Below are 288,358 nucleotides of genomic sequence, written 5' to 3' on the forward strand. Positions count from 1 at the left end.
TGTTCCAGAGACAGTCACACAAGAACAAATCCGGCCTTACCTCCTGGAACTCTTCAACCTGGTGTGCGGGGAGCTGGAAGAGAAAGAACTTGAAATGGACAGGGCTCATCGAGCATTAGGACCTAAGTCTGATGACCCAAAACGGAGAAGAGATGTAATAATAAAAATGCACAAATACACCTCCAAAGAGAAAATTATTTCAGCATGCCGAGACATGGGAGAAATAACCTTCCAAAATGAAACTTTGCAAGTTTACAACGATCTGTCAAAGGCAACAAGAGACCGCAGACGGGAGCTGAAACCATTGACCAACTTGCTCCGTGAAAAAGGAGTACAGTATAGATGGGGCTTTCCATTTAAACTCACGGTAAACAGAAACGGAAAGTTCCTATCTATGAAGTACCCTGCAGACATGGCCCCCTTTGCAAGAGCCCTGAGCCTAACTCCTCCATAAACATGGCTGACAGTCAATCTGCCCGCTGAGGATGCAGCAGGAGACCCTCCCCGGACATCTGTGAGGATCGCGGCCCAGCACTCCAGGGACAAACAGTAACCGCCGCCGCCGCACCCAAGCAAATCTCCCTGCACGGACCTGAGGGAGAGGGAGGATCCAGACTCACCTTTGAGAGCACCCCGTCGGACCGGAGCCATGCCTGGGAAGGAGCTGCCGACCTCACGAGCAAGCTGTTGCAGAATACCGCCTTCCACGCTGAACCGCGAGTCGCCTATTCCCGCGATGATTCAAGAAAAGATCCGCCAGCTGCCTGGAAACCCTGACGTCCACCCGACCCGACCTGATGTAACGGGAGCACTGATTTCCTACCTCCGGAGCGCGTGGGGAGCCTGGTCTCCGGCCTTGCTTCCCTCCGCCCCGACCTCCAGCCTTTTTGATCCGGCCGCGAGGGTGTTCTCCCTCCCCCTCCTCCTGCCAGTCTCCCCGATGCCACGGGGCAGATCTTCTGGTTCGCGCAGGGGGGGGATGCGACCCATCAACTAGTAAGCCGCAGATCCCGACTCTGCAAAAACTTGCCAACTAGAGAGACGGAGGATAGCAGTGGCCCCAGGGAGCCGGCCCACCCTGTTTGATCTAACGGACGCAAAATCATAAGTGGATGTTGATGCCTGGGAGGCCGTGAGTAACATAACAAAAGGCGAGAACTGTATGCAATGTCTGAAATGCCTCTATGCCCTCCCCCATACTTCCCCCCCCTTCCCCCCTTTCCCTCCCATCCCCCCCTCCCCCATCCCCCCCCCTCCCTACCCCTCCCCCCCTCCCCCCCATCCCCCCTCTCCCTCCCCCTCTCCCCCCCCACCCTTATGTAAGCCTACCGATTGCAAAACTGTTTACAATACAAGTATGATATAGAAAAGCATGATAACTGCATCATACAAAAGGCGAGAACTGTATGCAATGTCTGAAATGCCTCTATGCCCTCCCCCATACTTCCCCCCCCTTCCCCCCTTTCCCTCCCATCCCCCCCTCCCCCCCCCTCCCCTCCCTCCCCCCCCCCTCCTCTCCCCCCCCTCCTCTCCCCCCCCCACCCTTACTTAAACCTACCGATTACAAAACTGTTTACAACACAAGTATGACATAGAAATGCATGATAAATGTATTATATAAAAGGTCGAGAACTGTATGCAATGTCTGAAATGCCCCTATACCCTTCCTCACACTTCCCCCCCCCCCCTTTTCCCCCTCTCCCCCCCATCCCCCCCCTCACACACACCCCCATATTCCCCCCCTCCCCCCTCCTCTCCCCCCCCAGTCCTCCCCCCCTCCCCCCCATATTCCCCCCCTTCTTCCCTATCCTATCCCCTCCCCCCTCCCCCCTCCCCCCCCCATATTCCCCCCCCTCCCCCCTCCCCCCCATATTCCCCCCCTTCTTCCCTATCCTATCCCCTCCCCCTCCCCCCCTTCTTCCCCTCCCCCCCCCCTCTCCCCTCCCCCCCTCCCCCCCTCTCCCCATCCCCCCCCCCTCTCTCCCCCTCCCCCTCCCCTCCCCCTTCCCCCCCTCCGCTTTTTACCACTCAGAGGAAGCGAATATATAGAGGGAAAATTGAAACTGCTTTGTTCGGATATTAAAGTGGGGACAATATACTCTCAGAGCAGAGGTACACAACAGATGTCGTACAAAAACGCAAAATGTTTAAATTGCTTGAAATACTCCTATGCCTCCTCTACCTCCCTCCACCCGTGGACTAGGGGATCTATATATATTAACAGGGTTAAGTAAATTCTATAGATGGTCTGGACCCCTCTGACGTCCAGCGGTTGACAAACCCGGAACCACCCCCGAAGGGCTCTCCTAGCCCAAATGCCGGCCGTTCTTAAGACTGGCGAAAATTTGTTAAGGCCTTTCCTAGGCCTTGTTACAATCTACCTCTATCTGCTGACCCTGTCCCAGCAGATCCCCACCCTACCCCCACCTACCCCTCCCCACGCCCACCCTCCTAAGCACAAAATATCCACCCTAACCAAAAAAAACACGCAACTTTTGCACCCACAGAAATATAAACCATACTCAGATTTACTGGATCAGGGCCTCTCAAGTGGGAAAGATGAGGCCTTATGGTTCTATTCAGAAAAGAACCCAAATGGCTAACCAAACCACAATTAAATTTACCTCACTCAATGTAAAAGGCCTCCAGAATATCCGAAAAAGGAGATTAGCGCTCCAAGATATGAAAAGATCAGGGGGAGACATTGTATTCCTACAGGAGACCCACTTCACATCACACGACCCCCCAAATTTATTCAAAAAAGTGTTCCCAATGTGTTTTTTCGCATCGTTTACTAGTAAGAAAAGGGGCGTAGCTGTCCTGATCAGACAGGGCACCCCATTCAATCATATCAAAACAACTGCGGACCCAGAGGGTAGATTTCTAGTGGTATATGGCTCCTTAGCGGGCTCAGCGATTGCTCTGATCAATGTATATGCCCCAAACGAGAATCAAACAGAATTCTTAAAGAAAGTTCTCGAGGACATAGACCCGGGATATCTGTCATCGATGATAGTGGGAGGAGACCTAAACATGGTCCTCAACCCTACCGAGGACAGATCAACCACAATGGGTCCCCCCCGTACAACCCCCTCCCAGATCATAGGGAAAAGGTTCAGGGGAATCTTGATCGAGTTCTCACTGGTGGACATCTGGAGAACCCAACATCAGGGCCAGAGAGACTATATTTTTTACTCAGCACCTCACCAGACCTACTCTCGAATAGACCATTTTCTGGCCACAAAAAATGTGGTGGTGGCAACAACTGACTCCGACATAGGACCAATCACTTGGTCTGATCATGCCCCGATTACCTTAACCTTGACAACCCCCTTTGAAAAAACAATAAATTACTCATGGAGGCTAAATGACTCATTACTCAACCATCCTGAGATAGAAAGAGAGATCAGAGCTGCTATTAGAGACTACTTTTTTTTTAACTCAGGATCCGTCTCCTCACCAGCAATCCTGTGGGAAGCCCATAAGGCAACCATTAAAGGGAAATTCATCTCTATCGCATCCCACAGGAAAAAAAACCACCAAAAATTAATAAAGGAGCTCACGGACAATATCAAAACGATAGAACAAACTCATAAAGCTAACCCCTCAAAAAATATATATAAAACATTGACAACAGCCAGAGCAAAACTTAGACAAATCCAGCTGGAGGATGTTGAGAAGGCCCTCAAATGGACTAACCAACAATATTATGATAAAGGTAACAAGGCAGACAGACTCCTAGTGACTAAATTAAGAGGGGTGCATAAACGGTCCCAAATCACGGCGATCAAGAGCAGGTCTGGTGAGATACAACATAGCGATAGCAAAATAGCAGCTGAATTTACAAAATTTTACACCGATCTTTATAACTTAAGATCCAAAAATGGCCGTCCTGAACCAATTGCATCCGAATTAATAGCGCAGTACTTAGATAAATGTCAGCTCCCCACGCTAACGGAGGAGGAAAACACAGTCCTCAACGCTGAGATCTCAAAAGAGGAACTGGAAGAGGCGGTCAAATCACTAAAAATTACTAAGTCTCCTGGCCCCGATGGTTTCACTAATGTCTACTATAAGAGATTCTTGCCAGTATTATCCACGCATCTTCTAAAAATATTCAACGTAGCAGGCAGACAGGCCTCGGAAAATACTCGGAAGATAATAGGTATTATTGAACATGTCCATCTCACAGACACCAAAGCACTACTCCTTAGCTTAGACGCAGAGAAGGCGTTCGATAGAATAGACTGGCTATTCATGGACCATGTTATGCGCAATTTCGGTTTTAAAGACGCATACCTAGAAGGAGTCCGTAGATTGTATCAAAACCCATCTGCAACAGTAAAACTACCAGGGGGCAGTAACCAGAGATTTGAGATCACTAATGGAACTCGACAGGGATGCCCCCTATCTCCTCTCCTCTTTGCATTAACCATAGAACCCCTGGCAGCGGCAATAAGAGCCAATAGAGACATCAAAGGAATAGAAATTGGACACAGGCAGCACAAAATATCACTATTCGCAGATGATGTCATCCTAACCCTTACACAACCTCAAATATCCCTACCTAACCTCCAAAAAGAACTCCGGGACTTTGGAGAGATATCAGGCTATAAAATCAATAACGATAAATCGGAGGCACTAAATTTAAGCCTGCCAGAACCAGAGGTGAAACTCCTCAAATTAAACTTTAACTATCATTGGAGCTCCTCGAGTATCAAATATCTGGGAGTAAAGATAGCGAGGAACTACCAATCCCTATATCAACAAAATTACCCGACCCTGTTCCGAAAAATCAAACAAGACCTAGAGAAATGGGGAGGATATCAAATATCATGGATCGTGAGGAGGATCTCGGTTAAAATGAACGTACTCCCCAGATTACTTTATTATTTCCAGACGCTCCCGGTCCACATCCCTGGCTCAGAATTAAAGAATATTCAAAAACTAATCTTCCACTTTATTTGGCAGGGTAAGAAACCGAGAATCACCAGGACAGTTCTACTGGCATCAAGGGGAAGAGGAGAACTTGGTGTCCCAGACATCACAAAATACTACCAAGCCGCACAATTGCGACAGGCAGTAGTCTGGAACGCCAACCCAAATCAATACTGTTGGTTAGATATAGAATCATACTACGCCGGGACGCCTTCGCTGCCGGCTTGTCTTTGGACCCTGAGCAGGGAAGACATGCAGAACAGTAAATGTAAGTTAGGACCAATGAGACACACATGGGAGACCTGGACGAAATGTAAATTTAAATTTAAGCTCACTACACCCCAATCTCAACTCATTCCAATTTATAAAAATCCGAAATTCCCTCCTGGCTGTGAGCCCAGACAATTGGACCAATTCAAAGCTAAAAATATTAGAGCGGTCGCTGACCTCCTGAGCTTTGAGGAGTTCCTGAGTTATCAAAACCTACAAACCAAATTGGGGAAACTGCCTCAGGAACTTCCATATGTACCACAATCAAAGAAAATATATATAAAATACTGTTTCGCTGGTATCTTACCCCAGTTAGAATAAATCAAATCTACCCCCAGGCGTCCGATCTATGCTGGAGAGGTTGCGGCCAAAAGGGGGACATGGCACATATTTGGTGGACATGTCCGGAAATTCAAAAATACTGGGGAACTATTCAAAAATTAATAGAAGAGGTCACAGACCTCAAAATCCCTATTGACCCGTTGACCTACCTGTTGGCCAGGCCCTTAGAAGAATTGGACCGACCAACAAGTAAATTAATCTCCTTTATTCTAACAGCGGCTAGATGTGCGGTGGCGGCCGCCTGGAAGAAAGTGTCTCCCCCCTCAAAACAAACAGTAAAAAAATAGGGTGCAAGAGGTGATGAATATGGAGAAACTATCTGCCTTTTTGAAAAGATCCACTGACTCCTTTAACAAAACATGGGATCCATGGCTAACCCATATGGCACCCCTACGCCACTAAACCATATATGAAAAGTAAAAAGAAAAACAGCCCAGAGGCTCTAACGAAAATAGACTGAGGACACGGGAAGCAATGGGTACCCCTCCCTCCCCCCCCCCCCTCACCCACCCCCCTCTCCCTTTCCCCACTCTTGTTTTCTGTTTCCATACTTGCGCTCCCCACATAGCCCCTGGAGGGTCAGGGGAGCGATGAGCTTTCCTCTTTCTTTCCGGTTTCTTTAACCAAAAAATGAGAAAATCTGTAATAGGCTGTATTAACGTTTATGACCTGTATAATGTGTAATATTTAAATGCCTAATAAAAAAAATTTGGGAAAAAATAAATAAATAAATACACCCACCCTGCCCCCTAACACATACAGTAATGGGCAAAATTACTATTATCCACATATGGATAATAACGCATTAGCCCATTTAAAATACAATAAGCAGCAGAAATAAAATAAATACATCTTGCACTCACCCCTGCCAGGCTGCCATGATGAAGGCTGTCCTCATCCTCACCCCGTCCCTGCCCTCCAGTGCTGCAAAAAATTCAGAAGAATAAAAAGAGCCAATATAATGTCCCCTAACCCCTTAATTACCTTAGCGGTTATTAATCGCTAGAGTAATTAAGGGGTTAACCCACCCTCACCCACTACCCACCCAGGAGGCCTAACAACCCTCCCCCACTACCCACCCAGGAGGCCTAACCACCCTCACACACTACCCACCTGGGAGGCCTAACCACCCACCTTGGGGACAATACCCCCTTCACCCACCCCAACTTCCAACAATAAAAACACTACACAGAACAGCCCCACTACCGACGTCCTAGGCCCACAATAAATATTACCATATTTAATAAACAATACATAACCCACCCACCCTGTGCCCCCCCATAAAAACATAATTTATTATTTTACATACAGGCTTAATACCCCAGGCCTACGGTAGTCCCTGGTGGTCCTGACGGGTGTCCGCAGGCCCCACAGTGCACCCTGGGGAGTGCCCACGGGTGTCTTGGGGTCTCCAGGAGGTCCCTGCTAGGCACCGTGGACCTCAAGGTGGTCCCCATGGGTCACGTGGGCCCCAATAGAGTCCATGAGTGGGCCCGTGGGTGTCTGGGGGTACCAGGGTCATCCCCACAGGTGTCTGGGGGCCCTTGGGTGGTACCCACAGGTGTCTGGGGACCTCAGGTGGTCCCTGTGGGTCCACAGGGCCCACACAGCTGTGGGGTCCCCGGTTCTTCCCCACAGGTGTCCCCCGTGGGTCTGCAGGTGGTACCCGTGGGTGTCTGAGGGTCCTCGGGTGGTAAATGTGGGCATCCGGGGGTCCTCAGGTGATCTCCATAGGTCACAGGAGGAGAACACGGAGCGCAAGAACTCCTCTCAATGGTGGAAATGTAGTTCACAGGAATCTGGTCACAGTAGACAGCATATGGCAAAAGAAAAGAGAAAAATATATAGTGTAATACAGTTTAATAAACAAACACATCTAGAGCAGTGCGCTCCAGTCCACTCACATGCTCCACGATAAAAAACAGCAGTGTAACCACTCAGGGTTCAGGAACGGTGCCACCAGCACAGCTTCACTTGACTCTCCTGGTTAGAGTCTCTCACTTCCGCATTTCGGGCAGCGTCTGACGTCACAGATCTGTGTCTAGCTGTCCTCCAATGGTAGGGGAGGTAACCGGCTTAGTAGTCAACGTCAGTGGCAACACGAGAGCCTTTCAGCACGGAGACGGCTGTATAGCAAAGAGTGGTAGTAGTTCCGTACTGCTCACAAGTCACGGCGCAGATTATAATATCCCTACGCGTTTCATCCGAGTATATGTACTTCTTCAGGGGTGTTATTTGCTATACAGCCATGTCCCTGCTGAAAGGCTCTCGCGTTGCCACTGACAACTTTAGTTGTTTTATATTTTAATGCACTACTACACACAGTGTAGTGTATTTATATAGTGCATTTATATAGTACTAGCTGTACCCGGCGTAACATACGCCGATCTAGGAGATCTGAAAGGTTATTAATTAAACATGATTCTTTGTTTTCACCCCTCCCTGTAATGCCTTGCTGTCTTTGGTCCCCTCTTCCCCACCTTACTCTCTCCTCCATTATACCCTGTTCCTCTTTCTACTCTCTGCTCCCCTCTCTTTGCTCTCCCTGCCTTACTGTGTCTGCTCCTCTCTGTGCACATTACACTCCCTCCTCTCCTACTTATCTCATCCTCTCCTTGCTGTTTCTCTGCTTCCTCCTCCTATTGACCTTCCTGTCCCTCCTCCACTCTCTTTGCACACCCTCCTGCCAGATGTTCCCACTGCTCTCCATTCCCTCCTCCTCATCATCATCCCCCCATCTCCCACTCTCCTTGTTGTGTCTCTCTTCTCCTTGCTGTCTCTGTCTGCTCTCCCCTCCGTGCAGTCTCTATTTCCCTCCCTCCTCAATCAAGCCCTGCTCCTCTTAGCACTCTCTCCTCCCCTCTTTGCACTCCCTGCCTTACTGTGCCTGCTCCTCTCTGTGGGCACCACACTCCCTCCTCTTCTACTCATCTGTCTCCTCCTCCCTGTCTCTCTGTGTCCTCCTCCTATTCACCTTGCTGTCTTTCCTCCCCCATGTGCAAACTGCTCTCCACTGTCTCCCCTTCTTGATGTCTCTCCTCCCCCCTCCATCATGCCCTGCTCCTCTTTTCACTCTCTCCCCTCTCTTTGCTCTCCCTGCCTTACTCTGTCTGCTCCTTTCTGTGCACACTACACTCCCTCCTCTCTTACTCATCTGTTTCCTCCTCTCTTTGCTGTCTCTATTGCCATTAAAATCCCCTCCAAGTATGAGTGAGAGGCTGCTCAGTCGATCACACAGGAGCATATATCTATCTGTATCTATATCTTTATTTATATAGTGCCAACAGTGTACTCAGCGCTTTACAAAGACAGTACAGTACACAGAATTTTAATAATACAATAAGTGCAGCAAAGTCAGACAATAGGAAAGGAAATCCCTGCCCGAAGTGCAAAGTCCAGTTCTTGTATTCTTTACCTCCAATTTGTACTCTACAGACACTTCATATGTGACACTTAAGATGTCACACAGCCAATGTGCATTACACAGACTGTGCAGTCTCATTGGAAGTCCCTGGCTGGGTGACAGGCCAATCTGCCTATCAGAGATCATATACCTATATATCAGTAATTCTATATCGTTCTCATGAATCGATAACATAGGATATATTAATTAATGGTATACTATTGCTTCTCCCAAAAGTCATACTCATAAAAAAATTTAAGAGATTTTTTTTTTTAGACTCGTTACTTGTAATTGCCCCAGATGCGTGCATAAATACAATGAATCAAAAGATAAATGTACTTTTCTTTAAAATGGTGGTGGTGGTTGGGGAGTAATGCAGCAATTAAAGCTACCTAGTCATTGAAAGCTAAAGAATTACATTTAAATTAATACTCTTATCTACCTTTAACCCCCAAATAGCGCATGAATACTATGATTAATCCTCTGCACGTCCTCTGTAAAAACACATTATTCTTGAATTTAGTTAGATTGTGATTAACGGTTCCATTTGGGCCTCACCTTAATTAGAAATATATCCCTTCTTTCTATTGCATATTAGTGTATTACAACACAAATTCCTTCTATTAAAAAAAAATGTCTTGCTTTGCAAATTGACATTGTTTCGCCTGTGTTAGAGGCCATGGTGATGTGTGATTTGTCTACCATGAGAACACTATCCAAATACTACACTGAGGGGACCACAAATCAGAATTGACAAACATTGGTATCTTATAATGTGTTTTGAACTAAATCATTACATTAAGATAGTTTGGATTATTGCAGATCATTTTGGATTGCTAATTTCTGCAGCCAGAATGCTAATAATGAGTATAATTTTATAAGCATTACATTTAATTAATGATGACCAAAAAGAAAGTCAAATGTGGTATAGCATTTATCAAATTTATCAAATTTATAACACAGTCCCCATCCCACCAAAACATATCAAACATCTTTTACGTGTGTGTCTAAATCAGTTAATGTTATTAATTGCATCTCTCTTAATCCCCTTAGTTGCTGCCCTGTCTACTCCAAAAATATTTATGCAGACTTCAACATTTGTTCAATATGAATGTTGTGGGATCTGGACAGCTGTTACCTAGTTATATTATCTTTAACTGTGCATGCAATGTCTTGTTTATAATGTATAACCCTGTGAACTTAATGTAACTATGTATTTGTAACCATGTATTTTTCATCATAACTCTGTGCTCAGGACATACGAGAGGTAACTTTCAATGTATTATTTCCTGGTAAAACATTTTATAAATGCAGTAAATGAAATAAATAGATACTGCATCAGCATCATACTGGTTCTGTGTTGTATATTAGATAAAATCTCTCTCTAGTAGAAAGGTAGACGTAATCGATGGCATCATCTTTTTTCTTCTCTATTGTTAGTTTAATCTATCAAGAAGCCAGTGGTAATAGAAAGCCTGTTTCCCTTTTATCTGAACATAAGCAGAAACTGAAATGTCAAACCCCCTTACACCTTTCCCGCCTTTCAGGATAGCAAAATTCAACCGTGTATTATTCCTTATGCAGTAAAGAAAAGTCCTTCTCCTCTGTTGTGTCATACGCTAAACATTGGGATACAGATAGTCACACACAAAAAAAAAAACAGGAAGGGGGAGAGTATTGCAGTGACCTCCTAGCTACTGTATCCGGAGCAGGGGAACCGCCGGCCACTGCTGCTGGGGAGCTGCAGAACTGGCCCACTGGGGGGAAGACTGATTGCCCAATAGATCAGAGGGAAGATGTGTGGGGTAAACGTGGCTGCCAACAGCTTTCCCAGGACCCAGGACTAGAGTCTAAAACTGGGCCACCCTGTCAGTGAACCTGCAAGTCTCCCACTCTCTCTATATATGTCTCTTATACTCCCCCTCTCTCCCTCACTCACCCCCACTCTTCCTGGATCCCTCTCTCCCCCAACCTTTCACTCTCCCCCAATCTCTCACTCACTCTGCCTTCTCACTCACTCACTCCCCTCTCACTCACTCCCTCCCTTTCTCTCACCCTCTTCCCTCTCTCAGTCATCATTCCTTCCATCCCCTCTCATCCCCTCCCTCTTTCACTTACACCCTCTCTCACTCAGCCCCCTTCCACCATCCCCAATAATTTTACCGGAGTTAGGCCTCCACTGAGAAAGAACCCCGTAGCAAGATGAGGAAGGAAGACACAATTTGCAGTTCTGGATGGGGCACCGGGGACAGGGTTTGAAACAGAGGGCCCCGCAGCTAAGGAAAGGTCGAGTCCTTCTGCACATGGAGATCCCGGCAACCTGAAGTTGAGTCCAACCATTGCATGGCAAACTTTCAGCGTCGGCCGGCCAGGCCCTCTGGACAGACCCAGGACACTTGTCCCAGCTATCCCCCATCCATGGTCCTGGATGTAAATAAGAGAAGAGGGGGCTGAATATGGAGAAATTGAGAAAGGGGGATAGTTCTATGTGAGAGGGGAAATAAATGTGGAGTGTGTGTTGAATTAATGGGTGAATATGCTGTGTGAGAGTGAATGTGGAGTGTGTAAGAAGGGGGTGGATGATTGTGGTGAGTGTGGGAGTATGCATGTGAGCAAGGAGGGTCTGAGCAGGGGCACTCCAAGATTTTGTAATCCTTCAGTGGTACCCCATCTCAAAAAAAGTCGAGAACCACTGCGCCCTTTTTCATATCAATAAAATGTGTTTCAGGAATATAGTGGTAAATAATAGAAAATATCCGTTAGATTGTTTATCGTAGTGTGTGGTACTGACTGTGATATAGTATATATCTATTTAAATTATGAGTCCCATATTAAGTCCAAATATTCTGAGGCCCAGATTCATTGATGCTTCACTACATCAGGAAATATAACGTGGCATTACTTAAAATAGGTGAAAAATAGATGTTCCAGGGAAGAAGAATGTATTCAATCATTAAACACAACGTTTCAACCAGCTTTATCTTCACTTGAGAAAGACCACACAGTTGGTTGAAACATTGTGTTTAATGATTGAATAAATTCTTCTTTTTTGACAAATCCGTAGTGCCCTGGAACATCTATTTTTCATATAGTTCTTGGAGTTTTTTCAGACAGGTACCCCCTGGACCAGGAGCACCGGTAACTGCAAGTATATTTGATTCTTTAATGGTGTGCAGCATTATATCCTTTATGCAGTATTACTTAAAACCGGAACAGATGTTATTTTACCTGAGTTAAAGCCTTATTCACTATAATAATGACACACAGACAGAGCTCAGTGCACATCCGGTGAAACTTATACACGGTACAGTGCCTACATATATATGTATAGATATCTTTTGAATAAAATGGTCTTTTAGTTTAACATTTTGGCCAAAGTGTTGTAAGCCCTTGAACCACTACACGGCAGACCACATCTCAAGGGTACCTAACACTAATATAAATTCTTAATAACCTGTGCATTACCAGGAAGAATGATTTATAATAAATCTGTCAAAATTAGTTGCATAGTTTTAAGTCTGATTGAAGCTCTTATTAACCTGTACATTACCAGGAAAAGCACTCTGTATTAGATTTGTCACAATCAAACTGCAAGCAAGCAAGTTCCCCTGAGAGTGGGAGATGGACAATGGAGTGAGCTTTTAACCATTTAAATGTGGGAGGGGGTGAGCTTCAAACTAGGTAGGAGGAGCCACCCTCCAAACAGCTAAGACCAGCTGAACAAGAATTGTAAAACATACAGGACACATACAAGCTCATATTGAACCCCCAAAATAACCACAACATATATATAAGCAAATATATATATTGCCATGCTCAGTAGCACTCCTCTGTATACACAAGAGGGTATATAATGAGAGATCCTCCAATGGGGAGCCAGGGCGGGACCAGGAAACCGAATCCTATAGACTGCTGGTGCACACAGGTGTGCCCTATGATGCAGCCAAATCAGGAACGGAGGAGGGACCAAGCACGCGAACCCGCGCGCGTCACAGAGATCAGGGGGCAGAGACTGGAGCGCACGTCACTCCCACGCTGGTTCTGTCCATCACAAGGGCGTGGGCGGAGACTGGGGCGTGAGTCAGATGGGAGCTTAAGGGTGAGCTTAAACTCAGGGAGGCGCCTCCATCACACTCACTACATCTTGTTGACCCTAATGGCCACTAAAGATACTGCGACTGTTGTGACAGGAATAAATCCTGGTTAACATCATGTTATTAAGCTTTAGTAAATATAGTGTTATGATTAACAGCCATTCCCCGCTCACCTCCGTGGTGGCGCCCGGGTACCGCCCAGGTACCACCGGAGCTGCGGGCGGACCCAGCATAAATATAGGGAGTGCTCCGGTAAGGCTGCGGGCTGTCAGTGGCAGGGCTGTGTGGCGATCATGTCGCTGGAGCTCCATGGCGCGCCCGGCAAGCAGGGGCCGCAACGTGTTTGCCCAGTGCATGCACTGTAGCAGCCTCAAGCATGCACAGTACCCAGTCAGTACGGCGTCCATTACACAGGCTCCGCAAGGGACTACATGTCCCAGGAGCCCCAGGGAGATGCTAAACCACATGGCTCAATACAGCCAATAAAGCTGACGGAGCCACACATGGCAGAGGAGGTAGTTTTGCGCAAATGAGGAGAGCACGCCAGTCAGAAGTAGGACAGCAAGGGGTGCGGTAAGGTCCAAGGAGAAGTGCTCCACTGGACGAGGGAAGATATCCCCTAAGGTCCCAGCTTGACCCTGACCACCAAAATCTTGTGTGCTGTAGGGAAGGCCCCCGGATAGGGACACTCCCCTTAGCACACTAGTGTCAGTATTCACACATCCATGACGGATGCCACACGGTGTGTGCGGCCTGTGGTCTAGGACAAGACCACAGGAAACTATAGAGATTTAAGGGACACACTCCAGGAGGAGCTCCATTCAGAGGCGGACGCATGAGGACAAGGGAAAGAGAGAATCCAGCTGAATGCGGCATGGGACCACGTTGCGGTTCGGCGGATCCATCAGCAAAATCGACGTGGTCTGGCCTAAGACCACGAAGGTAGCGCTACTCCACACACACTATTTGGGTCCAAGTTCTATAGTCTCAGACAGAAGGAAGGGGAAGACCTGTCTGCATTTATACAACAGATACAGTTGGTTCTTTGGAAACTATGATATAATCCCAGCGCACACAGTGGATAAATATTGCCGCAAGCAGTTTCTCAGAGGAGCTAGACCTACTAATTATATAGTCATTATGATCTGGCGTTCCCTGCTTCAAAGACGTCCCTTCGCCGTTTGAGGAGCTATTAGGCCTGGTGAAGAGGAATGAAGCCTATACTCGCCTACATACTCCTAAGAAACCCAAAGAGGAGACCAAAGGGGCGTCGGCCCAGAAGTCGAAGAAGACAGAGAGTGCCAAGGATAACCCTCCTTCCAGGGCACCTGCTGCCGCATCCAGGATGCCACGAAGGGTGACCCCTACCTCTAGTGTCGGTGCGGGCCGAAGTATGCGCTGTTACACCTGTGATCAAGACGGTCACTTTTCAAAGGATTGCCCAAAGTCAAGGACTCTCCCTCTGGGAGCTATGACATTCACAGTGCAGACAACTGGACAGCCTTCCACGTCCTCGGAAAGCATCCCAGCGCCCAACTCCGAAGAGGTAACCGAGTGGGACCAGTGTCTATAATACGAGTCCTGGTGGAAGGAATATATGCCTCCGCATTACTGGACACAGGGTTGCAGGTGACCATCATCAATCGCCCATTCTATGACGCACACCTGAAACATCTGCCTATGCAGTCGGCGGAGAAGATGAAGCTATGGGGTCTTAGCAGTGAAGACTACCCCATTGATGATGTGGTGCCAGTACGGTTGGACATACCGCAACTGAACTCCACAAGACCCACCCAATGGAAGTGGAGGCTCTAATATGTTCCGAGCCCGGAGAACATCCATGCTCCCCCATCCTCCCTACGAATCCACCCAGTCATCAAAGAGGAGTGCTACAGGATCTCCGCCAAAGACAGATTTGGCCAATTCTTCAATTCTTCAATCTAGAGAAGGGGTTGACTGAGATTCCACCAGGGGGAGTGAAGCACTTGACTGCAGTGTCCAACTATCCAGGACATGGCGACGCCGACTGGTATCAGATCTTTAAATCTGCCGAGGAATTAGTCATATCCCAGGCTATCTAGTACAGCTTCTGAATAGGTAGCATATACATTCAATTGTTTATAAGGTGTGAATGTGGGCAATATTCTAAAACAGCTAACGATCTGTATACTTTACTCCTATTGCTTCCCGTTTTTGTTTTATAATCATAATTCTCTTTGCTGTGATATATAGCTACCCCTGAAGAGGACACCAAAAGAGGATTCCGCATGGTACCAGAGATGAAGGAGTTAAAGACTGCCCTCCCTAATCACTTCAAAGTGGCGATACAGAACATTTCGCCTCACCGCATACGGTTTGATGTTGGTCAAGCACTGGGTCAGATATACCCGATTACGCCCATGGAATCCCTGGCCCATGTGAACGTCGCTACCATGAAAGAAGAGAGGGCCGGGCTACAGTTCGACTTTGGGGAATCGAACCTGCCTGCGTACTGGAAGAAGCAGCTATGTGCCAAATTGGAGGAGTGTCGGGAAGTATTCTACACCAGCGTGATGGATGTGGGCTGCAGTAAGAACGCCCAGCACACGATCTGGATGACTGACCCCATGCCATTACGGGAGCATTCCAGATGCATCGCTCCCAGAGATGTAAAGGATGTGAGGGACGTTCTGAAGGAGATGGAGATGGCAGGAATCGTAAAGGAGACCTGTAGCCCCTATGCCTCCCCGATCATGGTAGTATGAAACAAGAATGTGTTCTTCTGTACAGGACCCTGAACCGGCATACGGTACCAGATCAGTACACTTTGCCAAGGATAGAAGAAATCTTCAGCACCCTGTCAGGAAGCCAGTGGTTCAGCGTACTGGACTTGAGGTCTGGGAACTACCAGGTACCAGGATGAGCTCCGAAGACCAGGAGAAGACTGCGTTTGTGTGCCCCTGGGGTTCTATCAGTTCACCAGGATGCCCCCAGGCATTTGCGGTGCCCCTGCGACCTTCCAAAGGCTAATGGAGAAGACCATTGGCAATATGAACCCCCGGGAATGTCTAGTAATCGTGTTCGGTAACACCTTGGAAGATCACAAAGAATGCCTTCTGAAGGTGTTGGATAGACTGGGCAAAGAAGGTCTGAAACTGTCACTGGACAAATGTCGATTCTGCCGCACGTTGTTCACCTATGAGGGCCACATAGTGTCCACAGAAGGAGTGGCTACAGACAATGTAATGAAGCTGCGGTCATTCCTAGTGTTTTGCAGCTACTATCGCCGATTCAGAAAGCTCTCACAGTAGCTGTGGGAGAAGTGTTTCATCCACTACGGATTGCCGAATCTGGTGCACTCCGACTGGGGGAGAGACTTCGAGAGTAAGTTGATCAAGGAGCTTCTCAATTTGCTCAACATCAAGAAGTCCTGGACCACCCCATACCATCCAGAGGGAGATGCTCTGCCGGAGAGGTTCAACCGAAACATACTTGATATGCTCAGCACCCTAAAAGGCTCCCAGAAGGCTGAGTGGAGCAAACATGTGGAGTCACTAATGCACGCATACAACTGCACCAGGCACGAATCCAAGGGGGTTCACACCACACTTCATGATGTTTGGGCAAGAGTCACAACTGCCTGTGGTCATCCGTATGCGGGTATCTACCAATGGGGTACCCAATATGAAGCATTACAAGTATGTGAAATGGCTCAGGACAGCTTGCACTGCACATATCAGTTGGCGGAAAAAGCCACAGCCCAGCTGACCGCATGCAATAAGCGGAGGTATGACCAGAAGGTCCGCTACGGGGAACTTCGGCCTGGAGACACAATTCTCCTGAGGAATCTAGGAGTCCCCAGCAAACACAAGCTAGCGGACCGCTGAGTCCCAGAAGCCAGGCATCCCTGTCTACCGCATATGAGACTCGGATGGCAGGGTAAAGGTCTAGCCCTGACATCACTTGCTGCCCATTCCTCAAGTGGGGGAAAGTGACCTCGAACCAGAGACAATAGTAACAGCCAGTGAGTCACAGGGGTCTGAAGAGCATCCAGATTCAGTATTCGAACAAAATCAGGATCCTATGGAAGGAACCTCCACTAATTCAAATGGAGACTGGTGGGAAACTCCCAAAGGAGTAACGGTAATGGGCCCGTGCTTCATGTATCTTGCCCTGCAGCTTCAATAAGCCGTCCACTGGACTAAAGATTCTCGAGCTTCATTTCTCTAAGAGACATTACAGAGACTAAGTTACCCCTTAGAACTGAGCCAAGGCCCCAAGCAAATTACAGACTCTCCTAAGAGGAAGATGCTGAAGACGAGACTTGCAGGAGTCAGCGAGTGAGACGAGCTCCCACTAGAGTAGCATACCCCACTATAAGTCTCAGCATCTGGCTCGGAGCAAGCTAGCTGCGTTCATAACCATGTTTACTAAACTGTTCAACCTTGTTTAGAGGTATACCCCGTTAAGTTGTATATAATATTATGCATTTTTATTATATAAACTTTGTGTTATGTTGTACCAAGCAGGAACGTTGGAGTCTCCACCAGGGGGAAGATGTAATTCTGCTCCCCTCTGTGGCGCGTGGGGGGAGGCTACAGGGAGGTGCCCGGGTGCCGCCGGAGCTTTGGGCATATCCGGCATAGGTTCAGGGAGCGCTCCGGTAAGGTTGTGGGCTGTCAGTGGCAGGGCTGTGTGGTGATCAGGTCACCAGAGCTCCACAGCACACCCGGCAAGTGGGGGCGGCCATCTTGTTTGCCTCGCACATGCACTGTAGCAGCCTCGCACATGCGCAGTACCCAGTCACTGCGGTGGCCATTACACAGGCTCTGCAAGGGACTACATATCCCAGGAGCCTCAGGGAGATGCTGGACCATATGGGTCAATACAGCCAATAAGGCTGACAGAGCCATGCATGGCAGTAGAGGTAGTTTGGCGAGAATGAGGAGAGCATGCCAGGACAGCAAGGGGTGAGGTAAGGTCCAGGGAGAAATGCTCCGCTGGATTAGGCAGATATCCCCTCAGGTCCCAGCTAGACCCCGACCACCAATAGCTTGTGGTGCAGATAGGAACTCTCCCCTGAGCACATTATTGTCATTATTCGTACATCCATTGTGGACACAAAGCGGTGTGTGCGGCCTGCAGTCTGGGACCAGACCACAGGCAACTATAGACATTTAAAGGGACAGACTCCAGTGAGAGCTCCCTCCAGAGGCGGACGCATGAGGACAAGGGAAAGAGAGGACCCAGCAGACCGCGGCGTGGGACCACGTTGTGGTTTGGCGGATCCATCAGCCAAGTCGGTCTGGTCTCGCCTAAGACCACGAAGGTATCAAAGCGCACCAACGGCCATACTCTGTGGGTGGGGTTGCTTCTCCAAAAATACTGGACTCAATGGTGAAAGGTGCATCAGTTCACTATGTCCAGGGAGGAAAATACTGGACACGTTCATGTCCAGTATTACAGTACCTCTCATTTTTTACTGGACAAAGTATCCAAATACAGGACAGTCCAGTTCAATACCGGATACCTGGCAACCCTATCTGTGAGTAGCGCTACTCCACACACACTATTTGGGTGGGCTTGATCTTGTGGACACCAGGAGTGGTTAGGTGCCCAGGGCACCTCAGTACTTTGGGAGTTCTACCGGGGTGGCATATGGTGTGGGTATAGCCTTGTGGGGCCTTGCCTGGTATTGCATTGTACTGTTATATGTCTTATTGTGTGTGTGTTCAGTAAAAACACCTGTTATATACCCTGTGTGTGTAATTACTGAATGTATTGGTTCCTGTGAGGGGCTATCCTGCTGCGCTAGGATCCCTCTCAGGTGGAGGCGCTGTAAACAGAGGACTGAGACCACCCCAGGCTCCCAACAGTAGTTCCCTTACACACTGGGAAACGGGGCTACACTAGGTTAACGTACTGTAATTGTAAAGAGGCTAACAGAACTTAGTGAATCTGGGCCTCAGAGTGATGTGCCTCTTACACTACATCCCTAAGGCTAAGGCCCCGGTAACTCAGCTGCAACGCGCGCCCGCGAGATTGGCGGCGCGTGCAGCCGATTACCTGGTCTGCAGGGAGCTGCAGGAAGAGAGACCGGGGGGGGGGCGTGGCGGGTGAGTGACGGGGGCGCGGCCATGACGTCACCCGGCAGGGGGCGTGCCGTATCACTCGACGCGAGTCCTGCTCTCAATTCTATTGAAAGCAGGAGCAGCTCTCGCCCCAGCGCTGCGGCCCCCCCTCGCAGCGGGCCCGGCACCATTGAGGGGAGGGCTCTCGTCCGTGCAGCGTCCGCCACAGCGGACGCTGTAGCAGGCAGCGGGGTCAAGGCCTTACTAATTGGCTGTACTGGCTGGCTTTGTTTATACATTTAGAAGACAATACAAATAATGCATTATAAAACAGTTTGTGTTATAGAAAATAGCCTGGAATCTTTTTTTATGTAATAATTTTTAATATAACCAATGTTTCTAATCTATGTAGGTAGCTCATATTCTAAGCTATTGTCAGTTTAAAAAGGGTAATAAAAAAATTAAGCTGAGAAAAGAGGACTAGAAAACCACATTGCATGTAATTGCACTTTCATGATCTAACTATTGCATATCCATTTTGAAGGCTACTCATACTGAATCATTTACTTAAATAAATTCACAAAAAAATAAATAAAAGCTTGGTATATTATTGTGTACTTTCCTGCAACTGATCTAATTTTGAAGTAGGATTGCAAAATAGTTTTTCTTTTTTCCCACTGGTACAAAAATATTTGTAATAATTTTTGCCAGAAGTTATTTTGTCACAACACAGCTAATTTAGAGACAAACAATATTTTATGTCAGAACATATTTACCTTTAGCTTTATATGATTTCACTAATAAGCGTGAGCTCCAGTTCAGAACAGCAATTGGAATATACGCTATGCTCCTTCAGTGATCAGGCATTTCTCCTTGCAGACCATGTAAAAGGGTAATGATAATATAAACAAGTTTAATGATTATACCACAAGTCACATTTTCTCCTTTTTAGTTAATTAAAAGTTATCTCACAAGAGTATCTCACATACAAAATCTGAGAAACAAAAGAGTACCTGTGCTTAATTCTTACTGTAGAAACTGCTACAGTACAGAAAATATGAAGAAGAGATTTGTGAGACATTATACAGGCATACCCCACATTAACGTACGCAATGGGACCGGAGCATGTATGTAAAGCGAAAATGTACTTAAAGTGAAGCACTACCTTTTTCCCACTTATCGGTGCATGTACTGTACTGCAATCGTCATATACGTGCATAACTGATGTAAATAAAGCGTTTGTAACAGGCTCTATAGTCTCCCCGCTTGCGCACACCTTCGGTACAGGTAGGGAGCCGGTATTGCTGTTCAGGATGTGCTTACTAGCGCATGCGCGAGCTGCCGTTTGCCTATTGAGCGAGATGTACTTACTCGCGAGTGTACTTAAAGTGAGTGTACTTAAACCGGGGTATGCCTGTATGTAGCACCTCTGTGGGAGTCTACTCAATTTAAGGGAGGTAAGAGTTCACTCCCTGCAGTACCCCTCTCTGCTACAATGTTGCTGTGTAGTCAGGCAAGGGCCTGTTTATTCCTACATTCTAAAAAGTGCTGGAATAGTCACATGTCCAAGTGACTCAGCAGCTATCCTATTCTGCCCAGCGTTAGGGAATGGGAGAAGGCTATAAATAAGAGGAAGAAGAGAAGTCCTCTGGCGTGCGGACCGAGGGCGAAAAAAAGGAGGAGAAAAAGAAAAAGGTAGTGAATGGAGCAAAGGAGCACAGCAACCAGAAGAAATCTTGAATGAAAAAATATCAAGGGCAACTCCAAAATAAAACTGAAAGGTATTTATTGTATGAGCTTACAGGAGGGTGAAAAAGGATAAACGCACCAACGCGTTTCGTCCCATGGGACGTTCTCAAGATGTTGAGAAAGTCCCACGGGATGAAACACATTGGTGCGTTTGTCTTTTTTCACCCTCCTGTGAGCTCATACAATAAATACCCTTCAGTTTTATTTTGGAGTTGCCCGTGATATTTTTTCATTCAGGATTTCTTCTGGTTGCTGTGCTCCTTTGCTCCATCCACTACTATTTGCTTCTACTCATCAGGACTGCACGCAGTGGAACACTATCTACTACTGGACTACAGAATACCCCCAAGGGAGATAATGGGCAATAGCTCTTATATTGGTACCTTTGACCCTTATAGCGGGGATGCTTATGTATAAAGAGGGGTTTGTGCATTTCTGATCATATGTGACGTAGTCAAGCAGACTGACCGCTAGGTCTGTATTTGCCCCCCATATACACTCTTATGGACTTTTATACCCTATGGATGACTTACAGTGTTCCTATTTTTGACCTTTCAAAGACTGTGATGATATATTAATAGTGCATACACTGATATTGAGCACCATTTTCTACACAATTCTAGAAAAAGAAAAAGCAATGATGTAAAATTGCTTAGAGCTTTAACTCCACAAAAGAATATATGAGATACACTCACGTGATTCTAAATAAAGATATTTTCTGAGTTAGAGATATCAGTGTGTGTTGGTCATCTCTCTCATTTCGCTGTAGTGAGTTCTTGATCTCATAATGAGCCTTTCAAAAAATAACAATTGCCATAGCAATTTAGTTTTATTTAAAAAAATATATAGTATAGCACTCACAAACGCCTATCTTGGGCTTTCTGCAGATTGAATATAATGCTTTCCAGCAGTTTTTTGTGTCTTACGTATCCTCCCTCTTGATCATCTCTGATGTCCAGATCCTCGTTTCTTGGGATGCCCCCACTCTAAGGATTTCTCACCGTAGTGGCTCTCTGTGTGGGCAGCGACCAGTGAATGAGGTGATGCGATAATCAGGGTCCTTCCTATAAATAAGAGGAACCTACAGTAGTACAGTTGTCATGGTGACGCGTCCCAGAAGAGCCAGCTGAGAGCAGGTAAGAGAGAGTTACAGTGGCGTTGCGCCTCCCCCGACATTTAATTTAAATGTTATGGGGAAGAGCAGAGGGTCTCTGTAAATGCTGCACCTCCCCCAGAAAATCTCGAGCCCCCCTGGCGGGCACGCCCCTTAGTTTGCGCACCCCTGCTGTATTGTATTTTAAAATGTAACATTCAAATGCTCAACCCCCCAAAAAATGTCAGTGTTCACAAACATGTCATTCAACTCTTATGAAGTTCTTTACCACTTTAATTGTAACTTGTTAACCAGTTCACTGCTAGAGGGAGCAAGCAATGTATTCCTTTCACTTCATACCAGCATCTGAGAATCTAAGGCTGCGTCTCCACTGGCGCTGAGTGTGCTGGCGGCACTTGCCGCTTTGACTTATTGTAGCCTTTATGTGGAAGTCCCTGCATATGCGGCGCGCGCGCTCTCCTAAGCTTGGTGCATGAGGAGACAAAAAAAAGTGACTTTGAAGCGCGCTCAACATGCAACCAATGCCCCCACGCGCGCACTTGAAAAATATACAGGAAACCCGGCGCTCATGCTTAGAGAGTTGGTGACGTCACCGCTCTCAAGCATGAGCGCGGTCAGCGCCAGTGGGGACACAGCCTAAAGAGTCACCACCTTGAAGCACGTTACCCTATGTAATCCTGATCAACAAAACATAAAAGTCACTACAGTAGTATTAAATCCTATCACTTAGTGTGTTCCTATACTTTATACAACAGACCACTTTTACTACATTATTGTCTAAGAAGAGGAGACTGAAATAACTTTTAAAGGTTCACAACAGAAAACTTACTAACCGGTCCAATAGAATAGCGACATAAAATTATAATTCATTGTAACAAGTGCAATTTACATGTGCATTAATTAGTTGCTTGCGTACCATGAAATTCCTTTGAAAGCCCATACTGAATCAACATTAACGTCTCATTACTTCATCATGACTAATGGCATTGTAATGAACAACAAATTAATTAGAATAATGTCCTCTATATTAAATTGGTATCTTTCCCTTCAATGGAACAAATTAAACACCACGTTCCACGAAGATAAGTCTAATTAGTTCTGTTCTGCATATGTGTGGTTTAGAGTACATCACTGACTATCTTTCATTTCAAATAGAACATGAGGATCTTCATTTTACCGATTTGTCTATCACATGTTTTATTTCCTGTTGCATCCTATAAAGTAGCGTGACAAGATTTATCATGTTAATTGTCTGAATATTGTGAAAAATAGAGAAACTGAGATTTTGTTTGAAGCATATACAGTACTCTGTCTTTAAAGCAGCAATCTCGCAAAAAAACAAATATGATTTCATAACATAACCTGATAGTTAGGGTGACCAGATTTTCAAATGTTAAAACCAGGATAAATTTAGAAATGATTCATAAAACAAATGCATCACCACCTCCCCCCTCCCCCTGCCCCCTCTATTCTCGCTCCAGTCAGGGGGAGAGAGAATGGGGGAGGGGAGAGAGAGAATGTAGGATAAATAACACACACACTTAATCATTAACAGCACACAGCAGCCATGAGGAGGTGCAGCGTGAGCTGTGCAGTGCCACCTAATGGCCGGAGGAGTTGATACTCCTTTACTCCTCTCTGCAACCAGCCCAAAGAATTCAATTCTACCGGCCCTCCTCTGCCAGCATCCTCCTGGAACCTCCGCAAAACTGGGACATTGGAAAATTGCCAGGACACTGGGACAGTTCCTTAAAAACTGGGATGCATGCATCATGAAACATGATGGTTCATGTTTTTCCGATCTATTTCTAACTTTCCTTTTTGTGGTGCTGTATTTTCACCTGTTTATTTCCCTAGCATCGGTTGTTACCATGCATGGTAGCAGCCATTTTACATTACCGGGAAGGTGCATCTCCAGCAACTGATATCCCCAGAACTCAATTACAGACTTTTTGAAAAGCTGTTATTGCTAAAACAGCACTAAATTACTTTATAATGGTACTAAGAAACGAGTCATTTATTCTTTATGGTGAGTAGAGAATTTGCTGCTTAAAACTCCTATTGCCATGATTTTACAAATATTTGGCTTGTAGACGGACGTTCACAGAGGTACACAATTGGAGACTTTTGTAAGGTGAAATTATAACAAGGCTTTATTGTGCCTTTTCCTTTTCATCAGGAAACCATCCAAACACAGGGGGGGGGACAAAGCTTCTATTCACTTGGGAGTATTTGTAGTGAAATACTATGCAATTAATTCACAACTCCCTTAGTTAAGCATTTCTCCCAGCCCCAAACACATAGTATGAAATAAGCAGATATAAGAAGTCTCTTAAGAATGAAAGTCTTATCTGTTCCTTGGAGGGAAAATCTCCTATGATTCTTGGTTCAGCTACCTTCCTTCAGGGTGTGTCAGCATTCAGGTTTAGAAGTTTTCCCTGTGTCTTGTAAGCAGCTCTGCTGTTTCTTCTGGCAGGGCTCAAGACTGTTGTGAGAGTCAAAGACAATCTCTGCTCTCTCTCCCAAGTTCAGCTCAGGTATGAGCTAAGGAGACTCACTTCCTGTCTCAACAGACAGGCTTTTGTAAGCAATCTAAATCAGGCAGGTGGTGTTTATTAATTGACTACCAGCAGTTAACCACCACACTGCTAGATTAAAGGCACATTACTTGAACAGGGATTACTCCCCTGTTACATACCTCCCCTGTTTGTGGGAAGCTCGGGCTTGCCACGGCCAAAGCCCATCCTTCCACTCTCATTCTAGATATCTCTGTGACTTGAATGAGAGTGGATGGAGGAAGAGAACCTCAGTCCTGCTGGGATTGGAGCCCTTTCTCCAGTTTATTCGTGTCTCCTCCTGAAGGTGCTTGAGATCAGCACCCCTCAGTCGCTCGAGGAGGACTTTTTCCAAGTATAGTCTTTTTGCTACGTGCGCGGTCATGAGATTTCCCTCACGTCGGGTGCTCATCTTATTGTAGGCATACTGTATAGCAGCAGTTGCAGAGCGTTTAAAAACAGCCCTTTGAGTTTTCTGCTCTTGAAGCTGTCTCTCTGCCCTTTTCCCACTCAATGGGGTTGCTAGTTCAGCCTCTTTGAGATTAAGTTGCAATTCCACACCCACTTCCAGAGAATGTCCCATCTTTTCAGCTTCATCAGCTAAGGATTCTTCTGGTTTTGATTCAGCACGTGTACCTTCTTTTGTTGCCTGTTGGGTGACTGAAGGTTTTGCTAGTGCTTGTTTAGGTGGTTCAAATTTTGCAACCTTGTCTTTCAGACGAGCGGTATTCCCAGCTCTCACTGTACCCTTGTCTTCATGGGTTTTTGTGGCCGTGGGATACTGACGCTTAGTCAGGTTCAATACTTGTCCTTGTAGGACTGTAATCTCATCCGCGAGAGATCCCTGTTTTTTGAGTGCGTCTTGCAAGTCTCTTCTCAGGGAATTTATCTGCACGCTTTGCTTTCTCTGAGCTGGCTTCCACATTTTTATTGCATTGTGAAGCACTATGAATTTCTTTGCTCGGGCCACAGTTACTTGTTTTAGTTTCTGGACCTTCTTGTGCTCCCTTTTGTGCCGGGTCACCTGGGTTCTAAGCTTGGCCTTTAGCGATGCTTTGGTGACGCTCAGGGTAGCCTTCAGTTTCTCAAGCTGCTTTGCGGGGACATACTGGGTCATCAGACGTTCCTGCAGCACTTACATTTCTTTAACAGCCTGCAGATTGTCTTCCTGCAGAGTTCGCTGCTTCTCCTCGGCCTTCTCGAGGTGCGTACGCAGACCTTGCAGTTGGTTCTGCAGCTGGTGCTCTGCTTCAAACTTCTCACCTTCCAAAAGTCTATTTATTTCCTTAAGCTCATGTAGCTTTTCATTCTTTTCCTTGACTTCGTCTGTCAACTGAAAATTTTCTTCTTTGAGTTTTAATTTTTTTTTTTGTAATCTTAAATGTTCTCCTTTTTCAGTCTCTGTACTATTCAGGGCCTCTTTGCTGTTCTCCTTCCATTTATGCACATCTGCTTTGAGAATGACAGTTTCCTGGCGTGAGACATCCTTCTCTAGGTTGAGGGTCTGAAGCTCCTTCTGGGAGACTTGGAGATTTGTATTAAGATTGACAATAGTTTCTTTGGAAATGTCCAGCTCCTCAGTGAGACTGTGTAGTTCCTTTCTGGAAACTTCCAGGTCTGTGCGGCAGCTGTTGGTCTCATGACGTGAGGCATCCAGTGGCTTGCGGAGTGTCTGAACCTCTTTCTGAGATACGTCCGCCTCTATCCGGACACTGTTGACCTCCTGTTGTGAGACATTCAGCTCTATGTGAAGAGTGTGAACCTCTTGCTGGAAGACTGTCATCTGCTTCAGTGCCTCCATATACTTCCGCTTTAGCGTAGCCACCATTTTATCAGATTGGCTCTGCTTTTCATCCATGGCAGAAATAGTAGCCTTTGCAGTATCTAGCTCAGTCTTGAGATCGTCCAATTCTGTCCTAGCTAAAGAGTAAATTGTGAGCACATCTTTTTGTAGCCTCACGTTATTTTTCTGTAGCTCTGTGTAACCATCTTCCTTTTCTTTCAATTGTTCACGGAGCATATCACAGTCATGCCTGGCATTTTTCAGGGCATCTTCAGGGCTGGTCAAGGGATCGTAACTCATTGGTTCCGGCTCCGCTTCCCTGGGATGGTTGGTTGAGGTTTCCTCACTGTTGGCACCGGACAGACACTTCTTTGGGGTACACGACTTCTGCCTTGGGCCCTCTGGATATTCGGTTAACCGCGGGACGAATTCTCCATTTTCTCTAGGCTGCAGGGCAACTTGGCCCCCCTTTTCCTCCACAGGATCTGCGGACGTGTCTGTTCCTTCCACGGTAAGTGAAGAAACGCTTTTCTTTTTCCGCCTTTTTAATTTGGATGACACCGTCCCTTCAGGGATACTGGGGTTTCCATCTTCATTTGAAATTTTAGCAGCATCATTGGATCCACCCGGCTTTTCTTGCAACTGTAATAGCTGCCGGAAATATTCGGTGATCCACTGCTCCCGCTCTTTCTCCTGCGGATCATATTCGTCTATATACTGTATGTGAATATATGTGAAACGCGTGGGAGAGTATTTTGTGCTGTTTGTTTTTTGTTTTTATGTAGTTTAATAAAGAAGCATTTTTAACCTCTTTGCTGGTGAGTTCTTACCTTTTTTCACGGAGCAGATGGACCACCGATCCTTACCCTTTCCTCCTGCTATAAGGTAGCCCAGCTAAGCCAACTGGTTATTTGGCTCTGTAATACAATACTCAGACCTTGGTTATCCCTAGAGTCCTCTTTGATCGACCCGATGGAGATCAATAAATTGAAAGTAATTGAAAGAAACATGGCCGTCCTCACATGGTACGGTAGCCAATCAGAGCGTGGGAACTCCATCCCTACTCTGATTGGCTCTAGTATACCATGTGATAGAGGCTTGGGGGAGAACGGATGTGACGTCATTGAAAGTCTGTCACATGGTACTAGAGCCGATCAGAGTAGGGATAGACTTCCCACGCTCTGATTGGCTACCGTACCATGTGAGGACGGCCATGTTTCTTTTCATGACGTCATCTTAAAGGCAATTGAAGCAAAGCCATTGTGATTGGCTGTGCTTTCATTGCCTTTAAGTGACGTCATCATTTATATTTTTTATCGGCCAAAACACATGGTTTTCACGGCCCAATCAGGGCCGTGGGAACCATGACGAAAATGTGACGTCATAGGCCTTTAAAAGCCTATGTCATCTCATTTTGAAGCCAGCCGCCGAGGAGGAAGGACCTCCTACACAAAAAAGAAGACCAGGGCGTGGCCGAAGACGGGAAGAAGACCCCGGAAGAAGATAGAAGAAAGACGAATGCAGGTGAAGATGGATTACAATTAAAAGACCCGTGGAATGATTTGGATTTTTAGTTTAATGTTTATTTTTTTATGGTTTTTTATTTTATGGGTTCCTGTGCCTGGTGGATTGGTTTGTGAGTAAGCTGTTCAACGGGAGTCGGTGGGGTCAAGTAATGGTAAGTGAACTAAAGAAATTTATTTTATTTAACGTGTTAATTTATTTAAAAGCTTTTTAACATGTGTATTTTTTTATTTGTGGTATATCATTTCTTGCCACTGTATGTATGTATGTATGTATGTCTAGAGAGATATATACATACAGGGTAAGAAATGATGTTGTTTTAAAAGCTTGATTTGATGTGTTTTAAATTAATTTGTCTATGCTGCTATGCTTAAATGTGTGTATAATGTATTTTAAAATTAGATAGATGTAATTGTTGATATTGTATGGTGTACTTGAGGTCAGAGTTTGGCTTGGTTTTCAATTTTCTATTCTTGTTGGTACTTATATTTTTTCACAGGCTAAATTGTTATGTTAAAGGCTTGAATTTGTTAATTGTTTAATTGTTAGGGATGGAATTAAATTGTTTAGGGATGTCATTAATGAATGGTAATTGATTTATGTTTACTGGATTGGTTAAAATTGTATACTTGTTGGGAGGTATTTGTATTTTGCTTGCAATGTTATTGTTAACATTCATTTGCAGAATGTATATGGTGCATAGATTGTATGCATCATATATACAATGTAAATGCTATGCGTTCATTGGCATTTGAGGTATTTGTTTGGCAGTTGATGATTGTGATTGTAAGTTCAGTTAGGATTATTAAAGGAAATTAATTTTATTGTAGTGTGTCTGTAAGGAGAAGTGTTATTTGGAGTGCAGCATGTTTTTGATAACCCTTCTACATTTATTTGTATATTGGTTCATCATGTGTGTGTGTATATATATATATATATACTGCTCACCTGTGGGACATCACTTCTCACAACCAGATCATTCCATAAATGATTTAAAAATCAAAATCCTCAATGGAATGTTTAAAAGCACCCAAGAACGGAAAACATTTGAGCTCAGAATGATAAGACTCTTTGACACCAAAACCAAAGGACTTAATGTGGACATGGGTTTTCTCACACCCTACCAAAATTGTCTGTAATTATCCTGCTTGCCTCAACTCTTATCCACACTTTCTCTCCCTCCCCCCCCCCCCCCCAGCATCCCTTCCCCTCCCCACCTTTCTTTGACACTGTCACCTGGCTTCAAACACTTAACACCCTACCTTATCTACAGTAAATATCTGGGGGGTTTTTCTCTCTCTCTATACACTGTTTTAGCCATTGATTCCTGTGTAAATCAGTATTGCTGACCTGAAGAAGAGAGGAGAACTCTCGAAAGCTTGTCCTATGACATAAATTGTTAGTCCAATAAAAAAGGTATCACCTAATACTGAAGAACTCGTTTATTCTGCACTGCGCAACTGGACTAACACGGCTATTTTCTGCTTTATATATATATATATATATATATATATATATATATATATATATATATATATATATATGTATATATATATGTATATATATATATATATATATATATGTATATATATATATATGTATGTATATATATATATATATATATATATAATCAAAAAATAAATAGATGATACCGTTCTGTGGCTAACGAAATGCTTTTATTAAAATAAAAGCATTTCGTTAGCCACAGAACGGTATCATCTATTTATTTTTTGATTATTGAAGCTCGGCTAACACGGTACTGATACCTATATATATATATATATATATATATATATATATATATATATATATATATATATATATATATATATATATATATAAGTTAGTTCTTCAGTATTAGGTGATACCTTTTTTATTGGACTAACAATTTACTGTATGTCATAGGACAAGCTTTCGAGAGTTCTCCTCTCTTCTTCAGGTCAGCAATACTGATTTACACAGGAATCAATGCTAAAACAGTGTAGAGAGAAAAAAAAAAAACAGATATTTACTGTAGATAAGGTCGGGTGTTAAGTGTTATTCTGCACTAAGTATGTATGTGTTTAGACATTAAATTGGGGGTGGCACATAATTGGTACTGCAGGCCTGCGGGTAACACCCGAGAGCCCCTGCCGGCCTATAGTATCATTGACGTGCATATATGTGTATGTTAGTGGTTGTTGGGGTTATATATATATATATATATATATATATATATATATATATATTTATTTATTTACAAATTTATGCAACTGTTCAGGACACTTAGCAGTGGCCTAAACAGAGATCGAAATTTTATGAGTCATTACTGACACTTGTGAACTCTCGTCCCATGAGCGCTAAAGGCCATGTCTGTACATACTGTGCTATATGTATGCACACACAGCTGTTTCTCACACATACTAATACTCCTTGTTTTTCCATCCCTATACACCAATAGGGACCACTTAGTATCCACACACACTTTTAGTTGTGCTACAAACTCTCACATTTCCACACCCACCCACACCATTTATATCCACTCCCACTCCCACTCCACACACACCTTGCGCATCGCCTGTGGTGGTGAGGGTCTCTTTAAGGCCCAGCTTCTGCAGGAAAGCGTCCCCTTCCTTCGGATCCCTCATAGAGATTGGCCTCCCATTCCGGATCACCAGTAACCCGAATGGGAAGGTGCAGCGGTACCGGATGGCTTTATCCCTCAGTATCTTGGTTATGGGGATTAAGTTTCGCCTTCTCAGCAAAGTAGATGGGGACAAATCCTGAAAGATTAGCAGTCGAGCCCCCTCAAAGTCGATTGCTGGACTGGCTCTGGTTTTGTGGAGCACAGCCTCCCTGGTTCCGTAATAATGCAGCTGCACTATTATGTCCCGTGGCTGTTCAGACTGCAGGGGCCTGGAATGCAGCACCCTGTGGCAGCGGTCCATCTCCAGCCTTTCTCTGGGTATCTCTGGTAGCAGGGACTCCATCCAACGCAGTACATATTCCTCACAGTCCCCCACTGACTCTGGGACCCCCCTGATGCGAACATTATTCCGCCGATCTCTGTTTTCAGCGTCTTCCTGGCGCTCCCTCAGATCGTTAATTTGTTGTTGGAGATCTGCGGATTTCTTCTCATTTTTCTTTGTGGCCCTGGTAGTGAGGTCTAGTTGTTTTTCAATATGGCCGGTCCGCTCCCCCAGAGAACCAACCTCTTTTTTTAACTCTTTTATTTCCGCCTGTAATAACGTTTTCAAGTCCATGTAGAGGCGGTTAAAATCACGGACCCTAACCGGCATCAGCTCGGGGTTGTCGCTCTCCTCCTCCTCTCCTTCGTGCTCTGTGTCTGAGCCTTGATTCGAAATTGGCGCCATTGTGGGATCCGGTTTGTTTCTCCTGGAGCTGCCAAAGTACTCCGGTAGCCCCTTTTTCTTCGGGGTTTTCATGGTTTTTTTTGACATCCCCCTTGTTGCTGTGCTTGTGAGGGGGTTTCAAAGCTTTTTCGTCCGATTTTAAAGGTTTTTTTAGCAAATTGTCTAACAGCGGGGCACAGAGCTCTTAGGCTAGACAACCATGCTCTCTGCTGCCGCGCATGTGCCTCCGTGTCCTATGTTTTAACATGGACTCAAACAGTGGGAATATTTCCCACCAGCCAATCAGAGCAGGGCTCATCTGGCTGATGATGTCAGGAAAAGGGGCATGGCTATCTGCGGGGAAGGCTCCACACAATCTTAAACTAGATAAACCTTTAGATCCCTGACACTTTCTCTTGAACAGACCATCACAAGCTTTATCTAGATCTGAGAATAAATTGTCTCCCACATCTCTACTGCAATGAGATTTGAGCTAGAAGCTGTTTGGAAACAAATTGTAATTCCCTACATTTCCAAAAACAAGATATGGTTCACATGCCCCATGGAAAAGTTGACAAGTCTCCTGAATGACTCATGCCCAAAGTTCCAAAAGGTCTGGCAGAGGAGGAGGAGAGTGGGACAAGTTACTTTATTCCATTAAAAATACATATTGGTCTGCAGGCTGTGTAATACTAGTTGAAGTTAACAAATAAAGAACATACACAAAACAAGAAATGCTATAGAGAATTATACATTTATTAGCATCTCCAAGAGCAATAAAGTGCTTAATCTCTCTCCAAAGACATTATATACAAAACACCTTAAGGCTGGAAAAGTATTTGCTAGCGGAGAAAATAGCAAAGGAATAAATCAATCCTGACCAGGTAAATTTGGGAATAGGACTGTTTATTTTAAGGAAATATGGTACTGAACGGTTGGTTGTCTGGGATATTTATTCATTTGTGTTTTTCCTTAACTTATATATTTATTATAATGAGTATAAAGTTATTAATATATTGTATTTCGTTATCGCTTAAACAATCTAGTGTTCAAAGATAGTATATTATCGCTCCCCAACAGTATCATTTTTACCACCTCTTTCCAATTAATAAAATGAATTCACCATCCTAAAGAACGTTGTGGGTTATTGACTCCTGCTTGTCTCCGGGTGGTGCGTTGGCATCACTCCTTGCACCAGCAGTAAGTAAGGAGACACCTGTTACATCCGTCAATATTCTGGACCCTATAAGGGACTAGGTAGAAGTGGAGAAATTTGGCACTTTCATAATTGTTCCTCAGAATAGGTGATTGAATTATTGTATTTTCCACCCTACTGTGTACTTGTCTTCAAGTATAGCTTACCTAGTGCTGAGGCTTCTCTGTCTTGTTTATCATATAAATGTTTATATTTAAGTTTCTAATAGATTGTAAATCAGAAAGGCCCACATTACTAAACAGTTAAGCCTTAGTATATGTTCAGACACCGTTAATGGCATCTTCAGGCCTAGTTACTTAACTTAAATGTGCTAAGATTCATAGGTTTAACATTGAAACTGTTGTCTTACTTTTTATGTAGGATACTATTGTAAGGCACTTTGATAAAAAAAATTATTCCTTATAATTCTTTAAAGATTATTTTAGGGTTTTTAAAAGGTTGTAATTTTCTCACATTTTCAGTTGCATACAGTTATTAATGAGAACTGCTCTTCTACTTAATATACCAGTAAGGTGGATGCATTTGACAAAATAATATTGCTAAAATGAAGATACTGTTGATATATTACTGAAATTGACTGGGGTGGTTTCTGGAGAAGGGTTGAAAGTGATGTTCAGTTTCCATTTTGTGATCTGTTGTTTTCAGTATCCATTTTGTGTGAGGAATGTGTATGTGGTGTGTAAATTAGAGATTTCACTCCTAAATTGATTTACGAATGTGCCTAAAGTAACGCCCACATTCCTAGTGAGAGTTGGTACCAGGTACTTATTCATACAAGTTTTGAGGCCAGTTTTAACCAGGTTTAATGAGCTGTAAAATGATTGGTTTAAGAATTAAGGAGTGGTTAGTACAGTATAATCTGCCTAGTAACAGTTTTAGACAAAGGAACCAAAAACATATAAAAGTTGCTGCCTGGACACTCCCTAGCAGAGAGTCTATTTGACTTTGGTGTATGATCATACTATGTATTAAATAAATTTCTCATTATCCAACGAACTCTTGTTTGTGAGTTTGCAAACAACGACACATTGCACACAACACAGTAAACCGTGCGTGTATCCTGGTTGGTGTTGGTGACCTAGTTGCAGGAATCCTGTATTTACATGTCCAGAAGTACATACTGTACTAGAAAACCACACACAATTAAGTAAAGTCTAAAGTCTAAAATGAGATTATGCTTTCATTGGAGACATTTATATAGTTACATAGTTACATAGTAGGCGAGGTTGAAAAAATAAATACGTCCGTCAAGTTAAACCTATGCTAAACTTAGACGACCGATACTTTATCCTATACAGTATTTGTACTCACAGTATTTTGATCCAGAGCAAGGCAAACAAAAAAACAAAGTGAAATATCATCTAATGATACTGTATCTCACAAGGGGAAAATTAATATGGCAATCAGATTACTCTCTGTGTCAACATCCTTCCCATGTGTATTTTGTTGGTATATCCCTGTATACCTTTCCTTTATAAAAAGATGCACAACCTTTGTGAAAATATTTATTGTATCTGCCATCACAGTCTCCATGGGTAATGAATTCCACATTTTAACAGCCCTTATTGTAAAGAACATTTTCCTTTGTTGCTGGTGATATCTCCTTTCCTCCAAATGTAAGGGATGACCCCATATCTTTTGTATTGCCCATGGGATGAATAGTTCTTTTGAAAGCTCCTTAAATTGTCCCCGAATATATTTGTATATAGTTATCATATCCCCTCTTAGAAGCCTCTTTTCTAATGTAATCAAATCTAATTTAGCTAGCCCCTCCTCATAAATCCATCCCCTTTATTAATTTGATGGCTCTTCTCTGCACTTTTTCTAGTTCCATAATGTCTTTTTATAGAGTGATGCCCAAAACTGTACTCCATATTCAAGTTATGGTCTTACTAATGCTTCACAGAGGGGCATAATTATGTATACTTCCCTTCCATATACTCCCCATTTGCTGCATGACATTGGGCAATATTGCTAAACCTGGTATCTACAAGTGCTCCTAAATCCTACTTATCAAGGATTCTTCTAATGTATCACTATTTTCATTTAAAAATTGCCTGTTTGATCTTGTTTCCTAAATACATAACCTTACATGTATCTGTATTAAACCTCATCTGCCATTCACCTGCCCAAGTTTCCAGTCTATCCAAGTCCTTCTGGAGGGAAATTACATTCTGCTCTGATTTTATTATCTTACACAATTTAGTGTCATCAGCAATGATGGAGATTTTGCTCTCTATGCCAACCTCAAGGTTATTAATAAATAAGTTAAAAAGCAGGGTCCCTAAAAAATCATAAGGAAGGGGAGAAAGAGACCTGGGGCGAAAAATAAAACAAATTCCCCCTGAGCGGCTAAAAGTTTGGACCTCTCTCCCCTGAATCCTATATGGCAGACAAAAAAGATTTCACAGAGCTCTGGACAAAAGGAGCACACTGAAAGTCGGAAAGACTATGGAGATGAACTGACAGCTAAAGGATGAACAACACCAAAGTTCTGGAGGAACGGCCTAGAACAAGAAGATTATACTGCCACAGATACAGACGCCTGAAGACTTTAATATTTCTCCACCCGGGAGAAGATGTAGTTTGAAAAAGTCCGTAACCCGGACGAAACGCGTCAGAGGTTGACTATGGCTGTTGTTCACTTGTTGAATCAATAAAGTTTTTTTATTTTTCTACATGCGTTTTGGCTGTTTGGAGGAGCTGTGACCGCGGCGTCACTTGTTTTTTTATCTGCCTCGCTGGTCGTAAGTTCTTGGATCGAAAGTTCACAGTATCCCCACATTTTTCCCGGTGGCAAAGAGGACCAGATCAACACAATACTCGTGGTTTAAGTGTTGTATTGACTTTATTTTTGGAGTCCTTTTCCACCTATATTTACCCCTTTACCTAGAGGGATTAAAGAACCCCATCCGACTGAGGATACTATGTCCCCTCACTGGGTTCCCCTGGTCCATTTATCTCTTTGGAGAGATCCGGCATGGATCCCACATTTCTCTTTTTTTTCCCGCCCTCTCCACCCCATGTTCTGACAAGTTTCATACAGGGTGTTATATGGGTTTGTTAAGCATAAATGTTAAGATAAGATGCTTAAGTTATTGACGTTAAATTTAAAGGGACTTAATAACCCCAAAAAACGTAGACTGGCCTTACAGGACTTCAAAAAACAAAATGTAAATGTTGTTTTTCAGCAGGAGACACATTTCAGGAGCAGACCAGACTCACTGATCGGGTCTTCACAACTGCCTTCTATGCATCAGCTCTAGTTAAAAAGAGAGGGGTTGCCATCCTAATCCCTAAATCAGTTCCATTCTTCCTGGATGAAAGAGCAGCAGATAGGGAAGGATGTTATTTGTTCTAGAAAGGTAACGTCGGCACTACACAGGTAACATTAGCAAGGATATACTGTATGCACCAAATGATAGACAATCCCAGTTTTTCCAAAAAATATTCCCCCTACTAGCAGAGTTTGCAGAAGGAAAGATCATTCTAGCAGGTGATTTCAATGAAATCTGTGACCCAGCACTAGATAGATCCAAAACACAGAGAAAACCACAAAGAACATAGGACTTCCAAACGCCCACAGAATTAGCCAAATTCGTTCAAGACCTGTCAATATATGACCTCTGGAGGTTAAAACATCCAAAGGAAAAAGATTACATGTTTTATTCAGCTCCACATAATGTATACTCCAGAATTACCTACAGTATACATTTGTAAAATCTTCCCTGATACCTGCGGTAGTCTCTTCTTCAATCCGTCCAATTACTTGGTCTGATCATGTTTCTTTATCATGCTCACTAACAGATTTTACCCTCACAACAGTAAGGCCCCTCTGGAAGCTAAACGACTTGTTATTAAATAATCGCTCAGTTACAGATGATTTGGGTGGGAGTTTTTTGTTCTCAACGAGGCACCAGATATTTCCACACCAACTCTCTGGGAAACACAGATCTATCACGAAATGAATCGCATTTGCAGTTGTACAGTATGCTTCTGTGAAGCAATGTGATTGGTTTAAAGGGGCGACTTAATTTGCGCAGGCAAACTCTGGTCGTGTGCCCCTGACGAAGCACGCGAGTGCGAAACGTGCAGAGGTCACATGAGTTTGTCTGGCGCGCACTTTCATTGGTTGGTGTTGCTGAACCAGGAAGTTTGAGTTGGCGTTCCATCAGCTGTCAGAGATCGCGGTCCCGACATTAACATCAGCGAATCTCGTCAGCAGCCCTACTCCCACTACCTGGTCAGTTCACCCATGTACTTTTGCACATGTTATTGCTTTTTATTTCACTTTATTATCATTTAATTTAACTTTATTTTAGTTATTGTCAATTGCATTGTAGTTTATATTGTTTCGTTATTACTGAGTACATCTGTTATTTCTTAAACATTATTTCATGTATAAGTATTGTTTTTAAACTGTGTTGTCCACAGTTTCAGTGAACTCTTATTTTAAAATTACAAACCATAGTTTACATTATAATGACCCCCAGTGCGCTGTTTGCATTCTTTTCTTGGAAAATATTTACACTATTGACAGTACGGCCCCTCACCTGTGACTCCTCCGGGAAATTGACCTTCTAGAAACCTATCCCTCCTAGATATATATTGTGATGATGTCCCTATCACCAGGCAGAAGTGGACAGGCTATGATCCTGACTAGTCATCAAGCACCATGCGATGGGGAAAGGGCATTACAATCTCTCTGTGGGGGGCACACAGTTAACTGGGTGTTTTTATTTGCCTTTTCTCTTGATCAATATGCTGTAAATACAAAGATAGGATAAGTATTTGTTGTCTAAATTTAGCATAGGTTGAACTTGATGTACGTATGTCTTTTTTCAACCTCCTCTACTATGTAATTATGTAACTCCTTAAGGCAATAGTAATCCCAAATATATAAATCTAGAAATGTGACAATGTGATAATCAGTATATTTACTAAATTAAATAAAAATCCAGAATGAACATAAAAAATTGGAAAAATGGCATGGTGCTGTTGAATATAAAATGTCAAAAAATAAAAAGGAGAAACTGTGCAGTATTTATTACAAAAATTAAGATAGCAAATGTTTTAAAATGCACCCATAAACACATTGGTTAAAACAGCTCTGAGTGTGCCAAAACAAATCTCCAGGGTCCTCTGTACACTCCAAATACAGCCTCTGTGGATATGCAGTTTTTCATTACCTTGCCTTTCTGTAGCCTGCATCCCACACCTGCATCATTGTGATATTGCAGTGTCTCTCTCGCTGTGGCTTCCAGTGTCTGTGTTCCAGCTTCTACGTGTCATTCGTTCCAACTGTAAATTACCTCAGAGTCGACAATGTGTATCACAGGTACAGAGAGTCCCAGTAAATTGCACATTCGCCTTTCATAGCAACATTACTTCCTCAGGGGTACTTGTTTGGCAAAATCTATGATTTTATAATAAATGGAGGGAAAAACATGTTACATCAAGTTGATAGATGTACAGTACCATGTGTTCCTATGATATCGCCTGCGATAGCACTAGCCACTATAAAAGACAAGTGCCCTCTGAGAAGGCCAGAAGTAGTCAAGGGAGACACATCAGGTGGTGAAAATTAAAAAAAGAAGATGTCTTTTAGGAAGAAAATAAGAAAATATACAAACAATACTTATAGATGAAGACTCTTCAATCAACAGAGGATCCAGGGCTTCGTGTCAAGTTGTGGATCCCTATCACACGCCATGCATTAAAAATAGGCTATCTAGCCTGGATTGATTTTTATGGTTTTTAATATTTGTTTTTTTTTGTTGGCCGTCGTGACTGCTTGGATTGGTTAGAGGGGGCTACAGCCCTGTAGATGAGGACAGCCTTCATTCAGGATGGGATAACATGCCAGCTTTTATTTCAGCGTGCCATTGATTGCCAATGTGGCCTTGCCATTCATGGCCAATATGTAAGTTCCTATTGGGGGTCCTAGGAAGCCAAAGTGACAATCAATCAATCAATGGGTTTATGCTAGAAATGTAATATTTATAATATTTTATTAGTGTATTAATAAAGTAGAATGTTTTTTTTTATTATTATTATTGTTTTAACTATATGATTTTTTTTTCAGCTACAGTGGCCAAAAACCCTATTAGCCACATTTGGCTAATAAGGCTATTGACCATTACTCAACAGGGTGAGGTTAAATTTGTTGGGGGGGCTGAGTGTTGAGGGTAGTTGACCCAGGGAGAGTGGTTAATCCCTCAGAGCAGGTTGGGGTTTCGGGATTAACCCATTGTTTGCTTTAGCATTTATTAAAACAATGCCAAGCCAATGGGGGTAAGTAGTGTAGTTTTAGCAACAGGTATTAAAGGGGTTAATTTAATTTCGACCATACGGTTATGTAATAATTTATATTTATATTACGAATTAAGCAGAAAGAGCCATGTTAGCCCAGTTGCAATAGTGCAGAGTATTAGGTGGTACCTTTTTTTTTTTTTTTTACATCTGTGTTAAACTCATGGAACCTTTGCAAATCAGTATTGCAGACCTGTGGAAGAGAGAGAACTCTTGTCTTATAGTATCTATTGTTAGTTCAAATAAAAAAGGTATTAGTAGCTGGAGGAGCTGAGCACCAAAGAAAGAACTACAGAGAATAAGAACCCAAGCCTGTCCTGGTCTCCACTCTACTGCAGACAGCTCAGTATCTCCTGCTCCAAACAGGTAGTGCACCACACACACGTAGCGTAGGCTGTGCAATCTCCCAGAAGTAATAAATCAGTTCTGTACTATGAGAAAAAATGTGTAGCATTTTAAATAAATTTATATTTTTAAAGACATTTTTAATATATTCTAATGTAACAAAGCATTTTTGTTTCTATAGCAACCTTTATAAAGTCACATCCCTTTCCTCTTCTGAGATAGGCTCTGGCCCTGGAGCTCTGCCCTCTCTCTAGCAGTGACCAATTGTATCTGGTGCCGGCCTGGTCACATGATCTTCCACACAGAACTTTGAATCTTGCGTAATCTTCTGCAGCCCTAACACTGATATAAAGAACCCCTGAGCCGAATCTTCAGCGATCGATTACAGGAGAACGGATCGATCAGCAATTTAGCTAATCTCTTGTCAGTGTGCAGATTGTATTGATGCACATATTGAATGGGGGGGATGGGGGGACAATTAAAAACGGCAGCTTGAACTGCAGCTTTAAAATATCACACCCTGTAAAACATTACCGCAATATTGATGACTTATGTCGAGCATGTACATGATGCGTAGACATTTGGGATATGTAAACAAGAGATAAGCCTTAAATGAGATGAGTCTTGGGGATAAACAACATTACTTGTAGGCAGTGCTAGAAAATAAGTGTACTGTATATGTTAGATAAATAGGAGACACAAGCTTACCTTTCAATGTTTCACATATACTGTAGCACATTAAACGTGCAATAAAACAATGACATACAATTCAAAAGGAAATTTGATTTGTCAAACAAACAAAAATAAAGTAAATTGAATGATAAATATAGTACAATTGGTGTATACGTTTTGAAGCCTCTTTGTCTCACAAGCTTTCATTTCCACTACAACGTGGATTTTTTTTTTTTTTTGTTCATTCATAATGGATTTTTTTTAATCCAATCATGGTTAACATAGGCATTGATCTTTTTTTTCAGAATAACAAACTCTATTTCTCCAAAACAACACTGTGATGCTCACAGTGCTGGATATCTTCAGGATTAATTATCATTGCCAAGAAAACAAAAGATTAAGATTTATTTTCCTTTGGAAAACAAAACAACCTCCTGAGAAATAACAGATGCAGACTGGTTCAACTCAATGCTAACTCCATGGATGTAGGCTAGATGTGTCCTTTAACTTGAAAATATTGAACCAAGTTAAGATTTTAAGATGCAACAAAATAATAGGACTTGCAGACAAGATACCAAACAATGTATGCAAATTATTGTCTTCATGTATTACAATAATAAATATATTTTGGGAACAATAAAATGTTTAATTTATTTGTCAAACTGTACTGATGTTCATATGGGATTTTGTAAGCTACACAACATTTTCCTTTTATGATAAACTAATTGACTGGTTTCAATACATTTTCATTCATGGTCTTAAATGTACCAATTGGAAAGCTTCACAATTAGACTTTTGAGTCTTAACTTGCAAAACTAATAAAGTCATCTGATATATGGAAACAGCAGTAAAAAACAATACAGGAGGTGTTAATGCTTTTACTTTATTGCAACTTAAGTTTGTGTCGTAAGCAGCATATTTATGTAGCGGCATACAGTAGGTTTGCAGCGTGACAGACTTTGGCTTCCATAAAAGCATTGCTAAATAAATAAACAAGCCATTTAATTTTGATTTTGCACATACATATTTATACTTTTCATCTGAAAGCTGGATGACAAAGGGCCCATCACTATCCTTTTTCCCTTCACTGGTGATGCTTATGAACCATTGGCTTGTTTTTTGTGTAGTGTTTCAATGGTTAAAATAGAGATGAAAATATAGATTTCCTTAAGACAAATTCTTGTACTGTATGATAACTATTGACTATATCATTTACAGTGAAATTGATTTTTGTGTGTGTGAAACGCATACATTTTTCACATTTTTCCTCCAAAACTACAGATGTTAATGTAGGCCTAAATTCTGTCTTGGAAACCAGACCAGATTTTCAAGATTTCTAAAATTCACCCATAAATAACCATTTCACTTAGCCCTAATTAGACTTAAAATGACTTGCCTAGCATGGGGTGCCATGAAAACCTGGTGATTGTTCTAAAGAAATGAACTTGTGGAGCATTAGAAGAAGTTTCCCCATCCAGCTATATCACCATGCCCTTACTTTGACACTTTAATGTCTTTCTGTATGTAGCCCTGTTTCCCCCCCTGCTACTACTGATGTCTTGGTGCGTGGATACCTGTGAGGGTCCAGGAGAGCTGAGAGCCTGCGATGGGGTGGGGACCAGGACAGGCTTACGGTGATCCTTAAGTTCTTTCCATGGTGATACAGCGCCTCCAGACACGGCAGGCTACAGGAAGGCTGCAGACAGTCCCTACCATGACAGTTCTTTCTCTCCAATACCTCTGGTTAATAGACCGCAATTCAGCCAGGGGTATATAAATTAGGTCTTTATTTGTAGCAACCACTGCAGATGGTAAACAACGTTGCATGTAGTAGAGTGGGGGTCTCAGATCCCTGGAAGGTGCTGGCTAGCAATTAATGGTTGAGGCCTTGTGACATGCACAGATCTTGCTCTCCCAGCCCCAGGAGGGCGGAGGAGAACTTGATACACGCTCCTCTCCCCAAGAGTGGTGGAGGAGGACTCACACCTCCTCTCCCTAGGAGGGATGGAGGGGAACTGACTCCTATAATTTGGAACATGCTCCCTAATGCAAAAGGGGACGGCACAGGGTCTGCACAGGGATTGGCTACAACACAGAACCTATGACACTACCACTCTTGCCACACAGGGAGGCTGCGTGAGGGGGGTAAACCCCACGGATAGCCTGTCACTGCCTGTAGCTGCTGGGACTTACGTGACAGGAGGGGCAGAAAGATTGCTGGACCAGCCATGGCTATATGTATATAACACAACACAGTGCTGTCCCACAATTTTACATAACTGCAAACATTCCTTGCAACAATAATGGACAATAACATAAAAGTATATCCCACCAATTAGAGACCTCTAATTGGACGCTATGTGCTTTGACTCTCTCTGCCACCTCCAATGTGCCTCTTTGATCTCTCACTCTATTACTCAAATGCTAACCTTGAATTTTAATGTTGGTAGATTTTGCTAAATTGTCTGGTATCGGAGTTATTCCGATTAAGCTCCCATGAGATTTGCTGCTACGTTTTCATTTTTATTTTTGGTATTCTATGGGGTTTACTGAAATGTGATAGTCATTAGCAATCATTAATACTTAATATGTTTTATCCAAATGGGCACATGTCCAGGCTTCTCTCCCGGACCAATAGGAAACAGGATTGATCATCGGGAGATTACATTGTGGCTTTCTATTGGCAGCTCGGTCGGGCATACTAGTAGTTTATTTTTCTCGCTTTCGCAAACAAATGACATAATATTCAAACTAATGTCTCAGGAACTGGGGAGATTTTTCCTTAGCTTTATAAAAAACATATATGCGGTGTGCTTAAACCCTGTACTTTAGTATCTGATACATTTGATCTGTACTTTAGTATCTGATTATTTAGATGCGGAGATGCCTAATATACATATTTGGTAATCAATACTACTAAATTATATCATTACAACAGCAAACAAATGAGTGCTTATTGCCTACATAAAAGACATACAATTCACTAATTAGGAATATGAACCAAGGATTTAAGGTTTTTGTGCAGCATTTTTATTCTTTTTTTCTCGGTTGGTACGAGTGCTTAGCATTTGCCACACATTGTTAATCTAAAGAGTTAATGCCAAGTTGAACTTGAAAGAGTATTTCATGTCAGCGAAAGAGGAAAATTCTGGACTATTGTAGATACAGGATTTGATGCATAGCACTAAAATTATTTTCACTTTGGCTGACATGTTGAAGTATATACCAGTTAAGTTTTAATCTTTCAATGCTCAGCCACATTCATGAGACATGCAACTCACTGACAAAATTAATTCTGAGACATTTACATTTTATGTTTCTCCCCCTCCCCCTTTTCCTCCATTAATATTTTAACTCGAGTCTTAGGTTCCATAAGTTGTAATCTGTTTGCATAATACAAATATTCATATTGAAATGTATTTATTTGAATTGTTCATTGCTATAATGTCTGAAGCTTGTGGTCAAGGTTTTTCTAAAGATTAAAGCAAATATTAATGGTCTCACTCCTGCTCGGGGTGGCATCCATTGCACCAAGTTTCTTTGATGGTAAGCAGCTAATTCATGTGCAGCGGTCCTTGCTATCCGACATTTTGCTTTACGACTAACGGAATATCCGCCGCATCACAATGCATTTCGCGGAAAGGATTATCCGCCGCTCATTAACATGGGATTTGCTTTATGACACTTTCACTATCCGACGCTAGTTTCCGGGAACGGATTTTGTCGGATAACCGAGGACCGCCTGTATTTAACTTTTGTAAAGCAGCCCTCTCATTTTTGGGCACTCCCACACAAAATCCCTGGCTTGGTTTGCACGTTGATATATTGTCATATTAACTATGTCCAGGACATACTTGAAAACGAGAGGTAACTCTCAATGTATTACTTCCTGGTAAAACATTTTATAAATAAATAAATAATTCGGGCCACCTCTATTACCCTTTAAACCAAATGAACATGTAGCAGTGCCTGTCGGTGATTGTGAGCATGGAAGAGGTCTCAAGTTATATTTACTGTGTTTTTATTCCATAAAATAAGTTTTTTATGATTGTGATCAAATGTAATATTGTTATGCACAGTGTAATCCCTCCGTTTTACCTCAGACTGACATCCTCTGCTAAGGTGGGGGCGCGAGTCGTCCTCCTCCCTTATAACTTACCCAGCAGATGGCCATAAATCAGACAAATGGAAACATATCACAGTGATATAGATACAGTGGCGTAGCTAGAAATGCCTGGGCAAAAAAAATCAGGGCCCCATTAATATTAATTCTGATTGTGATTTTTTTCTCTCTCCTCCATCCTGTCCCTGATACTCTCTCTCATCAACCCTCACCCTCCTCATCATCTCTTCCCCTCCTCCTCATTCTCATCTCTCCCCCTCCTCCTCCTCCTCTCCCCTTACTCCTCTCCCACTCCTCCTTATCATCTCTCCCTCCTCATCATATTTCTCGGCTTTCCATTCCCTCAGCGTGTATCTCTCTTCAACCCACATGTCTCTCTCCTCCACTTCCCAGCATGACTCTCGCTCCCCGCAGCATCACACTCTTCTCCCACAGCATGTCTCTCTCCTCTCCCCCCCAGCATGTCTCTCTCCTTTCCCCCAGCACATCTTTCTCTCCTTCCCACACAGAATCTTTATCTCCTCCCCCACATCATTGTATTGTATTGTATGTCTTTATTTATATAGCGCCATTAATGTACATAGCGCTTCACAGTAGTAATACATGTGGTAATCAAATAAATAACAGATAATATAAATAACAGATCATGGGAATAAGTGCTTTAGACATAAAAGTAACATTAAGGAAGAGGAGACCCTGCCCCGAGGAGCTTACAGTCTAATTGGTAGGTAGGGAGAACGTACAGAGACAGTAGGAGGGAGTTCTGGTAAGTGTGTCTGCAGGGGGCCAAGCTTTATGTATCATGTGTTCAGAATATCCACAGTGCTATTCATATGCTTCTTTAAGCAAGTGTGTCTTAAGGTGGGTCTTAAAGGTGGATAGAGAGGGTGCTAGTCGGGTACTGAGGGGAAGGGCATTCCAGAGGTGTGGGGCAGTCAGTGAAAAAGGTTTAAGGCGGGAGAGGGCTTTAGATACAAAGGGGGTAGAAAGAAGACATCCATGAGAAGAACGCAAGAGTCTGGATGGTGCATAACGAGAAATTAGGGCTGAGATGTAAGGAGGGGCAGAAGAGTGTAAAGCTTTAAAAGTGAGGAGAAGAATGGAGTGTGAGATGCGGGATTTGATCGGAAGCCAGGAGAGGGATTTCATGAGGGGAGATGCTGAGACAGATCTAGGAAAGAGTAGAGTGATTCTGGCAGCAGCATTTAGGATAGATTGTAGGGGAGACAGGTGAGAGGCAGGAAGGCTGGACAGCAGGAGGTTACAGTAATCAAGACGGGAGAGAATGAGGGACTGAGTCAGCGTTTTAGCAGTCGAACAACAGAGGAAAGGGCGTATCTTAGTTATATTGCGGAGGAAAAAGCGACAAGTTTTAGAAATGTTTTGAATGTGAGGGGCGAATGTGAGAGAGGAGTCGAGTGTGAGCCCTAGGCAGCGTGCTTGGGCTACTGGGTAAATGATCGTAGTTCCAACAGTAATGTGGAAGGAGGTAGTAGGGCCAGGTTTGGGAGGAAGTATGAGGAGCTCTGTTTTAGCCATGTTGAGTTTAAGGCGGCGGAGGGCCATCCAGGATGATATAGCAGAGAGACATTCAGAAACTTTGGTTTCTTCAGCAGGTGTAAGGTCGGGTGTTGAAAAGTATATTTGTGTGTCGTCAGCATAGAGGTGATATTTAAACCCAAAAGATGTTATTAGGTCACCTAGAGAGAGTGTGAACAGAGAAAAGAGAAGAGGTCCCAGGACAGAGCCCTGGGGTACCCCCACAGAGAGATCAATAGAGGAGGAGGAGGTGCTAGCAGAAGAGACACTGAAAGTACGATGGGAGAGGTAGGATGAGATCCAGGATAGAGCTTTGTTCCGAATACCAAGACTATGGAGAATATGAAGGAGAAGAGGGTGGTCCATGGTGTCAAATGCTGCAGAGAGGTCGAGTAATATGAGCAGAGTGTAATGACCTCTGTCTTTGGCAGCATGGAGGTCGTCAGTTATTTTAGTGAGGGCTGTTTCCGTGGAGTGAGCAGTGCAGAAGTCAGATTGTAGAGGGTCTAGGAGAGAATAGGTGTTGAGAAAATGGAGCAAGCGAGAGAATACAAGAAGTTCAAGGAGTTTAGAGGCAAAAAGGCAGGAGGGAGACAGGACGATAGTTAGAAAGACAGGTAGGGTCAAGCTTGCTGTTTTTGAGTAATTGTATGACTGTCGCATGTTTGAAGGAGGATGGAAAGGTTCCAGAGCAGAGGGAGGAGTTAAAAATGTGTGTGAGCGTAGGGATTATAGTAGGAGCAAGAGGTTTTAGGAGATGGGAGGGAATGGGGTCAAGAGGGCAAGTGGTAGAGGGAGAAGAGGCGATCAACAGCGACACATCCTCCTCTGAGACAGTGGAAAAAGAGTCAAGGAAGGCAGGAGGAGAGTTAGGAAGAGGTGTAGGATGGGAAGAAGAAACAGAGGGGATGTTCTGACGTATGGATTCCACCTTTTCCTTAAAATAGTCAGCAAAGTCCTGAGCGGAGATGGAGGAAGGAGAGGCAGCTGAGGGTTGTTTGAGTAGAGTATCAAAGACAGAGAACAGTCGGCATGGGTTAGACTTGTGCATGTTGATTAGATTAGAAAAGTAGGCTTGTTCAGCATGCGAGAGGGCAGAGTTGAAACAGGATAGCATAAATTTGTAGTGAAGGAAGTCTGCGAGAGTGTGAGACTTCCTCCAGAGGCGTTCAGAGGAACGAGTGGAGGAACGCAGCATGCGCATGTGGGAATTTAGCCAGGGTCTAGGGTTAGAAGGGCGAGGGCGGCACAGAGAAAGCGGGGCATGTAGATCAAGAGACGAGGACAAGACAGAGTTGTAGTTCCTGACCAGGTTGTCAGGGTCTGTAGCAGAGCTGAGAGAGGAGAGGGAGGAGCGTAAAGTGGACTTAAAGTCAGGTAAGTGAATAGAGCGCAGGTTTTTGCAGAACCAGGGGGTAGATGGAGGTGGGGAAGGGGAGAAGCGAAATAGAGAGAATGAGATGAGATGATGGTCAGAGAGAGGAAAATGGGAAATGGAGAAATCGGAGAGAGAGAAGTTTTTAGTGAAAACCAGGTCTAAGTAGTGGCCATCCTTGTGGGTGCTGGCTGCAGTCCACTGTTGAAGGCCAAAAGAAGAGGTTAGAGAAAGAAAGTGGGAAGCCCAAGTGAGAGAGGGGTCATCAATGTGGCAATTGAAGTCCCCAAGGAGAAGAACAGGGGAGTCTGAGGAGAGAAAGAAAGAGAGCCAGGATTCAAAGTGAGAGAAAGGCAGAAGGGGGATGAGTAGAAGTAGTAGAGTAGAGGTAGGTGGGTTTCTCTCTCCTCTCCCCCCCCCCCCCCCAGCATGTCTCTCTCTCCTATCCCTCCAGCATGTCTCTGTCTCCCACCCTCCGAGCATCTCTCAACCTGCCAAGCATTACTTTCTCTCTCCCACCCACCAACTCTCTCTTCTTACACTGCTCATATCATTCTCTGTTCTCCCCTCATATATTTATCTTATTTCCCCCTCATGTCTTTTTTCCTCCCTCTTTTCTCACACATGCCATTCTCTTTATTTAATCCCCCATATATTTTCCAGCCATCCTCTCTCTAACAACCGGAAGTTTCTTTTCCCAGCATCTTTTTCTCTTCTCTCTCTTCTCCCCCTCATGTCTGCTTCTCTCTTTGTTGTTCTCTCTCTCTGTTACTATCTCTCTCTTTGTTGCTCTCTCTCTCTCATTGTTGCGCTCTCTCTTTATTGCTCTCTCTCTCACTCTCTTCCATATTATGTATTTCTCTCTTGTACGTCATTTCCTCTGTCTCTGCTTTTATTTCTTCTTCCCTTTCATGTCTGTTTTTTACCCCTGTGATTTAACCCTTCCCCTCCCACTCACCTTTCCAAGACTGTCTCTCAGGCTGCTCTATGGCTGCCCCGCCCACCTATGGAGGCTCTGCAGAGGAAGGAATTTCCCCTCTGTCCTTCCTAGTGCATCTCAGAGCCGCGCCCCCTGACCCAGGCCCCGCCCACCTGCAGAGGAAGGGATTTCCCTTACTTCCTACTGCATCTCCTGTAATTTGCCACCGGCAGGGGGGGGGGGGGAAAGACAGGCTAATCAAGAGCACAGGTCCCCGGGCTTTGCCTAGCCTATAGCTACGCCCCTGTGTAGATAACACAAGGCTATTTATAATGTAATTATTGCTAAGCACCAATATGACAATATGATCCTCAAGTGTGAGGATTGTCAGTACATACACAACGCACTTAGATATAACCACTTCACACAAGACGCTGTGCAGGCGTGTACCCATGTCTCTTCCTGTGATCACCCGACCCTGTAGGGCTTGTTTAAACAGCAAGTAGAGTTTTTAGGGCACAAGTCCCAATGATCAAGGCTCAGTAACAGGTAGACTAGTAAAAATAAAAAAATGGTATTCACTAGTGTTGGGGGATGATCAATCAATGAAAACTGCGTGAGACTCATGCAAGGTCTGTGTATATGAAGTAGGTCTGTAAGCAAGTCTCTATGACAAGCTGACTGTCCTCTATACTGTATATACCATAATGGGCAAATCAGCTAAATCAATGAAACAGACAGTATCCACAAGTAAACATGATTAAATGAAAAAAGCAGGCAGAGTACTCACAAATGCAGCAATGTAATCCCCATTGAGTGTGTGCATCACGCCAGAAGCAAGAAGAAAGGCGGTCCGTGGGGTCCAGAAGCGGAGCACAGCTGTGGTGAAGAAAAACGGGGGCTACAAGCCAGCAGGAACATTAAAAACCTTTATTGTGTGATGGTAGGGGGTCAGAACAAACTCTGACGCGTTTCGGGAGACGCACTGTTAGCCTGGGATACCACCGGCTGATGGTATTAACTAATCCCATACATCGCGGAGTTTTTCGCGCCAATTTTTACTCAGTGACGTCACGGTTGGGGGCGGGACAATGGGTACATATGAGACACCGTAGGCAGACACGAACGTACTCTTTGACAAAGGGATTCGTCCCGAAACGCGTCAGAGTTTGTTCTGACCCCCCACCATCACACAATAAAGGTTTTTAATGTTCCTGCTGGCTTATAGCCCCCGTTTTTCTTCACCACAGCTGTGCTCCGCTTCTGGACCCCACCGACCGCCTTTCTTCTTGTTTAAACAGCACACCATTGGAGCTCTTTGATAGTGTATGAACATAACAGGCCTGCACTTCGCAAATACTTTGGTACCCTTTTACTTGTCGCTACGTGTTCCTCCCACTATCAAGCAGATGGCTGCTCTGCTTGGGCTCCACTCTTGAAGCCGATCTGAAATCTGGGCCCCAAGCTTCCGTTGAGTTGTACTGCTCACGGCCTGGCTTCTGCGCTACAGGTTGCCTGATGTCCCTCAGGATCGCCCCCACGTGCTCTGCCAGGGACTCATTGGCCCAGGCCCTGTCTATCACAAGTCACATCATGAGCACAAACTAGAGTGGCGGCAGTGTGTGTGTCAGCTGCATACACTTACAAGGGGGTTACAACAGCGTAATCATGGGGATTCTAAATATGAACTAGTGCTCCTAAATATATTTTCACTTGCCTGGACTGAAAGCTGCTATTTTATCCTCCAGTTCCCATGGTAGCTGTACCAGCACCGGGCATGATAAAAAATTGTTGCAAAGTCAGGTCTCTCTCTCGCAGCCAACAGGAAGCTTATATGTCATCGGAAGATTACGTTGTGGCTTTCTATTGGTGACCTAGGTAGCCATGTTTGTCTCTGAGTTACAAATGTAGTATCTGTACAGACATACCCCGGTTTAAGGACACTCACTTTAAGTACACTCGCGAGTAAGGACATATTTTCAATAGACCCAAACCCCTGTGTCCGTACACTAGCTTTGCGAGTACGGACACTTATTCTGCCCTACAGACCGCTGTAGTAGTGACGCGCTGATTTCCCTCGCCCAATAGGCAAACGGCAGCTCGCGCATGCGCCTGTCAGCACGTCATGAACAGCAATACCGGCTCCCTACCTGTAACGAAGCATCGAAATGTGGGAAAAAGGTAGTGCTTCACTTAAAGTACATTTTCGCTTTACATACATGCCCAGGACCCATTGCGTACATTAATGCGGGGTATACCTGTATTGCATTCACATTTTTTAAAAAAAAGCTAATTTTTCATTCACTGCACCACAACACATGTATTATAATAAATGCCACTTCGGTCTTTACTGTAAACCCAGCCCTCTATTACCTCTGCAAGCACAAAACACAATAAATTATACATTTCATACATATATGCGCCAAACGTCCCCAACATCTTATTTCTCGGCAGAGGGAGGGAAGATGAGAAGCGTCACGCAACTATGTCCCTTTCCTCAAATGTAATACATACAATACACATGTACTTAAAAGGAAGCATTCGGAAAGTCCATATTGTTGATTTGTTGAGAATTTTTTTCAGTCTTTATGTAGGCCACTATACATAGTTTTATTGAGCATAGAAGATCTATACAGGATGATGAGAGGTTCTCCCACTTTCTTTAATTAATACTGTATGGCTGTCAAACAAGTTAAATTATTGTCATTGACAAACTGCCACACTGGTATACTGTATGCACTGGTACAAGGGAAATACAGAATTTAACACATTTTAGAAGCAGTCTCTTTTTTATTGTTAAACCTCACACATACAATACAGAACCCTCGGCAAGAGACATTAAACGACATCTATTTTCTTTATCTATATAAAATATATTCTATAGTGGGCATTCAATAAAAGTGCTAGAAACATAAGAACCACATTGTTTATTACACAAATGTCGCCATCTTTGATACATTATTTTACAGTATATACAGTATTAAGAAAGAAAAACAACTAAAATGTACCATCCAAAAGTATTCACTTTCTTGAATTATGAAAAATAAACAGGATTACCTTAATCTAAAGTGATATCAGAATATTTTTTTGTTTAAAATATTTCGGAGAAAGCTTTGTAGTTGGTCATATTCAGAAGGCTGCAAAGAGTCATATTGTGCCAAGTATGGGCAACTTTTTAACATTTTCAAAATGAGACCAAGTATCCTTTGGCATGTCAATTCCAGTTTTCCTCCACCACTTTATTTTTCTGTTTACTTCTTCTGAATTTAATCCCTTTACAACATGTTTACCATAGAGACGCTAATATAATTTGTTATTGTAGGATAATGTTTATGCATGGGGGGAAAAAAAGGATTTGAAAGGTTCTGCAAGGCGTTTTGGATACATAATTGTTTGTGCCAATTATGATGACAATGATAAAACCACGGTTTCTTGTAATATGTTACATTTTTCCCTAATTGGTGTGTTGAAATGTGGCTTCTATGCCCAACAGACTCCATGTTGCATCACTCAACCAGGTTTACTTGTGAACGTTTTAACCTTGGGGTTATCATTGCTGCATTGGCAGCCCCCAGGAGACAGTTAACTGCAAACAGCCTTTCTGGAGCAAAATTGGTGCAGGAAATGTCATTTTAAATAATACAGTGTCTCGTTTAATTTTTTCATGGCACGCAGTCATACAGTACAGTAGGCTTAATGCTATGTGCTAAAATAATGTTTCTGTGTACCAAAACAAATGAAAAATAGAAAGTGCATCAAAATTGTACACCAAATTTAAGTAAGCGCAACCCCTAAAAAGCCAGTTAATAGTGTAAGCGCAGAATTGTTGTGTATCAACCAAAAATTATGTTTCATTATATAAGCTTTAAAAAAAAAATATTTTCACAGCACTACAGTATTACACTAATAATTGATATTTACTAACACAAGTAATAAATTTTAAAAAATGCACAGGATTAATTTTTAACTTCAATTGTATCAATCCTAACACAATGTGTCAAACTTTATTTCAGACAACTAATTATGCGCCATACAAACGACACACATTTTAAAAAGGTTTGTACTACTTTTCAGCACTAACGTTTTCACGCGCACGGGCACGCACACACACACACACACACACACACACACACATCAAGATATATCCTTAGTATAAAGCCCGGTGAGCAGAATGGGACATTTGGCCACGGCCATTTCACCGCGATCAAATGACCGCCAGCATCCGGCTGCAGACAGACCCTCCACCACTGCCGCTGAAACCCCTGCCGCTACTGGCCGCTTCTAAGCTAAGTTTTACTAGGGTAGGAGGTTAGTGTAAAATACTTACCTTAGTGGCGAAGGGGGTGGGGTTGGGGGTGGGAGTCGCAGCGAGTCTCTACACTCCCTATATTCCTTTTGGTTGGGAAAACAGATACGGATAGAGAATTCATCTGCTGCTTTGAGGTTGAAGATGACATTAATGACCGTGCACACTACAGCAGTATAATCTAGTTTGGAGTCTGGACTTATGCCCCAGCAAGTGACTTGGTATGTAATGAAATGGACGAGGGAATGGACTACAGATGTTGCAGGCAGTTTATTACCCCCGTTAATGCAAGTCTGCGCACAAAGTAACATGCATAATCTCCTTATCCATGCTTTCAATAGCACTACTGTTAAATAACGTGTCAACGTTCATGTAACGCATTGCGTTAAGGGGTACAAATAAAGTCTGTTACATCTGTATATCTTCAGGAATGTATATTTGTGTGACTGCAGAGTGGTGAAATATACCCGTGTTCTGGCTCTGTTACATTTTAGGCTAATGTTGGTATCGGTATCTTGAGCTGTATGCGCACTGCATCTCTATGCAGACTACCTGATTGAATCTACTCGTATTCTTTTATTTCACTTCCTGTAGTTGTTGTGTATACCTATACTATATTATTTTATCACAAAAAAAAACTGAAATATATCTGATGAATTGTTTTTTGGGTAATCTGGTTTACAACGTTGGTTTTTAACCTGTTCACTTTGTTATTTCATGTGATTTATTCATATACCCTTGATGAAGTCTACATACACTACCGACACGCTTTATTACTCTGCGGCCAGATCCGCAAGCCGGGAGATTTCCCGGCTTGCTAGTGGCCGCCCCTCGGCGTGTCGCGCGTCATAGACGCGCGGTCACGCGTCTTCGGGAGCGTGCGCCCCCTGCACGCGCGTCCAGGGGCTCCCCGAGGGAGCCCTGGTGTCCCGCGATCGCGGGACAGCGGCAGGGGGTTCCGGGGGACCCGGCAGCGGTAGGGAGAGCGCCCCGATCGGAGGGCGCTCTTCCGCTGCTTCGGCGCGCGCCCGTCACTCTCGGGCGCGCGCCAGGCTACTGCTGCGGCCAAGAACGGGCAAATGCTCGAATAAACTTGGCCGCAGCAGTAGGATGAAACGCGTAGGGTTCCTGGAGTATATTTACCTGTATACTGTGTACGTATTCCATATGATCTACCCTCTCTACACATGCTGTTTAGCTGGGAGTTAGAGATAGAGCAAGGGGCGCGGTGTTGGCTGAACACCTGAGGTGCATTGGAGCACTGTCTATATGGTGCATGGGCGTGCTGCTCACTGAAGATGAGCCAACGGAAGTCTACCACCAAATGAGGTGTTAATATCTCCAAACGTCGAGTCTGGAGAGACACAGCGTCCGGTGGAGCATCTGAGGAGAGTTGGAGCCCTCACTATCTGGTGTGTGGGTGGCCGTTCTACTGTGGAGATAAAGCAGTGGTCCGTGACCCAGTGGTGTGTTAACAACATAATCCCCGGGACCAGTAAGGTACGGTGAATAGTGGAACATCCTGAGATTTGAGTGCTGACTGTCCGGTGTGCAAGTGAGCTGTTCCTTGTTGGCTGTCTACCAGAAATTCACAGCCCAGTAAGACACAAGGGACTTGATGCCATCAGGCCCTCTGACGTGAAGGTCCCACTATATCTGACAATCCATAACTCACTGAATCCCGAAGTGACGGGCAATACTACATCTGATGAAAAGCTGCTGATACTTGCCACATTGTTCGCTTTGGGACACTAAGCGACAGGTATTTATCAGTGTGGTATATCACAAGTCACAGAGAAGAAAACGGAGACACTAATGCTAAATAAACCACAGCCTACCTTTATTCTGTTGGGATATTCAGTGATAGCTTGTCACTGTGTCTCCCAGGGACATTGTTGCAGGGTTTAGGGAAGTACCAGGTGACTACGGTCTACCTGGGGAATGGGCCTGTAGAAGGGGTTCCTATACCCCGAAATGTGACGTTGCCTCCCTTGCCCTGGACTTTTAAGTCCCCGTGTTTTCCCTTTTCTTTCCCTCCCCTCTCTCCCTTTTCCCCTTCCCTGTCCTTGTCCCTGCCCTAGCACATAGTGCTTTCTTTTTTGGTCTTTGTTTGACCATTTTTTGCATCATTCGTGTACCATTAAATATTTACTTTTGGCTGAATCCATTTACTATCTGTTCTTTCCGTTTGAGTGCTGGGAACATTTGTGGTTTATTATTTGGGAGGAATCAGGGTCCTCCTTGTTTCCGTCTTGCACCTATTATTTCACTTTAAACAGAGTTTTGTGTGCTGTCTAATACTGTTTGTTATGACACACTAATGCTGTTCTACACTATTGAATTTCTTGCCATATTTTATTGACTCTAAACAGAATACATTTTTTTCTAGTTCCAGTGACTTTCTATATTGATAAGTGCCATTACGGCAGGACATTTATGATCTACTACCAACATTTTAGTCTCTCCAATATTAGGGTTTTTTTATTAGACATTTTTGTCTTATTGCGCCAAATGCATTGCCTATCATATGATATCTAGGTTTGTATGTTAAAACCAGCTTTGTGGCTGCATATATAAGATATTTTTGACCATATGGTATCTGCGCACTTGATATATTTCACTATATATACACATACATATGCACAAAGATGAAGTCAGTCAATCACTGATGAAACGCGTAGGGTGCATCATCACGTTGGGGGTTGAGCTACAGAGGATTCCCTGAGACTAAATCAGCTGGCTTACAAAGAGGTCGTTCCTGTCTCTGACTGAAGTGCCTTACTATTGGGTTGTAGCTGCGGTCTTTTATGCTGAATCTACCTCTACCGCTGCATGTATACTGGCTGAGTGGTCTTGGTCGAGCTAGGAAAATCTACCCGTTGAACACTGCAGACGTGTTCTTGTGAGACACGTGGGTTCCGACGCCGGCCGGTCAGGTACTGCTTCCAAATGCTTTAACAAATCGGTTCTAATAACTCCTAGACATGAGGCTTCCAGCTGGTAGCGTGGATTACTGATCAGCATTCATCTGGGCACATTGTCAGGAGTGTGTGTTATTTACCATCTACACTGGAACTGTTTGTTCATTGCATCTGATATTGGTGTTACTTACCCATTCCTTCTAAGGAGGACTATTTAAGGCACTTCTCAGTTACGGGACTTATTATAGACTATTCTGATCCTCAGGGTTCATCATCTACCTCTGCAGCAATCTCAACCTCATTTTATATATTTTATAGCAATTTTGATTAGTGTAATTTAGCTATATTCATAGTCATGTATTATTTTGTATTTTATTCATTAAATTGCTATATATTTGTTTATGGGATTGTGCACTCACATTTTTTATATACACATATATATATATATATGAAAAAATCATCTCAGTTGGCACACTGTAAACATAAGTAAGATGCTGATGCTAGCCCCATATGCACATGTAAAAAGTAGATTTTACCAGATTTGGAGTCTGGAAAAAACGAGACAGCACACAGTCCAGTAGTTCCAATGAAGTTGTATTCAAAGTAACATGGCACCACCTCCAACGTTTCGGTCCACTCAACGTGACCTTCCTCACGTCCCTGAGGAAGGTCACGTTGAGTGGACCGAAACGTTGGAGGTGGTGCCATGTTACTTTGAATACAACTTCATTGGAACTACTGGACTGTGTGCTGTCTCGTTTTTTCCGGACTCCAAATCTGGTAAAATCTACTTTTTATATATATATATATATATATATATATATATACACACACGCACACACAAAGATTGAGCCATTGATTGAGCCACCTGTGCTGAAACAGGGATATCTATAAAAGAGTTTGGAGACCCCTGCTATATAGCAAAGACCACATGGACAATTTGTCATGTATGTACAGTAACAAGCGTTGTAATGCATGTAATGCTACTTTTGATTTTATAAATCTTACCACTTCTAGGGTGGCTGAATTGGTCCCCTGTGTTTAAGCTATCACACAGAACAGCTATAAGATCGAAAACATCCTTCTTTCGGCATCCTTAGGAAGTGTGGAGTAGTATAATGTTCCGTCCTATCCGCTTTAATCAGTATGTCTTTAAGGTTTTCCCCTCTTTTGTATGCAAATCTAGGTGGATTTTTACATGTCAACCCCAAAGTGTCATCTTTTTGTACAATTTTCCAATGACTTTGGATACACTTTATGTACTTACTAGCTGTGGTAAATATGGTGACAATAGTGATTCTTTCCGTATCCTTAGTATTAGTTGTTACAGTGGGTTGTCTATTTAGCGCTTTACTAATGACAGATATTTTTATGTCCTCTATCAAGGAAACAAATTTCAATATCTTCATGGGTTTTTTCCCCAATTGTGTCGGTCTATCGACAATACGTTCTGCCCTGATTTTTTGTGAAAAAGGTAACATTTCCTTTAGCGCTTCTGGGTGGAAACTTCTGCCGAAGAGTGTGGCATTTCAATGTGTTGGTTTACTGTATAAAATCAGTGTGTAATGTACCATCACTATACTGTATGTTGACAAAACATCTAGAAATGAGATTTCTTTGTGCCTCCAGTTTTTAGTAAAACAAACTGGAGTGTGTAATTCATCCAAGTAATTCAAAAACTCAATTAGTTCATTAGATGTTCCTTCCCATAAAAAGACGATAACATCTACGTACCGACAATAGCAATTCATTATTTTTAATAGGCAAACAAACAGATATAAACCCTCTAAAAAGCGCTGACCTATGCTAATATCTAAGTGATAGTGCAATAATAAATCAAATGGTGATAATCAAATGTGATAATCAATATGTGATGAAATAAGCAGCCTAGGGGACAATAAACAACAGACTATTCCAAATCTGATACAGTAAATACACACACAAAGTAAAAAGTCCCCAGCGCTAATAAGTCCAAGATACCGTGATCTAGAAGGCAGTCTCTGAACTAAGGCTCCTTTTGGACGGATTATGGGCTTTGTAGAAAATGTTCCAGATGGGAAGGTGTCCATGTTGTGGAGTTCCACTGCTTCTGAAATAACAGATAACAAGGCACACCTGATTGCGTAGCGTATTTCTACAATCAATCCCTATCTTGAGCTACGAAGAATCCTACTCACATAGTGAACGCCTGCACATTCAGTGGAGAGAATCTGTGATCACTTCCCTTCTCCTCAGCTCTTCTCACTGACCCCACGTGGAATGGCTTGCTGGAGTGCTCCTCAATCAGCGATGGCGTTGGTAGTAATACCGATGCGGCACCCCCACGGATATGGAAAGGGATTGACACAGATATGGTGCAATACGAAACAACTTTTAATAAAACGTAAAAACATATAAAAAACCCACACTCACAATGTCAGGGGGTATGCTGGGACACTCACGAATGCCGTCCGCAACTTGGAAGCTCCTCGCTGTGCGACGAAAAGGATCACTGCACGCAAACCCGCTGTCGGCAGAGCGTGTGACGTCAGTGATGCAGGGAACTCTCCTCGCGTCTGGAACTACGGATGCCGGATCGGCTCACAGAACTAAGCTCCTCCTCCCTACGCATTTCGTGACTCGTGGTCACTTCAAATCTGCCAAGGTTGGCATATGACAGAGCCACATTGCTTCCCATAGCTGTCATCTGTTTATTGGATATACTGTATTATTTACAGGTCTTCCCTGGGACCAGGAGCACTGGTAACTATCTTCTCTTTTTTTAATACTTTGTTGGTATGGAACATTTATCCTCAATTTTGATTGACTTTCCTTTAAGGAACCCCAGAATTCGATTGTGAAATTCTGGGGAACACACACTTTAAGGGAGCTGACAGCATGCTCTTACCCGAACCTTCCTCTCCCACCTGTCAGCCAGAAATTGACATGACTTGCAGTGCCGGTTGGAGAAGGGAGAGGAAGGATAGCAGTGACCGGGTGGCAGCTGCAGCTGAGCTTGGGAGCCACCGGGTCACTGCTACGTGGGGTGCCGCCATGCCGCTGGGCCTGGAACCGCTTGGAGAGTTGTTCCAGGTCTCTTTCCCCCTCCCCCCCCCCCCTCCTGGCAGCTGCGGAACCCCGGTTGAAAAATCACGGACCTGCTGTGTACATTTAATGATATTTTCACTGAATATCAATGGTAAATGCTTAATTTCTTTATAAACTTTTTTTTGTTTTTCCAAGTCTGTTTAAATTAAATAAATTATTTATGGCTAGTCTTGTTTAGTAAAGAAAAAAAACCTCTCTCGTCTTGATTTCCCTCCGAGAAAACGCTTAGTGTAAAATTGCTTTTGTGTATTTGAAAATTTTAGCTTCAGATGCAAATTATCTTTGGGGCTTTTGCAGATTAAGAACTAAAGACTGCACAATAAAATAGCACCGGATAGTTGTGAGAATCAATAATCATCCCAAGTGTGGCTGTTCTAAGGGAAATCAGAACAAACAGACTGCTTTTATTTGAGCTCTATACTTTTGACATTGTCTTTTATGAGTGTAGAGCCCTGCATTTGTTTTCTATTATTTTGTTGTGTTTATAGCTGCCAGCATTATTTTTACTTTGTTTTATATAAGGATGTATTTTATAGCAAATGAAAGCTGGTTTTTGCAATTGCACTACACCTTTGCTCAGTCTGTACTGGTACTGAAAACTTGCCACAAATCATTCAACCTTAAATAAAATTGGAAAACAAAAAAAAGTTCTAATAGATCTATATTTATTAAAGATCATAATTTAAAAAATGTCAAGAATTTGTCTAAAAATTGTAAACAAAAAACAATTACAAATGTTCACCCATAACTATTCTGGAGAAGCAGACACACTTCCGACTAAACAATCCCCGCAGTTCACATTATTTCAAACGTTTGCATATTAACCTTGACAATTATATTTTACTGCCCTATGTTATCACTGGTAACCAGATGGACTCTCTTCCTACCAGAACCATCCTGCTGAAAGTAAAGTGGTAATAAACACCTGATAATGACTCATAATAGACTTTATCATCCACATACTAAACCAGTGAATTAAATGTTATGATAATTATTAACCAGTCAGAGGGACATAAACAGATGCTATTCATGTGTCTCAAATTCCCGATTGCAATTAACACCTGTTATGGTTGTTTGTTACAATGTACTTGTGAACTGTATGCATGTGTTAGAGAAATGGCAAGAGGAAAAAAAAAAACGTGAACAGGCAAATCATTTTTTTCAGTGGTAACTACTTTGGTTTTAAAGTTCCACCCAATTTTTTTTTATTTACCTGAACTGGAGCTCATCCATGGACACAGGTGACTGGGGATCCTCCAGTTTCCAAATTATTTATATGTTTATTTTGCCCGTTTTGACACAAAAATTGACAAATATGGCCAACGGACAACAAAACATGGCTGCGGAGTCAGCAACAGAAAGCCGCAATGTCCTCTACCGAAGAAGTAAGTTGCAGCTCTTGGCCACTGGGCAGATCCCTGAGCCAGCCGCCATTGTGTTTCGGGCTGGCACATTTTACCCGGTGCTGTAACGGGACGACTAAGGGGTCGCAGGAAAACAGGCGCTCCGGGGGAAAGGTAAAAAAAAAGATTAAATAAATGAGCAACGTTGGAATACTTCTTAAAGATGAAGATATGAAGAAGAGAACGTGAATTTGTTATGCAATGGTACAAAAATTCTGCCAGATGCAACATAAATATTGTATTTTATCCAAAAAATCTAATTGCATACACAAAATAATTTACAGTAAACGCATCAGAGAATCTTAATATCAGCTCTTTTTTATTTTTCAAGACCATGCTTCTGTAATGTTTCTCTTTCTTTGATTTGTAAATCAAAGCAAGATCGTGACAGGTAATAACTAAAATGCCTAGATAAATGGTTAAGGCAAAAGTGTCAGCTTTATAAATGACAGCATACATACTTGCCTACCCCCATCTATGGTTGTAATATAAGTTGTAGAAAACTGTTTAAATAATGTTTATGCCTGAATTAAAATCAGCCATGCAGCGTTGAGGCTCTGGTTCCCTTAGCCTATGAATCTGGGCTGTGACATCCTAGGGCCCTGTAATCTAGTGGTATTTTGATGAACTAGAACCCCTTGTTCACAAAAACACTCCAGAATGTGTCACATTGGCTGCCTGCATCAGAAATACTGTAATTACTTAAATAACATACTGTATACCTACTGGCTGCCCAGCACTAATATTCTGAAATGAACATTGCTAGTACATAAATTAAACGACACCTGTACATTTCAATTAATATATATATACACACACACATACACACTTTCAAATGCATATTTTAATATAAACAAAAACGTCCGACATAAAAACTTTACAGACAAAACTACGCATATATGTTACACATTTATAACAACTGGGCTTTCTACATCTAATTTACATTTAAGCTTCCGATTTCAGATAAGAATGTTGGGAATTGACTCAAAACGTTATCTTTTTAATTATATATATTGCAAAACATATGAAAAACTGGTTTTCAAAGGGTATTAATTCATTGGAAATAAATGTTATGTTACATTTTCAATATTATATTACAATCATGTAGAAGAATCTCTTAAATTGTAGACATAGTAATAATTGTTTATCCTAAAGAATAAAGCTTTCATTCACTTGGGTGAGTGTTTTGTTCGGTCTCATCCTCTTGACAATCATCTTTAAGGGTAATACCATACATCTGTAGTACTTCAGAGTACAGAAGAAAGTCTTGGAGGCACGAAGGAATTGGCAATTGGCAAATTAAGTCTTTGGATCGCAAATGCTCACTTTTCAAGAGAGACCGTATCTCAAGACGACAAAGGTGCATCAATGTTGGGATGGATGCTATGAGAAAAAAAAAAGAAAGGTAAAAAGAAGATTAAAGAGAACATTTTATGTGATACACACCCACAAAACATTTTTAACCTTTTTTTTTTTTTATTATGACAAATAACATGAATTTATTATAAATGAATTGCTCCCGCAAGCACGGAGCTGTGCAAGTGAATTGCAGTGCGGTTCAAGTGCAGTTGGATTAAGTGCGGAGTTATAACCAGAAGGAAAGTGGTGTGCTGTGTGTGTATTACTAGCATTGGAGTGTGAGCTTTTTGAGTGGACAGTGGGGATAATTTATTTTGATTGTGTGGATTTTACCATTTCTAGCAAAAAAAAAAAAAAATTAACTGCATGTTTTGATACATTTTAGTGGGTGGGTGTTAGTTAATTGCTTACCTAGCACACCTAATTGGTGTGTATGTCTTTAAAACAGAGGCATGAAACAATCCTAAGTCCCCATTACAGCTCAACCCGTTATAGTGCGATCCGCTACAACGCAGTCTAAACGTGGCTCACGATTTAAAAACACCTCCTTTCACCGTGCGAGGACGTACCGGCATCTGCATTTCTCTCCTCTCTGCGGCTCGCGGCTCTCTCCTCTCCCTGCCGTAGACTTCTCGAGCGCAGAGGAGGGTCACATGCTCGAGAAGTCTACAGCAGAGAGAGGAGAGCGCCGAGAGCCACAGAGAGGAGAGAAATGCAGATGCCGGTAAGTCCTTGTGCGGCGAAATTTACGCGATCCCAGTTATAACGTGGTCTCATTCTGTGGACCTCAAGGACCGCGTTATAATGGGGTTCAGCTGTACTTTCTTTTTCCAATATTTCCAATGTCAGTAAATTAACTTCATCCAAAGATAGACCTTCTTGATACAATTCCACTAATTCTGTAACTAGCAATATATCATGCACAACAAGAAGAGGTGTTAACCTATTGCCTTCACAAGACTACATCATATACAGTAAAAGACAACGTGCAAACAAATGTAGATATTTTACCAATGTAAATCTATTACCGCTGAATGTAAAGTCGGACAAAGTTGAACCTTTTCGCAAAAGGGACAGATGTGTTTCAGAGAGGGAAGTCAGGAAGACTAACAATGGTAAACTCTGTCTCTTCCTTGGCTACCAATTTTGTCCCACCCCTTTTTCTCATTCTTTGATTGACACATCCCCACTTCTTCTTGTCCCTTAGATCTTAGGAGATACAAAGTCTGCAGATGAGAGAGAGCTGCAGAGAGGAGAGAGCGCTGCAGAGAGGAGAGAGCGCTGCAGAGAGGAGAGAGCGCTGCAGAGAGGAGAGAGCGCTGCAGAGAGGAGAGAGCGCTGCAGAGAGAGAGCGCTGCAGAGAGGAGAGAGCTGCAGATGCCGGGTAAGTCCTCGCGCGGCGGCCATTAAGATAATAATAATAATAATAATAAAAATGTGCAGATGTTTTTAAAATCAGGAGACACGCTCAGACGGTGTTATAAACGGATCCGCATTGTAGCGGATTGCGCTATAACGGGTTTGAGCTGTACTTGGTCTTGGTAATTATATTAAGCCTGCTTCACTTATGATCCATTATCTACTTTCTGGCATTGTTTAAATATGATTCGGTCTAATATTTATTTTTAAGTCCATTAAATTACGTTTGGGTATGATATAAATTTGTAATTTATTGGTATTTTTTTTGTTAAAGATACCTGTAGCTCATTAACCTTTGGGTATACTTTTCTTTATTTGTTATTTTTGGTGTTTTTTTGTTGTTGTTTTGTTTAATAGCATGTCTATCCAACAGTATGGAACCAAGTAATAATAAAGAGGGGTATGCAGACTAGGTTTTTTTTAATTTTGTATTAAAGAACTTGATGTAGACCTGCCCAGGTTCTTTAGAAGCTTACATCTTCAAGGGTTCTTCAGTAAACAGACACCAGTCTCAAGAATCCCCAAATGTGGCTATTGAAGAGGATACATCCTTTCACTTACTGACTAAAATAAGAGTGAATGTAACCCTGCATCTCAAAATCATTTAATTGAATCCTACATTTCACTTTTAACAAAGATATAGAGTTATTGAGGAAAGAGTCTCTCGCCAATTTCACTAAAAAAAGAAAGGGATACTTTGAAAGAAATGTAAACAAATTCAGGTCTTGTCATTAAACCAGCTGGTGGTGCTATAGTCATTATGAATCTATCAGACTATCAGACTGTAGAGAAGAGATCTTACATCAACTTCAAGATACTTCTAATTACATCCCTTTGCCACACAGAATCCAACATCGGACATCTTGAACAAAATCTTACAGGTAATTAGAGACTCTAGATGGCAAGGGTCATCTATACCAAATAAAGATTTTATCCTTAAAAAAGACACCATCATTCCTGTCCTTTACACACTCCCAAAAATCCACAAAAGGTTTGACCAAACCACTCAGTCAGCCCATTCTAGCAGGATCCGAGTCTATTTTCCAGCCCCTTGCCGTTTTTCTGTATAGACTCGTTGACCTCTTGGATACTAACTCCCGTTCTTATGTCCAGGACAACTCTTTTTTTTTTTATTACAGAAAATTGATGCTCTCCCTGAGATTAGGGAGGACATATTGGTTTACTTTGGCTGTGAATAGCCTTTATACCTCTATCCCACATAATGATGGGATAAGGCTGGTAAACTATCCCTAGAAACTGAAGGTGTATTCAGTCAAAGGGAAAGCATGTTTATTATTTATTTGCTAGGGATTATTCTTGGAGATAATTTTTTACTCTTTGATGATACATTCTCTGTCCAAATGATGTATTTTCTTCCCCCAGTCCCCACTACTTAGGGGCAACCCAATTTGCTCTGTCCTGATCCCTCTTTTTTTTTATTTTTTTTATATAACTTGTATTTTTATTGTTTTTCCAAACTGAAAGCAACAGGGAAAAAATAAAAAAAGAGAGGGGGGAGGGGTGGGGAGCGGGTACAGAAAATAAGAAGGTGTGGGGGGAAGGGGTAGTAGGGTGTCATCTATCATGCGCTCCTCGCAGGAAGCGTACATTCAAATACACTTGAAACATCCTATTGGATTTTTCCAAATGTATGTCTCCCACGGATCCCATGTTGTCAGGAAGGTGTGGTGCCGGTCATGGATCAGGCTTGTGAGTCTCTCCATTGTCATTATATAGTTTATCTTATGTAATATCTCTGTGATAAAGGGGGGGTTGTTCTGCTTCCAGTGTTTTGCTATTAGTGTTTTGGCTGCTGATAGGATCTGTGTTATCAAGTAATCTATTTCTCTCTCTAGGCCCTCGTTGGGTTTTAGTAGGAGCACTGTATCTATGTTCCAGGCCTGTTACCCCTTCTATTAGCCGCCTGATTCTCCCCCAAAAAAGGATTATCTTAGGGCAAGACCACCATATGTGTTCACATGTGCCTATTTGGCCGCAGTTACGCCAACACATAGGGGAGGTCTGATCCCTCTTTTTAACCGGGTAGAAAACCGAGACAGATATCATGGGGAGAAAAGAGATACAGACATGAGTGGGGAAGAGAGGGGGAAGAGAGAGAGAGAAGAGAGAGAGAAGAGAGAGAGAGAAGAGAGAGAGAGAGAAGAGAGAGAAGAGAGAGAGAGGAGAGATTAAGTGTGAGAGAGAGATTAAGTGAGAGAGATAGAGACAATGAGGAGGAGAATAGAGAGAGAGACATGACGGGGAAAGGAGAAGGACAAGAGAAAAATATGCTGGGAAAAGAAACCTCAGGTTGTTAGAGGATGACATGAAGGGGAAAATATATTGGGGGATTAAATAAAGAGAATGGCATGTGTGAGAAAAGAGAAGAGGGAGGAAAAAAGACATGAGGGGGAAATAAGATAAATACATGAGGGGAGAACAGAAAAAGAATGAGATCAACAGTGTAAGAAGAGAAAGATGGTGGGGAGGGGGAGAAAGTAATACTGTGGGGGGAGAGAGACATGCTCAGGGGAAGAGGCATGCTGGGGGAGAGGAGAGAGAAAGGCATAATGGGCAAAGGAGAGAGACATGCTGGGGGTAGAGGAGAGAGATGTCGAGGAAAGGGAGAAAGACATGCTGGGGGGAAGGAGAGAGACACGCTGGGGAGTAGAGGAGAGATGCATGCTAGAGGGCGAGGAGAGATACATGCTGGGGGGCAAGGAGAGACATGCTGTGGGGCGAGGAGAGACATGCTGTGGGGCGAGGAGAGAAAGATGTGGGGGAGAAGGGGGAGATATGAGGAGGAGGGGGAAATATCATGAGGAGGGGGAAAGATGATGAGAGAGGAGATCAGGGAGAGGATGGGGGAGGGAGAAAAAAAATTGTAATCAGAATGAATATTATTGGGGCCCTGAAATTTTTTGCCCGGGGGCCAGTGCATGTATAGCTACACCACTGCCCTATAGTCAATTCCTCCAGGCAAGGAGTATAATTAATACACAGGATACGGTTCTTCTTAGACTAGACAATATTCAAAGTAAGTTTAAGAGTAGAGGTTATCCTGCCACACTCCACCAAACTCAACGTTTAAAAGTGGAGGACCCATCAAGACCCTCATTATTCCTGAGAAATGAACGGGGCCGTAGTCCACTAGATTATTCGGTCCCTTTCATTTCTACATATGGCACACTGAGTAGGCGGATTAAAAGCATTGTCCATAAACATTGGCATCTCCTAGTTTACGATAACAATCTGACTGAATCACTAACGGCAAAACTACTCTGTTCAGACAAGAGGGGTAAGAATCTCAGGGATCGTCTGATCAGAGCTGATCTAGGAACTAAGACTTACTCACAGTCTTTTTTGGGGTACACTGAAGGTAGGTACCTTTTGGTGCTATAGCTGCTCTCAGTGTGGTAGTGTGCTGAAAGATAACTTATTTTTCCATCCCATGACCAGAAAAAAAATGTTTACCTAAACATTTTTATATTGTACCGGCCTCTCATGGAATGCAGTGTACCTTATCAAATGCCCTTGTGGACTGGGTTATGTGGGTGAGACCTCTGAGCGTAAAGGATAGGAATCGACAGCACAAAGCAGACATACGTAAGTGTGACGTGGAGATCCCAGTAGCACACCACTTCACACTAGCTTGACACAACGCGAGCCAATTACATTACCAGATGATAGATGGGGTAGAAAAAAAAACAGTCAAGTTGGTAATATGGTTAAGAGACTTTTGCAGAAGGAATCCAAAAGGATCAAGATCCTAGGCACCATGACCCCAAATGGGATCAATAAGGAGCTTGATCTCAACTACTGTTTTTAGCAAGGGTAATCTAATCATTTGATGGATCTCCACTGTTGAGGACTGCAGCATTGAGCTCTCCTTTGATATCCTGTTATCAGTGAGATAGCTTTAGTCATATTGTTACACCACTAGAGATTCAATATGGATACTGTTTTAATTCACCCTTTGCCTAATGTTTTCCCCAGATTTCTACTGTCACCGTATACAACATTGTGCCGTTGCTCTCTCTAATGATGGGGGTGCCCTGGCTTGTTCCACCCACTTCGAATAGTATCTGATCTGTCCTTTTTGCGCAGTGGCATCATCCCACCTCTTCCTGGCCTTCCATCTCCTTAATTCTCGATTCTGCTCTAGTTTTGAATGCACATTGATTCGGTTACATTATAAAAAGATATCTTTACTCCCAGTATCTTTTCCGTATACACATTTTGGTATTTATTGAATTTTGTGAAGTAGCGTTCACCATTCTATATAGATACCGCATTAGTCCATACAGTTAGGTCCGGAAATAATTGGACACTAATAGAAGTTTTGTTATTTCGGCTGTGTACCAAAATAAATTCAAGTTACAGTTAAATAATTAATATGGGCTTAAAGTGCAGTCTATCAGTTTTAATTTGAGGGTACTCACATCCAAATTGGAGGAAGGGTTTAGGAATTACATCTCTTTAATATGTAGCCCCCTCTTTTTCAAGGGACCAAAAGTAATTGGACAATTCACTCAAAAGCTGTTTCATGGACAGGTGTGGGCTATTCCTTTGTTATTTCATCATCAATTAAGCAGGTAAAAGGTCTGGAGTTGATTTCAGGTGTGGCATTCACATTTGGAAGCTGTTGCTGTGAACCCACAACATGCAGTCAAACGAGCTCTCAATGCAAGTGAAACAGGGCATCCTTTGGCTGCAAAAAAAAGAAAATCCATCAGAGAGATAGCAGGAACATTAGGAGTGGCCAAATCAACAGTTTGGTACATTCTGAGAAAAAAAGAATGCACATGTGAGCTCTGCAACACAAAAAGGCCTGGACATCCACGGAAGACAACAGTGGTGGATGATCGTAGGATCCTTTCCATGGTAAAGAAAAACCCCTTCCCAACATCCAGCCAAGTGAAGAACACTCTCCAGGAGGTAGGCATATCATTATCCAAGTCTACCATAAGACTTCACGAGAGCAAATACAGAGGGTTCACCACAAGGTGCAAACCATTCATAAGCCTCAAGAATAGAAAGGCCAGATTTGACTTTGCCAAACAATATCTAAAAAAGTCAGCCCAGTTCTGGAACAGCATTCTTTGGACAGATGAAACTAAGATCAACCTGTACCAGAATGATGGGAAGAAAAAAGTATGGAGAAGGCTTGGAACGGCTCATGATCCGAAGCCTACCACATCATCTGTAAAACATGGTGGAGGCAGTGTGATGGCATGGGCATGCATGGCTTAAAATGGCACTGGGTCACTAGTGTTTATTGATGATCTGACAGAAGACAGAAGCAGCCGGATGAATTCTGAAGTGTATAGCGATATATTGTCTGCTCAGATTCAGCCAAATTCAGCAAAGTTGATTGGACGGCGTTTCCCTTTACAGATGGACAATGACCCAAAACATACTGCGAAAGCAACCCAGGAGTTTTTTAAGGCAAAGAAATTGAATATTCTGCAATGGCCGAGTCAATCACCTGATCTCAACCCGATCGAGCATGCATTTCACTTGCTGAAGACAAAACTTAAGGCAGAAAGGCCCCCGAACAAACAACAACTGAATACAACTGCAGTAAAGGCCTGGCAAAGCATCATAAAGGAGGAAACCCAGTGTTTGGTGATGACCATGCGTTCCAGACTTCAAGCAGTCATTGCCTGCAAAGGATTCTGGACAAAGTATTAAAAATGAACATTTTATTTATGATTGTGTTAATTTGTCCAATTACATTTGAGCCCCTGAAATAAGGGGACTGTGTATGAAAATGGTTGCAATTCCTAAACGTTTCATACGATATTTTTGTTCAACCCCTTGAATTAAAGCTGAAAGTCTGCACTTCTATTGCATTTCGGTTGTTTCATTTCAAATGGATTGTGGTGGCGTACAGAGCCAAAATTATGAAAATTGTGTCAGTGTCCAATTATTTCCGGACCTAACTGTATATCCTCTGAGTCTCCTATATTCGTCTATAGGAAAAAGTAATGTTATATGTTAGCATTGTACCTACATCGTTGCACATTTAATATTGTTATAGCCTATACTTCTACAGTTTTGATTACTCAATTTTTTTTACTAAGAATGAGGTTAGCGATTAATGACCATATACAGTATCATTATTCCACGACTAACTACAGTAATCGGGCCAAACAGGATCAGCGCACACAACCTTAGCATCTGTTCAGTTAAATGTTTGTGCTGAGGCCCAGAATAGCAGACGTTGGGGGTTCTGATTGTATTGGGCATGAAACCAGTAGCCCCTTCATCACAAGGAGCCTTAGACTTGTCAGTATCGGACTTATAGAAAGATTTTAGGAGGCGGTTGTGATTAATTTAAGTATACTTCACTTGCACCTCAGGTGTGCTCCTTTTTAAGCACTGGTATCTCTCCCTATTTTATTTGGAGCACGGTTTGAGGGGATGTGACGGATAGGTGTAGCCAGTCTGCATAATAAAGGTTAAGCCCGACTGGTAACCCCTAAAAACCGTGGTTCCCTGGCAGCTAAGTAGCACCATAAGCCAGGGGTCATGTACTGTAACATGTAAAAGTTTAAGTGTCCTCTGCTTTTCCACTTTTAATGTTCCCCTTGTCCCAGATTCCTGAAACTTCGGGAGTGTAAGTCGTAGGTTGGATATTTGGGTAGAAATTCAGTTCTTTTGTTTGCAGGAGTTCGGGGGCCAAAGTTATCAGTAGTCCCCTAATTCTCCCCGGCGTGCAGGCATGATTTGCCGGTACGCGGGTTGAATTACACCGGGGCTTCCCAGTGTTTCCCAGACTCCTGGTTTTCGAGCCCAGAAATCCCCGACACATTTCCTTCACAGGTATGGGTCTCCCCAAGTCATATGTATTAAAATATGTTTTATCATGTTTGGTGCATTTACTATAAATGTCTATGCGGTCAGTCCGGGCATCCACATAGGTGCCGGGATGTCTGAATAGACATCGGAGTTCAAAGGGGGGAGGATGTCCAAAGGTGACAAAACCGTTTGATGGGCGAGGAAGGGCAAATTGCCAGGTCTGTAGAACAAAGGGCACCCTGTGGAGACACCTTGAGTCTGCCAGCCCTGGCGGAGCCTGCCCAGCGGTTGGCAATGAGTTAGCCGGGGAAGATACAGCTCGGAGGCACATTTCCCATTGGCTCATTTGTATTTCCTGCCCACCCGGCTTGGCTCATCTCCTCCTCTGACGTCAGCCAAAGGACGAGCCCCTGTTCCTATTGGCTAGTGGGACGGAATTCCCACACTCTGATTGGTCGCTCCTCCTACTTCCATGCTGTGGATAGCTTAGGAAAGTGTATGTAAGGCGATTCGCCAATCAGACAACCAGTCGATCTTGTGGCTGGAGTCGATGAAGCATGCAGGCTTTTCAAAGTTGCTCTGTTACGAATAGCAGAGCAAGCAGCTTCGTTTCTGAAGCCAAGAAAACCTGCCCTGCATAGACTAAGTCAGACGCGAGGTCCAAGTTCTCATTGTAGAACGTAGTGGTCAGACAGGGTTTCTAGCTGAAAAGAGGACCAGGAAACGGGAGGGATTTCCCGGTCAGGGTAAGCCTTCCGAAGCAGGCGCCCTGCACCTATTTGAGCCAAGTTTTTCACCCCAGACACCCAGTAAGTGTGTATTTCGTCTGTATTTTGTATATTCATTGTGTGTACGTGGGTTTACCCGAATAAACGTCATTTTATTCTACTACCTTGTTTTGCCTAGTGAATGATACCGGTTAAAAGGTGTTAAAAGTCCTGGTCTCACGTGGCAGCGGATATAAACAATTTTTTTTAGTTTGTCCTTTTGGTCGTTCCGCCTGGATTTGCACAGCCAGAATGAAACCGCATTTTTAAAAAAACCTTTCCCGCATGGTTTAGGCATGCGAGAAGGGCTTACAGAATAGAAAAAACCTGCAAATCTGATTTAAATAGGTTCATTCCACACAGATATGCAGCACTTGCAGCTACTAGAATATAACCCCTTATATTACAGCAGGGCCCCAGTCATGCGGTGGGTTCCGTTCCAAGGACCCTCCCCGCAAGGCGAAAATCGCCAGAAAGCAGTTCCGGCTATTTTTGTTATGTGTGCATGCGCAGACTGGCAATGCGCCGTTCTACACATGCGCAACTTCTGCAAAGCGCGACCCCGGACCATCCCGTTCTGCGCATGTGCGACCCCGGACCGGCCCGTTCTGCACATGCGCAACATCGGACCGGCCCGTTCTGCGTATGCTCGACATCGGACTGGCCCGTTCAGAGCATGCGCAACAATGGCGGCCCCCTTCTCGGTACCGCCATATCGGCGGATCGCCGAAAAGCGGGGCGCTGAGAAGCGAGGCCTTGCTGTACTAAGGTAACATTATCTATTGTTACAGTTTGCAGCTCAAACTGCTGGGAAAATTGGCAACAAAGTGCAATGGTGGGCTAAAACCTGCAATAGAAATCAAAGGATGCTTTGAAGAAGAAATACAAGCAATATCCTACATGTGGTTTTTATTTTTTAATAAATCAGTTCTGTAGTATTAAATATTACTACCTTTTTATTTTAAAATTCAACTCTTAATGCCATTTTTAATGAATTTAAATATACTGAGCATCCTTTGATTTCTAGCCGTTTAGCACACTTCCCCAGCAGTGCAAGATATTTGTGACACTTTCCTGTTTGTGATAATTTGTTGCCAATGTTCCCCAGCAGTTTGAGCTGTAAACTGTAACAATACATAATGTTACCTTAGCAATATTAGAATACATTGTAGCTGCTGAGTTACACTGACAAAGATTGATTTGAAACTGAAAGGTGGCTATATAGTGAACCAGGATTTTGCTGAAATCGATCACAGGAGAACGGAACGATCAACTGCTTAGGTAATTCGTTTTAAATAAAAAGTAATCAAAGTCTGTGTCTGTATATATATATATATATATTTATATATATATATATATATATAAATATATATATATATATATATACACTTAAACTCAAAAAATGGCATTAAGAGTTTAATATTAAAAATGCAGTAAGTATTATCTAATACTACAGAACAAAAATTCTTTAAAAATAAAAAAACATGAGATTTCGCATGTTTTGTTGCTTTAATGTAAGTTACTGCATGCACTTTCCTTATCATCTAAAAGTTAGCCTACATTCTTAAATTAATTTGCTAGAAAACACCTGCATCATTGCTTATTTGTTGTATATACAGTAGCTACAAAGGCTTTACATTGAAGCAAGTTCTGTTGTTGCAGACAAACATAAGAAATGCACAGCACAGTTTATATAATTTGATTCCTGTTCTGTAGCTTTCAGAAAATGCCCTGAAGAGCTGTTTCCCACTCTAATCATTGTAAACTAAAGCATACAGAATTTATCTGACAGAGTTGTTTGCTTACCAAAATGTTTCTGTGGAATCCAGGTGGAGCTTTCTGTGTGGGTGGACAGGATCTGCTTCACATCTGGAGAAAGCCTCTTCCAATTAGTGAACTCCAGAGTGAAATTAAGAGTGTCATCATTTACAGAACAAATCCTGCACAACAAAAGTATAACAAGCTTTAACAAAACACGCTTCTGATAAAATTAAAAAAAAGATAATCTTGTAAAGCTCTGTTTTCTAATCCCAATTTGATGTGTAGCAAAATTCCATCCCTCTCTCACACCCCCAAATATAACAATAGGACTCATTTCTGAATTGTATACAATTGAGTTTATTTAGAGTTGTGAAAGTGTACTTGGGTGGAGGTTTATCAAACAATTGTGGATGGATATTTTTTTTTTTTTTTTTTTTTGTAAATGCCCTTGGTGATGCTTTGGAGTAAAGATAGGGATGAAACAAAAGACAAAACACAAGTTTAGCACAGAAAAATAGAAATATGGAACTTTAAAATACATTACATGATAAAATAAATACAAAGTTCTGAGCATTTATAGACAACAGAACTTTATTTGCATCCATTTGTAGACAACACCACGTAACGGAGATGTAACCTTTTACCAAGCGCCGTTGTCGGCGTGAAAGGCGTTAGTGTCTCTCGTCGCTGTGTGTATGTGCCATTAAAGTTTTTCATGCAACCCGTACCGGCAGTCCAGAACGGTTTCTCTTGGCTGCGCTCTGCCGTTACCTGCCTGTCTTCTGTGACCTAGTTCGGTAGGAGCACGCCAGTGACTCTGTGTGTACCGGGAACGGATTGAGTAATCTTTATTTTCATCATGATTCACTTCCTCACGACTGTGGTTTAATTGGAAGATTTTCATGAAGATATGTTCTGCGGATCTGGTTTTTATTGTGATTTAAAGCGAGAAGGGTTTACCTAGGCACGGGATAGGAGGGTATCACTGCTCCCACCTCCCAGCCTACGGTTGGTGAACTCAGTGACTACATATTTACGGAGTATAGAAAACATCATTACCATGGTTTCAACCTCATTTCCTCTTCACAGTTACTCACAACACTGGAAATGTTCCCTTTGTAAACGGACACCTGGTTGGTCTTATCAGTTTTTTTATATTACAATACAGTCACCATTAATGAAAAGCAATGCCTAATTTAACATGCAGACCATATATCTAGATGCATTGTTGTGGAGGTTACTCCAATACTTTTGTATTGTCTACCTGAACCTCCCTACTATCTTAGTCACTTATTTGCACTGTTTTGCGTTGTGATCTCTCGTACATATTGTGCTAAAATTCAGTAATAAACCAAAAGTTTAAGAGGATGTAGGGTTCCAAAATTATAAAAACTGAACCTAAGTTGAAGTTATAGTACTGCAGGATGACCATATTGACAGCAACAATGTATAGATTGTGCTATTTGCGATTGTGTTTGCCTTTGTGTATAATAATAACAATAATGTGCAAAGACGGCTTGATAGAAACAAAGGTAAATAAAGAGGCCCTGCGCCGTAGTGGCATTCACCCAAGATTTCCTAAGGAGCCAAGTTCATTAATAGCCAGAACTTAATTTCCACAGGTTCTGTACAACACGATTGGTGTAAAGCAGACGTGGTGCTATACTTAAAAAGGAAGCTAGATTACAACAAGGGAATTACAGACCTAGAAGACTGAAATCAATAGTTGGGAAGCGGCTTGAAGGTTTATTAAGGGAGAATATTCAGGAACACTAACTGGATAGCATTAGTAATAGCATGACTATATGAAGGCTAGATCATGCCAAACTAACCTTATTCGCTTATTTGAGGCAGAAAGTAGAAATTTAGACCAGGGCATTGCAGTTTATGTGGTATACTTACTGTAGATTTTGCAAAGGCTCTGGATACAGTAACACAAAAGAGGTTAGTATATAAAGTATAGGAAATATTTGCACTTGGAATTGAAAACTGGTTGAAGAATATACAGAGTTGTCATGAAGGGACCCTTTTCAAGTTGGGCTAAAGTTGTTAGTGGAGCACCTAAAGGATCGGTACTGGGACCCTTGTTTTTCAACTTGTCCATTTATTACCTTGAGGTTTGTATAGAGAACAAAGTCCCCATTTTTGCTTGCAACACAAGCAGGATGTAATTTCTCTCCAGAAGGACTTAGATCAACTGGAAACTTGGGCAGGTAAATGGCAGACAAGCTTTAATATAGATAAATGTAAGGTTATGCAAGAATAAGCAAGCTAGATACAAATTAAATGGACAAAATTAGGTCAATCCTGGCTAGAGAAGGATTTAGGAGTGCTTGTAGACAACAGGCTTCGCAATTGTGCTTAATGTCAGGCACTAGCTGAAAAGTCTGAATGGATGTTATCCTACATAAAATGGGTTATGGATGAAAGAGAAGATAGAGATACGTATATAGGGGCCGACAGAGACACGGCAACGCCCACCCCAGAAGAAGTCGCTTTAGGCGACGAAACGGACGTCACGTCGGGTTTTAGATTGCTATGGTGCATATTAAAGTCTTAAATATGAAGCTGTTCTAATGCCTCCAATACCTCTACCTGAGGAATATATATATGTACAATCGCGTCGGCACTTACCTTCACGAATGTACATCCCAGGCGGCAACATCCACGTGACTGCATAGAGTCGCGAGTTCAAACTAATGTTACCCCACCCGGCTAAACATAAACACGAGTACAAACCCAGTATGTCACAAGAGCCTTAGTGACACATGGTGCTGAGTGAGGAGTTACGTTTGTCGAGTTTTACTTTCACTACTGCATATCGCCTGCGACTATACCCGCATACGATGTGAAGAGCGCAAATGGTTAAATCTATCACCATCACTATTGATTTTTACATAACCCTGCCCGCAAGCATTAAAGCGGCTCCAGCGCTACAACGTATATATTGTCACCACTATACACAAACATCAAACACCCGCTGGTATTCCAGTGTGCCTTAGTGTGTGATTACTAGCAGCCGATAGAGCCCCTAAACACACTGTCTCTCAGGGACTCTATATGCAGAGTAACATTAGTTCATTAGATAATGCTATCACAACGGACCTAGAATATACATCACATAAGAGTTAACGGAGTAAACTCATTATCCCGGACACACGGAGTCATTAGACTAAATCCACAGTGACCCTATATATCATCTTAGATGGAAATAGACATCAGAGGCAAATTATTGGGAGGATGACTCTACCCATTTATGGCCACCATTTGTGTATACATACATCAATATTGGCTATTGCAATATACCACAGTATTAAGCTACTAGGTTCGCGTTTTATACCTTCGACACTCAGCATTACGCCCATTAAGGCTCACTACCGTATTAACATCTGTGTAGATACTACTACATATAACTGCACACCATGATTATTTATATCACCACATCAGCCATGACTTTCCCCTGATACTATCCCAACATACCTACCTATATAAACAATATGTATAGGTGCTGACCAGATAATTCCATACCAAGCACCACATCTCAGAAATATCTCCTCTTATTAATTCAGGGTTAAATCACAGGTATATTAATACCTTACCCAATGATTCTCTCAAGAGGAGTTTTTCTTGGGGAGAGCAAGGCTGAATGAGTTGCAGCTATTTCTCTTTCACCATTTGACCCACTTAGGCTGAGGAAGGTTTCCAGCAATAGAGAGGCACCAGAAGCTTCATGATTTTAAAGTTATTTATGTAGCGATTTAGTTGTGTTTTCAATAAATTTTATATGTTTGTAAGTCTGCGCACTTTAGGACCATGATTTAATACTACTCAGGTCTGTGGTGCGCCCTAGTGGGGATCTTTTTGTGTGTTCTTCACACCCACACCCCGTTCGTGAAAGAGAAGATAGCACAATGTTGTCACTCTATATATCATTAATAAATGACAGGGTTCGCCGTTGCGGCTGTCCCCCTTCAGCACAAACACATGCCTTGCCTCTACAAAGATGGGCGACTATGAAATAATTTTGCCATAAGCCAAGATGGCCAAAGTGGCTTCATTCCACCATCAACAAGGATGGAGGATGTAATCTGCTGCACCTGATCCTGACCTTTAAATAACAACCATTTACTCCTAGCCAGTGCCCGATCCCTTGTGCTCCTAGATCCCGTCTGGTTTCCTGCTTCGCTTTGCATTCGCTGAACCTCTGTCGGTACTTGGACTATTTACTGCTTTCATGCCGACTCTGGAACTGTGACCCGACTACACTATTGCACCCTACCCAGATCTTGGACCCATGACCCTTGACTATGCTGGTGCACCTTGCCCCGGACCTTGGCCTGTGATCCGGATATTCTCCTCGATCAGGACTCAGCCTCTAGGCTTGTGGTCAGTTCCCATATCCTGCCTCAGCTCAGCGGGTTGGCCTCATGATTAGAGACGAGCATTGTCTCACGATTGAGTGAGACACATGAAACCTTGCGAGGAACCGTAGTTTACCTGTATAGCTACACATGATTTTGGTGCCAAGACAAACAGCAAGGAAGGAAGGTTCCTTACCCTGACAGGTTGTCTGGAGAGACCAGCGAGTGCACAAAGCTGGTAGAGACAGCAAGGAGAGCTGGGAACCGGAAAGGACATCAACCCAGTACCGGGCGAGTGTGAGGAGTGTGACAGACAAGACCAGGGAGCAGTAGAAAAGGAGAATTTTCCGGACAGGTCAGCTGGATAAACCGGCAATAGATTTGTTGTGCAAGGCTGAGGAAAAACAACATCAAGAAGGCACTATACCCCTGATGACGTCTTGTATTAAGACGAAACACGTAGGGTGGAGGCTGTGATACTATCTTATAGTCTTCCTATAATCTCCTGATTGTCAGCATAAGTAGTGTTGGTATTATCTATACACACTGTATATTCTTGTTGGACATTATTCCCTCATCGTCCCCCGTCAACGGACCTAACATCTCCCTGGCGTCACTCCCACAATCTCGCGGGACTTGGAGGACTGTGAAGAAGAGGTTGGAGGCAGCTGAGAACGTGTCCGGAATTCAGCGCGGAGTCTCGGTGGTCCACGTGGAGCCAAGACAAGCCGCCATACAGCAGAGCAGTTAGGAGAGGATCCTGTGTATCCTACATGTTTGAACAATCTTACAAACAAAACGTTGTAAGTAGCGCCTATCTTTTGCGCATAAGCTCAATACAAGCTTACTACATCATAATTGCCTCTCTCATTTTTTCAGATACATCGTCTATTGGTTACTTTTCCTGTCCCAAGATTTTTTGTCCCTGATACCCTGGTTTGGTTAAGCATTGCTTTACAGTGTGTGTGTGTGTGTGTGTGTGTGTGTGTGTGTGTGTGTGTGTGTGTGTGTGTGTGTGTGTGTGTGTGTGTGTGTGTGTGTGTGTGTATATATATCAGTTTACTGGACACAATACAGTACATCACTCCCATACTATGGAGTTAGTCCAAACTGTCTTACTGACATCATCACAAGGCACACATTCATTCACATTGAACTGTGACCACCTATTCCCCTACAATCAGGGAAGAGGGTACAAACCATTTTTGAGACAAAGTGGAGATCAGCATTTTTCTTTTTCTTCATTTTGATTGTTTTAAATTTGGGCAATGCTGCGTAACATATGATGGATATTTAATTTCAGGAAGGATTTTCTTTCCTTTTTTTGGGAACAAATTTCCAACATGCCATTACATTGCATCTATTTATTAGTCTTTATATAATTATTTCCATTTGATATTGTAAAAGTTTGGTATTTGTCGTCATTATTTGTATAATTGTTTAATTTTTATTAAATGTTTATGATTTAATTTTATTGTCTTTAGGAATCTCGGTACCATTTGTTTCTAACATACCCAAGGTTTCATCAATTGTTAAATTTGATGCGCAAGGGTGCACCTTTCCATCAATAATAGATTAGTCCAACCAGAGATGAACATGTTATCTGTTAACCAACCTAGTGTCTCTTAAGTGGAGCGTGCAAATAATGCTCAGCAAGAGAAGCACTTGTAAAATACTCAATGAGAAATGTAAGGTTTCAATAGGTTAATGCAATAGTGAGCATTTTTAACCAGCGCTAATATTAGTAAACATTTTGCTACTCTAATACTTTGACCATTCCATTTTACAAGGAAGTTGTACAATCATAAAAATGACAACTAATCAAACAGCTATACAGATGGCATTTACTTTTGATTTTTCTCATTATTTTTAAGCGTGACAAAACATATACAGAAAAAAAGTAAGTCAGTTTGAAGGTAGAAAGATTTACTTGGTAAAATAATTGCCTGTCACAATGCAGTCTGCAAATTGGATATTCTGAAAAGGCCGAAGACAGGCACAATAAATAGAATTCTTGCAAGTCAGACAAAGTTGGAAGGGGAGGGGGAAAAAAGAAAAGTGTTTCCAATAGAGTAAGACATGTTTAATAATTAGGCTTACTGTAGCTTTTTTATGCAACTGCCACTGTACGGTTTTCAGATGCCAACATCTGACCCGTAGCTGGTTTATGTGAAAGTTAAATACTATATACACAATTTGTAACAGTTTTCTCCTATATATTAATTTAGAACGGGCTTATTTGAAAGTGAGCGAGATCACTTTAAATGCAACACACACACACGTCAGTTTCACATTTAAAAAGCAAAATCGCTGTGGCTCCATTGAAAGTGACAGCAGCGGCATCCCCCTGCATTGCTGCAGCTGATCCATTACTGCAGAATGGGACCACCCTCAGCGAGGATTCCCCTCTGCCAGAGGGAAGTCGAAGCTTGGATCCCACGGCTTCCCCCAGCAGAAAGATTAATTTCACATTCATATGTGAACACAGGCAGAATACACTGGTCGAAAACTTTCCTCTTGAGGCACAGCAGTGGAAGGTTCCATTGAAAGATGGTCTTGTTCCTTCCAAATGCCTTCTATCCCATCTTCTTCCTATTCATTTTATTCAAAAGGATCCAATGCATTGTTATTTGCTTGCCAAGGTAGACAGTCTTTGACTTTTTTCTATGCCATTTTTTTTTATCTTTGCAGACTTGACATTTGTTGAACATCACTTTGGTCTTGTGGAGATTCATATGGAGGCACACATTCTTATTTGCGTCGGCACGTTTTCTAGTTTGTTGCTGCAGGCTTTCTGGATTTGTGGCAAAGATAATGTCATGTGCAAATCGTAGGTGACTCCTATTCACTGTTCATGTTGACTCCTTTTTCATCCCCAATCTAATATCTTGAACAAAAGTGTTGCTGTGAAAAGCTTTGGTGACATGTTGTCTCCGTGCCACACTCTCTTGCTGATCCTCATCTTGCTTATATCTTGATGTAATATAAGGGTTGATGTGGAATTCTCAAAACTGTTCTTTATAATATCAATGTATGCTTCTTCAACTTTTTGTCTTCCTAATGTATCTAGGATTGCTGAGGTGCAGACAGAATCATATGTATGTATATACACAAACAAAAAAGAAAGTGCATGCTCCATGGTAAAAATGTAGATTTAATATTATGCTTGATAGAGTTGAAAAATAAAATTAAATTATCCTTTTATTTTTGGCATTGGCTTATTCCAGGACCCAATTTTTTGAGCCCATTAGGCTATAGAATACATTCTTCTTGTTTACACTGAATGGAGTTAAATACTCACTTGCAATTCATGCATACTGTATAAGCGCTACACACGTATATCACTTTTTTTTTTAATGTTGTATATACCACGCATGGCATATAGTGAATTGAAAATATAGATCATTAGCAATTCGATATTTCACATCGAGACTTAAAAATATTGATATAATTTTAATTTATTATACATGTGTCATTTTGAGTTTGGTTAACTAGTGTATGTATGTGTATGTGTATGTGTATGTATATATATATATATATCACAACAAAAGAAGAAATATATTAGCGCCAACCTATCACTATATAAAATCTCTATAGAGTAAAAATATAAATAAAAGTGAAATGGAAAATGTTATTACAAATAAAAGTAAAAAACCTATGCTAAGCACAGTGGATGTAGTAAAAAATTAAAAAAAATGAACCAATAAAATACATAATAAAATATCAAAAAAGAAAATGTCCAGAAAAATATATGTAAAAGATATACAAATCCCAAAATGTTCCAATTGCTATCCAAAAGAGTCTCTGCAGCCCGAATGAAGGGAACACCACTTCCTTAGGATATCTACAAAAACACAGAAAAAACAGGCGCACTCATAGCGTAAAATTGTATAACAATACATTTATGGAGTAAGGGATAAAAATGCACACTCACAAACAAAGCTGAAAAAAATGCATTTTTGAGTACAACTCAGCCCGTTCAGATGCAGGAACCCAAGGAGGAGGACTTCGGTGTGATGTCCACGGTGTGTCTTGCCACAATAGCCCCTCTAGGTCCTGGCAGGGACCGAAAGCCACGAGGGACGCCGCCTTCCCCTCTCTCTGGTGCTACACAGAGCATACACTGAATGGAGTCTCGCGTGAACTTGATGATGTCAGCGAGGTTTCAGCCGGGGAGAGTTCACAGTGTAAACAGGAACTTGAATGTCTGAATGGCTGGTAGCAAAATGCTAGCAAAGCAGCAGGAGTGCAATAATGTAGATGAGTGCAAATAAAATATATAACCTGGACAGTAGGCTCCACAGCAATCTCATATATATATATAAACATACATACATACACACACACACACCTGAACCCCATTATAACGCAGTGCTTGGGATCCACATAATGATACCGCGTTATAACCGGGATCGCGGGGGGAAAATGGCCGCCGCAATCAGGGTTTCCGCGTCCGCCAGAGGGGAGAGCTGGGATCACTCTCCCAGCGTTCCCAGACCCAGTGGCACAGCGGCAACCCCAAGCAGGATTTACCCACCTGGCATCTGGCAGTTCTGTCTCTCTGTTTCAGCTGTCAGTTTCTGGCTGACAGATAAGCGCGAGAGCCAGCTCCGTTAAAGGGACAGTGTGTGTGTGTGTTGTGCGTGTCTTGCCACTTACGGATCCGACACCATGGAGGGAGGGAAAACCAGCTTCTACCGAAAATTACCTGCTGCCTCCATATGCCAATCCTAATGCTCTTTAGCCTACTAGAAGGGATAGAGGTTGCCCCGGCGTGGCTATTCATGTGTGATAGGGACCAGCGGAATGAAACCGCATTGTGTAAAATCAGTTTGGCAGACTGTACTTCTATTTTCCCCAGGGAGATGTAAGCACTATACAGTGTAGCACGCTCATTTACAGGAATGGGCGGTTAGAAGTCTCTTTCAGTGGCAAATTAAGGTTTCCATTACCTTTCAGCTGCCAGACGGGTTAATCCTCTCAGTTATCAGCGCTCTCCCAGCAAAACAACTAATTGACCATATTATATGGCGCAAGGGGTCGAATTTTATTTGGGCACTATATATTTTTTAATAACAAAACAAAACTGGCATCCAGTTTTCTAATATCCGTAGAAGCCCCACAAAAGCTATTTATGGCTTTGACAATATGGGAACAAAGATTCGACCACGAAGGAACGATTATATTATATGAACTGTGTTTAAATCCAGTCCTCACCTCTTCCCGGCGTATTTATTGCTAAGTGGAAATATTTGCTTAGGGGCTTTGTCCAGTTGCACGTCTGTGGTTCTCTGGTCCAGGGATGTCACCTATTTAACCCAGAATACTTGACTCAAACTGCTGTAACCAGATCTCTTGTGCTGCTGAGGGCTTTGACTGTGCCAAGTGGAGAACTTTCAATGGAGGTTTGAATTTACTGATCTCGTGCATGAAATATTTTTTTTAACAATGGAAAACGTCTCCTGAGCTCCCTCATGGGGACTGGTTACTCCAGAAGCTGGTATTTAAAAAGAAAAGACACTGAAGAGGTGGTGAAAAAAAAGACAAGATAATTCTTAATAGTGTATACTTTAATGTACATTTTTGTCCATTATCAAATAAAGAATTGGATAGAATAGAGAGAAAAAAAAAAACAACCAACCACAGCCGACCTAATTCATTCGGCGCCGCTTCCAGGACAGTCTCGTGTGTGTCAGAGGAGCTGGGTCGCGTCCTCAGCCATGGGAATTAGGAATGGTACATGTTCTAATTCGGGAGTCACGCTCACACCGCGGTATAGCGGATCACGCTATCACGGGATTGAGCTGTGTGCGTGTATATATATATATATATATATATATATATGTGTGTGTGTGTATATATATATATGTGTGTATATATATAATATATTCAGTTCCAGGGGCTCGCCGTATAGTGAAAATCACCGGAAAGCGGATCCGGCGATTTTCAGGTCTATGCATGCGCAAACCGGCATTTTCGCCGTTCTGCACATGCGCAACCTACGGTATGCACGCGCAAACTATGGTCTACGCATGCGCGTTCTGCGCATGTGTGTTTTACGAGCCAACATGGAGGACCCCTTCTCGGTGCCGCCGTATCGCAGAAAAGCGGGGCCCTGCTGTATGTATGTAATTATATATATATATATACACACATACATACATACACACACGCAATGATCATCGTTGGACAGGGATGGCACTCGCTGGATTCCAAAATACCAAGATGACGACCAAAAGTAAGCTGGGAGGATGAAATACATTTTTTTTTATTGGCGCAATGTGAAGGAGTGGCATCTGCAGTACATGGAAGATCATTGGGGAGGCCTTCATCCATTAGTGGATTGACATGGGCTGATTATGATCTAACGATTTATATAATATTGTATTATAATTACCGTGTCTCTACCAAAATGTAATATAAACATGTAATGTCGAGATGTGAAATATTTTAATTAAACTCTTAAGTCTTAAACTATTACTGCAGTAGTCAGTACGATCTGAAAACCCAGGCTACAGAACTATTCAAAAGCACATTTTCCCTTTTCTTAGAAATAAAATGATTGCCTAGCTGTTGAGCCATAAAGGACCCACATATAGTATACAAATCTACAAAACCAGCACAGATGAATGACGCTTTAAAGTAGTATAAGATCAGTACAGTATGTAGACCTCCCTAATTTACAGATGAGTGCGGCAAATGTGTAGGGTCATATTTACTAAGTGGTACTATTCTTCAAGTTACCTTAAGTCTGTAGTCATACATATCCTCCAATAGTGCAATTAATTTATTTGGTTTATCTTTCTGTTATATATCATTTTGTTCCTCCATTTTAATCGCACTGTGAAAAATGGTGTTTTATATATAAAAGACAATATATGAAATGGCAAAGGAATTAAGAGCATAAGGGATCTGCAGTGACAAAGCTACATAAACATGCAACAGGGAAATTGTACATGAACATATGAATATTGAACTCGAAACAAAAGTTGAAAAACTCATAAAGCCACAAGTTAGAGTTCAATAAAACGGAATGATTTGTAACCATTTGATAATGGCCAACTACATTACTATTAATAGTAAGAGCTAAAGATGTAGTAAGATTTACTGCCTCCATTGCCGCAGACTGACAGGCCGAAATCTGCAGCACCCGAAAGTGGTACATTTTGCAGCCCGAGAGAATCAAAGCAGTGTTAATCGTCCCAGACCAGAGTCTGTAATAGATGAGCAGAGTCGTCCCAGAGAGAAGCAGTCTCTCTCTCTGTCTCTCTGAGCAGCTCATACAGCAATCAAATATTTCTCTTTTTTTATACTGTATTGAAGCAGGGGGTCCTTCGGAAGTAAACCCAATTAATTGGTTCCGGAGCTGCTACCGGCACTCCCTATAAAGGTTTATAATCTCCAGATAGGTAAGTGGTGTTTTGGTGCATCACCATAAATAGCTCATTGTAATTATGATAATTCCATATTCCATAATGGATCCAGGTTCAAGGACATAGAGTATAATCCATAACATCCCAGGGTGAGAAACTAGAGGCCTGGTGGTCCCCACGCGGGTACCCCAAAATAGGTCTCCTGATGATAGTGTACTACACCCTGGGGAAATAACTCAATCAGTCCAGCACTGGAGGGAAATAGTATAATGGGCCAAGGCCCTTTACCTTCCTTAGTGGTGTCCTTGATGGGTGGATCCGTTCCAGCGTGCAGTCCTCTCAGGGTAAACACAAGCAGCGAGGATGTAGAGGAGCACAGCAGCGTTTCTTAGCAGCATACCAGCTAGTGGATCGCCAAAATGAAGGTAACTCCAAACAGGGATAGGTATTAAAAAGTGATTTAATGGTCAGTGCAAAAAAAACACAACAATGGTAGGAACGCACCTACGCGTTTCATCCGTAAAGGACTTTCTCAAGGTGTAAAGAGAAGTTCACAGATGCATCCTTATATCCATAAACACTTTCGCGCCAAAATCGCGGCATTTATGACATCATCTCCATGCGACCGGTAATCTCGTCGCTACTATGACGCGCGGTACACTCCTTACTCGCGCCCATAATGGAGAGAATACATAAAGCGCCGTGATTGGCTGCAAAAAACATAATATTGAATACGAAAACTTTAATCAAAAAAAATTGTCAAACACGCATATTGTACATAGAAAACTCATATAGACAAGACCAATGGATATAAGATTAAGCTTGTCCCCTTAGAAAAGGAAAAAAGGGGGGGGAGGAAGGCAGACAAAATCAATCAATAACCAAAGAAAAAATAATATTAAAAATATACTTAATATGGAAGCCTTTGTAGGAGTAACCAAATCAATGCCTACAATTGTACATACAGTACTAAATAAGTAATGGTAGAGGCTAACAATCCTAATCCCTGGCAACATAAAAAGTATATGAATAAATGTGTAAAAAAATACTAAGGGAACAGGGAACTCTCATTCCCAATCTCAATATATTGTTATAGCTGGAATCATACACTGAAGATAGTATATATAAACTTGATATAACCTATACTTTAGCGTATTACTAATAGTATGCAATTATCTATTTGTACTGAATCCAGCAATCAATATAAAAGGTGCACAAAAATACTCATGATGAGTTATAACATAAGTGATTAAAAAAAAAAAATTTCAAACACAAAAGAGAAAATAATAAAAATTAGAAATACTATTGAAAAGAACCATAAGAAAGAACATGTAGTGAAAACTAATCGAAAAGAATAATTAAGGAGAAAGGAAGTGGGGGAAGGGAGAAATACTGGATATTGATACCTATGGTATATGGTAATAATATATATATATATATATCTAATATAGTTCATGTGTGTTACACATGTTAATATTTAATACTTGGATATGACCAGTATTATTAAAAGAGAATGTATTCTCCATAATTATCAAAAAGTTTAAAAAAACAATTAGACCCTTGATGATGCATAATTGTGCTTTGACATAAACATATATAATAAAGACATCATACCATAAATGTATAATCATTAGAAAAGGACAAAAACGCAAACACCTTGAGAAAGTCCTTTACGGACGAAACGCGTAGGTGCGTTCCTACCATTGTTGTGTTTTTTTTGCACTGACCATTAAATCACTTTTTAATACCTATCCCTGTTTGGAGTTACCTTCATTTTGGCGATCCACTAGCTGGTATGCTGCTAAGAAACGCTGCTGTGCTCCTCTACATCCTCGCTGCTTATAATCTCCAGAAGCAGGGGGTCCCCGGCGCTGAAATGAATGCTCCTTTAATAGCTGCTGAGGGAGACACAGAGAGAGACGACTTCTCTCTGTGACTCTTCTGCGCAGCTCTTACAGACGGGGATTAACGCTGCGGTGGCCACACTCAGAAGTAACGACTCCCGCTGAGTTAATCCTCACGCACAACCTCGCACGCCCACGGAGGCAGTAAATCCTGCTTCATCTGTAGTTCTGCTAAAAGTTTGTAATGTGTTACGCATTTAAAAGGTTAATCGGAGTCCACATTTACATACATTACAGCCACCATCAACAGTGGGAGGAGAAAGATAAAATCTCTTACCACACATTGTCCAACAGATTTAGGGGATTGAATCCTGCCAGCAGTAAGTAGGGAAGCCATTCTCTGTGGTCATGCTGTGATTTAGATGAATGTAGTTTAAATGCAGCTAGTTCATCCCCAGATGGCAAAGGGCAGCGTTGGTTTAGAAAGTAGCGAAACAAAACTAAATTGCCAACCTCCAAACAATTCTGCAAATATACACTAGATAGCCTGAATCCATATTTGAGAAGCAACTGTGCCATTCCAAAGTTTCTGGAATAAAACAAAAAGGAAAATGTTTGACTTTTTAAAGGATCTATGTGTTTATAACATACTGTAGGATTTTTATTTGATATATTCATAACTGCATTTATATTATACTTTATTAACTGAAACAAATAATTAAGATTTACTCTTTCAAATAAATGAAATGACCTTTATTTTTTTAATGAAATCTGCTACGTATATCCCATAAACAATCACTTCATAGGACAGTATGATTGTTATTCCTTTCACATTCCATGATGCCCTAAAAGACAAAATGCAACTAAATAGCTGACCACTAGAACCCATTAGAATACATGTATTTTAGTCAGTTAGCCTGGCAGCAATCGAACCCAATTGCTGAAATAAAAATAAATGCAGCAAAAGATACGTGCTCTGACTTTTATGTACAGTACTGTATGTATGTATCTATATTTATATAGCACCATTAATGTACATAGCAATTCACAGCAGTAATACACGTGACAATCAAATAAATAACAAATAATATAAATAACACATAATGGGAAGAAGTGCTTCTGCCACAAAAGTAACATTTAGGAAAATTAGTTCTTGCCCCGAAGAGCTTACAATCTAATTGGTAAGTAAAAAGAACATACAGACACAGTAGGAAGGTGTTGTGGTAAGTGTGTCAGCAAGGGACTTGCTTTTTATATGTTAAGAAGATTGTGAGGAAAATATAGTGCGTATCACATTAAGACAACTTTTATGAGAAATTAGAAATGGACATCAAATTGCAATCTGCCCATTTTGCTGTAGAAAATCTTTTAATTCCCCAAAAACTATTTTGTGTACTTCCCCAGCCAGCACCATTCAATAAAGATCAAAAGCCGCAAACGTAGAAAAATAAAGTGGCACCCTAGCCATCAGCGGGAGGGTCTTCTGACAGGGGCGCTTGCTTCCCACTCTCTGGCCCGCCCCCACACCTCCCTCCCTAACCAGGGGAGGGGCTACATAAGACCTATTTAAGGCCCTGCTGGCGGGGAGCGCAGCCTGTTCACTGCCCGCCAGCTATTTACCTGCTTTCCCCTACTCTCTCTGCGGTGCACGGTAAGTGCAATGCTCACTTAATTATTGTACTGATGACATCCACCGGTGTTTCCCCACCCCCGGTTCCCGTGGTTGCCCGCCCGAGGCGGGAGCTGTGTGCGGGGGGTGGGGGAGCGGGATGCGCTCAGCAGCGCGGGGTGAGACAGCTGGTCGGTTGGTGGCCTTCCCTCCCTCAATCAAGTGATGCCGATTCCCCACTCGGGGAAGCATGGATGCTCCCAGCAGCCGCTCGGGTCGTGGGGAGTGGATGGGAGCTTGCAACAGCGTGTGAACGCCGCTTCCCGGGCCGCAGCTATCCCTCCGGCTTCTAGGCTTAATGGAGGCAGGGCGGGCGATTAGGCCATTCCGCGGCCCCTCGGGCCAGTGGGGCTGAGGTAGTGTGCAGTGCCCCTGGTGCGGGGGATCTGGGGGCGGGCACGGTGGTGCACACACTGTTTTTTCCAGCAGGGGGGGTTCCCTCTCCCGCCGCGCTGCGTTACCTTCATCCCACACTAGCAATGGCGCTACCGGTAGCAGAACAAATTAGTCTTCTCCAAGCCGAGGCATTGAACCACGAAGAGGGCTGGTTGGACTGGCAGCTAAACACATTGTTCACGAACAGACTATGCCAAGGTTGCGGACAAGGCAGGTACATTCCTGCAGCGTCGCACGCTAAAAAACCGCTAGGGCCGCCCCCCGCCATGGAGCAGTCGATGAGGCACGGCCGTGAAGGGTGCGGCAGCAGGCGCATGCAGGGCGGCAGCCTCTGGCCACAAGGCTGGGTGTCTCATAACGCAGAACAGCCGCCCGTAACTGTCGCGGGCGGTGTGGTGGCAAGGTACATATCCCCAGAAGAAGTGTGCGCATGCGCACGAAACGCGTAGGGTAAAGTTCAGAGCTTAATCTGACGGAGTGACAAGAGCAACGCGACAGACGTGGATCGGAAACGAGAAGAGTCTTCCACCTCAAGGTCCGCCCCCCCAGTGATGGAGTATACGCCCCAGGGAAGCGGGGTAACGCAGTAGTACTTCTAAGAACGCTCCAGTGTGACCGGAGGAGGATTGTGTACCTCTCTGCGGCCGTTATCCATTGCCTGCATACTTTTACTATCCTGTGAGTAGGGTTCCGGTTTTAACCCATCGGACCGGCGGTCTCTCAGTCATCCGCACATTAACAATTTTATGTTGTTTTACTTATATATTAAAATAGCTTTTTATACTTTCAGCCTTGTTTGTCTTAATGTGGTGTAGTGTTTTGTTTTGTATTGTTTTGTATGTCATTTTAGTCTTTGTTATATGTTCTTAATCAGTGTCAGCCAAAATCATTTGTTGGCAGTATTGCACTATATTTCTCTCTGTGTTTTCTTCACATATCACGGAACGCACGGCGGAAACCGCATCTGACCATCTGGTAGCAAAGGATCAGAAGGGTTTTTGTATTTGGACACTTTTCTACACTTATTGGACTTCCAGAATCTCATTATTTGGACATGTAAGGCGCCGGTTTTCTTTTTGTTTTTAAGGTTGCCGCCTGCCACAGTGGCAAGTGCAGGAGGTTCAAGGAGACCAGAACAGCTGCCCGCAGCAGTTGAAGGGCGGCGGCAGTGCAATTCGGCCGTCTGTAGTGGTTGCAGGCGGTGGGGGAACAAAACGGCCACCAGCGACAGTCGCGGGTGGTGGAAGAATAAGACGGCCGCCTGACGCGGTTGCAGGCAGTGTGATGAATAGCCAGCGGCACAAAGGGCCCAGGCTAGGATCGTAGTGCTCCGGGAGGATCCCGGCTTGGTTCGACAACACGGAGCAGGCGATAGTCGAAGACGATGGTTTGGCCCAGTTCGTCACCTAGGTTGCGTCCCCAAGGATAGGTAAGAAACCTACACTGGTAAAAAGGGGTCGGTTGCGCGACAGGATATTTGCGTTTGGGAAGCTGATGGACTTCCAGAAGGCTTGCACAGCTTCCAATGCCCAGCGTGAAAGGGAAGCAGCAGGGGGAGGAGTCCCAGGCGGCGCAGCATATTTGCAGCCAGCAGCTCCAGAGTTGGAGCAGCCCCTGTATCCAGCGTCACACAGCGCAGCAGACAAAGCAAGGTTCACTGCGGCAATAATGGGTATGCTAAATGCTTTCGAGCCTCAGGCGTCGGCCTCCTTCGCGATCACCGTAGGAACGGCGGTCGATACAGGAAACCCTGGCGCAATGTTAGGGGTAGCGGCAGCATGGGGGTGCTTAGCATGGCCACAAGGAACCCCCTAGGGTGTGGCGGGCAGATTATCCAGGAGGTAGCTAGTTTTGCCAGGGCAGCAGCACCAGAACACATTGCGGCCCTGGCAGACCCCAGCCCTCCCCCCCCCCCTGGAAAACCCCAACCCCACCCCGGCAACCACCATCCCAACCCCGGCTACTCTCAGCCCAGTCACTTTATCCACAGAGGGGGCCAGACGGTAGGGCTGGGCAGGGGGGGCAGTCTCGGACGCGAATTTATGTCTTGCCAGCACGTTGGACAAACATTTAACAAAAGAGAAGGAAAAGATTTGGGATGGGGACTACGTAGAGCTCCTATCCATGCTCCCAGATTACAGAGAAGCACTGACACGATCATCAAAAAAAGGGGACGTAAGGAAAGAGGATGTTGAGAAAAGTCTCTTCCCGCGCACATTTTCCAATTGGTCCCGCGCGCTTAAAATCCTAGTGGGGGTGATTGGGGAGAATGCCCCCCACTTATGTTCAGCTCTGTTTAAATACATGGATATGATTGGGCATGCCCATCAGAGGCACCGTGGTACGGGCTGGTGGACATACAATGTAAAATTCAGGGGGAAAATGGTGTTGAATAAAGGTAATATGTCATGGGACTTGAAGGATAGGAATCTATGGATCGATTGGGTTGTTGCAGACAAGCCGGCATCCTTTCAGGGGGGTCTAGCGGGGGACGCCAGGCGGGCGGCTTGGGCAAGCAGAGAGAGAGAGAGAGTCAGGCTGGAGTTTGCTGGGCTTTCAACGATTCCCGTTGCACATACAGTAACCGCCGCTTCAAGCACCGTTGTGCTACCTGCGGGGGGGACGCATCCCCAAGCAAAATGCGCAGATCATGCCAGTGGGGAGGTTTTTTTCCAGATGCCTACTGGCAACTACAGCGGGGCTCAGTCGTCCTAATCACTTTATCCGGGTCACTGTCGAGATTTGCAAGGACTTGGTGGTTTGGCTGGACTTTCTGGGGAAGTACAAAGGTCGGACCTTGTGGTGAGGGCGTCCATCTAAGATCACCGAGCTACAGCTGTTCACGGACGCTGCTGGGTCAGTGAGTTTTGGGGCTTATTTCAGCGGCGCATGGAGCATTGGCGGGTACATTGGCACGAGTCTCAGCTCATGAAGAACTTGACGTTCCGGGAACTTTCCCCGTTGCTGGTCGCAGTGCGACTTTGGGGGCATTTGTTTGCAAACAGGGAGGTAATATTCTGGGAAATCAGACAGACGGATTTCAATGCTAGTTCAGGAGGTATACTCAGGCAGACGGGGTCGGTCCACATGTCAGATATCGGGTTAGACCTTTTTAACAACAGTTTGCAGGAGGGATTGGAAAGGGTACTGGCGGGTTTGGCGGAACGGGCTTAGTTTAAGGGAGGGGTTAAATAGACCAGTCGGTGGCGGCTCTTGGGGGGTAGGTGCTTGTTCTTGCCAGACTAGGAGCTGGGCTGTTTGAGCCCGGGGGGGAGTAAGAGTGGGCAGGGTCATTTAGCCATGACTTCGAGACCCTGCTCGTAAAGGGGACACGAGGTCAGCGGTTGAAGGGCCGGCAGGCCATCTCCTCCCCCTCCTATCAAATGAGCACTCTGGCAGAGAGTGGCATTTACCCCATTAGGTATTTGTTATAAATAAATAGCCGCAGCCTTTTATACCTTCAGCTCCGGTTCCTGCCGTTATTTGTACCTTCTACGTGGGTTCGGGGCGGGGGGGAGAGGGGAGCCACCTGGCAGCCTCCCTGGTCAGAAGGCTATCCTACTTATCTAATGTTTATTAAGTCATTTGCTGTAGACAAAACAAAACAAGCTAATGATGTACAGGGATTTCAGGCGACATGCTCCAATTGATACACTGTAAAACGCCATACAATAAACCTTAAGCATCGCTTCACTGCAAACCTCATACATAATTTATAAGGGACCTGGCAGAGAACACTCTGGCTATTATCCAGGCGTACGTTTTCACATGTGCAACAAAGGATTTGGATGAGTTCCTGCCTCAAGCAATTTAAAATCATCCACAGTCTGACCGCAGAAACATTAACTTTAATAGGTGTGCTATAATGCAAATGCTGTCATTAGGGGAAAGGAATCTACTTGTTTGGCTGCCTGAAATATGCAGTTTTAGGTAGGGTTGATTTATTCAAGCTAACAAAAAAAAATCCTGCTTTTATTCCCCATTTCTTGAAATCCACGATCATCTTGATCATTTTCAAAATACATTGTACTGTATAAGTGAAGCAGATCTGGCAAGTGCACCAAATGCATTTTTTTTTAATCACCATAATTCAAATTAACAGAACTTAAACCTATCTTTCTGTAAAAGATAAATGTTAAATTATGGTCATATATTTATATCAAAAACAATGTGCATGAAAAAGCAGGAGAACGGAAGCATCTCCACTGGATTCTATTACTTGCAAAACATGCTTGTTTTCTTGATTCCTGCCCTGTCAATAGCTGCAGAAAAAAAGGCCAAGTCACTGTCAAGCTATTAAATAAAATCTGAAAACCTTCAAGGAAAAAAAAAAATGTGTCTGGAAACATAGGTAAGAAATTCACACAACAAAAAGACTGTCCAGTAACGTATTTAAAAAGCATCTATTTAGAATCCGCTTCATTCAATTATAGCATCATGTCAGGCTCCCTAAAGACCGAGAGAGTTGATAATGGCTATTTCAAAGCCTAGGAACGTGAATACTATTATGTTTTACAAGTCTCCTCAACAATCAAGCGTCCCAGAGGAGTATTTAGTTAGATAATGTATCACATTTGAGACCTATTATGAACTATATATTTTTAAGGAATTGAAAGTATTTAAGGTGTATACTTGGTTGTTTCCACTTTAAAGTGCCCATTGACTTAAGCCCTGGGAAACCTCGACGCTGGAGGATGTAGAAACACTTTGGTTTTTTTTCGAACAAACATTCTTTTTTTTTTAAATTAAAACAGATTAGTACTATGGGGAAAAAATAGAAATACATGACATAGGTTTATCATTTGTTAAACACTCAATCTAACATTTTTTGAGATTTTTTTGTTGGTGGGGGGGCACGTCAAGTGGTTATTTTTTTTAATTGTTTTTTTTCTTGGGGGGGGGTTTGTTGTGGGGGTTGTGGGGGGGGGGGGGAGGGAAGGGCACCGGTTTATTATATTACCAACTGCTATTAGTGACAGGGAGTCAATGAAGGGCCTAGGTAACCTGTCACTCAAGGTGCTAATGACCATTTCATGTATTTCATTTGTATTTTGATCATGTTTTTTATATTAGGCTTTATTAGTGTTGGATCAATGACTTACAGCCCTATTAACCAGTTTTTGGTTGGAAGGCATTCACGTGGATCAGGGGTTGTTAGAGTGGGTGAAGTGGGGGTGGGTAATGTGTTTAGCTGCACTGACCAAAGGTGGTTAGGCCCCCTGGGAGGACCGAGGAGGGGCTATTTTACCCTTTGCTATGTGTGTTAGTAAGGCATTGCCAAGTAACACCTTAGTACTCTCCAAGGTATGGAAATGCGGTGGTAGGGTGTGTGTATTCTAGTGTTAAAAATATATGGAGTCCTTAGTAAAGTGGTGGCCAACTAGAGTCCTCAAGGGCCACCAACAGGTCAGGCTTTAAGGATATCCCTGCTTTAGCACAGGTGGCTCAATCATTAGAGGCCACTCCTGCCTTAGTAGTGGGTGGGTGTATGGGGTGTATAAGAGGCAGTGTTTAAAAAACAAAAAACAAAATGGACATTGAAGACTGGAGCACCTAGAAGAAATCATAAGATTTTTTTAGAAGGGATAGTACAGAACCATAGGAGGAGATTATACGTTTGTCGTAAAAAAAAAAAATAAGTTTCTAAGCAATATTTCTACCAGTGGCAAAAGGTTAAATATGACCACTTTTGGTGGGAGTAACTGGTTTTTCAGTGCCTAGTGAAGAGGATGGATGGGATGGAAAGTATCAGAGGTGGAAATTTCATTTAAAAAAATAAAATAAAGTCTATAGTAGCAGAAGGGTCAATTTGAGAATAAAGGCATAAAGTCTGAAAAAACAAAAAAAAAACAGCAGATTGGGTGAGGAGTTATTTCATCAATAAATAACACTGGAGGATGGTTTGGTTATTTTTTTAGGCCGCAGGTGCCTTTGGGCTGTCTATAGGAATATTCAAGTCTCTTAGAAGGACAGGGGTAAACTGAGAAGAGGAGCCAGAAAGTGAAATTGTCACAAAAAGGTGGTGTCCTCAGAAGAGTGACATATAACCGCTATAAAAAGTGAGGGGAGAGAAAACAAGATCTAGTGCAGGATCGGTGTGCCGGGATGTTAGGGGAGTTCAAGCTTAATAATTAAAGTGTGATAGCATTTCTCTTTCTTTTTGGGGCTAATCAAGTGAAGATTGTAGTAAGTGAAGTTCTCAGACAAACAGGTTGCTATAGTGATCATTTGGTTGCTGGAGATTGTTTTGTTGTTGCAGATTTGTGGACTGAGGAACAAAAATTAAACATGCTTTTTTTCCTTTTTTGTGCAAGGTTATTCATTTCAAACCTTCACAATTAGTCACTAGATATGGGGTCGGCAACATGCGGCACCCGAGCCGCACGCGGCTTTTTCGGCACCTACAGTACATGCGGCTCTCCTCCGTCCACAGGTTGCCGCTCCCAAACAGCTGCCTCATGCTCAGTGTCCTGCCGGTGGCTGCAGAGGGGTCCGGCTGGCGTTTATCGGACCTTTCGTTGCCGTTGGGCATACATACATACATACATACAGCGTAGGGTTGGGCCTCTTGTCACCGCCAGGCATCTCCCCAGCTGCTGGCATGCCTTCTGCACTGTCCCAACCCGGGTCTCTCAGAGGCCGGCGCGCGCCCTGCAAGTTCTGACGTGCACCAACATCACAGAGAGGCCTGACATGGGACAGTGCAGGAGGCAGACCAGCAGCTGGGGAGATGCCTGGCGGTAACAAGAGGCCCAACCCTACGCTGTATGTATGTATGTATGTATGTATGTATGTATATATATATATATATATATTATTTTTTTTAGGGGTAGTGTTTGTGTATTTCAGGGGGTAGTGTGTCTGTGTATTTGGGGGGGGTGGTGGTGTGTGTATTTGGGGGTAGAGTATGTGTATTTGGGGGGTAGTGTGTGTGTATTTTGTGGTGTAGTGTAGGTATATTTGGGGGGGTAGAGTATGTGTATTTGGGGGTAGTGTGTATGTGTATTTGGGGGAGTGTGTGTGTGTATTTGGGGGGTAGTGTGTGTGTATTTGGGGGGTAGTGTGTGTGTATTTGGGGGGTATTGTGTGTGTGTGTGTGTGTGTGTGTGTGTGTGTGTGTGTGTGTGTGTGTGTGTGTGTGTGTGTGTGTGTGTGTGTGTGTGTGTGTGTGTGTGTGTATTTGGGGGGTTGTGTGTGTATTTGGGGGGTAATGTGTGTGTGTTTTGGAGGGTTGTGTGTGTGTGTAGTTGGGGGTAGTGTGTGCGTATTTGGGGGTGTAGTGTATGTGTATTTGGGGGGGTAGTGTATATGTATTTGGGGGTGTAGTGTATGTGTATTTGGGGGGGTAGTGTATGTATGTATTGTGTATTTGTAAATGACAAACTGTTTTGCACAGAAAAACAATGAAATAATGTATTTTGTTCCCCCACATATTTTTCCTTTCCTTAATTCTGATTAAAATAAGTTTGTCCTATGTTATTGCTTATACAGGATATACCCATTAGTGTGTTTACAGTATATATATATATATATACAGTGTTCGACAAACCTATACATTTGCTCGCCCCGGGCGAGTGGATTTAACCCCCGGGCGAGTAAATATTGGCCCAAGCAGCACACGTTTGGTACTAGGTGGCGAGTAGATTTTTTTGTGTGGCGAGTAGATTTTTTGGTGATTTGTCAACCACTGTGTATATATATATATATATATATATATATATATATATATATATATATATATATGTGTGTTAGGGTGGAATATTCACACGAGTAGCGGCTCTCCGAATATTTTGGACAAATAATTTTTTTTTAGAAAACCGTCCTTGAAAGGTTACCGACTCCTCCACTAGACTGAAATATACATATATTTTGGATGCAAACAACATCTATGGGAAATTCAAGCAGAAAAACTCAAAATTGTAATGAGCATGCATACCTTCTTTGAAAAACCATACACATTGGGGTTCTACACCGAAACAGCAGGCATATCTGAGCTTCAGGGCTATAGCCTTTCATCAGCAATATTTCCAAGCACTCCTTCTGTCCTCCGTAAACTGCCGAGTATACAGGGCTCACCTTATCTTTCCCTGTGTCACATATTTGATCTGTGACTGGTAACAGCAAGCCCAAAATCCTACAAAAAAAACAAATATGTATGTACTAGGTATACCCATCCAAGGTAGCCCCAAGACATCTATAGTTCATTGCTACCATAAATGTATTTTTTTCACCAAATGAAAAAAAAACCCACTAATGAACAATGAATTAGTTATGTTAAATGGATTGTTTAGTGAGCTAATTTTGGCACACGTAGGTTAGTTCATCTGTACTGTAAAAATATTTACTGTGATATTTCTTCTTGCCAAAAACAAAATAAAGATTTTGCCATAATTAAATACCTATTAGTGTATTATAGCACATGTGCATGCTCGAATATCCCGAATTAATCAAATCTAATCAAATATATTTAGCCAGAATGTAGTCATATTATCATTTTTGCAAAACATCACATTTTTAATTACTTTATGTGATTACTAAACTCCTTAATGAAACCCCAAATATTAAACAACTTACTTGCGTCGGCCCATTTGAGCAGCTGCATGAATTGGCAACTGCCAGCTTTCATCATTGCAGTAAAGGTTTGGATCAGCTCCCTTGGAAAGTAACAGCTCTGCACACTTATCATGGCCTTCCTGAGCAGCAATAAATAATGGAGTGGCTTTGTCCTTGGCCTGGCAATTGACATTAGCACCTGAGACATAATAAAACTCTTAATAGAAAAGAATGTGCAAATCTTGCAAAAATTAGGTTGAAGTTAATGAGGCATCCGCTGTCACCATATGGCTATATAAATGTTATTTTCACTTGAAGCCTATTTACTTTAGTTCACTTGCGAAACAGTAATGGTCATACCATGTATACTAGCAAAAAACACATTTAAAATCCTTTCAATGTTGCAACATCAGGAAGTGAAAATGTTAGCTTTCTTTTCTTGTTTTTATGCTAATCCTTTTATTTTATGTACGGCTTAAAATGTCCTACATAATTAAACGGTTATAAAAAAAATTGTATTTTATTCAGGATTGTATTTGCAATTTACAAAAGTGCAACTTACACTTGGAATTCAACTACGACAGGATTTACTGCATAGCTTTGCTGAAAATCTAATTCAGAGAAAAGTCTCCTGTGTGCATTCATATGCCACATACAGACACACTGTTCATTACACAGTGTGAGACATGGTATCATCAGCACAAAGTATCCGTGTATTAAGTCAACACTTTTTAATCTACTTATATAAATGATAACTGATCTAACCAGACTGAACTAATGTATTGCAGGTCCCTAGAAGTGTAGCATATGTGGAATACAGAAGAAAGTATGATTCGGCATTTCTGCAATACTGGAATACTGAAATACAGGCAGTCCTCAGTTATCCGACACAATGCGTTACTCAAAATGGCGTTGGATAGCGAAACGTCTTAAAGCGAAACACATTTTCCCATAGGAACACTGTTTAAATGAAAGGTTCCGTTCCTGAAGGCATTTTTAACACTAAAATACACCAAATATTTTATGCAGGCAATAAGATACGCAGCACACACAAATTATATAGTGTATATACTGTATTATATATATATATATATATATATATATATATATATATATATATATAAAACATAAAATATATATATAATATATTATATAGTATAATATAATATTATATTTTATAATATATATATTATATACATTATAAACAACTTTGCAAAGCGTTGTAAGAGCGTTAGATAAGCCGTTTTGGCGTTGTAAAAATGAACATAGGTATGCATTGCATAGTGTTGGATAAGCCATTCGTTGTAAAGCGAAGCGTTGTAAAACGAGGAATGCCTGTACTGGAATGCTTGTATCAGTTACAAACCAATGGCTAAATTAGTTATGTTGCTCGAATAAGAAACAGCAATGTTAGAACACAAACGCAATTTGGAAACCTGCGCTAACTTCACATTTATCAAAAGAAAAAAAAAAGAAGTGAATAATCAGAAATGTGAATAAAACAAACTAGTCATAGCACATATAATTAGTGGAATAAATCCATGGGGTTTCAATACCATAAAAATAAACAACCCAAAAATGGAAGATCGATAGATAGATAAATAGATAGATAGATAGATAGATAGATAGATAGATAGATAGTGTGCCGAAATATTCACCCCTGCACGTTTCCCATTTTGTTGGCACCTGAGAGTACTTCATGACGTTTTCAAATTAGACTTTATATGTACAATCAACAAAACCCACTCCAAAGTGAAAGTTAGAAAACGTACATAGAATATTAAGATGATTTACAGAGGTTAACAGATTAACTTTAGTTGCATAAGTATTCAACCCCTTTGCTACTGCAGAAGAAAGAAGCAGTTACACAAAGACTCATCTTAAATCAGGTATAGAGTTTGCAAAAAAGCATACAGATGCTACTGCAGACATGTGGAAAAAGGTTTTATGGTCAGACAAGACAACAACAAAAATTGAACTTTTTGGTCTAATTTTCAAGTGTTCCATCTGGTGCAAGCCCAACACTGTACACCACCCAGTCAACGTCATCCCAACTATAAAGCATGCTGGGGGCAACACTGTTATGGGGATGTTTCTCTTCTGCAAGGACAGGGAAACTTGTCAGGGTAGAGGCGAATATGGATGGTGGAAAGTGCAGACTAATCCTTAAGGAAAACCTGATTAAGTCAGCGAAGACTCTGAAACTGGGGAGGAAAGGAGAAAATATAACCAATTTACCGTAATTTTATTTTCCTGGAACCATGGCAGTGGGCACCGTAGGGGTAAATCTATCCCCAGCTAAGTAAGACAGGAAATTGAATTCTTGCAGGTAGGCCATAAAAGGCCTCTCGCACAACCTGTAGATAGTCTTTGGATTCTTCCATAGCTGAAAAATACAACCAATATATATTTGGCATACATAGGGAGGGTAACTATGTGCCCACTGCCATGGTTCCAGGAAAAGAAAAATTTACAATAAGTTGGTTACATTTTCTCCTGTCCTGTTCACCGTGGTAGTATACCCAAGCAGTATATTTAGGGAGGGAAAAAACCCAATGTCAATATCAGTTTTACCACTTTATGTTATTACAGTATTCCATTTTATTTTGTTACAGACTGTAGTACTTTTCAACCAAAGCTTGCTTCAATTAAAGCCTGAATGTCCAATCTGTAATACTTCATACATGTGTTAAATGAAGGCCATACTGCCGCTTTGCAGATTTGTGTCGGTGATGCTTGTGCCTTGAATGCCCACAAAGTGGCCATTGGTCTTGTTGAATGTGCCTTTAAGTTCAACGGTGGATTTTGTCCTTTGTTTTCATATGCTTTTCTGATACATGATACAATCCAGTTGGATATTGTTGCTTTGGATGCTGCTTGTCCCCTCCTTGGTCTTTCTGGAAGGATAAACAGTCTATCTGACTTTCTTATGTCTTGTACCCTATTAATATAGGTTTCAAGCATCTCATTACATCCAGATTATGCAATCTTTCTTCCTTCTTATTACCCGGTTTTGGGCAAAATGAGGGAATTACAATTTCTTGATTGAGATGAAATTGAGAAACCATCTTCAGTAAGAAATGGTACACTGGTCGCATCAATGCTCTATCTTGGTGGATGACCAGGAACGGTTCTTTACAAGACATGGCTTGTAACTCTCCCACTCTCCTTGCTGATGTAATAGCTATACAACACACAGAACCCAAAGAAGCTCATTTTGGGAACCCCTGAGCCCCCACAAAAATATATATGTATATAAGTGTCAAAAAGGAGAGCTACTGAGCGTGCCGGATGCATAAAACAAAGAACAAAAAATCCCAATGCCACTTCCAATATGACAAAAATACACAGTAAAATACTTATATATTCTCTTGAAAAAGGGTAGTTTCAAGAGAATATATAAGTATTTTACTGTGTATTTTTTGTCATATTGGAAGTTGTATTGGGCTTTTTTGTTCTTTGTTTTATGCATCCGCCACGCTCAGTAGCACTCCTTTTTGACACATACAGTATACATATATATTTTTGTGGGGGCTCAGGGGTTCCCCCTTCTCCCTCCTAATAGAGCTAAATGAGAATTTTAATCCTAGTATAGGTGTATTAGTATTTTATCTGGTAGTGTTAGGACCTGTGAGCAGGGTCTACCTTGATGTGGCTCACAGGCTTATGACGCTTTGGCCAAAGGGTTAAACTAAATGGCCCCTTTTCAAGAGAATATATAAGTATTTTACTGTGTATTTTTGTCATATTGGAAGTGGCATTGGGCTTTTTTGTTCTTTGTTTGATGTAATAGCTATAAGGAATTCAATCTTCCATGATTACAACTTCAAGGGTATTTGATCTATAGGTTCAAAAGGCTGCATTGTGAGGACATCCAGTAATAGTGATAGGTCCCATTCTGGAACTCTATTCTTGATTTGCAGTCTTAACCTCTTGAACACTTGTAAAAAAACGAATAACGAGTTTTTCAGTTGCTAGATTCTTCTCTAACAGTGCTGACAATGCAGAAACTTGCACCTTCAATGAACTGAGGCCGAGTCCTCTATCAAACCCTTCCTGTAGAAACTCTACTAGTGTCACAGTATTTGGTGAGAAAAACTTCTGTTTTTGCTTAACACACCAGTCTCTAAAGCATAACCAAATTCAGTACTATACAGACAAGATAGATTTCTTTCTTGCTTCCAAGAGGGTTTTTATTGTTCCATCTGAACATCTCTTTTCTCTTAAGACCTTCCACTAAATTTCCAAGCTGCCACGGCCAATTGTTTGGGCTCAGGGTCATATACTCGCCCTTGTTGTATCAGTCCCCGGACATTTGGTAGATGACACATGTTTATGAGATGGGCAAACCATGGTCTCCTTGGCCAATATGGTACCACCAGTATCACCTCCGCTTGATCGTTCCCGATCTTCCTCAATATCTTTGAAATGAGAGGAATTGGAGGGAAAAGATATGCCAGTTTGAACTGCCACTTGAAACTGAGGGCATCTGTGTGTCTTGCACTGGGATGAAATTGCCTTGCGCAATCATTTTCCACCTTTTTGTTTTGGCGAGTAGCCATCAGGTCTATTTCTGGTTGCCCCCAACGTTTTACTGATTCATGGAGTACTTGGTTGTCTAATGACCATTCTCCCGGGTGAATTGTGTTGCGACTGAGAAAATCTTCGGTTATATTTTCTAGCGCTGGTATATGTATGGCTGTTATATCTGTAGCGTAGCCTTCCGCCCATGATAGAATTTATGATGTTAGTTTCATCAGTCTTTTGCTCCTTGTTCCTCCTTGCTTGGCTAGATATTTTACCCCAGCTCTGTTGTCGGATTCTATTGGTATATTTCCATCCTTTAAATGGCTTTAGAATGCTTCCAATGCTTTCTGCACTGCCTTGAGTTCCAGCAGGTTTGATGGTAACTGCCGCTCTAATGTTGTCCAGGTACCTTGTACCGATAGGTCTCCCATTTGGGCTCCTCAACCTGCGTTGCTTGCATCTGTGGTGATCATTACCCATTGTACCTTGTGTAACGTATGTCCTTTTAATAGGTTTTGGGCATTTTCCCACCATCTTAGTCCTTTCTTTGTGTGTGGGTATATATATATATATATTTCTTTTTTTACATCCTTGGGATCTCCGTTCCACTGCTGTAAGAAATTTTGTTGTAATGGTCTCATGTGTAGACCTGCCAATTTTACAACATTTAGCGTTGATGTAAATTTTCCCAGGCGTCTCATACAATCTGCTGCTAAAGAGCTGTTCGCTGTTCTGAGCTTTCTTGTCTGGAGTCTGATGTCTTGGATCCTTGAGTATGGTAAATCGCACCTCTCCTTCTGCCGTGTGAAATTCTACTCCCAAGAATTTTAAAGACTGTGTTGGTACTAGTTGGCTTTTGTCAACGTTTACGATCAGGCCATTATGATGTTTTAGAAAAGACACCACCATGTTTCTGTCTTGCAGCAGTTTTTCTTGTTTTTGTGATTTTATTCGTCCAGAAATGGGTAAATTTCTACGCACATTTTTCTTAATTCTGCTATCAATGGAGCCAACACCTTTGTAAACTTTCTGGGCGATGTTGCTAGTCCAAATGGCAGCGCCGTATATTGGTAGTGTTCCTGATTTATTGCAAATCTGAGGACTTTTTTATGCCTCTTTGCTATAGGAATGTGTAAATAGGCATCTTTTAGATCTATTGATATCATCCAATCGTTTGGGTTTACTTCTTGGATGGTGATGTTTAGTGAAATCAATTTGAACTTTCTTACCTGTAAGTAGGTATTTATGGTTCTTAGATTCAATACTGCTCTGAAACCTCCTGATGCTTTTTTTTTACCAAAAAGATTTTGGAATAGATCCCGGTTCTCCTCTGTTCTTGAGGAACCTTTGTAATTACGTTGGCATGTAATAACTCTTTCAGTATAAAACTCATTTGTTTTATTTTCTGTTTTGTCTGTGTATATCTTGTCTTTAAGAATATATCCCTTCTTGGAATGTTCTTGAACTCCAGGTGGTACCCGAAAGAAAGGGTTTGCAGTACCATCTGTCTTTTATTGATTGAGTCCATGCTTCTTTGAATTGGCTCAGTCTTCCCCCAACTGTAAGTCGCTGGATTCTTTGACCTTCCCTCTGGGAATTTAAGTTCTCCCTCTGGAGCAACGAAAAAGCTTATTTTGTCCGCCTCTCCATGCCGTCTGTCTTGAGAACAGCTTTCCAGGATAATATGTTCTTGCTTCCTTATACTGTGTTCTTTCCATCTGATGGTATGTAGGGACATATCTTCTGTTTCTATTTTCTTGTGGTAAAAATGTGCTTTTACCTCCTGATACCTCGGTTATAATCGCATCTAATTTATTCCCAAATAGAAATTCTCCTTCAAAAGGTAAATTACACCGGCTGTTTTTGGGGCTGTGTCCGCCATCCACAGTCTGAGGCACAGCGCTCTTCTTGCCGTTACTGCATATGTCATTGATCTATCTGCGAGTCTTCCAGTGATGCTTTAGCTACGTAGTCAGCTGCCCATATGATGTCTGACAATGCCATTAAAATAGAAGTTCTCTTGACTCCTTTTTCCAATGCTTCTTCTATATTAGCAATCCATATCTGCATTGCTCTTGATACCGGTGTGGTTGCCATCGCCGGTTTGCATGGTGTACCTGCTGTTACATATGCTTTCTTCAAAGTACTATCCATTATCCTATCCATTACGTCTTTGAGTGATGCTGCATCTTTGACTGGTATTGTTGTTTTTCTTGAAACTCTGGAAATTGCTGCATCAATTTTTGGATTGACTGCCCAGCATTTTACCTCCTCTTGTACAAAAGGATACATCCTGTTAAATTTTCTGGGAATATTCAGTTTTCTATCCGGCTGTGACAATTCCATTTGTACCATATCTTTGATTACATGATGAATTGGAAAACATCTGGTTTATCTGATTTATTATCGTCTTCTGTATCCTCTAATTCCAATGTTCATCTCATTGCCTTTTTAAGAGGATCCACCATTTCTAAACTAAATTCGGATTCTTCTGCCTACATTTCTTGCTCCGACGAATCATACTCCCCTTCCGTCGCTTGGTGATATAACATCTCTGATTCGTCTGATGAGGAGTCTCTCACTATATCCAGGCTGGTCTGAGATCTTGTTCTCTTTTGTGTTGGTTTCACTGCTTGTTGAACCGCAGACTCCACACCAGGCTTTACTGTATCTTTCATCCATGATAGGAAAGTATTCATTTGTTCATTTGACTCTCCTGCTGCTGCTGCTTTAAAGCAGTCTGCACAAAGCTTCTTGGCTTCTAACGCCGGGTTTTCACATGCTGCACACCACTTAGTTTTATTTAGCAGCTCTCTTCTTTTGATGCTCTATCGAGGACTCTATCGCCCCCTTAGAAGTTCCTTCTTCTGGTTGTATAACCATAGCACTACGGTGAAGAAATATTTATTTCAGTTTCATATCATCAACTCTTTTTCCTTTTTCTACTAAACTAAGGATTCACCTCGTTTTTGTAAGCGACCCTTTACTTCCCCCAGCTTCCATGCTGGCTTCTAGATTTCTTTCAGCTTCTTGCAGCTGATTTCTCCTGTCTGCCGAGCGTTCCATGCTGCAGCTGCTTATCCAGGACACCCACACAGCTCTGTGTGCAGTCGCTCTTACGTCAGCGTCAATCCGACCAATCGGAGTGCTTGGCTCTCACGTGCACAACTGTGGGATCGTAGCACGCGCACGTTCGAACGTTCGCATGCTATGCCCTCCCATGTGACGCCTTGCGTTCTAAGATGCCTCTGCTGTAAATTATATGAGCCTTCGATCTTCTCTACAGGAAGCACAAAAGGGATGATGAAGAAATCGCCCCAAGGTCCCTGTTTATTGCACTCTGTCGGTACGTATTACAAATGATATAGGTGACCAGAAGTAAACGCTCCCTACATAGTAGAACAGCGATGTACTAATAAAAGCCTAATGGCCAAAAATAATAAAGTTTTATTAGTTGAATAACGACGAAAAATTGGTAATTATATACAGTGTTTTAAGATATATCCCATAAAAAAAGTAGGTGGGTAATCACTTGTTATTCTGTTTAGTTATTCCACAACAGGACATAATTAACCAATGACCGGCTGAATCCTATAATGGTGTAATGCACCTTAGATCCTAATGGTACCTGAATAGAGCACCTATGGGTGCCTATATACAGTATAGTGCTAAACCATTCACTTAGTCCTATGTGCTGGACAATTTATGTGCACATGTGACAATCCACACCATGTAGGACTCTAATGATACAACACAATGCATATACAGCTCAAACACACGACAACACAAGTGTTTACAATGATTCAAATATGTATCCAGATATAATCAAGCTCAATCTTGCTGTTATGTAAACAGATAGCTGCAATGAACACACTCAATACAGTGCGGAAGTAATTGATACCCTAACAGTATATATAGCTCACTCATATCTTGGATGCTTAGTATTATAGCATCTACCTTATACTGGGATCAACTATATACATCTGGCTATGTAGCAATCACACATATCCATACATCTCACGTGGTTAGCATCACCATGATTGCTATGCCTAGCATGCGTATTTTAAACCAGGGTATTAAATCATAGCTATACTCATCCGCCCGTTGTGTATGCTTGTGAGGGAATCGCCATACAGCCCATGTGTCAGGACAAGCCGATCAGTCGCTCTGACGTCAGCGTCAATCTGCGCTTGTGTAACGGACGTGCTCGCCACAAACCGGGACCGGACCGCGGGGCTGAGGTGGGGATGTGAATACACCGACCTTAGACCACGAAGCCGGTGCAGGATTGCGCAGTCCGTAGTCAATCGTAGCAGGGTCAGGGTTGGAGAAGCCAGGGTAATCCATAGACACGCCAGGGTCAGGGTTGGAGACGGTAGGGTAGACGATGTCCAGGCTGGAGTTCGGCAACAGGAAATCAGGTGCACACCGCTTCAGCGTAGCAGCTAAAGCGCGGGAATGGTCTCTGCACGAGGAGCGGGAGCGGCCCATGATAAGGTCTCTGCAAGGGGAGAATACAGGTCTCAGGAACAAGGCAAGGCTGGCACAGGGGATCCAGCGCTTCAGCACAGGAACGAGACCTCTGCCTGGGGTTAATGCAGCAGGTCTCAGGAACAAGGCTAAGGCAGGTGTGTTTGTGGCAAACAAGGTTACATCCAAGTGAATCTTGGGTTATGCTCAGCAATGAGAGAAAGGGAGAGCCCAGTATAAGAAGGGCAGATAGCCAATCCCAAGACAGGGGTGTGCGGGAATTCCTCCAATGCCAGAGCAGAGAGACAGAGCTGCAGTGATTGCAAGCACAGGTGATAGTGCTTGCAAATCCAAGGGAAGGTCTGTCTGAGAGCTCACCAACTCTGCAAGAGTGAGCTCCAGCCAAAACCAGGAACGAATTCCTTACACCTTGGCTCTCACGTACACGTGCACGCCTGTGGGATCGTAGCGCGCGCACGTTCGAACACCTACACCGGCGCGAAAACAGATCCCCCCAGTGACATCATGGCCACGATAGAGGCCCACGCATGCGCACCACAAGACTCACTAAAATGTGTGTCTGGCGCCAGCGTGCGGCGCAACGCCGTATCGGCAATGCCTCATGTCGGGTCCGGAACTGCCACCTAACTATTGGCATGGCAACTGGACGCGAGGAGCAGGGCTAAGAAAATTACAAAACTCTGCACTCGTAGCCGGCGCCAGCACAAAGTGATAGTGATACAATAAGGCAGTATCCCCAGGGTGCAAGAGACAAAAAACCTAAGCCCAGCATAGTAAATGCCACAATATGTTCCCATAAATTAGGGGTGCAATACCCATAAGAGCAAAAATTACTCAACCATTATCCTTAAATGGGCAGACAGTGAAAAAATAACTGGACGTAGTACATGAAATAGAACCCCCCAAAAAATGACAAACTGCAATGACTGACATTAAACAACCACAGCAGAAGTAAACCTAAGACTGAGCTTATACTAAATCATCTCCAATAAAAAAATCTATCAAGATGTTTAACCATATGACAGATTTGCCAGAGTTGACGGACGTACAAAGGCGCAGGTCCATCAGCACCGCATCTTGATCGACGCCTGTCAAGGAAACATTTAAGGTTTAATTGTTCGTTGAGACCACCTCCAATACTAGTCCGTAAATTAAATATCCAGTATGCCTCCCTCCTGAGAAGAGTAGTGTCCCAATCTAGAGCTCCCCTAATATAAAGTGTAGCAGCAGCATAATATACTCAGTAGGCACAGAGTCTACATAATATGATGTAAGTGCTGCCTTAACCACTTCAAGACCTTCGTCATGGGGTATGACAGTATATAGATTAGCTACATCCATGGTGACCATTATAATGTTATATCATTGGATTTCGGTATAGCTCTCAGTTTGTTTAAAAAATCTGCTGTCTCTCTAAGATAAGAGGGTGCACCATGAACCACTGGCTGTAGGATTTTATCCACATAAATAGCCAATGGCTGCTGGTATCTCCTGCAAGTTTAAATGTCCCGGTCACGTTGGCCGTGACATGGGAGAATTAAACTCGCAGGAGATACTGGCACCCCATACCAGGGCAGGTAACTTGGGAAGCAGGGGTTCCCCGGGGCTGAAATGAATGCGGTTCAGCTCTGGAGACCCCCTGCTTCAATACAATGTAATTAAAATAAAATAAACGTTGCAATCGCCTGTTAGAGCTGCACAGGGAGAGGACCGATTCTGACAGCTATCACTGCACAGCTCTTCCAGACTGATGCGGCCCAGTAGGATTAACACAGTGGGAAGCAGGAACCAGCGCTGTGTTAATTGATGGGCAATTTCCCCTGCTCTGCTCTTGGCAGTGATCAGGCCGTACTTGGCCCGCAGTTCACCAGCTCATGTGCAGGGCGACAATAGATCTGACTACATCTGTATGTATGTATACAAAAACATACAAAAACACAAAGTAAAGAACAAGTACCAGAGACATTAAAATAAATATAGAAATATTTCAGCCAACTCCAGGATGGAAGAAGACTCGGTACTGCATGATGGTAATTAATAAAGAATTGTATTGGGACAACCAAAATAACTAATGTTTTGGTCCGCTGTGGGACCTTCCCCAACCTCAGGAAGGTCCCACAACAGACCATCATTGGTTATTTTAGTTGTCTCAATACAATTTTTTATTAATCACCATCATGCAGTGCCAAGTCTTCTTCATCCATTCTGGTGTTGGGTGAAATGAAAAAAAAAATGTTTGTGATATATTTAAAAAAAAGGAAACATGTGTAGCCCCTCTCTGGGGACTATCAATTAATGTTAGGGGTTTAACAGCCTGAATGGGTTAACTGTGTTGAATCACTCACGTTACTCCCCTCCCAATCATGTATGCAGGATTACTATGCAGGAAGGATAGCCACTCCTCAGTATGTCTCGTGACCAGTAATGTCACTATAGGGAAATAGAACAGTATATATATATCTCCACTCAATGTTCTGGAAGCAGGTTCCTTTGAGTTCTACAGAGGGCCTCCCTGTGAGTCCATGTAAATATGTTTAAGTGTATAGATTAATGCATTAATCATGTCCTGTCACGGTTTATTGTTTTAGTTAAGAAACGTGCCCTATATATAGTTCGCGCCTATAGTAATGACCAGTGTTCTCTTTCGGGAAGAGGGGTGATCATGTGCTTAATAGGAGTGCTCAGGGTAGTAGATCCGGAGCATAAAATCAGATCGGCCCCACCGGAAGGTCCAGTCTGTAAACTCCCAATCCAATATGCATGGACGAGGTATGCAGCACACAGAGTGACGGGATACTGATCCCCAAGAACAGAGTGTATTCTCACCATAGGCCCACTTGAGATGCAGCACCACTGACACTATGCAGGATATTGCCAATGTAATTATTACGAAGGGAAACCAGCAAGATTACCTCCCCAGCGTAGGCGTGAGTTATCAGGGGAAGAAGCACAGAGTAATCCTATTGTTTGCCACCAGTTAATGTCTTAAGTGAATTCTGTCTTTTGTATGGTGAGCCTTGTAAATGGATGTAAATAAAGCTCGTATGTAGTACCATAAAAAGTTCCTGGCGCCCATCCTTATTCTATCTGCATATCCACGCCCCGCCTGCTCCGACTAAGCACTCTCTATACATGGCATTGCTCAGTCTCTCATACAGTACATGTTCAGAGTCCATTTGATGTAAACTTCTTTAGAGCAGGGCAAGGAGGGTTACTTACTTAGGATTAGAAAAACAAAAGTCCAAAATGTCCAACTGGTTAGTCCGACTTGTAAGAGATGATAAATGAAGACCTTAAGAGATTGATACAATGAGAATTGCTGCAGCTTTTCTAGATCATAACCATCTCAATTAGAATCTGAATGCAAAGTAGGAGAAGAACATGCTCAAATAGCGTAGTACAGTTTTTTAATATAAAAGATGGTTAAAACATGAGGAATCTGCACTCAGAATGTGAGACAAATAAACAGCTCATCTGTCAGTCCCAGCATTAGGTGGCATGTCTGATCCTCACTCAATTAGTGTCCAGCTTCGACTCCGCCCGACATGCGCGTGATGTGTAAGTTCCGACGTCTTTACTCAACACATCAGAGTTCCTTCATCTGAAGGAAACCACTCAAATGTATTGATTTAACGGTATAGATCACACTACTGTAAGTTGGGTGGAGTCACAATCGAGCGAGAATCAGACAAGCACTGTCTAATGCTGGGACTCTGACAAATAAACTGTTTATAGTACATATACCTCATGTTTTAACCACCTTCTTAATTTCACTGTATTACTGTGCGTTATGGGAGTACACCCTTCTCTTCTGCTTCGCTGAAAGAAACAGCAATAAATTGCTCTATCTACTATGCATGAGTTAATCTCCACTGTCACAAATTATCTCTCCAGGCAGTGCTCTATATTTATTTTTTTGCATTTATGTTATAAACATATCAAGCACTAAATATTTTTACTCACAGATCATGTTTTTTTTTTTTAACGGTATGTAATTAAATTTAAAAGCTTTACCTACTGTATAAAACTGTTTTTGCTTTCAAAACATATATTGATCAGCCATTGACTGTCAGCGTGATGTTCCTAAATGACTTGTGAAACAATCTACTTTTGGACAGAAACTTTGCTTAGTAGTAATGATCTATAAAATGCATAGTAATTTCTATTTTGAACAGAATGAGCCTGAGAAAGTCTAGGCACGCAGAGCTTGCCAAAGCTTTTTCCTAGAACCAGAGGTTTGGCTTGAATACATGGCTGCATGTTTTCCATGCTATATACATTTGTTAATTACACATGCCAGCTGGCTTTGAGGAATACGTTTTTTCCCCAGCAATGCAACTTGGTTATTATTTATTAAATAACATTTGTATTCAAACATTATACATGAGACATTTGTATGATATGTTGCTCGTCCTCAAATACGATACAACCTTTTTCTACAAAGAGTCATTATGACAACGGTCATGCTTAAAGGTGTATGTAGTAGGTCCAATTTCTTTGGGGTCTCTGATTGGTGAAGTGTTTGTTAAACAAGGGTTTTCTTTACCCTTATCCACAACCTGTCCTCATCATGGAACAGCCTTCCAGCAGAAGTGACGGGGGCTTCATATACAATACAACTAGACTTTAATAATGATTATGACAAACTAGGGAAATACTAAATAAATGTTTTATCATTGGTAAAGTCTATTTACATTTTTTTTTTTTAATTGATCAATAATCTTGGAAAAGTATACCATATTTCAGAAACGTAAGAAAAGATCAGGTACACATAAAACAAACAATGCCTTCTTTCTTGGCATAAACAGGGGTGATAATACACCTCCAGCTAATAGGATATCTTTGTGAGAACAAAATGCTATTACAGCCTTCACTATAACAGTTCTATAGAGAGAGAAGAGAGAGAGAGAAGAGAGGGGAGAGGGGAGAAAAGAGAGAGAGAGACTAGTGCTTCAATTCTGAAGAAAAACATTTTTTCATGGGAAAAGTTAACCTTGGATAATACTTCCCCCCCTCCCCCCCCCCCCCAATACAGACTCACTCAAGAAAAAAAGAAGTACTTAAGCCCATACTGTAAATGTATTTTCTAGTTTATCCATACACACCGATAGTGTGCATATACAGTACTATAAGTACAGTAGTTCTGATATAAAAGATAAATACATATCTGTACATGTCTGCAGACAATACAACAATGAGAGGGTATTTCTCAGTGAACAGTATGTACTGACACTTCACATTGTATCTGTAGTCTGCCACTCGGGAATGAGAAGCCGATCAGCTCGAACATTTCTGGGCAGAAAACAATTCAATCAATTAACCAGACATTTACCCTTCAACTTCAGTGCATTTCAAAAGTTTCAGCAATTCAAACTGCAAAGAATAATCCTGTTTTTATTGTGGTATAGACTAAACTAGCTATGGATAAATAACACATAGTGTTATAGTGGCAGAAACCCCCAGGGTCTGGCAGCACATGGACCAATGAGTTGAGCCTGCAAGTGAAGTCACAAGCATCAAGTCACAGAGACAAAATGACAGCTACTTATACATTAAAGCACTTCCACCCTGTACGCTGTTATTACTGTGGTTTTGTCACAAGCGTAGCAGCAAAACCATGAGTGAAATTTTATACAGCAGCAAGGGTGTATGCACATTTATGAGGCCACGAGTCACAGCTTCTGTTGTAAAGGTACCATCTGGCCAACAAAAAATGTGCTACTAAGCCTAGCAACAGTATCAAAGATTCGGAAAAAAGGGCTGATCACAGCAAGGGATAGGGCTAGAGGCAGGTAACCAATAAAAAAGTATTTATTAAACAACATGAAAGTAGACAGATGCAGGGTCCTCTGACGCGTTTCTCGCCCGACAGGCGCTTTATCTAGCAACAGTATCACCTGAATAATTACAAATGGAGATAAAAGGCAATGAGCAAGCACAAAACACTTGTGTAGTAACTGTTCAATGTGTAATAAACATTTTTAATCATCCTGGGGCGGAAGGGGGAAGGGGATAATGACCCCTGCTCAGCCAAACAAGGAAGTATTCATGAAATGCTGGAACGGTGCTACACCTGGGAAAGTTGTAATATACATGACAAAAAAAAAAAGAAATCCCAGTTGGGTGAGCACTCAAGTACCCCTATGTAAGGTATGTAGTATGAATTTAACTAACAATTATTATTTTATGAGATCAATTAAAAGGATGGGTGTATGAACACTAAACGGCGATACGTTTGCAAATTGCGGCTACAAGTACAATGTTGTAAGTGTCTGAAAAGGTGTCAATTAGAGTTGATAATCTTGGGAGGGGGTTTCTGTGACAATGCTCATCTCCGATCAGGAAGCAGACCCGCAAGCCTGAGGTAGGGATGCCAATTAACCGCCCAGAGCCCTGGGACAGAGTCCTGTTAGAGTATCCGTGGTCGGTAAGCAGGCAAAGGATCAGGGCAGGTGGCAGTGGTGCAGAATCCAGGTGACAGGCAAAAGGTCGGGCAGGTGGAAAGGCAGCGAGGTCGGGGTCACGGTTCGGGGTCAGCAACAGGAATTCCAAATGAACAGGGAAGCCACAGGGAAAGGCAAGCCACAGCAACAGGCTGGCCTCTGGAACAGGGAAGCCACAGGAACAGGCCAGCCACACAGAAAGCTCAGGGACAGGGAAGACTCAGGAACTAGAGCCTAGGATGGCCAGGAACACAATGAAAAGTATACAATGCTCAGGCAGGGGCTGGACGTCACAGACTGCTATTTAAGCCCTTGAACAGGTGCAGCCAATATAGCAGACTGCCAATAATCAAAATGTCCACAGCAGCCAGGAAATGGCGGGTTCCAGCCGAAGCCTGCACTGGAACCCGTATAGTTTCATGCCTCCGTAAAGTTAATAAGGGGCAGTATATCTCAATGTCAAAATATATTGCAGCTTCTTGCTCACGAGGATACTTTTTTCCATATAGTTTCTATGATGGTATTCATAGAATGAATAGGTTGTACATCTGTAGACATTTTTGCACTCTTGTAATATCTAGATGTCCCTTCAGGGTGTCTAAGTGTGAGCGGACCCTTGATTGAATATGTCCGGATAACACTCACAGGTATGACCCCATAGCGGCTGAAATCTGTTATCAGAGCACTCACTATGTAGATAGATAGCCTTTTCAAATTATTTACCCATGAATAATATTTGCACCTCTGGGTTCGAATCACCTAGCCCCATTCTGGGCTGATAGAAATTTGATCAGACACAGAAGGGTGACACCCTTCCACTGCCTCTCTATTCTTTATTCTCCCTTTTTTTTTCTTTTCCAATCCCTGTCTAAGTTGTAGAAACCTTTGTATACCAGTATTGCGACCTGAGGAAGAGAGGAGAACTCTCGAAAGCTTGTCCTATGACATAAATTGTTAGTCCAAATAAAAAAGGTATCACCTAATAATGAAGAACTCATTTATTCTGCACTATCGCAACTGGACTAACACGGCTATTTCCGTTTTATCCATAAATATACAAACATACAGTGTATTGAAATATAAACAGCCAGCCACACTTCATGAAATAACTAAATACATTTTAACAATAATAATACTGAAAGATATCCATCTAAGGATTTACAAAACAGGATACATTTTAATATTCAAAATAAATTCAAAACCCTTGAATAAAGGCAGAAGGGGATAAACTATAAAATGTAAACTACTGTACAATTTCCTTATCTTGAAATGTTACTGAAAAAATAAATAAATCAATCAATCATTCAGACCCATAACAAGCAGAACCATAACTCTAGTCAGCAATATTTTCACACTTTGTTTGATCTTTATCAGCGTTCATTGCACACAGTTTCACTATAAAACAAAATATACTGATGCAACAAAATGCTAAACTCACCATGTAATATAAACATGCGTAAGCTTTCTTCTTTCCCATACTGTGCTGCAATAAATAGAGGTGTGATCCCAAAGTCATCTTCACATTCCTTGTCTGCGCCATTGTCCAGAAGTAATTTTATGATATCAGTGAGCTCCTAGAAAAACAAGGCAAGCAAAAATGTAAAGATTGTCAGCTAAGTATTATAAATCGAAATCCCCTGTATCACATGGGATGGAATTAGAATAGACACCTTTTAAAATGTACGTGTATATGTCAAATTTGCTTAAGCATGATTTAACAAGTAATGTGTCTAACAAGTAAAAATGTAACTTTAATAGAAAAGACTAGTTAGACAATTCGTTAGAATGACAAAAACTTCAAATGACGATGAGGTTGATGAATGAATGGTGGGTGCTCAGGAACAAAATGATGCACCGGCAAGATGCAATCTAAAAATAGCAAGACGTTCGGCTTAAAAATATATATATATTTATATATATAATTACCACACTTTATTCCGTTATGCAGGCTTACATACTGCAAAGAGTGACATTTCATCATACATGTTAAAATGTAAAATCAATACAACATGAACTTCATATCGGCATTGGATGTCACCTTACTCTGTCACCCTTACAGTTGTAAGTATGAAACTAAAAGTATCAACTTAAAGCTGCAACCCCCATCAGTGCCACCCCCCCTCCCCCGTGGTCATCCGTGGACACCAAATATTTGGCACAAAAAAATCTACAAATATTGGCGAGCCGTCGGGAATAGAAAATGGCAACATCCTCTCTTGATGTCACAGCTTTATATTGGGAGTGTGAGCAAGCCCTGACGCCACAGCCATTTTGTGTCTTGTGCTGGAACCCCTGAAGAAGTAGACTGGTATAACGCGTAGGGTGAAGGAGCGTTGTTTGAGGATCCCCATAGGAGTACAAACCTTCCAGGCACAGGTAGACATCATCGCGAGCGCAGAACCAGTGTTTCGCGAGGAGTTCAGCGTCTAGCATGCAGGGAGATACCGTCTGAGTCGCAGAGCGCATTGTTTTTTACCTTGATATAAGTGCATTACTTTTTAACATTGTAATAAATGATGAGGATCTACACTATGTCCATATCCCTTTGTTGAGAGGTTTCATGAGTGATGCCAGGGGAAAGTGAAGACCACCACTACTTGGAGACATCAGTTCCTGTTTGGTTATTAGTTCCTGTCCTGCACACTGCAGTTCCAGCTCCAATTTATTGGAGACATTCGAGGTTAAATTTTTTTAAATGTGAGCACTATACTTACCATTAGATAGAGTAGTACATCCTGGCACACAATTCACTCTGTGTTCCCTTTTTTGGTCTATTTTTGCACCTAGGTCTTTCTTCTTGTGAACTTTCTATTTTCTCAACACTCTGGGATTGAGGACTCATTGGCAGCATTAATAAAGACAGTTTTAGAATATGCTATATCACTGTTTGCATTTATAATCACCTTAGAGTTGATATGTGTTCTTGTATGTAATTTTGGACCCCAGTGGAGGGGTCTCACCTGTATATAGAAATGTAAATAAGTAGCACAGGTTAGGCATCCCCTTCTTTGTTTTACAGAAATGGAAGTTCCCTTTGAAAGGCTCCCTTAGAATAAGAGAAGTAGAGAAGTACAGGTTTCCAGAGGAGAGGCCTGTATCCCTTAGGGGTTACCCAAATAATGGGACTGGTATAGTAAAGCAGTACTATAGAACTCCTTTGACTCATTTCTGTGGTGAGCATCCGCAGGGAATAATGGGTGGAGCACCCTATAAAGGATTTACACCTGCCACCCCAGCACTGAAGCATGCATATGGGATGGGCAAGGCAGAGAGCAGAGTTCCAGACCTCTTTAGTAAAGAGAGGATTAGAATAGTGACTTGTGTCCATGGACACCCTCCTGCTGTGAGCATCCCAGGGGAGAATGTGGTAGGGCCTAAGAGAAAGTGACCCCCTCTGCCATCCTAGCACTAAAGAGCTACTACAAGGATGGTCAGAGTAAGTTATAGAACTACGGTCTTGTTGACCAAAGAGATAAAGGGGTAGCCCAAGAAGGTATCATGAGGCTACATAACAAGAGAAAGAATCTATCTTGTATGTCTAAGTCAAACTGTTTAAGGAATGTGTCTCTCCAGAAATAAATTAATGCATCTGGGGAAGTAATGTTACAACTAAGCGATGTAAATAAAGACCATCTTGTTTATAACTATAAAGTTCCTAGTGCCCATATTTTCTCCATCATCACCCCAGCACCCTGATAAGGTAATACACGGAGGAAGCCAAATATACAGACGTTCCCATGTAAACTCCGTAGGAGCCGGGCAGGGAGGGCTATATATACCTACATATACACACCAACATGTACAGTATACATGTGTACCACCACCAAACTGGATCAAATCCAATTATACTCAGACCTAGAAGAATTCGTCAGGAGACTATGACTGAAGGAATATTACCACAAAAAAGAGAGCCCCCCCTTAATGACAGTACAACAACAAGAAGAACAACACCAATTTCTCAACACCAACAGGATGCAACGTCAGGAAAAATGTGCAAAGATTCACACAGCACCCGAAAAAAGGGACAAAGGTGATAAAATAACAAATTTATTGCCCAATCAAAATGACAAAAAGGGAGGTGTGGACCCTCCTACGCCTTTCACACAATAGTGCTTTATCAAGGAGTACTTGATACTTGAAATGCGTAGGAGGGTCTACACCTCTCTTTTTGTCATTTTGATTGGGCAATAAATTTGTAATTTTATCACCTGTATCCCTTTTTTGGGCAGTGCGCTGCTGTGTGCATCGTTGCACATTTTTCCTACCATGTTGATTCCCAATGGCAGCTGGACACGCCACCAACAAAATCTCATTGGCTCAAGGAGTGGGTAAGATATAAAGAAGATCTACTGATTGACACAAGACTGGCTACATATTTTGTTGAGTGATTCTCAGGACTTTATTATATTGTTGTCTCCAATGAGGTACAGTGTAGGGGGTTTATCTTCAATTCACCGTAACCTTCAGGAGATATAAAGAAGGCAAGCTGATTTATTTCTCACATAGTAGCATACCCACTCCTAGTAGAAGCCATTTTTTCTTCATGATTTGTGTTATGGATTTAAAGTCACTTTGTGTCCGGGATTATTGTAGCACCCATTCATTCTATATATTCAGGATGCAACGTCAAACTAGACAGCTACATACAGAGCTTCAGATCGCGAGTTTCCTCACTAGCATCAGCACAGCAGGAAAAAATCTTGAACAAAGATTCCTAACTATATGCCCCCACAAACCCTACAAATACTACAGATACATTGATGACCTGTTTATAATATGGACAGAGGGTGAAGAAAACCTAAAACAATTCTACGAGTCCTGAACTCATTACATCCATCAATTAAACTCAAAATGGATTATTCGGCAACCCTAGTAAACTTTCTAGATACAACAGTAACACTGCAAAATGGCAAACTACGCACATCTGTATACAAGGATCCCACAGACCGATGCAGTTACCTCCACAACATCAGCTTCCATCCCACTCATACAAAACAAGGTATCATACACAGCCAGGCTATAAGATACCACCGCATATGCTCTGACCTGAAGACAGAAACAGACATCTCACAACTCTGACCGAATTGTTCAGACAGAAGGGATACAAGCCAAAGACTATTGCCAAAACTATTACATCTGCACTAAAAGCCCCACGAGAACACCTGCTAAAATACAGACAGAAAGAACCTACCACACACATACCACTAGTGGCCACATACAACCCTACCCTAGAGGGAATACGAAAAAAATAATCAAAGATCTGCAACCGATGCTGGCAGAAAATGTGACATTACAAGAAACCTTCCCCAGAAATCTGGCGTTGGGGAAACTAGCCAAAACTTCAAGGCACAATGAATATGCGCAGACACTCTATACAACACCACGAAGAAGGAAGATACTGCTCACCAGTGGGACATCATTTCTCACTACCAGATAATTCCATAAATGATTTAAAAATCAAAATCCTCAATGGAATGTTTAAATGCACCCAAGAATGGAAAACATTTGAACTCAGAATGATAAGACTCTTTGACACCAAAACAAGAGGACTTTGTGTGGATATGGGGTTTCTCACACACTATCACAATTTTTGTAATTATCCTGTCTACCTCTCTGCCAATGTTCTTATCCACACCAAAAGCATCCCCTTCCAACTCTATGCTGTCCCTTATCATCGTCTTATTACCCTTCCTATGTCTTTAAACACCACTTTCTCACCCTACCTTAGTTACAGTACATCTGGATGTTTTCCCCCTGCTCTCCTAACCCCTGTTTTAGCCACAGATTCATTTGTTAATCAGTATCACTGACCTGAGGAAGACAGGAGAACTCTCGAAAGCTTGTCCTATGACATACATTATTAGTACAAATAAAAAAAGGTATCACCCAATACTGAAGTACACTGGCGACACACTTTATTCGAGCTCGGCTAGTCCCACGAATTCGGGTATACCCGGGTGTATTGAGGTTTGTGACTGTTTTCTGCCCGAGTGCATTGGGTTATTTTCCAGGCAGGGATTGAAGCATTTTATTCCCGCTGGCTGCAATACTGCACAGTATATATATATATACTGCATTACAATTCATGAATTTATGCCATCTGGTAGACACGCGAAGCATTGCAGCCTATTAAATCCTAATCATTATCATTTAACAGATCAGCCGCCCGTCAGCCAGGCATGAACCCAGGCTGGGAAGGCAAACGCAACGGGGCTTGTTAGAGGTGAGGAGCGGCGCATTCCAGGTATCTGCCAGGTGCATACTGGGTATTTGCTCGAATAAAGTGTGTCGGTGCAGTACTAATTTATTCTGGACTAACACGGCTATTTCCGTTTTATACATATATACATACATACATAACTTTGAAAATGATGCCCGTGTGCGACGAAACGCGTCAGGATACGTCATCACGACACGTCATGAAGCAGGTGCGCGATCAAGTTGGATCGCGCCCAGAGCAGTGCATAGGCCAGGAAAAACTAGTGGCTTTACTGAAGCAAGTTTAAGGAGTTCGCGGTTTCTCGTCAAGGCGTTCCAGGCTTCCAGCAGATCGTTATCTCTCTCACGCTGCGAGATCACCATTGAGGACTACGCTCGTGTGTATCTGGCTGGCGGTGATACTATTCACAAATTGCCCATTTTTTACCTATCCTTGTGAGTGGCCCTGTTTCCCCCTTCCCATCTCCTTTTCCAAAAGAAATGTACTCTTTTACACTTACACACACACACACACACACACACACAAATAAAATAGAAAATATAGCCATGTAGCCTCTGGCTATATATATTTCTGCACTTGTACTATAAGTTCTGGTGGCAACAGGCAGAGTTAGGATTAATTCCATCGCACATGGCCTAGCATGTGAGCCTCATTCCGTGTAAGTTACTTTTTTTTCCAGTTACAGGCCCTGTCTGGGAGGATACTTACTGGGTCACATGGATAGTGTGATCAGCTTGTGAGTCATCTAGTCCTGCCCAGATACTGGAGCATAGGGATTAACACCTCCCCAGGTATAAATGGTACGGTTTCCCCTTTCTAGTGCAGTTCTCCTTAGGGAGTGTGTTCTGCCTGATCCCTTAGGGGGTATGGTGTGTTCTCCTTAGGGCGTGTGTTCTCCTTAGCGCGTGTGTTCCTGCCTTGCCCCACATGGGGTGAGGGTGTCCAGACTAGCCTGGGGGCCTCAAGCCTCTGGGATGCCTCGTCCTATCCTGCCCAGGGAAGAGATGATACCGTGGGCTGGGAGCCATGCAGAGAGGGAACTATGCTGTAATTGCTTTTGTGCCAATAAAACCTGTTGTACTACTACTAGCACTCCAGAATCTTTACTCTATGCTATGGAGGTTCCTGTGGGGATGAACCCTGGCAGGAGCCCTACAGGTGGAGGCACTGCACCCACAAAGGCAATCCTGTACCCCAAAGCTCCCTACCATCGTGGAGACTCAGCCTTCTGGGAACCAACAGGTGAGCACCACAGCACCCTATATACCAGCAAATCTCCCATGGGGTGGGGGGGAAGAGAATAGGGATTGTACACAAACAATACAATCTAAGCGACGTGTTGAGCAAAAATCCAGCCCTTTCTCAAGCCCCTCAATGACTGAGCCACTGATTGATGCAGGGATATTCTTAAAATCTGACCTGTTGGTGGCCCTTGACTACTGGAATTGGCCACCCGTAGCATAGCCACTACATCATGTGGCTCTGATAGTGCCAAACCCCGTGATGCAGTGACTACATAATGTAGCATCCAAAAGTGTTAAAACAGTAGTTCATATTTAGAATCTACACACAAATACAGCTCAACCTCCTTATAACGCTGTGCTTGGTGTCCAAAGAATCACATCGCGTTATAAGCGGATCGCGTTAGAAATAATGTACAATTGTATGCATTGTACAATAAAGTATTTAAGATACCAATAATCGTGTTGTAAAGTATTCATAAATACGAAAATTGGGAGCCACACTTGCATCGCGTTATAAGCGGATTCGCGTTGTAACGGATCGTGTTATAACGGGGTTGAGCTGTATATATTTTCTATTTTATCTATATGAGTGTGTGTGTGTGTGTGTGTGTGTGTGTGTGTGTGTGTGTGTGTGTGTGTGTGTGTGTGTGTTTGTGTGTGTATTTCTGGATCACAATCATAAAAAGCTTCTTTCACTTATGGAATAAAAACATGTGAAATATTACTTGAGACCTCTTCCACACTTATGAAGACTCTTCTCATAATCACGGACAGAGGCTCTGCTACATGTTGGCTATTTCTCTTATTTAAAAAAGTAAATATGCTACCGTACTTACCATCAAAGAAGCTTGATGCAATGGATTCCATCCCGAGCAGGAGTGAGACCCATTAATATTTGCTTTACTTTTTAGCAAAAGCTCGACAACATCCTGGTGTCCATGTTCCACAGCTTCCCGCATTACAGAAAAGAATAAAAATAAATACATTAGCAGGCAAAACACACACGCGCATGAGACTATTTCTATTAGGTAAACAAATTAAAACCAAGAGCAAAGTTTCTTAAAATAATATTAAACTAAATTGATCGGAAAGACATTTTAAAAAGTCAGTGAGTTGCATGTCTCATGAATGTGGCTGAGCTTTTCAAAGCATTGAAAGATTAAAACTTAACTAGTATTTACTTCAACATGTCAGCCAAAGTGAAATCAATATTTTTGGTGCAATGGGATGCATCATATTCTGCATCTAGAACAGTCCGAATATTCCTCTTTTAAGGCGTTAAAATAATCTTTCAAGTCCAACTTGGCATTAACTCTTTGGACTAACAATGTGTGACAAATGCAAAGCCAGTGTTTTTTTATCCTTTTTTTTGTTTTGTTTTGTTTTGTTAAGGAACCCTATAATTATATTGCAAAATTTGAGGAACCCCAACCCTCTCTAATAGCGTATCTGTGGTCAGATGCATTGTAATGAACACCAACTATCTTTAATAGGGCGTCTGGGATCAGATTCATTGTAAATTCTTCTGTATTTGGAACCATTTTCAAATGACCTGAAAATTGCAGGGAACCTTTTAGGGATGCCCGGGGAACCCAAAGATTCCTAGGAACCCCTGTTGAAACACACTATGCTAAGCACATACCGACAACAAAAATGCCGAAAGAAATTCCTTAATCATATGCCCATATTCCACATTTGTGCATGCTATATGATATAATTTAGTATTGATTAGCAAAAAAAAAAAAAAAATAATAATACTAAAAAAAAGTGTATTAAGCATCTACTCTGCAGTTTCCAGACGCTCATCAATAATTTTATATCACTTTTTTAATTATTATACTAGTCAAATGTTAGTGGCGTTAATAAGTAATATGTAAGTTTTTCATAAAACTCCTTTTTTATTATTACTGCAACACCCTTCAGGCAAAAAAAAACTATAAACAATAACAAGCAGGAAGCCGATAACGAGTTTGTCACAAAGAATGCCAATTTCTATACCGTAGCAACATGTTTGCGCACATACAGGCTACGACACTTGTCAAATGTGCATAGTTATCTAGAAAATTGCATATAAAAACCGGTGTGCCACCATGCCAATCAATTTTATTTTGGCATTTTTAAGATTAAAATGTAATGTGTTTTTAATTAGAGGCTTCTTTTGGTGGTTGGCAGGTTGTATATTGCCTGGCATGGTGGCAGCACATGCCCACAGAGCATGGGTGTGCCACCATGCCAATCAATCGTTTTTTTGGCATTGGTAATGGATTTTTATTTTCTATGTAAAACTGTGTTTTATTTTGGGTGTTTTTTTTTTTTTTAGCATTCCCATTTATTGCTATAGTGTTAAAGCATGCCCACATAACACTGTGCCAATTAATGGGTAGTGGGGGTGGTGTCCCCGGGTAGGGTGGGTTAACCCCTTAATCACCAAAGCTATTAGTTACCACTATATTAAGGGTTAGGGGCCATTAGATTGTATTTTTTTTTTATTGTGCAGTTGCTGCAAACGGAGGACAAGGACGGTGATGAGCATGAGGACAGCCTTCATCCTGGCAGGGGTAATTGCCAGTTTAATTTACTTTATGCTGCTGATTTAATTTTAAATGGGCAAATGCACTATTATCCATATCTGGATAATAGTAATTTTGCTCATTACTGTACGGTATGTATAGGGAGGGGGGGTGGGCATTGATTTGAATGTACTGCATTTTTTTTATGCACAGGATTGATACAGCAGGCCAGCGGGGACCCCCGGACACCCACGGGGCCCACCCAAGGACCCCCATGGGGCCTCTGGACACCCATGGGGACCACTTGGAGGCCACCGGACACCTGTGGGTACCACCCGTAGATCCCCAGACACCCACGGGACCACCCAAGGACCCCCAGGGACTACCGGAGGACCCCCAGGGCCACTGTGGGGCCCCCGGAGATCACCCGTGGACCCCCGTCGGCATCTGGTATCAATCCTGTGCAGAAAAAATAAAATTTATGTGGGGTCCCAAGGGGTGGGTGGGTTGTGTGTTGGTGGGTAGTACATATTGTAATGTTTATTGGGGGCCGAGGGGGTGAGTGAAGGGTCAAGTACCCCCTTCACTCACCCCCTCTGCCCCCAATAAACCTGCTATTGTGTCTTAACCCCTTAGTGAGTAGCCGCTAAGGTAATGAAGCTGCTTATTTTTATTTATAGTGTGCATGAGCAGAGGGTCTCCTGAGTTGATTTCAGCCTCGGGACCCCCAACTTCCTGAGATACGTACAGGCCCCTATATCAGATTACACCTACCCATCCTACTTTTGATCGTCTTGGTCTTTTACATTTCCCTTAAAATCCAGTCGAGTACCATCTTTGTCCAACGATGGTAATTTCTTCATGCGGTATGTCCGACCCACTGCCATTTTAATTTCTTCACACTTGTGTCTCAGATTTTTGTTCAGTTTCAAACCCACTCATTCTTTTTCCGTCTCTTCGGGTAAAAACCCAGCATACATCTCTCCATACTGGTTGTCTGAAGCTTCTGAATTATCTTCCCATTTAGGGTTCTAGTTTCACATCCATACGCGAGTACAGGAAGAATGCGCAACCATAGTACACTGGTCGATACATTTCCTCGAGGCAAAGTGGAAGGTTCCCTTAAGAGATTATCTTGTTTCTTCCTTATTCGCTCAATCCCATCTTCATTTTATTGATTTTATGCAAAAGGTACCCATCCGTTGTTACTTTCCTGCCAAGGTAGACATTGTATTTACTTCTTCTAGTTCGATTCCATATATTTCGATCTTTACAGTTTAAAAAAAAAAAAAAAACACTTTGGTCTCGCTGAGATTCCCATGCAGGCTTATTTTCTAACTTGGATGAATGAGCATACATACAAACCTAAATTAGAGGAAAGCTGATATATGATTGTCAGTTTTAGACCATTTCACTGCCCCACGTAAAGTTTTAAAGGATATACCCCCATTGAATTCTCAAGAGCTAGAGCTATGACTGGAGCTTCAATAGTTAAAAACATAATTGAGTTAACCCTTTATGAAGATGGAAAAGTTTAAAAATGAGTTTGTAAGCCATGAATTGAAGTTTTGAAAGGTATTTTAAAAAGGAAAGTAAATAACTTAACATTCCGTTAAAAAAAAAAGTAAATTAAAAAACCACAATGTGATTCTGAGCACACATCACCAAGAACAGCTGTGTTAATGGTCCATTTTGCTAATTTATGCGACTGTCCTTACAGCAGTAAAGATTTGTGGGGGCAGCATGCGCTCAAGTGGTATTTGGATGCATGAGGATTTTGACACCGCACACTGGATTTTTTGCACAGAAATAAAGAAGATTGTCTGCAGTGCTGAAATGTATACGTTTAAGTAGGCTATCTGCACCAGCTAACTCCTATCTAATTTCTCTTATTGACGCTTCTAGAATCACTTGTTCATGCAAGCAGCTGCTAAATCAAAGCAATGAGACATGCTAAATATCAATCTAAGATGCTGTTTAAGGACAAGACAGACATTTGTGTTCCTTGAATGGCAAGACCCATGAAAGTGCAAATTTCCAAAACTTTCACCACATTTTAGGGAGATCCTATATATATTCCTAGAAAAATATGAATATATATATTATTTTTACGCTATGTATATTTAATCAAATTTAGTATTTGACGTTTCTAAATCTCCTCAACACCCACATTACATTCAAAATACTTTTTTTTTGTACAGAATACCTCTTTTTTTTCATAATTAGAAAGCAATAATATGATGTAGATAAACGTTAATTAGGGTAATTGAGAGAAAAGGGTAGATGGCATTTACAGCTTCACAGCTAATCCATTTCCTTCAACATGCACAACAACCAAAGAATTCAGGAAAAAAAGAATATTATCAAAACTAAGGCATCCATTAACGTACGTGGCAGGGCAAACACAAAATAAATTAGGTCCTTATTACATTATGTCACTAATTTATTACTATGAGTCAATTTTTTTTTGGACCGTCAAGATTGGAATAATATAATGATCGAAAGATATATTAAAAAAAACAAAAAACTTTCAGACGTAAATGTCTGGTGTGTTATACTGACATCTGGTGGCTTTTAAAAAGAAATGTTTATTAAAATCACTTACCAAATAACGGCAATATTATAATTAATATGAACACTGTTTCGCCAGTCTGGAGTCAGTCGGTAAAAAGATAGGAAGATAATGTGGATGGGGTTAATAAATTGAAAGGAGACGCTGCTGCTTTGGTATGCACAACAGGAAAAGACAAAATCTAAGGAAAGACATGTCAAAACTCAGAAACCCATCAGCAAATGAGGATACGGCGAGAACAAAAATGAAATGAAATTAGGGTCCATTTACATTTTCCCATCAATTCCTGATTATTCTCAGCATTTGAAGGACTTAGTTTTGATCATTTGATTATAAAATGCTATGACTTTTCAGTCTCTGGTATTTGGTTACAGTGACATCTAGTGGTACTTTGCACTAAAATCAATTCAAAAACACCAGCAAAGCATACTGTATCATGAACATTCACTTTCCCCGCTTAGTTGTTGCAGAATGCTTTAGGCTGAGATTATAGTTGCCTCGCGTGCCACACGCGTGATCTGTGCACTCTGCTCTTCAGAGATGTTCAGGCGTGGCCGTGATGTCACGTGAGCAGTTTGCCCTTATTGGCTGCACCGCTTCAATTGACGCGGCCATCGTCGCGTTCACTATGTGCGCCTTCATTGAGATGAGGTATTTGTTCGGCGGGACTATAATCGCGGCCTTACATGCCTCCCATATACTTCAAATAACACGCTGTATATCTCAGCTACATGCAGACACAGTTCACAGTTTAACGGTTCAAATGGATGCTATTCTATAGCAGCGCGCCGGACTGGACCATAGGCACCAGGCGGCATTATATGGAATAGTATCACTTTATGATTTGTGCAGAGCCAATATGCACATACACAACATTATCTGTCAGATGCATATAAACTCTTCTCACAAAGAAAATAAAATCCAATGACAGGGAAGCGCAAACTTTTCCTGCTGCGCCCCAGTCTGCCTGCTCCAGAGCTCGCGACCCCCCCCCCCCCTCATACCTGGCAGCTGCGTCAAATGACGCTTCGGGGTCACATAACCTCACGACACCTCGTTGCCATGGAGAAGCATCACAGCGTCTGAATCCCGGTAAGTTTTATTGTTGCAGAGGCCTAACGCGATCCCCCGGCATTTCATTTAAATGCCTGGGGAAGGAGCGTGGGACCTCCACAAACCGCCCGCGCGTCCCCCCCAGACAAATCTCCCGCCCCCCCAGTTTACACACCCCTGCAATAAGAAACTATTACGACTTTCTTGCATTGTAATGCATTCTTTGCATTGATAGACGTGACCATTAAGCAGATTACCATGTTATAAGTGAACATGCGATGCATGTACATTTAGAAAATTGTGAATGATTACATTCGTTTGTTGAACTCCATCCATTGCTTCCTAGATGATTTTTCTAACACTTCAATATCATTTTTTGCAATTAACTTACCCGTCAAAGAAACACAAATCAGTAGCAGATAAAGGCCATTCGAGCCACCTAGTCTGCCCATTTTCCCCAACCATTAAAACGGTAATTATTTTTAAAATAGTTTTCTCCATCGCCCTTCAAATGACAGTACACACGATGGGGATGTACCAAAGCAGTACCAATTTACGTGTGTGAAGAGTCTGGAATTATGGCTTGTAAAACCTTTCTTCCAAACCTACACTTGCAAGGCCGACATCTAACTTAGTGTCTAAAAAAAATGATTCTGTGAAGAGCATGCAGCAGCTTTACAGAGGTCTTCTGATGAGGCAATGGCCCTATTGGCCAATGAAGTAGCTACTGTATGGCCCTAGTAGAATGGGCCTTAATCACTAATGGACAATCTAGGTGATTAAGCTTGTAGGTCTCTTGGATACATAGCTTGGTCCACCTAGCGATGGAAGAAAGAGGCAGTGCAGCCTCTTCTGGTACCAACAACTGGTCTGAACTGCTATAGAACTTTGTGATTTAACATAATGAGAAGGTTCCAACCACATCTAAACATTGCAAATGCTCTTCCTTTTTACCGTTGTTGTTGGATTTGGATGCCTTATTCATTCGTGTGTTAGATCCGGTAAGGGAGATAAACTGCAGGAAGCGACATCTTTAGTAGGTCTGCAAATCATGGCCTCTTTGGCCAGAATGGAGTTATAACAAATCGCCTCTACCTTCTCCTTCCTAATCTTTGTCAGAACTCTCTGAATCATGGGCAGAGGGGGAAACACATACTAGTGGGAAGTTCCTCTGCATCGGCATTGCTTCTGTAAAGGTCGCTTCTTATCAAGATTCTGAAAACAAATGCCCTTAAGTTTTGTATTTTCTTCTGTTGCCATTAGGTCAATAGTTGGTACTCCCCAACTGAAAGTCCCTTCATTCAACACCTCTGGTTTCAGGAACCGCTCTCCTGGGTGGACTCTGCAGATTTGATTTCCCTTAGGCGAGGAACACAATTTCGGCCCAAGACAGGATCTGTGAAACTTCTTTCAATGCCGTGAACAACGCCTTGTGCCTTTCTGACTGCTGTGGTATTGTCTGAAATTACGGAGAGCCTTTCCTTGAAGTAGAAGGGAGAAGTGGATTATTGATCCGAAAATTGCTATGATCACCAGAATATTTATTGGGAGAGAGCTTTCTACTGCAGACCATTTCCCTTGGGAGAAGCTTCCCAATAGGGCACCCCAACCTTCTACAATGGCATCGGTAATGAGGGTGTTCCAGGTTTTGATCTCAAGGGTTCTGCCCTTCATCATACAGGTGACGTAACCACCATCTGAAACTCTCCATCATCTGAAACTCTCTCGAGTCAGGAAAACCAGATAAATCTGCTGTGCTTGATTCTGTGGATCTTTGTCTCAATGCTTCAAAAAGTTGGTCTAAAGCCAATGGCACAGATTCCATGGGCAAGGTGAAGAGCACTCTTATACACTGAAGTAGGATGGCTCGGACACAGCTCTTTCACTGCTCTGGAAATCTTGAGGGCTTTTTCTTGAGGTAACAAAACTTTGCCCATACTGGTATTTCACAGCACTCCCAGAAACCTTAGATTCATTGAAGGGGATAGCAAGCTTTTCTCCATTTTTATGAGCTGTTCAAATTTCATCAAAAATCCTCCACAATAGATCTTAAGACAAATGAAGGACCCAAAAATCAACGAATTTGCTTTGCAAAGATAGCAGGAACTCGCAGTTAACACAGGACTCTAGATATGTAGAGAGGAAGGTGGTGCACAGCTCTCTGGTACAGCCATCAAAAATGCGCAATGAAAAACGATCTTTATTATACTAAAACGGATAGACATGTCCATGGTACCTCTGACGCGTTTCTACCCAACGGGGTACTTTGTCAAAGTACCCGGTCGGGCACGAAACGTGCCAGAGGTACCCTGGACATGTCTATCCGTTTTAGTATAATAAAGATCGTTTTTCATTGATTGCGCTTTTTGACTGCTTTACAGGAGAGCTGTGCATCACCTTCCTCTCTACATATCTACTTACCTTTTAGGCTGGAGCACCCCTATTCACATGAGCCGGGATCCTGGCTGTTTTCCCTCACCTCTGCGTCTGAGTTGCTAAGTATCCATTTGCTGTTGTTCCGGAGCCTGTGTGTAGCAGCAGAAAGTGGGGGTTGCAGTTGGTTAGGTTTAACACTCCGCGATCTCTCACTTCACTTGTGGGGGCTCCGAGTAGTCATTCTTCCATCCCTCCGCTATATTGTGTCCCACGCCTTCATGATAGGACTCCGGAGGGATTATTATACAGCCTACCTGGATTGTGATTATGGATATTATTAGACTTATTTTTATCTTATAAATTCTGGAGTGCCGGTCACAAGGGGTTAACACCTTCATGCACCTGTTACCTGTCTAGTAGGTAATCACAACCTTGAAAGATCACGAGAAAAAAAAAAAACACTAATCCCTTTACCAAGGTGGCACCAAATAGCTGAAATGCACTTACAAAACGCCAACATAAGATAAACATTGGGTGCTATGTAGGGACCCCCGCGCCCTCCTTAAACATTCACTGCAGTCTTTTTACTTCTTCTGGCTGTTTGTAGATAAAGTGAAGTCAGAAGGTAATAAGATGGATGCATAGCTTGCAGATGGAAGGCCGGAGGGAGTACTTTGGTCACTGACTGCTGGGCCTGTATGCCTCATATTCCGTAGCCAACAGAAATAAGGCACAGCCCATGGCAATTAGGAACATACAGGTTTTCCATGCATAGGAAAACAAGCAATTGAGTTTCTTTTACAGATATTGAAAATTCAATGGACCAACCCAAAAGTGCCTCAAATGTATAGTTTGCGCGCAATCTTTGCAGAACTCCCAAGTCTAATTTTCCCATTTGAAGAAACCTATAAAGTCTCCATAGCTCATGTACTAATGTACCAACGTACTAACTACACCTATGAAGAACTTTTATGACTGTCCATTAAACATTCTCACTATCTATAAGAGAAGCCAAAGTGAAATAACGTTCCCCACATGAAACTACATTTTTAATGATGGTTTCAGAATGGATATGGCCTTTAACAGCTTTGAAAAATTAGGAGTATACAGGAGGAAAGAACAGTACTTTTGCAGACAGAGAAAACAAAAGTTGCAACAACTCCAGCGGAATTCTGAAACAGCTCCGAAAACATTCATAATCACAATAATTTTCAAATAATACACGCAATTTACTATCAAGTAGAATGCTACCACTGTGATCACCAATTCATTTACACAATGTTTAATATCGGTAATCAATTAATAGCATATTGTTGCATTTCTCCCTTGTTTACAAAATGTTGTAGATCTCAAGATAGAGTAGGGTGACAATTATAAACTCCAGATGTCAAACAGGTGAAATATTAATAGTAGATCAATTCATGAAAAGATGGTGATGTGGCCCAACACATAAAAAAGATAGATACTCAGAAATTTGTTATCGTAGAACATTTGACCATCCTTAACAATTTAGCAGTCATAAAATATTTATAGATTTCCAATGCAACATTAAAATTATTTGGGTAAAGTCACTTACTTAGTTTATAAACCTTTAGAAAACTCAGCTCAATTAATGGAACAAATGTAAAGGTAGTGTCACCGTCCACATTAATAGGTTTTCACTTGATGTTCCGTTTAAAAGAACAATGCTTTACTCAGCATTCAGCAAACATCTGGCACATATCAAGAGAACTTATTTTTTTTTTTTTTAAACTTCTTAAGTTTACACTATTCTGTGAGGGCAATGACGTCTTAAGCAATTCATCACCTGCTGAGAAGGCTATAACAAAGTAAACGGTGGAGGAGTGACTGTACACCATGTAGTTTGTGGAAAAAGACAAGTTGAACTGATAATACGAGTGATTCTAGGTTATAAAACTTTGAAATGACTTAAAGCCCTTCCTGCATTGGCAATGTTGCATGTATTAACTGGTTGGGAAATAGAGATGAGAAAAGCATTGTATTATGATTACAAACTATGTATATAAAATTACATGTTATACATCCATCTAACATCTTCGATGGACATACATCTATTGCCCTGGTAGTGTAGCTCATGGTGTCCATGAGGAACATGTTTGCCAAGGGCCACATTTGCAAAAATCGGTGATAAGCCATGAGGCAGATTACAGACCATCACTTGAATAGGCCGTTAACTAGCGTACAATTTAGCACTGCTTCTAAAACAGGACCCCCAGTACGTGTCCCCTTTAGCTGTCAAAAAAGGCAGTGACCCACCTCCCTAAAAAATTACTTTGTGAACCCCATTGACTTGTTTCCTCTCTAAGACAGGTCAGCATTTCCTTTTTCTCTGAAAATGTCCATCCATCATATTAATATTTGAACATGTAACCGTATATTGAAGATGAAAAAAATTAATTTCTGCCATCATGGTGATTAATATGTCAACATCTGACCTACATAAACATAAAAAGTCATAATAGCAACTCTTCATGGAAAGTGTCAACGTCCTAACTTACTCAGATTTTATTCTTCATGTCCAATCGCTCACGGTCTTAGTCCTCGTAAAGTGGCTATACTTCTCATTTGGGGGGACAAGTGGGTATAAGTAGGTGGAAAGCAGGGGGTCTCTAGAGCTGAACCACATTGATTTCAGCTTTGGGGATCCCCTGCTTCCTGAGATACTTACATCGGAAAAATATTCATGATGCAGCTTTATTCCTCCATGCATAACCTACTTTTTTTTTTTTTGAGATTAGTATACACACATGTAACCAAAAAAAGTGCACACTCCGGGAAGTGATAAAGTCAATGAATACATTTAAATTGTTATAAAACCTTCAGGTGCAAAAACTGACAAAAAACAGAAACAAGAAAAAAAAAGTAATGATGAATGACTTTTCCGGTTGAAATGGCAGGCATTTGTCTCATCAACTGATAAGATAGGTATACTGCTCACATAGATGAGTGGCTAGCTAGCGTAGTGTAGTGAACTTGATGTTTGCGTGAGAGGAAAAGGAGCGTATTGAACAACGCCAGCGTTCAAATTCCTGTGTCCATAAAAGCCTATCAGGAGGCCAACCCAGATCTCATTGCAGTTGGGGGACAACAGATGAACCAAACAGGTACTAGAACCGGTGCAAATCACCAGATGAACGTTTACCTCTTCCTACACTAAATTTTTTGTCCTAACCCCAGAGTTATGTCCGCGCACACAGCTGTGCAGTTCCCTCAACCTTCACATGTTGGGGGAGGGATGGAGGAGCTGGCGTCGCTCCCGTAGCTTCACGTGATATCTCAAAGAGGTGTGTCCCAAACCATTTCTTCAACAGGTGGGCAACTTCATCAGGGGTATGTTCTACAATGCACTGATGGACATCATATAAAACAGTAAGGCTAATTTTGGCAAGCAACTAATTGATGGAAATACATTGAATAGAGCCTATAACATGACAAAATAACCTCAAATGTACAAATCAATGTCAAAATAAACATAATAAATCAATAAGTATTGGAATGACTACTAATAAAATGTATCAGTAAAATGTAAAATAAAACAAACAACTGATAGATACTTGAATACAGCTGTTAGCAATAACACTGATATGGAAAGACTCAGCTATAAGTATAAGTAGTAAAATAAGGGGTTGTAACCAATTAAGTAGCATATGCAAAAAAATAACATTATGAACTACAGGCAATAACAATATAGGAGCAATTTATGTAACATTCTTAAAATAAAAGGAGAATGAAATTTAAAGGAATACTGCAACTAGTATAAAAGATTAATTATTAAATGAACAAATAGACATACAGTATGTAGCAATAAAGAACAAAAAAGATCAATTCGATATTTATATAACGATACAAAACGGTACTAGTGTCTATCTGTTCATTAAGACCTTCTGGAATTAGACTTTTTACAGTAACTTAAAGATCCAGTAGGTTTCCATTTTACAGAGAAGTCTGAATGTATCTCCTCCCAAACGGGAAGGCCATTAATTGTATACCGCATGGATCTTTATTGTGACATGTGGAAAAGTGTTTAGGAACACTTCAGTATGGGTGAAAATACTGTTTTTAACGTTCCTTCTATGTTCTAGAAATCTAGTAGACAGAGTGGAGTGGTACGTCCCATATATTGGAAGCCGCATTTGCAAGTGATCATGTACATGACAAAAATTGTTAAGCAATTTACAAAACCCTTAATTTTAAAACGATCTCCATTAGAAATTATTTTAAATCCTTCTTACAGCTCAAAAAAGTTACAGGAGTCGATAGTGGGGTGATTAGGTGGGGGCACCAAGAGAGAGTTAGACAAGATGGAGTCAGGATTATTGTATTTTGTATTGTACTGTTTAGAGGACATGGGATGTGCACAAGTACATGGTTACCGCAGTGGGAAGATAAGTGTCTTAACAGATAATGGCCAACCACAAGTTTCTCTTTTTAGAAATAGGGTGTTACAAATTATGAATATCTACGAGTCATAACCACAAGTTGTTTTTCTGTATTTTGCAAGTACAGCTAAACCCCGTTATAACGCGCCTCGCTATACCGCAATTCGGTTATAATGCGGTTTTCCCGTGGCTCCCGTTTTAAAAAAAAAAAAAAAAGAAAATTTAAAAAAAAAATATTTTTTTAAATTTTTTTTTTTGCACACTGCACACACTGCACACACTGCACACACTGCACACACTCACTGCACACACACTGCTCATTGCTCACACTGCACACTGCACACACACTGCACACTGCACACACACTGCTCATTGCACACACTGACACACTGCACACACACTGCACACTGCACACACTGCACACACTGACACACTGCACACACACTGCTCATTGCTCACACTGCACACACACTGCTCACACTGACACACACTGCACACTGCACACACACTGCTCATTGCTCACACTGCACACACTGCTCATTGCTCACACTGCACACACACTGCTCACACTGACACACACTGCACACTGCACACTGCACACACACTGCTCATTGCTCACACTGCACACACTGACACACTGCTCATTGCTCACACTGCACACACACTGCTCACACTGACACACACTGCTCATTGCTCACACTGCACACACTGATACACTGCTCATTGCTCACACTGCACACACACTGCTCACACTGACACACACTGCACACTGCACACACACTGCTCATTGCTCACACTGCACACACTGACACACTGCTCATTGCTCATTGCTCACACTGCACACACACTGCTCACACTGACACACACTGCACACTGCACACACACTGCTCATTGCTCATTGCTCACACTGCACACACTGACACACTGCTCATTGCTCACACTGCACACACTGACACACTGCTCATTGCTCACACTGCACACACTGCACACACGGACACACACTACACACACACACACACACACTACACATATACATAAATCAGCCTTACCTTGGGGATGATTGGTGAGGCATGTGGCTGCAGGGGGGGGGGGGGGCGTGCCGGTGGGGGTGGTGCTGCGGTGGAGGGGGATGATGGCTGCGGGGGCCCCCGATGCTGCGGGGGCTGGTGGGATGGCCCGGTGCAGCGCGGGGGGAATGGGGGGGGGGGGGGCAGGACGACCCTGCGCTACGGCAGGGCCAGGGGGCCCTGTATTGCGGCGCGAGGGCCCTGTGCTGCGGCGGGGGGGAGCCGGACCGGAGGGGAATCCCCCCTCCCATCTCCTGTCACGCGTGACAGGGGAAGCGGAAGCCGGAGGGGCATCCCCCCTCCCATCTCCTGTCCCGCGGTGACAGGGGAAGCTGAAGCCGGAGGGGAATCCCCCCTCCCATCTCCTGTCACGCGGTGACAGGGGGAAGCCGGGACCGCGGGGTAAATATGCACTGATGCGGTTGCCTTTTTTTTTTTTTAATTAGCGGGACCCCGTTAGTAACGCGGTGGTCTCGGGGTGGACCCCGAGGACCGCGTTATAACGGGGTTTAGCTGTAATTTGTTATTTATGTATTATCAGCATTATTGGTATTTTTTCTATTCTCTGCGTCACCCATGTATTATTTCTGATGTAGCAATGTAAACACCCATATTTTGTGTATAAAAGCTCTGTTTAGAAATTACCAAACTAGTCTTATTTATTTTTTACTCTGCCTGTGATCATTTGTATTAAAAAAAAAATGCCCAAATGCTTTGCTCTTTGTGGGTACAAAACCCTCAGTAGTCAATGGGTTAAACTACTACAGTTACAGTGTGTGTACTCTACTGAACACAGAATGGACAAAGCTACTGTATAAAACAGGGGTGGGAAACTCCCGTCTTCAAGGGCCACAAACAGGTCAGGTTTTCAGGATATCCCTGCTTCAGCACAGGTAGTTCTGTCTTCATCTGAGCAACTAATTGAGCCACACATGCTGAAACAGGATATCCTGAAAACCACTAGTATAAAAAGGTCTGTTGACTACACCTTGATAAGGGAGAAGGAGCGGCTCAGTGAGTAACAACACTGACTGGCACTGAGTTTAAAGCAGGGGAGCCTGGTTCAATTCCCGGTATCGGCTCCTTGTGACCTTGGGCAAGTCACTTTATCTCCCTGTGCCTCAGGCACCAAAAACATAGATTGTAAGCTCCACGGGGCAGGGACCTGTGCCTGCAAAATGTCTCTAAAGCGCTACGTAAATCTAGCAGCACTATACAAGCACATGCTATTATTAAGTGCATGTAAGTGTGAAATGCGTAGGTGGTGCATTTTTGTACCTTGTCCATGTGGCAATAATAAATGCGATTTTTTTTTATTGAGGTCCACTCGTGATCATTTTTTCAACTTGAGGTTATGCTCCGTTTTCTATCTACACCTACTTGGATCTCTATTTTAACGGATTGGCACACCTTGGATTTGCCTGGATCTGATGAAGCATGCAACAGGCATTGGCCTTTATGCGAGTTGCCCATCAGCAAAAATGTATGTTTTCTTTCTAATTGAAGATGTTTATTATGCCACATTATGTGGGGACTGTGCTAGATCTCACTAGGCATTTATTCATCCTCTTATACAATAAGGATCATGCAAGCTATATACTGTATTATTGAAGGCATTCCGGATTACATACTATTCATATTGCTACGTACTGTATGCCTTGGAGTCCCATTCCACACTGGACTTTGATACACTATTGACTATGACAGACTAGAACACAAATACAAACAATACATTTAGGCAGACTTGCAGGATTACGTCTGGCTCAAAACTCTGACATGAAAAGTAATCAATAATAGAATGCAAATAATTCACCATGCAATAAAGATTTAGAGACCAGTGAAGGAAACTAAATATACTGCTATTGACAGCATATTTGTGTTCAGTGTTATTTTGTTGTAGGGAGGCATTCCTTAATGATGGAAAGAAAATAAAAATAGTTAATTTACTGACATTAGAGGCCATTTACAGCAAAAGTAAAGGCATAAAATCTTCATTACTGTCATAGAAAGAAAATAAATCATGATGGAGGTGTCACTATTAGTAAAGGAATTTGTGCTTCACAAAAATTCGATATACGCATGAAAGGTCACATATCTTTCAAGTACTGCATTGCTTACCAGATCATCGATTTAAGTAATGTGGCTTGTTGCAATTGCAACATAAATCTATTGCCATGACTGCAATATGGATCAGCAAACAGAGCTTTGTAACCACAGTCCAGTTTTTGGTTATTTGTGGGTCTAAGCCAAATATTGCGGCTATTTTAAACCTTTAGTGATGCACAGGATTGGAACATACTGTATGTACAATTTGCTCATGCAGCAGATTAGAACCCAGAAACAAAGGAGAGACATTTCAAAAGGAAGTATGTGCACTATATAAATAATCAGCAAAACTCTTACATTTTACATTCATGTTGCAATTACAGGGCAGAAAAGCGGCACTGTGTATGTATGTATACACACACACACACACACACACACACACACACACACACACACACACACACACATATATATATAAATGTATATCCTACTTATCGTAATTTTTATATCCTGCATAGTCTCCACGGCAGTAGACACCGATGGGTTACATTTCAGCCTCTAGCTGCGATAGGACAGAAAAAACCTCTTCACCTGTAGGAGATCCTATAGTTAGCCACTCCCAGTGTCGATTTTTTAAAAATGCCGCCCTTCAGCACTTACCAGGTGCCGCCTTCCTCCTCCAGTGCCGCTCTGTTCTGTTGCCATGGCAACGTGATGCAACTGGCAAGCGCCGATCGAGCATGCGCCCCCAAATTCTGCCGCCCTAGGACCAGGCCTATCGGGGCTAATGGGAAATCTGCCACTGGACGTCCAGGAACGTTAAGATTTGAGACGGTATTAGTTTACTTTTTTCTAGATTGACGAGCCAACCATGTTTTTTTAGCAGATCCATCACTCTTGTAAGGTGCTGCAATAAAATGCCTCTGTCTTTGCCCTTCATAAGGATGCGTCCAGATAATCAAATATATTGATTCCTTCTTTTCTGTCTTCTGTTATCAAAGTTATCAGAACTTTCGTAAATTGTCTTCGCGAAGTTGAAAGACCCAAAAGGTAATGCTGTAAATTAATAACGGTTCTGATCAAACTGAAACCTTAGGTATTTTTGGTGTTATCTTGCAATAGGAATATGTACTGTAGATAGGTGTCCTTTAGATCTACGGACACCATCCAAACTCCAGGATCTACTGTGGCAATCAGCAAGCTCCGTGATCCATCCTGAACTTCTGAATTCTGAGAAATGTGTTGACCCTTTCCAGGTCCAACACTACTCTGAAGGTGCCATTTTAATTTTGGAAGAGGAACATTATTGAATATATTCCACATCCTCTCTGATGCCAGGGCACCGGACTTATAGCACTGTTGTTTAGCAGATCTTTTACACTTTGCCTGAGGGCTTGAGCTGCTTCTATGTTCTTTGGAATCTTTGAATTATGAACACTGTTTTTCCCTCAATTTGAGGAAATAACCTCTCTCGATAATACTGAGGACCCAGGATTCTATGATGGATTGAGCCCAGGTTTCCCAAACATATTGGAGTCATCCGCCCACAATTGTCGGACGGACTCCCCTTATCTCATGCATATCTTCCTGCATACCTTTGTGAGTTTCCACATCCCCTGGATGCACAAAAGAGACTACTTTGTCCTCCTCTCTATGCCGATCTTGAATTACTTCTTCCCAGCCTCTATGCTCTGAAGGCCATACTTTAATGTTGCCAGATGGTTCCGTAAATCTTTTTACTCTTCTTTCTTGAAGGGGGAAAAAAAAAAAACTTTGCCTAAAGAAGTTCTCGATGATTGTATTCAGCTTCTGCCCAAAGAGTAGATTAACTTAAAAAGGAATCAGAGATAGATTTGTCTAAGGCAGCATCCGCAAACCAGGGATGCTCCCTGCTGATACTGATGGGGTCATAGATATGGGCACCAGCCTTATGGACTCCAGCGATGCTTCGCAATGAAATATGTAGCTAGCTTTAGCTCAGAAAGCACATTAACAATCGATGCTCACTTGATACCCTTCTCCAGAGCTTCATCAACGTTCTGATCCACAACTTCATTGCTCTGGAATCAACAGTGGTGGTTATTGCCGGTCTGCAGACGGCTCCTGCTGTCATAAATGACTTAACACACACTCCATTGGATCAATGCTGCATCGTCTACCAGCATTAACGTTTTCCTTGTGAACCTGCAAATAGCTCAATGTGGAGCATTATCCCATCCATGCGTCTACTTCAAAAGGATATGTCCGTGCAAATTTCCTATTGATTGATACCTTCTTATCATGCAGTTTCCAGTCTCTTCTAATGATCTGTTTGATCCCCTCATGGTCTGGAAATGTCCTTGACTTTCTTTTATGTCCTCCAAACATACGATCTTTGATGTCGGGAAGCTGATCTTTAGCGTCAATTTGTAAAATATCTTTGACCACTTTTATTAGTGGCTCAACCAGAGCGAGGTCAAAAGATGAGTCATCCATTCAGTTATGCTCTTCAGATGACTCAGGTTCCCTCTCAAACATCCTGTACTGATCTTCATCTGGACAGGACAATGATGTCAGAGGATTCAGACTAGTACAGGATCTGGGTCGCTTGTGACCTTTGGCTCTCACTGCATCCTTCATCCATGTGAAGAAATGAGTTCTGCAGATTCTCTGGCTGCTTTTTTTAAGGCAGCCCTCACACAGAGTTTCATCCCTCCAGCGTTGGTTTGTCGCAGGCAGCGCAGTATTCCGTCTTTCTAACCATCTTTCTTTTAACTGCAGGCTCAACATGTCTGGCAACCGCCTCTTCTGACTAGATGCCTGGGTACTGAATAGAACAATCATGAGTACCAACCTCTCTTTTACAACAACAACAAAAAACCATTAACTAACTCCCTTGGCCTTACCTTAGGCTTTTAGGAATAGTAGCCTGCCTCTAAGACTCCATTGTTTCTAAATCCAGGCTCAGATTAATTCAAAACTTCTGTGAACTTTCCTGTGACTTGTGTGTAGTTCAGGGCAGCACTGAATGCTCCAAACTGCCTGCCTCTTCTACTTCCTGGTTTGGCCACATTGTTTAGTGATGTCATGATCGCACAAGACTAGGCCTGCAAGAGAACGTTTTGGAAGTTTCAGGCAGACGCTACTAGTCCCTGCCAGTGCAAGCGCTTCAGAGCGGCCAGCTGATTAGCCTCCGTTCCTGTAGAGGGGAGACGTACTGCACCGACACACTTTATTCGAGCAAATACCCAGTATGTACCTGGCAGATACCTGGAATGCGCCGCTCCTCACCTCTGACAAGCCCCGTTTCACATTTACGTTGTATGGTGAAGGGTTTTACACCTAATTGTATTTATTTTTTTTATCATTATATTCACTATTACACATTTTTGTGGTTCCCACTCATACTAATTAGTTCACTTATATTTAAATAGTTCACTTTGCACTATTTATAATACTTAAGACGCGCCCAGTGCACATTTTTTTCTTGCATAATAGTCTGATAAGTAGGTAAGAAGATTAACTAGGGGTTGCGGAACAAAAAATTTCTAGCAGGGGGTGCACGGTTTAAAAAAGGTGGGGAACTACTGCCCCAAGGTTTTAACTTGTTGCATCGCTGGTACAGTTCTACTTAACATCTTGTAAGTGCATATATTGTAAAAACATAACTACAGGCATACCCCGCTTTAAGGACACTCACTTAAAGTACACTCACGAGTAAGTACATATCGCCCAATAGTCAAACGGCAGCTCACGCATGCACCTGTCAGCACGTCCTGAACAGCAAAGTTGAACTCCCTACCTGCACCGAATGCTGTGCACAAGCGGGAAGACTATAGAGCCTGTTACAAATGCCTTATTTACATCAGTTATGCACGTATATGATGATTGCAGTACAGAATATGCATTGATAAGTGGAAAAAAGGCAGTGCTTCACTTTAAGTACATTTTCGCTTTACATACATCCTCCGGTCCCATTGCGTACGTTAATGCGGGGTATGCCTGTAATCATTTTTGACTAGAAAAAGGATGGCGTGATTAGCGCTAAAAAATATTACAATACAGTGCAAATATTACAACAAATGGTTAATACAATAATAATGTAAGGCTGCCAGGGAAACTAACCCAAACACAGTTAGTGATAGACAAAGGAAACAATACAGACCGGCGCCTTAAAGTCCAAATGGGAGAGTTAGAGTTCAAATTGGTGAATTGGAGTGTCCAGCAAATGTTGCTTTGATCCAGTTGTCAACAGGTTCCTCAGCATCAGGATTGGTTAAATCATGCAGGGGAGACAAAAGGACAAGATCATAGTGTGACACTGTATAACTATACCAATGAACACACACATAAAGACAGACTGACATACATAACACAAGACAACACTAAACAGAGACAATTAAGCTGACTGATAATATGATTGATTTAATAAACACAATAAAATAAACAGCAGCTGTCTGGTGACGAGGAGGTTTAGGATCCGGTGTGTAAAAACCGGAATCCTACTTACAGCAAGTCCCCAGAATAAAAGCAGGTGGGGATGGTGTGAACGTCCAGCAGGTGATGTTAGGGGACGTGTGCCACGTGTAGCCCTCAGGAGCTTCCTATGCTGTCGGCTGGTAATGGAGGCACTTCCTCCTCTCCTCGTGGAGTCCTCCAACCGCAACCGGAAGTGCGTCACAGTGGGCGGGACGATCTACCAGATCTTACTGCCGATTGCAACTCCTATAGCCTGCAACTCTGGAAACTGTTTGGAAGGTCTGCTCCTCTCACAGTACAGCTGTAGAATGCTTCTCAATAGCCCAACGCGTTTCGTGCGCATGCGCACTTCTTCAGGGGATCTCTGTTTAGTGTTGTCTTGTGTTATGTATGTCAGTCTGTCTTTATGTGTGTGTTCATTGGTATAGTTATACAGTGTTACACTATGATCTTGTCCTTTTGTCTCCCCTGCATGATTTAACCAATCCTGATGCTGAGGAACCTGTTGACAACTGGATCAAAGCAACATTTGCTGGACACTCCAATTCACCAATTTGAACTCTAACTCTCCCATTTGGACTTTAAGGCGCCGGTCTGTATTGTTTCCTTTGTAATCATTTTTGACTTTGGTTTTCCATGTCAGGTTTAAGGAAGTTTAGAAAATGGTATACATTAGTGCTCAAAAACGCGTGATCTCATAAAAAGCTTTTTTTTTTTTTTTTTTAAGTATCCATATAAATCTAAGTTTAGGCCCAAATGCCCAACTGAAGAAAAAGCATACTAACAGACTCTACAGAACATACAACACATGCTATTTATATTGGGGAAAGTTAGGTTAAGATTACAGTAGGTGCGCGCGCGCGACGGAGCGCATGGCGTCATCGCTCACCTGTCGCCCGAGCGATGGGTGCACTTTGATGGAGGCGTCATCAGGCTGGTTCGCCCTCATTGACTGAACCGCTCACGGGTTCACCATGCAAAGATACAGCAGCCGCGCGAAAAAACAAAATCACTTGTCTTTTGAAAAGTCTGCATGTCTGCATCGCGCCGCACACCCATTGACCGCCCCGTATCAGCTACTGCCCTTTGTTCGCGCAGCGAGCGAAAATCGCACGTGCCGTCGTGCACACTATAATCGCGGCCTTAGACTCCCACACATCACTGCAGAAAGAATTTAGTAAATATGTTAGTTGTAGCGATTGAGGAGAAGTTTAAAAGCAATATTTGAAAACGCCTAGGGCTGTTGTTCATTTCCTACAGAAGTTCTCTTTGTTTAATTATTTCTTCAACGCAGAAAACTAATTGAGCAGAGATCAAAATGAGTCTTCAGGATCAAAACAAATTAAAAAGGTCATTTATATAACAAAAAAATATGGATTTTTTTTTTTTGCACTTTGTTTTGCAAATGTAGGCACCAAAACCTAATTGCGCAAAAAAAAAAAAATATATATAACGGAATAGATAGTACAGCTTAACCCCGTTCTAGCGCGACCCGTTATAACGCGGTTTGAGCATGGAACCCGAATTAAAAAAAAAAAAAATTTAAAATTTTATTTTTACATTTTTTTTGCACACTGAGGAATCCCTGAGGAAGAAACCCACTATTAGGAGTTTCGAAACATGTAGGAGGTCTTTTGGCATTACTGAGACACCGTAGCTGTGGAGAACAAGCGGTGACGTCACAGGAGGAGTTGATCGGCTGAACTCTGGGAGAAAGCAGCAAGCAGTGTGCAGCAAGCAGACACCCGAGCAGAAAAGGAGATCCTCTTTCGTGGATTGACGCAATTTCACCTCGCAGCAAGCGGTCCCATATGCTGATAAGACCATTTCAATAACGCTTATGTCCTAGTCACTTTTGGTGAGTAGGTTTCCAATTTTACACCAAACGGAGCAAGTTTCAAGACATCTGGTTCCTATGCCAAGGCACAGATAGTTCTTTTTAGTATAATTTTTTTTAGTAAAATTTTTTTTTAGTGTAATCAATTGTTTTTTATTTTATATGTTATACTGTATTTTAATATTGTATTAAAATTGCTCTCTTTATACAGGCATACCCCACATTAACGTACGCAATGGGACCGGAGCATGTATGTAAAGCGAAAATGTACTTAAAGTGAAGCACTACCTTTTTCCCACTTATTGATGCATGTACTGTACTGCAAACGTCATATACGTTCATAACTGATGGAAATAACGCATTTGTAACAGGCTCTATAGTCTCCCCGCTTGTGTACACCTTCGGTACAGGTAGGGAGCCGGTATTGCTGTTCAGGATGTGCTGACTGGCGCATGCGTGAGCTGCCGTTTGCCTATTGAGCGAGATGTACTTACTCGTGATTGTACTTAAAGTGAGTGTACTTAAACCGGGGTATGCCTGTACATCCTAGTTGTCCCTGGGTAATGCACTATTGCAGTGTGTATGCTTGTTTTCTCTTTTTCTCTTGAGGAATCCATCAAGAAAAGAACTTTGTCTACAATCACAATTAAACCACTCCTCAGCGCCACAGGAGGTGTCTTTCCCCTACATTACCAAATCTGGGTAGGAGATTCCAGATTCACTTCTTTGGGCAGCTCCAGGACTACCTTGGACTCTACATCACAGGTTTTTTGTAATTCATTGTAATTCATTGTTTGCATGAGCGCTATTGTTCACCTTTATTTTCACTTGTTTGTATATCCAGGTGAATAAATGTGAGTGTCCAATATGTAAAAGGTCATTGAGGCTCCCATTTAGGGGTATGTTATAAAGTTAGTACAGTACATTGGGGATATCTGAAAAGACCCTCATAGGTGGGGATCCAGACCCCCAAATTCACAAATAAACTAATCCTTGGAGCTAGACCAATAACACATGAATTGCAAAGTCCATAAATCGTTTTATAACGAGTTAATACAGGGTACTCACAGCCTTGTATGTCCGGACTCCTGGATTAAGCATGCTCTCAGCCCGAAAATAGTAGCAGGAAGAGTTCTTCCAAGGGGGACAGTATGGGTGGTGCACTGTGTGCCAAACTAAGGAAATGGTGCGTTCCAAGAGGAAACTGCAACATACAGGTATCTTCTCAAGTTCCCTGCTTTCTTGTATGTTGCAGTTTGCCTAATAAAGTAAGTGAATAAGAAGACATAGAAAGTCTCCCACAGATCCCTTTTACCACTGCACAAACAGGCTGATGATAAGTGTTAACAGGGGTTTAGTGCTCCCTGACAAATATCGAAGGGCTGTAGGAGATACCACTTGGAACGGGGCGGTACTAAGGATCTCCCCAATCACACGCTGTATCGGTGATTAACAGCCTAGGGGATATGTATATATACTCAAGGGGTAGAGAGAATCTGAATGACTGAACCCTTGTTGTGCTCCAGTTAAATTCATTGCTGTGTACATAAAGAGGGAATATATGTTTTGAAATTCACAGCAACTTGGGTCTAAAAATACATGTGTAGAGACTTATTAGACAAATGTACAGATGGATAGGTATAACTGAAAACAGGAACCACACCACTACCCCATTCCCTTCCCCTCTCTCCGATCTTGAGCAGCACCATCAGGAGGGTTCAATTAATGAACTAAACATTCAAGTATATACCAATTAGCCTCCTGTTATCACCCATACCTTGTGTTTTAGATGTTTTTATGCTTACTGATAATGCGTCGCTATGGTACATTTATAAATAAAACTTTTTTGTTTTGCCTAGTTTAGGCCTTTTAGTGGTAATTGTTCACTCCTAGAATTGGTTACGATTACAAGTGGTATCTCCTACAGCCCTTCGATATGTCAGGGAGCACTATACCCCTGTCAACACTTATCATCAGCCTGTTTGTGCAGTGGTTAAAGGGATCTGTGGGAGACTTTCTATGTCTTCTTATTCACTTGCTATGCCAGTACTATCCCTTTGCACCGGCTATCATACTACTATGTGGTGAGCGGTTTACTATCAGTTATTTTTGCCTAATAAAGTAACCTTTTTTTTAGCGATCCACCATCCGTCAGCCTCTTGGAACGCAGCATTTCCTTCGTCTGGCACGCAGTGCACCGCCCATACCGTCCCCCCTTGGGAGAACTCTTCCTGCTACTATACTGGAGGACTGGAAATTAATATTTGCACGCCAAAAAAATTCCACCCGGACTTTCAGAAAAAACAAGCAACAAATGTACAAACAGGTCTCAGAGACGATCAAAGCAGAGCAACATTTTACTCCACGGGGTCCCCTGTGGGGTATACAAAGGACATTTGGGCTACCGATTCAGCCAATGTAGGTTAAAGCAGCACTCCTGGGTACACTTCTTGTTTGTTTATTTTTTTGTTTGTATTTTAATAGGATGGAAGCAGGGGGTCTCTAGAGTGAAACCGTGTTGATTTCAGCTCCGGGGTCCACCAGGTGGGCAAGTTGAGGCTAACATTATGGCAGCTTAAATGTCCCGCGGGCCAATAGGAAGCCGTGATGTCATCCCTTGTATCTTCCTATTGGAGACATTTAAACAGCAGAGATACACCAGCACGCCCAACGGAGGTAAGTATCTTAGGAAGCAAGGGTTACCCAGAGCTGAAATGAACACAATTCAGCTCCGGAGACCCCTGCTTCAAACTTATTTTATTAAAATTGCTACTAAAAGTGAGGGTTACCAGACATGTTTCAGTAGGTTATTCTATAGCATGCATTGCATTGGAGTAGTGCTAGTACGTACAGTACATACATTATGCAGATCAGAGCGAAAACTCTGGCTTTTAGTACTTAAAGCAGCAGCCCCAGGTTTTTTCCCCCCTTTAATATGTGCATCAATACAATCCACACAATGATAAGTAATTAGCTAAGTTGCCGATAGATCGCCGAACATTCGGCTCAGGGGTTAATTAAATGGCTGTCAGTGCAGTCGAAGAGGACCAAAGATGCAACGTTCTGTGGGGAAGATCATGTGACCAGGCAATCACTAGATACAATTGGTGCACTGCTAGAGAGAGGGCAGGGCTCAAAAAGGGGTGTGCCAGAGCCTGTATCAGAAGGGGATGTGGCTTTGTAAATGGTTGCTATAGAAACAAAAAAATGCTTGTTTCATTATAATACATTAAAAATGTAATTCCGAGTTCTTTTTTTTTTATTTAAAAAAAAATGCTACTGTAAGTATTTTCTCATAGTACAGAACTGATTTATTTATATTAAAAAAAAACAACATATATAGAATATTGCTTGGTCTGCAGCTTTAACCAGCCTTACCTCGTCATTCATAGGGTGAATCCCTTACCTAAAAACAGTGGAGTGATTTCCTCGTTAGTGACGTCATTTGGATCAGCTCCAGCCTGCAGGAGCAGCTTCGCGCAACTTGTACTCCCAGCTTTAGCGGCGAGATGAAGGGCAGTTTCACTTTCGAAAGTCTTCGATTTTATATATACCCTGGAAGGAGCTATTGGAAAATTGATAAATGATATATTCTTAGCAAAGTGTATATACGAGCAGCACTTGAAAGTGATATATAGCGGCAAAGGAAAAAAGGAATGAAACAACAATGATGGAAAGAAGTCTTACAAATGCAATTTTCCAGCATAGTATTATATCTACTGTACTTACAATCTCCTCTTATCAAAATGGGGAAAAAAAACAGACTTGACCCATATTTGGTAAGCACAGTTAAAGAGGCAATTCAAGCAGGCGGTTTGTATTTATTTATTTTGCACACGGAATTGAAGCAGGGGGTCTCTGGAACTTAACCCCGTTCATTTCAGCTCCGGGAACCCCATCTTCCAGAGATACCGTAGAAGGTGCCGGTAGCCGCTCTGGTCGGATACCAGGGATCACATAATGGCCGCTGTTCAAAGCTCCCGCGTCCTGTGGGACAATAGCAAGCCGTGACATCATCAGGTTTGGCTTCCTATTGGCCCGTGTGACAACTTTTTTTGACGGATTTTTAAAGATTTTGAGGGAAGTATCTACGGAATTAAGGGAGTCCCCGGAGCTGAAATTAATGGGGTTTGGCTCCGGAGAACCCCTGCTTCAACCCTATGTTAAAGAAAAAACCCACAATGGCCTGGATTGCTCTTTTAAAAGGTTTGCTGAACATTAAAGATAGAGGAGTAAGGTATATTGAAAACCAATTGTAGCGTCGCACTGTATTTCTATGTAAATAGCAATAAGTAAGTAGCAGTTTAGGCCATATCCTTATGATGAAGGTCTCAGGCCTGATCTCCTGTCTCTCTTATTAGTTCCACTTAAGATGATACACTAGTTTGGGAAAGCACTCTGACATGTGTAAATTGGAATTTAAGACACTATGTTTAAAACCGATTTAAACATTACACCCAAAAGCTGAGAGAAGCACGCCGATTTCCGAGGGATAGATAACACCGCCACAGCTTTATTAGAGGTTAGTACGATGCTCCCGCGTAACTAGGGATAGAATCAGCTCGAGTTTTCTAGTTGCTATTAATTATAAAGAGTGAAGGGAAAAGTCACAGTGATGGCAACGGCACAGGGATTTAAAAAAAAAAAAAAAAAAACAATCAATATTTCTCCAAATTAAAAAGCTACTGGGGTATTATCTCCATGATGTACACCAGGGGTGCTCAACTCCAGTCCTCAAGTCCCCCTTCCCCCAACAGGTCAAGTTTTCATGATATCTCAGCTTCAGCACAGGTGGCTCAATGGGAGGCTCAGTCGAAGACTAAGGCCCGGGCCATAGAGGGGGGGAGCCGTGCTGCCCCGCGCTGACGCTGAGGCTCGCCTGCAGAAGCTGTGCGATTCCATGCACATACAGGCGAGCCAGCGTCCGCGATCGGAGGTGGGGGAAGACTGAGGGAGGCGGGGCAGTGACGTCGCTGGGCCAATCGCCCGTGACGCACTGACGTTGACGTCACGGCGCCCACGTCACGGCGCCGTGACGTTGACGCAGCCCCGCTCTCATTGGAGGTTTTCAGCCGACAGCGCGCTGAAAAACAGCTTGGCGCTCGGCTGAAAACTCCAAAGCCTGAGCACGCCTGCGGACGCTCGCGCGAGCCCCCTCTCAAGGCATCCTCATTGAGGATGCAGGGGCTCAGCGCTGAGCGTCCGCACGCCTCAGCACGGCCTGTCCTTCTATGGACTCGGCCTAAGGCTTGTATTATACTAAGCGGCAATGAAAAATACCTGTCTTCCTATGACAGTGTATCCACTGTCGACGTGCGCGCACGGCAGACAGCATTGGCGTGGCAGCTTGGTGGAAATACAAATATATTTATATTTTCGAGCGGCTGCCGTGGCACATGACACTTTGAGCCAATCACAGAGAGGGCTACCCTTGTGACATCATGGCCACGCCTCCTAGCCACACGTCATCGTTTGGCCTATAGGCCCTGCACGCACGCAAGTACTTGCTATAATACAAGCCTTAGCCTCTGATCGAGCCACCTGTGCTGAATCAGGAACTGATTGCGCCACCTGCTGTATGCTGAAGCAGGGATATCCTGAAAACTTGACCTGTTGGGGTTGGAGGGGGCTTGAGGAGGCTTGAGGACTGGAGTTTAGAACCCCTGATGTATGCGATTGTGGTGTAATAAGACATATATACAAAGAAACCACTAATAAAACATTGGGGAAATAAATGAAATAGTAACTTGAAGTAGAGAAGACAAGACAGATATAACAGATAACAGATATTCACATTTCTTGTAATTTACACGGCCACGTGATGAACCTAATTCAACACAAATACACAAGACAAATACCTAGATAGGATCATACAGTACTTGTCTAAATTGAACTGTCCATATACAATATGCAGATGCAGCGGCCATTATTTTAACAAATCATTTGGTTTATACCTCGGAATACCCATGTCATGGCGCGGGATTTCTTCCAACCGTACCTTAAGACGCGAGTGCAGGCGAGTGCAAAAATTGGCATTTTAGTGTTCTGGCTTTTAAACACCTGAAATTGACACAGTAGCACAGTACTGTACACATTACAATTCATTCATTTCATTGCATTTAATTGCACACAATCCATGAAATTCAAACAAAGAAACAGCGATAAGCGCCAGTGCCTGAGGCGATTGGCCGCGTGGAGTACAGCAGCGCACACGAAAACGGCGCTGTGATGCCTTAAAATAACGGCCGCTGCATCTGTATCTCATGCTACAATGTCCTGTGTAGTAAAATTCTGCTGCTTTAGTACACAGCCCATTGATCTGATGTAGACCGCACATACAATACAGTAAAAGTATATATTCGAAAAAAAAACTTAAATCGACTACTGTATATAGAACTGCACTGGGAACTGCTTAAAATAAGTAGCAATGTAAAGATATCCCCAATGCTACACTGCAAAATGCCAACACAATCATTTAAATGAAAAGCTCACTTAGCAAAAAGTAGTCGGTATGACAGTAACAGGTTCTCCCCCAACCTTCACAGTTAGAGGTATCCTTACGGATTCTTATCCAACATCCTCCTGAAACCATCAGCCTGATCCATAACACATGATTTGATACCAAGTAAAAAGGGATCCGAGCGGCTAGCTTTATGGGAAGCAGACCTATAAAGGAGGCCTTGTACGTCTCCTTCCTTTAAAAAGCGCAAGCTCTTTTAAAGCAGGCCCCTTTGACTTACTAAAGGCATGGTAATTGGGCCATGTTATTGCTTTGGTCTTTCTTCCACTCAGTCCTACCAATGTCACACTAGTTGCCTAAGCAGCTACGTGCAGTTTTTCCCACTGAAATTAATGTGTAAGTTAGGCTAATGTAAATCTATATTGAACACATGCTATAAACTCTTGCATAATGTTGAAATATAATATTTTTCAAGTCTTTAAAATGTATTTAAACATCACTTTACAATAAGCCTGTCTACTCCTAAAAGGTTTTCCGATCCGGTCCCTTTGAAGAAGAACTAGTTGAAGAGCCCCGGCATAGTTATAAAGAAAGGAATAATCAGATAAGTAAAGGGGGGGAGGGGGAGAAGAGAAGGAATGGGAAGTCAATAGGAAGAGAAAATGGAGTGTGTCATAGGCGTAACAATAAGCCGGAATGAGACTTTTACTTGCGACCGTTTGGACCCTGCCGCGGACAGTTGGCCGCCACCGCCTTGATGATTAGCCCCGAGGTAGGTGATTAGCGTTAGGATTAGTGATAAGGAGTTAAGGTTTAGGGTAAGGCGGCAAGGGGTTAAGATTTTTAGGGTAAGGGGTTAAAGTTTTTAGGGTAAGGGGTTAAAGTTTTTAGGGTAAGGGGTTAAAGTTTTTAGGGTAAGGGGTTAAAGTTTTTAGGGTAAGGGGTTAAAGTTTTTAATGTAAGGGGTTAAAGTTTTTAGGGTAAGGGGTTAAGGTTTTTAGGGTAAGGAGTTAGACGACACAATAACTGCTGTGGCTAAATGTCCCACCAGTGAAATACCCTAGACTGACAATTAGGTGCTTTAAATTATTCCTGGCACCTTAGTAGGTGAACTGCCATCAGCTAAGGCTTTGGTGCAAGCACAGGGATATTTGCTGCATTAGTGCTTGAAGAGTGAAGAATGAATAGATGACATGGAGACATTTTACATTGCCAGAAGCACACAGAATCTAAGAAAGTAACTCACAATAACAAAACATTGAAAATGACAAGTGCTTAGCTTAAATCAATTGTCACCAGTTCTGTGATATTTCCTTTACCTGTATGAATTAACAGCCGCAAACATTCACTGGATTTCGAAAATGCTGCTTCATGAATTGGCATCCAGCCTCTGTTATCCGGGACATCCACACTACATCCTTTTTTAATTAGTTTCCGCAACGATTTTATATCGCCTTTTCTAGCAGCATGTCCAACAGAGGAGCATCTATCAGTATACGCCTCCGAAAAATCCATTTCCACCTGCGCACAAAGCATTAGTTCAATAATAAATAAAGACCAGAAAAGAAGCAGCAGCAAACTTTTGTGGACTCTTAATTCTTAATAAGGATTTATATGGGGGGGGGAATGGAAGGATGCTGTAAGCCAAATGCTTTTTACCTGCTGTAAATGGTTACGTGCTTGCAAGCTGAAGGACGTTTCTAAGTGGCACATGTAAGAAGACACAGCTCACCAAGGTATGAACTCTCACCACATAGTGGAGGAAGTGACGCTTACGTGGCAATTCTGTATCTGCCAAAGCAGCCATTCGGGCTGTTTTCCATCGTAAAGCCCCACAAACATCAATGGAGATTGTTGGCCAAGAACAGTCGCTTCGGCAGATATAGAATAAAGGCCCTTATGGAGTAATGTTTTAGGACCCAGTCAGAAATGGTCGTGGGCCAAAAATCCTATTGACTTCAATGGGGATATTTGTCCGAAAACAGCATGAACAGCTACTTTGGACAATACAGAATAAGATCTCAGTGTCTGCTAGTGATGTACCGGGTACCTAGAAATTACCCTGTACCTGGCATACCCGGGACATATTTCATCTACCCGAAAATTCCTCAGACCTGGCCCAGGGTGCTGGAACCTGGTACTTCCATCCTGCTCTGCTCCCGCACTCCCCCTCCTCAATCACCCCCTTCCTCCGGGGCCGCAGGAGAACAGGACAGAGAATGGCAGGAGCAGGGCAGCAGAAGAGGAAAGCAGCCGGCGGCGGAGGGAATGGAGGACGACGTCAGCCGGCAGAGGAGGACAGCAGGTAGTGGAGGGAGAGGAGGATGGCAGCATGCAGATGACAGCACCTGGCGGCGGGAGAGAAGTATGGCAGCCGGTGGTGGCGGAAGAAAGGGACAACGTGAGTGGAGCAGGAGCGGCGCCGCACAAAGGCCCAGGGAGGAGCATGCTGTAGCAGCAGCAGAAACCGGAAGTCAGAGAAGACTTGCGTGTAAGAACGCTTGGGCGCGCTCCTCCCTGTCCATCCTCCTGTGCCGCTCACATGGTCCTCTTCTCCCGCTGCCACCGACTGCTGTCCTCCTCTCCCTCCGCCATCTGCTGTCCTCTGCAGGCTGACGTCGTCCTCCTCTCCCTCTGCCCAACCTCCTTTTGAGCTACCCCCCAAATCTAGGATTTCTTTTTTCCCCGGGTACCTGGTATTTTTTAAGACCCAGTACATCATTAGTCTGCCTCTTCCACATGCCCACTTTATACTATATCTTTCCACTACCTTCAATACCTTGCACTCACCATCGTCCATCCCTACTCCCTCTCAGATTCTCAATTTCTTTTTCTATTCTAACTTTTCCTCTGCTTTTAGACACACTATAGGAAAATTTCCTTAAAAAAAAAAAAAAAATTCAGCCAGTACGCTGTAGGTGTGGATCAGGGTTCTGTTGTAGGATCTCTTTTTCGCTCTAATCACTTACACTAGGTGTCCTTGTAGGTTTCAAGTATCCCATGATAAGAAGATACACGCATTTACCAGTGCTCCAAACCTACTGTATCTCCTGGAGCTCAAAGTGCCAATCACTTATTTCCTCTTGTACTGTATGTCCCTCAATCGCTTTAAGGTAAAAATGTGCAAGACAGAGCCTGTGATCATTCTATTTGTCATGCACCCGGATACCCATAGTACTAAAGCACAGATATCTCTTCTTGCCCTTTACAACGCTGTTTTTATTTTTACATTTGGTGCTTTATTCAGAAGATAAATATTTGACATTTTAAGTGTCTGGGAGGTTAAAAAAATGGAGCTCTCACCAGAGCAGTGTATAAATTATTATTTTTTTAAAAGAGAGAATGGAAGATAAACAAATCAATCATGATTTTGTTAACTACATTTTTTTATGTTTTGGTATATTAATTAAACTCATAGGTGGGGGCTGGGGAAGGATTGCCGTTTTAAAATGTATTCCTACTGTTTGTGTGTCTCCCATCATACCAATAAATTGGGGCAGGGATTTCCTTTTTGCTATTTCAACATTATATATAACATTTATATGCTCTTATTCTTGATTGTATATGTAGTTCCCGGTATTGTCTGTATGCTGATAATGTAAAGCAATGTGTCCCAGGTTGGCCTAAATTTGAAATGTGATTTCTATAATAATTACAAAGCACAAGAGAGCTACATTAATCAAAATACTATTTGGAATTCCCACTTAAGTAATCACATTTTCATAAGTTAAGAATAATAATACAAGTGATCTCACAATGAATGTACACTACTTACAATTACCAATAATGTTCACTTATTTTATGTTGCAGTAGCTATAGTAATTGACATAATATACATCAGTGTAAAGTGTATAGGTCTACACATATATGTCTACAAGGTTCAGCAAAGTATCCGGCCGCTCCTCCTTCTCTTACCGTGCACCTCACAACTGGAACAACCTACCGGAGATTCTCACATCCACCACCAGTCTAAATTCCATCAAAACTAAAGTGGTCTCACATTGTAATCTGGTCTGTAACTGTTCATGCAATGATATATAATCCCTGTTCATTTAATGTAACCATGTATTTGTCATCAAAACTCTGTGCCCAGGATATACTTGAGAATGAGAGATAACACAATGTATTACTTCCTGGTAAACCATTTCATAAATAAATCTATGCCACTCTAAGGCCGCGTTTATAGTGCTGGCGACGCGACGTCGCCCAAAAACAAATGCACTGCCGCCGCGTGCGCTTATAGTAAGCGCGACGGCGACAATGCGACGGAGCGAGAACTGGTAGCCGGCAAAATGTGATTTTTCAAGGGCTGTCGAGTCATGTCACGGCCCATGAACCAATCAAATGCCCGGAAACCAGCAACGACGACGCCCGGCGATATATAACTTTCGCCTGTGGCGACGGCAACGGGTGACGTCACCTGTCGTTTCGCCATCTACAGCACTATATGCACAGCATAAGACACAAACCATGATGTGAAGTACTGTAATGGGGGTCACACCTTTTCCCTCAGAATGTCTCATGACAAGATTATGCTCTCACACCGAGTTAAAGGCATCTTATCACGATGTTGCATCTGGAGAAATGGCCTTACATCCTTATCAAAAGGATATTGTAAGTACAAATTACGAAAAAGGGAACTAGAGAATAGTATAAAGCAAAATCTATGATTTATTGTATACTGTATAACAATAACGTAAACATAAAGCAGAGTACAATTACAAATATGCTTGCTCATACATACCACCAAAGTAGTATACCAAAATCAGTCTCGGTGTTTCTCTCTGTCTCTGGTCTGCTCGTCATGCGGCCAGTAAAGCTTATATTCTGTCTGTATACGTCATATTTCTGTAGCGAAGCAGAATATGCCAATTCCTAATAGCTATCTTGCAAAAATGTTTTTCATCCAATGTCAGGGACACCCCACCACAAGTTCCAGAGAGATTTGTACATTTTTGGGGCACAGGGTCACAACCAGAAAGTTGCAATGTCATCCACTCTTAACGGCTGTGGGAGCGAGCCCAGACTCCTCTGCCATTTGACTGTGGGAAAGTATTCTTTAACTGTGAACTGTGCTTTTTGACTAATAGGATCCCGGAGGTCATGGGATTATGGATTAGCTGCGAGGGACCACCTGCTTAAGGTAGTATTTAAATAAAATTGTGAGTAGGCAGTACTGCTCACTTCTAGTGGTCATTGACACCTTAGCTTTCAATGAGCTACGATAAGAACTAAAAAAGGTAGGACCCTCTCGTTAGTTTGTGACATTAGGACTTGGCTTGCAGTCATGTTATCCCTACACCAGCTATCACATGATCCAGAAAATTAGCCACAAACAATGGGTTAAAGCAGGAGTCCCTTTAAAAAAAAAAAAAACAGAAGGTCCCCCAGAGATTAACCACTTTACTCCCAGGTCCAAATATAAATTTCATTTGTTTGGTTTCTGCTAGTACCTGAAAGAATATGGTAATTCAACAGCTAAGCTGCGACAATCTCCCAATTACATCATAGTCTTCTACATAGCTGGAGAACGGCCGACCACAGTGGCCATCTTGTTTACAAGTTATAATGATGGAGGGTTTGTACTTATATCAACACTAACCAAAAATATCCACACAATACCATAAATGGTTCAAACTCATCAAAAGCCTGAAGACATAGGGCTATTTCCACCATGCAGTTCTATTGCATTAGTCAACTTCTGCCCTATTCCCTTGTTTTATAGCATCAGAATGGTTCTTTGCTCATGCAAGGAGTGCAAATACATATCATCTTAATTTGGACTCTTTATTTTACTTAAACCTTATTTCTTTTTTTTTTTTTACAACTGATGCGGCGGGTCAGCATAAGGCTGAGCTCCTACACTCCGCTTGCGAGAGTGCCAGCTCTATCCGTGCCGCACTGCTGTAGCACAGGAGATCTGTGCTCATAGTGTTGCAGGCGTTTGGGGGCGTGGCAGTGGCATAGCAGACGCGTCACGAAGCTGGTTAGTCTTCATTGGCTGGACCAGCTCACGTGATGCTGACGTCACGGGGCAGTCGCCTGAAGACAAAATGTATTGTCTTCTGAAAACGCTTCCGCGTCAACGTGCTACATCGCCGGCAGGCACTTGGCTAACTACTATAGCCAAGTATTGCATTGTGCCTGACGTGCGCATGCACGTAGCGATGCCGGCAGCATAATCTCGGCCTAAGGCTGCGGTCCCAGTGCTTTCTACAGCGCAACCCTCGGCGTGTGCTGTGCGTACAAGCACCGCCCCTCAATGGGGCTGGGCCAAGTACGCACCTTCGCGTGGAAGGTGCAGCCGCGCAATACAACAAGATTTTTCAAAGATGCTGAAATTGAGTTTGCAACAGAGGCGTGGCCCAGCCCCTGCCAGCGGTTCAGCCAATGAGGGCGAACCAGCCGCGTGAGGTCATGGCCATGCCCCTGCAAACCCCCCGCCATGCCCCTCCCATCGCAAACTCTCTCTCCCAGGACCGCAGTGCAGCGTTGTGCACGCGACACCCCCCCCCTCCCCAGCCAGGCGTGCGTGCTACAGGGCTGACTGGGACCGCAGCCTTAGAATAGCAACCATACCAAACAGTTTTAGAGGACCTAATGAAAAAAAAAGGAAAGGGGGTTGAACTTTCAGTCACAAGTTTGTGTATAAATAGAACATAGAACCACTGCACTCTCCAAACGTAGAAGAAAATCAAATTTAATCCACCCAAAAAGTTAAAATAAAGCTATCCATGGATTAAATGTATTTTTCTTCTACATTTGGAGAGTGCAGTGGTTCTTTGTTCTATTTATACTATGTTGGAACTAGTGAGGTTTTCCTGGTTTGGCTGCTCGCACTCCACAAAGATAAGTAGTGATTTGTTTTCTCTTGGATCAGTTTGTAGTATAGCGACATCAACAGGTGCTATGATCCTGCGTCTATACGGCTGGGCGAATGTAATAACAATACCTGGTTGGATCAGCACTCACTTATAGAAAAATACACTCACGTTTCCATTCGGTATCAACTAAATTTCTTCTTTAATGTACAGAAAAATACAAAAAATCAAGAGGGATTAGTCCGCAGAGACACAAACTGTTACCACAGTAAAATTGACAACATTTCAAGGACCCCCCGCTTCACCAGGCTCCACATCCCAGGAGGTTTATCTAGTCCCTGTAAGTACTGTACCTTCAGTTCTGCAATCAGCCTTTCATCAGTCCTCCTGCACTTCCTGTGTATGGAACGCTCTGTGGAACGCAGAGAGCTCACAAAGACCACACCTCCCATGTGTTTCAAGAATACCGGAAGACCTGACCAATCGATCCCTCAATACAGCATCAATTTAATTGTATGCCTCTTGGTTTTTTATATATCATAGGACTTTTGTCTTACCCTGTAGACCAGTGTGATACTTTTTGAATATGTTATGCATATTATAGTTTTTTTTTCTTTTTATGTGTTGGTTTTACCTGAGTTATCCTACATCTAGCCCTTTAGGCCATCTTGATTACTTACATGCATTCTACTGCCAACCTGGACAAAAATGTGGGGGGGAAATTCTCTTACTTGGTGTGGCGGCATCTCCCGGCATCCTCCTGCAACTCTCCCTCCAACTGCAGTGAACATGGCTGCACGGTGTCAAATGTTACCATGACAATTGGACACTATGTGCGTAGAATCATGATGTCACGTAGTGTCCCATTGTCATGGCAATGCGGTATCATTGTTCACAGCCATGTTGTATTGTATTGTATGTCTTTATTTATATAGCGCCATTAATGTACATAGCGCTTCACAGTAGTAAATACATGTGGTAATCAAATAAATAACAGATAATATAAATAACAGATCATGGGAATAAGTGCTTCAGACAAAAGTAACATTAAGGAAGAGGAGTCCCAGCTCCGAGGAGCTTTCAGTCTAATTGGTAGGTAGGGAGAACGTACAGACAGTAGGAGGGAGTTCTGGTAAGTGCGTCTGCAGGGGGCCAAGCTTTATGTAACATGTGTCCAGTATTATTCAGTGCTATTCATATAAGCAAGTGTGTCTTAAGGTGGGTCTTAAAGGTGGATAGAGAGGGTGCTAGTCGGGTACTTAGGGGAAGAGCATTCCAGAGGTGTGGGGCAGTCAGTGAAAAAGGTTTAAGGCGGGAGAGGGCTTTAGATACAAAGGGGGTAGAAAGAAGACATCCTTGAGAAGAACGCAAGAGTTTGGATGGTGCATAACGAGAAATATGGGCTGAGATGTAAGGAGGGGCAGAAGAGTGTAAAGCTTTAAAAGTGAGGAGAACAATGGAGTGTGAGATGCGGGATTTGATCGGAAGCCAGGAGAGGGATTTCATGAGGGGAGATGCTGAGACAGATCTAGGAAAGAGTAGAGTGATTCTGGCAGCAGCGTTTAGGATAGATTGTAGGGGAGACAGGTGAGAGGCAGGAAGGCCGGACAGCAGGAGGTTACAGTAAACAAGACGGGAGAGAATGAGGGCCTGAGTCAGAGTTTTAGCAGTCGAGCAACAGAGGAAAGGGCGTATCTTAGTTATATTGCGGAGGAAAAAGCGACAGGTTTTAGAAATGTTTTGAATGTGAGGGGCAAATGTGAGAGAGGAGTCGAGCGTGACACCTAGGCAGCGTGCTTGTGCTACTGGGTGAATGATCGTAGTTCCAACAGTAATGTGGAAGGAGGTATTAGGGCCAGGTTTGGGAGGAAGTATGAGGAGCTCTGTTTTAGCCATGTTGAGTTTAAGGCGGCGGAGGGCCATCCAGGATGATATAGCAGAGAGACATTCAGAAACTTTGGTTTGTACAGCAGGCGGGTGTTGAAAAGTATATTTGTGTGTCGTCAGCATAGAGGTGATAATTAAACCCAAAAGATGTTATTAGGTCACCCAGAGAGAGTGTATACAGAGAAAAGAGAAGAGGTCACAGGACAGAGCCCTGGGGTACCCCCACAGAGAGATCAATAGAGGAGGAGGAGGTGTTAGCAGAAGAGACACTGAAAGTACGATGGGAGATCTAGGATGAGATCCAGGATAGAGCTTTGTTCCGAATACCAAGAGTATGGAGAATGTGAAGGAGAAGAGGGTGGTCCACGGTGTCAAATGCTGCAGAGAGGTCGAGTAATATGAGCAGAGTGTAATGACCTCTGTCTTTGGCAGCATGGAGGTCGTCAGTTATTTTAGTGAGGGCTGTTTCCGTGGAGTGAGCAGTGCGGAAGCCAGATTGTAGAGGGTCTAGGAGAGAATAGGTGTTGAGAAAATGGAGCAAGCGAGAGAATACAAGACGTTCAAGGAGTTTAGAGGCAAAAGGCAGGAGGGAGACAGGTCGATAGTTAGAAAGACAGGTAGGGTCAAGCTTGCTGTTTTTGAGTAATGGTATGACTGTTGCATGTTTGAAGGAGGATGGAAAGGTTCCAGAGCAGAGGGAGGAGTTAAAAATGTGTGTGAGCGTAGGGATTATAGTAGGACCAAGAGGTTTTAGGAGATGGGAGGGAATGGTGTTAAGAGGGCAAGTGGTAGAGGGAGAAGAGGAGATCAAGAGCGACACATCCTCCTCTGAGACAGTGGAAAAAGAGTCAAGGAAGGCAGGAGGAGAGTTAGGAAGTCACTGCAGTTGGAGGGGGAATTGCAGGACAATGCCGGAGATACCGCTGCACCCCCCTCCTCCTCCTTTGTCACTTACACCTCTCCCTCACCTTCACCTCCCCCTCCTCCCCATTCCTCACCTTCACCACATCCTCCTCTCACCCTCCTTCCTCCTCTTCCTCACCTTCACCCCCCCCCTTCCTCACCTTCACCCCCCCTTCCACACCTTCACCCCCCCTTCCTCATCTTCACCCCCCCTTCCTCACCCCTCCCTCACTAATACCCCCCTCCTTCCTCACTACCACAATCTTCCTTCCTCACCACCAACTCATCCTCATTCCTCACCACCCCCTCCTCCCCTCCCCCTCCTCCCCTCCCCCTCCCCCTCCTGGTGTCTTACCTGTGGTGGTAGGGACAGAGTGGATCTCTTCTCTCCTCTCCCACATGCAAAACTGGGAGGAAACTACATTTCCCAGCATGCAAATGGAGGAGCTGTGCATGACGTTGAGCCCTCCCATTGGTTAGTCTTCTCCTTGGCAGGGAGAGGGGGGTGGGGGTGGCGCCCGTTTCCCTGGTTACCAGACGCTGCAGCCTGCTTCTGAATCGGAGGTGAGAGTGGGGACGCTGCACTGGCCACCCTTCACACTCCCGCTGCCCGCACACATCCAGGGAGGGAAAATACCGGACACATACATGTCCAGTGTTACCCCTCATTTCTTACCGGACAGATTGGCAAAATACCGATCTGTCCGATTCAAAACCAGACACCTGGAAACCCTAATTCTCTCCCCCCCCCAGTCTCTCTCACTCTCCCCACTAGTCTCTCATTCCTCACACGTCTTCGTCACTCCCCCCAAGTCGCTACCTTGTGAAGCATGGGGGTCCGTCCTGGGGGCAGGCACCGGAAGTCGTGGCTAACTTCCTGGTCCATCACTCTCCCTCCTTCACCGCACTCCTCTTCTGCTGACATTGCGCAGCACTGACTCTCCTGCTCCCTCCTCCTCCTACCCTATGCCCCCTACACTGCTGTGCCCGGGGAAGCATACCCCGCTCACCCTTGTTCTGCCTTTGATCCCTCCTATGTTCCTGGTGTGAGGATAGTAGTAGCAATAGAGCAGGGGTGCGCAAACTTTTTCCTCTGCGCCCTCCTGCCTGCACTCCCCCCCCCCCCCCTTAACTTGTCCCTGGCTTTTCTGACGTCACGACGGCATGTGATGTTGTGTTGCCCTGGCAACACGACATGTGACCCAGCTGCGTCATTTGCCAAAGCTGCCTGATACACGGCAAGGGAACCTACAGAGGCCTCACACGCGCTCTCCGGCATTTAGTTAAAAATGCTTTGGTGAAAAGAGCGGGTCCTCTGTAAGGGGGCACGCCCCCTAGTTTGCGCACCCCTGCAATAGAGGATATTCTGGAAAATAAATTATTGTAATATTCCCCATTAGGAAACCAATAGTGTTTAAATACAGTATGTTAGTTGCATACAGTAGGATATGGGCTGTGTGTAAGGAATCCGCTCCTGGGTTTTGGCTGGAACTCATCCTTACAGAGCTATAGTGTTTCCAGACAAACCCCTGTCTAGAACCTGCAATCAAGAATCACCTGCTCCTGCAATTAGACTGCAGCCTGCTTCTTGCTGCCTCCTATGCAGCTCTGCCTCATTCGCTGCCTGTTCTATTTAACTCCTGCCCCTCCCCCCAGGAAGTTACTGAACATAGATTTTGTCAAGTAACTGTGCTTGCCACAGCACTTCTGTTTGGCCTGCCTTGGCCTTCTTGCCATAGCTCCTAGTCACTGGCAGACTCTGCCGCGCCGAAGCGGTTACACTGAAGCCCTCTGTGTTTCTGTCCTGTCTGCAGTTCCTGTTCCCCATGACCTTCCAGTGGCCTCCACCAGTCTCAGCTGTAACTGGCTAGGGGGTGCTGATCTGTGCTGAAGCGCTGGATCCTCTGTGCTATTCCTTCTGCAATCTTCCTGCTTCCAGTGGCCTCCACCACTCTCAGCTGTACTCGGCTAGGGGGTGCTGTTCTGTACTGAAGCATTGGATCCCCAGTTCCTGTATCCTGCTCTCTGTGCTGAAGCGGTGAAGTTCCGGTTCCTGCTCTCTACGTTGAAGCGACTGCAACCTTGATTTCCTGATGATGACCTCAGCTCGTGACCGCGACCTCCGCTCCTGTGCCGCCTGCCCTGATCCTCTGTACTTCTGGCAGACTCCGCCACGCTGAAGCGGTTACACTGAAGCCCTTGGTGTTTCTTGTGCTGTCTGCAGTTCCTATTCCTAGTGACCTTCCAGTGGCCTCCACCACTTTCAGCTGTACCCGGCTAGGGGGTGCTGTTCTATGCTGAAGCATTGGATCCCCAGTTCCTGTTTCCTGCTCTCTGTGCTGAAGCGGTGAAGTTCCGGTTCCTGCTCTCTACGTTGAAGCGACTGCAACCTTGATTTCCTGATGATGACCTCAGCTCGTGACCGCGACCTCCGCTCCTGTGCCGCCTGCCCTGACCCTGGCTTGTCTAACGATTACTCGGCCTTCTCCAGTCCTGACCCGGCTACGTCTGACCATGGAATTTGCAACCCAGATCTGACTTCGTGGTCTAAGGTCGGTGTATATCTATCCCCACCTCAGCCCTGCGGTCCGGTCCAGGTTTGTGGTGAGCATAACCGTTACACTGTGCTTTCAGTGTAAGTTCTGGATGATCATTGTATATTTTAGTGATGTACCGGGTACCCGGTAATTACCTGATACCCGGCCAAAATTTCCCTACCCGGAACTTACCACCAGATACCAGTGCGCTGAAACCCGGTGCCAGGAAATTCCGTCCTGCTCTGTTCTCTCGTTCCTCCTTTTGGAGAACGGTAGAAGCAGAGCAGTAGAAGAGACTTACCTGCAGCTGGCGATGGAGGATGACGGTGACATCCTGGTGGCGGGGAGGAGCGCGCCACAGCGGCCTGACCCGGAAGTCTTCAGACTTTCGGTATCTGCCGCTGTAGGAGGCAGACCGCTAGGGCGCTCTCCTCCCCAGCTGTCCTCCAGTGCCACACTGCTCCTATGTTCCTGTGCTCCCAACACCACCAGGATGTCCCCGTCGTCTTCCTCACCGCCAAGAGGATGTCGCTGCCAGCTGCAGGTAGTCCCAACCTACCCGGCCGGGTAATTTTTTTAAGTGAAACTTCTTTGCTGGCACCTACAGAGATTTTTAATGAGGAAAATGTCATTCATTGTAACAAAAATACATGACGGAAATGACATGACGCAGAAACGGTCGTGGGCCCCGGCGCATGAGCAGAAGGATCCTCGGGCCAGCGCGCATGCACATACATCAATGTTCCAGGCCGCTCGGAGATTGAAGGCAGCGCGTGTGCAGAAGAGGCGGCAAAAGCCGAGATTGTCCCACGTCTGCGCCAGCTTGGCGCGCATGCACAGCGGTCGCCGGCTCGACGAGCATGCGCAGCAGCTGCCGGCTCAGCGCGCATGTGCCGCAGCCATCCTGCCACACTTGGGAGATGGAGACCATGGAGAACACACACACACACACACTGAGACAGACAGGCCCACATACTGAGACACATGCACCGAGTCAGACAAACACACACACTAAGACAGACAAACAGTCAACACACTGACACAGACACAGACACACACACAGACACACACAGACACACACACACAGACACACACACACACACACACACACTGAGACAGTCAGACAGACACACACACACAAGGAATTCACACTTAGTATAAATATAAAAGTGCAAATAGCAACAACAGGGGGAGTGCTATGTCAAACGCGTTCTATGTCAAACTTTGCGTTTTGTCACTGAAAATGTATTTTGATTTTTAATTAAAAACATCACCATCACAAACAGAATTTCTGTGAGTTTCACTTAAAATGCGCATGCTCGCCACACACAACTTTTTTCTTTTCCCCCGGTACCAGTTAGCCGGTCATTTTTGGGACCCGGCAAATCTCTAATATATTTACATCAGTGTTCAGGTGAAGACTGCAGCTTGAATGGAGTTAACTCCCCTGATTGTAACCCCTGCACAGTACAGTACATTCCTGATACAATCCTTGTGTTTATTAGTAGCGCTGCAGAAGAAGTTGTTTCATCCTGTTAACTGTACACATGTTACACCGATGCTGTGTTCAGGTGTCGATTGGTCAGGTCTGCCAGCATCCTTGAAACACATGGGAGGTCTGCGTGACCCACACAGCAACCAACCCGCGCGCGCCCCTCTGCTTCAGTTAGTGACGTCTGGTGCACGCCCTGTGATGCTTTGCAGCTGCTAGTTATTGGTCGAATGCTCTGCTGGTAGTGCGCGCGTGGTATGGGAGGGGGAGGAGCCCATGACTGGCGAGCCGGGTGAACCCAGCATCTCCAGTCAGTAGCGGCCGGCTGGCGACACAGCTGGGCGGAGGAGGCTGCCGGCCTCCGGGAGACACGCACACGCTAACAAACCATGTGGGTTTTTGGTTACGGGTCCCTAATCTGGAAGGTGGACTTCCCGTTCGAGGAGAAGCTTGTGGGCTACATTACCTGTTATAGCAGGCGTTTCTGGCAGGGCAGCACCGACCACCGGGGGGTACCGGGCAAGGTGAGACCCGTGTGCAGTCCTTCACCAGCTCACACGTTAGCGCATGGCGGGTTATTGCAGGTGGCAAAACGGTTCTGTACATGTTTACCGATGTTAGTAAAATATACTGAAACCGCAGGAAAACCCCAAAGGTCAGTGTCACATGGGTGTATATGTAATAGTGTCACACCGAGTATAATGGTACGTGTATATGTGAGTGTCACTCCGAGTATAATGGTACGTGTATATGTGATAGTGTGTCACACAGAGTATAATGGTACGTGTAAATGGAATAATGTGTACTACTAATAGCTTTTATTAGTGGTTGGCTAAAAATAATCAGCATATGTCTATAGGAGTATAATAACGCGCTGTAGGTCACCACAATTACGCCACAGGTCAAATCTCTGTATTATTATCAGACAATTGTGAAGGAAAACTAGCGTTCCTAGTGATCTGCTGCCACCCAGTTGCGCATTAAATCAGTATATAAGAGAATAGTTGGGTGACTATAACGTTGGAGATAATAAACACTCCAGTTTAAAGACATATCCCCAATCCTTTGGGGTAAGTGATTTAGTTGTAATAGGGCAAATACCAGTTATATAACATTACCATTCTCTCGTCCGGTAAAGAAAGAATTGGGCATCTGAATAGAAAAGATAAGTCACCCAATCCGACGTTTCGGTCCTGGAATAGGACCTTTCTCAAACATATGTTTGTGTATTCAAACTTTGGTGCTGTGACAAACAAGTGTAAATATATTGTATTAACACACGTGATACAGCATCAAACGTTTCCCTGTTTTCAACTGTCAACTTTTGCACAGAAGACCTCTATTCTAAGGTCATGATTATACCAGAAATTGCTGGCGACGCTGCACAGCTACAAAACAAGCGAATCCAATGAAAGCGCACATACCAGTAGCGACAAAAGCGCCGTGCCGAAATGCAAAGCTTCTGTCTCATGAAGAATTTGAGATTTTGTTTTTCACAGGCGACGGTCACGTGACTTGCAAGGCCAATCACAGTGCATCTTAAACAAAATAACTGGTCATATCTCCTATGCAGTAGTGCTACAAATCGCTTTTGCATGTGCACATAACGCCCGGTGACGTCGCTACAATAACGTCACCGGATCGCTCTGCTGTTTCTGGTATAATTGAGGTCTTAGGCTGCGGCCACGCTGCCGCTGAGCGCGCTCCTGCTGGAGACCGATGATGTCACCAACTCTCCAAGCATGAGCGCAGGCTGTCCTGCATAATTGCGCGGGTGGGGGTGTGTGTCATTGGGTGAATTGGGGCTATTTCTGTGTGTAGTGGCTGTGTGCATTGACTGCTGCTGAGCACGCTTCAAAATCAATTTTATCTGCTTGTCGCGCCGAGCTTGGGAGAGAGTACAAGCGGGTGGGCGCATGACGCGCGAGCGGCACATTCAAATTTGCTTGCTTGGCAAGCGCCGCACATGCTCAGACGCATGCTCATGCTGGCCACATATTTCCGCAATGTGTTTCATCGCGGCCAGCATGAGTGTGCCCGCTCAGCGCCACCCTGGACAAGGCATTAACGCGCTAAGCGCGCTCAGTGGCTGCCTAAAGCAAATGCTAAACCTTGCTTTGTCAGATTGGCCTTGTATAGGAAGGGTCAGTGAGGAGTCCACACAGTAGTTTTTAACAAAATAAAGAGGACTTTCTTTATTTATAAAAATGTTTTACCAGGAAATAATAGATTGTTACCTCTCGTTATTTCCCGAACTGGGAAGAACAGGTCACAAATACACTTATGCAGCAATGTAAACGATCAACAAAAACAGCATAACATGTCCGTTAACAGTTGCTGAGCGTCACAGCTGTTCCAAGGCCCTCTGGGAACTTGCTACCTTGGTTCTAGTGCTGGGTGACTCCCAGCTATCCCCAGGGAATCTTCTATGGGAATCTTGCCTTGTTTCCTTTTTTGGAACGTTTAGGCCTGTGAAGGTTCTCCCTAGTAGAACTTGCCGTTCTGGTGCTGGGTGTGAGTCCCAGCTGGTCCCAAGCAAATCCATTTTGAACCTGCTGCAGGTTCTGGAACATGGACAGAGAGTAGCTGCCTGTCTTTTTAAGCCTCTTCACTCCACACCTGCTCATAAAATGATTTTAAAAAAATAACCTAATTGTGACAAATCTATTTAAGATGGTTTTGTAATTGCACTGTTTAGGATGAAGATCCATTTTATTTATTCGTGTTGTAATGCCTTTTAATTGACAGCTATGATAATCTCTTTTGCAGAATGTTGGTAGTTTGTGAGGCCTTTTTAGATTTCTTCACAAATTACATTATAGTGTGCAGAGCTATTGAAATCTTATAGGATTCTTCACGTGTACTGTGGCAGCAGAGTTGGGAAACCATATTATGAAGTGATAAATACAGGTGCAAATAATCTCTGTGGAGTCTTCACATGGAGTGACATAGTTGCATAGTAGATGATGAGGTTGAAAAGACACATCCGTGGAGTTCAACCTATGTTAAATTTAGATGACAGGTGCTCATCCTAAATTTGTATTAACCGTATATTGATCCAGCGGAAGACCAACAAAAACCCCCAGTGAAACATTAACCAATGATAAATCTACGTAAGTACCAGCACTCACTGTCTAATAGCTAAATGATGAAAACAATTGTAATGCAGAAAATATATTTAATAATAAAACAAACCAGAAATAAATCAAATGTGTTTGCAGAAACCAGTGTCACAATGGTCATGTCACAAAGTGAGGGGTAAGGGGGGGGGGGGGGAAGGAAAAGGGGAAAGAAAAAAAAAAGATGAAACACAAGGAAATTACACAAAAAAAACGGAGAACGGAAAGTATGCTAGGGGGGTGACGTTTCGAGGGACTACCTCTTCATCTGGCCCATTCCCCCTGGTCTCAAAGGGTCCCAGAGGTACTTCCCTAAGCCTTCCTTCCCCTATCACTGGTCAAATCAGACACCCCTGAAAATAGATAGCCATCATGCAGTGTAGGCTAAATACAGCTTATAGCAGGGCAGCAAGACTCCATTATAGTCAATGCCAGTAGTTCAAGTACCACAGGACACTGCTGGCAATAATACAGTAAAGGCTGAACACAGCTTGCAAAATAGCACCAGGAGTCCACAACAGTCAATGTAAATAGTTAATGAGAATAGCAATGAAAACAATAATCAAACACTCTGTGGAGTGCGAGGAGCCCCCCTTTTCTCTTTAGATATTAACCAATGATGTCTCAGGAGAACAATAAATTACTTCCTGACTCCAGAAATGACAATCGGATGTCTCCCTGGATAAATATCCTTCATATGTTTACTTATTGGGTATATCCCTATATAACTTTTCTGAAAGATGTCCATTGCATCTGCCATGGGTAAAGAATTCCACATTTTAACTGCCCTTACTGTAAATAACCCTTTCCTTTGTTGCTGGTGAAATCTCCTTTCATCCAACCTTAAGGGATGACCCTGTGGCGTTTGTACTGCCCTTGGAAGGAATAGTTATTTTGAGAGCTTTGTGTTGACCCCAAATATATTTGTATATATTTCTTATCACCTCTTTTATAATGTAAACAAATCTAATTTAGCTGTCCTTTCATTTATTAATTTGGTGGCTCTTCTTTGCACTTATCTAGTTCCATAATGTTTTTTTGTGGAGTGGTGCCCACAACTGTGCTCCATATTCAAGGTGTTGTCTTACTGAGGATTTACACAGTGGAAAGTGATGCTTTCTTCACTTCCATTCCCTGTTTTATCCAAGATTATCTTATTTGCCGTTGCAGCTACTGCCTGACATTGAGCATTATTGCTAAGGCTGTGATTATACCAGAAATCGCTGGCGGCGTCACATGGCTGGAAAAGAAATGTCTGAAATCTGATGAATGTTTACATACCAGCGCGCTGCAGGGTTGCAGTCTCCTGAAGAGATCTTCAAAATTGTTATTGACAGGCAACGGCCATGTCACGTGAGAGGTTCAGCTAATGAGGGCGAACCGCTCACAGCCACGCCTCCTGTCTCTCCTGCAATATTCAAGATGCCGCTTAGCGGCAGCACAGGGTAATGTCACCAGATTTCACTGCCGCTCAGCGGCATCTGGTATAATCGAGGCCTAAGCCTACTGTTTACAAGCACTCCTAAATTCTTCTCCATCAATGATTGACTTTATTTTGACCCATTTTAATTTGTAGGTCGCTCATTTTTTATTTGTTTCCCAAATGAATAATGTTACATTTAACTTATTAAACCTATTGTGCCATTTAACTAGCGCAAAGTTTAGTTTATCCAGTCTTTCTAGAGAGAAATTGCATCCTGCTCTGATTTTACTACTAGGACACAATTTAGTTTCCTAAGCAAAGATGGAGACTTTGCTCTCTATGCCAACCTCAAGGTCAATAATCGTTTTAAAAGAAAAAAAGGGGTGCGTGTTAAGCACGCACATTTTTAAGTGAAATGTTTGTGTTTTGTCACAGAAATTGTATTTGTGATGTTTTCAATGAAAAAATCAACCCAATTTCAGTGACAAAATGCAAAGAAGTTTCACTTGGGCCTCGTCCAGGTGCCGCTCAAGCGCGACGAGCACAAGTCAGCGTGAGGCAATGATAGTGGCCGTAGTGAGCGTGCATGTGAGTTCAGAGGAGCGCTGCTTGAGGAGACAAATCAATTTGTATTTGTTGAGCAATGGCCGGGTCATGTGAGCGGTCCGCCCAATGAGGGCGAACCACCTCTGTGACGTCATGGCCCCGCGCGTGCTACAGCCCATTTTCAAATAGCCAGGAATCGCTTCAGCTTTCTCAGTGCGTGACGTCACAGAGCTCGAGAGCAAGCGTGCATTTACCCTGGACAAGGCCTTGGAATGCACGTGCCCGGCACCCCCCCCCCCCCCTGTTTTAGCTATTTGCACTTTTATATTTATACTAACTGTGAATTCTGTGTGTCTGTGTGCGTGCAGAGGTCCTCGGCGCGCGAGTGCTGGAGTCCTGTGCATGCCGGGGCCTCTGCAGAATCCAGCGCTGCCTTCCTCCTCTCCTCTTCAAGCTGGCATCACTGATGTCACTGATGGCCTCTTCTGCCAGCAGTGACTTCACTTCCAATCACCATGAAGTCCATTTACTGCTGGGGAATTCTCGTTTGGTAGGTGCGCGCAAAGAAGCTTCATTTCAAAAGCAAGGGACCCAGTACCGATCCTTGAGGTACTCCACGCGCAACTTTAGCCCAACCTGAAAAGGTTTAATTTATCACAACCCTCTGTTCTTTACTTCAACCAATTTTCAATCCAGGTGCAAATATTTTTACCTACACCAATTTTCTTTATTTTATACACTAACCTGTTGTGTGGAACCTTATCAAAAGCGTTTGCAAAATCTAAGTAGACCTCCAACTGCATTAACCTGGTCTAAATTCCTACTTACCACCTCAAAGAAACTAAGGTTAGTTCGGCACAACCTATCCTTCATAAATCCATGCTCACTATTTCTGCTAATTTTGTGATATATTAGGTATTCATGAATATTCTCCCATACAGGCGGTCCTCGGTTATCCGACACAATGTGTTACCCAAAATGGCGTCGGAAAGCGTAACACATTTTCCCATAGAAACACTGTTAAATGGAAGGTTCCATTCCTGAAGTCATTTTTAACACTAAAATACACCAAATATTTTACGCAGGCAATAAGATATGCAGCACACACATATAAATAATTATGTAAAGATTCTATTTATTGAATCCAGAACTGTTTAATAAAACATCACTTTGATTTTTGCCTTTATCAGACATTGTTAAGGGCCTAAATACACCATTAAACCGTCACATAGACTGATCTGGATAATTTCCCTGATCTGCAGCCTTCTGATTGGCCAAATGTTGCAACTTTGCACAGCGTCGGATAAGCCGTTCGACGTAAAACAAAACATCGTAAAACGAGGACTTCCTGTACTGATAAGAAGTACACTAGCTGTTATACTTGCTCATTCTCTAAAAAGTGGGTAAAGTGTTGCCATAATGTGTTATGAAAGCAGTATCTTGATTTTAAACCAGAAGTTGAATGTGTTCATCTCCCAAGTATTTTTTTACAATTTCCTTATAAATTATTACTGGTACGTTAGTGATAAAGGGCCTTCTCTCTTTTACATAAAATGGAAGCATAGACTGCACAGTCACCATTTGGAAAAAAGAAAACAAAATATTTACTAAATGCTTAAAGCAGCAGAATGGCTTTTTTTTTTATAGATGGGAAGCAGGGTGTCTCAGAAGCTGAACCCATTAATTTTAGCTCCGGGACTCCTGCCTCGATACTTACCTGCGTAGGGGGGTGTCGGTATTTCCTGCTTTTGGTTTAAATATCCCAATCAAGCGGGCCAATAGAAATGGTGCAAGGGATGACGTCACGACTTCTTATTGGCCAGGGGGACATTTAAGCCGCTATTTTGATAGCCGCACACAGCCTAACAGGAGCTGCTACAAGCACCCACTTCGGAAGCAAGTATCTCGGGATGCAGGGTATCCTTGAGCTGAAATTCATGCGGATTTGGCTCCGGAGACCCCCTGCTTTAAAGCTATAAGGAAAGCGGGATTGCTGCTTTAAGCATACCGAGTATATCTGCCACAACTTCTACCCATAATGCAAGTACCCAAGGAAAAAACGTATTGTATGCAGCTCACAGACGAGCATTTCTTTCTAAATTGGTTGACAAAGTTTCGTGGCTGCAGCCCCTTCATCAGGTCACTTCCAGATCTTTAATGTGGCTGATGCTTCATAGATTTAAAAAAAAGTTTTTTCATATATCTGCACATACTCCTTTTCAGAGGTCGCGACTAGATGTGGAAACCTAAGTATTGTGTTTTTTTTTTGTTTTGTTCAAGACTAGTGTGAATAAGTAATGTAACCATAAGTGTATTTCTTGCTCTTTCATTCTCAGTGGGAAGATGTGATGAATTAATAATGACAGAATTGCCTTTGTTGATGGTAGACACGCATTTTAGTGTTTGCCTTGCTTATTGCCCACCAGCTTCACCGTCTAATTCTAGGAAATGGGCACAAAAAAGAATATTTTTTTTTAAATCAAGATGTTTGCAACTGTAATCCAATTTGACTTTTGTGGCAAATTCATTTTTAGAAGCAATGCATACATTTTTTTTCCGTAGCAGGGATTACTTTTTTGTTATCTGCATGTGAGAAGCATTTCAGATTGTATGAATGTCTTCTGTTGCTTTTATTTTACAAATAACTTTGCACAGAAAATGTTTAAAATGGTCAATTTACGATTTTGATTGTATGAAAATAAATACATGTATTGTAAAGAGGTGTGCTAGCAACATATGATGGGCATCGCTCTATAACTACTAAATTGTTTAACAAGTGCTATACAGAAACAATAGGTCACAGAAACATCCAGCAATGTAAAGGGATGGCATTGACACAGTAGTGTTACAGTATGGGTTTTTTATTGATTTTTTTTTTGGCCTGGGTTTATTTTAACCACATTTTGCCTAAATGCCGATTTTAAAATAGATGCAGATTGTATTTTGTGCATGAAGGAGATCACAGCGGTATTCTCTTAGCAAGAAGTGGTTCTGTGTTTATAATGAAAATGTTTCCTTTTTAAAGCGGCAATCCTCCCATAGCCTCCCAGAACAAGTTTAAGGCTGGGTCCATGGTGAGCGCGAGCGACCGTGCGCGTGACATCACCCGCGTTTTAGCTGCAGCGATCTGTGGCCTGGGTAGATGCGATGGGGAAGCATGGCCGTTGCATCATGTAGCTGGTTTGCCCTCATTGGGCCAACCGCTCACGTGACCTGGCCGTCGCGCCGCAGAATCAGACTTATTTGATTGTTTGCGCACCCCTTTGCGCTGGCGAACGTGCGGTTTATGGCCGCGATCATTGCCTTAAGGCATTGTGAACGCTCCGCGCAGTCTCGCCGACAATGGATGCAGCCTAACTTGTATAATGTTGGTATCTTGCCCCCTAAGCAGATCTTGCACTAAAAAAAAATAATGTATAGCATGTTCTTCTCTAGTTCCTTAGGGTCACCATGTTAACATTTTTAGTCTGCAATGGGCCCTGGGGAAAGCTTCATTTCAACCTCCCGGATACTTAATATTCCAAATGCTTATATCCTGGGCAAAGCATCAGATTGAAAAAATATATATAAGTTGCTTTGGAAAGGACAAGAGAAGATTGCGTGAAGTGAGAAATGAAAATGCAAAACAATAGTCTGCTTTACAATAATTTGGCAATATACTGTATTTCACTTTCATTAGTACTCTTGTTAATTAACAGTATTCTGCAGAAGTAATCTCACTAAAGAAAAAACTAAATCGGCGAGATGGAGTCTGCTGCTTTGTCACCTGGAATAAATATTCCCAGGTCCCTTTCCTCTATAGTGATTGACTTAATGCCATCAATTCTGTATTCTGCCTTTGGAGTTTTATGGCCCAAGAGCATGCATCTGGCACTTTTTGGCATTTGATTTTATAGCTGCCACACTTAACCATTCCTCTAACTTATCTTTTCATTTTATTTTTTTACCTCCCCTGCAGTGGCAAGTACTGCATGTCTGTTCTAATTTTTCTTGGCCTAAGGCCATACAGCCTTCGCCCGCGCGTTTTCGAGCCATGGTAAACACCGTGGGGGCCGTACCTAGGGGCGTCACGGAGCTGTTTCGCCCTCATTGGGCGAACCGTTCATGTGACCTGTCCGTCACGCCGAAATCTGTTTCAACTAATTTCTAGTGCAACGTGTGCCCTCTCCTGCTGCCGCGCGCTGTCTATTGAAGACATCAATGCCTTAAGGCAATTTGATCGGGCCCCAAGTGGACGCCTCCGTGCGGTCTGCGGCAGCATGGACTTGGCCTTGCAGGCCATATGTAATATTACTAATAAAGGTATTAAAAAGCACTGATCCCTGAACAGATCCCAAAGGCATTCCACATGTAACGTTTTCACCCTCCTGAATGCACTCAATTTACCACAACTGTTACCTATCCAATAACCAATGTCTTATCCATTCAACCACCTTAGAACAAAAAGGGACGTACTGTGTCTCCCAAGAAACACACCTAAAATATTCTGATACCCAGAGAATGACAAACTACCCTCTGGTGTTCCTAGCTTCCGCCCACGGTCAGAAATGTGAGTAGCTACACTTATCCATAGGGATACCCCTTTTATTACAGTTGCATTGGGTGGCCAAGACCTTACCACGTGTATGCCCCTAATGATGAAAAGACTATTTTATGATACATTTATTTTTTTTAAACTGTTAGGCTAATTACAGAAAGAGAATATAATATTGGGATGAGATCTAAAGCTAACTTGAAATAGCTCAGTGGATAGATGAAGAAAACTTATGAGTGAAGGCTCTGCTGATCGAGATAGATTAGTCACGGAGATTTACTGCTCAGATGAGATCCCAGATCTAGTGGAAACATGGAGGGAATTGCACCCCTCTGAGCGACTACCTTTCAGCCCTGTATCAGGTCTTTGCAAGATTAGACTATCTGCTGATGGACACCTTGCTGGTTTCCCAAATACCTTCGGCCAGAATAAAAGGTATAACTAGGTCCGATCATGCCCTAGTTGAGGTAAGCATAAGTGAATTCACAGATACTATCCCCTTTCGCGCTTGGAGCATCAATGAAGCCCTGTTAAAATAACCTGAGATCATAAAGGAGCTCATCTCTGCAAGAAATAATTTCTTAGAGAACTCGGGTTGTCACCCTACAATCATCACTATGGGAGGCTCATAAAGCTGTACTTGGGGGAAGGATAATCAGTATTGCCTCCGTAAAACAGGAACGGCAAGCTAATTTAGAATAATCGTGAAAGTAGTGCACCTGGAACAAGTGCGCACACATAATTCTTCTGAATCTACTGTGAAATAATTACATTTAGAGCATTAAATGTGTGCCTGATGGAGGTAGATGACAAGGCCCTGCTTTGGACTTGAGGCTTTTTAAAAACAAACAAACAAACAAACCGTACACCATGCTTGCACAGATATTCAAGAATATGCAGCCCCTACACAAGGTACACTCACTTCGCCTAAAATCAGGAGCGTGTGCATCGCACCCAGGAAAGATAGCTCAAGAATTTCAGAGGTTCTACACTGATTTGACAGGAGGAAGACAGAGGGTGGAAGGAAGTTCAGAACAAAGCTTGATCAGTACCTGGAAAATGTGAACTTACTAGGTTGTCAGGAGTTGATGCTAAGAAACAACGTTCTCCTTTCACGAGAGGAGATTTAAGGTCAGTAAATCCATGACGTTTTCTAAGGCACCAGGGCAAATGACTTTACTAACTTCTATTATAATTAATGTTGCCGGCCTCCTCACCCCCCAATTCGTGAAGCTTTTAACTCCTATCTTGGAGGGTGTGTCATTTCCAACCCCAGACATGTTGCAGGTGATCCCCCAAGGAAGGCAAGGACCACATAAGTTGCACAAATTATAGGTCAATACCCATTATCAACATACATCTCACCTGGTCTCTAAAATACTGGCTGTACGCTTGAATGAGTTTCTGCCTTCTCTGGTGCATCCAGACCAGGTGTGGTTTGTGCCTGGTTGGCAGGCATCTGACAATACCAGGAGAGCCATAGATATATTAGAGTATGAGGATAGTGGGTGCTCCAGTAGTTCCGGAATGTCAATAAATACAACATGAGTTAAACACTTGCATGGAGTGGGTATGGTAGTGTGAGTATCCAGTGTAATATAATAACAAGCCCTTCTGAAGGTAGCAGTCAAAATTATGAAAAATCACCTTGCTGTGACCTCATTGGAGGAAACCATGAATATCAACTGGCAGTAATAAAATATAATATAATATAACTCACAATTAATCCAGAACCATTTTCTTAAATGAATGATGAATCAAAGATCTTACCCACTCCTAGAGCCTCAGTTAGTATATTTGTGGCATGTCCAGCTGCTGGTAGAGATATCCAGATGGAAACAAACAAAAAAATAGCAGTGCACTGACAAGGGAGCCAGGTGGTATAAAAATGAAAAATGTATTGAATATAAAGCATCACTCAAAGGAAGTGTAGGACCGCCTACGCATTTCGCACATCAGTGCTCAAAACACGTAGGAGGTCCTACACCTGCTTTGGGTGACACTTTATATTCAATACATTTTGCATTTCGATAACCCCTGGCTCCCTTGGCAGTGCGCTGCTATTTTTTTGTTTGTTTCTATCGAGCCATAGATATAATGGCGTATGCAAAACCAACAAAGGTTAAATCTCTGATCCTGTCGGATGTGGAAAAAGCGTTTGACCGGCTGGACTGGGGCTATAGGAGGACTGTTTTAAAGAAATGTTTTGCAGGCAGCTTTTTACGAGGAGTATGATAACTATAATTTTGCTCCATCCACTAAAATGCTTTGCACAAGTTCCGATAGCTTTCATATCCGAGGGGGAACGAGGCAGGGGTGCCCCATGTCACCTCTCCTTTTTGTTCTCACTTGAGCCCCAGGATAAGGTCTAACTCGATGGGGTACAATTCATACAAGATATCACGGTTTGCAGATCTCACCAGACCTTTTACGTCCCTCAACTTGTTTCAGGAATTGAAAAGTTTGTCATACTCAGGATTTGAAATAAATAATTCTAAAACAGACACCCTGAATATCAACTTGGCTAAAATGTCAAACTGGTATCATAGAATTTTAACTTCAGACGGTAACAAACGAAGTCAAGTACCTAGGAGTTAATATGTTGGCAGATTATACAGATTTATTTCAATGTAATTATCCAGCTTTGATAAATACGCCTAAAAGACCTGCGGGACACTTCCAATATGGTGCCAGGGTGATGTGACACACAAAGTGAGCCACAGCTCTAAAAAAAAGTCTCTATATGGAGAAATAACTCTCAAACATCTATATAGATCCCAAACAGCAAAAAAACAAAGGGGACGAGGAAAGATGGCCGACAACCATGGGGGAAGAGATGGAACAAGAAGCTGCAGTAACAGAAACCAGCTAACCCTCTTTGCTACTTACAGGCAATAGACTACGACACCATTGCGAAAACAGTTGCCAAAGAATTATTACCGAAGTTGGAAAAGAATACAGGAAGCATACAACAGTCCAGTGAAAACCTAAAAGTTAACTTGCTGCGGACGCGTTCAGGATGAGAGGCCGAAACAAGTGTAAGTGTGGTGGAGTGGAGGACTACCTGGATGCCATACACCAAACCGTGGAAGACCTGCATAAAAGAAACCAGATGCTAAAAAAAAAGGCTTTATTGCATTGAGAATTGGTCGAGAAGAAATAATATACATAGGAGTCCCAGAGCCTTTGAAACAGAATGACCTATGGCTTTCTGTGAAAGATGGGTGCCAGGCAACCTGGTTATTCTAACTGGGGAAGGCCCCATAAAAATCAAAAGGACACACGGGCTGGGACAGACAATATAAAACCAGAACATAGAACCAAGGCCCATTACTGCTCAAATTCCTAACTTAAATGACAAAATTAGGCTATTGAGAGCTATTAAAGAATCTGAGCAACTGCTCTATGAAGGTAAACGAATCATGCTGTTTTGAAGATTATTTTGTCACGATATCTCAAAAAAAGAAGTGATTGGGAGGGGCTGCACGGTGCTTCTTAAACCAAAAGGAAAGTTTTGCATTAACATATTCAGCAACACTGAATCTTCACTGGTACCAAGATATCTACATCCCATGAGAGTTGGAGGATTTTGTGCTGAAAGCCAGGACAGGAGAGGGGGAGCGAGACAAACCATCAAAGAGCAACAGACTGATAAGACTCCTGAAGGGAACATGCCAGATGAGTTGGACTTGAGGCCCGCTCTGTAACTTTTCAAAGGCTTGGCTGAGAGGGAGAGGAGTATGATATACAAGTAAAGATGCTTTATTCAACTTCCCCCCTCTCAAAGAGGTTATGCATGTTTGGGGGCTGTTTTTGTTCCCTTTTTTTCTCCCCCCCTCCTGATAATACAAATTCTTTCCTTCACCTCGTGGGAGTATGTGCCCGTGTGATGTGCTTGCGCCCCTAGAAAAGGCAATCGGGGGAGGGGGAGAGAAACAATAATAGTTTAAAGGAAATAATGGTAGTTACTGTATTTAATGTATTGCAAACGAAAGCCAATGCATGTGTGTGGGTCTGTTCAGGGGATTTGGTGGTGGATGCTCCTGCCAAGATTCATGGGTACCAAATAACAGCTGGATTGAAGCATGGGCTGTTTAGCGGGGCAGCGAGATCCAGAGTGATCCACAGAAACTTACATTTAAATCAAAATTAGTTATAGAAATTAAGATGTGTGTATATAGTGGGGGTATAAACACTGCAAGGGAGCACAGACAATAGGGACTCTTGTCCGTGGTATTGATTACACTGGCTCCAATTACCTGACATTAAACAGCCTTTTGACACACACCTCTTTGGACTCTAAAGTAACTGGTACACAGTAACACAATATACTCCAATTTGGTTTTATTCCTGATTCTTATACAGTAGCAACATTGTTACAAATTTGCTATTGTTGCACAATATTTGCCTTTCATTTGGTCACACTGACATTATACATCTGTTAAAAGTTCGAGGCACCATTTGATCTCCCTTACACTCCACCAAATAAGATAGTTAATCTATATGTGAAACTAAAATCAGCATTTCAGTCAGAAATCCAGAAGGTAGTTGAGGAGCTCCGTGGAGATCTAGCCCAAGGGGAGGAGTGTACTACTGAATTGGAGGCCAGGGTCACGGAGATTGGGGAAGTTAAAGACTCTTTGGCGCAAGACATGGCCACTATAAAGAACCAGATGGCAGAATTTAGCAAGTTACAAGAAGACCAGGACAACCGCTCTGAGGAATAAAATCAGAGTCCAGGGTATACCGGAGGAGGTAGATGACCTCCATAACTTTCTGATGCAAGTATTTACCATGTTATGCCCTTAGTTAACTGAATCCCAAATGCTAATGGACACAGCACACAGAGGCCTAGGGCCCATAATCTGGACAAACCACAGGATGTTATCCTGCGCCTCCATTATTACCGTACAAAGGAATCCATCATGACATGACGGTGGCTAGAAACCGTGAGGTTATTGAATTTGATTCCATAAAACTACAGTTGTTCCCAGACCTGATGAGAATTACACTGCAGAAATGTAGACATTTAAAGAGTCACAGAAACCCTATGCAATGCTGGAATCCGATACTGGTGGGGATTCCCCTTTCGCCTCATGGTGCTCAAAGGATGCACTCAAGTCTCAATCAAAGATGAAGCTCCCAACTTTCTGGCGAAATTGGGGCTCCAGATGCAGTCCTCGGATATGCAGGGACCACCCCCGAAAAGAGACCATCTGAAATGGGTCATGGTGGGATCCCAGAAAGGCACCCAGCGAAGGGGCCAACGTAGTCTGGCCACAAGACTTGATTGCCAGGCGAGGATCTCCCCCACAAAGAGAAAAGAAAAAAGACAACTCGTAAGATAAGTTGAACTATACAAGGGCTGTTGGTATAATGGATAAGGGGCAATCCATGACTGCCTATGAGCCGTCTCTGTGTAACGCACCTTGGGCCTCATTGAGTCGAACATTAACATATTGGGATTGTGCTACAAGATGTTGCCACTGGTGGCTAGTATGATATAGATTGCTTTCATGCACTTCTAACCATGCTTTCATGCACTTCTAACCATGTAAGAGAGTAGTGGTCCAGACCTTGCCATCACTTAAATATGGGTTATTTTACTAAATAAAAGGGGAGGTGGGTAGAGTAACATGAGTAAAGGAGGTTGCCAATTGTTTGACACGAGTTCCTGGGACTGCGGCTGTAGGTGTTGCGTCGCAGGTGTTTGACCCAAGTTATTGTTTGACTCATGCCAATAAGTTGGCAAAGCATGAGTCCTGACTGTTTGGTCCACCCCGTGAGCCCAAACTTTTTTTTTTCATGTGTTTTGTACAGTTATTGTAATCTTTCCCTATGCGTTTCCCCTCGCCTTCAATAACAGGATATATGGTTCCAACATAATGTTTTCAATAACCGGTATTTTCCAGTTCCTAAGTCAGTTAGACTTGGGGTACCAGAAGGGAATAAGATATTAGCTTTCCACCACCATAATGAGTACCATTAAAATACTATAATGGAAGGTAGTGCACGCACTCAATTAAAAAGGTCTAGAGGGGGGTACTTGGCTGCTGGTGCATTGGGTCCAGGGATATCCCAGGTGTCCCAAAGTAAGCTAGTTAGTTGAAAGGAAGAAGGCACACGGTCTTAATAAGAAAATGTAATGTGCCTAAGGAACAGACGTTTCACCTTGTAAAAGGTACTACCCTTAAAATACTAATACCATAATGTTAAAGGACTCAACAGCCAGGCGGCTTTCTCAAACTATAAAAAAGAGCTTGCAGATGTTATCTTTTTGCAGAGTCAAGATTGCTGGCTAAACTGTTAGTGCAATCACACACTGGATATATGGAGGTCTCTTCACCCAATCGAAAGAGACTACACGTTCTAATCTGCCCCCACAAATCATATCCTAGTATTGACATGATCTTAGCAGATGCTAGACTGGTGGATAAAATTCCTAAAGCTAACGTACATCCGATTACATGGTCAGACCATGCATTAATAGATAACAATCCTCAACTTATCTGCTCCTAGGGCGGCTGGCCACAATGTGTCTCTTCTTATTGTCCCGGACGTGGTTATTCCACTAAATGTGGACATCAAATTCTATTTCGCAAACTACTCTCCCGAGGTCCCTGTTTCCACAGTTTGGGAGGCCCACAAAGGTGTCATAAGAGGTGCACTTGAGTAGCCTCGTATAGGGGGAAAAAAATAGGGTAAAAAAAACTGAGGCTTTGAGCTTTAGCATCAGCAAAACTTGAATGGAGTCACAAATCTATTCAATCGGCTGAGATATTGGCAAAAATAATCAGAACCAGAGGGGAATTTAACCTTTGCTTGGCAAATAAAACAGAGCAAGCTACTACAAGAGGGGGAACAAGGCCCACACCATGCCAGCAAGGAAGTTGAGTCTCGCTCAGTCTGGGAGGCGTCCAGGCTATTATACTAAAGGATGGTCCTGTCGCATGATCCGGCCAAAATAGAAGAATTCAGACAATGTTATCAAGATCTATATGGTAGGACTAATATGGTCTTGCACCCACCCCCCGGAACCAGTCTCTCCCACTTCCTACAATCAAGTCACCTTACCACACTAACACTAGACGACAAACAGACAACGATTCCCAAAGCTACTTTCAATGTGACAAAAATACACAGTGCAATTACCTATATATTCTCTTGAAAAAAGGGTCATTTAGTTTAAGCCTTTTGGCCAAAGCGTCGCTGCCACTTTCAAGGTATGACGGTAGCAGGTCCTAACACTCCCTGGGTTAAAATTCTTTTTAACCTGTATAATTACAGTTAGAATGATCACATTGGATCAGTCGTAACCTGGCAAAATGAAACTGGCCTGCCAACTTGGAAAGTAGGGAGGGGCCACTACTCTCCCAAAAGCAGTTGAGACCAGCTGCACACAGTTAATAAACACACAGATACCCAACAAGCTCTGAGAAACCCCTACCATTACCACATAATATATGTATATGTAAAAATGTGTGTGTGTGTGGTAATGGTAGGTGTTTCTCAGAGCTTGTTGGGTATCTGTGTGTTTACATACTAGCACTAGAACAGGTATTGAAACTTAACCAAAGAATATCATGTGAAGTAGTAGTGTTGGCAATTAAAGGGGGGAATTTTCCGGTATACCCCAAAAAGTTCTCTAAAATGATTTCCCCCCCCCCGCTTTGCACTCTATTTAATAAATTTATGGAAGGCGAGCCCATTCCCGATACGGTCTTCAGCCAACATAGTGGTGATACCCAAAAAAGAAAGACCCTACTAACTGTTCGAGCTATCGCCCAATCTCCCTTATAAACACTGACGGAGTTGTTTACCAAGATACTAACCAGCCGGTTAAATGAGTACATGCCACATTTAGTGCACCATGACCAGGTGGGCTTTGTTCCCTCCAGACAAGCTGCAGACAATGTACGTCGTATAGTAGACCTGACTCGATCAGCAAATGCGGAGGGTACCCCGCTTCTCTTCCTATCTCTAGATGCCGAAAAGGCCTTTGATAGACTCAACTGGGATTTATTAATCCCTGTAATAAAATTAATAGGTTTTACAGGTCAATTCCTACAAGCGGTCAGAGGTCTCTATCAACACCCTTCAGCTATAGTTAATGTGCCGGCCTTGTTTCCGATAGAATCCGAATAACTAATGGCACTAAACAGGTCTGTCCCTTATCCCCTCTACTGTTTGCGCTCTCAATAGAGCCTCTGGCTGCTACTATTAGATTAAATCCCAACATCTCAGGGGTAACTATAGGTAAAGTTAATTACAAAATTCTTTTTCGCGGACAATGTGTTCTTAACCCTCGCACGCCCCTTAATATCCCTCCCGAACCTCTACCGATCTCTTGAAGGCTTTAAAATCTATCACACCAAATCCCTGGCATTGGCGGTGAACATGCCCAGCGACACCATCTAGCTTCTCAAGCTTAACTTTGATTTTACATGGCAAACTCATTACATCCCCTATCTCGGAATGAATGTTTCAAAATCATATGAAACCATATACAAATATAGTTACCCGAAACGAATTAAAAACCTAAAGAAAGATTTGTAATCCTGGAGCAAATACAATATCTCATGGATCGGCAAGATAATATCAATTAAATTGAATCTCCTTCCACGTATAATGTATTTTTTCTGTACTCTCCCCATCAAGATACAACTTGAAGATCTAGAGGACCTCCAATCCAGTATTACCAAGTTTGTATGGAACAAACGCCCAAGAGTCGAGAGTTAATATATAGAACTACGGGGATGGGGGGGGGATAGCCTCCCCTAATCTACTGAACTATTATCAGGCCTCCCAGCTGAGTCAGCTTCTGCTATGGAACTCGGATCCTCACTCTAGAGAATGGGTAGATATAGAGAATGCCGAGTCCAAACCAGCGGACATCAAAACCCTTTTATGGCTAACTAAATCCAACAGACCGCCAATACTCTACCCCACCCAGTGATTAGACACTCGCTGACACCCTGGGATTGCTTTAAATTTAAATTAAACTCAACAGTGTTCCCCTATGATCCTGCTCTTCGACAACCCAGACTTTGACCCAGGTAGAGCGATAGGTGCATTTCAAGGCTGGAGGGCAGCTAGCATTGTCAAAGTAGGAGATATGTCCTCTTTCTGTAGGTTTATCCCGTTCCAAGAATTAAAAAAAAAATAAAATAGAAACCTGCCCCTCAGAGATTTTGCTACCTGCAGGCAAAACATTTTGTCACACAATTATTGGTTCGGTGTGTGTCCTGCCTCCACTTATTTTGGAACACTTTATAGAAACCGAGCTCTGGAGAAAGGTATGGTATCCGCTCTGTACCATATTCTAATTAGCCCTAATGCAGGTGGCAAATATCTCTACTGTATATGCTGAAATGGGAGGAAGAACTTGGAGAGATCCTTGATGACGAGGACTGGGCAGATATATGGGAAGCTGCAGCAAAAAGCTTGATATGCAGTGTGGTAAAAGAGAACTCCTACAAATTACTATTTCGCTGGTATATGACTCCGGTTAGGCTCCATACGATATTTAACTCCCATTTGCCATCCTGTTTTAGAGGCTGTGGGCAAAACTGTTCAGTGACATATTTGGTGGAGATGTCCAAAACCGGCACCTCCTATGGAAGCTCGGCTTCCAACTTTGAATAGGTTGTTAAATATTAAATTGAGACCCGACCCATGGGTTGCTCTCTTGCGAAGACCTATTCAAGATATACTGTGAGCTTCAGCCAAGCTGGTCGGCCATATGTCAGCCACAAGATGCTGTATCCTGGAAGAAACAGGAAGCTCCTTCTCTAGCCATGGTTAAACGTAGGATATGGCATATCTATTATGGATAAGCTCTCAACATTCCTGAGAGAGAACTGCCATAAGTTTTCCTAGATATGGGATCCTTGGTTCGCCGGAGAATGGGTGCAGAGAGACAACAGAGAACTGGCCTTTATAAAAGAGGGATTAAATCGTTCCCACCAAGGTTGGTTGGACAAGGCCTGGAACAAGGGATATTTCTTATAGATAATAGGTACAAGAAAATAGACAAGTTAAAAACCTAAAAAACTGATAAAGGTGCTTTCCCTCCACCCCCCCTTCCCTCCTTTCCTATGTATCTGTCTGGTATATATATTATTTAAACGTGTTGGTAGTTAATTTGACCCAATCATCACTGTTTAAATTTAAATGTATGCTAAAACTGTTTGTTGGGGTCTTGAATGTTCCCTTTTTATTTTCTGTATCCCACTGAAAACTGCAAATAAAATTAAGTTGAAAAAATAAATAAACTTGCCCCTGGAAATCGGTTGCTGTGACTTCCCCCACACATATATAATGCTGTCTTTTGTAAGTTGTTTGATTGATCCTTTAAACTCTGCCACTGATTTTGAGTATTGCACTGCAAGGAATTTTCACGTTTGTTTAATATAGTTAATGAATTAAGTAGAAATAGTTGTGATAGTCCAGCTGCGAGTAAACGACTACTTCAGTGTTAGGTGATACCGTTTTTTGCCATGCAGGCAAGCCAGCGGGCGCGATCGGGAGGCGGGGGGAGACTAAGGGAGGCGGGACAGTGATGTCGCTGGGCCAATCGCCAACGACGCACTATCGTCACGGTGACGTTGACGCTGCTCCACGCTGATTGGATGTTTTCAGCCGACAGCGCTCTAAAAAACAATTTGGCTGTCGGCTGAAAAATCCAGCACCTCAGCACGCCTGCGGACGCTCGCGTGAGCCCCCTCTAAAGACATCCTCATGGAGGATGCAGGGGCTCAGCGCGGAGCATCCGCACGGCTCAGCACGGACGTGCCTTCTATGGACTCAGCCTTACAAGAGTTCTTAGTGTCACGTATGCCACACCTGTGAGCGTGTGACCTGCATATGAGGCAATGGTTAATACATAGCTACCTACCTGATAGACTTTTCACCTTACATACTGTACAGGCAGCAGGTATGGAAAAATCCCTAAAATTTCCCCTCGTGGCTGTGCTGCAGCAGTGACTTGAATTGTGAGTCATTGTTGCGACCGGCAACAGTACACTCGATCCTGCTTTACTAGTGCAACATCAAAGGAGGATTGGGCTTGTGACTGAAAAGTGAAATCACTGCCATGCCGCTTAGTGAGGAGTGCGTGGGAGGAACAAGAAGGGAAATCAGGGTGTGGGTTAAGGGAAGGGTGAGCGGTTGCCAGAAAAGCCACCACTCAGTTTGGCTCCTAAAAACTGTAACTGGTTGCAAAAGTTGTTTTTTTTTATTATTAAATTGTCCACCCTTGAAGATGTTACACAGAACTTCGAGGTTAGTGGCATTATTTAGAACTTTACAAAGGGTCTGCAAACGTGACCACCCCAAATGAATGCTTTCTATCTGAGGCCCAGGCCATAGAGCACTCAGGCGTGCTGAGGCGCGCTGAACAGATGCAGAACGCCCCTGCATCTGCTATCAGCGCGGCTATAGTTTCTCCCTGCTGATGCGCGCTGAGGAGGAGAAACTGTTTCCCGAGCGCCAAACTGATATTTGGTGCTCGGGGAAGCGGAGGAGCGGTGACGTGACCGCTCCCATCCAATGGGGCTGCAGCCGGCTCCCTACAGAGCAGCCATTACCAGACAGAAGGCATTGAGGCATTGTGTGTTGTGTATGTATGTATGTATGTGTGTGTGTGTGTGTGTAGGAGGGGGGGAGGAGAGGGTGATGCCCCGATCGCTGTCTCCCTTCTGCTCCGGTCCCTGCCCCCCTTCTGCTCCGGTCCCTGCCCCCTTTCTGCTCCGGTTCCTGCCCCCCTTCTGCTCCGGTCCCTGCTCCCCTTCTGCTCCGGTTCCTGCCCCCCTTCTGCTCCGGTCCCTGCCTCCTGTGTGTGTGTGTTTGCATTGTGTGTGTATGCATGTGTGTGTGTTTGCATTGTGTGTGTGTGTGTGTGTCTGTGTGTGTGTGTGTGCATTGTGTCTGTGTGTGTGCATATGTGTGTGTGCATTGTGTGTGTGTGTGCATTGTGTGCGTGTGTGTGTGTGTGTGTGTTTGCATTGTGTGTCTGTGTGTGTGCATTGTGTGTGTGTGTGTGTGTGCATCTGTGTGTGTGCATCTGTGTGTGTGTGTCTGTGTGTGCATATGTGTGTATACATGTCTGTGTGTGCATCTCTGTGTGTGTGTCTGTGTGTGTGTGTCTGTGTGTATACATGTGTGCATTGTGTGTGTGTGCATCTGTGTGTGTGTGTCTGTGTGTGCATGTGTGTATACATGTATGCATGTGTGTGTGTACATTGTGTGCATTGTGTGTGTGTATGTGTATGCATGTGTATGCATGTGTGTGTGCATCTGTTAGTGTGTGCATATGTGTATACATGTGTGCATTGTGCATGTGTGTGTGTGCATCTGTGTGTGTGCATATGTGTGTATACATGTGTGTGTGTGTGTGCCTTGTGTGTGTGTGTTTGCATTGTGTGTATGCATGTGTGTGTGCATGTGTGTGTGCATGTGTGTGTGCATGTGTGTGCGCATTGTGTGCATGTGTGTGTGTGTGTATATATATATATGCGTGTGTGTGTGTGTGTGTATGTGTGTGCGTGCGTGAATATATTTATCAAAGTTGCACAATGTTAATAAATAATTTATTCTCACCACATGTCTTTATTTTTTTAATTTTTCAAATATTATATAATATACACACACACACACACACACACACACACACACACACACACACACACACACACACACGTTCCCCAGTGACACACAAACACACAGAACACTTCAAAGTGACACACACACACACACACACACACACACTGACAGCTACCAAGTGACACACACACACACACACTGACAGCTACCAAGTGACACACACACACACACACAGTGATACCCGCCTCCCAAGCGTGCTTGCTGTCTCCTCTGTCAGGACAGCAAAAAGCTCCTGGTAGCGTGAGCGTCAGCAAGCGAGAGCACTGCTCAGCGACGCTCAATGCACTATGTCCGAGGCCTTACAGTAATTATGTATCATTGTTTTAGGAGATTTCTGAGAAATTCTAAATCCTGTGACTCCGTATACTTGTAATTGCTGAACACACTAAAGCAATTGCATGAATTGTTTTTTTTTTGTTGTTTTTTTTAGCTACATGTTGGTCCAGGTTTGCAAACGGGGGACTTGGATACACAACCCCCTGAATTTTAATGAAAGTCTTTTAAAATCTTTTTACCAACTCCATGTACTGTGTGTTAACCCTAGCGATGTGCTGGGGTTTTAAAGCAAGATGAATATACAGTAATTTAACAAACAATCTTGTGTGTGTTTTCATTGTGCACTAAAATAGAGCTTTCATATAAGGGAATTGTATATCATCTGTGTGTAACAATCCTGATGCATAGCATGAGGACTAGGCAGTTTACAAACAATTGATGTGTTTTTGTTTCCCAGAGAACACTGCTGAATGGCACTTTTCATTTAGCTCATGAATTGCTCAGTGCCATGTACACATGGATAAAGGATTTCCTGAGACCTGGGTAACTGATTTTGTCAGGACTATGTACAAAATATAGGAATAGTATGATTATTTTTTATTTATTTTTTGTATTTTAGAAAGACATATTGGAGATTTAGTTCAGACATCTGAATCTCAAAACAAATTGTGTGTGTAGTAATATTTCACAATGAAGAACGCATGTATAAACTATTCCTATAAATCTGAGAGCAAATAACAAAGGTGTTGCTATTGGCAAAAGCAAAATAAAATGGTAAAATAAGTAAATGGAGACCAGGTTTTTAGCTGCTGTTAAATAAAACATTTTTGGTTTTCTATAAATGGGCAAAGTATGTTTAAGGTGTTTGACTTCAGATGTAATTATTTTGGTAGTGTGTTGTAATCTGGCAAAGTGAAAATGTAATTTACTGATGTACATCACCTGGAAATTCAATAAATATCTACAAAAAAAAATGCATATTAGAAACTCTTTAAATACTCACACTTCACATAGCACAGAAGTGCCTCCGCACGTGCTGACATTCTGAAGAAGTAAAATCCTAATGGAAACTTTCTTGTGCAATGTGGTTTCTGTACTAGGTTTGGGTGATACCAAAATTCTCAGCACTATAGTCTGAAAATGTTCTAGTAAATCTAAAGAAAATTTATTTATTTAGAGAACAGAGACCTTAATTCCCAAGTCTGCAATTCACCTTCTCACCTACAACACTGCTCACATCACCTTCATCCACCCCTCATCGCATCACTCACCTGAGACACTCCCATTTAATAACAATTTTCACTTCTAAAATGTTAATATATTAAACAGATTTTTCGACAGTCAAGTCTTGTCATTTTGACAGGTTCGCAAGCAGACCGAAATGTTGATCCTTGTGCAATAAATGTATGATTTTTTTAAAGACCAGTGCAGTGCCTCTAGTTTATGATCTCTGGTTTCGCTTCCAGTGGCACTGTTGTTGTTGTGCAGCCGCAGGATGCTTTAACCTAGTACCAGGAGTATACCTTTACTTGAACTACCGAGTTATATGGAAACATTAACACTGAATTCACAAGGCTTTTGTAAACAATTTTATGTAACCGGCTTGTTTAAACCGATTTCATTATGTTGGATTCTTTAATGATACAAAAGTTGATACAGAATGGCAGCAAGGTGTCTTGCTCAACACCCACTGGCATCACATTAACTCCTTAAACATGTTACTATTATTGCAGGAACTACCCATTTATGGATAGTAAATATATTCTCTAATGGAATGAGTACCATAGCAAATAAAGCATTCCTGGTGTTGATTGCCATCAAACATGAAGATCTGTTTTAAACAAATCTAAAGAAATTGTGAATTTGTATTGGTTCATTTTTGTTCTGGGACAAAATATTCTTTGTTTCTAAATACCTTGTGCAAAAAAAAGAAAGGTAGCCTGGATTTTTGGTGCTCGGGGTGTACTGCGAATTTAAGCTAGTTTGTGCTTTAAATTGCAGGAGTTTTATCTTGATGTTAAAAGCCCACATGTTCAATTAACAGTACAGTGTTACAATGTTCCTATTACACATCATACCCTTAAATGTAAAAAGATCACTGTGTACAGGCATACCCCGGTTTAAGGACACTCACTTTAAGTACACTCGCGAGTAAGTACATCTCGCTCAATAGGCATACGTCAGTTCACGCATGCGCCTGGCAGCACGTCCTGAACAGCAATTCCAGCTCCCTACCTGTACTGAAGCTGTGCGCAAGCGGTGAGACTGTAGAGCCTGTTACACATGCGTTATTTACATCAGTTATGCACGTATATGGCGATTGCAGTGCAGTACATGCATCGATAAGTGGGAAAAAGGGAGTGCTTCACTTTAAGTACATTTTCGCTTTACATACATGCTCCGGTCCCATTGCGTACGTTAATGCGGGGTATGCCTGTATTGATGCTGATTCTTTTGGGGGAGGGTTCTTCCCCTTCCCTTTTTTTTTTTTTTTTTTTTAACGTGCTACAGCAACTCTTATTTACTGCACAGTTCATCTGATTGCTATTACGGGCTGAACACTACATATGTATATCTACCAACAGGCTGTTTGTTACCCTTTGCTCTATACCAGGGGCTACATGAGGCTAACTACTGTACATACCATTCCATTTATTACTATAGACATGCAGCTGACCATCAGCTGCCCTGTTTCAAGGACAGTTTACTTTACCATTTTATTCTGTCCTAGGTCTAAATATATTTAACAGTTTTCAGTATACTGCTTAATACATTACTACTACATACACTATCTTTGTGTATATGTATGTTCATTTCTGTCCACCTCCTGACCAGATATTTACAATTTCATTATCAGCATAGCGCAGGTTCAATCACCACTAGGCCATTTAGCCTAGTTTTTAGCACTAGTCTGATACTTATACTTGTCATCTTTACTCCACACTAAGTGTGTTTAATAACAGCTATAGTCACAAGTGAACCTTCTAATCCACCTTCCTTCCTTTGGAGCTCATATTGTTGTGTAATACCTAGTTACTACCAATATCTACCCATCTATTTGGTTCTGGCACAGTTTTTATTTTGTGTGTGCTTCACTTAATATATTTGTTCACTGTTAAGTCCATGTTCTACCATTTGACATTATTTTAACTTGTGTATTAAAAGTTAAAAAAAAAATTTTGGAGGCGCATGCGCGACGGCCACAGGTATGGAAGTCTAGGCAATTAGCTCCATGCCACGCATATAATAAAAACAGTGTAAGACACCCCAAAACCACCCGAAATTCAATAAAAAAGCTGACCAGCACTGACCAATCGTGCAGGGATGGTCCCGAAAAAACCTGCGGGTTAAAAGAAGCCAAAACTCGCCGGTGTCAGAGACTACTTCAGCGGAGCAGGATCGGGCAGCACAGCAGGGGAAATGTCGCCAGCTTCAAACCCCAACACAGAGCAGGAGGGAGAGGAGGAAGAGGCCTGCAACCAAGCTCTTCTGCCAGTCAGAAGATGCGACTTTGAGACTATATAACGACTTGAAGTCTCTCTTGCAAGCCGAGATCAGGGAGGTGAAGAAGGAAGTTGGCAAACTGGGGGCCCGTACAGACGCATTAGAGACCAAGGTGGATCAAACCATCAAGGTCGTGAAAAAAATCGACAAGAAAACAGGAGAACTCCAGCGGCAGATCGACGAGCTAAAGGATCGCCAGGAAGACACAGAAAACCGGGAGCGGCGGAATAATATCCGTATAAGGGGGGTCTCTGATGAGGTAGGAGACTGCGAGGAATTTGTCGCTAGCTGGTTGGAGTCCCTGCTCCCGGAGTGCCCACCGGAGGCACGAGTTATGGACCGTTGCCACAGAGCCCTCCACTCCTGGCCGATACAATCAGAGCAGCCCCGGGACATTATACTCCGGCTGCATTACTACACCACCAGGGAGGCAGTACTGCGCCAAACCAGGGTCTTAACAACCGTGGAGTTCGAAGGGAATAAACTTATGATATTTCATGATCTGTCCCCGGTCACCCTACAGAGGCGCCGTAACCTACTGCCCATCACAAAGGTCTTACGAGACCAGAATATCAGATATAAATGGACATTCCCATTCGGACTGATGGGCCTCCCGTTCCTCGCCACCATTACAATGAAGGATCCGGCTGAGGGCCCGGTGTTCCTGGCCAAGCTGGGCCTGAAGGGAGCCACCACAGAGGAAGCTGAGAGGGAGGAGATGCTGGAGCCAGAATGGAACGGGGGAGCAGGGTCATCTAAAGCCAAAGAGGCAGGAAATGAAAGCCCAAAGCAGCGACTTCGGCAGTGTTAAAGTTAATAAAAAGTTACTTTGTTAATTGTTGCCTCGCCTGATTTGCCTAGGAAATAGCTGAAATACAAGGACCCATAGACTATACAGCCCCGGTACAGGGAGACAAAGGAAGAATAGCCCCCTGAGGGGCCGCAGTGTACTCCAAAAAAACCTACGAAGCAAGAGGGGGCCCCTGTGAAAAAAGAAGCAAAACTTACCTCTGATCTACATCTGAGTTGAGGGGGGAAGATGGCGGGCATGATGGCGCTTCGCTACATCCAGCTTGAGACGCAGGACCTGGAAGAGTGGAACAGGCGCGAGGAGAGCGCGCGCTCCAACCTCCACGCAGCAGGGCCAACCTCAAAATGGCGGCCACCGGAAGCCGTCATCTTCGGGGGGCAGACGGGAGGATGCCATCTAGGAGGTGGCAGAAACAGGCACCAATAGTTAGTGACGCGGCAGAGAGCAATGGAAGGATACAGAAGGCCCCCTGAGAGTGACCCTATTGATGCCGGAAGCATGGACAGAGGTGAACGGCACAGGAGGTGATAATAGAGGGGAACGGAGGGACAAAGAGCGGACGCAGGCGGCGGGGCAGAGAGGAAAGGGTACAGGGCGGGGGCGGAGAAGGAGAAAGCAGAGACAGAACCTAACGAGGAAAGCAGTAAGGGGGTGGACAGGGGATATGAGAGAGGGAGGGAGACGCACACAACAGGGGGAAGTAAAGGGGGAGATGGGGAAGGAGAGCAATTAGATGAGAGGCCCTAGTAAGGATCAGTAGGGAATAAGAATAGGTGGTAGGGAAGACGAAAGGAGATCAAGACACCTACGTTGGAACGCTGTCAAGAGGGGGATCCCTGATACAAGAGAGGGCCCTCAGTAGAGGAAGGAGATGGGTCTCTTAAGTGGCGGAGATAGGGGAGGCACGAGAAAGAGGGAGAGTGCAGAATCTCGTCAGATGTTGAGATATAGAGAATGGAGAATAAAAAGGACGGGGAAGAAATCTGGGGGTAGGCTGTCAGTTAAGTCTTCAGCACAGGACAGTTAGAGGCAGCCAGCCTTCCAAGGGCTAACACAGGCAAGTTGAGGCAACTAAAAGTTAACCATCCATAGTTCTAGGGGTGAAGAAAGGGAGCAGACACATACCCCGGAGTTAGCATGGGTCTCGATCGGGCCCAGGGGTGGAGGGACCCCCTGGACTCCGATAAAGTCCTTTGGGGGGGCAAAGGAGAGTGGTAGACAGGAGACCAAGAGGGTTGCCATCCCAAACGCGCTGGACTTGGCTGTGGGATGGGGAGGCCCTGCAGCCGACGACAAATTGTTACTGTTTTATGTCATTGAATGTATGTTATGTTTTTCCCAGTGTTTTCCCTCCTGGATTTTCCTTGTGTCATGCCCAGCCCAACACCCCCCCCCCCCCCCCCACCCATCCAGGAAGAGCGAGAACGACGGCAGAGACAACGGAGAAGGCGGAGTCGGGCACAAGAAACCGTGGAAAAAGGCGGAACCTCCAGAGAACAAAGCACGCGAGTCAGGGAACCCATAAAGTATGATGAATAAAGAAATAAGGTTTATTTCACACAATGTCAAAGGCTTTAACAGCCCAGCGAAACGTAACTTGGCCTTTAGAGAGTATAAACGCCTCAAGACAGCTATTATTTTTTCCAGGAGACCCACTTCTCTAAGGGCAGTTTCCCTAAATTTTTGGATAAAGACTTTAGAACGGTACATATAGCCTCAGCGACAGAAAAAAAGAGAGGGGTAGCTATAGCAATACATAATAGATTAACATATCAAGTAGACAAAACGGCGGCAGATAAAGGACGATCCCTCATCCTCGTGGGGTCCATACAAGGACAGCCCCTCACGTTGGCATCTATCTACGCCCCATGCGAGCTGGCACCGGCATTTTTTTCCCTTTTTTTCCAGAAACTTCATAGAGTAGCAAAGGGAAATTTAATTGTAGCTGGGGACCTCAATAGGACATTAAACCCCAACCTAGATAGGTGTACAGCTACTAACCTTCCCCCCAGACAGGACATACTAAACATTACGCAAGGACTGCGGGACTGTCAACTAGTAGATATTTGGAGAGCGCAACATCAGCAGGTTAAAGACTTTACGTTTTACTCCTACCCCTATAACCGATATAGCCGGATAGATTATTTCCTTGTATAGACTGGTCCCGGTGGTCTCCCATACGGGGATACACGATATTTCGTGGTCAGACCACGCACCAATAGAGCTGCGGTGCATGTTAAATTCACTAGACAGACCTGGAGCAAACTGGAGACTTAATGAGCTGTTACTCAAAATTCCAGCCGTTATGAAGGAGATAGGAGACAAAATCACAGAGTATTTTGTAGAGAACGAGGGTAGCGTGACATCACACTCCACGTTGTGGGAGGCACATAAGGCTACCCTCAAGGGATCTCTGATGTCTCTGGCGGCTAGGCGCCGGAGGGAGCAGGATCGCCAGATTAAGGAGTTGCAGGAGAAATTGGCATCACTTACTGCAAAACATAAGTCCCTAAAGCAAGATGCTATTCTGAAAGAGATTTCAGATATCAAACACCAATTAAACATACGTTTAGCCTCCTAGGCGGAAAAGGAGATGAGTTGGACTAAACGTAGGTTCTTTGAGAAGGCGAACAGGCCGGACACCCTTTTAGCTAATAAGCTTAGAAATAAAGCCCCAAATTACCATATTCAATCTATTCGTATGCAGGGGGGAGCTTACCTCGAACCCTAGGCAAATTGTAGAGGAATTCAAATCCTACTATGAGGCGCTCTGATGGAGGTAAGGTCACACACAATCAAAAACCCGAGGGATAATCTTCGGGAATTTCTAACGGGCAAAGTTGGCAAAGTTGAGCAGGGTGGAAAGGGAGGCTCTGCAGACAGACTTCTCTTTAGAAGAGTTAACGGCAGTTGTAAAGTCTCTCAAGCCAGCCAAGGCACCAGGACCAGATGGCTTTTCAAACCTCTACTACAAAAAATATCTGAAATTAGTAGCAGCACATATGTTAAAACTCTTTAATTCGGTCTTACAAGGGGCCTCGTTCCCAGCACAGATGCTCCAGGCATCCATCTCACTGATCTATAAACCAGGAAAGGACCCGGCAGACTGTAAGAGCTACCAGCCCATCTCTTTGATCAATATGGACATAAAAATATTCTCAAAACTTATAGCCAATAGAGTGGGTAACTTCCTTCCTAGGTTGATTCATCCAGATCAGGTAGGGTTCATCGGAGGAAGGCAAGCGGCAGACAATACCAGACGTGTAATTGATCTGATTGATTTGGCCCAAAAACATAACATGCAGTCAATGGTACTCAGTCTGGATGCAGAAAAAGCCTTCGATAGGATTGATTGGCCCTACTTGAGGGGGACACTGGAGGCATTTGGCTTTGAGGGACGCCTTTTGGGAGCCATTATGGCATTACATGAAGGGCCGGCAGCAGGGGTGAGACACCAGGGGTTCCCTTTGGGACAATTTCAAATCCGCAGTGGCACGAGGCAGGGTTGCCCGATGTCCCCCTTACTGTTTGCCCTCTGTATTGAACCCTTGGCGGCACATTTGAGATTATGCCCAGATGTGTCAGGAATAACAGTAAAAGAGCAGACACACAAAGTGGCGCTGTACGCGGATGATGTGATATTGACATTATCCAGACCCCTCACTTCCCTGCCCAATGTGTTCGCAATATTGGGGAAATATTAAACAAATATCGGGGTTCAAAATTAATCAGGCCAAATCGGAAGCCCTCAATATAAATTTGCCCAAACCAATAGAAAAACTAATTGGATTAAACTTTAACTGGCAACCCAACATGATCAAATACCTAGGGGTATATATAACAAGGGATGTCAAAACCATTATATAAGGCAAATTATCCCAGGTTGCTCAAGACACTGTGGATCTCAGGAGATGGGAGGAGTATGGTATATCTTGGATTGGAAGAATTCAGTGTTAAAATGAATCTTCTACCAAAGGTGCTATACCTTTTTCAGGCCCTCCCGACCCCCCTGTTGAAAGATGATATCCTCTCGCTGCAGTCTAGAATAACGAAGTTTATCTGGAATAAAAAAAGCCCATGGATAAAAAAAGATATCTTGAGGAGGCCGACCTCGAGGGAAGGGTTGGGGGTGCCTTGCCTGTTTGCCTATTACAAAGCAGCCCAACTGAGCCAAATCTTACAGTGGCACTCAGACCCGGATCTCCGGAGATGGGTGGCGCTGGAAAAAGATTGCTGTGCGCCCATTGAGCTGCAGAACCTAATATGGTTACCTAAAAAAAAGCTGGTCTGGAATTCAGACTCCGCTACAGGCTATATCGAACTCCTTGAAGGTTTGGGAGGCTACCAAATTTAGATGTTCTCTCAACGCTAAACTCCTTGATGACGCCCATTTGGGGTAATCCAGACTTTGCTCCAGGGTTGGATCGTTCACATTTCGCAAAATGGATTCAATCAGGGTATATTAGACTAAATGATCTGGAAGGTAGACAACATATCAAAACTTTTGACCATATCACAGAAGAGAAAAACATGCCTAATACAGAATTCTTTAGATACCTCCAGATCAGGGCATTTTACAACAAAGCCCCAATTCGGCCCAGGAGAACAAATTTCTAGCAGCTGTGTTCCAGAGGTATGGACACAAGGGAACTAACCTCTAGAATGTACAGGGAAGTGATTTGTCCAGAGACAAAAGACGAACCCCGAGTTAGTTATATGAGACAATGGGAGGCCGATTTAGGGGAGACGTTAGAGGACGAAGACTGGGACAGGATCCTGCAGGCAGCAGCCAAAAGCTCTATCTGTACCACGTTAAAGGAGAACGCATACAACGTTTTAATGCGGTGGTACTACACCCCAACAAAATTGGCCAAATTTGTCAGAGGTTACTCTCCGCTTTGCCCGAAGCAATGCGGAGAACGAACTGACCTACGCCACATGCTGTGGTCTTGCACGAGAGTGGCTCCGATTTGGGCGGAAATCAGAGATTGGCTGCAAAGATTGATTGGAGTGGAGATCCCCCTGGACCCATGGCTGTTCCTTGTGGGCAGGCGGATCCGGGGGCTGTTGAACGCCACTCATAAATTGATATCACATTTAGCAACTGCCACCAGATGTGAGATCGCAGCATTGTGGAAGCAACCGGATGTACCAATTTGACCCAAAATTAGGAACCGAATTTGGTTTGTGTACCGGATGGAACAATTGACGAGTCTGGTCAATGACACCGGCTCAAATTTTCTAAGTCTGGTCGCCTTGGTTGGCCCAGACAGACATCCCGGGGGTAGATGTTACCACAATTTTGCAATGATAATTATAAATGCATTCTCCATTGACCAAATGGATCCTTGACTACACAGCGACCAGGTGACCTTGAGGTTTAAGGGAGCTCAACGAGGAAGGGCCACTCCTAGCGGCTGAGCCGTAGACCCGGTAATCTAGTATAAGCAATTTACCGGTAGAGAGGTGGACGAAGAGAGTCGCACCTGCCCATCAGTTAACAAGGTTGCATCCTGGACCCACACCTCCCCCCACCCCGTCACCCTGACGTCACGTCTGTTTAAGTCTGTCACGTGTGTCATGTTCAGTGTATTGGAAATAAGGAAATGGTGAAGTTACAAAAGCAAATGGATTGTGTTATGTATGCACCGGATCACCTGATAAAATTAGTTATAAAAAAAATGTAGTCTAATTCAGCGCTGGGCAATCTTTCCTTCTCGCGCCCCCCCCCCCCCCCCCCTCCCTCCATTACCTCCTCTCCGGCTCCCGGCATCAAATTACATCACCTTGCCATGCCAACGTGATGTCACATGACCCGGCGGCTCATCTAACGCTGCGTTGCTAAAGAGAAGGTAAGTGACGTTGCAGAGGCCTCGCGCGATACCCCGGCATTAATTTAAATGCCTCGGGGGAAGAGCGTGGAGCCTCTGCAACCGCCTCGCCCCCCCTGAATAATTTTGTGCCCCCGCCAGTTTGCACACCGCTGGTCTAACCTCACACCATAACTGAATTTAATATACAGAGACTTTTTCTTTTGTGAATGTATATAATCTAGTAGGTTAATGTTTCAATGGCATTTTTTTGTTTGCTGTCCTTAAGTATTAATATAAATAATATAGGATGAGCAGATCAGTCAACTAAATTTAGCATAGGTTGAACTTGATTTTTTTTTTTTTCCCCCACTCTAACCTCCTCTACTAAGTAAATATGTAACTGACTGTCCCATGAGCCAGCATGCTACTGTCCTGCTATGTTGTCGTATTGTAAGACGAGTACTTAGTCTTCTGTTACTCATGTCGCACTCATCTGGTCCCAGTACCTGAACCCCAGACACATTCTGGTCCTGTTGACATTCTGCCACCAAAGGCAGGGTTAATGTACCATTTGGTGCAAAAATATTTTTTATATACTGTAAATTGCTTTTACTTGTCCTACTTTCTTTTGCCTTGTTTGTGATCCTATTAATAAATTGTCGTTATTAAATCTAGATTTTTTTAAAGTAAGTAACCTTTAATTTTTTTTTTTTTTTTGTAGCCCGGAAGAGTTGTCACACTTGTTGAAGATCCAGAGGTATGTCTCATATTTATATGTATAGAAAACTGGGTGGGTATAGATGGTGGAAAGGATCAAGCCATAATTGTGCCCCTTTTATAAATCTCTTGTGCGACCATATCTACAAACCGTTTTGGGCACCACCATAAAAATAGATCTGAAACTGGAAAAATTGTGCAGAGTTTGACCAACTTAATAATGGGGGTGGGATAGCTAACAGAGGGAAAAAATATTCAATTTATGTCTAAGACAGTGTTTTTCAACTAGGGTTCCCCGAGCATCCCTGTAATTTTAAGGTCATTTTTAAAATTGTACCAAATGTTACCCTTGTAAAACCCGCTTCCATTAGGGGTTTGTTGCCTTCCAGATCAATATAAATAAATTTACAGTATCCAGTTACAATTTGGGTGTGTCTATATAGCTCTATCCTGTGTTAAAGCTGCATTTACGCAATATCCTATTTGTTTTTTTTTAATCAGTTCTGTACTATGAGAACACACTTGTAGTATTTTTCTAGAATTTTTTTATAGACATTTTTTATGTATTCTAAATTAACACGCATTTTTGTTTCTATAGCAACCATTTACAAAATCACGTCCACTTCCTCTTCTGAGACAGGGCAAAAAAGGTGTGTCAGAGCCTGTCTGTAGCAGTGCACCAATTGTATCTAGTACCTGCCTGGTCACATGATCTTCCACAAAGAACTTTGCATCTTGGGTACTGTTCTGCAGCACTGACAGTGATTTAGTGAACCCCCGAGCCAAATATTCGCAGATCGGAAATTTGGCTAATCACTTGTCAGTGTGCTGATTGTATTGATGCACATATTGGCGGGGGGGAGGACACATTTTAAACGGAATCTTTAACTGCTGCTTTAAGCGATTATATTTATTTTTCCCCTCTTTGTGTGTGTACTGTATTCTAGAATAATGGATTCAAACAATGCATAGTATCGTAGGCTCAGGAATAGAAGTAGATGTTGCCTTCATATAAACCACTTCTAACATTTAAGTCTGTGAACATTCGGTAAAGGAATGGATTAAACCGACCCTTATTTTATGAGTGGCTATTAATATATGTATGTATATCTTTTATTTATATAGCGCCAAAGTGTACTTGGCGCTTCACAATGAATAAAGTACAGGGAATTATATTATAAGCGCAGCAAAAACAGACAATAATAGAAAATTAAATCCCTGCCCCGAAGAGCTTATAATCTAAGTGATATGTTCGGAGACTTACAGAGACAGTAGGTGAGGGAATAAGTGCTGTAGATGGCAGTGCTTGGTCACAATGGTTTGTAGGAGTGACTGTGGGTATGGGACAATAGCCGTAAGTGCAGACTATTGGGATGCTTGATTTGTGAGGCAAGTTTTAAGGGTAGTCAGTATGAAATTGGCCAGGGAAGAGGTGGCAGGTAGGGGTGGCTGAGAGCAGGTGTGTGCATGACTCTAGATCTATGATTAGGAGAGAGATCCCCAGCAGCAGGAAGGAGTAGATAGAGGGTGTGAATAGAGGATTTGTGGGGGTGCTTTTTATTGAAGGGTAAAGAAGTTGTTGGGAGAGGGGTATATAAATAACGGTGTGATCTATGGGCACAGGCATAGGTGAGGGAAGTGGGGAAGTTAGAGAGAACAAACATTTACAATGGAGTTAGGAAACAGCAAACAGAAAAAGTAATAGGTTGGGCATAGTGAGATGCAGGAGGAGAGACTTCCCAGATACTGGAGGATAGGAAGAGTACAAGTTATCACAGCATTTAGAAGTCCCGTTCTCACAGTTGCAGGGTGGTGGTGGTTGTTGTTGTTGTTGTTGTTGTTGTTAAGAGTGCAGTTCTTCTTGTAGTTTTCACCTCCAATTCTAATTCCAGTATTAACTCCACAGACACTTTATATGTGACATTTAAGATGTTACACAGCCAAGATAGACTGAATTAAATACTCTAAACACATTCACTTGACTAATAATTAAGGGAAGGGTCTACCTATTCTATTCAGACATACCAAGGAGTTGTTAATTAGATTTAAGCTGTCTTGTAATGGGGGTTAAATTGATAGAAGAATTCTAGTCAGACAGACCTACCTGTGTGAAGAAATGAATCAGAATGTTAGTCCAGGTATTCAGTATGCATCCATGTTTAAAGATATTAAAAGATATAGAAAACATCCAGAGATGATATTCCAGTAATAACACTTTATATGCGACACTTAAGATGTTACACAGCCATAATGTGCCTTTTGATCTGACGTCAGTTTAGTTGTATATTTTGCAATACTTTTACCTTATTTTTAAAGATGTTTTTAAGAGCATCTCCCTTATTACTTGAACATAAATCTCTTATGCTTAGAGGTTATTTTATGAAATGTTTTTTCTCTCCTTTCAAACACAGCACCCTATTTTGTTCATGGCCCCAAGATCACATATATGCAGTGCATTGTTGATCACGAATACAATGTATTGTTTAGTGACCGAGACAATCCCATGTAACACCCATATTTTAAACCAGTGTGGGAGTATACTTGCTTCAATGTCATAAACTATAAATCCTTTTCAAATTCACCTATGATTCCTCATATGGCCTGCTAGTGTGTTTCTTCTCTTTGGCCTGTAGGTGTTCTACATTATTGTGGTATTATAGTCAGTCAGCCATGGAAGTCTTCGTTTTTTTTATTTTTAGGAACAGCTGGTAACATGCATGTGAACCCGTCATCTTGGAGTAGAGCTGCCAGTGTAAACGGGTTCACTACTGCAACTCTCCTGCCTCCTTTCCTAAAAGTTAACGGCATTCCTCCTCACTAGAATATCACTTCGTTTACCCCCTTCCTTCTAATCCCTTTCACCCCTTTCCTTATTCTGATGTTCCAGAATAGGGGAGAATACAATTTTTATTTCTTTTGTATATTTTTTTTTAAGGAAACCTATTGGTATGTAACCCTCCCTGCCCAGCACTTAAGTCCTTTTATATCAGTCTATGTACATGGCAATGCTCAATTTTGGTTAACTTGTCAGGGTGCTGGTTCCGTGCAGGCTGGGCGTTGGTAAGCAATCATGGGCGCCAAGAACTTTATTCCTTCAAACAGCAGCTTTATTATCCTTGTAAATACAGGTTCACATACATTCTATGCAATTCATCTTGTATATCCACGTGTCCATTGTCTATACTGTTTGTGCTACTTACCTAGCTGCCCCTATCTTAGCACCCTAGGGGAAGTGCTAAGGCTTTAGTCTTCTTAGATTATCTAACTGATCCCTCTCCTGTATATTGCTGATATTGCTCCAAATCTGTTGGGCCCCTGGTGGGCCTTGTAACACTCTTTCTCTCTGCGGGCTGTATCCCCATCTCGGGTACTGCATGCCACCACATGGCCTTCTGGGCGAGAGTTGGCTGAGGACCTTCCGATTGAGCTTATCCGGCTATGCCCCGGGGTTGCAGCTTGGGGAACCCCATCTAGGCATAGGCTTCCTCTATGTGAATCCAAAGAGTTGTAGGGAGCCATAGCTCGGACGCTTTCTTATTAGGCCACTGTCCTTAATGATCAAACAATAAATGGGATCCTTATTCTAGACCTATCTATACACTGATGTAGGAATGTAAGTGGCCAGCGCATCAAAAACAGATCAGTCCCATAGAAACATGTGTATCCACCTGGACCTCTGCACTGTGACAAATCATTAATACAGCATCCCTTGCAGGGAACAGGGACTAGTACCTAGTGCCCACTGGCACATATGTGTAGTACATAGATTGTCCCATAAACTGATTTAAATAATAGCATGAACCCACAAAAGTAACTCGCTGTTCAGCTTCATCCTCCAGTGCGGTCCTGTTGCGGTTCCTACTTAAACGGTGTGCTGAGCCACCAGCAAGATGAACAAAAAGCAGAAAAAACAGAAAAAGGACAGCGCAGTGCCAAAAAAGCAGGAGGCGGCTCACAGGTACAATAAAAAAAAGTTTATTCTATAAAGGTATCAAACATCACCCCCAGACAGCAACAAAAAGCACCACACAAACGCGTTTCGGGCCATATGCTCTTTAACAAGGTTGATAAAGGGCATATGGCCCGAAACGCATTGGTGTGGTGATTTTGTTGCTGTCCGGGGGTGATGTTTGATAACTTTATGGAATAAACTTTTTTTTATTGTACCTGTGAGCCGCCTCCTGCTTTTTTGGCACTGTGCTGCCCTTTTTCTGTTTTTCTATCTATACATTGCACTTTTATACACTACACACAGTGAGGTCCCACCTCTGATTCATCATGTTCCTGAACCTACTCACTCACTACTAGATGGGCAGACAGATTATTGGAGATAAAGAAAAAGCAGAGGTATTAAACATTATTTGCCTCTATGTTTACCAGGGAAGAATACATTTCAATTGTAGTGCCGCAATAGGAAGCCACAACCTCCATATTAATGAACAATTGGTTAACTGAGGAAGTTCATAGGCGGCTTGAAAAATGTTAAGTAAATAAGGCACCTGCCCCGATGGCATACATCCAAGAGTTCTCAAGGAGTTAAGCTCAGTAATAGACAAACCATTACATTTAATATTCAAGTACTCCATTTCCACAGGCTCAGTTCCACAAGATTGGCATAAAGCAGATGTGGTGCCTATATTTAAAAGGGGAGCTAGATCACTGAGGAATTACAGACCTGTAAGCCTGACTTCAATAGTGGAGAAACTACTTGAAGGTTTAATACAGGACAATATTCAGAAATACCTAATGAAAAACACAATTATTACTAATGGTAGCATGGATTTATGAAGGATAGATCATGCCAAACTAACCTTATTTGGTTCTTTGAGGAGGTAAGTAGGAATTTAGACCAGGTTAATGCAGTTGATTTGGTCTACTTAGATTTTGCAAAGGCTTTTGATAAGGTTCCACACGAGGTTGGTGTACAAAATAAAGCAAATTGGATTCAGTAATAATGTATGCACCTGGATTGAAAACTGGTTGAAGGATAGACAACAGAGGGTTGTCATAAATGGAACTTTTTCAGGTTGGGCTAAGGTCGTGAGTGTAGTACCTCAGGGATTGGTACTGGGACCCCTGCTTTTTAACTTGTTTATTAATGACCTTGAGGTTTGGATCGAGAGCAAAGTCCACATCTTTGCTGATGATACTGAATTGTATAAGGTAGTAGAATCAGAGCAGGATGTAATTTCTCTACAGAAGGACTTGGAGAGACTGGAAACTTGGGCAGATAAATGGCAGATGAGGTTTAATACAGATAAATGTAAGGTTATGCATTTGGGAAGTAAGAATAAACAGGCGACTTATAAATTAAATGGGGATAAATTGGGGGAATCCTTGATGGAGAAGGATTTAGGAGTGCTTGTAGACAGCAAGCTTAGCAATATTGCCCAAAGTCATGCAGTAGCTGCAAAGGCAAACAAGATCGTATCTTGAATTAAATGGGCATTGGGTGGAAGGGAAGTAAACATAATTATACCCCTCTATAAAGCATTAGTAAGACCACACCTTGAATATGGAGTACAATTTTGGGCACCACTCCTTATAAAAGACATTATGGAACTAGAGAGAGTACAGAGAAGAGCCACCAAATTAATAAAGGGTATGGACAATCTAACTTATGAGGAGAGGCTAGCTAAATTAGATTTTTTTACATTAGAAAAGAGGCGTCTAAGGAGGCTTCCGGTGACGTCAACAGGGATGTTTGGGTGAGTGAGGAGCGCCGTGGACTCAACTGCATAATCTACTCAAAAGGACACCAAAAAACGCGATTTCCCCCCCCCCCCCCTATTTCGGCTCCTGGGTTGAGGCAAATACCCCCAGAATGTCCACAAAGGGGAAGAAGCAACAACCTCACGGGGTACCCAGTTATTTTTCGCCACCCCAGAAAAAAACGGAGGAGCTGGCAAAAAAGCAAGATGGCGGCGGAGCACGAGGCCCGCCGGCCTTCGCGGGTGCCCGAAGCCAGGAGAACGAACGCTCTGAGGCAAGAGAGCCCTTAACGAGGGAATATATGGAGGAACTTTTAGCCTCGATGCACGACAAACTGCACCTATCCCTGAAGGCGGACATAAAGGAAGCGGTGCGAGATATCAGAGAGGAAATCTCCTCGCTAACAGCCAGAACATCTGCAATTTAAATCAAGGCCGAGGGGGCGCAGGAACGACAGACGGCAGCAGAGGAGGAAATAGCCCGCCTGAAGGAGGAGATTGAGGCTCTAAAGGAGAACCAAAAAGAGCAAGAAAACCGGGATAGACGACAAAACATTCGCATTAGAAACGTCCCCGAAACAGTGTCCCCCACACAAATAAAGGCTTACCTCCTGGAGTTGTTTACAATGATTTGTAAGGACATACCAGAAAAAGACCTCGAAATCGACAGGGCCCACCGAGCACTAGGGCCTAAGTCAGACGACCCCAAAAGAAAACGGGATATTATTGTGCGGCTGCATAGTTACTCCGCCAAAGAAAGAATTCTAATGGCCAGCCGAGAGGTAGAGCCCCTCACCTTTCAAGGCGACACCATCCAACTGTACAGCGACCTCTCACGAATGACGGTTAATCGGCGCAAAGAGTTAAAGCCCCTCACTTCCCTCCTGCGAGAGAAGGATGTCAAATACCGCTGGGGCTTTCCATTCAAGCTCATCGTGCACAAGGGGGGGTGGTTCTTCACGATGAAGCACCCCGAGGACATGCTGCCGTTCGCCCAAGCGCTAGGCCTAACCCCCCCCCATCGTGGATGTTGGCCTCCCAACACCAGAACCGAGAAGAAGAAAGGGATGGCCCCGCCCGAGCGTCCGAGGGGATCGCGGCTATACAGCAGAAGACGACGAGAGAAAAATAAATAAATTGCTGGACTTACCCCTGGGGTCTTAGAACTGGAGAGCTGCGGAGATCAACCCCCATTCCGGGGACTGAGCATCAGCGCGACTTCCCCGGAGGACTGACGTCCCGCGACGGAACCTCTGCGCGATCCCCCCCAATCTCCCGGATGACCCGAGGAATTTCCCGACAGGACATCGCGCCGGACGGCGAACACAGCTACCGGCCTCCCACCCTGGCCCAGCAGCTCACCGGCTGGGGACACGTTTGAAGACCTTAGATCCCGAACCGCAGCGGAACCAGCACCCGCCCAGCTCGGACGATCGAGAGACGGTGGCGGGTTTGGGGGGGGCGGCAGGAGGGTTTTCTCTGTTCCCATCGAACCCCCCCCCCCTCTCTCCCACCCGATGCTTGATGGGGAAGCCCCCCGAACAGCGAGGGCATGGCACCGCAGATACCCCATACACTCCCCCCCTACACTTCCCCTCCCCCGTCATATCAGAGGCGCCGGGCATTAGGCCCAAAGTGGTTAAAAACGGACAGACACACGCACAAGTGTATTTGGGGGAGCTCCACATGCGAGGCAAACTGAAGGCCATCAAGGCTGGGGATCACGTAGGAAACACTAGCTGTCAATGCGAAATGTAATCCCAGATGGGGAACGTGGTATTCCCCCAACACCGCTGGTTTCAGTTCTCAGAAAGTGTTGCCCCCCAGCACTGATGAGAGGAGCTAATATGTTAAGTGAAAGATACCTGCTTACTAACCTATGCCAATTCTCACAAGCATGCATTCTCCTTTCCCCCCATCCCCTCCCCCGGCCTCCACCCCCCCCCCCCCCCCCCGCCACTAGTCCCCCCCAAGCACCCAGTTAAAGAGTTAAACGTGCATATATCAAAGTTTGTGTTGAATGCATACGCTTAAGTGTACAACCAAAGATTACATGCATTGTGGGTGTAAGTTGAAATGTAAGCTCAACGTGATATTGTCACCCCATAGGGGGAATGTTGAAAGTTCTCAGTACTGCTGATCTATGTTTCCTAGCCATGTAACCCCAAAGGGGTAATGTTGAAAGTTTCCAGCATTGCTGACTAATGCCTTAGGTTCATATAACCCCACTATGTTGCTATGTTATGGCGTAAAACGCGGAGAAATCAAAGTATTTGACGAAAGCACATGCACAACCGCAAATTGGCGAGCTCCATCTGGTGGACGATCAAAAGAATACATGCTCTGTTAGCATAAGTTGGAATATAAGTTATATGGGGCAAGGTTACCCCAAAGGAGGAAAAGTGGAAAATCCCCAGCACTGTAGATTTTGGTTCTCGGGCCATATAGCCCCCCTGAGGCGATAGACTGTTATAAATATGATAAATGTTTGCCTTCCCCCGACAGGCACAAACATGCACCTTCCCCCACCCTTAAATGGACCGCTGACCTGAATATAACTATTGAGGAGGAGGACTGGGAAGAAATTTGGGAAGCGGCCTCCGGGACATCTATATGCACCACCACAAAGGAAAATATTTATAAGATACTATTCTATTGGTACATCACGCCAGTGAGATTAAAACAAATCTACCCTCTGGCATCGGATCTGTGCTGGAGAGGCTGTGGTCAAAGGGGAGACATGGCCCACATTTGGTGGACATGCCCAGAAATTAAGAAATATTGGACTACGGTCCAAAATTTAATAAGAGGTCACAGGCCTCGAGTTACCCATTGAGCTACTGGCCAGACCAACTGAGGAAATTGGTCGACCAACTAGGAAATTAATCTCCTTTATCCTCACAGCGGCGAGATGTGAAGTAGCGTCTTCCTGGAAGAAGGTAGCCCCCCCCCCCCCACTAAGGGAATGATAAAAAAAAGAATCAATGAAGTGATGCTTATGGAAAAGCTCACAGCCTACCTAAAGCAAAAAACTAAACCATTTGAGAGGGTGTGGGAACCGTGGCTGACACTATAAGAAAGGACCCTCCCCCCCCCTGGTCAAAACAGGAATCCCCCCATAAAGGACTACTAGCCCTATTAACTGGGACGCAGGTCGCCCAGTGGAGGACACACTCCCTTTCCCCCTCTACTCCTCCATGTTCTCTCTTACCTTCTCCCTACTTTGGAACTTTTCTAAGCTTCCCCCTCTTGGGGAAGTGCTCTTTCTGGGCAAGTTGCCTTGCCCCTCTTCCATAAAACTTGAAAATGGTGTAATGTATTGGGATGTAAATATTGACAATTGCATATATGTAACTGTGTATCTACCCAATAAAAATGTTTGGTAAAAAAAAGGGGGGGCGTCTAAGAGGGGATATAATAACCATATACAAATATATTCGGGGACAGTACAAGGAGCTTTCAAAATAACTATTCATCCCAAGGGCAGTACAAAGGACTCGGGACATACCTTAAGGTTGGAGGAAAGGAAATTTCACCAGCAACAAAGGAAAGGGTTATTTACAGTGAAGGCAGTTAAAATGTGGAGTTCATTACCCATGGAGACTGTGATGGCAGATACAATAGATTTGTTCAAAAAAAGTTGGGCATCTTTTTAGAAAGGAAAGGTGTATATACAGGGATATACCAAATAAGTAAACATGGGAAGGATGTTGATCCATGGAGTAATCCATTTGCCAATTCTTGGAGTCAGGAAGGAATTTATTTTTCCGCTTATGAGATATCATTGGATGATATGACACTGGAGTTTTTTATTTGCCTTCCTCTGGATCAATAAGTAAGTATAGATATAGGATAATGTATCTGTTGTCTAAATTTAGCATAGGTTGAACTTAATGCACGTATGTCTGTTTTAGTTTTTTTTTTTTTTTCTCAACCTAATCTATTTATGTAACTGTAACAATGTAACTATATATCTATATATATAGATAGATAGATAGATAGATAGATATAGATATATATATGATTACATCACTATCTTCAGGCAGAAGTGGGTGGGGTTTAGCTTCCGCTTAATCCCTTGGTACCATGTGATGGGACAAAGGGGCGTTACTGTGTGAGCCCACATAGTTAACCCTGTAACGCCATAGTAATCCTAAGAGGGTTACATGTATAACTGTTAAAACGAAATACAGTACCTTCCAAAAAAAAAATATTTTAAATGTTAAAAATAATTTTCTCAATTTTCGCTGTTTTTTTTAATTTGTCATTGTAAGAGATGTGTGCAGAGGTATGCAAATGGAGACTGTTTAGGGTGAAATTAACATATGGCTTTATTGAGTCTGTCTCTTTAAACAGCACAGCAACCAAAAATATTCAAAAACAAACACCTATCCCTGTGTAAGGGCTAACTTACTTCCCCCAGTCCCTCTCTTACAATACTGGGAGGATAAGCCCCTTTCCAGCCTAACACCCCAAAGTCTCAGCAGTACCTTAAAGCAAGTGGCCCTTCAGGTCAGTGGTGTGCTTGAGGGTCCAGCCTCTGGCAGGTTCCTGGATTCTCTGCGTCCAGGAAAAGAGGTCTGGTCCCCTTGTGTCGTGCTGTCAATAGTCTTCCTGTACATTCAAGACCCTCTCCTCATGTCAGCACTGTTGTGTGCTGAGGAAAAATCTCCTTCCTGTGCCACACATGAGGATTTTTACAGAGCTCTCATTAGTCCACGTGGAGACTTGCTAATTGAGTAGCTTCAATTAACCAGCTCCATGCTGGATTCAGAGCTCTGAGGCAGCTTTATCCATACAGGGATAAGTCCCTGTTATATTCATGCTTTCCAGATATTATCACAATTTCCTAATATTATCTTGGGATTTTTTGTGATTGCTGCAATGTAATAGAATGGTCTTTGTTTATTAAACTAGATTGTAAGCTCCTTGAAGCAGGGCCTCTTCTAACGCATTGAAGATCTATCCTACCTCTTCTAACACAATATTAATCCTGTCTGTACATGTTACTTATGCCCATAATCACATCGCTGACTGTCCATGAATTATCTGTAAACCGAATGTGTATAACCTTTGTTCATTTAGTCCAACCATTTATTATTAGAACTTACTTTGTCTCTTATGTAACAAAAATAACTGTATTTAATTTTAGGTCTCAAACGGACTGTAAAGTATTGTTGCCCCTTTAAGTGGAGGCCTGTATTTAATTTAAAAAAATGATGCTGATACTGTAACTTCAAATTAATTTTTATCTTTAAAATCAGTGGACCATGGCAATCCCGCTTGTAAAGATTCGTTTTTCAAGGGAACTATGTTTTTAGGTGTTGCGGTGGTTGCTGTTCATTGACTATGAACTATGGTATTCCAACTCCATATATAGCTGTAAACTCTTGATATTATGGTGTATTAATACATATCCAGATGATTAATTCTTTTTGAAGTGAAACTTCTTTAGCGGCGTAAATGCAGTTGATTGAGATTGAAGTCAGTGGTGACGGAAGTGACATCACTCCTGGCAGAAGAGGCCATCAGTGTTGCCAGCTTTCACCAGGAGGAGTCACCACTGGATGGACGTGGACACACACACGTTACTGTGTGCCCCCACCCCCGCCACCTGCTGCTGAGCGCTCCCACAACCTGCTGCGGAGATGTACCGCGTCTCCACAGCAACAGGGCAACCACCACACACTGTGATCCCAGCAGCCATGTTTGTGAAACGATAAAACATTTTTAAATTATTCTTTTCCATACTACAAAACGTTGTCTTGCTATTCGTGATCTGGGTATTTTCCTGACATGTGGGGACCAGGGGTAAGAAGCTCCTTGAGACACCCTAATTTGGTACCCAGCAAAAATATGTGCCTCTGGGTACAAAACTGTGAAGCCGTCCGTGACTTGATCCCACAGCCAATAGAAAACCACAATGGATTCTTTCTTTTGGATACCCTGGCAGACATGTTGTGGTAGGGTTTTTATATACACTTTTAGAAAATTAAAAAACCTTGTCTTGTGCTTGGCAACCAGCAGGTCCCTGGACATTAGGGGGCCAGGCTTCAGCGGGTCTTTTGATTCGGGTAAAAAAAAAAGCAATATATGGGGGGAATTACAGCAGTAATTGGTAGCTAACGTTCTGCACGGTCTGATAAATATCTGTAAACAGTTGGAAATTCGGATAAAAGTGAAGTCTGCTGGAGTCGCCCAGGCTAGGGAATCAAACCTAGGTCAGGAGGTGAAATGAACAAGAGAGAGAAAACATCCAATTAACTTTCTAAACTAGGCTTTTGGCATCCCAACATTAATTACGTACCGTATTGGTAATTAGTTTATTCCAATTAAAGTCTGAACAAAATAAAAACCATCTGTAGATGTAATTCAATTATTAATTTAAAGGTGTGTGTTCATGGTTAACTACAACCAGCTCCCAGATGTCCCACTCATCTCCCTATAGGACACCAAAATGAGAAGTCCCACTACAAAACTGTCACAGTACACCCCAATTACACTGCCACCACCAGAATTAATTTAAGGGCTTACACTGTAGGAGTCGTGTCTCCCTTATACTAGCAAAATATGTAATTAAAACAGAAACCCAATTTGGCATAACGTGTCCGAAAAAGCGCTCAATCTCTACAAAAGTTGCTCGGTTCAATTAGAGCTAACCAACACTGCTTATTACATTTTAGATGCAATATTAAAAAAGCATACAGTGCTTTTTATAGAAAAAAAATTACAAAAATATATAGTACATAGATGCAGACTGTTTACAAAATAAAAATAAATAAAACAGAACCTAATAACCAGCAAGTAATATTAGATACTTCAAGAGAATATGAAGTAGAAAATATGAAATCCACACAGTGGCGTAGCTAGATATGCGCAGGCCCCCAAGCAAACATTTTTTTCAGGGCCCCATTATAAGTGAACATATGCCATAGATTCAAAATTAAATATACCGCACATCTATAAATATAGATTAAATATAAAATATAGATTACTCCTGTACTCACCATTTATTTTTAAGTCAGAAGTTCAGTTTCTGCACTTTTCGCTCAGCAAACACGTCAATTTATGTGATCCATTAGGCAGAGAGCGCGGCAAGTGTATATGAGGTGGACATTTTTGCCGCCCCAAAATTTGGGCACCCGGGCCTAATGGAAAATCTGTCACTGGGTAAAGTAGAGGGTGGGAACCTCTCTGCACCCATCCACAATGAGATTCAATAGCTTTTCTTTCTCAAATACTATTGGACTTTTTTTCTCCAAAGTTGTGTAAAATTCAATATACACACTAAATGCGCATAGTAATATAAGATACTACTGACTGCAATATTTCCCCACCGATACCCTCTCTCTCATCAGCTCTCCCCTGTGTCATCTCTCTTCCCATCATCAGCTCTCTCCCTTATCACCATCAGCAGCTCTCTCCCTCCTCCATACCTACCTGTGGGTGGTAATAGAGAAAGGCGGGGGGGGAGATGGTATGCGGCGGCGGGCCTCTGGTGTTCAAGAGGATAAGCCGGCAGAGGAATTGGCAGTTGTTAGAGGCAGAGCAGGACGGCTGGGGAGGAGCACGCTCTAGCAGCAGACACCAGAAGTAAGAGATTTCTGGGTGTCTGACCGCTAGAGCGGACTCCTCCCCAACCGTCCTCCTCTGCCTCTGTAACAACTGCTAATTCCTCTGCCGGCTTATCCTCTGTTTAACGCCGGGGGCCCGCCGCTGCCACATACCATCTCCCCCCGTCTGTCTATCTGGAGAGATGAGTCGTCGACAGGGAGAGAGAGCGGGCTCCCCAAGAGCACGGGCTACAGCTACGCCTCTGAATCCACGTGTTATCAGGTACACACTGCTAGGTGAATCTGCCTATATATTCAGAAGCCACACTTTTAACTCCAAGCCTTGTATCTGTGACAAACGGATGCCTTAACCCGCCTTTGTGTGTGTCTTTTATCTCCCATTTATCACTCTCGTTCCTGTGACACTTTTAGGTCTGGCTTCTCTGATAACAGGGATTATTTAATTTCAATTTAATCACAGTATAAAATGACCAATAATAATCTTCCTGTAACCACCAGATTAATGATACCCACATCCTATTGTCAGGGAATGACAAATACATAGATATCACCAGTGACAGTCCCACTTTTAACTTTGAGAGGGAAACGAATGATCTGATATTTGCAACACTGATATCTTCTCACATTGTATACCATATACAATCATGTTGAGATTTATACCTAATATTATGAGTTGTAACAAGTGTAGCGGACTGCACTACTTGATCCAATATAGAGAACAATAAGAAAAAATACAAGGTTGGTGTGATAGTAACACAAAGTGGTCCCTCCGTTCCTTAATCCAATACTATATATACAAAAGAGTTCCCCACACTCACTTCATCAGCGTAAATTAAGTAATGGAGACAATTACTGAAAAATATATATATATTTTTTTTTTTACTGGAGTATTGAAAGTAATTTAGATACTTTGTTTTTGTATGTACACATGCTCCGTGAATTACACAGACCAATTGATATCAAAGATGCCAAATCTTATAATCTTTGCGAGCTGACATATCTCACTTGTTGCCCTGTAGATGGATACCTTGTCTGTTTATAAGAAAGCAAATGCTTATCTGTTTGATAGACAAAAATTGAAAAATGCCCAGTGTCTGCATGATTTGTAAAGGTGCATGATGTGCATTAAATGGTCAACATCATATACAAAATATAAATACTGTTGGAGCACTTTCCTATAAAGAAATTCCGAATCACAGAAAAAGGGCAGACACATTACGGGGTAACCCCCCCCCCCCCTTCTTACCCATTCCCGTGCTAGATAAAAGTGATCCTTCCGTTACGTGCTCAACCAAAGAGAAGCATAGTATTGAAAACAGACGATTTTAGAATAAATAAAGTAACTTGGTGGTAATTTGGTGTGCCCTGGTGTCTTCTGTCCTGCTGATATTTGCAACACTGATATCTTCTCACATTTTATACCAGCTGGCAATTACACAACTATACCCCAAACAAATTAAATATAAAAAATGTTTACAAACAGTCTAATGTATTGTATTGTATGTCTTTATTTATATAGCGCCATTAGTGTACATAGCGCTTCACAGTAGTAATACACATGGTAATCAAATAAATAACAGATAATATAAATAACAGATCATGGGAATAAGTGCTTTAGACATAAAAGTAACATTAAGGAAGAGGAGTCCCTGCCCCGAGGAGCTTACAGTCTAATTGTTAGGTAGGGAGAACGTACAGAGACAGTAGGAGGGAGTTCTGATAAGTGCGTCTGCAGGGGGCCAAGGTATATGTATCATGTGTTCAGAATATCCACAGTGCTATTCATATGCTTCTTTAAGCAAGTGGGCCTTAAAGGTGTATAGAGAGGGTGCTAGTCGGGTACTGAGGGGAAGGGCATTCCAGAGGTGTGGGGCAGTCAGTGAAAAAGGTTTAAGGCGGGAGAGAGCTTTAGATACAAAGGGGGTAGAAAGAAGACATCCTTGAGAAGAACGCTAGAGTCTGGATGCTGCATAACGAGAAATTAGAGCTGAGATGTAACGAGGGGCAGAAGAGTGTAAAGCTTTAAAAGTGACGAGAAGAATGGAGTGTGAGATGCGGGATTTGATCGGAAGCCAGGAGAGGGATTTCAGGAGGGGAGATGCTAAGACAGATCTAGGAAAGAGTAGGGTGATTCTGGCAGCAGCATTTAGGATCGATTTGTAGGGGAGACAGGTGAGAGGCAGGAAGGCCGGACAGCAGGAGGTTACAGTAATCAAGACTGGAGAGAATAAGGGCCTGAGTCAGGGTTTTAGCAGTCGAGCAACAGAGGAAAGGGCGTATCTTTGTTATATTGCGGAGGAAAAAGCGACAGGTTTTAGAAATGTTTTGAATGTGAGGGGCAAATGTGAGAGAGGAGTCGAGCGTGACACCTAGGCAGCGTGCTTGGGCTACTGGGTGAATGATCGTAGTTCCAACAGTAATGTGGAAGGAGGTATTAGGGACAGGTTTGGGAGGAAGTATGAGGAGCTCTGTTTCAGCCATGTTTAGTTTAAGGCGGTGGAGGGCCATCCAGGATGATATAGCAGAGAGACATTCAGAAACTTTGGTTTGTACAGCAGGTGTAAGGTCGGGTGTTGAAAAGTATATGTGTGTCGTCGGCATAGAGGTGATAATTAAACCCAAAAGATGTTATTAGGTCACCTAGAGAGAGTGTGTACAGAGAAAAGAGAAGAGGTCCCAGGACAGAGCCCTGGGGTACCCCCACAGAGAGATCAATAGAGGAGGAGGCGGTATTAGCAGAAGAGACACTGAAAGTACGATGGGAGAGGTAGGATGAGATCCAGGATAGAGCTTTGTTCCGAATACCAAGAGTATGGCGAATGTGGAGGAGAAGAGGGTGGTCCACTGTGTCAAATGCTGCAGAGAGGTCGAGTAATATGAGCAGAGTGTAATGACCTCTGTCTTTGGCAGCATGGAGGTCGTCAGTTATTTTAGTGAGGGCTGTTTCCGTGGAGTGAGCAGTGCGGAAGCCAGATTGTAGAGGGTCTAGGAGAGAATAGGTGTTGAGAAAATGGAGCAAGCGAGAGAATACAAGACGTTCAAGGAGTTTAGAGGCAAAAGGCAGGAGGGAGACAGGTCGATAGTTAGAAAGACAGGTAGGGTCAAGCTTGCTGTTTTTGAGTAATGGTATGACTGTTGCATGTTTGAAGGAGGATGGAAAGGTTCCAGAGCAGAGGGAGGAGTTAAAAATGTGTGTGAGCGTAGGGATTATAGTAGGAGCAAGAGGTTTTAGGAGATGGGAGGGAATGGGGTCAAGAGGGCAAGTGGTAGAGGGAGAAGATGCGATTAACAGTGACACATCCTCTGAGACAGTGGAAAGAGTCAAGGAAGGCAGGAGGAGAGTTAGGAAGAGGTGTAGGATGGGAGGAAGAAACAGAGGGGATGTTCTGCCGTATGGATTCCACCTTTTCCTTAAAATAGTCGGCAAAGTCCTGAGCGGAGATGGAGGAAGGAGAGGCAGCTGAGGGTGGTTTGAGTAGGGTATCAAAGACAGAGAACAGTCGGCGTGGGTTAGACTTGTGCATGTTTATTAGTGAAGAAAAGTAGGCTTGTTTAGCTTGCGAGAGGGCAGAGTTGAAACAGGATAGCATAAATTTGTAGTGAAGGAAGTCTGCGAGAGTGTGAGACTTTCTCCAGAGGCGTTCAGAGGAACGCAGCATGCGTGTGTGGGAATTTAGCCAGGGTCTAGGGTTAGAAGGGCGAGGGCGGCAAAGAGAAAGCGGGGCATGTAGATCAAGAGACGAGGACAAGACAGAGTTGTAGTTCCTGACCAGGTTGTCAGGGTCTGTATCTGAGCTGAGAGAGGAGAGGGAGGAGCGTAAAGTGGACTCAAAGTCAGGTAAGTGAATAGAGCGCAGGTTTCTGCAGAACCGGGGGGTAGATGGAGGTGGAGAAGGGGAGAAGCAAGATAGAGAGAATGAGATGAGATGGTCAGAGAGAGGAAATGGAGACATCAGAGAGAGAGAAGTTTTTAGTGAAAACCAGGTCTAAGTAGTGACGATCCTTGTGGGTGCTGGCTGCAGTCCATTGTTGAAGGCCAAAAGAAGAGGTTAGAGAAAGAAAGCGGGAAGCCCAAGGGAGAGAGGGGTCATCAATGTGGCAATTGAAGTCCCCAAGGAGAAGAACAGGGGAGTCTGAGGAGAGAAAGAAAGAGAGCCAGGATTCAAAGTGAGAGAGAAAGGAAGAAGGGGGATGAGTAGAAGTAGGTTGGCGATAGATGACCGCCACATGGACAGGGAGAGGAGAGAAGATCTGGACAGTGAGCCTCAAAGGAGGGAAAAGCAAGAGATGGAGGAATAGGAAGGGTTCGGTAACGGCAGAGGGGGAGAGCAGGAGCCCCACGCCTCCACCCCTGCCATCAGTGCGCGGAGTGTGGGAGAAGGAAAGGCCACCATAGGAGAGGGCAGCTTCCAGAGCAGTGTCAGTCTGAGTGAGCCAGGTCTCAGTTATATCAAATAGGAGCAGAGAGTGAGAGAGAAAGAAGTCATGGACAGAGAGGAACTTGTTAGAAAGGGAGCGAGCATTCCAAAGGGCACAGGAGAAAGGGAGAGAGGAGGGAGGGTGGCAAAGGATGGGTATAAGGTTGGAGGGGTTGACACCAGAAGGAGTAGAGGTTGCAATTGGCAGGCGAGGACGAGCGCATGTAGGAATAAAGCAGGGACCAGGATTGGGAGAGATATCCCCAGAAGCAAGGAGGAGAAGCATGGATAGAAAGAGGATATGTGAGGATGATTTATAGGGGTGTGTTTTAGTGCAGGGGATATAGCTGTGTGGTGTCAGAGGGCGCAGGTAAGAAAGGAGTTCATGTGAACAGAGAAGTGGTGAAGGAAGGAGAGATGGAGATATATGAATAGAGTTAGAGACATACTGAGGCTGGTAAAAAGAAGTGCATATTTTGAGAAGTGAAGTCACAGCAAATATAAATGGTAAAGGCAGCATCACAGCAGTAATTATGCAGTCTGGTATAGATTATTGTCTCCTTTCCAGCGTAGTTCAAATGCAGGAATCAGGGCCAGTTGGGGTGTTCATTTCTTCTGAACTTCCTTTTAAACTTCAGTTGTTCAGTTGTCCTGCCACTTATAATGGGCCACTTTGAATATGGGCTGCAGGCAGCATAAGGCTGTTCTATCTGGGGTTATATAGGCCTAAACAGTCACCTGACAGTGTGGTTCTGTCTGCTTAATTAGCACATCTGAGGCACATTCAAACAGATGGTTTTCTACACAGGGTGTTCCCTGCCTAGGTGTCAAGTCTTAATTCAATTAAGAGTTGAAGCAGACAGATTCAGATATGGGATATTACCTAAGATTGTTTCAGTTGCATATACTGACATACACACAGCAAAGAGTTGAAGCAGAGAGGATTCAGATATGGGATATTACCTGAGGAGAGAAGATGATTTTTGTTAGGGTAAGGGGTCCTTCCTTTTAAACTTCAGTTGATCAGTAGAGTTGTTCAGTTGTACTGCCACTTATAATGGGCCACTTTGAATATGGGCTGCATATACATTAAATGTAACATATACATAAAATAAAGTAATATATCAAAATAAAAGTTTGAGTATCCACTTAGATCATAAAGTCCTGCAGCCGTGAGTCCTCTGGGGATTATCCAAATCCCATAGAAACAGTCTTTGCAAATAGAGTCCTCCTCGGCGCTGGAACTTTCACTCGCTCAATACAATGCATGACAAATATAAAAATGTAGAGGAACAATGAGTGACACACTTAATTGAAGATGTCACCTCTGTGAAAATAGTAACACTAGATGCTATTTCACCCTAAACACTCCAAGAGTTGTGATGGAAATAACCTTAAACATACAAACACCACCACCAAGCAGTTAACCCTTTACAGCCTGGATCAGTAATCTAGGTGTAACCCCATCAATTTAAGATGTATCCTATTACACCTTAGTACTCCTAGATTACACTGTGGATGATCATAAAAAGCACTCAAATCAATGGAGAAAAAATTGCACTTCTACCGAATGGACAATTCTCAGCAATATGTGGAAAAGAAAAATGACAACCTAGCACAGAAATTCTATATACCATAATATAATGAACCAACATTTAAAAACAAACACTTGGAATACAGTACAACTCGCGAATTCCTTTGTTCTTTGTAAGCCTTTCAACCCTTTTAGCCTGGTTGTGGGGCCCTTTGATGTCTCTGTCCTCTGTGGCTGCTTGAATCCGTGCCTCTATGGGTCCACGTGTGGAGCCTCCTCTGGTATTACTTTCTGGTAGCAAACCTCACCCTACATGGTTTTGTGAGATGTCTCACTTCCTCAGAGGTGTACTCCCCTGAGGAAGTGAGACGTCTCTCATGAAACATGTAGGGTGAGGTTTGCTTTCTGTTAAGCATTCCTAAGTAGCTTATCTATTTATACCCTTTTGCGGTGGAACTCTGAAACTCTGCCAACCCTGGAACTCCTGTATTGGAGCCGCAGGGACTGCTGAGGATGGCTTGTGATTAACCGGTTCCTGATTTTGGTATATAGCAGTTCTGTGCTAGGTTTTCATTTTTCTTTTCCACATATTATTGCTACGAATTGTCCATCCGGTAGAGGTGCAATTTTTTCATCTTTAACTCCATTGATGTGAGTGTTTTTTATTATCAGCCACGGTGTAATCTAGGGGGACTAGGGTGTAATAGGACACATCTTAATTGATTGGGTTACACCTAGATTACTGATCCAGACTGTAAAGGGTTAACTACTAGGTGGTGGTGTTTGTATGTTTATGGTTATTTCCATCACAACTCTTGGAGTGTTTAGGGTGAAATACCATCTAGTGTTACTATTTTCACAGAGGTGACATCTTCAATTAAGTGTGTCACTCATTGTTTCTCTACATTTTTATATTTTTCACATTTTGTACCATTACAATAGTGTACTTTTTCCCATTACAGATTTATACCTGATATTATTATGGGTTGTACCAGATAGGAATTCTCTCACATAATGTTCACCTGTAATTATGGCGATATCAATTGGTCATGTTCCCGCGTGTGCGTTTAACAAAAAGCTCTCTAGTTGTCGAACCCACCTCCTCGCAGGGCATGAAAAATGAGCACTTGCAACCCAAAACGTCACATTTCATGCCGTTTACGCTGCACACCACCAAGATTAATTTAACGCTTTACACTTCAGGAGTTGTACCAGACATGAATTATCTTGCATGTGGGTGGATAGTTATCGCAATGTGGCGCGCAAAGGTAGGTCTAAATTCACGTAAAGGCAGGCCTGCACAACTCGTAAAGTGAGAAGGCCGAATTGCTCCAAGGAAAAAAAATTTGGGCCGCACGGGTAAAATAATCATCTCTCCTCCAGGACCTCTCATCATCATCCTCATATCTCCCCCAGAACCCCTCACTATCAACCTTTACGATACTACCCATCTATCTCTCATACCCCCATCTCTCCCCCTCCCCCACACTATACCCCCCTCCACATCAAACACATCCCCCCTGCATCTCCCATCACTCTCCCCCCCTGCACCTCACAAGGAAAACAGAGTCGGGCCGCACGGGTAAAACCGCATTTATTATTCTAAATAACACATTTATTTACGATGTTTGTCACTCATTGCTAAAAGAAAAGAAAATAATTGCGCCAAACGTATTTAAGTAGTTTCTAGACTTCAGTCCCACACAGTGTTAACCTGCTGCCAGAGTTTCTTAGAGGTGATTCACCAACCTCTATATGTAACAGTCTCAAAAAACAGGGGGATCCTCCGGCGCGTGATTCCAATTGTGACTCCGGGACACATGTAATATAAATGAAGAGAGGGACCACAATCAGGAGTAGTTTAGAGTACAATAACAAATGTATAGGTTTCTATTATAAACACACTTGCATAGGGATAATGAATCTTCCGTGGGGATAAGGAGGATCTCTTGGTGATACCTCAAATTTAAGAAAGAGAAGGGAACATAGTATAACACTGTTTTATTTCACAAACGATATTAAAAAGAGATTGGGAACTCACAAACGGCCAACAGATAATGGCATAGAGGAGGTGTCTCCAGATTCCACAGACAGTCTTCCAAAATCTTTGACTGTCGATGTGGATTCTGCGCCAGTTGGTTTGGTGTTTTTGCCGGAGGTTTGGTAAACAGCAGCGGTGGGTCTTCCGGTGCTCGTGCACAGACCGGATTTCCTCTCGTTTGTTACTCTCCTTGCCTCAGCTCCCGCCTTCCGCGCATGCGCTCCGGTCGCAGTTCGTCACTGAGGAAGCTAATTTGCGAAACGCGTCTGACGAACTTTGGACAACACAGGCCACCGTACAGAAGAGTAAGAGCTCAATTCCAGTTTGGTCAGCACTGCGACCGGAGCGCATGCGCGGAAGGCAGGAGCTGAGGCAAGGAGAGTAACAAACGGGAGGAAATCCGGTCTGTGAACGAGCACCGGAAGACCCACCGCTGCTGTTTACCAAACCTCCGGCAACACCACCAAACCAACTGGAGCAGAATCCACATCGACAGTCAAAGATTTTGGAAGACGGTCTGTGGAATCTGGAGACACCACCTCTCTATGCCATTATCTGTTGGCCGTTTGTGAGTTCCCAATCTCTTTTTAATATCGTTTGTTAAATAAAACAGTGTTATACTATGTTCCCTTCTCTTTCCTAAATTTGAGGTATCACCAAGAGGTCCTCCTTATCCCCACGGAAGATTCATTATCCCTGTGTAAGTGTGTTTATAATAGAAACCTATACATTTGTTATTGTACTCTAACTACTCCTGATTGTGGTCCCTCTCTCCATTTATATTACATGTGTCCCAGAGTCACAAGTGGAATCACGCGCCGGAGGATCCCCCTGTTTTTTGAGATTGTCACTCATTGCAGCTGTAGTTGTGTGAAATAGGAATAGGAAAAGGAAAGTCATTGATAATGATAGTAATTAATATGTTCACAATGTAGTCTAATTTCTTTTCAGCAGCCCCCCCCCCCCAAGTCATTTCAGCATCCCCCCCCCCCCCCAGCCCATTTCATTTCAGCAGCCCCCCCGGGCCCATCCCAAGTCAGCAGCCCACCCCCTAAGTCAGCATGCCCCCACCCCCGTCATTTCAGCAGCCCCCCTCATGAATGAATGGCCCCCCGCATGAATGAATGACCCCCTCCCCCATGCCTACCTGATGATGTTGGCGGCGGCAACAGCCACAGAAGAGGAGGTGGTGTTGGTGGTGGATGGCGGCGGCGGCAACTAAAATGAATGTTTGCTGGTGGCAGGGTGAAGCGCGCTCTAGCAGCAGACCCAGAAGTTCCGGGTCGCGCTACACTGCTGGAGCGCGTCCCCCTGCTGGAGCAGGGAAGGGGGGGTTAAGGGGATCAGGGGAAAGCGCACTCATTCATAGGTTGCTGGAGCGCGCTCCTACTAGAGGGCCGTTCTACACAGCATGCGGCCGCGCGAGCCTGCTTATCTTACCAGGGAAGGAGGGTTAGGGGGGAGGTTGAAGGGCGGCCGTCGCGGGCCACACGGGGTGCCCCTGGCGGGCCGTATGTTGTGCAGGCCTGACGTAAAGGTATCTTTAGTTGGTTATTCTTAGACCGCAATCTGGTTGAGGGTGGAACTGGAATATGTATATTCACTTTCACCCTTTATGAATGAGAGAGGACCGAACATAGTGCAGACTATAAAACTTTATGATGGTAAGTATAGGATGGTGTACACTCACATGGTATAAATTCACATGGTTAAAATAGGATACAGGCAACTTGATCTACGCGATCGACACCGGCTGCTGGAACTTGGAGCAGTGTTTATCCTCCTCAGTATGGTCTTCCCGCTACACGCACACCTCGCGGCTCCGTCTACAGGGCTCCGGATGTTTAGCGTCTGCGGATCCAAGGGGTTTCCGGTGGACAGCGTGAAGTGTCACTCTACGCTTTTCACCACAGCTGGTTTCATCAGCAATGTTGGCATCAGCAGTTAGACAGAACTATATACCCTAAGCTGACTAGGGATTGGTCTGAAATGACATTGTTCACCTTATACTGATTAGGTGATTGTTAAAGGTCGTTATACATTCGTATAATGCAGGTTTATACAAGACGTCGTTTAGAGGATGCAATCTAATACCTCCACAAATACATATGTGGTGGCCCAAAAAATTCATTTAATAACAATAGTACTTTAACACAATAAGAAATTTAAAAATATTTAGAATGATGGTATAAAAGAAATTTGACATCAGTACATTTAATAAACAGTATTACGCTGTTCACCGGAAACCCCTTGGATGCGCAGACGCTAAACATCCGGAGCCCTGGAGCCGCGAGGTGTGCGTGTAGCGGGAAGACCATACTGAGGAGGATAAACACTGCTCCAAGTTCCAGCAGCCGGTGTCAATCGCGTAGGTCAAGTTACCTGTATCCTATTTTAACCATGTGAGTGTACACCATCCTATACTTACCATCATAAAGTTTTATAGTCTGCACTATGTTCGGTCCTCTCTCATTCATAAAGAGTGAAAGTGAATATACATATTCCAGTTCCACCCTCAACCAGATCGCGGTCTAAGAATAAACAACTAAAGATACCTTTACGTGAATTTAGACCTAACTTTGCTTGTAAGTACCCAAGTCATAAGAATTAAAGATGAATTATCTTCCATAATGTTAATCTGTAATGATAGTGAAGAGTGCCCTCTGACACCTTTTGGGTCTGTCAGGGAACTTCTCAGGAATTTGACATCTTCTGAAGCTTGCCCCGCCGTATAGAACATATCTGGTTGTTTCTGTAAACAGTTACCTCAGTATAATATAAGCATGGTTTTCCATAATGGTTTTGTTACCAACCAATTTATGGACCCATGATAAACCCATAAACAGAAAATAAGAGTTCTCTTGAAAAGGTTAACCCGTTATTTGCTGTAGTGCTCACTCCCTATAAGAGAAGCAAAAGGCAAAAACAGAGCATTGCCAGGGAGTCAGGTGGTAGAAAAATATAAAAATCTATTTATTCAGTAACACTCAACAAACATAACCCTTACAGGGTGAAACAAAAACTCCTACGCGTTTCGGACCATAGGGGTCCTTTATCAAGGAGTATAAAGGGTAGGGGCAAGGGATACCTTTATATACACCATCTAATAACACCTAACCAATTACAACATTCAAAATTTGCGCCAAAAACGGCCGTGCGCCGGTCTGACGTCATGCGTGTCAGCCCTGCGTGTACGTCCATGAAAAAATGGCTCGGGCAGTACCTCCTCGCAGACGCCAGATCGCGCTCTGAAAACCGTCCCAATAGGCATGGTGACGACTGGGTGGTGGGAGGAGGGAGTCTCCACCCCTAGGTGAGGGCCCAGGTACGCCGATATGGCTAGGTGATAGCACAACAGCCTGTCAGAGACCAGGCTGCCGTGCTCATCTCACCAGCCAAAACGGCAGAAGAAACAAAGGAACCCACTCCACCACGGGGCGCACAACACAAAACCACATTTGGATCTCAATCTTTGGATCTCTTCTATTGAGATCCAAATGTGGTTTTGTGTTGTGCGCCCCGTGGTGGAGTGGGTTCCTTTGTTTCTTCTGCCGTTTTGGCTGGTGAGATGAGCACGGCAGCCTGGTCTCTGACAGGCTGTTGTGCTGTCACCTAGCCGTATCGGCGTACCTGGGCCCTCACCTAGGGGTGGAGACTCCCTCCTCCCACCACCCAGTCGTCACCATGCCTATTGGGACGGTTTTCAGAGTGCGATCTGGCGTCTGCGAGGAGGTACTGCCCGAGCATGCGCGATCCATTTTTTCATGGACGTACACGCAGGGCTGACACGCATGACATCAGACCGGCGCACGGCCGTTTTTGGCGCGAATTTTGAATGTTGTAATTGGTTAGGTGTTATTAGATGGTGTATATAAAGGTATCCCTTGCCCCTACCCCTTATACTCCTTGATAAAGGACCCCTATGGTCCGAAACGCGTAGGAGTTTTTGTTTCACCCTGTAGGGGTTATGTTTGTTGAGTGTTACTGAATAAATAGATTTTTATATTTTTCTACCACCTGACTCCCTGGCAGTGCTCTGTTTTTGCCTTTTGCTTCTCTCACTGGACTACTTCATGCAGATTGCACGCCATCTGGAAATATCAAGCAGGACTTCCAAGGACAGACGGAGTGGGTAAGATTTATTGTATTATTCATTGTGATCTTTATAGATGAGTACTATTTATTACACCGTGAGGTCTCCAATGAGGTTACTTTACGGTGTTTTTTAGCTCACCTATTTGTTACCTTCAGGAGACGAGTGTTTTAGTGACTCACATATCACAGTCTTGATACCCACTCCGTCACTCATTCTGCCCGTCAGTCCTGCGTAATTATTTTGGACACTTATACTTGAAGTTCCACCATCTCTGGAGCACCCATTTTTCCATATACCCTCACTCCCTATAACCCTTGCATGGCTTTATCATGAGCGCTTAGAATGCACGAATATATTATATGTTTAAAATGGAGCTCACCACTGATTGTGATTTCCTTATTTGCTGTTGTAATAATGTTTATACTAACCTGTTGTATGAATTTATCTTGGTCCTAGCGCTGAGAGTTATTGTAGTTTGGGAATGGCTGTTAACTGATCAACTGGCAAAGCATTTGTTCTGTTGCTACAGGAAGGATTTTATACAGAGTAACACATTTGCTGAACAATTGTACAGTTTATAAAAATGTACAGATCACACCAATCTAATCCAAGCTCCTGTTCAGAATTTAATTTCCTGAATAATAGCCGATAGCATGTAAAATCATGAACTGTTTTGTAGTTGGTAAACCCATCAAAATGCAATTCAAGTTTTTTTTCCCCCTCCAATTGGTTGTTCTGACACTTTCTGGTAAGTGTGCTTCACAGTTCATTACTGTTGTACTTATAACACCATTATGCTGGTTCTGTTCAGTGTGTTTTCTGTGTACTTGTTTTGTCAGATTTAATCCTCAATTGTTACTGCAGGAGACGGTTTCCCACAGCAAACTATTTCATGTCCTGGTTTTTCACATATAATCATTTATGTCTGCATATCAACTTAAAGCAGCAATACTACAGTACATTCTCCCCCCCCCCCCCCCTTTTCCCCTTTTATTCTTTTTTTGTTTTGTTTTTATATGTAAAGCATGTGGCAAAGTATATTTATATATTCTTACCTCAGCTGGCTCCTGTTCTAAAGCTGTAAAAATCCTGATTGTGTGCCTAACATAATGGCCGCCTTTCCGTTTCAATGAGTCTTTCAGTCAGTGTAACTCAGCAGTTACAATGTATCCTTGTATTACTACAGTTACATTATCTGTTACAGTTTACCGCTTAAACTTCTGTGAATATTGGCAATAAATGATCAGAAACAGGAAAGTATTGAAAAGATCTTGCACTGCTTGGGAGGTGGGCTAAACCCTGTTATAGAAATCAAAGAATGCGTTAAAAATCATTAAAAATCGCGTTGAGTTGAATAATACATTTTTAAAAGTTGCTATCTAATACTAGAGATAAAAAAAATATTTCACGTTTTGCTGCTTTAAACACATTTGTGGTGGATTTCAGATTTCATCAAAACTGCAATGTTTTGGCTATTTTAATTCCAACCATATTGGGGTGTTTTTTTGTTTATTTTTAACAGGAATTTTAACACCATTACCCCTTCCCCACCCACTCCATACAAATGAATAATTACAAGTAACAAAACATGTTTAAATTAGAAGTCCTTTTAGGTAGTGTTGTAAGAAAAAGCATATACCAGGACAGTAGTACAAATTTGTGGTTTGGAATTGAACAGTTGAGGATCACAAATTCAAGTTCTAAATATAGCATAAATTGAACTTGATGGACGTATGTCTTTTTTTAACCTCATCTACTATGTAAGTTATAGTTTGTCACATCTAAAGGAGTCTAATAGAGAATTAACTCAAAATGTATTATTCGTGTACACCAGAGTACAACAGTGCTTGTGAACCACATGGTGACATGGCCATTATGTTGAAAGCAGTAGGGGTGGTGCACGAGAAGACCAGAAAATAAACATTGTAGAGCCATCCTTACAAATTCTCTTATCAAGCCTTTATTTATTAGAATCCAGCCTAATTATAGTAATGACGTGTTCAAAATGTTTGCGCTCCAGTAGCAGCGTAATTTCCAAAACTTGCAGCATGTATAATCGTCCGTTTATTTCTCAACAGGGCGCTGTGTGGGGTGTTGCTTACAGATTGCCCGAAGGAAAGGAGGATGAAGTAAAAGCGTACCTTGACTTCAGAGAAAAAGGAGGCTACCGCACTACAACTGTTGTCTTTTATCCAAAAGACCCTTCAATAAAACCATTTAATGTACTATTGTATATTGGAACATGCGATAATCCGAACTACCTCGGCCCCGCGCCTTTAGAAGACATTGCAGAACAGATTTTTAATGCAGTTGGTCCTAGTGGAAAAAATACAGAATACCTATTTGAACTTGCAAATTCGCTAAGAAATCTTGTACCAGAAGATGCAGATGAGCATCTTTTCTCCTTGGAGAAACTAGTTAAAGACCTTTTGGAAAGACACCAAAACATAAAGTTTATATGAAGTGCTGTGATGTCTTTGAGGATGTCACGGCAAACTTTCACCAGAAAAATGATCATTTGCACAAGAAGTCTAGGTTTTATTTATGCTTCATAGGGGATTAAAATATTTAATTTATTTTATATGCAAAACTGAAATGCTTTTATCACAGTGAATTTTAAGCTGCTGTAATTATCAGCAGTTGCATATTAACGGGTCAAATACTTGGTCATTACCATGTTTGCTTAGAAAGCAAGACTAAATCCAAGTAATTACACAACAGTCATATTTTGCATCCATAGCTCAAATCATAATGCTGTTTAACCTTGTATTATGTACAGTGACTAATGTTATTGGGTTTACTCTAGCTAAGACATATTTTGTTAACAATTATGAACATAATTCATTAAAATCAGTGTTTCCATTCACAGCTGTATGAGATGTTTAGCCATTACAATTCAGAATTACATTGATCTTGTAATGTAGGTGTGGCCAATTACACCAAATCAGCTGAACAATCCCATTCAAGTCAATCACACGGTGATTGGCCACATTCAAGCCCAGCATAAGGCCCAAAATCTTCTGGTGATAATAAAATACCTTTATTTTGAGCTCCATGTATTTAAATGCTAAAATTAATGCATAAGCCATTTACTTGTCATACAAGTATGGCATTCGTATTACAGTACATTAAGTTTCTTAATTCCAAAAATGAAGAAATACAGTTGCCATTTATGCCAGTTATATTTAGAACACGGTTGCTAATTAATGAGTGTTTAAAACAAAACAAAAATCTGTTAATTTATTGTGATTTAGAATGGCATTGTGACTGATAGATATGTGAATATATTTTGTATACATTCACACCTCCATCCCTGGTTAATGCTGTGCTATACTGAATGCTATACTCTGATCCCCTTGACACTATTGGAATTGTACTAATTCTGTACTGTATTAAATAGAAATGTGCAATAGCAATCAATACAAAGATAAGTGTTTAGATATAAATGGAAATAATGTAAGCGATCAGTCTAAAACAAGAGATCAAATTACAGGTCTGTTGCACCACACCTGAGATTTATTCAATATTCCCAAGGTGATAAACACACAGATGCCCAACAAGCTCTGATAAACCCCTAACATTACCACATTGTGTGTGTCAAAAGGAGTGCTAGTGGGCGTGGCTAAATGTATACAACAAAAAACAGTCAAAGATGCCCAAAGCTCCTTCCAATGTGACAAAAATACACAGTGCAATACCTATATATTCTCTTGAAAAAGGGGTTATTTAGTTTAACCCTTTGGCCAAAGCGTCTTAAGCCTGCTGCCACTTTCAAGGCATGACCGTAGCAGATCCTAACACTCCCTGGGTTAAAATTCTTATTAACCTGTATAATTACAGGAAGAATGATCACATTGGATCTGTCTTAACCTGGGAAAATGAAACTGACCTGCCAGCTTGGAAAGTGGGGAGGGGCCACTACCCTCCCAAAAGCAGCTTGAGACCAGCTGCACACAGTTAATAAACACACAGATATCCAACAAGCTCTGAGAAACCCCTAACATTAACACATAATATATATATATGTATAAAAGTGTCAAAAGGAGTGCTGGTGGGCGTGGCTAAATGTATACAACAAAAAACAGACACTTGCATACATATAGATTATGTGGTAATGTTAGGGGTTTCTCAGAGCTTGTTGGGTATCTGTGTGTTTATTAACTGTGTGCAGCTGGTCTCAGCTGCTTTTGGGAAGGTAGTGGCCCCTCCCCCCCAAGGTTTAAGCTTGCGCCTCCCCACTTTCCAAGTTGGCAGGTCAGTTTCATTTTGCCAGGTTACGACAGATCCAATGTGATCATTCTAACTGTAATTATACAGGTTAATAATAATTTTAACCCAGGGAGTGTTAGGATCTGCTACAGTCATGCCTTGAAAGTGGCAGCAGGCTTAAGACGCTTTGGCCAAAGGGTTAAACTAAATGACCCTTTTTTCAAGAGAATATATAGGTATTGCACTGTGTATTTTAGTCACATTGGAAGGAGCTTTGGGCATCTTTGTCTGTTTTTTGTTGTATATTCCCAAGGTGATTAGAATTTCTCCTCTAAACATTGATATTCACCAAACTTTTCAACAACTAGTTAAAAAATAAAATAAAAAAAGACAAGTCTATAGTTAGTTATTGTTACTAAAGGTTGATTTACAAGGGTCATAATAAATGAAATAACTTGGGAATATTTGCTTTGTAATTGAAAGAAAAAATGTGATGGATGATAACGGAACAAGCAGCAAAAAATTATTTTATAACAAATGTCATCCAACCAGAGACTTTGCATGGTAATACAGATCTTTGTAAAATGGGTCTGAAAGTGGGACCCCCCCCCCCTTTTTTTTTACTGTAAACGGGGCCCTAGATCTGATACAGACCATTTTTTCCTTGTAAGGGGAAAATAAGCTTCTGTATTCAAGTTGTCTACGTTCAGTCTGTTCAATACTATGAACACAATGGTTTCTAGCTTCCAGATCTACAGACATGATACAATTATGTAATGTATTTTCAAACAGATGACCAGCATTTCCTTCTGGTTTGTCTAAGGGCATGGTAGTGAAGTGCATCTCAGATACTGTACTTGGGATTTCATTTCTAATTGTTTTTGTCTGTAAATGAAAACATATTTCTTTGTCTGTAAACTTGAATAAAATGTGCATTCTCATAAGAATGTGTAGGGAAGAAAGTGAAGTCACAACATTACAGTGGTCGATTGTTTACAGTTATGCATATAAAGTACGAACGTGTGGAGGGATTAGTCATACTGTGAAACTCTATACTATTAATTCCAAAACCAAGCACAACATTGGTTCAATACCTCTTTACTATATTAATTCTGCAATAATACACGTTATCAAACTAGTATAATAAATTTGTTATGAAACAGTATATGAGATGTTTGTCGTTTGTTAAATGTTATACTCTCATTGAAGTAGCTTCTCAAATGCAATTGGGTATCTTATAATTTATAAAGCGCCAACATATTCTGCAGTGTGGTATAATCGATTGTAGAAAATAACTGCTGTTAGGAAACTATTTGCATGCTCAAAGACACTTCCTTTAAAACATAACATGAAAATGTAAAGATTTAAAGTACAACATTCATGGAACAAATTATTTATTAGCCCCTTTTGCTGCCAGAAGTGACAATAGTGCATTGCAGTGCAATGGCAATTCTGACAGTGAAGGCGTTAAATAAGATTTGGTTTTGTTTTGACCACTTCACTTTGACCCCCATGATTTGGTTATTTGACCACTTCACTAATGGAAAAGCCAACAGATTGCTTTGCTGGCTCCTTTGGCAGTGCAGAGGTTAACAATGTATGCACCTCGTGGCCCAACTCGCCTCTATGCACATTCAGCATACAGGAGATCTATATATTACTGTGTGCAGTGTTTATAAAGTGAAGAACCTGTTAACTCCCACCCACCTTTTCTGTTTGTAATACCGAGGTCATAGTGTGGCTGTTGTAAACCACAAACAAAAGCTCTTGGCATAGTTGATCATATAGAATTTTGTTTTCGACTACTAACCTCTAAAACAGTGATAACTTTAGTTTTGACCGAAAATATGGGTTTCGTGAACATTTAAAGACAAGTGTTTTTACCTAAAAATTATGGATGCATTTACAAAGTTATGTAAAGCCATTGCGGCTTATCCCCAGAATCCGCTGTAATGTGTTTTACGACTTTGTAAATATGGCCCTATATCTCTTGCATCAATTTTTGTTTTCTGATGGCCAGGCACATGAAACAAGAGGATAAGTGTATGAAGTCTGTTATGGCAAGCACTTGCTTGAGTAACCCTGTATGGCCAGCTCTAAAAGAGAAAGAAAGCAAAGAAGTGCACCAAGGATGAAGAGCATGTATTTCAAAATACAATAAAAGTGCAAGTATTAACTTATATATAGGTTAGGGTTAGTAATCCAGAAAAAGATAGACAGTCGGGGCTCTGATCTCATCACCGGTCTGCTTTGGGGTCTGGAGGTGGGTCCTGGGTTGGTGTGTGTCTGTCCCGAGAGCTGGGACTCTGACACTGCAGGGTTCTACACCGCTTCCGGATGTCGCGTCACTCGCATCTAGCAGTCCCCCTCGTTGCCACACCTCCGTAAACCTCCCGGCAAGACTAACTGTATGTACGGAGTACACAGGGCTATACCAGCAGCCAGCTATCAGAAGACCTGTAGGGACTGGGCCTGATGCGATACCCGGAAGCGGTGCAGAACCCTGCCGTATCAGAGAGTCCCAGCGTGCGGGACAGACACACACCAACCCAGGACCCACCTCCAGACCCCAATGCAGACCGGTGATGAGATCAGAGCCTGGACTGTCTATCTTTTACTGGATTACTAACCCTAACCTATATGTAAGTTAATACTTGCACTTTTATTGTATTTTTAAATACATGCTCTTCATCCTTGGTGCGCTTCTTTGCTTTCTTTCTCCCTGTGAGTGATCCGCTGTTGGAGTTATCCCTGCGGTGGATATTGGTGGAGGAGGGGTGCCTTCACGGAATAGGAGCAGCAAGAGGACGGAGTGAATCTACTTGAAGATTTTCATAGGAAGCCAGAGCGCGGATTGAACATTCTTTGAACAGCTCTAAAGGAGTTTACATTGGTGTTTATATACATACAGTCTCTCATACCTTGTTGGGGTGCTGGGTCCGTACGGGCTGGGGGTAGATATGTAGCTGGAACAAGGATGGGCGCCAGGAACTTTTATAGTACAAACAAGCGCTTTGACAGCTGGTGATAATGCTCTTCACATAAGAACAATCTTCCATTACAAACTGATGACCTTACACGATTTGTACATCCATACACCTTGGGTGCCCAACTGCAGACCTCAAGCCCCCCCAACAGTTCAGGTTGTCAGCATAGCCCAGCTTCAGCACATGAGCTTCTGAGTTACCTGTGTTGAAATAGGGACTGAGTGAGTCACCTGTGCTGAAGCTGGAATATGCTGGAGGAATGGAGTTGAACACCCACCCCTGCTTCTAGATAACTTATTATCTTGGTGCTGCATATTGTGCATCTCTTCTCAGCACGCTAGGTCTGAGTTAGCTGCAGGCCTTCCGGTTTGGCCTATCCAACTATGCCCCAGGGCTACTATGTGGAGTACCCCATTGGGACATATGCTTCCTCTTGGTGAATCTAGAGCGCTATCGAAATACATTACTACAGAAGCTAACTGGATAGGGCACTATCTACCCAACTACAAAACAAGCAGATACAGGACAATATTAATATATATATAATACTATATACACACAATATTAATATATATATATACTATATACACACACTACTTCACTGTGAGGCCCTCTAACTGCCACTGAGAGGAGCCTAACCTCTAGAACAGGGGTGTGCAAACTTTATCTCGCGCCCTCCCTGCCCTCTTACCTGCTCTCCAGCATCATTTCCTCTGCGACGTTGCAGCGTCATGGCAACACATAGCTACCAGACAATGCTGGAGGAGAAGCTGGATAGAAGGTAAGAGGCAGTTACAGAGGCTCCATGCTGTCCTGGCAACCAACTTTAATGTTGTGGGAAAGAACGCGGGGCTTGGTTTGTGCAACCCTGCTTTAGAACCATCTATCAGGCTATTTATACCCTGATGGAGACGTCAATCATCACCATGCATAAAGTGGGAGTGGCTTCTTTCCTGCCAAGTCACTACACCATGTGATGGGAGAGGGGTGTTATCCTGAGTGAACCCATACAGTTAACCCTTTAAGGTAGTCAACCCCCTAACTGAAATAGCAGTCCCTCGGGGGGGCTGCACTCTTCCTCTATCAAAATACGATGTTGCCTCCAACATCCTTAAAATATGGAGGAGTGCGGGGCTGGGAGTTTCAGAGGGGGTTTTGCGGATGAAATCTTGTCAGATTGTGGCTATGTAGAGGGTTCCCTGAGTTACTGGATACCCCAAAGATGTACCTGAGAATCAGGTAAGATTCTCGGGCACATTGAAGCACAGTGCTCCAGTCAAAATCCTACCCTGGAAATGTTCTTGCAACACCGCCAGGGTCCCTGCTTCAGCACAGACCAGAAAGGTGAAAACGGGGCATAGGGTATCATGGTACCCAGAACAGTACAGACCCTAGCATAAGGTGGGATGCCCAGTTCATGCCCAGTCACCCTGAACCTGGTATAGGGGTTCAGGGGGTTCCCCGGCTATGTGGTAAAGCTGTGAGGCTTTTATTTGTGGAATAAAAATAAAGTCAGGTTTTTACAGTGTGGCAGGGATGAGGCTAGTAAGAGTAGGGAATATATATATATTCTTATTCTATCCCTGACACCAGAAAAGAAGACTTAGACATTTTTAACACAAAGTACAGAGTCGCAGTATATTTTATTAAAGGTTTTTATTTGATAAGTGTATATACTTGTAGCCTGTGAATGAACTGTGGGGGTACTGCAGTTATACTTGAGTACCCACATCCTGGGCTAACAAAGGGCTATCCGGCAACCATTTGCCCAACCCCAGACTTTGAGGAGCCTGGGACAGCAGGGGGCTCAATATGCTAAGAGGTGCCAGGTTGGCGCATGCTCCTTAGCAGAATTGAAAAAGGTACCCACCCGGCATCAGAATACCGGCAAATCGGTGATAGGCTGGCAGGGAAATTCCCACACGCTGATTGGCTGTAGTGGTTTCTGAATGGGACTCCAAAACCTATTAGAAACCTTGCAGCCAATCAGGACCTCAGATTTTCAAGTGCCAAACCATCAGCGGCAAATTCAAGATACGAAAAAGATGCTCTTTGAGAAATAGACCCGAGCCAGCTTCAGGGATTTTCAACTCAAGAAATGTTCTAAGTCCTGCTTTTCAGGGGCCAGGTTCTAAAAACGGGACGTAGCAGTCGCGAATGGTATTGCATGCAGTTCTCTTCATCACTTCCCTGAAGAAGTATTATCTATACGAAACGCGTAGGAGAGGGCGCGTTCCATATCCTATACCCATTGAGGCGTTTATTCTCTGAGCAGCACTGTCCCTGTCCCTGTCCCTGTGTTCGGGACACTCGCTGGTTTGCCTTACAACCCAGCGCGGCACGACGCGAACTGTGGATAGACGCCAATTGATGACGTCACGCATACACGTGGAGCAACCCGGAACCGGCAAGGAGAGTAGCCTCCTCTACAACGGCAGTGGCGTCCCTACCGTGAAGTGAGGAACTTCAATTTGGAGCGGAGATTTTCGATCCTGGGTCCCTGCTACCAGAGGAGAGAAACCCAAGCCTGTACAACGTGTTCCTGTGTTGCTGTTCGCCGAGTGGTAACATGTTCCTAACATGTAATGCTGTGTATTTTTAATCTTGATGTACGTGCAATACTCACCTTTGTTATAAAATATTTACTTTTTAATATACTACACTATGAGGTTTTTTTGCGCTGTTTTTCTTTTTGTTTTGTACTAGTTCTGGAGTGCTGAGCCATCCCACAAGAACAGCGGCATAAACCTCATCCTAATCAGGTTGTTTTAATTCCCATAAGGGTCACAAAATCACTAATCACTTTTAATACAATTTATGAGCGCAGATCACCTTTTGTATCACTTTGATCTACCAGTCTTGCCTATCCAATTATACCAGAGGGTTACAACGTGGAGAAACCAATTGGGACATATGCTTCCTCTTGGTGAAACTAGAGCTATTGAAATACCTTACTACAGACACTAACGGAATAGGACAAATCTGTGCAGTGAAACCGATTTACTCTCATTCACTGTGAAGGTCACGTATGGCACACTTGTGAGCGTGTCCTGCATACGGGACAAGAGTTAATACACAGCTTGCAAGCTGTCCTACTTTTCACCGTCGCAAAGTTCCCTCAAATGGACAATATCTCCCCTAAATGCGTCCCCATATACCACCAGTCACGAACAGCACACAAGTGAGCACGTGACTTAGGATATGCAATCAAGGTTAATACACGGCTTCTCTAGCCAACTCACCTTTCTCCTCTGCAAAGGTACTTTCAATTTTTTTAATATTAACCCTTTACTGAATTGCAATCATATCTATACACTGCCACCATCTGAGATATTATGCAAAAATAAGCTGTAAAATAAATATTTGGCAGGGTCACAGGTTTCTGTTAATAGAAAAAAATATGCACTTACACAAAAATCTGTTGCAGCAAATAAAATGTATCCAAAAATGTACTTACTCTCTCCAGAGCTTGCAAAAGATCATTCAGAGCCCAAAGCATCACGTATTAAAAAAAGATATATATATAAAAAGGATTATTGAGAAAAATGTTTGCTAATATACCACCTTTTCCCCAGATGCATTACATTTGTGTTTACTACATTAGATAACCAAGTCAGTACTTTCATTTGTGACTATGCAACTACAGTATTTGACCCAGGGCTGCCCCATTACTCTTTTTATTTCTTACTGCCCAATCCAACAATTTGGATTCAATTTCTTTACACTGGCCTCAGTCCTTCGGTTTCTGGGTTCTATCCCTATGTACCTGAGTTTGTTAAACAGCAAACAGCCAGCAAAAAAGTTTCACTTCAAAACTACATTTTCTTTTAACATTTATTGGACCCTGGAATCATTCGAAAATGGACATATTAGCAAAAACATGAGTATCTTTCCCAAACAAAATACTCCTAATCTCTTAAATATTTGTCATCCAAGTTCCCACAAAGAATATGGGAGGATTGTCCGGTGTGGGCGGCCAACGCTTGCTGCATCTGCGCAACAAGCGAGCAGCCACCGCGTCTGCACATTGTTTCGTGTTCTTAATGAAGTTATATGACGTGTACAGAAAAGCGGTGGGACAGTTTGGTCAAGTTCTGAACCTTCCCGGCTGCCTTCATCCCGGAAGTGCTGAGCTGTAGTTTCTAGAAGCCGGCTTCACTCCTCCCGGAAGAGACGTGGCGCGCGCGGTGGTCTGTGCGCTGTGCTGCTCTCTGATTGGTCGCGTCGCGTGTGAGTGCCCGGGGTGCCTTGCTGTGGAGCAGCGGCGGATGTTGCTCGGCGGCGGGGGCGAGCCGTGCTGCGGCGGGGAGAGGATGTGCAGGAGGAGGAGCCGGGCTGTGTCCGGCGGGACCCCGCTGCTGCTCGTTTTGTGCGGTGTCTTCAGGGCGACCTGTGGCGGCAAAACTCTGCCAATCCTCAGTGATGACATCCCCTTCCGGCTCAGCTGGCCCGGCCCGGACTTCTCGTTGGTTAGTGATCGCTCAGTGACATAAGGGGCAGAGAGAGCAGGGGATGTGACAGGAGAGGGGGGAGAGAGAGAGCAGGGGATGTGACAGGAGAGGGGGGAGAGAGAGCAGGGGATGTGACAGGAGAGGGGGGAGAGAGAGCAGGGGATGTGACAGGAGAGGGGGGAGAGAGAGCAGGGGATGTGACAGGAGAGGGGGGAGAGAGAGAGAGCAGGGGATGTGACAGGAGAGGGGGGAGAGAGAGCAGGGATGTGACAGGAGAGGGGGGAGAGAGAGAGAGCAGGGGATGTGGGGGGAGAGGGGGGAGAGAGAGAGCAGGGGATGTGACAGGAGAGGGGGGAGAGAGAGCAGGGGATATGACAGGAGAGGTGGGAGAGAGCAGGGGATGTGACAGGAGAGGGGGGAGAGAGCAGGGGATGTGACAGGAGGGAGAGGGAGAGCAGGGGATGTGACAGGAGAGGGGGGAGAGCAGGGGATGTGACAGGAGGGAGAGGGAGAGCAGGGGATGTGACAGGAGGGAGAGGGAGAGCAGGGGATGTGACAGGAGGGAGAGGGAGAGCAGGGGATGTGACAGGAGGGAGAGGGAGAGCAGGGGATGTGACAGAGGGAGAGAGCAGGGGATGTGACAGGAGGGAGAGGGAGAGCAGGGGATGTCACAGGAGAGGGGGGGATAGAGCAGGGGATGTGACAGGGGAGAGAGAGCAGGGGATGTGACAGGGGAGAGAGAGCAGGGGATGTGACAGGAGAGGGGGAGAGAGAGCAGGGGATGTGACGGGAGAGGGAGAGCAGGGGATGTGACAGGAGAGGGGGCAGAGAGAGAGCAGGGGATGTGACAGGACAGGAGAGGGGGAGAGTGAGCAGGGGGTGTGACACGACAGGAGAGGGGGAGAGAGCAGGGGATGTGACAGGAGAGGGGGAAAGAGAGAGCAGGGGATGTGATAGGAGAGGGGGGGAGAGAGAGAGAGCAAGGGATGTAACAGGAGAAGGGGGGGGAGAGAGAGAGAGAGCAGGGGATGTGACAGGACAGGAGAGGGGGAGAGTGAGCAGGGGGTGTGACAGGAGAGGGGGGGATAGAGAGAGAGCAAGGGATGTAACAGGAGAAGGGGGGAGAAAGAGAGAGAGAGAGAGAGAGCAGGGGATGTGACAGGAGAGGGGGGAAAGAGAGCAGTGGATGTGACAGGAGAGATGGGGGGAGAGAGAGCAGGGGATGTGACAGGACAGGAGAGGGGGAGAGAGAGCAGGGGATAGGACAGGAGAGGGGGAGAGAGAGCAGGGGATGTGACAGGAGAGATGGGGGGGGGGGGAGAGAGAGCAGTGGATAGGACAGGAGAGGGGGAGAGAGAGCAGGGGATGGGACACGACAAGAGAGGGGGAGAGCAGAAACTGTAGCAGGTCCAAACAGGAGCTGAGTTACCTTTGTAAATCTGCTGTATACCCAGGGTGTGTGTGTAATTTTACTAGGACAGCTCAGAAATGTATAATTGCAGCAGACGGGGAATGTCAGGGCCTTCGCTTCTTGAGTGACTGCTAGCTAAATAATGTCCTAATAATAAAAAACAAATATTTCCTACCTTGGGATGTAAAGGTATTAGGACACTTGAGACTGACGCTTGGGTTGCCCAGGACATCACATTTGCACAAGTTTTGTGAAGGCAGTTAAATATTTAGGACAAGGCACTGGTTTGACTACAACTAACGTTACAAATAACAAAATAATCCAGCGCCTAACAATAATAAATCAAGCAATCCAAATAGCAGATATAATCTGACTATAAAAAATGTCCAGTCCCGTTGACTTGGGGGGCCTTCAGATGTGCCTTGAAAGTTGTTTCACAATATGTGGAAATAAACAAACTGATCATAGTGTATACCTATACAACTGAATAAATAACACAAATTACACACATGACACAAACACTAACAGTGTAGCAAACTGACTTAGACTAACATATAACAATACAACACCTAAATGATGGGCTAGAAACTAATTCAATAAATTACTAATTTAATGAAAAATATCAGATGAAATGCAAATATTTCATACTCGGGGAGTTGAGACTGATGGTACACTGCTCCGGTAGGGAAAAATTAAAAGAAGCAGGATTCAAGATCGCGTTGTGAATAATTTGAGCACCGATTGGCAGACCTCAGGGCAGGATGTCCAAGATGTTTCCCCAGATTTCAGACACTACCGTTGTATGTCCCGTCGCTCCGGTCCCACCTCCACTGGTCTCCCTGCTCATGCAGAGCGTCACTCACACCGACGCCATATAGGCAAAGTCCCCCACAGAATCTCTGTGTATTTCCTGGGTTGCGCGCGCGCACACGGATGCAAGTCCCCCTCTCCGCTCAGTGCTGCACTATTCCACCCGGTCCACTTTCCACTCCCTGAGGAAGTGAAACCATTTTCACGAAACGCGTAGGGTAACTATGGGAGTTTGAGAAAAGTGGACCTCTGTGGGGAACTTTGCCTGTACGGCGACAGTGTGAGTGACGCTCTGCCTGAGCAAGGAGACCAGTGGAGGTGGGACCAGAGCGACGGCACATACGACGGTAGTGCCTGAAATCTGGGGAAACATCTTGGACGTCCTGCCCTGAGGTCTGCCAATCGGTGCAGAAATTATTCATAACGCGATCTTGAATCCTGCTTGTTGTAAGTAGGATTCTAATTTTTCCCTACTGGAGCAGTGTACCATCAGTCTCAACTTCCTGTGTATGAAATATTTGCATTTAATTTTATATTTTTTTTATTTAAACTAGTCCTTTATTGAATTAGTTTCTAGACCATCATTTAGGTGTTGTATTGTTATGTTAGTCTAAATCAGTTTGCTACATTGTTAGTGTGTGTGTCGTGTGTAATTTGTGTTATTTGTTAGTATATATATATATATATATATATATATATATATATATATTATTGTTTTATCACCAGTTGTATAGGTATACACTATGATCATTTTTTTTGTTTATTTCCACATATTGTGAGAACCTTCAAGGCACATCTGAAGGCCCCCAAGTCAACGGGACTGGACATATTTTTTATGGTCAGATAATATCTGCTATTTTGATTGATTTGATGTATTGCTGCTATACGCTGGATTATTTCGTTATTTGTATTGTGTTTGTTCTGATTTTTTTTTTTTTTTTTTTCCTGGTAGCCTTGCTTGTATATATAAGTTTTGTGGGTATACACTTGTAGTGTCTAGGTTACACTAGTTATTATTTAATATTGCAATAGCGCTATATGCACAATTCTTTTTTCACTACTACTAACGTTAACCTTACATGAGCACAAAAAGCACCAGGGTCTTCCAATTATGACCCTAAATCTGGATCTGGATTTTTGATTGTGGAACTAAGGAAAAACTGCTCTGTCCCTCATTCACTTAGACAACAGTTTCCTGTTATTGTCCTTGTCTTGTGGCTAACAGCTACACTTACTGTAGGATGTGATGGATCCAAGTTTAGAGCTAGCTTCTAACACTGTTGGCCTTTTTTAAGCTTCATCCAAATGACCTGGTTTGTGGTTTTGTGCAGTGTTCTGCTTTAGAAGCATGTCACATTTTTACCAGCAGTGTCATTACATTGACATCCTTTCCTTTTACCCCCTCTACCCACGACACACACACTTTTCCTATTCTATGCCTATGGCTTTTGTTAAATTTAAATGTTAGTCAGTTGTTTTCTAAATGTTAAAAGCACCTCTATAATATACCAGTGGTAAAAAAGCCCGGGCTTGCACATTCTATGCCAGTGCAGCAGATAAGCAATGTTTTCAAAAACATTAAGAAAAAATGTTCTGTTGACTATTGCATTTTTAAGCCGTTTGAAAAGGTAGTGTGTGTATGTATGTATCGCTGACCTGAGGAAGAGAGGAAAACTCTTGAAAGCTTGTCCCATGACATAAATTGTTAGTCCAAAAAAAAAGGTATCACCTAATACTGAAGTACTCATTTATTCTGCATTATCGCAACTGGACTAACACGGCTATTTCCGATATATATTCTCAACACCCCCTTATAACGCTGTGCTTGGGGTCCAAAGAATCACATTGCGCTATATCGCGTTAGAAATAATGTACAATTGTATACATTGTACAATAAAGTATTTAAGATACCAATAATCGTGTTGTAAAGTATTCATAAATCCGAAAATTGGTAGCAACGCTTGCATCGCGTTATAAGCGGATTCGCATTATAACAGATCATGTTATAATGGGGTTGAGCTGTATTTATATAAACCTTTTCTTTGTTTTGTTTTTTGTTTTTTTTCAGCCTACTACAGGTATACCCTACAAGGAAGATAACTATATCATTTTGACCACAGCGGATAAAGAAAGATATAAATGCATGCTTCCGTTACTGGCTAATGACAATGAGGTAATGTTATGTGGTAGAAGCTCTTTATACTGTAGCTTTGGAGCGGTCTTTCAAACATATTGTCATTTTGTTACAAAGGATTTGGGATTTCATTACTGGATACTGCCATTACCTAACTCCTGATTACATACAGTTTTAAGGAGCCCATTTTAACAGACCTGTTGATGAGCAAGCTACTGTACAGTAGACCTCTACATTTTGGGCACCATGGCTATACCAAGAGTTAAAAGACAACATCGTAGTGGGCACTGTTTTATCTCTCTCCCCCTCCCCCCCTGCCAATTCACAATGTGTTTATCAAAACACTATGAAATGTTGGATAAGCATCCTACTGGGAGAGCACATTTATTTTATTTATATCGAGATCTTTTTCTCACTCTCGCTCTCTCGACAAACACTGACAGCAAGTTCATTTTGTAACATTCTCCATTTTTAGGGTGATAATCACGATTATAAAGGGCCTACCCCTGGCGACCTGTTGGAACCTCTCTTCAAACAAAGCAGCTGTTCATATAGGGTACAGTTCTTTATTTTATTTTTAAATTTGCTTCTATGTAGTAGTAAGAAACTAAGTACTGTTTGTGTATAGAAGGCTTGTTATATCCTGTCCTTTTCCATACTTGCGTTCACATTGCCATAGGTTTGACCCCTTCAGTGCTGGGAGATCCTTTTTCTAAAGGTGTTAATTATACGATTTGCAGCAATAATTATTTTTTTTTTAAAAACAGGTGCGTTTTTAACCTTCAAACAATACATTGCAATCCCCTCTGGCAGTGAAAGTGTTACATATTTAGTTGCTGAAATTACTTGCATTGCAAAAGTATAGAAACGTTGACTCTTGTCGCTATCTGCTGTTGTGAAATTTGCAGCCACAATTCTTTGAATCATTGTGGCTGCGACTTGTACTGATGCGGCTTTGGTTGACAGTACTGCTGCAGTCTTGCGATTACCTTGCCCTGTTCTGTTGCAGTTTCCTGCGGGCCCAGCTAAAAACGTTACATACATAGCATACATGACCAGAAATATTGCATCCTGCATATATACACACACAGGTATGTAGGGAATGAGGGAGTGTGTCATGGATAAGTGAGTCCCTGGTCGCCAGCAGCTTCTCGGTGATATCCAATCTCTGCAGCAACACTCGTAGCCGTAGGTAGGGTGGAGTGTGGGGATAGGGGGAAAGAGAAAAAGAGGGGGGACTGATGGTGTAGTAAGCTCAAATAAACTTTAATATACCACACATAAATAAAAGTTCCCCCCTGAGTGGGTACTCACAATTTAGTACTGACACTCAGGGCACATAGAAGTTTCTTTAGCACAGCAATTGCTGCACGGTGTGAGTCCACAATGCCTGCGTCCTCCGTCTGTGACCCCCGAAAGCGGCCGCTGGGGTTGTCACGTGGCTGACTGCACGGCGTCTGACGTCACTACTGTCCGGTTTGGAGAATCCTCTTTCTCCACACAACGCGTTTCGCAAGCTGGGGTCTTTCTTCGTCAGGAGTGTACCTTTATATACACACACACACTGCACATCTATATACCTAACGGAATCAGAAAAGAACATTACTGCATACCTGACTTCCATATAATATTTTATGCGTTTATATACACCGTTTCTTCTTTGATATAGTTTCTAAGTGAAATTGAGGGAAGAGTAATGGATAAGGGACCCCATGCCATACATTTCCATTATTTTATAATTAAGGAGACTAATATTATTATGATCATTTGACACATTCCACAGTACAATGGGGGTGTGAAGACCATAAAATTACAACCTTTACATGCACTGGTACAGTCGGTAAAGTTATCAGAACAAAGTTTTGGTGGTAATGAACGTATAAACATGTTTGTATCTGCGTGAAGTGTTTAGCAATGTGAATTATGAATGGACAAAGCAGCTGCTTTTTGTCATTGCAAATTTGTCATTCCTTTCAAATATTCAGCCTTCTCTAATTCTAGATTGAGTCTTACTGGACATACGAGGTATGCCACGGAAAACATATTCGGCAGTATCATGAAGAGAAAGAGACTGGGCAGGTGGGTATTTTATTTATTTATCAAATGTTTTACCAGGAAGTAATACATTGAGAGTTACCTCTCGGTTTCAAGTATGACCTGGTCATAGTGTTATGATGAAAAATAATACATGGTTACAAATACAGTTGCATAAGTGAACCGGGTCTACATTATATACAAGACATTGCATGCACAGTTGAAGATTATATATATTATAAGCGTATGTAACAGTTACAGACCAGATTAAAATGTGAGACCGCTTAAGTTTTGAAAGAACTTAGGTGGTGGCTGCAAAATTCTCTGGTTCCATTTTTGAGTGCACGCGTAAGAGAAGGAGGAGCGGCCGGATACTTTGCTGAACCTTGGGACAATGAACAGTCTGTTGGAGTCAGATCTCAGATAAGAGCTGCATGTGGAAGGGGTGAGGAGCTTGTTCAGATAGACGGGTCGCTTGCCCAGAAAGTATTTGAAGGCAAGACAGGAAAGATGAACTTTGTGCCTAGACTCAAGTGATGACGAATCTAGTTCTTTGAGTATTTCGCAGTGATGTGTGTTGTAGTTGGATTGGAAAATAAAACGGCATATTGAATTGTAGAGGGTGTCAAGTTTGCTAAGGAGGGTTTGTGGTGCCGAGCCGTATACTATGTCCCCATTAGTTGATAATTGGCATTTGCTGTGCGATACGCTTTCTGACCAGCAGACTTAGGGAGGATTTGTTCCTGTAATGTACACCTAGTTTGGCATAGATTTTGGATGTCAGGTTATCAATGTGCATCCCAAATGTTAAATGGGAGTCAAACCATATGCCCAAGTATTTAAAACTAGTAACAGGAGTTAGGGTGGTATTAGCGTTGGTTCTGATCTGGAGCTCAGTAATTGGAGCTTTAAAAATTTAGCCTTGGTCCCAAATACCATTGTTACAGTCTTGTCAGTGTTCAAAAACAGTTTGTTTTGGGAAATCCAATTTTCAAGTATCAAAAAGTCAGATTGAAGTATGTGTTCAAGGTCGGAGAGGCTATGGCTGTGTGCATATAAGATTGTGTCATCTGCATACATGTGTATTGAAGCTTCCTTACAAGCTGTAGGAAGATCATTGATGAACACTGAGAAGAGTAGGGGCCCCAGAACAGAGCCTTGCGTGACACCACAGGTGATATCCAAAGGGTTGGAGTTAGAGCCCGAGATGGACACATGTTGGGATTTACCTGATAGGTAGGAATTAAACCAGTTTAAAGCATGCTTCCTTATTCCAGAGGACTGGAGTTTAAGCAAGATAACATGATCAACAGTATCAAAAGCCTTTTGCAAAATCTAGGAATATTGTACCAATGAGTCTTCCCCATTCCATTCCACACTGGATTTCATTGCAAACTTTTAGCAGGGTAGTTACTGTGGAGTGTTTGGGGCGAAAGCCAGATTGGAATTGGCTAGGGAAATTTATCTTGGTTTAGTAATCGCTTAATTGGGATTGAACACATTTTTCCATGACTTTGGATAGTATTGGGAGAAGTGAAATTGGCCTGTAGTTTGAGACAGTGTTTTTGTCCCCACTTTTGAAGATTGGTACAACTCTGGCAGTTTTGCAGGTCTTACTGATATGGCCTGCAGAGCGAATAGAGTTGACTATGAAAGCAATTGGTTTGGTAATGGCTGGGGCACCAAGTCTTAGGAACTTAGATCGTAGTAAGTCAGGTCCACATTGGCTGCTTAGCATTAATTTGTGTAATCTCTTTGGATACTGGATCAAATTGAAAATTGTGCGCAGTGTTGGAACGGACCGATCTTTTACCTTTTAAAAAATAACCGTCATTTACAGTCCGCTGAGAATTTTGCGCCTGTTTTCACCAAATAACATTAGATTGAATACCAAATTTGTAATGAAGCTTCCAATGTACTTGAAAATCAGATTTTCTCAACATATATTTCTTGGTATAAAACAGATTTTGTTTTAAATGGCCGTGTGATGTCCTGCGGTAGGAACGGTGTAACATTTGTGTAGAAAATATTTGTTATTAGGAAGGAGATCCTGCAAACAGGGGCAGTTATGGAAAAGTAGAGATTGATAAGGAATCAATGAGGTGTTTTTACGGCAATTTTACAGCCGGAGATTGTTTATGGCGGCAATTTTACAGCAGGAGATTTCTCGTAATTATTTTAGCAAATTTGGAAATGCCTTTTAAAGTTGTCACTCTCCATCCTGTTTCTACAACTCTCTGTATCAGACATACATTTGTAGAAAATAATGTCTCGTATTACATCATTAAAGGTTGTTTGTTTTTTGTTTTTTAGAAATTAAATATTCAAGAGTATTACCTCGGAAACGTGGTAAAAAAGAGCTCCTTGTCAGAAGCAGGTTTGTATCTTCCTCGATTGTACTTGACACTAGTTATTAAATCGTATGAATAAATGTACAATGGTTGGTTCTATCACCATTCATCTATATGTGTGTGTCCTGCAGGTGAGAAACAGGACGAAAGGGAGAAATCAGAAAGTCATAAGCATGTAAGTAAGGGATCGTTGGCTGTTACTCTGCACTTGCCAGGCATAGAATTGTTGCCGTTAGGAAAACTCCCTTTTCCATGAGATATGCGTGTGGTACTTTGTAGCGAGGGTAAAGCACAGTCTTTATTTTGCACATTTCCAATGAATCCACCATTTTTTATATAGACCTACCATTGTGAGGTAAATAATATGAAGTCACAGTCCTTGAGACCCTTCCTAAATCATTGTAACTTTTTTTATTTTTGCATCAAAGAAATGGAGGATAAGTGAAGGCAATCCTATCCTTTGCATACAGTATAATGCTGAGCGAACAAGATGCCCACTTGGCTCCAGTTTGAACAGCTCGGTTTGCCTCGGCAGTGCTCTGCACCGACATTCTAATTTAGACACTATATCTCACTTGCCTTGCACAGTGGGATGGTCTTGTCGCCGTTACCTTGCATGGAGCAATCTTACAGACCATAAGAGGCAGAAGACAGACAGCTATAATATGACATGCGCTAGATCAGGGGTGGCCGACTGTAGTCCTCAATGGCCACCAACAGGTCAGGTTTTCAGGATATTCCTGCTTCAGCACAGGTGGCTCAATCATTATGACTCAGCCACTGATTGAGCAACCTGTGCTGAAGCAGGGAGGGCCCTTGAGTACTGGAGTTGGCCACACCTGACCTAGGTTCATTACAATTGCATTCTGCTTTGCTATCCCTATTAGCATCTTTTGCTTCCAGCATTACTGTCAGTACAACCCAGGAAGTACAATATTAAATGGAAATAAAACATGTCCTGGTTTTTTTGTGCGATTAACCTTTTGTTCTTGTAGATTCCCACCAAAAACATTGAAGGACAAATGACCCCATACTACCCATTAGAAATGGGAAACGGGACACCATGCAGCTTGAAACAGAACCAACCGAGGATGAGTACGGTCATGTACATTTGTCACCCTGAGGCTAAACATGAGATCCTGTCCGTAGCTGAAGTAACCACATGCGAGTATGAAGTTCTCATACTGACACCACTTCTATGCAGCCATCCTGAATATAGGTGAGGTTTTACCCAGCCATTGTTTACCATGCATCAAAATGTATGCGCGTTTAGAGACCCTACTCAATGATGTCTTATAAAATTCCCGTAAAGGGTCAAGTGAGAACGTGGTCTCAAATATCTGCCTGGGGACCCTCCACTACACTAGATTTTTAGGATAAATAAAAAATGGTGCAAATAATATCTGCACAGGTATGCAAGTAATACTTTCCATGGTGGGTAGCATTGAAATGGAATGCTTGGCGCCCACAGAGGGGCCCTGGAACCTGCCCTCCGGTGTTCTGCACCAGCAGTAGCTTTGCTTTTTCTAAGACGCTGCTAAAGGGGCAGCTCCCCCTACATGATTATTTTGAAAGAGTTCTTTACAGCGCTGGTGTCTGTTTCACACACCTTGTTTTTCCTTGCTTCCCCTTGTATTGTTTATTTTTTTGGCTGTGTGTTTTAGTCATGAACAATAAATATGGCTGCTAAGCCGGTCTGACATGGTGACATTAGTAGACCTCAAAGAACCTTGTTTAAGAAAATTAGGATAACATTTTTTTTTCTGGTAAGATCCTTTGTAGTCTGCATGGTAAACTGCTCTGGGCTGCTTGGTAAAGTGGGAATACATAGCAGTATTTGCCACATGAACACACTATTGCAGGTTGAGGCCTTTTTGCATAACCTTTTTATTTCTTCTGGCCTGCAGATTTGTAATTTTTTTTTTTTATATATTTTACATAATGTTGGTGATCTGCTTTTAAACAGCATTCCAGTGACCTCACTTTCAAAATAGGTCATATTAGTGGGATCTGTACCTTTTTAACAGATCCCTCTTGCTTGTTAACAAATTAGTTCAGTGATTCCCAACCTTTTTTGTTTGGAGGAACCCTTGATGTATTTAGAAAAATCTCGGGGAACCCCTATCTGGCTGACACATATTAGGCTGCGTTTATAGTGCTGGCAACGTCGCGTCAAAACAAATGTATTGACGCCGTCGCGTGTGCTTATAGTAGGAGCGACAGGACGGCGCGGCGGCTTGGTCGCTATCGCTGGGAGTCACTTCAATTTGATTTTTCTAGCAACCGCAGCCTGACGTCAGCGTCGCCGGCACTAAAAGCGCGGCCTTAGGTTAATTTCACCCGTCACGAGCCACCTCTATTTCCCACCCACTGCCCATGTATTTCTCTCTCCTCTGTCACACCCACTCTCCTCTCCCTCCCGCCTCGCATGTATTTATCTCCCCTGCGTCTCACTCTTACTCCCTCTTTTCCTCACTCACTTTCCCCCCCTCTCTCACTCGCTCCTACCTTCCGTCAATTACCCCACTATCACTCAATCCCCCCACAAAATACATACCAAAAAAACCCACCCCTCTAAATACATGTAACCCCATCCCGCAATACATAACATAAATACCCCGCCCCACCAATACATTTTTAAAAGACCCCCATCGCCGCAATACATTTTTAAAAGACCCCCCCAATACATATTTTTTTTATTTCTTTTTAAATCAGGCTGCATGGGTAAAATCATCATCATATCACCCCCCCCCGCCCCGCATATCCCTCACATCACCCCCCCCCTGCATGTCCCTCACATCACCACCCCTGCATGTCCCTCACATCACCCCCTCTGCATGTCCCTCACATCACCCCCTCTGCATGTCCCTCACATCACCCCCCCTGCAAGTCCCTCACATCACCCCCCCTTGCATGTCCCATCTCCCTCACCCCCCCTTGCATGTCCCATCTCCCTCACCCCCCCCCCTGCATGTCCCATCTCCCTCACATCACCCCCCCCCCTGCATGTCCCATCTCCCTCACATCACCCCCCCCCTGCATGTCCCATCTCCCTCACATCACCCCCCCCCGCCCCCCTGCATGTCCCATCTCCCTCCCCCCCCCCTGCATGTCCCATCTCCCTCTCTTCCCCACCTCGAGCGGCAGCGTGCAGGTTGCAGGCGGGCAGTAGGCGGTGGCACGTGCATGCGTACATGTGCACGCTACAGCGCGGCTGTGTGCGGGCTCGGGGGGAGTGGAAGAGCCGGGCGGCACGCGCATGCGTACACACACACGGCTGTGTGCGGGCTTGGAGGGGGGGTGAGTGGAAGAGCTGGGAAACCTGGGAGAGGATGAGCCGGGAGAGCCAGGAAACCACTGGGGCGGCCAGGCGGAACCCCTGGGACTGCTCCACGGAGCCCCTGTTGGGAATCACTGCCTTAGTTAAATACTTCCTATCTCCCTACTACAGGTTTAGAGCCTCACCTGTAAATGATATATTTTGCCAGTCAATGCCAGGATCACCTTCGAGGCCTCAGAGTCTTGAAAAACTTGAGCAGCAGAAAGAAACTATAAAGACATCTTTTAAAACAAACAAGGAGGTAATTTTGTTATGCATATTATTCCATCTAACCATAGGACAATGTCTAACGGTATACAAAGAAAATGTAAAACATAGAACATCCATTTTATTTTATGTGTTTTCTGTTAAAATGAACTGCGCTGTTCAGCTCCACTGTTTATACCCTTTTAGTACTGTAACTTCCGTTTTTGTTATCCAGTAAATATTTCATAACCTCTATCGGGTGCGCAAACTGGGGGGTGGGGGGGGGGGGCGGCGCGACGGTTACAATCTTCCCCAAGGCATTTAAATTAAATTCCGGGGGCCCGCGTTAGGCACCTGTAACTCGCCTACCTTGGCTTCCAGCGACACATTGTCATGGCAACACGGGGTCATGTGATGGCACATCACCATGGCAACGTTGCGTCGCATGACCCCACACTATCATTTGACACCAGAGCCAAGGTGGGGGGGGGGGCATGCAGGGGGGAAAGTTTGCGCATCGCTGCTCTATATGACCAATCATGATTCTTTATTTACAAAATATGTAGAGTGTCTCTTTTGTAACTCAGTTTCTTTGAAATAAAATGATTCCAGGAAGAACAGCAAGCCACAAAAGACAAGATTTCCACAATTCTTAAGCCCGTTTCAATTGGATCCCAGCAGCAAATTACTGTGGGAACTACACACATCTCCAAACTTACAGATGAGCAGCTTATCAAGGAGTTTCTTAGTGGCTCCTACTGTTTTCATGGGGTAAGGCCTGAACCTTTTATTTATTTTTTTTAAGTGCAAGAATGGCTTGCAAATTGCAGTGATTGATTGTCGCCATCATTTCTAGTGCAATTTGCATTCATTTTGTAGCTCGGAAAAGTAATTTCCAGGAGTGTAAGAAAACCTCAGTAATATTTTGCAAATTAGCATGGATATGTGTGTGTATATATATATATATAGATATATATATATATATATATGTATGTATGTATGTATGTATGTATATTTATATATATATTATATATATATATATGTATGTATGTATATTTATATATATATTATATATATATTATATATATGTGTATGTATGTATGTATGTGTGTGTCTGTCAGTGTAGACTCATTAAGGATTAATAGGATAACAAGAGTGGCCTGTTAAAACACAGAAATGGGGTCTCCTGCTTTAAAGCAGCAATCCATCTCAGACGCTTGTGAGTTTAACTTGTATAATATTAGTATCTTGTCCCCTTATCATGCCCTTCTCGTAACAATATTTGGTTTTATAGTGTTAAAAAAAATAAAACATGATTTTCTTAATCTCTATCTTGTGAGATTAATAATAAAATAATAACTTTTATTTATATGGTGCTTTTTCCCCAATGGCACTTCACAGTTGGAAAAAGGAAAAAAAACATTTAAGGTTATAAAAGAGACCAAACACAAGGGAAGATACAATACAGGATGGGACGGTACTGTAGCTATTAAATTTCACACCCCCCACTTTGCGCATCCCTGATCTAGCGCCTAGTAATATATAAAACTTTAACAATCTAAATGGCGCCCAGAAACCAAAGACTCATTCTTTATAAGAAGACATACTGTACACTGTTTTCCCCCTTCTATTTTAGGGTGTTGGTTGGTGGAAGTATGAATTCTGTTATGGAAAATACGTCCATCAATACCATGAGGTGAGTTGTCCTACACTTAAATCAGAAAGAACTGCTGCATTGTGGTTTTAATTACAGGTTTGAAGCAGGGGGTCTCCGGAGCTGAACTCAGTGAATTTCACTTCTTGTGGCCCCCTGTCCTGCCGGCACGCTGCAATGTTTTGATGCCTTAAGCTATTCTGCCACTAGATGTCCCCGTCATATTACCTTTTAGTGGAGCTTGATACCTGCTGATAGCAGGATGACTGACTTTTCTTTTGCATAATTATTATTGTCGTTTATTTGTAAAGCGCCAACATATTCCGCAGCGCGGTACAACGGGGTTACAGAGCTTTGATAATTACATAAGCAGAGTGACATGCAAATAAGGACAAACAGATACAGAGAGGTAATGAGGGTCCTGCCCGTCAGAGCTGACAATCTAGAGGGAATATAACGATGTGCACTCCAGGTTCTAGAACAGGGGCGGCCAACTCCAGTCCTCAAGGGCCACCAACAGGCCAGGTTTTCAGGATATCCTTGCTTGATATCCTTGCTTAAGCACTGGTGCCTCAATGAGTGGCTCAGTCAAAGACTGGGCTAATGATAGAACCACCTGTGCTGAAGCAGGGATATCCTGAAAAGCCAACCTGTTGGTCGCCCCTGTTCTAGAAGAACGAGCTTTGAGGTGAGTGACTAAGAATGACATTTTTCTTATGAAAATGATAACTTCAAATATTGAGTCTCCAGCACACAGTGTAAATCAGGCCTGCACAACTCGTAAAGTGATAATGGCCGAAGGAAAAAAAAATTTGGGCCGCACGGGTTAAATCATCATCATCATCATCATCATCATCATCATCATCATCATCATCATCTCTCCTCCAGCACCCCTCACTATCAACCTTTATGATACTTCCCATCTATCTCTCATACCCCCATCTCTCCCCCTCACCCACACAATACCACCCTCCACATCAAAAACACAATACCCCCTCCACATCCCCCCAGCCCATTCCATGTCAGCAGCCCCCCCCCCAAGTCAGCATCCCATGTCAGCATCCCCCCCATGTCTCTCTTCCCTCAATTTAACACTCTCTCCCCCTCCCTTAAATCACACCCTCTCCCCCTCCCCTCAATATGACACACTCTCCCCCTCCCCTCAATATGACACTCTCTCCCCCTCCCCTCAATATGACACTCCCTCCCCTCAATATGACACTCTCTCCCCCTCCCCTCAATATGACACTCTCTCCCCCTCCCCTCAATATGACACTCTCTCCCCCTCCCCTAAATATGACACACTCTCCCCCTCCCCTAAATCACACCCTCTCCCCCTCCTCTCAATATGACTCTCTCCCCCTCCCCTCAATATGACACACTCTCCCCCTCCCCTCAATATGACACTTTTCCCCTCCCCTCAATATGGCACTCTCTCCCCCTCCCCTCAATATAACACTCTCTCTCCCTCCCCTCAATATGAAACTCTCCCTCCCCTCAATATGACACTCTCCCTCCCCTCAATATGACACTCTCTCTCTCTCCCTCCCCTCAATATGACACTCTCTCCCTCCCCTCAATATGACACTCTCTCCCTCCCCTCAATATGACACACTCCCCCTCCCCTAAATGACACGCTCTCCCCCTCCCCTCAATATGACACTCTCTCCCCCTCCCCTCAATATGACACACTCTCCCCTCCCCTCAATATGACACTCTCCCTCCCCTCAATATGACACTCTCTCTCTCCCTCCCCTCAATATGACACACTCTCCCTCCCCTCAATATGACACACTCCCCCTCCCCTAAATGACACGCTCTCCCCCTCCCCTCAATATGACACTCTCTCCCCCTCCCCTCAATATGACACACTCTCCCCCTCCCCTCAATATGACACTCTCTTTCTCCCCTCAATATGACACTCTCCCCCTCCCCTCAATATGACACACTCTCCCCCTCCCCTCAATATAACACACTCTCCCCCTCCCCTCAATATAACACACTCTCCCCCTCCCCTCAATATAACACTCTCTCCCCCTCCCCTCAATATGACACTCTCTCTCCCTCTCTTCAATATGACACTCTCCCCCTCCCCTAAATGACACTCTCTCCCCCTCCTCTCAATATGACACTCTTTCCCCCTCTCCTCAATATGACACTCTCTCCCCCCTGCAACTCACATCATACCCCCCTGCACCTCACATCACTTCCCCCCCTCACATGTCAGCAGCCCACCCCCCTCACATGTCAGCAGCCCACAGCCCTCACATGTCAGCAGCCCACCCCCCTCACATGTCAGCAGCCCACCCCCCTCACATGTCAGCAGCTCACCCCCCTCACATGTCAGCAGCCCACCCCCCCTCACATGTCAGCAGCCCACCCCCCTCACATGTCAGCAGCCCACTCCCCCTCACATGTCAGCACCCCCCCTCACATGTCAGCACCCCCCCTCACATGTCAGCAGCCCACCCCCCTCACATGTCAGCAGCCCACCCTCCCTCACATGTCAGCAGCCCACCCCCCCTCACATGTCAGCAGCCCACCCCCCTCACATGTCAGCAGCCCACTCCCCCTCACATGTCAGCACCCCCCCCCCCCCCCACCTCTGCACCAGCCCGTTTTTCACACCCACCCCCCACCAGCCCGTTTTTCACACACACACACACACACACACACACACGCACCTCTACCTCTTTTAGATCAGCACATCCTCTCTCCCCGGTACTAAGCCCCGCCCCCGGCATGCTCTGACCTCCCCGGCATCCTGCATCCTCCTCATGCTGCTTCTGCCCCCGCGCACTGCAAAACCCGGGGGAGGGGTATGAATCGCCGCCATTTTTTTTAAACTTTAAAAAAAAAATGTATTTAATTAATTAACTGGCGCCCGGCCGGAGTCACCGCGGGCCACACAGAGAGGCCAGGCGGGCCGCATGTTGTGCAGCCCTGGTGTAAATGTTAAGTGATGGGCTACCCTCCCAAATGAGGGAGACATTTGTCTGCCACTGGCTTGACAATTACTTCCACATCCTGTTGTAGGATAAGGATATGGGAAAAACAACGGTAGTTGTGGGCACTTGGAAAAAGGATGAACATATAGACTGGACCAAGAGGAACATGGCTAGGTCTTACCTCATGCGAGAAGATGGTATACAAAGTGTAAAGTAAGTTAGTTTTTTAATTCTGTTCAATCTTTTCAAATGCTGGATGTTGCTGTTAAACTTTGCCAATTCTTTTATTCAGGACCACTCAGGCATGCCTTGTTTAACCATTTTGCTGCCAGAGGGGCCAGCTATGCACTGCAAAGGATTGGTTTGCCCCCCTGGCAGTGAAAATGGTTAAAGGCAACTTTGGAAGCTTGAATGAAGTCTTTGGAACAGAGTTAATTTCCATGTTGTGTCAAACATTCTATTTTCAGAATGGTATCACATTTCTACGGTAGTGGAGACATTTGTGAGGTTAATGAAAAGCCAAGGCAGGTCATTGTAAAGTTGAAGTAAGTATTGTCTGTAAATACTGTAACTATTTTCCTGCCACGTTACAAATGTGCAGATGATGTCAATAAAATGTTGTCTGGGTACAACGACATACAGTAGGTAATTGTTGTTGGTGCATTGTTCTAGGTGTAAAGAGTCTGAGTCTCCCCATGCGGTTACTGTGTATATGCTTGAGCCTCAACCTTGTCAATACATTCTTGGAGTAAGTATACGTGTTATTTTGTTATCACTGTTTCATTGTTTTACATTAAAGTAAATGCTGCCAATGTTTTTTAAATCCACTTTTTCTCATCAATGTGTTCTCCAAAATCTGTAAAGGTTAGTGACTTTGAAGCACTTACCAGAACACCTTCCTACTGACTCTGTACGTTCTTCCTACTTGCCAATTAGATTGTGAGCTCTTCAGGGCAGGGACTCATTTTCCTAAGTGTCACTTTGTCTGATACTTCTTCCCGTTGTGTTATTTGAATTATTTGTTATTTATATGATTTGTCACGTGTATTACTGCTGTGAAGCGCTATGTACATAAATGGCGCTATATAAATAAAGATATACATTCATACATCAATAGGTAACCACAAGTCTCTTTTTAATAATATATATGGTCACATTTTACAGCGCCGAAACATTACCACATTCTTCGTGTGTGTGTACAGATTTATAGTTTTTTTTTATACTCTGTATTATAGTGTTATGGCAACTGTTAAACATTGTATTTATTTGAATTGCATATAAAATTACAAAAGTGATCAATCTAACTAGCAAAAGTTAGTTGTAATTTAAAGTCTCCATTTCTCAAACGGAATATTTTAACACAAGTTAAGAAAAAGCCTCTCGGAAACCTAAGCATGTGGCTTTGCATGCAAATGTGAAATAAATGATTGATCCTTGTGGACGGTTTGCTCTGAGTCATTCTGAGTCTATCATTGCTTACCGTACACCAGGGAGATTAAAACCTCACAGTTGGGAAACGTGTGATAAATGCTAATGTGTTACTTGTTTTTGTAAAGTAATATCTAACGTACAGCGCATTATGTTTTTATCATTTTTGTAGGTGGAATCTCCAGTTATATGTAAAATTCTGGATACTGCAGATGAAAATGGACTCCTTTCAGTTCCCAACTGATATGCCAATGAAGTCTAATGTTCTGCAGGGACCTGTAATTAGTCAAACACATTTTGGTGTTCAGGTCGGCAAAAGTAGAAGATCGAAAAGTGTACAAAAGAGAATTTGTATATAATGGGTAATGCATAAAATTTTAAATATGAGTATCTGTGTCATACCTCTTTCAGATTTTTTAAATTAAGTTGTGTGTTTATATAATGCCACTTTTTATAACTATTAGTAGGATTCACAAACACTGAGCAAAATGTAGAACAGGAGTAAAAAAAATTTGAGGGGGGGGGGGGACGCCTTGACAGTTATCAGGTTTCCGAGATGTATGAGTTTTTTGTGGACATACACATCCATACATAGGGTGACAATGCAAGAAAGTGTGTGTGTGTGTGTGTGTGTGTGTGTGTGTGTGTGTGTGTGTGTGTGTGTGTGTGTGTGTCTCCGATCGTTCTGGTTCCCATTAGAACATTTCTCAGGAGCAGTGTATGAAACACCCTTATAAACCTACAGTGAGATTGAGCCGATATTTAAATTTTATTTTGCAAACAAAAATGTTAATGAGCTGACGTCACATCATTATGTGCAAAATATAGCTATAAAGATGTTAAAAACTAAGTTGTGTGTTTGTCACCTTTTAACAATTAAAATGTCCTGTTGGTGTGGACCTTACACGGTGTATACAAGTGAAAGGGAAAGATACAGATCAGCACTATAAATGGCATTACTTAATTCTTATTAAATAATTGAATGAAATTATATCAACTTACCTAAAAAAAAATAAGAGGCAGTTGCTACAGAAATAAAAAAATCAACTGTTAAAATGGTTAATAGAAAATATGTTAAAGTCCAATGTACTTGGATCATATCATGACAAATCATATACATATAATGAATTTATTGAATAAGGCATGGCTATGACACATATATATTCCCAATATCTAACATGATCAATATTACGGTAATAGACACTATTTAACAGTGTCCACATATGCATGATGTGTATTGAAATTTAGTGTACAGAGCAGTAGTCCGTCACCAGTTCGTTCAATATCTACATCCAAATACTGAATTGTGGTAGTATCTGAGTGCATTGTGAGTTTCTAGTTTATTTAGCTACTCATAAAATTCTACCAACTCAGAATGGTCCCCCGACCAAATAAAAAACAGATCATATACCTACATAATGTTACAATATGTTTAGTAAACCTAGGTTGGTTAACTATATTTTTAATCTCAAAATTCGACATGAAAATATTTGTATAAAATGGGGCCATATTTGACCTGATTGCTGTTTCCGGTTAACTGTAGGTAATATTTTTGTCCCAAATGTAAAATAATTACAATGCCGAATTTGGGGTAAAATGTGGCCCAATATGCAAATACTTTCATGCATAGTTTTCCATTAACGATAGTAGAAATTCAATTGGGGATCCTGTTTAGATTGAATTATGTCTAAGGCATGTACTGCCTCAATCCCTTTGGTATGTGGGATGCATGTATAAAGATTGGACAAACAAGATCGGTGTATCGGATACTATGTCATTTTGTAGTGAATTAATGAAAGAGGTTGAATCCGTAATAATACCTGGTCAAGTGCCCCACATGGCTGAAGATAATATTCAACATACTGAGCCAGCGGCTGACGAGAGACCTACTTGCTCGAATAAGGGGTCTGCCAGGAGGATTAGTGATGGATTTATGAATCTTGGGTAATGTATATGAAACGGGTTGAATGGAATGTGATGTGTTTGATACACATATTATTGAGTTCCTATCTAGTTATTAGCAGCCAAGTGAATCAACCTCTTGTTTTGTAAGAATCCGTGGGGCCCAGTCAAGTAGTGAGTACAATATAAAGTCATGTAGCTGACATAGAATCTCTTTACGAGAATCAGAATAATTTACAATGACAATAGCCCTACCTTTATCGGGAGGGCGGATGATGAAGTCCTTATTTTCGGCTAGACTCTTTATTGCTTCATGACTTGTTGAAATTATATTGTAAAGCAATTTGTGCCAATATATCAAAACTCCTACGCGTTTCGTCGAACTAGTCAACTTTTTCAGGAAAGAAATTGACTAGCTCGATGAAACGGGTAGGAGTTTTGATATACTGGCACAAATTGCTTTAATCCCCTAATACTGCTGTAAAATAATCTGGTTAGCTTGCGTTACATTGCTGAGCCAGCGTGAGTCGGTCGCCTAGTGCGGCGCAACTCGGTGATGTCAGCATAGCGCCATGGAGCAGAAGCAAAAATTGACCGAGTGAGCTACCGCTTGCTATGAAAAGAAGGTGGGGAACTCACCAGATTTGAAGGTTAAAAAAGACTTTAATGAAAACTACATAAAATGACAAAACTCCTCCATGTTTCACGCCCACTATGGCGCTTTGTCAGGTAATGTGCACTGGAAGACAACAGTGCAATTATATACCTATCCCACAACACAAATTCAGCTGCTGGTAATTCTCTAAATGACACATCTATACATGTAATTAGATCAGATTTAAATGATAAAGGTCAGCATTGTCAATCATAAGCAAAAAGGACAAAAGAGAGAGAAAAAGAAACAAACAGAAAAAATACCATAGATGTATCATAACAAACTTGATCAATAATCTTAATATATAAATCTGAAGTTTGTGGGATTGTAGATGTGGCCAATCAGATTGCTCCGTATCCCTGCCCCGCCCATTGGCCTGCGTGGCTCTATGGCTCTGACGTCACCCAACTGCCACTCTGTTCTCCTCACCCAACTGCCACACACACGCACCCCCCCCCCCCTCCTGTCCACTGTCCCTCCCTCTGGGGGGGGGGAGAAACGGAGAAAGAGGGGGAGCACAGAAATAGGGGGAGAGGAGGGAGCGGGAAATTTAACTCACGGGCAATGCCGGGTATATCAACTAGTAGTGTATAAATGTCGTGCGGCGCCTTTCTCGGGCGCTGTACCCCCCAACCACCCCCGCCACCATCCGCAACGTGCAGAGGCAGGAGGAGGAGCCGAGAGTGCGGCGGGAACAGCGGCCATGCAGCGGGAGCAGAGCGGGGCAGAGGAACCAGAGGCGGGCCCGAGCTGCTCCATACTGGCCGACCCTCACCGAGAAGCGACTGTGTGAAGGAGGAGGCCGCAGGGGGTGAGCGGGACAGAAGGGAGCAGCGGAGCCTGGTGGTGCGGGTGATAGGGGGAGCCGGCGGGGAGATGAGCTGGGGGGGTTAGGGTGGGGAGGTGAGCTGGGTGAAGAGGACAGTGGCCGGGTGCTTGCGTGCGTACGTGCGTGTGTGGCAGTTGGGTGACGTCAGAGCCATAGAGCCACGCAGGCCAATGAGGCGTGCGGGGCGGGGCAGGGATACGGAGCAATCTGTTTTGGCCACATCTACAACCCCACAAACTACAGATTTATATATTAAGATGAGAGGTTGTGCTCTGTCTTTCTTTTTTTTTTTTTTTTTTTTTAATTTACAATGTATGTTGAAATTATAAAATTAATCAAACTTGAATGTAATAATTACACATTAAAAAAACTGTTCACCACCATTCTAAAAATAATAGGGCTATGGAGAAAACAAATCCTATTAAACAAAAATAATATATAATAACTTTATTTCATATAGTGCTTTTACCCAATGGGACTGACGTGCTTCACAGTTACAGTATAGTGTGCCGTACGGAGCACATGGGAATTTTTACAGAGACAGCCCCTGCCCAGATGAGTTTACAATCTATGATTTTGGTGCCTGAGGCACAGGGAGATAAAGTGCAAAGGTCATAAAGAGCTGACACCAGGAATTGAACCCGGTTACCCTGACTGAAACTCAGTATTGACAGTGAGCTTTTAGAGTCTGTACTCACTGAGCCACTCCTTGTCATAAACTAATAGTGATTTTGTAAAAATGATCGTGCTTTACACAGTAAAACAGTAAGAAACAGGCCACAAAGTCCTTATAGTTTAATTTTTTTAATGTATTTAATAGATACATCTGTGTAACATAAATGATGCTAGTGATTTAATTAACGCCTGACTTGTTGGAATGTTCTACATTTGATTATTTGAAATGGCTTTATAGCCCCTTCTGGGTGACTACTAAGTAGAGTAAGTAGTTAACAGCATTAATGGGTTAAGCGAGTGGGATCACTCTGGTATTGCCCCTCCCCATCATGTGATATAGGATCACTGTGCAGAAGGGATTGCCACTCCCTTGTATGTCTTGTGACCAGTGATGTCACCAGAGGGAGATAGAGCGGTATATACAGATGCAGCCACCGGTATCCGATCACTTGCCTTTGTAAAAACTAAGGCATCCCACAGTAAATGCCTCAACATTTCTGTGAGATTCTGCTGCCAGACTAATGGCCCATTGGATTAACATAGCAGGGGTCCCTGCAGTCCCATTCAGTTTTAATGGGACTGCAGGGACCCCCTGCTGTGTTAATCCAATGGGCCATTAGTCTGGCTACAGAAATGTTGCAGTTTATTGGGAGATTTCCCCAGATTGTCCAAGGCAAGTGATCTAATACTGGTGGCTGCATCTGTACTAGTGATGTACCGGGTACCCAAAAATTACCCAGCATACCCGGCACTATTTTCAGTACCCGGAAATTACCAGGACTCGACACCAGGGGGCTGGAACCTGGTGCCAGGTAATTTCCATTCTGCTCTGCTCCCTCAGTCTTCCTCTTTGAGAATGGCAGGAGCGGAGCAGCAGAAGACATACCTGCAGCCGGCGGCACAGGGTGAGGAGTGTGACGTGGAAGGAAGGGGTTAAACTTATTTGCTATGCATTACTGTGTTTGCCCTGTCCCAGCCATTTTTATCCCATTTACAGGCCATTCCCTACCTGCAAGGGTAAAAGACAAGATGCTTACCAGACCCTCTAACCGACACATGATGGCAGATCTTAAATGTAAGGCAGGAGGTATTTTTTGTAAGTCCAAGCAGGAATTACTTGGACATCCAGCTGTGATATGGGTGAATGAGCTGGGGCTATTTTTATGACCAAGCCTCAAAGGGCTCTCAATGGGCTGTAGTTATTTTTATGACGGAGCCTCAAAAGGCTCTCACGGATTTAGAGTCCCCCTGTCTAAAAGAGTGTCAGTTATGAAAAGACCCAGAGACCCATAATGTATACAATACTGGCATACTGATGCACAGCAGATGTCAGGCTAGTGACATTTATTGGTCAAAAATCAGACGGAGCGGCACCAAGTTATGGGTGTAGCCCAGGTATGCTAAGTGGCATGGGCGTCAACCTGACCATGCGCCCTGCCCACCGGACAGCCCATTTGACCGGTCTTATGAACTGTGGGTAACTTGGCTATTCGTGGGTTTTTTTGTTCCCACGAGGGGATTGGATCCACATGTTAAAGATAGCTTTGGGCAGTCTATAACTGTGGCTCCCCAGGTATCCCCAGTGTGATTCCTGAATTTTAATCCATGATGTAAAGAATCAAGACTTTGTTCTAGCACAGCAGCAACCAGTCCAGGAGTGAAGGGGTTAATAACAACATAACCACAGGACTTTTAAAACCAAGGCTGCATTTCTTGCACTGGCAAGCAATGGACAATTTCTTCCGTTCCAAGGACAATTTATTTCATTCCCTTATCCCAGTGAGTGTTGTTTTCAAGTGTATTCTGCAGATGTCGTGTGTTTGTCTATTAAGGAAATACATCACAATTTATTTTGCAACTTGTTCTGTTCAATCAAGTACCCAGAAATATAAATGTGTTGATAAAAGTTGGTGTCATCGTGACAAGGAGGACCGCTGCGACATCCGGGTGGCGGTGGGAGCAGAGGATGACATTATTCAGCCAGTGGGAGCAGCAGAAGACAAACTTCACAGCCGGTTGTGAGCAGAGGAACATTTGACCAGAGCAGGAGCATAACTATTGGACAGCTAGCTCCTCCCATCTTCTTGGCCTACAATAACGATCCCCCCTTCCTCTGACGATACCTATCATTACTCTTATGCCACACTGTCTAAACCCTGACACGCTAGTCTCCTTCAGGGGCTCCTGGCCCGTGGCAACTAGCCACCCCCTCCAGAGGCCCTATGTGCCAGCCGGCAGGGTGACTTGGAACAGGTCCTGTAGCCTCTTGTCCCAACCAAAACATCCTTTAGGGCAGTGCAAACTGCAGCTTTTGGCAGGTATGATAACACCCTTCACACCACACTTGTCCACCTCTTATCCTTCAGTACTGGAACTGTAAATGTACTTTCTTTCTTTGGTTTCTTCTGCTGGTAAACCTGTCCTGTGAGTATAATCTCAGCAGCGCCTCCATTTGTAGCCCCCTTTATCCCCACCCTAAGTAAGATTTGGTCTGCTACTAGTGTCTTTGGTGTAGAATGGTACATACCTGTGAGGTAACAGGAGGGCTGACCACTTCCGCGTTGGTGTGGGGATCATCAGGTCAGGGTTTACAGGGTACCTTTGTTCATTGAAAGACAGTGAATCACACTTGCATATGGTTCCATGGTATTTATTGCATTGGTTAAGATCTTACGGCAGGTATATCCCTTTTCTTGCTTCCCCTCAGAAGGTCACTTCAAGGCTTGAGGCCCATCCAAGTTTCCTCCTGCATGGTGCTCCTCATGCGTCCCCTTGTGGGACCATGGAAGTTGTTGCTCACTCCACAGGGGGAGGAAAGAGACACACTCACTTGTGGGAGAGAGCCAGTATATATACCCTGGGGTTGTGCTTGTAACCCTGTCCCATAACAGGGCAGGTCTGATACTGACAGGTCACCACAATCTAGCATGTGACCCAGCCAGTACTTCCCCCAGGCTGACACTATGCCTGTTGCCCTTAGATACAGTTACTGCATCCAAGACTGCAATAGAAAACAAGGCATTCTGAAGGAATTCACCCATCCACTGCCTGTACCTAACAGGGCTTACACTGGTGGGGCCCAGGGAAATGAGAGAGTCAAAAAAGAGAAAATGTTGAAAATCAAACCACAAACTAAAATGAGAGGAGAAACTTTAAAAAGCACTCCGTATACAGAAACTTTAAAAAATAGCCCCTATAGCACTGTCTTATTTTGTGATCGGGTCCTGGAGCACGAAAGTCCCATTCGTTAGGTAGTGCAAAAAGGTATTATCACACTTAATGAATAACCCCTAATGAAGCATAAGCAGCAGCTTACTAAGGCAGAGCTCAGACAGGGTACTACACCAGCGCGCTTGCGTGCGCGCCTCAGCTGCGCGCTCCTGCAGCCCAGCGATCTGCTCTCAAACTGCAGGAGTTGGGTCTTGGCGTTTGGGGGCGTAATGAACACATCACAGAGCTGATTCGCCTTTATTGGCTGAACCAGCTCACGTGACGCGACTGCAGCCCCAAATTTCAATTTGGGTTGTGGCGGCAAAATGTTGCAGCGTCAATGCTGTACTTTGCCGCCACAAGAAGTTTCTAGTGTGACAACTGTCTTCCACTAGACTCAAGAGTGACAATCGTGCGCGCGCACATCACAACGTGGCAATGTTGTGAAGTTGTCTCTGTCCTTGGGAAGATTTAAGCTCTAATCATTTTTATGGGACATCTTTCAACTTTGTGAGTAGATGTAATCATTTATTTTTTATTTTTAAAACCTGATGAAGGCTATCCCTAAAGTTCTGCTGCTTTTCTGAATAGACATCACTCTGCATAATAAATCTTTCTTCTTCATTCACATTGTCAGCAGTTTCTGCCAATTTTTCCCATTTAGACTGCTGCAGGCCCCAAAAAACAAAGCACGATATAATGACATAATATTGTTAATAATATCGAATTCACTTTTGATGAATTCCGGATGGGAACGCAGGTCCCCATCCTACCTGCACCTTTCCAAATGGTTGATTATAGAAGGTGAGTGCCCACCATACCCTATCTTTGGTGTAGATGTTTTAATTTCATTATATTGTGCTTTGTTTTTTTGGAAGGACTGCACATTTATCCCTTTTCTTACCATTTCTGCAACGCATTGCAAAGGGTTAATTTCAGTGACAGAATGGACTTAATTTAATCTTCTGGTATTCCCTCAACAGGAGAAATACAGTCATCATTTCACGGTCAGATATAAGAGGACATGATGCAATGACTGCTTTTTCTTGTGTGATAGGGGTAACTAAAATGATTTCATTCTCTGATTGTTCAGTGCACATGGGAAATTCTTGGTGTTTTTGTCCCCCTGGCTTAATGCAGAGCAAACAAAAACCTGCAATTTAATACAAAAAAATGGTGGTGAAAATGTAAACAACTTAAATATATCTGACAAGGTTTAAACAAAGCGATTGATAACTTTGCTTTCGGTTAGTATGGCAGGTTCAAGTGCTTCCTCTCGGCATATATCTATCACAGGGGCGGCCAACTCCAGTCCTCAAGGGCCACCAAAAGGTCAGGTTTGAAGGATATCTCTGCTTCAGCACAGGTAGCTCAATCACTGGCTCAGTTGTTGACTGAGCCACCTGTGCTGAAGCAGGGGTATCCTGGAAATATGACCTGTTGGTGGCCCTTGAGGACTGGAGTTGGCCACCTCCGATCTCTCTAAGCACTGAATATAAAAGCTAGGAGCCCGTGAGATATCCAACTGATGTCATATGGAAGGATAGAGGATTTCTTCCTTACCATCCCCTAAAAAGGACAACAGAGAGCAGGCACAAGAGAGACTCAAAGGGTTTTTATCAAGGTGCAAAGTAACATAGTATGTATTACATGGTTAATCCGTGTTCACAACATTCTAGATTTATTTACTTTTTGCAAATGCAGTTTCATGGGAGCAATAATGCACTATTAAATAGCCTTATGTTGTAATATTGTTTTTTCCCCCTTTTGAATAAGGCTACACATTTTCAATCTACTAAATACTATTCTACTATAACAGAAACTTTAAAAATAAAACACATTATTTGCTCATGCCAATAATAACACATTCTATCCTCCGTCACTCCTCATCATAGCCTCAAACTCCATGATCTAACATCATGCCAAATAAAGAATTTGGGTAAATATGTGAACAGGTAGAGAGTACTTATCCTTTTTTTCTGCTTTCAATTTCAACTAAGCTAATAAAGGAAGGGGGTCTTTTTGTGGTTGTGGCTGTGATGGTGAAGCCAGTAGGTGTCGGTGTATTACATGTTGTAATAAACATGGCAGGCCTGACAAGACTGTTTCAGGAATATACATTCATTTTCTTTAAGCAAAAAGTTGGTCGAAGGTATAAATAATACAGTGATGAATGTTAACTTTTAGTTGGACAGTAGCACCTCACACTCATCATGAGCTAATTTAAATAAAACAAAAGTTTATTTATTCATTGCAGTGTATTTTTTAATCAAGGACAATGGCCTATTTATTAGAAGTTGCACAAAGGCAAAATTGTAATTTGTGAGGTGTGTATCACTAAAGCAATCACAATATTACATTTATTTAAAAATCTAAATACTTGGATACTTGGGCTGGAATACTCATTGTAAAGAAGACAACGTTTCAGACAGAAAATAGAACATATCCTACAATATCCTTAGATCCAATCTAGTATAATGCTCAACATTGATTGTATTTAGAATCTGAAAATAACTACAGAAAAATGCTGTTTAGAATAGTAATTCAATTCACAGTATGCTGTATCACATAAACATATTCAACATTCATTAACAGTGCCTAGTTTTCACGAACAATATAAGTCCAAAATATATTAATGGTGCGCTCATAGTCCCATAATACAAGCCTAAAATGTCAAACTTTTAATTAATGTTAAGTGTTCCATTATTTAATAGTCTTTTGAGAAAGAGCAAAAACATGTGAATCCTAATACTTGTGAAACTGTAAACTGTAAACCTATAGCTTTATGGCATGTTATATAACACATTTAAGAAACGTTTACAAGATGCATTTGACATTATCCAGGTTAGACAGATGGCACAGGTATCTGCTTAGCTGAAGTGCTTTCAAAGTCCTGCATTAAGTCATTTGTGGTATGATAATGCATGGCAATGTATGATTTGGCAAATCCAAAAGTAGAGTTTACTGGTTGCAAGCTATTAGGGGGGCTGATTTCTTGAGAGGGGCTGCTATTGTAGATGCTATAGTAAGGTTCTATGCGGGTATTAATTGGAGTAGAGCTGCTCTGTGCATAATGCTGATATCCAGCTGATCCTTTGGGACTCAGAACACTATCTTTTGAGTGACTTGGACCACACGCTTGGTCCACAAACTTCTTTTGTGGTTTTGGAGACAACATGTATGCTGAATTGGTTTCATGGTGGGAGGATTTATTCCTGTTGACTTCTAAACTTCCTTTGCCCATGACCCGTAATCTTGTCTTCTGTTTACAGCATATAAAGCCGAGGGCCACATACTGGATGCACCAGAGGAATCTCCTCCTCAGTCCAGCACTGTTACGTGAATAGATAAAAGGGTTTAAGCCAGATTTGAAAAATATTAGAGTAAATCCACAAAGCTCAAACTGGTACAAGATAAAGCTGCTGCTACTTGTTAGAACATCTTGGACCAAGGAGATCCCTAGAGGGAGGCAACAAATTAAAACAGAGAGAACTATTACAACACAAGTCACTACAGCTTTTGAGTCTTTTGCAGTAGAAAGGTTGACTGCAGAGACAAGCTGCAGCCTGGTAGCTGGTACTGGCATCTGGCTGAGTTTTTTGGTGTAGGCATGTGTCTGGATGTGCTGGAGTTTGTTGTAATTCTGGTTCCTATAAAGAGCAGGTACAGCACACTGCACCCCATCCACTCCTGGTCCAATAAAAGGTTGTGGTCTAGATGTGTCCACTGTGATGATTGGACATTTTCTCACTTGGGCATTTTTCCTTAGTGCTTGAGCTATCATAATGTAGGAAACTGACACAACCGCAACACAAAAGGTGAAGTCTATGACATACAAATATAAGATAATTTTCCCCTCTCCACTGATCAAGCTGTACATGGGAAGGCATATCCGAGACTTGCGTGTCCTTAATGTGGCCAAAGTGGCCAAGGTAAAGCTTGTAGTCCACAGGAGGACTGTGAGCATTAAAGTGCAAGGGAAAGAAGCTGTCCTGTTGGGCTGCTGACCAAGCACCATCCTCAGCCGGTGAAGAGCAATCACAGCCACTGTTTTAAGAGACATAATAATAAATCCAGAGCTGGTGAGATGAAAGGTAAAGCAGAATGCATCAGAAACTTTGCTACCAGTGTCAAAAAACAAGACAAAAGCAAACATAGGGGCCGATATGCAGCAAATAAACAGGTCACAGAAGGATAGATTCAGGATCATGAAGTCAAAGTTGGTCCTGAATTTCCTAAAGGCTGGGTCAAAGAAAGATAAGAAGACCACCAGGTTCCCATAAGATCCCAGGCAAAAGATGATCACCAGTAGAAACGTGCAGGTGACCAGTGTAGCAGTGTGGATGATCTCCTGGATGTCCCTAAAGGTCCCATTTCCAATGTGGGATACAGAGGTGCTGTTGACATAATCATAACGACTCTGATCGGCAAAATCTGTCATCCTGTCTGTTAGATTCATGTTAACAGTGAAGCCCTCGGGGTGCCTTATTGCAGCGGGGGATTCGCCCAGGGGGAGGCCTCCCAACCAAGTCCATGAAGGCGGCTGCAGTATTCAGCAGGGTGTATTACTGCCAAGATGGATCCAGGGCCGGTGCAGCCTGCAAAGCACAGGAAAACAAAGCCATAGCACAACACATGCATCACGTCACCAAGCTGCAGCACAAATAACACGATCGCAATCTGTGAAACACCCCCCACCACCCGCAGAAATGGCTGCAGGCTCAGGCCTACATGTGCTGATCTAATGCAATGACTGCACCGGACAGGCTGTGTTATTCTACCCAAACATATCAGTGGGATCTCTTGCTAACCTAATGCCAGCGTATCCTTCTCCTTCTTCTCCTCTCAACCCATCACCAGCACCCAGCACCTGTCCTCTCTGCATCATCACTAACCCCCCTTCTCTCCCCGCAGGAAACACGGTGTCCCGAGTCTCCCTCCCTCCCCCTGCATACAGCAGCCCCTGTGTGACACGCCGAGGTCTCCCTCAGTACTGCGCCCCACCTCGGCCCTGCTGCGACCCTTACACACACAGCATCACCGGGGCACAGTTACTAGATGTAACCCAATCTCAGCACTGATCAGAACAGCCCCTGTGCCCAATTACCAGGAACGGGGGATCCTATAATACGAGACCTCTCCAGCACTCAGCGGGTGCACAATAACCCAATGCGGGTGCTGTGAAAAGGGATCCCCCGCACCCCCTACGTGTAATGTTAGGAAGGGGGTGCCCTGGATGGAAGGGATGCCAGGGGCTGCATCCTACCTACCTCCGGACCCCCCTCCCAGGGCTGCATCCTACCTATCTCCGGAACCCCCTCCCAGGGCTGCATCCTACCTACCTCCGGACCCCCTCCCAGGGATGCATCCTACCTACCTCCGGACCCCCTCCCAGGGCTGCATCCTACCTACCTCCGGAACCCCCTCCCAGGGATGCATCCTACCTACGGACCCCCCTCCCCAAGCTGCATCCTACCTACCCCCGGACCCCCCTCCCAGGGCTGCATCCTACCTACCTTCGGACCCCCTCCCAGGGCTTCATCCTACTTACCTCCGCCCCCCCCTCTCAGGGCTTCATGCTACCTACCTCCGGACCCCCCTCCCAGGGCTGCATCCTACCTCCGGACCCCCCTCCCAAAGCTGCATCCTACCTACCTCCGGACCCCCCTCCCAAAGCTGCATCCTACCTACCTCCGGACCCCCCTCCCAGGGCTGCATCCTACCTCCAGACCCTCCTCCCAGGGCTGCATCCTACCCCCGGACCCCCCTCCCAGGGATACATCCTACCTCCAGACCCTCCTCCCAGGGCTGCATCCTACCTGCGGCACCCCCACCCAGGGCTTCATCCTACCTACCTCCGCCCCCCTCCCAGGGCTGCATCCTACCTCAGGACCCCCCTCCGAGGCTGCATCCTACATACCTCCAGACCCTCCTCCCAGGGCTGCATCCTACCTCCGGCACCCCCATCCAGGGCTTCATCCTACCTACCTCCGCCCCCCTCCCTGGGCTGCATCCTACCTCCGGACCCCCCTCCGAGGCTGCACCCCCCTGTGCGCTGGTCCCTGGGCACTTTGCTTATCGCGCCCCATACACTGAAGTGCTGAAACCATCACAGACGCAGCACGGCAGAAGCCATCTGATTTTCAGCAGAGCCAATGTGATCATTATTATCCACAGTCGTCATCAGCATGGCCCCTCACACACATATTTGCCAATATACATGCCGAGTGCGCACGGATCCTCCCTCCCTCCCCCTTTATTACAAGGCAGCAGCCCCTGTATTACACACAATGCAGGGAATCCTTACCACAACCAATCGCATTGCAGTGCAGGAGGGTCAGTGCCATCAGCAACAGCACTGCTACTATACACAGACATCTCCCCCTACACACAGCTGCAGCATACTCCTCTGTGCTATATCTGCAGCTATACAGTGCTGTGGAAGTTGTGTAGCTAAGAGTGTGTATGTCATATTCATAACACCAAATGAATGAAAAATAATATTCAAGGCATGGTCACAGTGGAATAACCAGTTATGGATCAGTGGCCCCCTAATTAACCCTTGCTTATGGTGTATTAGGTACAGTACCTGTATTCCTATTCCTCACCCTCATTATAATAGACAGTGAGTATATTAGAAGCAGCTGTTTGAATGGAGTCACTAATTACATACCATTCACTTCACCCATTATCGGTTAAGCACTGCAAACATGACGACAAAGGGGAGTTTTACATGGAATTTATTAATACATGCTTTTTAACCGTGCGACCCAAGATAATGTCGTTTTGGTAGAAGAATTCCTGTTGTACCCAAATTGTGCTGCAAGATGACAATGCAATAAGAATGAAATGTTAGAAAATGTTTGCCCGCTTTGTTCTCCGTTGTCAGTGTGTAAGTGCACAGTTTAGGCCCTTCGCTGGCAGAGGGCCCAGCAACACATTGCTCCGGCAGTGAAGGGGTTAACACATTGAGTTCCCTAGGTGCAACATTAATGCTGTCCTCTACAATTTATAACAGGTTACTCTGTCTGTCGCAACCTGATCCACAAATTCAATAATACACTGATACAGTACGTATACAGATAGACTGAAGCGTGCATATTTATGCTCATATATACTGATAGACAGGGCTGCCAACAGCGGGGGAGAAAGGGCTTTGGCGTCCCGGACCCCGGGCGCCAGTTAATGAAATAAATAATAATAATAAAAAAAATCGTGGGACGGAGGGGGAAGGACCAGCTCCTCCTGTGGCCTGCTTCCCACGCTCCCCCCGAGCCCGCTTCCCGCGCTCCCCCCCGAGCCCGCTTCCCGCGCTCCCCCGAGCCCACTTCCCGTGGCCCCCCCGAGCCCACTTCCCGTGGCCCCCCCAAGACCACTTCCCGTGGCCCCCCCGAGACCACCTCCCGTCGCCCAACCCGAGACCACCTCCCGCGCCCCCCCCCCCCCGTCCCGGGCAGCTGCCACGGGGATATCGGGGGCAGGAGAGGAAAGCGTCCGGCAGAAAGCTGCACCCACCCGGTCAAGGTAAGTCACCCCACCCAGTCACTGTCACTATCTCCCACCCAGTCACTGTCAGTCACCCACTGTCACCCACCCACCGTCACCCAAGACCCACTGTCACCCACCCAGTCACACTGTCACCCACCCAGTCACCGTCTCACAACCCACCGTCATTCACCCACCCACATTCAACATTAACCCACCAACCATCATTCGCCCAACCCACTGTCATTCACCCACCAACCCACCCACTGTCATTCACCCACCCACCGTCATTCAACCCACTGTCATTCACCCACCCACTGTCATTCAACTGTCATTCGCCCAACTGTCATTCGCCCAACTGTCCACCCACCCACAGTCATTCGCCCACCCAATTATTCGCCCAAACCGTCATTCGCCCACCCACCCACTGTCTTTTTCATTCTATTTGATATAGATCCAATGTTGGTTTTTCTCCCTCCTAATAGAGGTAAATGAGAATTTTAATCCTAATAGAGGTATATTAGTATTTTAGCTGGTAGTGTTAGGACCTGCGAACTGGGTCTGCCTTGTCATGGCTCGCAAGCTTACAATGCTTTGGCCAAAGGGTTAAACTAAATGACCCTTTTTCAAGAGAATATATAAGTATTTTACTGTGTATTTTTGTTATATTGGATGTAGCATTGGGCTTCTCTGTCACTTGTTATAATCGCACTGCCAGCTCACCAATCCCTCATAAGTCTGTATCAGAAAAAATAAGAAACGTGCATATACTTGGGACATCCCTCCATTTTTTTCCGGTCTCACTTTATTGATGTTAAAGAGACATTAACTGATGCATATGCCACAATCAGTAGAATGACGTCTCCAGCAGTAAGGGATGACCCTACTGTGGTTAATTATAGCATAAGGTTCACCTCCACAGCAGGATCTTTTTCACCAGATTAAATTTTGTCATCCGTCTCTTATAAGTACATTTAGAAACCACAGGCTAGTTAGCAAAAGTATAATTACTGAGTCCGTGTTGAAACAAATATATAGACTATTAGCCAGTAGGATCAAAACTGTAATTCCTGTGACAGGTAGCCATTCATGCCGTCAGTCAGTATGGTCTCAATTCTGTACCCTATATCCAGATTACAGATATCCTAGGTATGGCATACTGATACGGTTTAGTATTGCCCAAAGAGCATATAACCATAGTTACTGTAATAGGTTATATAAAATTTTTAAAAAAAGGGGGGGTTCATTAACTGAGGAGTCCAATGAGGGGCCCTGGACAGTGTAGACTCAGACCATCTGTAACCTCCAATAGTATGCAACAACGTGAGGCCAAACAGTCCATCAGTTCAACAAGAGAACAAAGGGTAATATGTGATGATTGGAAGGTAACAAATCTGTCATACACCAAACACATTAAAGAGTGAACAGTAAATGCCCTTTGACTCTCACTACTCACACCCTGGTGTACTCCATATGTTTCCAGAACCAAAATAGTAACCATATTCTGTTGCTCCATCTGTAGAAACAACTAAAGCAACGAAACACGTAGGAGTGTTGTGTCCTCCATTTTTTTTAATGCAGCTCCAATAAAGAATCTTATTTCTACTGACCTGGCTCTCTGTTGCTGTGCGCTGGAACTACACTTTTTTGGATATCTCTGGACCTTGCTAGGGCTGCACGCCTGGAAAGACATCTGGGGAAATACAGTGAGTACTTTATGTTTTACCTATAGGGCCATCCCAATGAGGAGGGGAAGGGTATTCTTCATGCTATTCTCCACCTTTAGGGAGTTATAGAGCCCTTATATAGGTTTAATGACTGACCACTGGCATTACTGAATTATGTATGTATAAACCCCATGGACTGTCTTTCAGTCATTACCTGTACACACTTAGGACAGGAGTCCCAACCAAACAGATAAGGAATTGATCGTATTTCTCTATCCATGAATGTAATTTAAAAGCTGGTAACCGATTTAGTCAGCCAGCTCGCAGCTAAGCTTATATTGTATAGTTAGCCTTGTGACGATAGGGAGGATTTGGCCCAGGATTAAAGGGGTTACAACCCCATTTGGCCACCCTCTACTCTCATCAGGGAAGCAAGGGGTTAACTGGACTGAGGTCCAGTAATGTGTTTTGCCTTGCTTCAATATCCAAATGTTTATTCCCCTGTGTAAATGTATCATGTTATGCCAGTGTTTGCATCACCTACATGCTGGGATCCATCCGGGAGGGCAAGGGTTAATATTTCTTTAGTGATTATAGCCCTTTGTGTCATTTTCCCGCCTTTTCAGGCACCATTTTGCAGAGTCCCATAGGCCGCCATTAGAGCACAATGCATTGCAATGGCGGATCTTGCTGTTTTGGACCTGTTTCCCGTGAAGACCAGCAGGTGGCGTACGAGAGGAGGAGCGGCGGATTCCCATTGTAAGTCAATGGGCTCATTGACTTCAATGGAGATTCCTCGACGGCGCTTTCCAGGAACGAGTTGGCTGCCATCCAAACCGCAAAACCGCAAAGCGGATACAATGTCCTTTAAAAGAGTTAAATCACTTTAGTCAAGTTCAATGTTGAGTGGCGTGGGAAACTACAGTTCTAGAGCACCTAGAAATAAAATTCTTTTTGCCCCTAGTTCCTAGGCCTCCCCCCACTCGACCACCACCGGGTCACTGAATCCTGGACCCCCGAGAAGGGTCGTGCCGAGAGAGCGGGTCGCGCCATAGGTTCCAATGGCGGCGGCAGAAACAGCTCAGGAAATTGACTAAGTGTGAAAAGCTGAAAACCATGAGTCCATATCTCCGGTTCCGGAGGGTCCAGGGGGCCAGGGTTTGGGGTACCTGTAGGCACTGCTCTGGCATGGCTGCAGAACCACCCTTGACCCTCTTGGACCAACCCGACAGAGTATGGACCCCCTTGAAAGTTCGGGACCTTTGCCATTGATTCCAATGGGGGAAAAGCCGCGTGGCGGAAAAATGACAGTGTAAAATGTTGAAAAGTGTAAGTCCATAGCTCTGGTTCTGGAATGCCCAGAGGGATGGGATTTGGGTGGCATGTAGCCAAGGTTCCGGCTTTAATGCATGCCCCTTCCCAGCCCCCTCAGACCAACCAGACGGAGTGTGGACGAATGTAAAGATTTGTGGATTTTCTCATAGACTTCAATGGCGGCGGTTCCCCATTGAAAGTCTATGGCAGGAAACTCCATTGACTACAACGGCAGAGTTGCTCCATTGAAACCCACGGCGGCGGAGCCCATTGTTTTCAATGGGGATCTAGTGAAACGCTTAGATTTCTTTTTAGCGGAGATTTTTATAATAAAATATGAAACGGTTTATGTGATATTTGTGTAACTCCGGTTCCCAAGGGCCTAACGGGCTGAAACTCGGACCATATGGTGTCCCAGTTCCGGCATTAAGGTCTGGAAAGTTTGGACCCGCTGGACCTACCAGAACCGGATATTTTAATATGTGTATGTATTAGAATGTATATGTGGTTTGGGTCTGTTCTGGAAACTGCAGACTCCATCTGTTATGTTAATAGGCAGGAAGGGCATCCTACTTCACACTAACAATGGAAGTCAAAAATCTGCTTCAAAGAGCTTCAAAGGGATTTTTTGCTAGACAGCTCGGCGCCTTGAGTGTAAGAGAAGGGTTAAAATTGTATATAAGTCAGAGTCACCCCTTACTCAAATGTCTTCATGTCTTCATGTGTCTTCATTCATGATCTGCATGTATTGCTGTGATGTCAACTGAATTATGGAAGAAATGGCCCATCCTGTATCCTGATGGCTTTCTTGTCCTAACCTTTAAGTAAGTGCCCATATTTTGCCTGTTATTTGTATATCTCGTGTGTTCACCTTTATCAAGGAATAAATTATATTTTATCATATCTAAGTCTCGTACCAGTTCAACCCAGTTATTTGGTGTAAATTGCAGCCTGTCATAAGTCACCGTGACAGGCTTCCCTACAGTGGAGTAGGTGTTCCTTTTATGTTTTGTGTTTACCTTAAAGGGACGGTGTGCCTAATGTTTATTTGATTGTGGGGAAAAAAAGCAGAAGGTAAAAGCCTTACCCACTGTTTAGGACTCTTACTGACAGCACCGCGAGGCAGTCCTGCCACACTCCCCGATGTGGTTTGAGGATCATCTCGATAAGTTGAAAATCGGAGTTGGCTCACATTGTGCCCCGCTTGTAAGGAGTGTGTGGACAGTCAAGCACCTTCCATCTGATGGTTGATTTATGCTGGCTAAAGCATTCCTTGGCTTTGCGGGTGGTTTCATCCACATAATGCCAAGCTCCATGGGCATTATGTAAACAGTGAAATCTGAGTTACATGTAGTATAATCCTTTATCTCATACTTATGACCTGTATGTGGATGTGTAAAGGTCGACCACTTCTGGACATTACCACACTGGGTACATGAGATGCAGGGGGATGTCCCCCTGATCGGTGTACCTTTAAAGCAAGTGTTTTTAGACATAGTGGAACCAAAATCTGCTCTTACAAGAGAGTCCCTCATCGTAGGGGTCCTTCTGTAGGCCTTAATTGCAGGGGCGATTAGCACTTATATATATAAAAAGACAGCGCCAATCAAGTGCCAATTTTTCTTGATAATTCTACTAATGGTAGAATTGTCCGCATTAAATGTCATAACAAAGGGAATTCTTTTGGGTTTAGTGTCTATCGCTTTAGGTTATGTTAAAACTTCCCTATCAACCCTTTTCACTTTACCTATTTCCACCTCCAGATCAATCTCTAGATAATCCCTCTCTGAATTTCTCTGTAATCTGTTTCAATCTTACATCGACTATCTTAGGTTTGCTCACTATATGATTTACCCTACAAAGTTGACTCCTTGGAAGCAAAAGTATTGTTTTAGACAGGTGAAACTATTGAGATGTAATAGTGTTACAGTCTGTGGCCTTAGTAAATAAATCCATCTGAATCAGGTCCCCCCGTCTATAGATTTTGGTATCCAGAAAGCATACCTTGTTTACATCATGTTATATTGTGAATGAGATAGTGGCTACCGCTGTGTTCAGATCCTCTAGAAACTGGAATAGAGAACTAACGTTGCCTGTCCAAACCATGAAGATGGTGTGTGTGTGTGTGTATATATCAAAAATGAATAGACGATACCATTCTGTGGCTAACTAAATGCTTTTATCTGTGCGAGCTTTCGAGATACATTGATCTATTTTTCCGGCGATGTTACATTGAATAAAGCAGGTAAGGGGTTTACTCAAAAACGGTGCATCTTGGAATGTGACTATAGCCCATTCCTCCCCCTGTGTAGTGTGCGATTTATGACATGAGGTGTTAAATAGTCCCTGAATGTGAGTAAGAGTGTGTGTTTGTGTATATGCAAGTATGTAAATATAAATAAAGAGCTCACTGTGTATTCAGCGCTTTACAAAAGGTGTGTGTGGAGTGGGAGTGTATATCAATGGTGTGGGTAGGTGTGGAAATGTGAGAGGGTGTTGCATTACTTAAAGTGTGTGTAGATACTACCGTATTTCCTCGATTGTAAGACGCCTTCGATTGTAAGACGCACCATCGATTTGGCCCTTACAATCAAGGATAATTACTTTTTCACTTACCATGTTTCAGGAGAGGTCCCATGTCAGCGGAGGATGAAGCAGGCGGCAGCAGGGGAGGTCCCACATCTGCAGATGGTTGAAGATGGACAGCGAGTGGGTGTGCGTTAGCAGGACAGGTCCAAAGTCTCCAGGTGAATGAAGATAAGAAGACAGTGGGCGTGCGGTGGGATGTGGCGGCAGGAGATCATAATAGCAGGAGAGTTGAGCAGGGGCAGAGCGGCATGGGGGAACGGCTTGGGAGGTGCACACTGTAACCGGAAGTCAGACACCGGTCAACTAACGGTGTGACAGTGTGCACCTCCCAAGCCGTACCCCTATGCCGCTCTGCTCCTGCTATTATGATCTATTAGCCGCCTCCACCACCGCACGCCCGCTGTCTTCTTATCTTCATTCACCTGCAGACTTGGCACCTGTACTGCCGCCGCCACCGCATTCCCGCCCTCTGTCCATCTTCAACCATCTGCAGATGTGGCACCTCTCCTGTCACCCTGCCGCACACTTCGTCCTCCGCTGACATGGGACCTCTCCTGAAACATGTTGAGTGAAAAGAGGGGGTTAGTACTGTAGATACTTTTTTTAATACATCGATTCTAAGACGCACCCCGATTTCAGACATGTGGAAATCGAAAAAAAGGTGCGTCTTAGAATTGAGGAAATAGGGTATATGGTCCCTATTGGTATATACTAGGGATGGAATTACATAGAATATTTGTATGTGTACGAGACAGCTGTGTGTGCATACATATAGCGCAGTATGCATAGACAAGGCCTTTAGCACCCATGGGAAGAGAGTTCTCGTGTCAGTAGTGACTCATAAAACTTCGGTCTCTGTTTAGGCCACCGCTAAGTGTCCCGAACAGTTGCATACATTTGTATTCATGCAACCGTCTCTCTTTTGGTGTTCTAAGATTACATTTGAGTATGGCCACCTTCAGATCATTCATCTTGTGGCCAGAGTCAGAGAAATGTCTCTTGTTCCACGTGTGATGCTGTGGCGATGCAGATTCATTCTCTTGTTTAGCCCCTGTCCCGTCTCACCTATGTAGTAGTAGCCCCCGGGGCATTTAATGCACATGAGGAGGTACACGACATTGCTGGAACAGGTGAACCTTCCTCTGATTTTGTACCCCAGATTCCTGTGTGGTATTTGTATTGTGCCCGCTGTGTGGAGCATTGCGCAGGTTTTGCATCTTGCATCCTGGCATGGTCTTGTCCCACATTCAGTTGTACTGTTGAATACTTTACTCCACACCATCATTTTCTTGAGACTATGAGGTTGTCTGTATGATAATAAGGGTGTTTCAGGGAAGACCTGTTGCAGCATTGTATTTTCCTGGAGAATGGGTTGTAGTTCCCTGGTGATCTCGCGTAGGGCTTCTAGGTGTGGGTTATAGGTGACCACCAAAAAGTACCCTTGTCTCTCTATCAGTATTTAAGGAGATCACTTTTTGGTATTCTGGTGGCGTTGTGGATTTGCTGGTCTACAATTCTGTGGTTATATCCACGGTTTATGAAATTCGATCTCAAGGCTGTAATCCGCTGGCTTCTGGCTCCTGTGTCGGAGCCTATCCGGTTGTATCTTATGGCTTGACTGTAGATGGTTGCATGCTTAGTGTGTGTCTGGTGGAACCTGTTTTCCGTCAAATAGCTGGCACTGTCTGTAGGTTTGCGGTATACAGAAGTCTGTAGTTGGTTGTTCTTTATAGTAATGGTGGTGTCTAGGAAATATACTTCGCCTCGGGAATCGGTGAGTTTGAGGTTGATGGTCGGGTGGAAAGTATTGAAGTTCTCATGGAACTGTAGGAGGTCCTGTTCACCAGAGGTCCAAATCAGGAGGATGTCATCGATGTAGCGAAGGTATGTAAGGGGTTTCAAGTGACAAGTGGAAAGAAAGTAACTTTCCAGTTTTAAGCAGAACAGATTGGCATACTTTGGCACCATCCAAGTGTCCATAGCGGTCCCGGTTGTTTGGAGGTATGTCATTTCCAAATGTGAAGTATTTATGGGTCAGAATAAATTCGATGCATTTAATCACTATCTCTGTGAGTGGCGCCTGCGGTCCCAGAAAGTATCTGAAGGCTGAAATCTCATCTTCGTGGGGGATGTTAGTGTAAAGTGACTCTACATTCATGGTTGCTAGTAGTGTTCCTATTGGGAGGGGGCCAATGGCATTAAGTTTGTTAAGCAGGTCGGTCGTGTCCTGGATATAGCTGGGTGTGTTCCTGACAAGTGGTTTTAGAATGAGAATATTTCTGGCTGGGTGGAAGGCACTCAGTGTGCCAGATCCAGAGATAATAGGGTGCCCAGGGTTACTCTCTTTGTGAATTCTAGGGAGCATGTAGAATGTGCCAGGTTTTGGGTTAGCTGTTATCAGGTCCAGAATTTGTTCTCTTGTGTGGATCGGGAGTGTTTTATAGTGTTTGTTGTGGTATCTTCCATATTTTGATGTAGAGGTGTCAGTACCGTGTTAGCCGAGCTTTAATAATCAAAAATGAAGACAACACCGTTCTGTGGCTAACCGAATGCTTATATTTGTGCGAGCTTTCGAGATACACTGATCAGTATTATCACTAGATCGTAGAGACCGCTGCCTCGAGTGCACGGAGATCAACCCACAACAGGAAGCTCTAAACTATACATCAAAATCCTCCAAAGCAAAGAAGGAACCGGCACTTCAGAGGTCTTGTATATCTAAACCATCCAGTGGCATACTGTGTATACAGCACGCTGTTGTATACACACGTCTTCGAAATGGTTCATGAAGAGGTTTGCATAGGACAGCAAGTGTTGGAGCCCATCACTGTACCCATTACTTGGTTGAAAATTATTTCCTCTGAGGATTGTTTGGCAAAAACCAAACACTGCGTTCGAACATAAGGACCTCATCCCAACCATCAAGCATGGTGGTGGAAATGTCATGTTCTGGGCCTGTTGTGCTGTCACAGGACCTGGACAGCTTGCAACCACTTACAAAATCATGAATTCTGCATTGTATCAGAAGATTCTAGAGGAGAACGTCGGGCCATTCGTTCATGAGCTGAAGCAGGTCATGCAGTAAGAATGATTCTAAACATACAAGCAGATCTACAAAAGAATAGCTGCAAAAGAAGAAAGTCCATGTTTTAGAATGGCCTAGTCAAAGTCCGGACCTAAACCTCATCGAAATGTGGCAGGACCTGAAGTGAGCTGCAAGCAAGCCCTTCAATGTTACAAAAACAATATTTTGAAGCAAAAAGTGGCACTATGTGCTTATTTGCATGTCATTTCCCAGAATCCCTTGCTGCAGTGTAAGTGCTGTGTGCTGGGTGATAATGGTGAAAGGTGGGGTTGCAGACCTGCCTAAGACATGCAGATGAGCATACAGTTGTATTTATTTTTATATATATTTATATTGAGATACAATCACTGTCTCTAAGTGCAATAATAGGGCAGCTATGGGACTTTCCACCGTACAGAAAGTTAATTCCCCTAGAGAAGCCAGCAGCTGCAAACTAATTGAGCAGGCTGAACTCCTGATTGCTCATGGAGTTTTAAAAGTCAGGAAGTGACTACACACAGAGAGACTGCTTTCCCTCAGAGAAGGGGAGAGAGACTGACTGCTGTTCCCAGAAAAGGGGGACAGAGAAGAATTCTCCTCAGCTATGTGAACCTGGCACAATCCTCTAGGCTTGCTGGACGGTGGTCGAGGAGTCTGCTGGGACTACCTGGGTTGTTAATCCCAGGAAGAACGCGAGATCGTGCTGAAGTGGGGATGTCCTGTCCTTAAACATTTACAGAGGAGAGATTCTCTGAGCTCCTCTAGGAAAGAAGGACGCGTGACCGAACTGAAGCGGGGACATCAGCTCCAAACACTGGAGTAACAGATAAGCGAAACACTTTATTGCTGTGTTCAGAGACTGTATATGTTCAGCTATAATAGTACCTGTTTGGGGCTGGTGACCAGCTTAGCTGTCCATCCAGTTAGTAAGGGTTGAAGCTGAATGTGTAGTTAGTTTCCTAAGAGGAGTTGGCGTTTGTTTTATGATTTTGTTTTGACTTAATGGGACGGTGGGCCTGTTAGTGTATTAATTAATCCTTGTAAATGAACCCCGTATAGAGAAATACTACATTCCTGGGACACACTATCCTACGCTGATTAATATATATATATATAAAAAAAAAATTTCCCCCCATTCATTTGTGATCACTTCTGTGTATATACACAGTGAAGGATTTTTTTTTTTAACATAAATGTTGGCACATTTAAAAAATAAATAAAAACACTTGTTATTTGTATAGGGTACAATTGTAACCCCTAGATTACACTTAATATGCATCTTTGGTGAAGGATTTAATTTTTGTCTATATATTATAGAGTAGTGCTAGAGGTCGTTTTAGTTTTTCTATATTTGTGTATATGCCTCTTTAAGTGTACGTAATGAATAGGGATCCAGTCCGACTCAGGTACAACAAGATCATACCAGGTCCCGACACACAAACCTTTTACAGACACTCAATAAGGTTTTGGTGGGTAAAAAAAGTGACAAAATCCTCCACCTTCAATTTAATAAAAAAAAAAAAAAAGGCGGTGTGAGCAATGCAAGTGCACTCTAAGATTAGGGGGGTGGGGAGCGGTCTGTAATTAACTTTATTTACATTATTACTTAATTAACATATTTCCCAAAGATCCACCTACTTTGTTTACTGCAAAAAAATATATTGCATCGTTAAAATCTGTGTGTGACATTTCAGGTTATGCTTTTTAAGATAATAAATATGTTGATGCCTCTACATCAGTAGCCCCAAGTTTTATTTAACATTTTATTTAAAATTCACAAACGTTTGCTGCTTTCAGACAGGAACAATCTTGGGGAAGTTTTATTTTCTTGTTAACTTTAACGGTTTCACCCCCTTTTTTTTTTTTTTTTTTTTTTTTTTTAAACTCCTCTTAATTATTTTTTCATCTAGAACAATATTACAAATTAAAGTATTTTATTAAAATATTTTGATATAAGATGCTGGATACAGTTTGAAAAATAGGTTGAATAGATTAAAAAAAAAAAAATAAATAAAGTCTAGTTTTCAGTAAGTGAAGCCAAGAGATCTCCATAGGAATGTGACATGAAGCTGCAATCTATTTGACTTTGAAAACTCAGGACTTTTAAAGAAAGCAAGCCACCAACCGGGCCTAACACACGGGTCAGCTCGTTCTATTTATCTAGGAGACACCCAGATTATCTACATAAGCCGCATTTATTATTTCTTTGATACACAAGTTTAACTAGTGCCTTTTAAATTGTAGAACATTCTATGTTTCATTCCCCCCTCCCCGCCCCACTGTTCACTCAAATGCAGATATTATACACCAAAACTTTGTTCACAAGCAAAAACCTGTTTGTTTCATAAGTGGAAAATTACAAACTTGTCTTGGGCTACGATCATACCAGCTCCGGCTGGGCGTGTGCGATCGGGTGATGTCAGAGTTGTGACGCGGCCGAGCGGCATGTGCACTGCAGGCAGGAGGCAGCAGGAGGAGACAGGGATGTGTGACAGTGAGCGGTTGTCACGGGAGACCAGGCAAAATACACCTTTATACCAGGATCACATCATTGAGCATTTTTGGGAACCCCGCTAAATAGACGCAATCTGAAAAGAAGTTTCTCCGTCAAACCTACCCTGAAACTCACAGCCTAGAAATCTCCTGGTCCCAGCATCCCGGGAAAGGCAAAACACACAGAAATCTTTAATGTTGCATAATTTGCACACGGACCCAGATGTCCTAAATACATTACTGTGACTAAGAGTTGACACTCTAGGACCCCAACACACGGATCAGGGGTAACCAAGTGGGCGTGACCTTTATTGATGAGCCTGGTTAAACCCTTCACCATCACAGCGGTTCACCCTCATTGCTGAACCGCTCATGTGACGAGGCCGTCGCATAAAGAAAACAAAATCCCAGGTCTGTTCTCCTGTCTACTGCCCTGCAGCTCCTGTCTGTGCACACGTCGCTCTTGGTAAATAAACGTTCATTGGATTGTAGCAATTTGTTTTTGAGCAGCGCGGCGGTTCGACCGCCCACTTTTGGTATAATCACGACCCAACGTGTAAATGTCCATTTACCGCAAAGACTCGCTAATAACTAATTCAACTAGTTTACAATTGCTATAATGTAACTTATACTAATGGTATACATAGGATGGCTGTGTCAGGATCTTTAATACATTATTCCATGTATACTATAAAAATCATAAGGAGTGGTATGTGAATGTCAGCTTCTTCACACATGGACAAGAGCCAACACAAGATCGATATACCGAGTAATTTATTGATCCACGACACGTGAATTGAGTGCATTAATCTCAGAGCTCTTGTACAAAATTGCATACATTGGCTAACATTGGTTGCTAGGCAGATTGTAATGATGTCACTCAAGCATTCCCTGTACACGGGGGGGTGGAGGGGGGGGGGCTATTTTACCTCCTCTTCTTAAACCTATAGAATTAAAGGTCACGCATAACTGGCCCTCTAACTGCTACAGACATATGATACGCTTAACCACAATTTACTGGGTGTTGGGTCAGAAGGCATGATGCTAAAAAATCCCCTTTCAGCAAAACACATTCTTGCAACAGATACATACAAAAAAAGAAAAACCCGACACAGAAAAACACAATGGAGCCACATGAACAAGATGGAGCCACAAGCAAAATGGACGCCCATCTCCAGAGACCCCTCCGGTCCATATTTTCACAAGTATTTTCTTTAAACCTGGTGAGAACCCTTTAATTAATACAACAGAGCAGATGATGTGCTAAACTTTACTCTTCAAAGCTTAAGATAATGTACAGCAGTAAGGTTTAAATGTAGCGTCATGGTATTGTATATCAAAGTAAAAGAATCATAATTCTGCCTTTTGAACATGGAGCATGTTAATAAACTACGTTCTAGCCCAGGGGTGAGCAAACTTTATGCCGAGCCCCCCTTTTCATCCATGACATTTCTCGGGCCCCCCTACCTGATGTAATCAAAATCACATGAAAAAAAATTAAAAAAACCTTTATTAAACGGTATACAATGTAAATACAAATATGTCGAAATACTAACATATTTCAACAGCTCGCGCGTGCAAAATTAGGCTGCGTCCACGCTGCCGCTGAGAGCGGTGACATTACCAACTCTCCAAGCATGAGCACAGGGTGGTTCGGTGTGTGTGTATTGACTGCTGCTGAGTGCGCTTCAAAGTCAATTTTGTTTGTCTCCCAAAGCTTGGGAGAGTGTACGTGCACAAAGGCTATACTTTTGGGGAGGCATTCATCCACCTCTTTGCTACCTCCCTTCCCTCTCCCCCCCCCCTTTTTTCCCCTCCCTTACCCTCCCTGCTTCTTGGCTTGCTATCCCCAGTTTCATCCAAACTCCTACTTACAGTATTATTTTTTTCCGTTTCCACTGTTTTTTTTTTAAACATTATTTCTGTACATTCATAGTATGATTGATATAGTGGCGGCCTACCCTTTTCACTTGCAGAGGATCGCAGCGAAGCAGGTTGCCAGCAGAGGAGAGCAGGACCACAGCGCTATTGCAGGGCAGACACCGGAAGGAGTGCTCCTCTCCGTACCTCCGAAGCCCCCACGCGTGTGCACATACACCATCACGTGGCCGCCACCTGCACTATCCTGTTCGGCCGCCCGTGCACATCTTCTTGGCCACCCGCTCACAGCTTTTTCACCCTCCCGCGCACAGCGTCTGCCGGCCCGCACACCCAGGTTTCACCGCATGCCGCCTGCTCCCCCTAAATAATCTTGCGCCTCCCTTGCCCCCCCAGTTTGCGCACCACTGCATTCAATCACAACACACACATAATCACAACACACACACCCAATCACAACACAGACAACACACACACAATCATAATCATGTCACACATTTTCACCTGGGGGGGTGGGCATGCTCCGATCCCCCATGCTGCTGAAAACTGGGGCGGGAAACAGACAGCAAGAGGAGGGCTTGTCTGGGTGCAGAGAGAAGCCCCGCCCCCTCTGCAAGACAAAGAGAAGCAGCCTCAGCACGGAGCTTCTTGGCCGCCCGTTCACAGCTTTGCCCGCCTCCAGGTTTCCCCGCACGCAGCCCGCTCCACCCCTAAATAATCTTGCGCACCGCTGTTCTAGCCAAATATCGGAGGAGAAAAGATGAACTATTTAGGATAGTGTTACCAGAAATTAATGGCAAGAAAGCCCAGATTCACTTGCAATGATATTTTCCTATAAAGAATAACTAGGATTTGGTATACTGTTTAATTGCAACTTGATGGCTACTGTATATACCTGGGGTACAGGTTATCAGAATTTTTTAGAGCAACACAGACCGCTGAAGGTTGGCCAGCCTGTTCAAACAGGAATCTGTAGGGGCAAAAGTTATTTCTAGTAATGTAGGTCTTGCTGTTTACCCTTGTAAAAGACAGCATCGGATCAGCAAATCTAGGGAACAAGGCATAAAGAATAGAAACTATGAATATACATTGCATACAGATAGTGACTTTACCATATGGGGAAGTTCATATACTGGACCATGAACTTTTAGTGATATTAGAATCAACTTTGCCTTATTGAGATTCAGCACTTCTCATTTATAAATTTCCAATGAACAATTTAAGATGCTAAAACAAGTAGAAAAGTCAAGATAAAGCAATGTGCATGTCACTGACCAAACTAAACCATGTATGGTGATCGTTTGCCATTGATGCTAGGCAGTAATGTTGCTGCAGTAGTATACCATCAGATGAAAAGCAGCAGTCTAAAACTTGGGGACTGATTGCCTCCAATTATAACAGAATACACGCCCTTTATTTTTATCCCCCCCCCCCAAATCATCATCAAAATCATGCTTTGAAGTCCAAGTGCAGCAAATCCTGATTTTGAAAAAAAAGCATTCAAGATCATTTTTACATTAAAAGCAATGTTCCATTGTCTATAAATCGCCATCTTCAAATATTGGTCGTTAGAGTGTAAATCAGCATCCTAAGAGTGCTAAGCTTTAAATGCTATTTGAAGTTAACAGAGTAGTAAGAACACGGTTTCTGAAATGGGGGAACATAGTAGAAATCCCAGTGTCGGCTCTCATTGTGACCTTGCGCAAGTCTATATCTCCAAAGCTCCATTTGAAAAGATTTTTGAACACACTCTATGCAAACACGGATTTTCTTACCTCTCAATCTGTTACAGTAAATCAATTTTAACCGACCACTGCACATGAGAAACTCCGCCCTTCATGTGATTATTTCACAGTGGTTGCAACACCTCTGCAGATTTCTGTACTGCAGATGGCAAGAAATAGAGGTAGGGACATGGCAGAGTATACATTCTTGCACTGCTCATGACTACATTGTATAACTCCTCTAGACTAATCTTTATATTGTCCCTCTATAGACTGCGCACATTGTTACCTTTTCCCTCACTATTGGCCACTTATAGTGGACCCAGATTACAGAAAATAAAAGAAATTGTGATTTTGTTTCATTTAAATGAAAAGTATTTAGCTATTAAGACTGCTAAACATACACAAGCTGTGCTAGCTCAAAACCCAGTCCTGCAGTATTACATATATATCTATATAATTGTGAAAACTGGAGTGCTACTGGGGGAAGTGACCTCAAATATACAACAGTAAACAAAGAAGCACATCCAATATGACAAATGATTTGTTTAATTTCTATATGTTTTTACTGCTCATATGTATTGGTCGTTTAGTTAAATCTTTTAGCCAAAACATGTTAGGCCAGCACCCACGGTAGACCCGATCAGCAAGAACATCTACTGTACACTTCCAATTTTATACATTATCCTTTGTATTTCCTCCATTGCATGTTGTGGTCAAAAGATTTAACTAAATGACCCTGTTACCCAAGAGAATTGCTTACAGGAATGCTTTTGATGCAGGAATCATAAACTGTCTTTTGAAGTAGATACTCTATCTTCACCTGGAAAAACATTCCATTAGAGAAATTAACAAACAAAAGGTTTATTTACTTCACACCATGATATAAACATTCTTTTATTTAGTATCAGACACTTCAAAATAAAACTTGTGTTTCAGAATTAACATTTAGACCCCAGGGGGGAAGCAGCTGCTATTTTCCTAATCCGTATTGTTGACCTGTCCAAAAATGTATTGATAGATCTGGTATTTTGAGATTTTCCCATCAACTTCAAAGCAACACACAATTTAGTTTGAGCATACTTCCTCAAACAATCAAAACCTCCTACATGTTCAGCTATGGTTTTAGAAACACATTTAAACCAGACAGAGTATTGGCTAGTTAGGAGAAGAGAGAGAAGGAGAGAAGAGATGAGGGAGAGCTCAGAGAAGGTAAATATGATCATAATTCTTGTGCACTTGTAAATCTGTATTTATATCTGTGTTTTATATCAATGTATTGTTAGATAGGATGAACTGTATTGTATTGTTTTGTTAGGCCTGTAATAAGTACAAACCTTATAAGGATGTATAATTAGTACAACCGTGTACGTGCTATATTTTGTTGCTGTTCTAATAAATTATTGTTTACATAATTGAAGCCTATCTATTGTGTCATAACTCTCATAAACCAGGGTGTGCATGTGTGAATGTTGTACCTATTGGAACCCATATCTACACATTAATTTCCTTAAAATAATAGTTGTGCCCATAGTATATTAATTCTTATAACCCAGCAATACTTTTATTAACTAGCTGAGAGACCCGGCGTTGCCCGGGATGTGAATACCTAATAATTGTTGGGTGGGGTTGTGAATGTTGGTTTACTGACTGGGTGGGTGACTGACTGACTGACTGGGTGGGTGACTGACTGACTGGGTGGGGGAGACAGTGTGTAGGTGAGTGGGTGGAGGGAGACAGTGGGTGGGTGACTTACCTTGAGCGGGTGTGAAGTTGGCAGCTGAGGGGGGGGGGGGGCGCGAGACTGCCGGGTTGTGACAGGAGGCGCACACAAGGTAAGCTTGGTTGGCGCTTCCACTCCGTGCCAGGTTGGGAGGTAGTGGCCGTGAATGGCGGCATTGGGGAGGAGGCGCGCACGGGGGAAGGCTGGAGGCTCCCAGGCGATCTGTTTCCGCCACCCCCTGTCCCTGGTGCATGTTTCCAACCCCCCCCCCCATCCCTGGCAGTGTTTCTCTCTCTCTCCCCCTCCCCCCCGTCCCCTGCGCGTTTTCCCCACCCGTCTCCTCCCCTCCCCGGCGGTCCCCGCTGAGGCGAGAAGGAACGGGACCCGCGGGTGGTGAGAAGGGGCGTGCGCTCCTTCCACCCTCCCCTCCCCGGCGCTCCCGGCGTGCCCGCTGAGGGGAGAGAACGGGGCCCGCAGGTGGTGAGAGCTGCGGGTGATGGGGGGGGGGGTGATGGGGAGAGCCGGCGGGGAGGTGAGCTGCAGATGAAGGGAGGTAATTGGGGGGGGGGGGGGGGGGAGAAGAGCCGGCGGGGAGGTGAGCTGCGGGTAAAGGAGGGGGATGAGGGGTTGGGGAGAGCCGGCGGTGGAATGGTGTTGGGGGAGCAGGGATGGCTCTTGCCAGCGCACGTTACCTCAGGTGGTGAGTAATCCGCAAGGGATGAATCCGCACTGAGGTTATTTTCTGAGTGTGGCAGTTGGGTACGTGAGGTCATAGAACCACGCAGGCCAATGAGAGGCATGCGGGGGCGGGGCCTGGCCACGGACCAATCAGATTGGCCAGAGGCTGAGTGACAAACCAATGGACCAATCAGATTGCCCAGAGGCACAGCAAATATACAACGTTTTCAGCAAAGAAACAATGTTTTCATTTTTATAGATATAGATATAGATACGCTAACAATCCATCTATATTTCTATAGTCTGGATAAGGTTAGACATACTGTATAGCCTTCCTAGTTAATTCTTATAAGCCAGCAATAGTCATATAGATGAATATAAATCCATCTATATTTCTATTTCTGGATTAGGCTAAACAGACCCGTACTTATGAGAAGAAAACACAAAGAAACAAAATCATGTGTGTTGTACAGGGAACTGGGAGGTTAAAACTTTGAAAATACAATGGTTTGTCTAGGACAGTCAAAAACTATATACTGTTTAACCAAAATAATTAACTAGTTAAAATAATATATATATATATATATATATATATATATATATATATATATATATATATATATATATATATATATATATATATAAAACATTTCAGTTTACAGTAAACTGCATGCAATTAAGGACAGTGTTGACAAAATACAATAAAAAGGCCACCTACACTTATGTATTTATCACTAAATTATACAAAGTATTTATTTTGTAACCTACTATATTTAGTGAATATTAAAGATAATGACCCATATTTAACCAAGCAGTCTTCTGCCATTAACCCATTCTGGTTTAGTGTAAAAGACAGCTTAGTAAATATGGTCCAATATAATTCCTGTACTTTGCTACTTCATTACACCTATCATCTACTACGCCAAATATGAAGCCACCTAGGGAATTATATATGGATGTAATGTGTTTTTTTTACGCTGCTTCAAAACTTAACTTGGCTATTGGCAATAGACTGAACGAGACCCAATTCACAAAATACTGGGAAATGTAATAATGCATTACTAGTCCTTGGTTAGGGGATTAAGTGAATACAAATGCCAAATGCCAAATGCCGGCGCCACAAATAATAAAGTGAAAAACCAAACCAATTAGTGTAAAGTCCAAATGGAGTCCTAATAAAGCTGGTGATGAAGGATTCTCACATCAACGAAGTGCAATATGTGGAAAAAGAAAAAGAACAAATTATGGTGCAGTATGTCAGTCACTGAGACTAAAATCAAGGACAGACTAACAATACAAGACAAACAAGACAAACAAACGAAAACACACTAGCAAGGCTTAATATTAATAACAAAGCTAATTTATTACTGGGTGTGGAGGGTAAAAATACACGCATCCGGAGGGGTAAAAGTGAAACCCTACTCACAAGACGCTAGACAAATACAGGCAACAAGCTGGAATCATGCTGCTGGGCTTCCAAGATGGCGACCGGAGCACTCTCACTGGCGTCCTCACGTGACAGAGGTGGAAGGTGAGTCACACGAATGACGGGATTTCCGGGCGGATGTGACGTCACGCCACACTGAAGTCCCCCCGCAGACGTTCCTCCTTCACTAATCCTCCGCAATTACACCACGGCTCCACTTGCTGAACTGCAAACTACTCCACAAGCCAGGACAAGGCTCTAAAAACACTCAAATCTTCCCGACGCGTTTCGTGCGCATGCGCGCACTTCTTCAAGGGATGTGCCAACCCCTTAGACTCTATGGTATAAATACCGTCAGTCCTTAGCTCCAATTGGTTAATTAATGATTGCAATATGTTAACCCCATGTTGGACATGTACAGGGCGGCACATAGGATGGGCCAATGCTAGACAAGACAAGTATACAAACACAAAAACGCTAAACAACATTAAAACAATGATACATTCAATACATAAAATCGTTAAAAAATAAATATTAAGAGGCAGGTTCAATACAATTATTCACAAAAAAGCGTTAAGTTCAAAATCTATATTCATCCCTCTTGGGGAGAGGGTTTTTAATTCATATATCCAATATGCTTCACGCATACTAGCCTGCTGTAGTCTACTCCCCCCTCTTGGATTGGCATCAACTAGCTCAATAGCCTGACAATGTAGACCCTTAGGGTTTTTATCATGACACAGGAGAAAATGATGTGAGACATTATGTGTCACCAAATCCCTTTTAATATTGTAAATATGCTCATAAATACGTCTCTGGAACGTTCTCCCTGTTCTGCCTACATACTGCAAGCCACAAGGGCATTGCAGTAGGTATATAACAAACATTGAATGGCAGTTAATGAATTTTTGTATGGGGTAGCTCCTATTAGTGACGTTAGATGTAAACTGTCTAGCATTCTTACTATAGGAGCATGCTACACACTTCGCACAGGTAAAAAAACCTTTTAGGCTCCCTAATTGTCTCTGTTTTTGTTGTTTGACCGGACAGCTAGGAGCTAGCTTGGATTTAAGGTTATTGGCCTTAGAGAATATGATGTTAGGTTTTTTTGGCAGAATATCCACTAACACATCATCTTGTAACAGAATGGGCCAATCTTTATTTATAATTTGTTTTATTTTAGGCGCCATCTCATTATATTGAGTGATGAAAGCAACCTGCTTATTACACCTTTCTAATGTGTCCTTTCTTTTAGCATTATATTGGAGTAAAGTGTCCCTATGCATCTTATTAACTTGATTAAAAGCTTCATCTAAATCAGACTCTAAATATTTTCTACTAATAAATTTATGTTTTAAGTCTTCCGCTTGTGTCCTAAAGGTCTCTTCTTCAGAGCAATTTAGTTTAAGATGAACCAGTTGGCCCTTTGGGATATTTCGCAGCCACTGTGGATTATGCTGACTATCTGCGCGCACATAGTTATTAGCCTGTACTGACTTGAAGAAGGTCTTAGTATGCAGTGTTTCATTTTTGACATATATGTGAAGGTCCAAAAAATCAATGTAGTGCTAAAACTACAAGTGAATTTAAGATTAAGTTGATTATGGTTAAGATATGTGCAAAAAATATCCAGTGAATCCTGGGTGCCCGACCACACAAAAAACACATCGTCAATGTAGCGCCGCCAGAGCACCAGGTTTGCTCCTAGAGGACAGTTGTTCCAAATAAACTCCTCTTCCCAACTGTCCATAAATAAGTTGGCATAACTAGGAGCAAACCTCGTGCCCATAGCGGTACCACATTTCTGTATATAATATTGTGAATTAAAGGTGAAATAATTGTGCGTCAAAATAAACCAAATGCTATCAACCAAAAAATTCCTTTTAATAAGTGAATGATCGCTAGAATTCTCTAACTTGCGAGACACGGCTTGGCAGCCTTGATGATGGTCAATAACAGTATATAATGATGTTACATCAGCCGTGGCAAGTATGTAACCAGGCTGCCATTTAAGATCTTTCAAAATTTGTAATATATGTGTCGTGTCTCGCAAATAGGATCTAACGCCAGTGACTAAAGGTTGGAGATGGTGATCAATAAATTGTGAAAGGTTAGAGGAGAGGGAGGAAATACCAGAAATAATAGGTCTCCCCGGGGGTGAAGTTAAATTTTTATGTATTTTAGGTATAAAATAAAATAACGGTGTACGGGGAAACGAAACCGACAGAAAATTGAACTCATCTTCACATATTGCCCCACTATCTACGCCAGAAGTCAGCAGTTCTCCAAGTTCGGCCTTGAATTGAACCAAAGGGTCACTGGTAAGGGGGAGGTATGTGGTCTTGTCGCCCAATAATCTCATGGACTCCTGTATATAATAGTCTTTGTCCATCACCACAATACCCCCACCCTTATCTGCCGATTTAATGACAATGGAGTCATTCTTCTCTAAGTCTTGGACTGCCTCTTTTTCTTGAATATTAAAATTATCCTTTTTAATTTTGTAGGTTCTGCAGGAATTCTCTAGATCCATACTGACCATCTCAACAAAGGAGCTCACCAGATGCCCTTGGGCAAACTTAGGGTAAAAGGTGGATGTTTTTTTAAAGCTCCTTTCTTGAGGGTCAATAGTGCTGCGTACCTCTCTAGTTGGACTTATTTGGTTGGATATAGCATCCCTAGCAAAATATTTTTTCAGGGCGAGTTTGCGGGCAAATTTGTGGACATCTATAAATAGATTGAAACTGTTTGGTCCACAAACTGGAGCAAATTTAAGACCCTTATTGAGTACCTTTTTTTCGATATCAGTAAGATGGTACTGGCTGATATTGAAGATATTCGGATATTCTACCCTTTTCTTTATCCGATTTCTACTAATACCTCCTCTTCTTCCTCGGACCCTGTCTTTCTTTTTTTGTAGTTTGGAGGAGGTCGGATTTCTAGTGGTTGTTTCACAATTTCCACCTCTGGGAAGATATGCTCTCTTTCCTTCCTCCATTCTAAAAAAGAAAAGTTGGATTTAGTGGCCGGTGTGGGAAGAGGTGTAAAAGAGATGCTCTCTGCATCACTCTCAGATCCTATGTCGGACAGCAGTGTGTATCTATTGCTGACCGGAATAGGCATTGACTGAGGTAATGCCAGTGCATCATAACGTTCCTTTGCTCTTTTTTGTTGCAGATACAAATTCTTGTCATGCAAAGGTGGTTTGATAGGTATAAATGGGGTAGGAACCAATACATTAGTAGTAGATTTCTTTGGGCCATTCCTTAGTTCCTTATGTATAAATTTGCTCTTATTGGCCTTAGACTCTTTAGTTCCTTACATTGGATTAGGTTTCTTGTTTTCTACTTTGGTAACATTAATCTCTTTGGATTTCTTTGCCCAATCTCTTTGACAACCTGTGTCATAGTCCTGTTTGTCCCTAAAGAACTTTTGTTGTTTAATTTGGACTATCTCTAGTTCTGCCTGATCCAACCTTTTTTTAATAGTCGGTTCTAATGCAAGCAGCTCATTATTATCCTTATATGGATCAAGCTGAATTTTCATTTCTAAAATATGATCATCCAACTCCGCTAGGGTTTTTCTTCGCTGGTGCACCAATAACTTCATGAGAGCGAATGAACACTGATCTACTATTTCATTCCACTCTTTCATGAAAACTTCATTGTGTGCATCAGCGGTGGTTTTTTTGCGGACCCTAAGACCCCTTGGAATACAGTGATTTTTCAAATACTTGCTCAGTGTAGTAGCCTCCCACCATTGTTTGCTTTCTAGCATGAGTGTCTTCTCCAACCGAGCAAGTATTGGATGAAAATCTTCAGTCACATTTTCAATAAATTGGACTGAACTGGGATCACTAAAAATATGATCAACATTAACATTTCTGCGAGATCTCAAAAATAGTGAACTCATAATGTCACTTGGCATAAAATAGTAAAAAATATATGTGATTTTTTGGACCTTCACATATATGTCAAAAATGAAACACTGCATACTAAGACCTTCTTCAAGCCAGTACAGGCTAATAACTATGTGCGCGCAGATAGTCAGCATAATCCAAAGTGGCTGCGAAATATCCCAAAGGGCCAACTGGTTCGTCTTAAACTAAATTGCTCTGAAGAAGAGACCTTTAGGACACAAGCGGAAGACTTAAAACATAAATTTATTAGTAGAAAATATTTAGAGTCTGATTTAGATGAAGCTTTTAATCAAGTTAATAAGAAGCATAGGGACACTTTACTCCAATATAATGCTAAAAGAAAGGACACATTAGAAAGGTGTAATAAGCAGGTTGCTTTCATCACTCAATATAATGAGATGGCGCCTAAAATAAAACAAATTATAAATAAATATTGGCCCATTCTGTTACAAGATGATGTGTTAGTGGATATTCTGCCAAAAAAAACCTAACATCATATTCTCTAAGGCCAATAACCTTAAATCCAAGCTAGCTCCTAGCTGTCCGGTCAAACAACAAAAACAGAGACAATTAGGGAGCCTAAAAGGTTTTTTTACATGTGCGAAGTGTGTAGCATGCTCCTATAGTAAGAATGCTAGACAGTTTACATCTAACGTCACTAATAGGAGCTACCCCATACAAAAATTCATTAACTGCCATTCAATGTTTGTTATATACCTACTGCAATGCCCTTGTGGCTTGCAGTATGTAGGCAGAACAGGGAAAACGTTCCAGAGACGTATTTATGAGCATATTTACAATATTAAAAGGGGTTTGGTGACACATAGTGTCTCACATAATTTTCTCCTGTGTCATGATAAAAACCCTAAGGGTCTACATTGTCAGGCTATTGAGCTAGTTGATGCCAATCCAAGAGGGGGGAGTAGACTACAGCAGGCTAGTATGCGTGAAGCATATTGGATATATGAATTAAAAACCCTCTCCCCAAGAGGGATGAATATAGATTTTGAACTTAACGCTTTTTTGTGAATAATTGTATTGAACCTGCCTCTTAATATTTATTTTTTAACGATTTTATGTATTGAATGTATCATTGTTTTAATGTTGTTTAGCGTTTTTGTGTTTGTATACTTGTCTTGTCTAGCATTGGCCCATCCTATGTGCCGCCCTGTACATGTCCAACATGGGGTTAACATATTGCAATCATTAATTAACCAATTGGAGCTAAGGACTGACGGTATTTATACCATAGAGTCTAAGGGGTTGGCACATCCCTTGAAGAAGTGCGCGCATGCGCACGAAACGCGTCGGGAAGATTTGAGTGTTTTTAGAGCCTTGTCCTGGCTTGTGGAGTAGTTTGCAGTTCAGCAAGTGGAGCCGTG

At 43.1% G+C, this 288,358-nt stretch overlaps 4 protein-coding genes and 1 long non-coding RNA gene across 13 annotated transcripts; 2 read left to right on the forward strand and 3 right to left on the reverse strand.

Moving 5' to 3' along the window:
• Nucleotides 1–60,198: 60,198 nt before the first annotated feature.
• ASB3 (ankyrin repeat and SOCS box containing 3) lies at nucleotides 60,199–157,372 on the reverse strand. Of its 6 annotated transcripts, XR_012800910.1 has the most exons (11): nucleotides 154,557–154,659; nucleotides 148,702–148,903; nucleotides 144,329–144,487; nucleotides 119,440–119,552; nucleotides 112,578–112,713; nucleotides 95,700–95,877; nucleotides 95,062–95,259; nucleotides 85,398–85,649; nucleotides 71,528–71,661; nucleotides 66,593–66,861; nucleotides 60,616–60,755 (listed from the first exon to the last, which is right to left on the reverse strand). XR_012800910.1 is itself a non-coding variant. In XM_075595927.1 (10 exons), the coding sequence occupies exons 2-10, from the start codon at nucleotides 148,895–148,897 to the stop codon at nucleotides 60,538–60,540; spliced, it is 1,584 nt and encodes a 527-aa protein (XP_075452042.1). In that variant the 5' UTR covers nucleotides 148,898–148,903; nucleotides 157,349–157,372; the 3' UTR covers nucleotides 60,199–60,537. The 6 variants fall into 6 exon arrangements, 4 of the variants coding, with proteins under 4 accessions (XP_075452042.1, XP_075452040.1, XP_075452041.1 ...); XM_075595927.1 differs by lacking the exons at nucleotides 66,593–66,861; nucleotides 154,557–154,659 and adding an exon at nucleotides 157,349–157,372 and having other exon boundaries at nucleotides 60,199–60,755; XM_075595925.1 differs by lacking the exon at nucleotides 66,593–66,861 and having other exon boundaries at nucleotides 60,199–60,755.
• A 3,898-nt stretch (nucleotides 157,373–161,270) lies between these two features.
• CHAC2 (ChaC glutathione specific gamma-glutamylcyclotransferase 2) lies at nucleotides 161,271–223,596 on the forward strand. Its single transcript, XM_075595929.1, has 3 exons — nucleotides 161,271–161,546; nucleotides 194,433–194,468; nucleotides 221,881–223,596. The coding sequence occupies exons 1-3, from the start codon at nucleotides 161,412–161,414 to the stop codon at nucleotides 222,262–222,264; spliced, it is 555 nt and encodes a 184-aa protein (XP_075452044.1). The 5' UTR covers nucleotides 161,271–161,411; the 3' UTR covers nucleotides 222,265–223,596.
• Nucleotides 223,597–231,183: 7,587 nt separating this feature from the next.
• On the forward strand, nucleotides 231,184–251,497 carry ERLEC1 (endoplasmic reticulum lectin 1). 2 transcript variants are annotated; one of them, XM_075595930.1, is made up of 14 exons: nucleotides 231,184–231,467; nucleotides 235,739–235,843; nucleotides 236,280–236,360; nucleotides 237,806–237,883; nucleotides 240,152–240,215; nucleotides 240,321–240,364; nucleotides 241,185–241,408; nucleotides 243,641–243,770; nucleotides 244,328–244,486; nucleotides 245,352–245,411; nucleotides 248,406–248,530; nucleotides 248,785–248,862; nucleotides 248,990–249,065; nucleotides 249,918–251,497. In XM_075595930.1, exons 1-14 carry the CDS (start codon nucleotides 231,267–231,269, stop codon nucleotides 249,987–249,989), a joined length of 1,497 nt encoding a protein of 498 aa, XP_075452045.1. In that variant the 5' UTR covers nucleotides 231,184–231,266; the 3' UTR covers nucleotides 249,990–251,497. The 2 variants fall into 2 exon arrangements, with proteins under 2 accessions (XP_075452045.1, XP_075452046.1); XM_075595931.1 differs by lacking the exon at nucleotides 231,184–231,467 and adding an exon at nucleotides 232,809–232,904.
• Nucleotides 251,498–258,622: 7,125 nt separating this feature from the next.
• GPR75 (G protein-coupled receptor 75) lies at nucleotides 258,623–263,240 on the reverse strand. 3 transcript variants are annotated; one of them, XM_075595932.1, is made up of 2 exons: nucleotides 263,035–263,240; nucleotides 258,623–261,614 (listed from the first exon to the last, which is right to left on the reverse strand). In XM_075595932.1, the coding sequence occupies exon 2, from the start codon at nucleotides 261,473–261,475 to the stop codon at nucleotides 259,862–259,864; it is 1,614 nt and encodes a 537-aa protein (XP_075452047.1). In that variant the 5' UTR covers nucleotides 261,476–261,614; nucleotides 263,035–263,240; the 3' UTR covers nucleotides 258,623–259,861. The 3 variants fall into 3 exon arrangements, with proteins under 3 accessions (XP_075452047.1, XP_075452049.1, XP_075452048.1); XM_075595934.1 differs by lacking the exon at nucleotides 263,035–263,240 and adding an exon at nucleotides 262,937–262,961; XM_075595933.1 differs by lacking the exon at nucleotides 263,035–263,240 and adding an exon at nucleotides 261,828–262,282.
• A 14,958-nt stretch (nucleotides 263,241–278,198) lies between these two features.
• Nucleotides 278,199–281,206, reverse strand: LOC142491946 (uncharacterized). Its single transcript, XR_012800606.1, has 3 exons — nucleotides 279,994–281,206; nucleotides 279,282–279,390; nucleotides 278,199–278,554 (listed from the first exon to the last, which is right to left on the reverse strand). It is a non-coding gene; the product is annotated as an uncharacterized LOC142491946 (long non-coding RNA).
• Between the last annotated feature and the right edge of the window lie 7,152 nt (nucleotides 281,207–288,358).

This window comes from Ascaphus truei, chromosome 4 (assembly GCF_040206685.1).
Source record: "Ascaphus truei isolate aAscTru1 chromosome 4, aAscTru1.hap1, whole genome shotgun sequence".
Classification (NCBI taxonomy): Eukaryota; Metazoa; Chordata; class Amphibia; order Anura; family Ascaphidae; genus Ascaphus; species Ascaphus truei.

Coding starts and splice junctions, on each gene's coding strand:
- GPR75 (XM_075595932.1), bottom strand. CDS start 261,475: ATGAATCTAACAGACAGGATGACAGATTTTGCCGATCAGAGTCGTTAT.
- ERLEC1 (XM_075595930.1), top strand. CDS start 231,267: ATGTTGCTCGGCGGCGGGGGCGAGCCGTGCTGCGGCGGGGAGAGGATG. Junction 237,884..240,151: donor AAGAGAAAGAGACTGGGCAG/GTGGGTATTTTA, acceptor TTTGTTTTTTAG/AAATTAAATATTCAAGAGTA. Junction 244,487..245,351: donor GCTCCTACTGTTTTCATGGG/GTAAGGCCTGAA, acceptor CTTCTATTTTAG/GGTGTTGGTTGGTGGAAGTA.
- CHAC2 (XM_075595929.1), top strand. CDS start 161,412: ATGTGGGTTTTTGGTTACGGGTCCCTAATCTGGAAGGTGGACTTCCCG. Junction 161,547..194,432: donor ACCGGGGGGTACCGGGCAAG/GTGAGACCCGTG, acceptor TTTTTTTTGTAG/CCCGGAAGAGTTGTCACACT. Junction 194,469..221,880: donor CACTTGTTGAAGATCCAGAG/GTATGTCTCATA, acceptor ATTTCTCAACAG/GGCGCTGTGTGGGGTGTTGC.
- ASB3 (XM_075595925.1), bottom strand. CDS start 154,655: ATGGGAGGTGTGGTCTTTGTGAGCTCTCTGCGTTCCACAGAGCGTTCC. Junction 144,488..148,701: donor GCGGCTGTTAATTCATACAG/GTAAAGGAAATA, acceptor ATTTTCCAATAG/CTCCTTCCAGGGTATATATA. Junction 112,714..119,439: donor TGCATCAAGCTTCTTTGATG/GTAAGTACGGTA, acceptor TTGTTTTTCTAG/GAGCTCACTGATATCATAAA.